Source organism: Netta rufina, assembly GCF_964035555.1.
Source record: "Netta rufina genome assembly, chromosome: 2".
In the NCBI taxonomy this organism is placed as follows: Eukaryota; Metazoa; Chordata; class Aves; order Anseriformes; family Anatidae; genus Netta; species Netta rufina.
Genome location: NC_140124.1, coordinates 121,101,701 through 121,321,872, shown reverse-complemented (window position 1 = coordinate 121,321,872; position 220,172 = coordinate 121,101,701). Strand labels below are relative to the sequence as shown.

Below are 220,172 nucleotides of genomic sequence, written 5' to 3'. Positions count from 1 at the left end.
CCTTTAATCTCCTAACAGTGATGGAGATGACCTTCTGACATTGAGATGACCTTCTGACATACCCTACTTTCCTTTGCAAGATCTCAGAAGATGTTTGGTTTCACTTTCTCCTGGTTTAACCATGTAGTTCTTTAATATCTCCAAATGCAAACACATTTAAATCCTTTCATTCATCTTTTGGACCTACTGAGATCCAAAAGTTCATTAATGTAGTCCTTTCATTATTTTCTCTTTTTTTTTCCAGCTTTCTGTAAATTTACTTTTTTTGTATGCATTCAGGTTGACCTGATATCCTTATCCAAGTGCAATTTTATGCTTATATTCTTTTATTTTTTTTTTAGTTAACAATATCACTTTTGTAAAGGTACAGGACTGTTTTGTAAGTGTACTTTCTCCGTGTGAGACTTTTCCTTAGCTTATTAATTTATCTAAAGAGCAGAGAGAGTTCATCAGCTAAACAGGTCACGTTTGTTTTTTTCCTGATTTTCTGGTCAAGTTCTTTCAATGACTGTTTTGACCATTGAACTTCGTATCATTTCTTCTGATGCTTTGAGTGGGTTTGTTTATGCAACACTGTCATCTCTGGGGTCCATCTCTATGAAACTTTCAATAGGCAATTAGCTCTTGAAAGGTATGGTGACTGACTACCAAAGTCACTTTATATTGAAAAACAATCTGTTTGAGCACAGTCAGTTTGCTTTTATGACTCGTTTGCCCATATTGCCTGTTTTTTGAATTTATTTACTTTGCTTTCACTAAATAAAGTATTACTCCAGGTTTTAAAATTGATACCTCAGTGTACCAGGAGTGACATGGAAACAAATACAGCCTGACACTTTTCCTGCACCAGTGCTTTTTCTTCATGAGAATTTTCTTCCTGAGTACTGGAGATACCTCACTGCCTTCCTGTGGTGCTGCCATGTGGTAAAGGCCTTCTGCCCCTTTTGATCCAGTGTAGATGGAAATCTCAGTCTTGCTCTGTTATCTAATATATCCACCTGTAAGTCACTGTGGGTCAAGAGATATTATTCACTGTTTTGCAAATATGGAAGAGCTTTGTGGTTTATGTCTGTAAGGATGTCTGTGTTTGTATTTCTTTTGCTTTCTCAGTATTCACTTAAGAGTTTAAATGATATATATATGAGAGGTAATCTTTTCAATAGCCTTTTGGGGACAGAGCTTCTTTAAAATGCTAGGTAGAGAATTAAAGTGCCACCAGTAATCTCAGGGAGATGGGAAGTTGGAGTGTATTTTCTGTTTTCAGCAGTCAGTGAGAATGCATCTGCAAACTCCCCATCAGAGCCAGTAATGAGATGAGGCTGACACTTCAGGGATTTAGATCATACTAGGGGATCAAGGAGTTAAATCTTCTTACAGAGTTCACGCTCAGCTTAATCTAGACTGAGGTTGCTTTGCAGCCTTCCTCACTTCTGTTTTTTGAGTGTGGGTCCTTATACCTGGCTGCAGAGCTGTGAGGTACTAGGGCAGCCACAACAGGGAACTGCTCAGGCTGAAAGCTGAGCTCTTTTTTCCCCAGACTGGCTCAATGCACAGCTCTACGGGAGGGAGTTTGGGTGGAAGGGAAGAGATGACGGTGAGTGGGTGAAGTCAAATTTGCAGTTTCATGTTTGTCATCGTGGAGCCACGATGTGAAAGGTGGACAGTTGGGTTAGGTATGCTGAAGTGGTGGCTGGATGTTTAAGGGCTGCAGTAAAGACAGCTAGATTTACCAGCAATAAAAAGCCTGTGTGTTAAGATCATCTCTAATTACAAGGTGTGTTAAGAGATGAAATTTCAATATTGCTGTTTTTCAAACCTGGAAGAGCCTTTTCTGATTACCTGGAGGGTGGGGATTCCTTTTCAGCTGGACCTTTCTGAATCACTTTGAAACCTGTGGACTGTTCCTGTGCTAATTCTTGTATTGAATTCTTCATTGTAGAGAACTTGTGCAGTGAAGTTCTGATTTACCTTGAGTGGTTTTTCCCTGCTGAAGATCACAACCTGGTAATCTGTGTGATAGCCTGCGGCTGTCTTTTTCCTAACTGCATCCTACAGACTAGCTCTTCGCATGGAAAAGTTTTGAGATATGCTTTGAAGTGCAAATCATAACTCAGTTATGTCTTTAAAACACTCTGGAAATGAAGTATGCAGGGGTGTGTGTGTATGTGTATATATATACATGCACACACATACACACTGAGTTTAAACACTGTGGTGCGTGTGTGGTTCGGCTTTGTTAGCAAAACTTCTTTAATTTAAGAGGTTCTATCTCCTTCACATGTGAATGCACTATTACTATGCATGTACTTACCCAGTGTAACAAATGCTGTTTGGAGACTTATAGTATAAAATATTTAAAAACAAGGATTTTGATAACTACTGAGTATTTTCTTTGTAATTTTATTTCCTGAGGTTCTGGCTAATTGATAATAAACAATTACTTACTAATGTAATGTTTCTCACTTTATTCCTTTCCTTTTTACAGTAGTGTGTGTGCAGTTCTGTTTTGTTTGGGTTTTTGATATTACTAAAGAAAGTCCAGACAGCAAGTTTTTGTTGTTGTTTTGTTTCTTGTTTCCTCCAAGAGCAGAAAACAGCGCATAGCAGAGTTATAGGTACTTGCTTGGCAGCTAGAGGTTTATGTGGTTATATTTGAAACTCCTTCAAACCATGAGAAAAATTGAAAGCTGATCTCATTTCTGATTCTTTCAGAAATCTTTTCTCATCTGATTTCTTTCCTTTGTGGCTTAATTGGGACTAGCTACTAAAACAAGTTCATATGACCCACATTACAGGACAGGAAAATGGAACGAGGGGGAAAAAAAAGTAAAATTATGCCAGTATGCTATATACAAAGTTGAGAATTTTCAACTTTATGTAATAGAAACTTTTTAAAAGGTCACCACCTGCAGCATTTTTATATTCTGAGCCAAAATACTTCCTGTATTTTCTTCACATTACCTCACCTGAACTCTGCTCTGCCCTAAATACAACCAAATATTTAATTAACCTAGTAATTGTGGAGGGATATTGGCAACATTAGATTATTCAAATGCAAGCTACGAAGACTTAGAATTATACAATCTACCTATCCAGATTTTCTACAGAAGAGAGAACTGATTGATCAAGTAGCAGGTATTAAAACCTAATTCTGCTTTTGGTTGTGCAGATAACAATTTTGTTTCCTTGTCACTGTTTTAAATACAGCTCAGTTATGTTGATCTTGGATTGAAACAGACTAATATTTCTTTCTAAGTTTGTAGTCTTAACCTTGAATTCCTTGGCTTCATGTTTAAGATATGAAAGATAGGATTTTGGAGGTTAGCTTGAAAGATAGGGAAACAGTTAAATGAGTCTGAAAACTAAGGTTGAATCAAGTACATTTGCAAGAGCAAAATTGTAAATTCATTTTTGGACATTAAATATTTTTTGTATACATGTAGAAACAAAACTTGAGAAAAATCACTGAAGTGTTTTTGAAAAATACTGTAGTGTGGGATGGTCTACTTTTCTATTCAAGTTATTTAGATTAGGTAAATAGATAACAGAAAAGTTTTTCTTTGTCTCTTACACTGTTGTGTTGTTTTTTTTTTTTGTCCATTGAAGTTGTCCACTTTAAGATCAACTCCACAATTGCTATTACAGTAAAAACAAATAAATCCTGCTTATCCTTAACTGTTATTTCATGTCTATTTTTTTTTGTCTTCTCATATCCTTCCAGTTTATGCTAGTATGGATGCCCTGTCTTTCATTAGCTGCATGCATTTCGCCATTGTATACAGGCCAAAAATAGAGCACTCAGCTAATGGATGAATACCTCTCTACTTTTAAATTTCTATAACAATACCTTCCTTGTGCATGCAGATGTGAAAGTGTAAATATTTAGCATCCCCAAAGGCATCCTGTGCCATCTGCTTCTGGTAGGTATGGTTTACCTACCGAAAAATTTCTTTTTCATATCAACAGTGGTGTTAGTTTTGATAATGCTGAGTGTTGTGTCCTCCCTTATATCTAAATGGAAGATAAAAAAAAAAAATAAAGAAAGAAAATAAAACGAAAAAAAAAGAAAATTAAATGCATTTGATTGAAGCATATTTCCAGATAATCGGACTGCAGATCTGATTCTGTGTAGAACAGGGAAGTTTCTTACTTCAGTGCAATGCTTTGGGAATTGGAGCTCTCACTTGGGATAGGGCAGAAAAACATTTAATTCAATTTTCTTCCTTGAGGAAGTTTTGGTTGCGTTTAAGTGCTGCAGCTGCTTGTTTATGGGATATGCTTGAACAGCAGTGAGAGTGTATATGTCTAAACTCTTCTAGTTGAAACTGTTCCAATCCAATGTGAAACAGTGTTTCAGCCTGCTGAGAGTGATCTTGACTCTGTAGGTCAGCTTGGTCCGAAGTTGTCTGTCTTACCTGGAAAGGAGGGGAGAAACTGGGGTTCAGTTTTTGTTACACACAGCTTTTCTCCTACAGATTTTTGTTCTCATTGCTTAAAAATTTGACTAGAAGAATGAGCAGCTTCATCGTGAAGGACTAAAAGTTTTGTCCTTGTATTCTCGGGCACACTAAAAAAACGTGTTTTGTGCCTCAACTCCCTGACGTCCTGCCTAAGTGCTGCGTTCCAGTGATGCTGCAATGGCAATGCCTCTAGGCAAGGGAGGAGCCTTCCTGCAGTCCAGTGGGTGCCCTACAGAAAGAACTCTGATCCTAGAGGTTTCTACACGCTTTGTGATGCTTTTGATGCTTTTTTTCTTTAATTAGGCTACCATCAGTATCTCTGATCAGTCTGCTTAGTTGTTGAGTCTCCAATTTGACTTAGTAATCCTATTCTTTTCTTTGAATGTTCATTCAGTTGGTTAGTTTACTGTAACAAATCTTGTAGGGACTGAAAAATAAGGAATTTAAAGTTTTATATGAGGATTGATTATATATCAAATGCATAAAAGTTCCTCATACACTTCAGCAAAAATCTGGAAAGTGGGTGCCAGAGGGACAAAATTATTTTTCATTTGACTAATTTATTATTTCAACTTTAAGTCCTGGTCTTTGTGTTTTCTTTGAATCATATCATTTTCTGTTCAATCTGGTTCTCTTTTTGTAACTAGTAGGTTTCTGATTTAGTTCGTTAAATAGGCCTTTGATAACATGCACAAGTATCTGCAATCATGTAGACGAGGGTATATTACGTGCAGAGCAGAGATAAAGATAATCAGAGAAAAACATGTTTTTCCAAGGTTGCAGTGCTGAAGATTTCTTAGATACCAGAAAGATATTTTTTTTATTATTACAAAGAGTTTATATTGCATTTATTAAAAGCATTAGAAGTAACCACAGACAAAACACCAACCCTCTCACCATTTCTGAAATACATTTTGTAAAAGAACATCAAAAGCTCAGATTTGTCCATTAAAAATGTATTACTACCACCCTAGGTACACTGAATAAAACTTTAAGATTAAAATCAATTTTACTTAAGTATAGCACTTGTAATTGTTATGTATTGCACTCTAAGTCTGTGAAGTTCAAAATGTATGCTCATTGAGTCTAGCTCTTAAAATACATTCATGAAAAATTATATGGTGTGTATATACATATGTCTATATATTTGAATGTATATATGCATACAGAAAATACATGAGGTATCTCTCAGTAATGAGACATAAAAAAAAATATTTAATATGAAGGGTGAGAATAATATCAACAGACAGTGCTGTAAACTTCCTTTTTTTTTTTTTTTTTTTTTTTACTCAAAATACCTGGACCCCACCTTTAAAAAAAAAAAAAAAAAGTGAAAACTGCAAAATAATTGCCATTTTATTGTTGAAAATGGTTTGCAATAGTTGTTTTTATCTGTTAATCTTATTTGATAAGGTCGTTTGGCAAAAATGTCAAACAGTACTCAGCCATGCAGTTATTTTCTATATATTCATTGCTACTGATTCATCTCTGTTAGTGGTAGGGTAGTTTACTGTAGTTTACTTTAGATTTTTATTTCTCTCGCTTTTTAGTATTGCTCTTTATTATTATCATTTTTTTTAAACCAAGATTATATTAAATTTTGCATATCATCTGACATAACTTTTACTTCTGCGAAGCTACATTTGGATATATTTTTCTGCTGAGGTTAGCACTTAGCTCTTTATCTAGTTTTTGGTAACCACTTTCTGATACGCAACCTTCTCTTCATGTGCAAGAAGTCTGCGCTGTTAACCCAGCTGATCCCAATCTCAAATTTTGTTTTAAATATTCAATTATCTTTTTTCTTGGATAATACTAAGCAAAATTGCATTAATTTGTGTGTTTATAACTGTTTAAAACTACACTATTTAGAAATGTGTAAACTATATTAACTAGTAAGTGTTAATGTATGTTGTTCATCGTGAGTCTGATTACTTCAGGTGTGCTGCCTTTTGGTCCTTCTTCCTTTTGATGAGTCTGAAGAGTTTCCCAAGTTTAGCTGTAGCATCCTTTTCAGGAAGGAATATTTTTGCCGTTCAGGGAATACCCGTTCTTGTAATCAGTTTAAATGTCACAAGGTAAAGCTGCGGATACTTTGCTAAAGGTCAACATATGCATGTTGATGTGTTTGTTCAGATCAGGAGTGCACACTTGAAATTAATTTCTAGACAGTCTTCACACTCTCTGCTGTTATTCATTGTGCAGCTGTCCCAGAATATACTTGATTTCATTTTGAAGGAAATGAGACAAAGGTGTGCTGCAACTGCTTATCAGTGATCAACCAGATTAGATCTAGTTCCCCAGGGCTCTAAGGGCCAGTTCTCTTTATTGTTTTCATATATGGATGTAGGACTTGAAGGTATATTAAGTTTGTGTATTACACTAACTTGGGAGGAGCTGCTGACTCTGTAAAGGGTAGAGAGGTCTTAACAAATTAAAGAGCTGGGCAGTCACCATAAATATGAAGTTTAACAAGAGCGAGTGTTGGATTCTGCACTGGGACGGGGCAACCCTGGCTCTGTGTACAGACTGGGGGATGAGAGGCTGGAGAGCAGCCCCACAGAAAGGGACCTGGGGTGTCTGGTTGTTGGTGAGCTGAACATCAGCCAGCAGTGTGCCCTGGCAGTCAAAAGGGACAACCGTATCCTGGGATGCATCGGGCACAGCACTGCCAGCTGGTCGAGAGAAGGGATTGTCACTGTGTGCAGTTTTGGGTGCTACAGCACAAAATGGACATAAAACTATCAGTGAACACCCAAAGGGTGGCTACAAAGGGTCTAGAGGGGAAGGTGTATGAGTAGCAGCTGAGGTCCCTTGGTTTGTTCAGCGCAGAGCAGGCTGAGGGGAGGCCTGCTGGCAGCCTGCAACACCCTCACAAGGGGAGCGGAGGGGCAGGCGCTGAGCTCTGCTCTCTGGGGACAGTGACAGGACCCGAGGGCACGGCATGGAGCTGGGACAGGGGAGGGTCAGGCTGGGGGTTAGGGAAAGGTTCTGCACCCAGAGGGTGGTCGGGCACTGGGACAGGCTCCCCAGGGCAGGGGTCACAGCACTGAGCTGCTGGAGTTCAAGAAGTGTTTGGGCAACGCTCTCAGGCACATGGTGTGATTTTGGGGTGGTCCTGTAGGAGCCAAGAGTTGGACTCGATGATCCTTGTGGGTCCCTTCCAACTCAGGATATTCTATGACTCTAGTTCTGAAGTAACGCCCCCTCCCCCCCCCCAAAAAAAAAAAAAAAAATATATATATATATATATATGTGATGTGGACTTCAGAGTTGTATGTTCTGTAGATCCATTTGTAATGAAATACAGTATCTGTAAATGCAGATGCAACCTAGTTGAAGTTGAAGCCTAATCTAAAACCTATCAAAACATTGTTTTATATGCAATATACTATAATAGAACTTAATAGCTTATTAAGAGGAATCATTTTGATTTCAACATTTATTGAGAGAATTTTTCCCCTTTGTTTAATTTTTTCTCCTATTTTATTATAACTCCATTGTGCATCATATATGTTGCTGTAACATAGTTGTCAGAAGGTCTTTCTTAAAGCACCTGTTCTTTTGTATTCATGTGGCTTTAAAAAAAGGTAAGATATGCTGGTTATAGAATCAACTACATGTACTTCACATCCCTTTGAAAACTCACTTGAGAGTTATTTCTCACCTTTGTTCTCTCTTAAGCTACTTGGAGTTGCATTTGGGGATTAGTTAGTTGCTGGATCTCAAAACCCCAGGAGGTATATGATGTTTTTCCAAGTACCTGTAACCCTTTACATATTTTTAAACAAGGGTGAAGGAGGAAGGGCAAAATGCTAGGTACTAACGCTTTCATCAGGACTACTGTTAATGAGAGATGAGTTGGTTTCTCCTCCTCAAAAGGAGCTGCATTTGGTTTGAAATGCAGTAGGGGGGGGGGAAAAATAGTTTGCTAAAATAGCAAAGGTAAATATGTTGAATAGTGTATTAGTGGTTTTTTTGTTTGTTTGTTTGTTTGTTTTCCCTCCTCTTCTTTTCTGGCCCTTAGGAAGAAAACAGTATGCTGGTCGTTAATTTTTTGTTAGCTTTAAATTGTGAAGGTAGGGTGCATGTTGTCAGAATTTCAGAGTTCATTAATCCTTTTTGGGAAGGGGGAACAAAGGAAAATCAACACTTCAGCTGCTTTTAACAAATAATACAATAGAAATTTTGCCCTGCGTTGCACTACAAGGAAACAGGCTTTGCTGTGGCAAAGTTGTCAGTATCCCTTCTTTGGGTCTGCTAGAAGCAATATGAGGTGCAGTAGGGGAATCGTTCTGATCTGAAAATTCTTTAGCAAGAATGTGCCTAGTTGATTTCAAGTAACTGTTAGACAACTCAAAGCTATCTTTGAGAAATTGGCTGTCTTTTAAAGTGGTTAGCAAGTTTCAAATGATCAGGGAAGCCTGCTAGAGGATTGCCAACATGGAGAAAGTTTCTTGGGTGAGGGCCAGCTTAACAAATGCAAGCAGGCAAGCTTTGTGTCCAGACTTGTGTTTCAGCTTGTGCTGGTGGATTTAACGCCTTTAGAACTCGGGCACTGAGGCAGCACATACTGGAGCAAAAGTGCTGTGGTACCACGTGTTTGGTTTCATTCGCTGCTATGCGTGACGTTTAGGGATTAAGGGGAGGGGAAAGGATCAACTACCCAGGATGCTCCGTTAAGAGGAGTAAGTGAATTTGATTGTCGTCAGAACTAGATTGGCATATGAGTTCTGAAAAGTGTTTGGCTCATGAAGATAACTGCTCTAAAAATAGATTTTTGGAGGAGAGTTTTCACTTAGGTCCAGTTTCGGGTTCCAGCTGAGCTAGCTTTAAGCAACTTGTTTGCTCCTGTTGCAAGACTACAGTGAAGATAAATCACTTCTTATTCTACCTTCAGCATTACTTTTTGGAGATACCGACACGCTCATTTTGTCTGGAAATCAAACGCTAATGTTATGGCTGATGACACAGGTACAATCCTAACCTTTTTGTGAGCAAACAAAAAAATGCATGGTTGTAAATACTGGCTATGTTCACTTCTGTAATTGGCAAAATAAGTAGCTTGCTGTGGTATCTTGGTGTTTTCTAGTCACTTTGCTGTTAGAGTCTGTTACAGACTGCCTCTGTTTTTGATTAAATGTTTTCTGAAGTAGAGATATCTCATGGGTTTCTGGCAGATGTTTAATTATAATTTAGTTTTTGCATGAGTAGAACACACAGTAATATGTAAGAGACACTGGTTTGTATGCAAATATGACTTGAGTTATTTTTGAAGTATGCCAAATTGCAAAGTGTCTTGCTAAGCTAAAGTAAAGAGATTTTTTTTTTTTTATGTGGCTTTATTGTTGTTATCTAAGCAGGACTCTTAATTTGGATGAGTGAGGTATAGGACTTTTAAAAATTTGCTGGTGAGGCATGCAGCACAATTTAAGACTTTATGTCTGCATAAAGCCATCTGGTGGTGTAAGCAAAAGCTTACCAGATATGGAAGGTGACCTACTTTTGACATGGCCGGCAGCACATGCAGGGAAAGGACTTGAATTTAGAATTAGCGGTCTGGAATGTGTTCTCAGCCAGAGGCAGTCTTCTGTAATGGCTCGCAATTTTTTGGTCTGTGTGTGTTTGGCTGTTGGAGATCACATGAATTTTATGTTACATAACTTCCATTTAAATTAGCATTACCTGGTAAAGCTGCTGTGGCTGAATTCTTAGCAGAATTAGTCAAGAATTTTGGAAATAAAATGCCTGTAAGGTAGGAAGGCGCAGCATAAAAATGCGTTTTTGTGACTTGAGAAAGATGTTTTTATAACAGCATCTGTTTAAGGGATTTTCACGGAACAATGTGATAGCCATTTTCATGGAGATAAAAAAAAGAGAAAAGAAAAAGAACAATTATACTTAATTACTTAAACTGCCTTTTTTTTTTTTTCCATTTTCCTATTCCTCTCTTCTATTAAATAAAACCCATTTCTCCATAGGCAAATAGCAGGAAAGTACAGAACAAGTAAGAAAGATAAATAAGTATGACATACAGTAAAATGCTCCTTTCTTTTTGCCTCTAGTTTGCTCTAGAAGAAAGTTGTAACCTGGAATAATTTAAAATGTTTTTGGCTAGTGGTCCCTTTTTAAATATATGTATGTGTCCATTGACTTCACTGGAACACAGGTGTAACGAAGTTCTGCTATTACACAGTTGATTTTTGAATATTAAAATTTCCAGTTCAAGGGTGGTTTAAGCAATTTTCATATACAGTTGATAAAATTATGAATGCATTATCACATGCTGCTTGCTTCTGTGTGCATTTTCAAGGTGCTTGTACATCTTTCTTACATGAGAGAAGTACATAACTTATCATAACTTTGTGTACATATAATTAGGGTACTGTATATTAGCAAGTGAGACATGCCTGGGATGAAGCTAAATTGTCAGTTTGTGAATATTATTGGTGGTCTATACAAAGGAAATTTTGTTAGTGTAGAAAGTAAACTAAATATTTGGTATTTGATCTTTATAATAGTAGTAATAACAAAATATTTTTAAAAATTAAATGCTTCACCAGTAAGGGCTGAAGTGAGCCAGCTATTTTTTATTGCTCTGAACTTGGTACATAGCACAATAAATGTAATAAAAGGTTAGTTCATTACAGCTATGAACCTGTTGAAGAGCAAGGTCTGAAAGTCCTTCTATATGATATCTGATGCAGATATAGGGAAATAAGCCACTAGTTTCTCATTATTTATCTCTAAAAAGCCACTCCCTTTTATTGTAAGGAGGAATCCTGGTAGTACTTAAGTGTTCAGGGTATTTTAGTCTTTTTCCATGATCAGTGTTGACAAACGTTTTTTGGCAATTAGTATGATAAAGTTAACTCCCTATTTTATTATAGTTACAGTATTTTTGAAGAATGCAAGAAATAATTTTACTTTAATAAATAGCTTGAACTATTGGTTTTCAACTGCTTTTTTGCCCCTTTGAAATGAGCCACCACTCAAAAGTTAGATAACTTTTCTAAATTAACCAAATGTAAATTATGTTCATCATTAAAATCATTATGTTCATCATTAAAATACTACATTTTAATGCTCCAGTGATTTTGAAGTGCATGTACATGGATGTGGTCAAGATCAAAATAGTTACTGTTTGCTTCTAATTTTATTGTTTTAATTTTGGAAAGGTTAGCAAGGGAAATATTGAGAGTATTTTCTTGCTTGAGTCACTGCTATCATTTAGTATATTTTTAAAGATATATCTTGTATTTGATTTTTTTTTTTTTTTTACATATAAGGTCATTATTTTAAATGAAATTTCTCTATTTGAACGTAAAATTTCAGTTATATGCATCCTAAGCATTATGTGAAGTTTTAAGAACTTATTTTTGAAAACATTAAGAGTAACAGTGAATTTTGAGCTTCAGATGAATGATTTTTTTAAAAAAACTGTTGACTTAGTACAACAACTAATACTTACTTTTCTGGATTTGAGCTCTCAGCCTTCTGTCTTTGTACCTGAAACTGGATTTTTTTTTTGTTCATGCTCAGTTTCTTTTAACATTTTTACTTACATTTATGCTTGCTTGAGAGCATTTCTTTTTATATCTATAATAAGATATTTGGTCATCATTATCTGCAGAGTGAAAAACAGTATTTTTAATGTGGTTGATGGGCAGAGTTCAGGGAGATTTCTTAGTTTTCTTTGAAGAGTCAGTAAATCGTGACAGCTGTCAGTTTGCAACTTGGACACGGATTGCTGGACCCTGTTTGCCCTAGCCGTGGGACTGAATGTGGCTGAATGGGCAAAAGTGGTGCTTGAAGGGAATGAAGTGGGGCTGGTCAACATGGAACTGCAGCAGTAAATTTCAGCAAGCAGAGGAACAGACCATGAGCTCTGGTGAAGAGCAGCAGACATCTGTTTGGATGCACATTTGCTCCATCTTTACCTAAACTGATCCTAAATTTGACCAAGCAATTTGTTTTCTGTACTGGTGGTGTGCATTTGAACGCCTCTGCCCCTACAGCTAGGTTGGCCCAGTGGTCTGTTTAGAACTACCACGTCTTTTATGTACACTGACTCCTGTATGTGCTATTAGAGACAAGTCTGTGGTTTGCATTCAGTCCTTGTCATACTTTTACTTGCACGTTCCACAGGTCACGAAGTTGTAAAGTACTCAATAGTAGTGAATCTCCAAACACTTCTAAGAAGCATGGGAGATGTTTTTAGTTAGTAGAGTGCCTGATCTTGAAGTTTTACGTTCAATATGGTTTAGATTTTAGATTCTTATGCTATTTGAATTTTCACGTTCATTTCATGAACTCTGTCAGTACTAACTAGCTTTGAAAGTCTTCATTGCTTTAGAAGAAATACTTTTGCTTAGAAGTGTTACTGCTGATTGGATTGCCCTCTGGTGGCAGTTTGAGAAGGCTTGGCACAAATGCAAAACATCTCAAAAATGTTAAGCTTTGTGTAAATATACACTAAAAGGGTAGAAGGAGGGGATTTCTAACTAAGCTGTTAAAAAAAAACACAGGTAGTGTGTTTTTTTTTTTGTTGTTGTTGCTTATAGAGGCTTTACCACTTAGATAACCGTTAAGCTTTCCACTGGAATTCACAGTGATATGACACCTACAAGTCATAAGAAACCCACAAGATTTATAATTATATGCTTAATCATAATTTTATAACTTGTATACAAATCCATTTGTTTTTAATTTGTTTGTCTTATTTTAACAGAGACTAAGCATGGAGGAAGCAAGAATGGAAAGAAAGAAGGCCTCTCTGGAAGCTCATTTTTCACTTGGTTTATGGTAATTGCTTTGCTGGGAGTTTGGACGTCAGTAGCAGTTGTCTGGTTTGAACTTGTAGATTATGAAGAAGTACTAGGTAAGAATTTTAAATCATAAAAGACCTTTCAAACATACTGTGATGTGCTGTAAATAGATGCCATTTTGCATTTCAGATGGGAAACCAACTATTACGCTTCATGTGAGCGCTACAGAGCAGTGCTTCACTAGCTAGCTGAATTGATTACTGCGGTGTTTGCAAGTGACCTACATAAGAATACACAATGTAATTCAGAAAGTACATTTTAATTCTGAACTCTATTCTGATGTTAAGATGGGATTCTCATAAGACTGAAGGAGGTTATTGAAATACTTGATGCATTTAAGAATTGAAGAAAACTTCAAGGATAGATCTTCATCTTTTTGTAACGTATACAGCAGTTCAGTTGGAACTTCAGCTTAAGATGCCTTGTTCCAATTTAAGCTTTCAAAATTTGCAGTAGAGGGTTGTTTGAAAGTAGGTGGCTAATATTGTCACTGTTCCTCTCATGGACTGTTGGCTATAGTGTCGGGACAATCGGTTGTCATCTTGTGAATGTGCTGTTGAATGACCTCAGCTTTAAGCTTGTAACAGTGCTAATTGTATCTCAATATGACAATAAGATAGTGTTGTTTATATAGTATCCAAGGATGGCAATTAATGTTTCAACTTTCAAGATGTATGACCATAGGTAGACCTTATGTTGTAGGTTTCAAGGTGCAGTTTTACATGGTGATTTTACAGGCTTTACAGCTTTACGAGTCTGTTGGTACATCATTTTTGATCTGGACTAATTTTAAGAGAAGCTTCTAGTTTGAAATTTGATTAGGTGCAGTGATGCAAATAATGGTTTCTATATTTTTACCATGCATGCAGCCAAAGCAAAGGATTTCCGTTATAACTTGTCAGAGGTACTACAAGGTAGGATATTAGAGAAATAAGCTTGCTTTTCTGTCCCTTGGCTAGAAATTGTTTTAATTCTTAATTTTAAAAAAATTACTGTTCTCCTATAATGCCATGATAGTTGTTTTTCATCTTCCTAATTCTTTGCCCTGTTTTTGAATATGATACTGTTCTTTTTATTTTTAGTATACTTACAGTATATTTATTCCACTTATTGTGCTTAACCTTAAGTAAATAAAGATCTTTTCTAATTGGTAGCTTTGGTGCAATGGTAATGACCTTATTTTTGCGTAGTCTAGACCTATTGCTGAATTTTTTCTTTCACAAAACTGTTTGATAATTTTATAAGTATCATATTAAGAACTATATTTCATTTAATGTACTTGCACTTGTGTTCTGCCTTCATTTAGAGAAGGGACAAATTTAATAATAAGCTGGCAAACTGTAAGGAATGAGTTCTGCAAAAAGTGCACAGAGTTTCTATCCTATTTGAAGTTAAGCTTGAATTTTATTAGAGCTAATTAGCTCTCTACTCACCTGGTGATCCCAAGACACTTATAATCCTGGATACCATAATCCTATGCTAAAAATTCTTTTTGAAGAGAAACTGGATTCTCCTCTTGATTATATTTAAGGCTGGTAGAGCTGCAGTTACCAGAGTAAAAGTGAGATGTCTGTTCTTAGTCACATGTAAAAAGGTGGACAAAATTTTGTCTGCACTGAATGTAATACAGTTGTTGATAGTTAGGAATGTTCTTTCTTTGTCCAGGAAGTATGTTGCTTTCCTTCTATTATCTTAGCACTGAAAATAAAATTGTGGGTGTATCTTAATTCTGAGAATTTAGAATTGCAAGAAGCATATAATCTGAAAATAAATGGTGGTTATTTGATTAACTTTTGTTTTAATATTTTGTTTATATTCTTAAACATGGTGACTGTTAAATTTGCTTTTGAGCAAAGCATATTGAGTTAAATTGCATCACTGAATTATGTATTTGTTTTAAACCTGTGAGCACTGAATTAAAAGCATGCAAAAAGACCAAGTATTCAGTCTGAAGTCTATGAAATGAAGAAAGGGAGTAAAAATATTTGTAGTATTTTCCAGGAAACTTAAAATGTGGTTAAGGCAAGACTAAATAATCAAAAACGATATTGTATCAGTCTAGTGTTGACCATCAGCCATTATGCACTAAAAATGTTGTGTTGGAAACAAGCTGCTGAATTCCAAATTCTCTCTTCTTCCTCTCTGTTTTTAGGCAAGCTTGGGATATACGATGCTGATGGAGATGGAGATTTTGATGTGGAAGATGCTAAAGTATTGCTAGGCAAGTACAAACACAGGACGAATAATCAGAATAATCAGTATAATTTAGTTGTAATATTCATGTTCCATTTTTGTTTATAATCAAAACAATTTTGTTTTTTCCTCATTGAATAATTTAAAATTATTTAATTGTGATGTCTTATTTCTCATCCAAGTTGTAGGACTTATAGCACTAAAAGTGGAAAGCACATGATTACTTGTAGGATGGTTTTGAAGTTATCAGTTGTTGCAAGATCATTGTGATTATTAATAAATTAATCAGAGGCAGGGCTTAAGATGCTTTAAGAGTTGAAACATTGTTCATGTAAACATGTTAAGCCAGGTCCATTTTAAAATGAGTTCTAACAAGCCTTTGTTATGTGACTGCGACTATTTGTTTAGTGTATTTTGTACTGTCTTCCCTCTATTCTGAGTTCTCCAAAAGTCTGTTTGTTTTCTTTGCCCTTTCAAAAGCTAAATGGCATTAAACACTTGTTTTAAGCACTTTCCCTTGTATTTTGGGAGAAAGTCTTTCAGCTCGCTAGGTTTCTTCAAAAGGAAGCTGTAATTGCCAGACCTACTTTGTGATTGTGCTAGAAGATGTAGGTAAAATAGCACTACCATCTACATATTCACAGACAAGCATTGGATAGATACCTCTAAAAGTGATACTGGGAAGTTTATTTAACTGATTGGTAGAAATATAAACCTGTTCTGATTACAGAAACCTAGCAAGTTAAATAAAAAATGACCAACACCTCCCCCCCCCCCCCCCCCCCCCCCCCCCAAAAAAAAAAACCAAAACAAACAACAAACAACAAGCAACCCTGGCAGAGTTAATAGTTTGAGCAGAGGGGAAGCTGGAATATCTCAAACTGGTCAAAGTTATTAATAGTATAGTGTGGCATGCTATTGGGAAGTCCTACTCGATAAAAATCAGTTTCTTGTCAGTTTATTTTTTTCTCTACTTGTGTTTGAAGAAATAAGTAAGTGTCTTTTAGGGGTGGCATTTTTTTAATCCCATCACAGTTAAAGAAAACCCATGTAATAAAAATTACTGAACCTGTTTGTAGTGGTGTGAATGTGAGAGGCACTCCAGAGATCTCCAGTTCTCTGAGGGTCTTCAGAGATAGAATTTGTGTATTAAATAGTGAATAAGATAACATTTTGCATCATTGTAATCCTAATCTTTCTCTGTCTGTTATGTAGTGTGTGGAAAGTGGATATCAATTTCTGTGGGTCAGATTAGTTTCATTCAGACTGCCAAGGTGGTCACCAGAAACATGCTGCTGCTTTGTTAAATCTGTTTTATGCAACTTGATACAGCTGGGAATTCTGCCCGTACATGACAGCGTTTCTATTATAAGCTTGCCTTATCATGCATTTAAACTTCATACTTCAAGTGTGACACTAGAAGGTCACATATCAAAAGTTATTTTTTATTACTTTTGAAAACTGCCTTAGAAATAAGATTTCATCTTATTTACATTTAAGAGTATTTTCAGCAGCACAAAGGAAATTGTAAGTTTTATAAAGTTACTGAACATTGATGCAGATTATAAGTATTAAAATGTTTTCTAATAACTGACATAATACCAATTGAAGCTCTTAGGAACTTACTATGCTTGTTGGTGTTTAAAATATACTTTAAAAAAATGAACAGCAGTATTATTTATGCAGACTAAATTATTTTATTGATACAGAATCTGAAAGACTAGATTCCGTCTTGAGGAATTTGTGTTCCAGAAATGAGTCTTTGAAGTTAGTAAAGAAGACACAGTAAGCCTATATTCAACTGCATTAGGGTAACTTTCTACATATCGAATGCATGGCTCCTTTATATTTTTATTTGTGGGGCTTTTGTTAGTACATATGCTATGCTTGAAGACTTGTTGTGACACAGAGGAAAATCCCAGGAAGTCACAACAAGTTGGTTTCTCTGTTGACTTAAAAAAAAAAAAAAAAAAAAAAAAAAAAAAAAAAACGATATTACTGTGTGTATACTTCTAGGAAGTCATATGCTTTTTAATTTTCTGGTCTTTAGCTATTGCCAAACCACTGTGTATATTAAAATCTCTGGCACCTGCAGTGGTTTACTGTTGTATGCTTCTATAACTTTGTTATACAAAATTTCAGTTCACATTTTTAATGACTAATGTATTTTGAAGTTGATTTAATTTTTGAGAAATACTTATAACAGTATATCTTATGTTTCAAAAATTGTTTTAGTAGCTGATACTTAGTTTTCTGTAGTACTTGGACATACCTAAGTAGAAAGATTAAAATGTGTGATTTTATTTCTTGTATGTATAAGTTACAGGGACAATTATTTTGATTTTTATGAAATCAAAGAAGGTTTTACGACTCTTAATACTTTTGTTCAAGTATTTGTGGATTTTGAAAACTGTAGAAAGTGTGTTCTTCCACCTCTCCTCCTCCCCTCATTCTGTAGCAAAAGAAATAAGAAGAAAAAACAACTGAAAATCCAGTCAGCCAAACTCAAATATTTGTTGAGTTAGTTTTGTATTCATTTTTAAAATTTACCTGGGGTTGAAATGTGAAGGAACCTACAGGCATTATGGAAAAAAAAAATAAAACACTATTGAAGTTAGTCTACAGTTATCTCGCAGGTTCTTCCTATTTCACAGGTATTTGTAAGGATCTATTTACTGATTTCCTTTTGGTGACTGCAAGAGAGGCTTCTTAATCTGCTCCTTTGAAGGCTTCTGTTATCAATAATTCTCTTCCCACTTTTTGTCTACCTCACTTTGATTGTTCTTTGAAAGAAATAATCCTCTTAACTAGGAAGGATAAAATAGTCTTTCGAACTTCTAAAAACTTTGGTTTTGCTGATAAGGAGGAGTGTCATATCTCTGTATTCACTTTAGCTCAGTGTAGAGAAACAGTGGTTTTACCACTTTATATATAACCAAATATATATGTATGTATATATATAGGGAACACCTGTGTCTGTCTGAATCCTCAGAGCTATTTTTAATACCTCACTTCTTTTTAACAAGCAACAATCTCCTGAGAAATTCTACTTAAATAACTGCAGTAGTTAGTACAATTTTTTTGCACTGCAGTTGCAGAAAATGGAAAGTGGGGGGGGGGGGGGGGGAGAGAGAACTAACCTGGTGTATCAGTGAACAGTCAAAGGCGAGTATGAGCATCTACAAACCATTTCTTCCAGCTTGCCCACATGTATAGTAAAAGTGATAATAATAAAAAATACGTATGTACTTGCAAGCAATCATACAAAGATTGATTGAACATTCAGAAAATGTGATGAGATAGTAGAAATTCAGAGGTTTTTGTTTATACGTGGTTCATTTATTCAGGATAATTTTCATATCCTTTTCTATTTTTTATTATGTTCTGTTGTAGCACATTCAAATTTTGAAGTCTTGCATATGCTCACTCTCCTAGAATAGGTGTTTGCAGGAGCAGACAGACTTTCTCTCTCTTGATAAATAAATGATAAATATAAATAAATGTTAATGATAAATATAAATAAATGATAAATAAAACCTGCAAGTGGTTGCATTAACATTGTTGAATAAAGATTTTGATTTCTCAGATATGTGTTTGACTTGATTGGCAACGTATAGACTTCTCCTGAAATAAAGCAATTGTTTCTCCTATAAGTCACTGAATTGGCATGTTATGGCCTTATAGGGGAGTGTTGTGTTTTTTTGTCACCAGTTTCAGGTGGTATCTACCATGTTTGTGTTTGTTTATGAATTTTATTTTAAAAGTAGTTATTCTCGACTTATATAGGAATGAAAAATGTAGGCAATCCCTGCTGTGCCAGAAGTTGGGCATCATAAAAGGCAAAAATAGGTTGAATATGGATTACTGGTACTTTTTTATTTCAACTTTTTCTAGGAATGAAAAAAGAATATATGAAATAGTGTTATTTTCTATAGCTCAGCCTAAAGTTCTGTTTTTCTTTTATATTTAAAGGTCATTATATGCATCTTGGATAGGTTTTGTAAAGAGTTATAAAGAAAGGGTTTTGGTTTCATTTATGTTGTTGTTGGGGTGTTCTTGTTTTTTTTTTTTTTTTTTTTTTCCCAAAAGGAATGTAAGATCCCTCACAGTTTCTGTGGTTCTCCTTGGTGTCCTACTAATCATTTTCAAAGAAAATATACTGGTATACGCCACGTTATATTTCACAATTTAATTGTCCGAGAGCCGCCGCCTTGATTTAGGACAAGAATAGGAGCTGCTTTATGGTTATTCACATGTTTACAGAAATGCTACCTGAAATCTGTGTGGTTTTGTTTTTCTTTTTGATAACAGATTCCAAAAAAATAGAGCTATACAAATATTTTGTAATTTAGTGTTTATAACTTTTGATTTTACTTTTTTTAGATACAAGTTTTTATTCTTAAATTGAAATGTCATTCTTCAGTATATATATCTTGGTTAATTGGGTTTGTGTCATTTGGTCCAAGGTTTGAAAACAAATTAGAATGATGACTGTTACATAAAGTTAAGTCTATAAAATTTAATCTTTATAGAACTAAGCCATGGAAGAAGTTGGAGAGGGATATTTATAAAACCTTGATTGCTTCCTGGATTCAGTCTGTCGTTTTTAAGCTGTTTGGGCTATCCAGTGAAAAATTAAAGAGAATGGCTGGTCACTCAAGTAGAGGTTCTGGACATCCAGGTACAAGGATGTGGAACATCAAAGACTTGGAAGTTTCCTCAGAATTATCATTGATACTTTCACTATGTGCTGTAAGAAAAATACGCTGAAATGTTAAATGTCTGCCGTAAACTTCTTTATCTTGAATGTTTCATTAACCTGCACCTAATCTTGCTTTATAGTCTGCATGTGCAACATGTTCACTTAATTTTATGTCTCAACAATCTGTCTTCTCCCCTAGTCCGCTTTTCTGCTCTACCTTCCAACACAAACGAAGGTTTGTTCTGGTTAGAAATAGGGAAAGTTCTTCTCTGTCCTGCTTTAAAGCTTTCTAATTACTGGTGTTTATCATTGCTTGATCATTCTGTTGTACTTTTCCCTGAATGGAAAAGTTGAAATGTTCTAATTTCGTTACTGCAAAACAGTAGGTTTTAATTAAAAACAAACATTAACCCTGCTTTTGTTTGTATTTCAAATGACAGTTAGATTGGTGTGTCTTGTAGCTCAAGATAGCAAGCCTTGGTCTTAAATATCAGAAATGACAAGCTTGCTTTTCACTGCTCTGCTCATCTCTACTGTAGACATCTTGAGTCTACTTTAGATTTTCTATGTAGCAATTCATAAGGATTACAAAAAAAAAATCTCCCTTTATACTGGGTACTTCCTTGTTTTTATCTAGCTTTCTGTTTTTCTGTATGTCCTCAAATTTGGAATTAATTCCTGAGGATTGAGGATATCATGTTGAATGTAGGTCATAGAAAAAACAATTGAGAAGCATGTTCAGAAAAAAAAAAGGCACCAAAGAAAAGACTAAAAAACATGCCCCCCATCCCTAACAATCAGTCCTTACTTCTAAGCAAAATCAAAATTGTGCCTGACAGAGTAAATCTAATGCTTAATAATGTCTGTGACAAGATTGTTTCCTTTTAAATATTTTTCTCAGTTACCTATTGCAAACCTCTGAGGTTTGAACATAATGTTTTTAAAAAGCAAAGGCAAATTAGATGATATTAAGTAGTGTAGGATTCATGTCTTACTGTTTTAAAAACTTTCTTAAAGTAAATATTACAGTAAGAAAACTGAATATAGACAAATTTTAAGATTAAGAACAGTAGCAAAGCTGCCTTCAGTTTTAAGATTTTGGCATAATATTGTGCATGTTTATTGTCCAAATTGTACTTTGAAAGATTATACTTTCCTAACATCTTTCTATTTCCTAATTAGCTCTTCTATAAAGACTGCTGTCTGTGACATGAGTTGTCTTTCACAGATCCTCCTTTTACAGTTTCCTCTTTCCACCTAACTGCTGTCCTTTTTTTCTCTCTTTCCTCTATTCTTGTGTAGGCCTGACCAAAGATGGCAGTAATGAAAATATTGATTCCCTTGAGGAAGTCCTTAATATTTTAGCAGAGGAAAGCTCTGATTGGTTTTATGGCTTTCTCTCATTTCTCTATGATGTATTGACTCCTTTTGAAATACTAGAAGAAGAAGAGAGCGAAGCTGCAGATGATGTTGATGGTACGTCACAGAATGAAGGGGTTCAGGGAAAAAAGACTTGTGTTATTTTGGATTTACAGAACCAATGACCGAAAGACTAATTAGATTGGCTTTCAAAAATGTCCATGAAATCATCAGTCTTAATATGACAGAAATTTCTGGCATTGAGGAAAATGGACACTATAAATATTGAACTAAAATCAGCCATGCAACGTAGATTTGATAGTTGAAAGCCTTTCAGCGACTTTTCCATTTTTGTGACAGGAAGACAAATACTACACAGTTGTGTAAATATGTAGAATAAAACGTGTCTGCAGTTGTGTAGTTGGCTTGTGTATGTGCTTTAATTTGTGCACTTTGCACAAAACTTACAAAACTAAGTGTAATAACCTCTACTGTTAACGCTGTAACATTTGTCTTTATACAAAACGTTAACTGAAGCATTTTGTAACTGCTTTGATTGTAAAGTATTCTGGCATGACTGCATTATGTAAATACATATTTATATGTTAATCCTTAATGTGGACATAACAATGATAATTCTCTTGTGAAATATAATTTTAATAAATAATTTTATGATTCACTGATTTCTCAGATAGATACTTTTTACTTGTTTTATTAAAAGCACTTTATCTAAAAGTGCTGAAAAACTTTACTGAGATTAATTCTAAGCTAGCTAATGTCTGTTGCATTCAGAAGATATGTCATTATATGGTCTTATTCCCCCCTGATTTGTCTGTTTTCAAGCTAAATTTTCATTATTTTTTTCAATAACAATCACAATCACACTGCAAAGGTTATTCTGGATTTGATTTTCTTTTAAGGTGGGCCTTTTGTGGAAGTGGTAAGCTGTGATTGTATGTTTCATATGTAATGCTGAATATATTAAAGATTAGAAATTAGAATGTAATGTTTTCTATTCCTTGCAAAGTTCAAGAACTAAACACAATTTTTTACCCTTTTCTATGAAACTTTTGATAGTGGTTCAAAAAATATTGTACGAGTGTACAATAAAGGTGCATGAGTTCCATCTGCTATCATAAAGCTACTGGTATAGAAAGGGTAATTTGTAACTGTATTCTGCAATTTTCATCAAGTCCTAAAAGGTGAAACTGTGCTGTAATTTGAATACAGGAATAGTGTACTTACATTATTATTAATAATATATTAAATTGTTTATAGAGATGCCTGCTATGTTTACGTTTGTATCGGTTCCCCACATAAAGTTTATGCTCAAATTGTTACTGTATTGGATGCAAGGTGAAATTTCAACCTCTTTTTAAATCAAATTAATTTCCACTTGCTTCAGCATGGCAATTTTAAAGCTATTTACCATGTGTTTCAAAATTTAACATTATAATTAAACCATCCAGCTCTAAGAATGTTCTTCTCAATCTTTAAAAAAGTTATAAATAGAAAATGTTAGTGTTAAGCAAGTTGTTTAAAAAAAACAAAAAAAAAACAAAACACTTTTTTTTAAAGTGAAGTCTGCCACTTCAGATTTACATACAAGTAGAGCCATAAGAACATAAACTATTTTCTTTGGAATATTTGTGGATTACAATATCAGAAGGTTAATAATGCATATTTTTAGTCTTTGCTTTGGGATATATGTAGCATAAGGCAAAGAAAAAAATGGTACTTTATGAAAATTGGGTATCATGGAATTCATACCAAATAGTTAAAATACACGTTGATAATCTGATGAAGTTTCATGTGAAATAGAGAGAGAGAGAGTACTTGAACTGTGAAAAAAGTTGCAAACACTGAAATAGGGCGTAGTTATAACAGTATACAATTACTTAATGTCAACTTGAGCGTAATGAGATGAAATGCAAGTGGAGTTCTGAGTTAGTACGGAAGTTCCTTGTTGATTCTATTAAATGTGTGGAAAAAGATGAACAGTAGATGAATTCTAGGGTGTTTAGTTTCCAGAATGTAGGTTTTTCAGTCTTAGCTCTTGCTTGTGCTAGTTCCTGCTGAATAAACAATAAACACTCGTGATGGGCATTGCTTCAGGACTCGTCAAAGCCCTCCTGGAGTTTAAGATAAAGACTTTTGATCTTAATGAATCACATATAATTATTGTTACTGCAAGCATCACTTGTCCAGTAGGAATGGTAGTAAGATACAGATGAGTCTTCAATTATACCGGCACTTTCAAAATAAATAAACAAAAGCAGTAAGAATTGTCATAAGATAGAAGTGGACCAGTAAGAGTGGTAATAAGATTTAGGTGAGTCTTCAATTATACCAGACAGCAATTTTCAAAATAAATAAACAAAAGCAATTTACCAGCCAAAAAGTTAAGCTGAATATAATATACAAATAGCCAAGGAAAAAATGACTATATCTCAACAGTTGCTTCTAAGTCAACAGCATGTGTTTGATATTAGTTGAGGAAGTTGAAATGTCAATTTTTTTGTTTGCTGTGGGGTGACTATCAGTGATACAAAATACAGTCAGTAAATTAATGTTTGAACTGAAATCCAAAGAACTTAAAGTGCTTAAGAATTAAAATTTAAAAAGCAAAGCTGCTGCTTTGTACCTACAGTTTTTAAGACCTTTAAAATAGGAGTAAAAGCAAATAAATGTTTTCATGAGGAAAATATAATGTGTAATATAATAACAGGACATTGCTAATTTTCACAGCTACTTAAGAATGAAAATTTAGTAATTTACGTAAAATGGAAAACATTTTTCATTAGCCACTTTCATGTTCCTTGTAGATCACTTAAATTAGATTTTACAAAACTACACAAGGAAATACGTGACTAAAGTTAGTCTTAGTTTTATCACCGTTTTGAGAAGTACGTGGGATGCTTTGTGTTGCTCTTTTCTAGTGTTTGTAAATGTTTGATATTTTAACTGCCAGTCTTCAGCAGAGGTTTACATGTTTTGAACAAAATACCGCACTAACCTTAGTAGCATAAGCTGTTGTTGCTCGCTTTAATGTGATACTAATGTAAATAAATTATAGGGACTAAAAAAAACTTAGTACCCTTAAGTCTGAAATAACTGAGAACTTAAAGGTTTGAACCCTGGATTTCTGTGACCACCTTCAACAATATTTAATTAAAAAATAAGAGGGTAATTTACATGGGGTAAAATAAAACAACAAAAACAAAAACCACACAGTGCATGTAAAGGAACTTAGAATCGCATAGAATAAGCAGGAAAATGTTGCGTATCTGTTGAAATAATGACAGCAACTTTTGCCAATACTTTTTTTTCTCAAAAATGAGCTTTTTGAGAACTTGTTCAATTTTTTGTTTCAAGGTTGGTGAATGCTGTTTATCACCTGTAGGTTTTATAGTACACTAGTCTTGCGTTACTAGTGTTTCCAGTGACTGGCCTTAGAAGAAATTAAATTTTTATGAGAGTTACTCATGAGTTACAGTTGTGTGGAGGGGTAGAAGAATACATTGAAACATTAGGAGGATTTTCATTTCAATTCATAATAGTTAATAGATAGGAAAAGAAAACACCTGTATTGTAAACATGATTTGATTCAAATTTGACAACATTTGAAAGCTGTTGTGTGCAGTTCAACTGTTATGGACAGATGTATACTATTTTCCTCATTGAATTGCAAGTTAAGCAGCTCTCATAATGATGAAACAGAAGCATGAAATAAATACTCTTATTTCATATAGTCAGGTAGGATAAATTCTTCAAGTTGAAGTTAATAAAGACAAAAAACTTGTCTGTTGGTTTCTTATGTCTTATCATACAAGATGCAAGATACATTCATGTTTGTGACAGAAAAGAAACTGCTTTCTGTCCTTTGTGTCTGATTTGGACATCTAAAATTGGGCGGAATGGCATTTTAAAGTAACTTACTGAGAACTGATTGTTCTGTTTTAATTTCTTGCGCCAGTTGTGGGAATTAAAAAGCTGGTTTGTATTTGGGAAGGTTACAGGCTTTCGTATGCCTGGCATTCTGCATACAGTTAATGAATTAAAAATAAAAAAAATCAATTTAAGGTAAGTATGTGCTAGCCTTCTTGTCAGCAAGCTGTTTGGTTTGGCAGAAGAACTTGTATACACCATGTAGTATATTATAAATACTACAGGCATTTGCAGGTGCGTATTCAAACAATAATAGCTTTTTTTGACTAGCAGTTCTTCTGGAGACAGTAAATAAAAGAAGGACTAAAAAGCACTCTGATAACAGTTCTGCCTTACAGATTTTTTTTTTTATTTTTTGAGTTCTGTAATTTTAACATCTCTTGATAATTATCTGTGTGGTCAGGGAGGCTTTGTGTACAAAAAAAAAATAAAAAATAAAAATCTGTTGTGTAATAAAATTAAATTTTATTCTTTCTGTTTTCACATTTGATGGGACCTTATGAGTTAAGGGAAGAGTCAGAACGCAAGCTGTAATGGATAAAGCTTGATGCTTTCTGTTCCATTGCCCAGGTTTTGCACAAATTGCAGTAGGGTAGCACATCACAGTTTGATAGCTGTTTAGTGCTAACTTCAACAATATACTTTCTGTGGTGAATGTGACATCGCCTCTTTTTCAAATGTAAGCGGACATTCAACTTTAAATCAGCCTACAATTGCTGCATGATACTGCAGGTTTAAACTTTTTTGCAGGTAGATGTGGTGAAATTTGTTTTATAGGAATCTGTACTTCAAAGCCTTTTGCATAGAAATGTTATTAAAGTTTTCAGTATTACTAAATGCCTAATATAACTTGCATATACAAGAAGTAACTTCAGGTTTCTCATGTGGAATTTGGTCTGGAAAATTTTTATGAGGAAAGAAAAGTTTCCCCTTTTTTCCTCAGCAGGATTTTGTTGTGGAATTAGAATGCTTTGTAATATTTTAAGTTTTAAAAAATCAGTGAGAACATGAATTTATCTATTGTTAACTATTATGTAAAAATATCCACTTCAACAAGAATGCTTAGGTTGTAGCATGACTTCTTAAAATATGTATTTGGAAAATACTGGAAATCTATCCAAATATGTTAACTTTGAAGTCTACTTTTTATATGTTGATTCAAATAGTAGCAACTGTTGCATTCTTTCATAAATGCTTATAAATGTTTCTATTTATATTGTCAACACAGGACCTTCATAATGTAGGATTAATTGGAAAAAAGAGGAACTTGAATAGTAACTCAAAAAAAAACACAACACAATACCACATATTAAAATTATGACACAGAAGAATGATCCATAAGTTCGGTTATGTTGTTCTTAAAATTCTGCACGCTAGTTTGTATGCCTGGAGAATGTAAGAGAATCTCTGCTAATGATTTTACTTAGGTGCCAGAATTTTTCACATGGTTCCTGGAATCACATTGCTGACTTGGAAAAGCTAAGTGTTTTGCATCCATTTCTTGCTTCAGGCTGTTTGTTTCACAAATGAGATTTACCTGTGCTGTAGTGATTCAGATGGAAATGAAGATTTATGACTTATTATTTTTACATTATATTAAAATGTAGAACAATAAAGTTCAAAATATAGTAAGAATTTCCATATTATGTTAAAATATGCAATTTGCATAGTTATGGAAGGCATTATTAGTTTGCTGACAGTCTTAACACTATTCATTGTATAAAAAGCGTATTTAAACAAATTACAGTATTTTACAAGAGTATTCTACTGAGTATTTTACAAATTAAATATCAATAATTGCTGAACAGGATATTTTGTAATCTGCTTTCCAACATAATGCATATACTTTTATTTAAAAATAATTTGAAGTATCTGTATGATATTTTTGTGTATATCAGGCTTAGTAATTTTTTCCCTGTCAAGACATACTTGTAAGATGGTTATTATCCTAAAAAATGCAAGAACACTTTAACTGTGCAAATAGGGGAGGGTCTGGGCTTTAAATAAGGCTTTGTGCTGCTTAGCTGAGCAGCTCTTATTATTTTCACTAATGCTGCTGTGTAAGAATGTGGGAGTCTATTCTTCCTTCCATATGAGGAAATTGTTTTATTATTCTTACACGTGCTTATTGCTTAGAGTTAATAAGGTTGAATAACTTTTTTTTTTGAGTTAGAATGCTGTACTTCAGCAATGATGGTCGTCTGTGAGGCAAGAGCTCAACAAGACTTTCATATTATTCATATGCTTTATGGGATTTAAATCTTAATCCACGTCAGGATGATAATCCAGTCTCTTTAATGGTTTTAGAAAGATACAGCCGCTAATTGCTTTATATTTTGGAGAAGGCTTTTGCACTGTTCATGCCTCTCCTGTGTGCTTTGTGCCTAGTTCCACAAGATGTTGAATGACCTCAATTTCTGTTAATGGTAATGGCAAAAGAAAGCAGTCAGCTTCTTGCAGCATCTGCCTTTGACTGGAGAGTAAGGTTTATTTTCTAATAAAAGTCTTAACAGTCTTAAATAGTCTTAAATAAAGCAGCAAGTATTTTGATGGAAGGAAAATGGCAAATGCATTTTTGAATTTGAGCAATACGTTGCCATATTGCAAAAGACGCATTTTGCCTGGGCATGTATTTTCATTCGATAAAGTGGATTCAGACCACTACAACTAGAAATGAAAATAAAACTGAACATATATAATCTGACCTCCTTTACTCTATACATTCCAGAGTTTCCATTTTAATTGTGAATTTTATTTTAATCAGTTTTGTGTAATAAATTGTAAGAAAAAAAATCTATTTATTTAAGGTACAGTACATATGTGCTTGAAGATATCTTGAGTTAATGTGTTTATTAAATATGTGTAAAAACTGCATAGAAATACAGGTTTAGTGGGTCTGAGAGAGAACTGGCACAATACCTAGCATAGAAATCAGCTGGGATATTGGTCATAATTACATGGCGCTATGCTGTTTGGAGAGAACTGAGCTAGCTCGGAGAAGTTATGAAGCATCTTTAGTAGCGTGCATATGGTGACGTGGTACTTTGCTTGAGCTAATTAGACTTACATCTACAACCTTGGTACTGAAGATGATTTATTCTTAATGAGGTAACATTAGATATCTCTCCATAGCATTGTGGTTTGCTATGTACAGGTAACTTTTTATATAGCAAATTTATTTTTTTTGTCAAATTTGAACATCACAGATTTGTATGTAACCTATTTCCATTTTGCAACAAATCAGGTGAGGAGCCAGGAGGGGTAGCCAAGAAAAAAACTAAAGTCAAAGGTACTTTAAAATTATTTTGTGTGGAACTTTCTGCAGATAATGATGTCTGAAGTGCATGCACGTTGCAAACACAGATTGCAGGTTATAATGTTTACTAATACTAGCTTTGTTGGCTGTGTTGTCTAATGGTGCAGCAAACAATTATCCTTCCCATTTTTCGGTAACTTTTTTTAACCCTTTATTGTCATTTAATGGCAGTGCTTTCCAAACCAGAGATTTTTATTTTTTATTTTTTCTGTAACAGTTGTCTTGTTTGGATTATAAGTATTCTGTTTGGGTCACTGCCAAATCCTCTGTTGTTTTTCATGAATTTATGGTACTATCTATACTTTTACTTTATTGTAATTGGACTTGATTACATTAATTTCTGCTTATGATTATATTTAAATAGTCTACATTTTTTCTTATGGGAGGAGAAATTTAGGTAAAGTTCAAAAACTCCCTTTAGTAAGATATGCAGGATCAGTTGCAGTGATGATCTTCATAAATTTTCAAAAAGCTTAAAGTTGCAACCAATTTAAAGCATATATTTATTCATAATTACATTGCTGTGTGACCAAGACATAAAAACCGAAAGGTATTCAGTGCAACAAAGAGACAAAAAGCAAATTAACCTGAGCAAAACACCAAACTACTAGATGTACTTCAGGTGCTTAACTTAGCTTAACTCGGAGGTGCTGAGTTACCTTGCCACAGCATGGTGCTATACAAAGAATGCAGTCTCTTTGTTGCATTAAAGACATCAGACTTCTATGTGTTTTTTTTGTGTTTCTATCAGTATATAAGAAATGCAGGTTGCATATAATATAAAGTCTCATTAGAAACAAAGTGCTGGGGGAAGCTATCATGCTTGTATGAATGTGACTTTCTTAGTGTTTTTGCATGCAAGTTGCAGTTTGTAGCATTTGTTCCACATTGTGCTTGCTATGACTTTTTTGACTTTTTTGGAAAATTTTGTGTTTTTCCAAGGACTTAATAAATGTCATTTAACAACTCCTTCATGTGTTTTGAATTATTTTTCTAAGGTGTTTGATATGAGAATGAAGAAATGCGATAATTTCCAAATGCTTTATGCCAGAAAACAGTTGGAAGGAAATGTGTTTTTCCTTTTAGAGTGAGCCGTGTCATTGTTCACTGTATAAAAATATTACACAGGTGTTATACAGGCAGGCAGTTGTTTCAAGAGAAATATCATTTTCCTGCTTTCTACTTCGACTCTTTCTCTGAAAAACCTGAATAAAAAATTAAAAATATTATATAAAAAAAATCAAATATAGATAAACTATTTTATATATATAAAATCTTTATTTCTTTTTCAAACAATCTGGGAGTATTACTTCTTATACTAAAAATATATATATTTAATGGATTTAATTCTAAATTTTGTTGAACATTAAAAATTCTTTATTCTGGGGGATGCTGCAGGTACTGACAATGGTTTTCAAAACTTGAGTCAACTGGAAGTCAATATGGAACTTCCTAGTTTCAAGAAGAATGCTGTTTTGACTATTCTGATGCATTATCTAGATATGGTGTCTCAGCTGGATATCTGATTTAGTTGAAATAGAGAAAAAATAAGCACAAGAGATACAACTCCAAAAGAGTAAAAAACCAACAACAAATATTGCTATTTACACCATATATGGAAAAGAAAAAATGTACAAATTGATTACCATTTAGTTTGATTTCAATGAATATAGTGAAATGAAATTGAACATCCATTTTGAAGTTGATTTGATTCACCAGGACATTATTTCTTTTTAACTATTTTGTACTTGTATCTTAGTTTTGTGAAATCTATTCTTAAGATATAAGTCTTGGACTAATCTGAAGCAATAATGTAAGGAAAATGATATTCTATACTTTTCTGTTGTTATAACAACTTCACTTATTATCTTAGGAAGTTGATAAAATTTGTGGAAAAAAAAAAAAGTATCTTTTGGTCTTGACATTTCCAGACCCTACAATGTTCATACCATTGTCAGATTCAAAATATGTAGTGATTTTCAGGCTCACAGACAAAGCTGTTTTTAGCATTCTACAGAAGCTGGTTAACAGAAAGGTACTGGAGGCATGTTTTTTCCTAGATTAATGCTTCATTTGAATGCCATTATATTAAGCTGAGATTGTCTGGCTGCATGGTGTGAGGTCAGAAGTCAAAACTAATTTGTTTAAATTGCTTAAATCTTAAAAATATGTACGTATATACAAGTTTAAATTTGCATCTAACAAGCATTAAGCGTGAGGATGATCAAAGCTTTTAAATAGTCACTCATAAAATACATTCTTTGATCTAAGAATGGTTCTCTTACTGAACATTTCCTCTTTTTTAACTGAAAAAAAAAAAAGTAAAAGAAGCAATTAAAGAACCACTCAAGAAATTAAAGGAGAAGCAGGAATCCAAGAAGGAGGAAACGAAAGATGAGGAAGAAAAAAAGAAAGCCAGGAAAGGAAAAGATGCTGCTGATCGAAAGGACAAGAAAGCTGTTGATACGAATAAATTAAAGAGAGAGTCTGACAAGGTTAAAAGAGACAGAGGAAAGGAAAAGGAAAAAAGCCTAGACAAAAATGTAAAATCCAAGGAGACGACAAAAAAATCAGCTGGTGAAAAGGATGGTACTGTTCAGGTGGGAAAGGACAAAGAAGCAAAAAAGGTAGTTAAAAATCCATCCAAAAATTCTGAAAGCTCCGTAAAGACAGACAAGAAAGAAAAGAAGTAAACTGAGTTCTGATTGTGCTAATTAGGAACAGACTGAAGAATGAGAATTGCGATGTATTTTTAGAGTGTGGTAAATATGGCAATAAGAAAGAAACTAAGGCTTTTTGGAAATGTGTGAACAAAAGTTACATATTTTTTGAAAACTGTTAAGCATGTACTGGCATTATAAACACAACGCAAAAATGTCTGCTATGAAACTCAAATATGTACATATGTTAATATGCCGGACTGAAATTGTAATGTTGTATATCAAATGCAAGTTTAAAAGCAATATTAAGAGGATTATCTGGACACACAGAGGAGCATTAACTGAACATATTGTCATAGGAACTTAACAGATAAGTGTGAATTACTACTTTGCTAAACTTAATTTCTTGAAGTGGACTGAGAAGACTGCTTTATATCCAGACAGTCAAACCAACTTCTGTGTTGTGTTAATTTATGAGACTTGTATTAGAACAAGTTTTTGTTGATCCTGTGACAATATATTCTGCTGTTCATTTGTTCTTTCTTTGTTACTGTTAGGTCTGAAAACTTGATTAATTGTCATTTTTCAGTTTACCCAATTTTTCCAAGTTTCTGGTAATGAATACTTATGAAAATTGGGCTACTTGTTTCTTTTCTGATGGGTGCTGTTGGATTCCATTTGCATTTCAAGAAGAATGATTTGCTGCTATTGTTGTGTTCTGGTTGAAGTTAGAGAACAGTTTGTGTTTTTTGGTTTGAAACTATTAATTTCTTCCAACAGCATTTACTAAGTACATGATACTTCTGTAAGCAAGCTTCTATTTTAGCACTAAAGAATGATTTATCCAGCAGTCTCAATAGTTACAAAACAAAGTTACAAAATATTTATTGAGGCATGTATTTCAGTATTTTGTTGAATCTATACTTGCTTACAAATTTATGTAAGGAAAGGAGTATTTTCTAATTTTACTAGGTAAATAATGGTGTTTAGTATGCTGAAATAATAATTCTACAATAAAATTACATAAGATTCAGGACAATTTGTAATGACAGTTGAAGATTTCTTATTGTAATACTGAATTACTGTTCTAAAGAAAACAAAACTAAATAGAGAAGATGATTATGGGTATATGCATATGGTGTGAGATTAAATTCCTGGAGGTTAATTCCTATATTCTTTTCTTTGTTCTGCTTAAATTTTCTATATAACTGTTGGCAATACACTTATGTCAGGCAGTTCATATAGCATACATGTCTATAAGATACTTTGATACCTAGAGGTACAAAATGCAAACAGACTTTTTTTAAATTAAAAAAAAAAAATGTTCAGATGAAAGCTGTAGAAAATAATAGAGTAACTTAAGATTCCAACTGTTATAATTGACAGAGTTGATATACTGTGCTATGTTGTAAACATTCGTATGTGTGAAGAAGGAAGGAAAAGGGGCGTGTGTTGTGAACATTATAGTGCTTAGTGAAATCTTGACAAAATGATTTAATAAATGCACTTCTATAATGAGTGTTTTTTTAGGTCTCAGTCATGATGGTTACGATAAGTCATCTGTGCTTTATTAGGTGTTAATACACGTTTGATGGAGGAGTATTCAGATCACACTTCTCGAGAATAGTGGCACAGTACTAAATGCACATCACTTTTATTTTCTTCCCTAATATGACAGTCTAGGAGTGAAATTTAGAATGAGTTACCTAATCACTAGATCTTCGTATCCATGAGCCAAGATATGACCAAATTTATCTGGTTCTAAATAAGTTTCTTTTTCAAAGAGCATTTTGTTTGAGTAGTACTTCAGGCTATACAGATAGCTACACAGTAAAAGTTTTTTTTTTTTTTTTTTTTTTTCCTCAGATACCTTTCATGCTTTTGTATATCTCACTGAAATATTGTTGTTCAATTTAACATGGCAAGTTAAGATGTAAGCTCAAAAAGTTCAACACAAGTAAAAATTGAGCCTAACTTCATTCTGAGAAAAAGATCAGAGAAAACAGTATCTTGTAAAACATAAATGGCTGTTACATACTAAACAGGACCGAACAGGAATCAGTGATAACGCACAGTTCATATAAAGCATACATACAGATATACATAAAGCATGAAAACAAAGTTGAAAAACGTGCGAGCAAAAATGAAGAGATATTCTCACTAGTCCTTTCTTTCCTTTTATACACTGTCCTGGTTTCAGTTAGCACAGAATTAATTTTCTTCCTAGTAGCTAAATGCCAGTTGGTTGTGAAATGTCTTTTTAGTACCAAATTCATTCATCACTGAAGTTGTCTGAATTTGGACACGTGAGTTGTTGGAAGATATGAGAATGTATTTGAAAAGCTGTATGTATAAAGGAAGTAAATAGCATTTGTGGAAGTAGGGTGTCTGTTTCTGGTCTTCCAGATTCTGAAGTCTGGAACAGTGGCTAAAATGAGGAACTGCTTTTTTCTTTATAGCTAAAGATGATTGTAAAAGGGAGGAAGTAACTTGGGAGGAAGTAACTTTAAAGTAGCCTTTAATATTACTGCAATAATATTTTGATTTTTTTTTTATGACATGGCAGAAAGTTGGTTAAAAAACGGGTATAAATTCTGGTGTCAACAACAGGAGGCTGTAAGACTTAATCATAGTGCTCTTAGATACAGCTTAACTACTGTAACAGTCAATTACATAATTACATTTAGACAATTTTAGATATGTAAAAAAAAAAAAAAAAAAAGTAGTAGGATTGTTTCTTTTAATTCTTTTTCTGTTTGTTTTTTGTTTTCCTGTTCACATTGTATAGGATAATGGAATAAATACGTATGCTTCTTATGGTGCAAGATAAGGTCTTACTAGTTTACGCAAAGTTGTTTGGAGACATACCAATCCAGTTTGTACAGACATATATTTGACTCCAGTAGAGACCTGACAATAATATTTTTAAAACTGATTTTAAATATAATACTTATATCGTTCCACATAAAGTTATTTTTACAAGAGCATTAGCAGCGGAAGAGTGTTCATTATTGTGTAGCCTCTGCTTTTAAAAATAATATTATATTGAGTTCTGTGCATACAAGTCTTGATAAACTAGTTTGTTTGGGGTGGTGTGTGTCTGAGTTTATTTAAGAAAGTAGTTTTATCTTAATTGACCTTGGAACTCAAAATGCAAATCCAGGAAAAACGATCATAGGAGAATTCAGTTTTGAAGGGACATTAAGAGGTCCTTAGTCTGATATTCCTGCTCAAAAACAGGATCAGCTCAGAGATAAGACCAGGCTGTTCGGGGTGTTGCCCAGTGTGATACTTAAAACCTCCACGATGTGAATGCAGTGTGCAGCCTGCTGAGTTGACTGTCCTCATGGGGGCAAAAAGTTTTTCATTAGATCTAGTCTGAACTTTTCTTGCTTGAATTCTTCCTAAACAATGGTTGAGTGGATGATTAGGCTAATACCAGTACATTCTTTCTTGGGGGTATAATCTCTTAAGACGTGGCATAATCTTTCCAGCTTTTCAGTGTACTTCTTGTGACTAGGACAGTAAGTCATGATTAATGACCTGCTCAATCCTGAACAGGTGTTTGCCTAAGAAGGATACGAATCGTCTTTCTCTCTTTCTCTCTTATCTTGGTATTGGTCCTTGCTATTATTGTTTTTTTCCTCTCTCCATGGCCTTCTGGTTTAGAAAAACTCAGTGGCATAGATAGTAAACAACTTAGTGGTGAAACTCCATCTGCAATAATTTAGGTGTCAGAAGAAATTACCCAATTTTGAAGAGACTACAGTTTTCTTTATAAGATCTTCTAGGATTTAACTTAAGAAAACATATTATAAGCAGTGTACATTTGAAATTGGTTATTCATAAAATAGAAAAGTGATTACGTGAAACACTTTTTCCCAAAGAGAAAAATAGTAAGAAAAACCTGCTGCCTGATTATCTTCTGTAAACTGAATGGAACTTGAGAATAGCACAGTAATTTTTTCAGTTACAATGAATTAAAGGCAGATGCTTAAATTTGTGTCCAGTTTTTCCCCATTGTGTGTCTGTCTTCAAAACATATGCTTGATTGCTATCTCAGTACACTTTAGTCTTTGTGTTTATCAGGACAGTCCTGTAGTTATAATTGATTCTTTGAAGAAGAATTATTAATTTTAACTTCACTTGTCACTGATATATTTGAAACAACTTTCTTAATTTATATTTGAATCAAATCAGAAAAGCCTAAAGTTAACTTTATAACTGAAAAATGCAGGCCTAAAAGAAAGATCTGTCCCAGAACAGTCAACATCACCAGAATCTGAGGAGACCATTCAGCCTGATGAACAGTCATTTGTCAAATCAGGTAAGGTTTCTCATAAAACAAAAAAGAAACGAGACATGATATTTCATTTGAATTATAATGCTGTTTCTCAGCATGCAACTTCATTTTGTTATTTCTTTGGGTAGACTTTGGGTAGAATATTAAATCTTTTATCACTTTGTGTTTATACGCTATAACATTTAACTGGAGTGGCTGTTAATAGCTTTATATAAATCACCGACCATGAAAAGTTTATAGACGGCACTCTTGTCAGTTCTCATGGAACTATATCACAGCAGACTAACTGTCTGCATGTGTACGGTTGTGGTTTTGATACATAAGCAGCAGTATATAGTCAGCAGCCATTCCTTCTAAATATTACTTTTATGTCGTAGTTTGAGTAGTAGAACTTTTCTCAGTTTCTGAAGTTATCTGATAATAGGGAAGTCTTTTTTTTTTGTTGTTTTTTCAATTCTAGTAATTTTGCATTTCTGTATTTTAAGTTAAACAAAAAAAAAATCATTTGATAAGCTTATTGGAATGTTCACTTTTCTACTAAAATTGTAGTATATAAAAAAATCAGTAAGTATAGATTTTAGTTCTGAAAAAAATAATGTTAAAATACACTTTAAAAATTACTAAAATTTATTGGGTTCAAGAGGAATTCAAGAGAAAATATTTTTATGTGCCAGCTTTCAGATAAACAATTTGCATTTTAATATTACTCAAAACATATTTTTCCAGTTCATGGAAGAGGCTTATGTTATTTGGTGTTTATGTGTACCAGACACAATAACCCACAAATGTGTAGGGTATGGCTAATAAAATGGAATATAGAATTTGTTTTAAAAAACTTGAATTACTTAAGTTATTATAACGTGTATTTTGTAATTTCCTTTTCATTTTTCATAACTTTTTTTTACATACATTTTGGTACTTCATTTGAAAATGCAAGTGTTGTCTTTTTTTGCCAGTTTCTCAATGTTAATTTCAGGACATTTATATGAAGGCAATTTGTAGTACAAATTCCCATTATGTCCTGGGCTTGTGTTTTAAATGATGATCACTTGTCCCTGAAATCAATTTGGGATTTATTCTGCTAAGAATTGCCAGGAGGAGACCTTGCTATTGTAATGTTAGTTTTTATTTTTCCTATTTCTAAAACAAATAAGACCCTTCTTCTGTAAATGACATTCTGTTGTCAAAAATGACAACTTAGTGCTGTGATCTAAATTGTAGGAAAGTAATGAAGGAAAGTATCAGTAAAGTAACTACTCCAAAGAGAATTTGTGGTTTGGATAGGTACCTGAAATTATTAATGTTACTGCCACTAAGAAAAAGTTATTTACAGAAAATCCACTGTAGATAAATTCTTCTGATTGGTCTTCAGAATGATTTAATGTAATGATGCAAAATGTTCTGTGTTGGACAGTAAACAAAACCAAATTGGATTTATAATTACATGAGTTGCAGAGATTCACCAAGTAATTTCCAGAGAACTTCATGGAATGGAGTAAAGATTTTATGGAGACTACCAGACACTGCAAGCCTTGAGCTAGTGTTTAGATTTTTGCGCTTACCTTCAATGCAATTTGTAATCTTTTTAGAGCACAAGAATGTTGATGATGTAGAATTGGAAGAGGAAATTCAACCTGTTCTTCATGAAGCTGTCCATTCTGAGCCTGGTAATGCATTAACACTTAAAAATCACTGAAGAATTTCTAAATTTTGACATAGGCAAGACAAATCTCAGTCTGTTTTTGGTATGCACTCAAAGTACTTTTGCCTGCACAATACATTTTAAGCAAATACTTTGTAATTTCCAAGAAATACTTGAAAAATTCAAATCCCCAGTCTGTGGCTCTTTTTTTTTTTTTTTTTTTTTTTCCTTTTTAGAGGTGTTTGGCAGTAGTAGCTCAGATCAGTTGACAAGAACTTCCTAAAAACACTCTGTAAAGTGCAAGAATTGTTAAATAGGATTTTTACTGTATTTCTCTTAATGACTAACGAAGGCATTCAGTGCAGATACTTTGGGTTCATACTACGGTAAGGGTGAGACAAGTCACTTGTCCCCTTCTCTGCTGGGGAGTAGTTGAAAAATATGATAGGTGTCTTGAAAGCTGAGTATTTGCTTGTAGCAGAACTTACCAATGATTGTGTATTCTCTAACAATCTGTGTCCTCAATTAGGAGAGGGACATGAAGATGTAGATGAAAGCATAAATGAACAGTGGCAAGAGAAGGAGGAAACACATGGAGAAACTTTTGAAGCTCCTGCAACAGATGACTTGCTCAGAGAATTAGAGAATGAAGTGACAGAGGACTATGAGACACCAGACTCATTTCAGAAAGGTATCTGAATGACTAAATGTTTAAAATCAAATGTTGACAAAAATGTGAACAGACAAATAGAAACCCTTCTTGTTTAAAAAAGCGATTCTTTAATTTCTGCTTGCCATAGAAACTTAGCAAGTGTCAACTACTGCAAGCACTATTTAGCAAATATTTTTTTTAATCAAAATGGGATAATAAAACGCCACAAGTTGTGGAATCCAGCTGACTGTAAATTATATACTTACTGCAGTGTGGCTTTCAAACAACTGAGTTAATCTGGGTTCTAGCTACATATTTCTCCCCAAAACAGAGGGGCTCAAATCATATCTATGGAATGTGCTTCTGGACTTTCTAGATTTTTTAACTAAATTTTTAAGAGTTTAGCTTTTGTAGACAGACTTATTCTCAATATACTTCTAATACAGCTCTTCAAGAGAATGTTGTAAGTGAACAATGTTATATGAATATATTCTATTTTCCTTACATTTAGACTTTCACAGAGATGAGTTTTCCAACAGCAGACTTGAATTTGGGAAAAAAATTTCTTCAGGGACAGTCATCTTTTTTGAGCAAATGTGTTTCAAGTATATGTATTCTCAGTTTTACATATATAAATTTTATTCTTTTGAATATTTCTTGCATTAGAATAAATTTGCTTAGAATTTCTGCTTAGAAATTTGTCTATTCTTATATAACATTCTTTTATAGCATTTGCAGTGCCATGCTATACTTTTTTTAAAAAAAAAAAGCTTAAATTTTTAATTTATGCTTATTTCTCGATTTCTCAGATGCTGATCCTGTAGATCTTGGAGCAACACAGCCTGAAACATTTGAAGTTCCAGGTATAATTTTATTTCTCCAAACTCAGCAATATTAGTTTTACACTGACAATGATATAAAAAAGCAAAACAGAAAAAGCTAAACTAGTATAGTAGTATACCATTTTGAAAATGTTTATTCACTAAACGTCTGTTCCTGTCTTGGATATATTTACTCTGAGATGAACGCATCATAATTGATATGGCAAATAGTTCTTAAAGAGTAGGGGATGGTATGTGTGGAAACTTTGCCTTCGGGTAGTGCAAAAATTTAATTCGTGCTTTGAGTTTCTGGCTATTGCATGTGTTTGCAATCTGGGCAGGCGAGAGTTATGTGGTTGTACCGTCTAAGAAACTGAGAATAAGGTTTTATTGCTCTTATTCCTGTCTTGTATTCTACGGTGCTGAGGTTCTTCTATTTTTGTCAGTAGTCTGGATCTTGTGTTTTCACATAGAACCTCACATCTTTCAGAAGCAGACAGTTTTAACCTCTCCTTCAGGACTATTTAATATTTTATGGCCAATTATGCTATCAGAGTCAGTCAGCTCCAAGGACTTAATATGGAACTATCCTTGTAGTGTCTTTCTAGGATACACCCTTAATTCATCTTCAAAGCTTTAGGAAATTTCGCATGCAAGTACATCCAGTTAGCGTCTAGCCATCTTCATCCTTCTTTGATACTTTACAGAATGGTGTTGGCTTATTTTACCCATTAGTCCTGAAACTGAGAAACATGAGATGGATATTACATTTTCCCTGCTGTCTGGGAAGTGTTTTTATCTGTCTACTAATAATGCTTCTTTATAGTACAGGCAGCCTCTTCCATTGATATCAGACCTGGATTTCAGTTTGGACTAAGCATTGAGCCAAAGATAATAGTCCAGTTCTGGACTTTTTTTAATGCCAAATATGACAACAAAATATTTTTATTTGATACAGAAAAAAAAGAAAAGAAAAAGAAAAAAAAAAAAAACACAAAAAATTTATTCCTACCCTTGTTGGGAAGTTTCTGCTTTCCAGCTACCGATTTGGAATCCATTCTGCTATACAAAGTAAAAGGATAAGTTATTTTATCTTCAGTACCATGTGTTGTCTGATGTGTCATACTGACTATAGAAATAACATCTCAAAGAGTTGTAGTCAGAGATTTAGCAATGCAATGGGGAAAAAAAAAAAAATTGTTCAATTTCTATGATGCCAGAATTGAATATTTCTCAAGGTTTGTTGTCTGGCTCTTATTGGCAGTGGTTGTCTTCTGTAGACCAGCACCAACACAGGAACTGTTGGAGCACTGGAACTGGAGGAACTATTGTAGAACTAAAATAGAACTAAAGGAACTATTTTAGAACTTTCAGGATGCAGGAAGATGATATTTTTGATTCATATTAGAGCTATTAAAAATGTTCATGCAGACTTACAGCTCTCATGTACCTAGTTTTCATACCAAGGGTATGAAAAGGGAGGGAGAGTAATCCAGCTCCTTCCACTAGACTGCTATGTGTTTAGTTGCAAATGTCATTTAATAGTTTTCAATTGAAGAGTTGCATTTAGCTATTGAAAGACACATTCAAGAAAGTTAAAAGCAATGCAATATTAAATATATGTATATATTCATATTTACTTTACAGTTTCATATGATTATGATATGGATGTAGAGAGGACAGTAAGCGATCCAGAAGCTCCAGGTTTGTAAATTTTGTTTGTAATTTTTTTGTAAATTTTATTAACTTTAGATTGTAATATAATCACTTGTGCTTTTTAAAACAGGCTTCAAAGTAGTATATCATATTCACTGTTAAGTCAGTTTTCTATTCAAACGTTTTTTTCAAGCAGTGTCAAATAAACCTGATTTTTACAGTATTGATTTTGCAGCTATGTTACTGTTACAGTTGTGAATAGAACATGCCACAAATACTTGCACAACTATTTACTGGAGTAGTTCTCCAGCCTAATCAACAGGTTGTCAAAGACTTACTCTATTCATAATTCTAGGCCTAAATGCAAATATGCCTAAACTCATTATATTGTGATGTAGCTCCTGAATGTGCTTGACAATCTGTCAATTTCAAATAAAATGTTATATTAATTCAAGTATGCCTAGTTCTCTTATTCTTGAGGTAAATAATATGTAACCTTTTAACTTTTCCTGTGTGTGAAAACTTTATTAGAACTTAAAATATTATATAATTTTATTTAAGGTGACACTGAACTAATGTTAGAAGATGCTGTCGAACATTATGCAGGTACAATGCAAAGTCTTTTTATAGAACTTTCATTGAATTTTGTCTTCAAACAAGTCCCTCTGCTCTCCCCCCCCCCCCCCCCCCCCCAAATGGAGGTCATATACGGTATCAGTTTCGTAAGTATATTGGTTTATAAGTCATTACATCTTTATTTACTTACATTCTGAAATAATGCAAAGAACTACATGAATATTACTTCTTCGTAATGTGAGCCAAGTGGAAAGAAAAATATTTTGAGGGTTAAATATCTAGGAGTGTGTGTGTATTTTAAAATGCATAGAGATGCTTCTGTGGTTAAAAAAAAAAAAAAAAAAAAAAGCTTGGATTTGCTAAGGACATTGAAGATAGTGTGTATAAATGTCAAGGAAAATGTCATATCTACAGGGAAAAAAAAAAGGTATTACAAAATACAGTTGTGGAAAATTTTGCTGTATATAAAAATGATTTGAGAGTTTTCATTATGAATTGTAGGTCATTTGTAGATGTTTTCATGACTTGTACAAGACGACCCTAATGATAGTGATGAATGTTTAAGTCTACTTTGTGATGCCAGAAAATCTTTTTTTTTTTCCACCAAATCTCTAAAAAATCTTAGGTTTAAATGAACTCTTAGTTTATTAACTGTAATACACTATAGATTTGAGTATTTTTCCTGAATAAGCTTGATGCTTCATTATTTGTGTGCAAGTATTATCTTTAAAATTATATGGATTTTAATACTGAATTTTTCCCCTTTTAAACAGAGGATAGAGTTCATGGGGATTATGATGAAGAACATGGTATGAGAACTGTTACATCTAGTGAAATGACAATATCATGACCCTTATTTTATCACCATATTGTTCTGAAAGTCTTTAAGTACTATGAAAGGGAAATTGTTTTGTCCTAAATTTTTCCGTGCTATCACATTATTTTGTAACTTATGTGATAAGGGGTTTTTGATGATCAAATCCCCTGTGCGTGTGAGCAATCTATCAGTCTTTAATGCTGGAACAATTGTAGAGTATACATATAGGTTACATGCCCATACCAGTCCCCTTTATCATGCTTTGTGCCTACGTGGCATAAAAAGCAGACTGTCCATTTTGAGCAAATGGAAGTTCACGAATGTACACTAGACAGCATTATAGTAGCTGTAGTACCTAGTTTTCATCCCTGTTGTCTCCTGGCCCATCTTCCTTTGCACCTTTCAACCCTTCTCATGAAAACACACTTTTAGTTGGATGGAAGATGAAACACTTGCTCTTTTCCTGGAGAAGGGAGTTTCTAGCGCCTGTATTCTAAAGCCAAAGATGGGATGGAAGCCATCACGGGGATGAGAAGTTCTTCTTCTCAAACATAAAGCTAATGTTTTTGACGTTAGCTCTAAGAACAGCAGAAGTTCAGTTCCACAAGAAGAATCATTTTAAAGCTTCAGATGCAAATGTCAGAGAAATTAGCTGAAGTGTATGCTTCTCTATCCTAGAGTCAAGGCATCTTCTCAGTGTCTGTCAGATGTGTTTCTCCTCTTGTGGCAAACACTCTGACTGTATTTTCTCCATTCTTGATGCTCCCATGAATTCACAGAAAGTTGAGAGGGCACTGCCGAAATGATTGTTAGCCAGAGCAGTTCAGTTTCTTTTCTGACTCTTTCTTTGTATGACTTAGCTCTTAATTAAGATCATAGAACCTCTCTAATAGGATCACAGCTCATATACTCACTTCTGCTTTGCATGGCATTGAGACAAACTGGAGGCCTATTGTACGCTGCAGTCGCTTTGTGTGTGTGTCTAGCATGTGGAAAGGAATGGTCTCTTCATATCTTCTATAGATATTACTAACATTAACAATTCCTTAGCTGAAATGTTTGTATATTTTTGCCCACAGTGAAGTGTGTAAATAAATCAATCATGTAATTATTGTGCACAACTTTCAATATTTTGATAAGTTTTTTATGTAGTTTGTAGCAATGAAACTAGAGAAAGAAAACAAGTTTTAGTTTTTGATTAGAAAGAAAGAATTTTGGATTAGTTTTTGAAAGTATATTGTAAGAATATTTTTAAAGGGATGGAGGGGGATCCAAGTGATTATTATTACCTTTTAAGATAAAATTTAAGTTTATACTCCCACTTTAAACTTAAGTGGGAGTATAGGTGAATTATAATGTACAGAATGATAGCTTTATTGTTGTCATTATTTTCAATATTTCATTTGTGTGCATAGGAATGCTGAAATTTCAGCATTATGTTCATGTTTGATATGTTTTATATGTAGAATTCCCCCTATGGGTACCAGCGAGGGTTCGTATATCTAAGCATGCTCCAGAAGTAGGGGAAACCTTTGAGAGCTTTGCGTTTGTCAAAAGAGAAATGAATTAGATGCCTAACAAATAAATTATTCTTAGGATACTTCATGAAAATCAACCACACTTTTTTTTTTTTTCTTTTCAGAACCAAAACATGAAGAGGAGACTGAGACTCAAGATACAGGTATAGTCTATAGGTGCATGTATGTACACACAAGTGTACATTTACATATATGTATATCGGGCGTATTGGAAAGTCCTTTTTATTTCATATGTAGTTAAAGTGAAACATCTCTATAATAAGTATTATTGGAGTATAATTTTTAAAATCAGAGAAATATTTTAGTAAACTTAGCACAAAGGCCGTTATGTAAATGGCAAGGTGAATTTATATTGGAATATAAGATCTGTGTAATCTTCAATCACAGTGTAATACCAGTTATGGGAAATGTTCATTACAGCATCTATAGTTATCAAGCCAGAGTTCTGACTACGAATTAAGACTCTTCTTAATATTACCATCCTCAAAGATTCATCTTTAAATCTTGAGATTGCATTACTGAGACAAAATGGGGCATGTGAGGGTTTCTGCAGGTCTTTGGAACACAGTCATTTGGCCTAGGCACTCAGCCTGCTTGCCATGAGCCTGGCTCATAACTAGTGCCTACTTCCGGAAGTTCAAAAAAATGTATCTTGCAGGAAACAAATTCAGATTTTACAGGTTCCAGTACTAGCGCTTTTTGCTGTTGCTGTTTTCTAATTAGCTAAACCACTTAAAATAATTCTAGTCTTTGGTCCGCTCTTTATACTTTATCTTCAAATACCAGCTCTTTTGAAAGTCATCTCAGATAAGCGAATAAAAAAGACACAAGTACTTAATTTAGAATGAATTCAAGAAATGCTGTAGTGTAGATAAATCGGAAGTATCTATTACCTGTATAATCATAAGCTGAAGCGGACAGCTAATGAGTTGAAAGATGCCAAATTCAATTACAATAAAAATAAAAATATTTAATTTTTCCATGGAAGCCTCAGTTTAAGTTGAATTTACTCATCTTTCAGGAAGGAAATGTGTTTATTTTTTTTAAGTTACTGTGATTTAATCCAAATGATTAAGTAAGTAATTAATGTTTAGAGGGTGTGATTTTTGAAATACCTACTAATACAGTAGTTCTGTAGTGAAACAGGAAAGAAAATTTAAGGTATCTATTTTTTCCCTCAAAATTAGTAAAAGTTCATGTTTGCTTTTTGCAATTTTCTGTTCACAGTTGAGCGTGTCTGTGTGCTCGCTTTGTTCTTTGGTGTTGTATGCAAGTTTCATCAATTTAGAACTTGGCTTCATTATTACTCTGAGTTGAATGTTTTTTTTTTTTTTTTTTTAGCTGTTGAGGACCTTCCTGAGGAAGTACATGAAGCTGCAGAGCAAGGTATATTTTGTTATTGTGATCTTAGGGTTTTGGTGAAAGATGCTGAAGCTGATGAAGAAGGGGAGAAGGAAAAAAACACCTAATTACATACTTTTATCTTTTTATACTTACAGATGAAATTATTGAAGATCTGGAAATTGATAAAAAGATGTCAGGTATGAGCTCTTATAAATAGAGAAGGAAAACACTTTGTAAGTCTATTTAAATCTGTTAATGTAATTTTATATAGAGAGAAAAATATTGCAGGAAAGTGTACTGCATGAAGTACTTAAAGCTTCAATTTGTGGAATAGAGTATGTTAATTTCCCAGATGACTGCTCAAAAAGATTAAGTTGTGAATTTTTGTTTGTTGTGCTGGTGCCAGGGAATTTCAGATGAATACCAAATCAGATGTAATTTGAAGATTAGCTTCAAGAATTTAAAGTATCATTAAGCAAGATTTTTTTCAAACATGACCTTAATTCAGTCAGCTAGAGCTAAGTGATCTAAACAGTTTATTCTTAGCACAGTTTATAGGGTTTGATACTACGTTTTATTCAAATTTTCTATTTGAAAAATTCGTTATAAAATTTGTTTACAAAAATAACCATTGCAACAAAAATCACTTTTGGAGGGGAGTAATAGAAGTCATTAAGAGTGAAGAGCTATTTTTTTAATATGAAATGCATTCAGTTGCCTTTGTTCTACAGTTAAACAGTTCTGCAGTTTAACTCCTTGTTTGATACTAATGGGGCTGGGTGGTTCATGAGGAATAAAAGCAAAATTGAGAACACACTATGTGTAACTTAAATCATTTATTTTCTTTGCAACAGTAGAAAGTAAACATACAGAAGATAACCTGGCCACTGAAACAGAGGAATCAGGTTTGTATTTCATGTATTGCACATGAATTTGCTACTTATTTGCGAAGGGAAAAAAAAATAATACTGTAGACAGGAATTCTACAATAAAAATGCATTTATATCTTTTTCTGCAGTGCTTTTTCCTTTAAGGACAAACATAACTGTGTTGTTAGAAACTACCCTGTTCTCTTTTGCTTTGCTGTGCTTTTTTAATGCCAAAATTTTAAAAGCTTACATAGCACAGCTCAATTTTAGAAGTTGAGAGTGCTCCAGCTCAGAATAACTTACAGCAATAATAGTGATCATAATACTAGGTCATAAGAAGCTGAAGATTTCCTTGCTCTGCTGTGTGTTCCATACTCTGGAAAAAGAGCATATATATATAAGAAGCAAAGTGGAATGTTACCCTAGCTTTGAGCAGTGTACATTACAGGATTCCTGAGTCAGAGCATATTTCAATTTTTCTCTTAAGTGTTCCTTACCGTCTACAGTGAGTGAACCAGGCTCCCCCTATTCATGAATAAGCAGCTATGTGCAACCTTCAGTCTATTAGCAGCAATAGCAATTGGTGACATTTCTCATGTAAATGTACATCCTGGATTAAAAAGAACTGAATTTTCAAGTAAAATATTTCACAGTTATAGATAGGAACTTCCTAAGTATGGTCATGTTTTGTAAGCACATATTCTAATAGCATACGAAAGTGGGAGGAGATTTGTACTTTGAATAGTACAATTTCATAAGTTTGAAGTTTGATTTTTGAAACATTGCAGTACTGCAAATTAAGTGCTTGCCTCCCTAGGTATTAATCTTTCCCCTGGAAAAATTTAGCTGAGGAAAATTTGCATCCCACTTCAGCAAAAGTAGTATTACAGAGCAGGCTTGATAGGTTACAGTTATGAACATATGAGAAAATATGCAGCTTTTTGTACATATTTAGAGAACCAGTTTCAGTTGTTTGTGCACTTCTCGTTTACAGAAATCCCTGTTCAAACTGAGGATTATTCGAATGATAATCCAGTGGGTAAGTTAATCTTAAGTGTTCTTTTAAAAATATATATAATAAAAAAATATATACATATATATATATAAATATATATTTTTTAAATTATAGCTACATGGTAAGTTCTACAAACCATTTTTGGAGTGGTGTGAAGGGTTGTCATTATTGTCATTTGAAGTTGTTTCCCATTTTTGAAGAAATAATTTTTTATCTTGTACTGCATAAATGTTAGTGATGGCTGTTGAATTGTATGGAAGTATTCCATATAAATCTGTGAGTAGTTTTAATTTAAAACTTAATTTTAAATAATTTCAGAGTGAGTTGGATACTTTATCTGCGAAGGTAAAAATAAATGTTTCGGGTCTAAAAATTATGTGCATGCTTCCTTTCTAGGGTAACTGGTCATGGGTGGTGATATTAGTGTTACTTGTCTGTGTATCAGTCAGATCTATTGGAGTTAGACTAGCACATTTTATGCACTGGTCTGTAAACAAGATTGTTTTGTCATGTTATCGCATTTTTTTTGACATAGCTGATTTTACAAACAGTAGCACTTCCAGCTTTTCCATTGGCTGCATGACAATAGTATTTACCATTTTTAGAGTAGCTACCTAATGAATCCATGTCTCTGACAGGAGAGTTTATACATTTAAAGACTGTATATTAGATTAGGTCTGCTTTTTTTTTTTTTTTTTTTTTTTTTTTTTTTTTTTTTAGAGTTTGGTATTACAAGTCGTTTGTTTGCTCTTCATAACAATACAGTAGGGGTATTATCTCTCAGTAGGAAATGACAGCAACTGCAATCCAGGAGCCCTGGGTGCTGTTTGTTTAGATCTCGTTAGCCTGGATGCCTGTATAGCATGCTTGTTGGGCAAAGGTTTTCAATCACCTTTGCGCATTGATTAATACTTGCGATATGCAGAAGCTCTGAAGTGGTGTCGTACCTTCACAGTAATTCTATGCAACTTTTCTTTCCTTGTGGGGAAGTAAACATGTATTTAATGTTTAGACATGCCAGAAGTAGCCTGAGAAGTGAAAAACACAGGACATCTGTGTGATGTCCCAGTACAGATTATTTCATGTTTTAATTTACATGTTGAACCTTAACTGAGGTGATCTGAAATACTTCTATCCATACATAAGTGCTTTTTCTGAGAGAGGGCTTCAAACTACGTATGAAGAGGAACGGGGGAAATGAAGCTCAATAGAGATAAGCCTGGGGAAGCAATCCCAGGGTCGAGGGTGAGGGCAATGTCTCAAGTGCATCTACACCAATGCACATAGCACGCGCACACAACAAACAGGAGGAGCTGGCAGCCATTTGTGCAGCAGGCGAACTATGACCAAGCCACCATCACTCAAACATGGTGGGACCATTCCCACGACTGGAGTGCTGCAATGGATGGCTACAAGCTCCTTTTCAGAAGGGACAGGCAACTGAGGAAGGGTGGTGGTGTGACTCTCTATATTAGAGAGTGCTGGGATGCTATTGAGATTGGGGTTGGGAATGAAAAGGTAGAGTCCCAGTGGATAAAGATCAGGGGGTTGGCCAACAAGGCAGACATCCTGGTGGGGGTCTGTTATAGACTGCCAAACCAGGATGAAGAGACGGATGAGGTGTTCTATAAGCAGCTGGTGGAAGTCACTCAATCACCAGTGCTTATTCTCATGGGTGACTTCAAATTCCCAGACATATGCTGAAAATACAATACAGCCCTGAGGAAGCAGTCTAGGAGGTTCCCAGAGAGTGTGGAAGACAGCTTCCTGACTCAGGTGGTTAGTGAGCCTACCAGAGGGGATGCTCCACTAGCCCTGCTGTTCACAAACAGAGGACTGGTGGGAGATGTGGTGGTAGGGAGATGTCTTGGGCAGAGTGACCATAACATGTTAGAGTTCTTTGTTCTTGGTGAAGTCAGGAGTAGGGTCAGTAAAACTGTTACCCTGGACTTCCGGAGGGCAGACTTTGAGTTGTTCAGGACATTGGTAGGAAGGGTCCCATGGGGGTCAGTCCTCAGGGGCAGGGGGTCCAGGAAGGCTGGGTGGAAACAGAGACCTGCTGATTGACCTGGACTGTCCATGGGGACAGATGGGAGCCACTTGAGGGTGCTGAGAGAGTTGGTGGATGTGATTGCTGGGCCTCTTTCTTCCATCATCAATCAGTGGTCTTGGTCATCCAGAGAGGTTCTGGATGACTGGAGACTTTCTAACGTGACACCCATAAGAAAGGTCATAAGAAGGACCCAGGAAAGCACAGGCCTGTCCCCCTGACCTTGGTGCCAGGAAAGGTGATAGAACAGCTCGTCTTGAATGCAGCCACACGGCATATGCGGGACAACCAAGGGAAACAGGCTCAGCCAGCATGGGTTCATGAAAGGCAAGTCCTGCCTGACCAACCCCATCTCCTTCCATGACTGGGTGACTGCCTGGTGGATGACGGAAAGCCTGTTGACATAGTCTACCTAGACTTCAGCAAGGCCTTTGACACGGTCTCCCACAGTATTCTCCTGGAGAAGCTGGTAGCCCACAGCTTGGACAGGTACGCTCTTTGCTGGGTTAAAAACTGTACGGACAGTCGGGCCCAGAGAGTGGTGGTGAATGGAGTGAAAGTCAGCTGGCGACCTGTCACCAGTGGTGTTACCCAGGGATCGGTGCTGGGGCCCATCCTCTTTAATATCTTTATTGATGACTTGGATGAGGGAATTGAGTGCAGCCTCAGTAAGTTTGCAGACAACACCAAGCTGGGGGGAAGTGTTGATCCGCTGAAGCGTAGGAAGGCCCTGCAGAGTAACCTGGACAAGTTGGGTTGAAGGGCGGAGGCCAGTGGGATGAGGTTCAACATGGCTAAGTGCTCGGTCCTGCACTTTGTTCACAACAACCCCATGCAGCACTACAGGCTGGGGGGAGAGTGGCTGGAAAGCTGTACAGAGAAAAAAGTTCTGGAGGTGTTGGTTGATGCACTCCTGAACATGAGCCAGCAGTGTGGCCAGGTGGCCAAGAAGGCTGATAGTATCCCGGCTTGTGTCAGGAATGACTGTATGATTCTCTGATTGTCTATTGAAACATTTAAAGCTGTAAGCATTCATGAATAGATAATTAATAAAAATATTCAGTTTCCTAATGAGTATAAAATGTTTTAAACAAAAGTTATAGACAGTGTAAGAATAAGTAGTTGTTACTTTTGACAACATTGGTGAGAAGTTCAGTGAAGATAGTATTCATTCAGTTGGTTTGTTGTGCTTCTGCTTGGAACTGTAGAACAAGAAAAGATAAGTCTGTTTTCTTGCAGAAAATGTTGCTGCCTAACAAAAAGGCTGTTATGAGACTATTGGAATCTTTCAGCAGTAGAAAATTCTACTGCATAGCATCAGTTATATGAGGATATAGAGATGATATTGACTTAGACATACTATTTAGGTATCAACTTGAAATCTTTGATTTTTTTCATGGACCATGTTTCTGTCAGTGTTTGTGCTGTAATTTATGACTCAATTTTGCAGCAGTAAGTGCATTTCCTACCTTCACAAAACAATAATATTAATAATCTTACATGTATTACACAGTAGTGGATGGTTTTACAAATATTCCATTTGTGCAGCTTCCCTTAGTTCTAAATAGACTTCTGAATGTAATAGTGGAGTTGAACCTAGTTGGCCACTCTCCTTTTAATTTACCGGGGTACAGAATCCTTACTGGTTTCAAACCCCGTTAGGATCAAAAATAACTTGTTTTACTATGAAATACCGTATATTTCTTGTCCCTTTGAATTTCTGTTTAGATTCTTTTTTTCCTTCGTGTTCAAATTAGTGCAATGCACTTTTTAAATCACAGATAAGTGTTCAAGGGAAACATAGCTTTATCCTGATGTATATTTTCAAAATAGATAATAATAGCAGCACTGGAAGAAGTGATTGTTTTCTTTTTCCTCACAGAAAAAAAGTGAAGGAATTGATCGAAACCTATTTAGTTACTCAATGTGAGTAACTATTAGATGCATTAGATGATGCTTGTGATTTTTCCTTTATGAAGCAGAAAATGAAAATAATGCGATCAGAACAAAATCTGCTATAGTATACAAGAATACTGAAAGAGATGAAGTATTTTGTGTAGTTATGTAAGAACCGCTTTGAAGGCAGAAGAGTTATCAACCAGTTGTGTATCACATTTTATAAAAAGCTTATCAGCACAATGTAGGACTCAAATTATATAGCATCTCTAACAATTGAGAAATGAAGCAGCATATGCATAAAAAAATGCTAACCAGGAATGCAATCATTACAATTATGGAATTTTCCTATTGTATGTTTTCCTGCCTTCTTTAGATGAGAAAGACTGGAGGAAACATTATTCTCATAGTATTTTCCTCTTGGAGGATGAAATTCGTATTTACTAGAAAGTCAAAAATTTTTATATATTTTTTTGATACAGGATTCAGTATGTTTTTCTTGTTGTCAGAATTCCTTTCTCATGTGATTGGATTTCATCAGTTACTCTATTTCCTGTTAATTCAGCAATAATAATATTAAAGTTGATTGTACTAGAGACAATTAAGTACTCTCTTATGAATGAAGAGTACCAATATACACATATGCTCTCTGCAAATATGTGAAAGATGTGTATATATAACTCTTCGTAATGAACATAGCTTCTGGTGTTTTAAAGATACTTAGAAAGGTCGCTATAGACCCCTTATTCTCAGTTAATATAAATACATGCAACTTCGTTTGGTGCACAGTGGTACCAGTTTGTATCGGGTTAGAAACATTGTTTGATTTTTATCTGAAACGCAGGAGCTTACTTGTTCTGAAAAGAATACAGGAGGTAGTTCAGAAGATGAATTTAGTTGTAAGATGCATTCTCACATCTTCAGTGGAAAGAAATTGAGTTAGGGATTTAAATGTGCTGGTGTGCAAGTGAAAAGTTATTTATTTATTTATTTAATTTTTTACTCCAGGGAATAGTACCCAAAAAAATTTAATGGTAGGCAACTGCATCTTTACATATCTGTATGTGCTGTTTTCCAATTCCCCAAGTTTACTTCTAAAATTATTACTGGTATTACTTGTCAACAGTAGACTAGTTTAACTGCAATTTGTATTTACAAACTAATATACTCGAATGGTATAATACGCTAGCTTTTGAAATATTACTGATATAGGATTTTTGATTAATCCCATTTTACATTGGTATGTAAATTGCAGTGGTTGTGATAGCATAGTATTTGTTGGGATATATTCAAAGGGAGACATATTACATTTTGGGGGGGATATTTTACTCTTCCTTTTTTATCCCTCTTCTGTATGTTCAAATTTAAAATATGTTTTTTTCCCTTTTGTCTTGTACCCTTGATACTTTCATAACCCTGCATTAGCCCAACTTGCTGAAATCCATTATGTGTAGAGTAGTTTTCACTTCACAACTTTGACCCTTCCTTGTTCCCTGCATTCCCTGGCTCCCCTTTTCCATTGTACCTGTCCTTGATATTAAAAAGGGGATTAAAAAAAAAAAATGCATTTGTAAAGGAAATCTGGGCCACCTCGCAAGGTAAATGAAGTGCCATATGCTCAAGAAAGAGTACATAAATTATTGTGTAGATAATATTTGAAACTACGTTTCCCACCTTCTATGGCAACTTTGTGTATATTCATTATGATAACTCCTAGAAATTAGAGCTTTCTTAAAAGTCTAATACAAAGTTGCATTTTTTAGCTGTTAAGATGATTAATTTTGTTTTAGTGTAAGTTGTGTTTTGGTTGGTCCTTTAATATAGATTTCCCCTTATTTTTTCAGATACTTAAAGCTTCAAAAGAAAGTCCCTACATCAGGAGGACCAGCCCTAACCATACGCTACAAAGGGGAGAGCAGATGGTTGTAATAGATCTTACGATATAATTACTGAGCAGTTCAGGGTTTGGGGAGCAAACACTAAGATATTGTAAATGGGTTGTAGCCAACTGTCATTTTAGTAAGCTTTTTTTTTAACACTTGGATGTTTAATTTACATTCTTGTCTGATTTTATTTTTTTTTTTGTGGGGGGTCAAGTTTAGTGAATTCATTAGTTTTATTTTTCTTCTGTGTTCATGACAGAGTTAAGACTTTGAACTACATTTCATATGTGCTGTTCAAACAATTGTTAATATTCTATTTATAAAGTAGCAGCAAGTACATTTTTTCAGATTTTAATATATATCTTTTGTTGTGGATTCATACAGTGTGTACAGAGCAGTTTGATGAAACATAATATTATGAATTTTTAAATGTTTTATAACTGCTGGTATAGCATACAGACTAAACGCATTTTATTGGAAACACTAATCAGGCACACTATGCTGTGAAGTTTTTGACTTGTATCTCTTTGCACTGACATTATGTCAACAGATACACTACATGATTTTCAGGTGATTGAAAATAGTCTAACAATATACAAACTGTGTATGTTTAATTCACAGTAGTAAAAGGGCAGATTACTAAACTACATATTTTTTTCAGAAATCTTTAGTGGGTGCATTAAAACTTTTTATTTATGTACATTTGGTTTTGAAGCAATATTTTCTAGAAACTACACAATAGCCCAGCAGGGAGTCAGTGTAAATTGAAACAAAGCAGAATCACCAGAATCAGGTTGATTTCAGGAAAATTATCATACTTATCCTAGCAATATAATGATTTTTAAAGCTGGATTTAGGAAACTGTATTCAGTGAACTACTAAAAAAAAAAAAGTTAAATTTGCATAAATACTGAATTTGTAAATCTAAATAAATAAATTCAACCTTAGGAAAATTAGGGTATAAAAATTTAAACCTACAATTGTAAATGCTCTTGTAAACGGTACACAACTGAGTGATTTAGAATTTTAATTCTAGAGGTGTGCTCTTTACCTGTTCCATGCTGCTGTTCCACAATTACAAAGACACACTTTATTCTTTGGCATTTTGCATGTGCTCCTTTTTGGCTCAGGAATAATTGCTGTGTTTTTTTTTTTTTTTTAAAAAAAAAAAAAGCTAAGTCTAATGTGAGAGCTTGGAAAAAACAAATGTTTAAAATCGATTTGTAACGCTAGCAGCAGTTGCCTTTTGGTTGACAGGGAGATCTTAAACTTCTGTAACACGTGAACTGAAGTCAGGTTTTCAGTTGGGTTTTCAGTTGCTTACAGTTCTAGATAAAGGGACATCATATACTCTGGCTTCTTTTGTTTGGGACTTCAGTAAGACTCCACATAAATGAGTGGTACATATGATTAATAAACATAGAAGATGTTAAAAGTGGCCTCTTTAGACTTTCAAGAAAGCAATAATACTCTTAGACTGTGATGTGGTTTGGGATGGGATATACTCATAAATTTACCTGTGATTGTGAATTGCAGAGCAATAATTTTTACAAAGCCATATTTTGTGATGAAGCTTGGGAATAATTGTAGAACGGTGAATGGAGGACTTTTTATATAACAGTGGCAGCCTACTTGTAGACTAACAGGACTGTGAGAGTATATTATGCTGTGATCAAATTCCAAGTATTTTGTAACTGGGTATGTGATTTTTATGTGCTTCATGTTTACAAAAATATGCCAGGCTGGGCAAGGTCAAGAGGACTATTAAAGAAAATATGTATATTTCATCTGTTTTAATGTTTGGCTGCAATAAAACACAGAAGAATATCTATGTCTTTCTAGTGTCATTATTTTTTCCAAAGTGCGGTATACTAACTATGTGGGATAAATATTTGCCTCAGATACTAACTAATCTTATTAATTTCCAAGTTAATTATTTGAATTTTTAAAAATATAATTGAAAATAATTGAAAGTAAAATTTACAAAGAGGAGGAAACCTAGTAAGCAGAAGTAATTTTTATTTTAGGTGGTAATATGTGATAGGAATGTGCATTACTCTAAATTGTCTTTTATTATTGTGTTGTGTGTCTTTTGGAATATTAGCAACTAGGCAACTGATTTGGTCTCAGTTTTGCTCACTACATGTAATTTATATTTGTAACTTAAAATGGATGAGAAATTACTGTGACATCCTAGATGTATCTTGCCTTTGTTAAAGACACCTACTTTTCACAGAAGCTATTCTATTTTATGGTCCATAATCTAAATTAAAAGTCTAAGAAATATGTTGTGTTTATTCAGTTCTGTGCTTCAAAAGAAGCTTCCCTGAATTTTTAAGACCTCAAATAGTTTTGTATTTTCATATTGAAATACACTTGAATATAGAACTGTAATTATTAAAAAATAAAATAAGTCCCCAACATAATATCTTCATATTTTCCACATTGCTACATTCCTCCTTGTCATATCTCAATGAATGTATAAAATCTTGGATCCAGTTGTTTTTTCGGAAATCACAAGAAGAAATACCAATAAGGAAAGCAAAACTTAAATAAAAGCAGGATACTAAAATACCATTTTAATATTGAAAATTTACTACAATTTTAAGTGACTTTTCATGTTCTCAGTAATAGAAAATGTATCATATCATAATCCAGATATTTCTAAGTGAAGAAAATTGTTAAGATTGGCTTTTGGAAAGATATTGAAAATTTTCATTTATTTACTGAATGTCATTATGTAGTTTCTAGTGCTTGAAAAATTACGTATGTGTAAATACCACTATATTATACAGTTAGTTATTCTGTTGATTGGGTTACATGTAATTTCTATGAGATATGAAATAGATTTTGGCTGTGACTTGGGTTATTGTTTCACATTCATTCACAAAAATCTAGGCTTACTGCAATGTGAAAAATAAATCGATTCTATATAGTAGAAACTTTCTTGGGAATACCTGGCACATGTTACACTATGATAGCAGCTCTAATCTAGAGAGGCTGTTTAAAACAGCGTTGTCTGTATATTTTATCTAGATCTGTTTTGATCAAAACAGAGAATTTAAGTTAAGGATGAGAGTGACTTGAAGAGCTACCAATAAATTTTCAGTTTGGGCTATGACTCGTTTAAGTTGATAACTAAATAGTCTGGAAAGTAACTATTATATCCCTGTCTTTGAGATGAAGCACATTTTTAAATCTTTATCAGAAATGGAGTAATTGAAATGATTTGCACCATCAAAGTAAGGCAGAGATCAGTGTGGAGAGAACAAAGCAATATGCGTTGTAGCTGATGCTGAAGCAAATTCTTAGTTCAGCATGGTAAGAACTGAGGAAAACAAGATCTTCAGAACTAACAAGTTCAAGTTGTATTTAATTTCAAAAGCAGCTACTTAGAAGGAGAATCTGGAGTACAAAAAGATGAATGGAGAGGCTGAATTGAAACCGATGGCAGTTAATTTAGCAGAATATATACTGGAAGAAATCTAGGAGAATTTGGAGAAATGATCCTGATATATAAATATAGACAGCAATATATAATGTGCGAGCTTCAGTAATAAAGTGGTCCAGAAATGGGAGACAGGAGTAAGTTTTAGAGTGATAAACTCATACCTTGTTCTTGCTGTGATATAACAGAAGTTGCAGAAATAATGGAAATGTCAGAGATGGGCAGGAGAGAGTCACTGAGTGACCCAGGAAACTGGGTGGTTAAGTAGCATGATCTATCATGGTTTATTATCCTGTAATGTGTTTATGCTACTTGTTTTGAGTTTATAAAATAATAGCAATATGAATACTATTCTCTCTCATCTGGAGCTGTGTTATTGCTCTTTTTAAAAAACAATATTTCTGATGCCATACTGACAGATGGATACATCTCATTCCTTGCTGTGTGTAAAAAAAAAAAAAAAAATTTTTTTTAGCAAGTCCTGAACAATGCTTTCATTACTATCCTATTAGAGTAATAATATCCTCCCAATTATTTCATAGTATGTAACTCACTTTTTTTTTTCCATTTTCTTTCAATTTAATTGACTATCTGGATTTCATGATGTAATTGAAGAGGCGAATGACTTTCAAAGTCACCCTATTTAATTTCTTGTATCAAATGAAGTTAATCCTCATTATGCCTTGTGCTGAATGTAAAATTAAGGTGTACTGTATGCACATCCAGGAGCAGCAGTTGTCTGCCTGTAGTAAAGAGGTGGACAGGAATTTCCTTGAAGACAGGAGGAAGAAATAAAAAGCTAACTCTCTTTTTTAAGTATTATAGAGTATATTAGGATTAAAACGTGGTAGGAGTACAGTAAAAGAAGAAAAGAAAAACTTGTTTCTGAATGTACCTTCTAGATGCGTGATTTTGATACAAGTATTTGTATGTTTTTTGCTACAGTAGTGCTTAGTTAACATTTGCTCGTGCATTCAGCTGTTCACAAAACATTTGGTTTATTTTAAATGTTAAAAAGTAAGTCAAGAATTTCCAAGTGCTGAAGTCATTTCTGAATAAGGCTTACATTCCCGATTTGTATGAATGTTTTTTACTTTTTAATCAAATGTGTGTGTATATATATATATATATATATATATAAAAAGATAGTATTTCCATATTCCAAGGAGTTTTTAATTAATGAACTACTTTTTTTTTATTTATTTTTTTTTTTTTTTACAAAATAGCTTGTATTGCAGTGTGTTTCACTTAAATTTTCCAACTAGCTAAAGGGGAAAGTTTATGTGACAGAAATAATTATGCAATGTGTGAAGCATCTGCAGAGAAAGACCTTCTATGTAACCATAGTTCAGACAGTAAACTATGCTTGCTTTTAAAATAAAATTAAAGAAGAAACAAGTCCAGTTAGCACAATCATATTTTGAGTCTAAACTGTAATTTTTTTTTAACTTTCTTATCCTAAACTGTTAACATAAATTCACTTCAATGGAATTATATTTTTAATATTCTAGGAAAAGATGAAAAAGAGACTGAACAAGACAAAACAGAAAAGGGTAAGTAAATCTAAAAGTAACATTCTACACTTCTGGAATTTGTGTTTTCTGGGAGAACTGATTTAAATTACGTTAAATAGTAGTGAAACTTAAATAGTAAATGTGCAGTGTGCAACTGTTTTTGTAAATAGTCAAAAACTTGACAGTAAATCATTCCTCTCTTACACAGTTGCAGGCTGCTGTTAAAAACTTCAGCTGTTTCAGAACTAAAAGGCTTCAATGTCGTGCTCCCTGTGTGATGTTTCAGGGGTCGTAGCGTCACCACACAGTTCGGACATCTCGAGGATCTCAGGGTGAGAGGCAGCTGGGGCTGTCAGAACCTGTAAGCCCTGTGAGCTGCCCTCAGCTGGGAGCAGGATAGCAAGGCTTGTGCAGCACCTGGTGAACCTCATGTGGCTTGAGGGGAGTAGAGGCAACCTGTGGATAACAACACTTAATAGCTCCAGTGTATTGGAATGTAACTTGAGTTTTACCTGTGTTACTGGTTGATAAATTGTAGGTCTAAACAGATGCAGCTGTGGTGTTAGGGAAGTTATATCCATCCTCACTCACAAAACACTGTCTGGGAGAACTTGTAGGTGCTTTATAAAAACAGCAGGTAGCACTGAAATCAATCCGCTTCAGTGATACCCAGTATGGGTTAGGTAAGAACATCCAGAGGCAAGTTTGGTGGAAAAGTGAGTGGTGCTGAGTACTGAGAGTCTTGTCTTCCTACGTTGACGTTGGTGTTGGCCCTGTGCATTCCCTATCACTGCTTTGCAGAGCCTGTGTCATTCAGATCAAGTTTTGTATCTCTCCCTTGCTGTATCATTGCAACTGATCACAGATAAAAACCTCAGCGTCTGTGTGTGCATCCTTTTCACTCGGGAAGGCCTAGTGCCTGCCGTAGGTAGCTCCTCTTTTACTTCTAGGGGGAGGTAAAGGGTGTCAGTGACTGCTGGTGTCCTTTTTCATCCTCCTCTTGCTCCTTTTCATCCTCCTCTTGCTCTGACTGCTCTTGGCTTGGACTGGCGCACGCTTCGTTGGGTTAGAAACCAGCTGGATAGCCGGGCCCAAAGAGTCATGGTGAATGGAGTCAAATCCAGTTAGAGGCCGGTCACTAGTGGTGTTCCCCAGGGCTCGGTGCTGGGGCCGGTCCTCTTTAATATCTTCATCGATGATCTGGATGAGGGCATCGAGTGCACCCTCAGTAAGTTCGCAGATGACACCAAGTTAGGTGCATGTGTAAATCTGCTAGAGGGTAGGAAGGCTCTGCAGGAGGATCTGCATGAAGTTCAACAAGGCCAAGTGCCGGGTCCTACACCTGGGGCACAATAACCCCAAGCAGAGGTACAGGCTGGGAGAGGAATGGTTGGAAAGCTGCCTGGCAGAGAAGGACCTGGGAATGATGGTTGATAGTTGGCTGTATATGAGCCAGCAGTGTGCCCAGGTGGCCAAGAAGGCCAACAGCATCCTGGCTTGCATCAGAAGCATTGTGGCCAGCAGGTCTAGGGAAGTGATTATCCCTCTGTACTCGGCTCTGGTGAGGCTGCACCTTGAGTACTGTGTTCAGTTTTGGGCCCCTTGCTGCAAGAAGGACATCGAGGTGCTTGAGTGAGTCCAGAGAAGGGCGACGAAGCTGGTGAGGGGTCTGGAGAACAAGTCCTACCAGGAGCGGTTGAGGGAGCTGGGCTTGTTCAGCCTGGAGAAAAGGAGGCTCAGGGGCGACCTTATTGCTCTCTACAGGTACCTTAAAGGAGGCTGTAGCGAGGTGGGGGTTGGTCTGTTTTCCCACATGCCTGGTGACAGGATGAGGGGGAATGGGCTAAAGTTGTGCCAGGGGAGTTTTAGGTTGGACGTTAGGAAGAACTTCTTTACCGAAAGGGTTGTGAGGCATTGGAATGGGCTGCCCAGGGAAGTGGTGGAGTCAACATCCCTGGAGGTCTTTAAAAGACGTTTAGATGTAGAGCTTAGGGATATGGTTTAGTGGGGACTGTTAGTGTTAGGTCAGAGGTTGGACTTGATGATCTTGAGGTCTCTTCCAACCTAGAAATTCTGTGATTCTTTTTCATTCTTCTTTCTCACTTTTTCTCATTGTCCATTATATTTGTGTACTTAGGAATACTACTTCTGTGTTCTTTTGATGGTGTGTTTTGTGTATTTGCGTTTTAAATACAGACTTCTGGCAAGCCATATAAACATTATATTGAAATATTAAATATGCTGAATGCAAGCATTGCATTTGAAAAAGAAACATACTATCAGCTGGTTTATTTGTGAAGCAATGCTGTTATATCCCCATTTCCAATTACAGAAGGCTAGGTTTGGTGGCAGGACATACCTTACCACAGTTGATAGTAGGAAAAAAAAAAAATTGAGCTAGCTTCATTGAGCTGCTTGAACAGTAGAATAATTAGACAAGTAATAGCTGTCGCTTATGAGTGAGAAGCATTCACAAGTAAAAAATATTTTTTTGGGGGGGGGAGGGGGAGCGGGGCATTATAATTTTTAGTTTGCTTGTTTGCTTCCTTAATAGGAGTAAGAACAGAACAGGTATCAAATTTAATCACATTTGCATTGTTTAAACACACTTGTAAAAGTTGTTGAAATACAGTGGTTCCTCTACAGACACAACAGCTTGAAAGACAAGTAGCAACTTTTTAAATAGATTTTTCTCACTTAGTGCCCTTTAGAGCAGACAAAACCAAGATATCTTTTTGCTATTGGTCTGTTAGGACTTTAGTTTGTTATCTATCTGCCAAAGTAGATTTTCTGAAGGCAAGCAACATTACACATCCAAGGAAAAAGTTTGGTTCTGCACTACTGAATTGCAGAAACATGAATATGGTGTAGTTACTTAATATCTTTTAAAAATGTATATTGTGAGAGCTGATACTTTTACGTATGTCTGACAAGAAAGAAAAATCCATTATCCAGAATAAGAAATTCATACTTATTTGTTGCTATCTTAGAGATAAATGTTTGTTTTTTCTAGGCTTTCTTCCAGCAGAACATAATAGATATTTAAAATCAACTTTGCCTTCTAATTTCTGTGTTAACTGAAGCTCCTCTGGAAACTCCTCTAAAGAAACAAGCAGCCAGCCAAACCAAAACTCATATGTAGTGTACTATTACTTTCAGTTATCTCTGTTATGTACATAAGAATATCATCAGACTTTATATTTTGTCAAGGAATTGAAAGGGCTGGTGCATCTGAAAAATAATTCTTTAAAACATTTCACAGGTAGTACAACTCAGGGCATATATACCATATCTTACCATATCTTATCATATCTTATCTCAGGGCACATATACCAAATATACCATATCTTTCCATGTGATGTCTTTTTAGTTGTATTTGATCACATAGGCTGGCAAAAATTAGAAATTAAGAAGGAGCTTCAATGTTCTGCTTTGGCTTGTATTGGCATGTATTGATAACATGGATATCAAAATTGGAACAGTTGTTTACTGTGGTGAATCTGTTTCTTTCATACACTGAACATCAGTATATGTAATTATAAATATAATTTTCACTTTTCAAAACTAATGAAACATAAAAGTGAAAATAAATGCCATCTGGTTGGAGCACCAAGCTGTGTTACATCAGGGACAGAGCATACATAAACGAGGCTTAAGACAATGTCATTCCACAAGCAGCCCTGCAAGTGTCATTCTGATACCAAGGTTAATAGTCCGTTCAGTTTACTCTAGGTTAAACCTTTGAACAGGATAAGTAGGATTCCACTGATACCAGTAGAAATCTCACCTGTATGACTTGTAGGGTATAAGGAGCTATTCTTCTTGCTAAATGTAGGTTTTTGCTGTAGAGTAAGACGAATTATACCATAAACTCCATTAACAACCTTAACCATAGCTTCACTGGCTGTACATTTAACACACACATTTAACTCACCTCCAGCATGGTCACTTCAGGCTAGGTAAGCTGAGTTCCATACGAGCAAGCTCTGTTTTTAAGGGAGCTCTATTTATTTACCTAGATATTTAATTATAGTCTACATTAAATATAAGCTGTTGGCAGGATGTTGCATTTGATAGAAAGGCAGTTCTCAAAGTCCAAAAGTGCTGCAAACACTATGTTGAACTAAATTTATAAGACACTAGAATATGAGTGTGTACTTTTGTATGGAAAATCAATAACAAATAAATAAAGTCTGGTCTTGTCAAAGGGATGCTTGATTCTAGCCTGTGAATGAAGCCAAAAGACTTTATGGTGAAAGGAAGAAGAGAATAGTGAAAACACATGCCAAAAATAAAATTATCATTCTGCAATTGTTCCTTATGATCAACATTAAGTAACCGACAGTAATTTCAGACAGAAGACCCTGTAGAATACTTTTTACTGCAAGGGATATTGTTCGGGAATAACTGCAGCTAAAGATTTATTATAGTCATTAGATTTCATGGCTTTATTAGTCCCTAAAATGCCTCATTTTTTTTAATGGTCAGATTGCTTCCCCAGATAAGTTGATTACAGAGGTTTTTCCTGTTCTACTAGCACAGTTTAGAGAGATCTTTTAATTATTGTAGTGCTACTGTCTTTAAGTTGTTGAGATGCATTTACTGGGTTTTATACCTTCCAAGTTTTCCTTTATAGAAGCCCATAAAACAAGGGGATCGCTTTTGCTATCTGTAACTCACCTAATGAGCTTCCCAAGCAACTGAGCAATGGCAGAAGTTTTTCATCATCATCAAATTCTCATTCCAGTGCCCACTGAGAGACAGCACAACTGCAAAACTAATTTGTCTAATGACATGGGACAAACATGAGGAAGGAAGACAACTGTGTAAGCAAATTTTGAATTTTAGGTAAAAGCAATGGGCCTACTAATACAGGTATATTTTTCAGCCCATAACTGAAACTTCGTAACTCGGACTGGGAAGATAGGAATATTTGGGGGGAGAGGACGGTTATTAGTAAAACAGAATGTCACAAAAATCATCGAAAAACTTCAGCAGGGTGTGACGTCAGCAGGGTGTGATGATTAATCATTTCCTTGTAAAATGCCCATTCATGAGTTGCCAGTAGAGTTATTACAAAATATATGTTACAGCAGGGATAGGAGTTTGTTTAGGAAAGAAAACCTTACCTCCTCTGGAAATTGCTTTCTTAGATTTTGAAAATTTAAGATTGTGAACTGCTATAAGTAGCCTTTGCTACAAATGACTGTGTGACTGCATCATGTGGAGAGGTTTTAATTTCAGATTATATTTAGCATTGGCATCCCCCACATATCTGCTTTTGTCAATCTGGGAAAGAAATAAGTAGCTATCATTATACAGTTATAACTATATAACTATATTACAGGTTGTAATTTTTTTATTTAAAAGTTGTAAGTAAAGCTTAGCCACTTGTGTAGGTAAAACATACCATCTATGCAGCAGGACTATTCTGGTGCAGTTTTCAATTGCAAAACTGGGGACAGTGTGTCCTCAAAGTGGGAGTGAAAGCCATCATTTATCTTGAGTCTTTAGGCCTTAAGAAGGTATTTAACTACAAGCAGAGTCCTAGCTGCTTTCTGTTTTGTGTGCCAACAGTAGCAGATGCAACATGGAGGAAGCCACTGGGAATTCCCCTTGAACGTTATAATGACAATAGTAAAATAATAAATCCAATGACAGCAACTGAAATCCACTTGACGGGGTTTGTTAAATAGGAAGCAGAGTCTATCTGTCGTCGTATTTGCTACCTACATCCCCGGAGAAATTGTGACTTTGTCTCACTATTTCTAAGGAACTAGAAATTTAATTAGAAGACATGTTTAAGAAGAAATGTTAGTAAGGACACTCTTACTCACAGAGAAAGCTACTCTCTCTCTCCATTGACTGAATCCTACAGCATCCATTTCCAAACGTCAGGGCAAGACAGTTTAGCCTATGTGGAAGACTCCCTTTTCCTCCCATATCTAAGTTACAACAACCAAGGTGTCAGTAACCTTTTCCAGTGTTCAGGATAGGTCCCAGGCACCAAGCTTCAGTGAAGCAGATAAGCCTGCCCTACCACTTTAACCCTTTCCCTAGGCTCTGAACAAAAGAAAGCAAGCAGTGAAAGGGAATTAGTGCTGAGAGCAAAAGATGGAAGAAGGGAAAGGGGCAGCAATAATGAATGGAACAGAGTGAGCTAGTCTCAGGTGAGATTTCTTCCCAGCCACTGTTTTACATCAGCTAACAAGCTCACTACTACTGTTTGTAGTGTTCTGTTCCTTGACACATCTATCTTTTTATAATTATCTAATTTTATTCTGAAATATCTCATCCTGACCTTTTTTTAGAAGGTACAAGGGTGAGAGATGATTTAAGTATTTGAATGTAGCATGCTGTTTTTTTTTAAAGTAGAGATAACCACTAATTATTCCGGGACTTTTAATAGCAGCATGATATTATCTCCCACTTACTTGCAGTATCTTTTCTCAGGATCAAAACTCAGATCATGCTCAGAATAAGTCAGTAAGGTCAGAACAATTCATGTTACATGTTATGCTAGAAGTAAGTCATCCTTTAAATGATCTTTTCAGAAAACAACTAGTTGAAGTCTTTATAGTGTGGGCAGTTAGAATTCCACTTAAAAGGAACTTGCTCTGTTAAAATGCCACATGCACAGTATACCTTCAGGATTAAAAAAAAAAAAAAAAAAAGTTATATTAATTATGAAAGGTGATGATGATAATTTTCAATATTTTTGTCCAATTCTGGCAAATAAAGTATCAATTGTTTTGAGATGTCAGGCTGATCTCTAACCAATCAGGTCAGCAGTGTTCACTTTTTTAGGAGAACGAGGGTTTCCTTAGCGCAACTAATTGCTTTGTTATTCAGGCAAAAGTGTGAAATGGAAAGCTGACTTACCTTCCTCTTTGTAGAGCCTAGAAAGGATTCATTTAATCCATTACAAAAGTGTTTCTGATATATTTCTACCAGTTTTATATTTCTTTGGACATAGGGCCAGATGTAATCTTTTTTTTTTTTTTTTTTGCCATGTACTAGTCATCACTTTTCTCATATGTTATTCCATGTTACTTCCTGTAATTATATTGGTTTGTATGCACTTACCATGCTGACATAATTAAAATACCTGGCATTTTATGCCAATTTCAAACCTTGTGTTTTGCTCAGTTATACAGAACCATGCACTCATTTAAAGACGTCTGTCTAGAAATTCTAGAAAAGCTTCATTCTTTGATTGCTGTTTCTTCAGGAAAAACTTTGGATTAAATATTGTAAAGGAATAAGAAATTATACTTCCATTGCAAGTCTGTATATTGGGTTTACGTGGCAAGATTTTGGTAGTGGGGGGCTGCAGAAGTGGCCTTTGTGAGAGGAGTCCAGACGCAGCCCCGTATTAGATATGTGCTCCAGGCACGCGGCAGCAGTTCCCCTGTGGTCTGTGGAGAGGCCCCTGGTGGAGCAGGCTGTCCCCCTGCAGCCCATGGGTCCCACATGGAGCAGATCTCCATGCTGTAGCCCATGGAGGAGCCCCCGGTGGAGCAGGTGGATGTGGCCTGGAGGAGGCTGCAGCCCATGGAGAGCCCCTGCAGGAGCAGGCCCTGGGCCGCAGCCCCCATTCCCCTGCACTGCTTGGGAAGAGGAGGTGGAAAAGGGTGCTTGGGGGGAAAATGTTTTTGGTTTGCTTTTAGTTTCTCACTTCTCTGTCTTGTTAGCAATAGGTAATAAATTACATTAATCTCCCTATGCTGAGTCTGTTTCACCTGTGATGATATTTGTTGAGCAATCTCCCTGTCCTTATCTCAACCCTTGAAACCTTTCCATCCTATTTTCTCCCCCTTTCCCTTGGAGGAGGGGGACTGAGAGCAGTCGTGGTGTAGCTCAGCTGCTCAGCTGAGTAGAACCACTACGTTCTGTGAATAAAATCAAAGTTGCAAAATGATATGTCTGATGCTATTTGTCTGGACAATTGTGGAAGAGGAAAAGATTAATCTGCTTCAGATGAAGGCTTACAGAACTTGATATTTTTAATGCTATTGCTTTTTGTTTTGTTTTTCCCAGAGACAGTTAATAATAGCACCTGTAATTGAGATTGCTTTCCATCACAAGGCACTGTTCTTAATCATTAAAAGCTTTTCTGAAGTTTTATCATTGAGATGCAGTTTTCCATCCAGAAAACTCATTTTGGAAATGCCTTTCTAAAAATTAATTTTGGAAAATTTCAAGGAAACGATTCAGTCACCTAACAAGATGATTTTTTTTCATCAAAAGATCGAAGTTTCTTTGATCTTTTTTTCTGATTGTTTAAATGAAAAAAAGTATACTGTAGAAGGTGTATGTTTTCTTTCCCCAAGAGTGTTTAGTATTAACTAAAAGTACTAGTTCAAACATACACATGCCATCAATGAAGATACGTTTGATTTTGGTCACTAAATTTCATTATCCTAGTCCATTTGCTGCTACACCTACGCCCGTCTCAAAGTGAAGGACATATTCCAGTCCAGGTATTTAGACCTGAGCAGGTTTTCCTGTGATACTATTCCTTCTGAGCATTGAAGCTTTCTGTGAGGTCAGGTACTTAAATAAATGAAAGAATCATTTCCTGATTCTTTCATTGTTCACACTACTGACTTCCAAAGTGTGGAGAACAGATAGGATGGGCTTCAGTTCCAAATTAGGACACACGTGTACAGATGGTGGCTAAACTGTGTTATATGTAATGGTCATCTACATGTATGCAGTCAGTGGAGCCTTCAGCTAACTACATAGTAGGTATTTACATTATGCTGAACTCATTTTTCAGGCTCTATTAACTGTAATGACAAGGTTTTTACAGGTTCTACTACACAGAGAGACCTAAATTTAGTTGCCTAAACTTGAAGCTGTCACTGCGTTGGTGACATCATCAAGTAATAACTAAAGGAATGAAGTTTTAGCGAGAGTACAAAGAGTTATGCCATCAGGTACTGCTGCGGAGCTTGTATTGCTTCTTGCTCAGGATGTAAATTGTAGATATAATCACAGTGCTGTATTACGTGTAGAAACAGGTGAAGTGTTTCTTGCAAAGGGTCACTTGTGTTCTAGTAGCACCTTTTGGTGTGGGGCACATGCGACATTATGTGACAGGAGAGAGGCTTTGTCACTTACATTCATCGTTCCTTAGGTCATTCTTCTGGCTCCTTATAGCCTTAATCATTTTTCTGAAGTATGCAGCTGAGAAAGAACAACAGTAGGTTGGTTGGTCGGTAACAGCAATCTGAGGCAACAGAGTTTAGGGGAAAAGACACTTGAAGAGCATGAGCAACGTGTTCTTGCTTGCACAAATGTAAAAAGTTGCTCCCTGCCTTTACCCTAGACGACTAAACAAAGTATCTTTGAACAATTCTTTGAAAGTAAGTGATTTGATCTCCTTTAATCATTTAGTTACCTTTTCTTTATTTTTCTCTTGCTGACTTGTGGTCTTAGAGAAGTGCATTATTTTTTGTCCCGGTTTTAGTTAGGACAGAGTTAATTTTCTTCCCAGTAGCTAGCTGGTAGAATGTTTTGGCTTAGGATGAGAAGAGTGTTTCTGTGTCCTTTGTAGAAAAAGGCTGCGACTGCTTTTGCTGATGACAAAGAGCCTTTCAATTTAAAACATAAGCCATATCATATATTTTTAGCTTTCATATGCCAAAATCGGTACATAAAATAGCTATTTCTTTATCATTCGTTTGATAACATTGTAAATTATTATGTTTATCACTTCCAAAATATTTTCCATCTAATTTTTGTTTGTTTATTTTTTTTGTTTTGTTTTGTTTTGCTTCTTTCCCTTGCCTTAATACAGAAGGGAGATAATCAGATTGCTTGTCATCACTGGCCATAGTTTATTCTCTATTAGGAAGAATTCATTGTGATTTCTTGTGAGGCTTCTTCCTGTCTTGCTGGTTTAACAGTGGAAACTCCTTTCTCTGAGGGAGACCTGAGCAATCGTATGACAGCAATCCTAGGTAGAAAGTGTATCCTTGCATCCAAGGCCATTACTGAAAATCCTCAGTATTATTCTTGCAAGACCATAGTATGATATATAAAAGAATTATTACCACTTCATTGCTCAAACAAATTTGGACTATCAATCACCCTAGCAGTTGTGTGATTGTGGGTTTCTTCATATATATGGTGAAATGTGTAAGTCATGGGGAAAATAACTACTTTTTTTTTTTTCCTATGAAAACAGATAAGTTTATTTCTTTGTAACAATGGATTTAATATATTGGGTCACATCTGCTAAAAGTTTATTACATTAGAAGGAGGCGATGTATAATTTATTAAAATACCCCTGTAGGGAGATAGCAGGCTATCTGTTTAATATAGAGGAATGCTTGATGGTTATACTGAAAGCTCCCAGGTGAATCCTTTAACATAGGAGTAGAATGGGTAGATGAAAATATTTGCTTGTTATATAATGTTTGTTGTGTTATACTAGTGCCTAGCAGCTGAATAATATTTATGTTAACAGCTCCATTCCAGCTTTTCACATTGATCTCCTGCTGGTTTAGAGTCGATGTAAAATTGTACTGAAAATGGGAAAATAATGCTTCTTGGTAATGGAGGGTGACAAAAAGATTCTTCCAATGTGTCACTAAAATCGGACATTAGGGGAAAGATGTCTTACTTCTGTTGCAAGAGACTTGTAAGAGTTTACACTCACTTTGTCTCATCTCCTTGTAAACTGAGGCATTGTGGAAATAACTGTCCTACAGGCAGTTAGTTTCTCAGGGAGAGCTTCTTTCCATCGCCTCACAGGAACCTCACTTTTACCATGTTTATGTTTGAGAAAGACCAAATGACTGTGTGTCTTTCCATGAATGCTGAAAGTTAAAAAGCTGACAAACAGCTGTCCTCTCTTACTGAATGCACAATTTCTGTGCAATGGTCTAGTTTTAGATAAAAGATTTTGATTCATGCCATGGGAATTGGCTTTTTAATGTTGTTTTGCATTATTTCTTGTATGTACAGCCTCATACTTAGAGAACAGGAACTGAATGTTTGGTTGTGATGTCCAGCTGGAAGCTCCCTAGACTGTATAGTCAGGGGAACTGGCATGTCTCAGTTTTCCTGCTAACAACAGATCGCAGTTTCACTTGGGTTGGTTGAGTTCAAAGATGCTAAAAAGCCCTTAGGGAGGCTTGCTTTTATTGGCTTTTGGGGCTGGTACTCCCAGGTTCACTCACAGATACTTTTGAGAAAGCCACGCAATAAGCAATGGTTGAATGAGCAATAGTTTCTCATTTCAGTAAAATGAGGTGGAACGTTTTTAGATATTTTTTTTTCTGTCCTAATGATATCATCAGCAACTTCTGATCATACCTGTTAGTCACTCTGTGCTCAAGGTCCTGGGGTGGAAGAATCCTTGTTCTCATGATGAGAGCTGCTTCTGTGAGTTCTGGGGGAATCAAGGGGTATGAGTACTTGAAACAAAATAATGTCATGCTCCTTAGTTGTTGTTATCTTTAGCTGCATGAAAATGCAATAAATCCGTCACTTTTCTTTCAAGTGGTTAATATTAAAGTAAGAAATAGCAGCCACAGTCTAAAATGCATTTCTACTACATTGTGGAATGAACAGAAGACATGAAAATCATCTGTATTATCTCAATTGATAGTACTATACTAAACAACAGTGCATTTCATTCAGTGTTCATCTATGTTCACTAGCACAGAGTTCTTATATACACATTTCAGTGTGCATTTGGAAGGTACTTTCCAGAAACTTTGTTTGGAAAAAGAAAAAGAGTAAAGTAAAATCTCTCCAGTCAATTTGATTCCATAATAACTGCATTCCTTAAGTACATTATTCTGTGCCTTAGTAGAAATGCTCAATTTCAAAGTCTTTGAGTACAATGAAATGCTGAAGTGTTTAGGGGAGGAAAATAAGTGCTTTAAAGCATACTATTTGATGGTTTATTCTGAAAAAGGAGTAAATTCCTGTACTTCATTTTTTCTTTCTTACCTTCTTGGTAGCTAATGCCTTGTAAATTTACAGTCACTTCTATTATAACAAGGATCAACAAGGGTAAAACAATCCTAATGCAGTGCTGCTTTAGCACCTTTCCTTTATAGATCCTAAAACATTTTATCTTTAAAGCTTCATACAAACTTTGTGGGTAAATGAAATTCAGTAGGATTACTTCAATATTGCTTTTTTTTTTTTCATCTGCCTCTGAAAAGCAGAAGTATCTGAACTATTGTGCAGCGTTGGTATGCACAAATACAGAGGTAATGCAAGAAAAACTCTTTCAATGCAAAATTGTAACTTACCTGCAAACTGAGCTCAGTGCTGAGCATGACAGTGGAAGTCTTACATAAAAAGAACCAAAGGTGGTCATCACAGTTTTTTTTTGAAGTCATACAGAAGCAGTTCAGACTCGTGAGTCTCTCTAATGCTTAGGATGGGCTAGTATTGGTTTAGCATTAATGAAAGCCTTAATCTTTGTCCGAGTTTTTTTGTGTAGATGAAACGATTTGTCTGTTTAAAGCTCAGCGTAGGATCAGTCTTGTAGAGGAAGTGTCATTTACTGAATCATGAGCACAGCTTCCAGCAGCATGTGGCTGTTCTTCTGATCCCTGAGCAGTGCACCTGAAGATGTAGGAAGAATAATAAAACATGTCTAGTTATAATACTTTGTAGTGGATGTCCAAAATACTTGCATTACAGCAGTTTTGTGATGTTAATTTGTATGGTGTTTGGTTTCAGTTTCACATGTACCAGTTATGACATTCCCTGTTTAAACTCTTACGAAGATAATAAATTACATCTTTTCATGCAATTAATAACACTTTTCAGAGAGGAGAAAAAAGCATAATTTAAACAGAAATACGTGCTACTAATTACAAATATTCAAAAACTAGAAGTTACTTGTGTTAGAGAATACTTCCCTTGTGTCAGGAAAAAAAAAATATTTTTAATGAAGTACAAAAGCAAAGTTTCACTATAGCAAATGGGAAGAAAAGTGGTTATCTGCTGTCATATCCTTTATAGGTATACCTACATTTTTCTTACAACTAGTATACTTTAATGCAACCAACCAGACATTAAGTGTGAGCTTTGCTGAAGTAAATAGCTGCTTAAATTGACACGATTTAGTTCAATTTGCTTCAAATGCAATTTACTTTACACAATTTTCTTCAGGATTGGTTTGCCACATACTGCTATGGTTTTGCTAATGTGGAGTAGCTTGCTGAGCTATGGAAAACTGATCATTTGAAGAAGTCTTGATCAACCATTTCAGTGTTGAACTAGTTTTCAGCAGTAGGTTGGACTGCTTGACTTTTTGTGTTGTTTCTGTCCTGAGTAATTCTGATTTCTGTCAACTATTTTAATTGCTTTAATTGTTTTAGTTGCAGTAATAGATAAATATATATATATATATATATGCAAAACTTAAGAAATGATTATCATGTTATTTTTTGTAACACCATACAAATGTGGAAAAATAACATAGTTCTCTCTGTTCTTCCATGTCGAACAACCATTTGGAAAAAATCTTGACTGTGTAAGATGACAAATACTTATTCAAAAACTTGGCTGCAAAGTTATTCAGTCTGAATGACTGATGATTACTTTTTCATACAGGATTTTGTGATTGTAATAAGTAAGAAATCAATTTCTTTTCAGTGTGTTTTGAAACTGCCTCATTTGAAGACATGCACTTTTTCCAGTACTAATCTCTAGTTAAAGCTACTCCAAATAATTGCTGTGAAATACGAAAGAAGTAATGAACTGTGTATTTTTAAATTTCTTCTAGCTAAAAAGAAAAAGAAGCCAAAGCTCTTGAACAAGTTTGATAAGACCATTAAAGCTGAACTAGACGCTGCAGAAAAATTACGTAAGAAAGTAAGTTTTGAATGTTTTATTCAGGCTGTAAATAGTGAATATAAATTAATAAAAGTTAGCTTAGAAAAATGGAGAATTACTTTTAGATTACTTTTTGTGAAATTAACTTTTAAAAATTAAGTGTTTAGTGCATGTTTGTGCTCCACGTTTAACTTCTGTTGGATAGTTTTCTTTTTTAAATTGTATTTGTCTATTCATGTGTTTGCACTCACTTCTTTGATTATATGAATTCAACAAAAGTGATTAAATTAATCACGTGGAACAGGGCTAGATCTGTCCTATTGCCTTCCATTTCAGTACTGAACTGTACTATTATCAGAGTACTTAGATAACATAAGCATGTTAATATGGATCTTTCAGTATGAATTCATGTGCTTCATGAGTATTAGGTGAAATCTTTGTATGTGTTGTTTCTGCTGGAGTTCCCACATGCATCCTAGCAGTGTCTCTGCTGCCGTACAGAAGCATAGAGCATGAAGCAGATGTTCCTGCTTCTCACCAATGGCAGTAAGACCTTAACATTAGTCAATCGATTTTGGTAGTTTTAAATTTTATAACTTGACAATGAAAAATAAAAAAAAGTAAAACGTGGAGAACAACTACAGGCCTTAGTTCTATCCTGAATTTGAGATGACGGAACAATGAGAAACTCCACTTATAGCACAGTACATTAAAAAAAAAAAAAAAAAAGGCATCTTAATCACTGCAGATGTAAGATGATTCTTGATTTTTCAGAAGACTGACTGCAGATTTTGATTTGCTTTGCCATCCATGCAGCCCCTGTGGGGCTGTAACTCTATGGTGGGGCTACTATTCAGAGGGAACTAGCCTCAGGCTGCTTCTGCTGCTGCTCTTCACTGAGAACCTTGTTTACATGTTGGAATACGAAAATGAAAAGCATTTACATGCGTATTGTTACTTAGACAATTAGTTGACCAAAGACATGACAGAAAATTCTGGTGAGCCTATGGTATCAGTCAGCTGAGTGTTTTCCTGTCTTTGCCTCATGGTGAGATGCAAACAATCACGCTTTGTCTTGTATGTAGCAGGATACATTTAATAACAAATCAGATGTATGTACTATTTGAAGATAGCAGGACAGTTGTGTATAATAATCCACTCATATTTATAAAGCTGTAAGATTTGGATGCGGCAGCAAGATCCAATGCCAAATTTTGCCGGCAGTTGCTCTTTAACAGTGCAGCTGGTTCTTCTCAAATTCCATCGTTGCTTGCTAGTCAGCACCATTCGTGAGAATGGTTGCAGACTTTGTGTGGGACAGGGAAGAGATACAGAGCATATGTGAAGTCCTGAGGGACATACTTGCTCAAAACATTCAGCGGAAACATCCATACGCTATAGATGGATCTATCCCATTTCCCATAGAACCACAGTTACAAAACAGCTGGTCATATGAGGTATGCAAAGATGAAATTTCTACCTATGTATAGAACTTTCTTTTTATTCTGTATGTTAAATTCAATTTGGATTCTGTTATTATCCATATAATTTTTATGTTTTAGTATAGATAATTATTGTCTTCTCAACATCCTTTGCAGTCAGCAAAGTGAGTAAAGCAAAACAAAAATTACTAGCTTTGACCATGGTAACTGAATATTATTGCTTTGGAAGTAATGGCAGTGATTTGTTTTAAACAAGGCAATCCCAACAAAAATGTGAGTGAAAACTGTTGATCCTTAGTCTTTATTTGCTTATTTATTTATTTATTTCATTTGGAGAAACTAATTTGTTATTAGGCTATGCATCCTACAACATTTTAATTAGATATAAATGCTGATAAAACTCTCTACCTTCCAGGGAAAAATTGAAGAAGCTCTAAAGGCCTTTGAAGCACTGGTGAATCAATATCCAGAAAGTCCTCGAGCAAGATATGGAAAAGCACAGGTACATAAATAAAGAAATTATAAGCCATAAATGTTTTAAAAACAAGCAAACATTAACTCTTTTTTAACAATAGAGCTCTAGACCCCAGGCTTTGTTTATAATTTCATGGACATTTCCTAAGGAAAAAAAAATTACATGATCAGTCAAATTGCATCTGTTTCAGTACTCTGTCCTTCCCCAGTTACTTCAGAAAGTTTTGTTTAACTTTAATGGGAAGTATAATCAATAACACAAAAATAAGATACATTCTATAAATGTCATGATAACTGGTGAATGGTAAGAGATAAATACCAGCTAATGCCCCACTGCAGGAACAACAGGCATAACTTTGTTGTCAACAGTCCAAACAGCTCTGGACTAAGTGCTGCTTTTTCATTAATGGGAATAGTGAAGGGGATTTGAAGTTATTATAGAGCATGTTAAAGGATATATAAAGGATAAAGAACAGAAGTTTGTAGGCAAGGAGGCTAAATTAGCTTTTTCTTGTGGAGGAAGTTCTGTTTCATGTTCTGCCATCGTATGTGTCCCCCTCGCCTCAAACAACATCTTAAAAACAAAATAACAGCAAAAACAAAAAACATTATAAAATAAGCTCTGTATTCATAGTATATTTTTTTGAGCCACTCTGGGATGGATGTCTTATTGGAGAATAATCATATTTTCATAAATAGCAGGATAATCCCAATGGAATACATGTAATAAAAGACTGCTTGAACACGTTAATCAAGATGAGCTAAGTGAAACCCTCACAGTTGAAGGGAATTGTGCTGTTACACAATTAATGAGGCACTCGAACTTCAGTCACAACCAGTTTTCATTTGGTTAATAATAATCAAGCTAAAACCAAGCCACAATAATCCAAAGAAACTGTTACACAAGCACTTGATACACAGTAGACCAAATACTTAAATACTCTATGAGGGATCTGCTAAGCTATTTACCTGTTTAGTAGGAGACAATTTAGGTTTGTACATGTGTGGCAGCTTCATCCTGATGGCTAGCTAATCTCCACCACAATGCTCTCTCACTCCACCTCCTCAAATGAACAGGGAGAGAAAACATGATGAAAAAGGGCTCGTGAGTTGAAGTAATGTCAGGGAGATTGCACACTAAGTACCATCACAGGCTAAACAGACTCAGCATAGGGAGATGAATATAGTTTGTTGCCTATTGCTAACAGGCTAGAACAGTGAGAAACTAAAAGTAAGCTAAAGGTACCTTGCCCCCACCCACCCTCTTCGACATCCTCTGCCTGAGCAGCATCTGGGAATGGGGCTGTGGTCAGTCCCTGACGGTGTGTGTCTGCCTCGCCTTCATGGTACCTCTCTGTCCCTGCTCCACGTGTGGTCCCTCCCACGGGATGCCGTCCTTCCCAAACTCAGCTTGTGGGGGCTGCCCACAGGCAGCAGCTCTTCAAGAACTACTCCAAATTTGGGTCTGTAACATGGGGTCCAACCTTCAGAAACAGATTGCCCCAGCATGGGTTCCTCAAAGGCAGCAGCTCCCGCCACATCCACCTGCTCCACCGGGGGCTCCTCCACCCATGGGGGGGCTGCAGTGTGGAGATCTGCTCCATGTGGGACCCATGGGCTGCAGGGGGACAGCCTGCTCCACCAGGGGCCTCTCCACAGGCTGCAGGGGAACTGCTGCTGCCTGCCTGGAGCACCTCCTGCCCTCCTGCTGCACTGACCTTGGGGGCTGCAGGGCTGCTCCTCACTCTGTCAATTGCTGTTGTTCAGTGATTTTTTTTTTCCCTTTATTTAGATTTGCCCTCCCAGAGGCCCAGCCAGCATTGCTCCCTGGCTCAGCTCTGGCCAGTGGCAGGTCCCTTTTGGAGCCGTCTGGGGCTGGCTCTGATCTGAAATGGGACAGCTGCTGGGCGCTGCTCACAGAGGCCACCCCTGCAGCCCCCCTGCTACCAAAACCTTGCCACACAAACTCAATACAATATGTAATGGACTTAACTCTGTTTTTACTTTTATTAGTTTATATTTTTATGACTCATTATATCTAAGAGAATATATTTTCAGTCTCTTTACTGAAAGTCTTTTTACTGACTACTTGTATTGACATGACCAATGTCAATCTTTATGAATTCAGTATGTGTAAGATGAAGCTGTTCGACAAGAATGAGAAAATTATGGGCTTCACTGACAGATGGATTATTCTTAGGATTTACATCGTAACAGTATTACTTTTAAATGGGTATTTATACTGATGCAACACATCAAATTTCTATCTCGTTACTACCTAAAGGTAAAACTGCAGGGAAGTATAACAGTAAAGCCCAGGAATATACCACCTGTATGTACTTCCCCTTTTCTGTGAACCATGAACCAATGTTATATGCTAATTTTATCGATTCTAATTATAATAAGGCACGAGGATTCATTTTTCTCCATGTTTTAATAACTTTAAAAGGCAACTGTTTTTCCCCCCAAACTGCAAAGGATTGCATAATTAGAAGTGTTCTTCAAAACTTTGAGTACTTTCTCATTTGATTTCTGGACCTACACTTAGGCCAGATGGAAAATATTCTGCAGAAATAGTTAATATCTTTAGGGCTGAAAAGAACAATAGATAGATCTTAAGTCTCTTAGTGATTTACAACATCTATAGTGGTGAATTTAATCAGATTTTACAGTGACAATTTTTGCCTCTTCCTTATTTATCTTTTACTATTCTTTACCCTGCAATTCTCTCTCAAAAAAAAAAAAAAAAAAGGAAAAGCAAATTTCCTACTGAATATACATCAGAAAAATAAGTAACCTCAAAAAAAAAAAAAAAAAGAAGAGTTTATCTGTGAAACCAACTGATCAACTGTTGGCTGTGTAACAATATTGTTTAATATTGTTCATATTCAGTTTCAAAATAGCTTGAGGGGAAAAAAAAAGTAGTGGATGAAGTTCAAAAAGATTCCAGATATTACCTACTTATTAGACCTAATGCAGTTAAAGTTGTTTAAATAATGTGATTGATACAACAATGAATTGACAAGTAAGAATTTCTATTCTTTTTCTATTTACAGTTTGAGATATAGTCGCATTTTTTTCAATTGTGGAAACAAATTATAAAAATGACATTCCACAGGTGAAATCAGTAGTAGCTCTATTTGACATCACTGAAGCTGTAATTTCACAGTAGAAATCTGATATATCTTTTGGCCTGCTCCTGAGCTTGATAAACAAATTTAAGTTCTGAAAGAGTTATGTGGTAGATACTATATCAACATATGCAAGAGTAAAGCCAATTCCTAGTTGTTTGTTCTAAGAAAAAGTGTAAATGACTTTATGTAAGAATGTATGAAAAAGCTTGTTGGTGTGTTTTTCTGTCAGCACAAGACTTAGTATAGAAATAATCTGTAGGCAGCAAATTACATTTCTTCCATATAATTGAAACAGATTGCTTCATTTATTTTCAAAAGCAGAAATTGTGACTTCTGCAAATATTAACCAAAAATGAGTGTGAATGTAAACACAGGGCATGATGCTGTATGTTTTAGGTGCAAATTTTCTTATGCTTTTAATCAGTTTGCAGGAAACAAGAATCAGCAGTGCTTCTAATTTACTTTATCACAAAGCTCAACCAAATGAGTTTTCCATTGTTATGTCAAAAGTTGTATAGATTAAATAGAATTTTAAAATGATTACCATAACCTAACAATTGCATAGTTTGTGTTTAAAGTTAAATTATTCTAAAAACAAGAGATTATTATGTGTTCTAATAATAGTTTTGTGATTCTCTCTAGTCTGAAGATGACTTAGCTGAGAAAATGAGAAGTAATGAGATACTGCAAAAAGCCATCAACACCTATGATGAGGTGGTTAGTCTGCCAAATGTCCCTTCAGATCTGATAAAACTGAGCCTGAAACGAGAAGCTGACAGGCAGCAATTTCTTGGTAAGATATGAGGATGGTGTAAAAATTGTGGAAGTTCTGTGAGCAAGACTTTCAGAAGATCACTAAGGACTTAAAAGTGCTAATTCCATTAAACTTTCAGTAGTTGTGTTTCTAATCTCCTAAATGTTTATGAAAAATCTTTTTAAAATCTTTAAAAATTTGCTAGTGTACAGCTTGTATGACAGCAGTGTCTGTAGACAGCAGTGCGCTAGTTGTCATGTAAACCTATGATGGGAGATGGTTAAATATATATATATATATATATGTATATATACACGTGTGTGTCTGTATATATATATATATATATATATATATCTTGACAGAGAAAGAAGGAAATGTTCTTTTTCTACTGAAGCAGAGGAAAATCACAGGGAAATTGATTACATACACAAAGTGAACATACCCAGGATAAACTTACAGTAACCATAGAGAAAAACAGAATTAAATTGAGGGATAATGTTTTAATTTATGAGGTTTTCCTTCTGTTGACAGTTTAGGAAACCTTCCCACGTCTCATATTTATATTGCAGTTTCCTGTAAAGAAAAATAGGAAAACTTGGTCCTGGTGATCACACAAGTGTTTTATCACAATATCACTGATAAAAGCTCCAAAATACAAACCTTTCAATGAATTTGTGTCAGAGACAAAGGAATGAATGTCCAGCATGACATCTTGAATGCCACTTTCTAATGTTTTTGAGTGTGTTTGTTTTGAATGTCCAGCCATAGATTGAAAAGCCACATTTTAAGAAGTGGTTAATACCCAGTAAAAATGAGCTAGATTTGAGGTGTGTTTGTCAGGGAGTGAAAATCTGAAGTTGGAACTCTAAAAATGAGGTAATGAAATATAATGAATCCATCTGAAACTTTAGATCTCGGTTCTGTGATGTGCAAGAAGTGCTGATCAGAACATAAAGCACAGCAGATTTCAGCAGGAGAAGAGTTCTGTTCCTATGTACTGCCTTTTAATATCGACTTACATTGATTTTGTTGTTCAGTAATACCTCATCTGGGAAGCTGATGAATCATGTATTTAATTTTAAACATGTAAATCATGATTAATTTCAGTGTAATTGTCACTTATCATTTTTAAAATGTGTTTAATTACTTAAGTTAATTAAGACTAAGTTTGTTTTGATATGTTTACCTGGTTTTGTTGAGCACTTTGACATCTACATATGAAAGAGCAGCCAAAGCTTAAATAATGTTGTTACAGCTACACTGTGAACTGTTCTCCACTAGAGGCTACCATAACACTGCAGGATACACATTCTGAGTGGTTATGTACAGTATTCCTTGTATGACTACACCCCATGTGACAGCCAAGCAGATGAATATATTCCTATCTGCATAAGTCTTTTCTCAAGTTCTGCCTTGTGATCTCTTGTGAAAATGAAACACCTGGCACTGGTTTATGTTTTTCTAGATGTTGTGCATCTTACTACTGTTACTCATAACCATAGCTGTAATGAAGTCTTGTTCAATTAAATTAGGTCGCATGAGAAGTTCCCTGGTTACTCTACAGAAATTAGTTCATCTGTTTCCCAGTGATACGTCATTCAAGAATGACCTTGGTGTTGGTTACCTCTTGATAGGAGACAACAGCAATGCCAAGAAAGTGTATGAAGAGGTGAGCTTCCATTTTAGCAGAGGAAAAAAATGATTTACATTCATACGTTTCTTTTAAAGGTTGCCTGTTTTTAACTTCTTTAGTTGTGAAACATTTTACAGGAACTACAGGAACACCATCTTTATCCATGTGAATAAAGTGTTTGAGTACTCTCATAGCTATGTATCATGTGGCTATTTCAGGATCGTAGGCAACCTAAATGTTTTTTTTTCCTTTTCTTTTTTTGTTGTTGTTTCCTTTCATGATATTTATAATGTGGCTGGTTTGTTGGATTTATATTGCTGTCCTCCATACCGTGGAAAAAAGTTCACTGCCAGGAAGCGTTAAAACCCCATTACCATCTGGAAACTCTCAAACTAGATGCAGAACTTGATGTAACTGGTAGAACAAAAGCTATCAGAACCTGATCAGAGATGATCTTGTTGATGTTGGCACACTTGTTCCAATGTTTGTTTAGTACAGGAGCAGTTCTGTAATTGACTGGTTACATAGACTGAGGACAAGTCAGCATGATTAGTACCACCTCCTGAGAATAAAGGCCCAGTTTTCAGTTCCCCACATCTGGAAGTCTGAGGGGATTCTTATCTCAGATGGTTTCTCAAAGGGAAGTAGGACATTTAGCTGCATGGTTGGAAGCAGGAGCCAAACCCTAATAATACCATTTTTTCTCAAGTTCATCTGACAGTTGCAGGTGTTTCCAGAATACTGTTTGCTTTATTTTGGCTACTTTGTAGGTCCCTGTGTAGTGCACTTCTGCATAATAATTTTGGCCTGCTGTCAAAATTTTTCTGAGGATTGGAAATGTTGTCTTTTAAAGATTGATTATATTAACAAAACCTGCTTCTCAAACTGCAAGGAATGTAAAAAACAAACAAACAAAACTGCTTTGGGGAAAGGTTTTCCTTTGCAATTTTTCGGTATTTTGCTGCAAACAATGTAGATGTTAGAATTTCTTAAAATCAATAATCAGGATTTTTTATAATTGGAAGAAGGTAATGAGTTTGCTGTATAACTGATATTGAGTTTGGTATACTTCAGAAAAAGTGTATGCTGTTTTGATTAAGAATAGATATGCGAAATAAGAACTGGTCTGGTTCCAATATATTGTTTTACTTGCTTCATAGATTTTGTCCAGTATAATTATGCTGTGTTACAGTTCATTAGCCAATGAAATAGATCACAGTGATGTTCTGCCCTTGTAGAAGAGCAACAAATAAGTATTTTTTAAAAGGATTTGGATGTAACCTCTTTAGAAATTGTGCAGATTTTATCCATATTCTGACTTTTCCTCAGAATGAATTCTAACACATTAATGTGTTTTTTTTTCCTTTGTTGTAATTAGAGATAAATTTACATGAAGAATTTTGTGAAAGGAAATATGGCCAAGGAAACAGGCAGAATCTCATGTGCAACTGCTTTTATTCTTGGTTATACCAAAAGCTTAAGTGATTTTGGGCAGATTGCTCAGGGACCATATGGTCTGCTCTTGAGTGCTTCACTCAGCTGTTGCAATGCTTAATTAGAAAGTGATTGACATATGGTTTGGAGCTCCTACCATAGGTGCCGAGGCCCTGTGCCTAGTCAATAAAGTGTCAGTAAACTACGAAAAGTTGTTCTGCTGGCCTCCAGGAGACATCTTCCTCTTCTCATGATTTTTGAAAAACCTGGGAAACTTTTTTAGTGTGATTTAGCCCTTCTTCTCACTAGCATAGAACAAAGTAGTCATCTGATAGGAAACAGAAGACAGCACAGACAAGAGCTTAAACCCAGTGCTGCAGAGTAGATGCCTCCAGTATTTAAGAATCCTCAGTTCTGTTTTCCACTGTAAGGATATTAATGCACTTTATTCAAGTATTTTTTAACGCAAAGGACATGGCCATTTAGGAAGAGAGAGCAGAGCACAGGACCCATCCTGAAGAGAAAATACCTCATGTTCAACTATAGGCTCTGCTTCTTGCTGATTCCAATTCCTTTCTTTGTTGTTGTCTAACTTTTGTACATGGTACTTGGGAACTTGCCTGAGGAGCAAAAAGAGCAGTTGGACACTTCTCTGTGCAGGAGGATCTAGCCTCCAGATTTCCCATTTGCAGTGAGTCTGCTAGATTCTCCTGTAATAGGTATTGATGCCTTTGTTTGCTTCGTGCCGTAACATTTTGGTCTAAATTCAGTGTTGTCTGTATGTTATGCATGGGTTAACAATGGCTTTAAACTAAAAGAGGGGAGAATTAGATTAGAGATTAGGAGGAGACTCTTCACTCAGAGGATGGTGAGGCACTGGAACAGGTTGCCCAGAGGAGCTGTGGATGCCCCGTCCCTGGAGGTGTTCATGACCAGATTGGATGAGGCCCTGGGCAATCTGATCTAGTGGGTGGCATTCCTGCCTGTGGCAGAGGGTCTGCAGTTAAATGATCTTTAAGGTCCCTCCCAACCCAAACCATTCCAAGATTGATAACTGGCTAGACTCTTCACAGGCACTCTGTTTTACTTTGGGATTACATCACTGTTTCAAACCAGACTAACTAGCTGACGTTATCTCTAAGAAATGCAATAGATGAATAGATGCCCAAGGAATCCTAATGAATGAAAACTTTCTTCTTTACATTTAATAGCCAGCTTGGTTATTTTATTTTTATTTTTGTATAGTCAGATTTAAATACTGGGAACCAATTAAATCATTTTAAAATTGTTTTACCCACTTTGTTTATCTTTGCAGCTGAAGTGTTATGATTTTTTTTATTTCAAAAGTCTTTTCTTTCTCTTAGCTTTAGAAGTGAAGTATATAAAATGCTGAACTTCAAATCAAGAGAGTTGTGTACTTACAGCTGTAGTATAGTATAATTTAACTGATACAAAATACTTTTTTAGTATGCCTTTGCCAGACTTTCTGCTGAACAGCAAATGGAAAATGGTTTCCAACTGGTGAGGATTTCAATTTTGCCAAGTATTAACATATTTTCTTTTTGAACATTATGCTTAGAGATATGAAAACATTATGTTAACAGTAGTCCTCATAGATTTTAGCGCTATTTTTGTTTTCAGAGATCTGCAGATTATGATAAAACACTGTGGGAAAGAACTTTGTTAGAAGACTATGTGAAGTGACCTTAGCACTTTTTTTTGCCTGCTCTTCTGAGCATTGCTGCATTGAAGATGCATGGCTGCGAGACCTCAGTGCAGCAGTGTATAGACACACATAAGACAGCTCTGAATGAACTATCTCAGGTACCAGAAGAAAAATATCTACACAAACACAGTACTCTGCCATGGCTAATTAGCCACTGATAGCCCCAGAGGTTAATTTCTATATTCATGATTAATATTTAATGGGCAATGAGCATTTTAGTAAAACTTATTTTTAAACATAATTAATATTGCATGCAGCAACAGCAACAGAGTAATACAATTTACATTAAATACTTCCAGTGTAATTTCTGCTGATTGTTTCTCTTCAGTTCTCTTTAGGGGCTCTGAATGTAGATCTTGCCTTAATGCAACTCGGCATGGTTTAAATGAACTGTAATATAGAAAATTCTATTCTGTCTTAATTAATCAGATAGCTTTATCCTATAGTTAAAGGAAATGTAATGAAATTATATGGTTAATAAATATTTCTGTCAGTCATTTTTATTTCACCCTGCAGGTACAGATTTGTGGATCAAAATGATTCTACACAAAATACTTTAGTCAAAATGTATAAGATTCATACGGTGGTATCATATTAGTGGTCAAGCTCATCCTTATGATGAATTGCCAAGTTCATTTTTTGCTAATAAAGTACTGTATTATAGACTTCAGATTCTCAAAGTGATTGTTCCTTCATAGTAGCTTATTTTCAGGGGGGGAGGGGAGGGGAGGGAGAAGTGAAATACTGCTATTTTTAACTCACAGCATTTATACCAACATAGCGATGATCTTGTTTTTGCTCAGATGTAGTCTGTGTGTAATAAGGTTTGAGAAAGCAGAGAATTTTGCCCAGAGGACTTGTTATGGGTTTGCTTGTAATTATTTTGATTGAAGAATTAGGTTAGACAGTGACTAGAAAAGGCAGAGGGAAATGGCTGTAATGTATGCAGACATTTTATGCATGGCATAAGTTTGGTAGCTTCAGAAATGAATTTAGACAGGAAAAATTGCTCCTGTCCCTTGTTTTTTATTTAGTAACTGTGCTAGACACTCAGCAGGTATCAGCCCCTGAATGACCTCCACTCGTTCCCAGGCACTTGTGCTGATCCCCACAAATTGAAGATCTCTCCTGATTAAACCGTCCATCCTTATTTTGAGGAGAGAGGAGGTTTAGGAACAGATCTTGACCATGTAATTGACATCACATGGAGCTACAAATTATACTGAATATGTATATATGTTTTATTTATATATATATATGTATATATATATATATATATATATATATATATATACATATATATATGCACGCATACACACACACCATAAAAATGTGGAGCTGGAAAGTAGATCAAGACATTCTGTAATTTCCCCCTTGGTTGAGGCAGACCAGGTGAACTTAAATTATCCCGTTACTGTTGGGAGTATGTTTCAGAACGCAGTCCAGCCAGCTACACACTTCCTTTCCCTGAAACACACTCCCACACAGCGATCCTTTCCTACAGCTTTCCATGTACTCAGAAATCTTTCTTTTACACAGTCTCTGTGAAATTCCCATCTGTGCCTAACTAACATCAGATTTCTTATTTGCTCATGGGTTTGCCTTTTCTGCAAAGTTATCTAATTTAGTTTGTATCTCAGATATTATCTAAATGTTGACCTAGACATTCAGGGTGCAAAATCTTTTAGCTTAACTGAACACAGTAAGTGTTGGTTAAAGAATGCAGCACACAACTATAGAAGAATAATTTACCCATCACCTTCTGGAAAAGTGAAAGTACACTGAATCACTTGAGGATTCAATCACTTGAATCACTATTCGACCTTACATTACCTTCTGATAGTTTTGTCTTGGCCAAGAAAATTTAAGCTCTTCCAAAAGAGTGATTCAGTTTACTGTCGTGCTGAGAATTGCCTTTACATTCCCAGGGTCTGAACAGTCACATCTCGCGATACAAGCATTATTTCACAGTGTTTCTAAATAGTAGCTACTGTGCTTCTCAGCATCATGTATTCTCTGTTGCCAAGACTAGTTTGCCACCAACATAAACCTGTCTAATTTTAAACTATTTCAGGTATGTTGCTACACTATGCTTCCAATGAATGTGCTGTAGACGTGTTCAAAGAGCAACTGCCTTCTTTTACATTAGGCAAACCTGGGATCTAAGTGTTAATTAATGGTGTTGATTCTATAACTTAGTATGCTCTAACTCAAGAGAGGAGGTAGAGAAGTAAGGACAATAAGAAAATAATACAATTCAGAGGTTTCAGTTGGATTAATTTTATTTATGAGACTTCAAAGTTTGTCTTGTAATAGGTTATTCTGGAGAAAGACATAAACAGAAAAGTAGAAGTACAGGCAAGCCAAGAATTTATCTGAGTGTCCTTGTGGAAGCAAATTTCACTGCATCACTAAATAGTAGTATGTACACAGGTTTGTTAATTTTTATAGATTCTTGCATGAGTATTTAATTAATTTGCACTCAAACAGGTTCTACGACTGGCTCCAAATGATGGCTTTGCCAAAGTACATTATGGCTTCATCCTGAAGGCAGAAAACAAGATAGCAGAGAGCATACCCTATCTAAAGGTATTTTTCTTCCCTCATTTAAAGTAGATCTTTTACCAGCAGAAAAACATAATCAGAATATATAAAATGTGCCAAGCTAGAAGCATTCTAATTAAAAATTCCAGTTTAAGCTAAGCATTGGTGTTGTATTGCTCTATCACTGCCAACAAATTGGAACAAACTTGAATACTGATATTTTTCAATTCATAAATATCAAGTAATAAAATATTAGTCAGATAACCTGAATTACACAACTATGATTCTCAAATTCTTTTGAGGCTAGCAGTATGCTGTAAAGTTAAGGTTCTTGAAAGATCCAGAGAGGGCATGTATATGTTTGAGTGTTTGGAGAGAAATACTACAAATAAAAGCTTAATTTAAAACATCCATGTTTCTAAAATGCTTGTGTATGTGTCTGGGGGCAAGTATCAGTCTTTGAATACACCTCTCTCTTGGAGTGAATGGGGGATTTGGCAAACTGGTAGAATTTCTCAGTGGCTTTTTACTCGTATGTTGTATCCATTCAACCTAAGTTCCTCGTTACCATGGTAGTTATATTTTATAGCCAATTTCATAGCCTGTCTCTTGCATAGAGTTGATAAACTGTATATGGTGACCAAGTAAACACTGTTGGAAGTCCTATTAAAATTCTTTTAAACTTATTCTTTTACATATGTATTATTACAATTGTTACTATTAGTTTTATTATTATTATTATTTTAGGAAGGACTGGAGTCTGGTGACCCTGGCACAGATGATGGACGCTTTTACTTTCATCTGGGAGATGCCTTGCAGAGAATAGGAGACAAAGAGGTACACATTTAATATGGTCTTAATAAGTCTAAATTTCTGGTGGACTGCAGAATCCAGAAAAACTTTTGAGCATGGGCCCAATGTCAAAAAGTCAATAGTCCCTTTGAAATAACAATCCAGCGTGTATGTGTAGAGGTCAAGATAAGCAACAGCGAAACAGCAAACCACCACCAGCAATAATAAAACCTTCCATTTGCATGATGACACAATCTCTTAGCATTCCTTATTTTTCCATAGAATTAACCAGAACTATTGAAGTTTACATGGAGTTGTTAGTACCAAGGGATGGAGAAAAACACACACACAGAACAGAAATTCACTGAATGAATTTTTACAGTCTGTTTTATGCTCCTACCACTTTTTGACAAAGATTTTTCCACTGGAATCAAAATGTAGTGACTTAAATATGTCACTACATAGAATTTCTCTCCTAACTCTGATAAGTGTTCTTTAAACATTCTCTTTTTCCCAAAGTGATCATGAGCACCAATATCTGTGATACAAAAAGACCATAAAAGGACTGAATGTGTGGGCTGAGTTAATGGACTTGTGCAAACATTGAATCCATAAACAGATCAGAAAAGTAGAAATCTGTTCAGCAGATATTTTGCCCAATACAAATACATGCTACTGGAAACCATAAGCTTTTCTAATTTATTAATTGAGGAAAGCCAAATCTGAATGTGTGAAATAGTGCTGCTGTTATAGTCGAGAAGCAAGAAACTGTTGCTGGTAATGAGCTACACTATGGGCATAAATTTAATAAAAATAACAACAAAACAACAACAAAAAAAACACCCTTGTGCATAGGTGAAAAACGTGAAAAGAATAAAAATGTATAGTGGAAAGAGATATGAAAATTGTTGCTCAACTTGTTTTCTGGTACTACATATGAAATACTGGTAGGTAAAATACTGTAAAGAATGCTGACTGCTTTACAGAATCACAGAGCAGTTGAGGTTCGAAGGGACTTCCTGAGATCATTTAGTCCCAACACCCATCTCAAGCAGGGTCACCTAGTATCTTGGACCAGTAAACAGGCAGTTCTCCAATATCAAATCAGACAAAGGGACTTTCATAAAGCCTATGTATGTGTTCTTTCTTGAGCCTAGTTTATCAAATTATTTTCATATATATAGAATGTGGAACTTTTATTACACTTTAAACAGATTATATGTCTAGAATATTGAAATGGAGAAATATCTGAATTCTAAGTTAAATCACCTTCTTTGAAATTACAGTAAAATATTCTTCCAGTGAAGTTTTTTGATTTTAAAAGTTATTTTTCAAGTGAGAATTAGGTGGCCTCATTTTATTTATTTATTTATTTATTACACGCACAGAGTCTGCTTTACCTGTCTGTCTTTCTCTCCTTCACCCCTACCCCACCCTGAATCATTGTCTGTCCTTCTCTTAACAGAAAACCAAAAAGGTTTACTTAATACTTCCATAACGTATTCTGGGTTGAATGATTAAGCCTAGAGCATCCCATTACAGAATTTGACTAAAGATACCACACAGATGTAATTAACATACATCAGCCCAATCCCTGGGATAATTGTGTGTTAATGTTTATGGACTTAATGGTCACATCTTCTGTAGAAGAAGCTTTAATCAATGGCAAATGAACTTCTTGGTATAGCAGAGACTGCTCAATTTATCTGTGGAAAGTTGAAACTTTACTTTGTATTTTTTTAACTGACCTTCATAGACTTACTGAACTTCAAGATTTAATCAAGGAGACCGATAGATATTTAAGCAACATGTAAAATTGCTATCACTGAAGGTTTGCTGAAGGTAAACATTCATCTATTAGAGCTAAATTAGGACTTATGAATGTGGTCTTGGTAAGTTGTAGGGAAACAGCATTGAGTATATAATCTTTCCAGCTATAATTTGGTCAAGTGCCAAATTGATTAAAACAACAAAATACGTTGTAGAAGGTATTGCAGAACAAAGTGTTGTTCACAGAGAATGTATGAATTGAATGCTTATCAGAAAATTTATTTCCTGGCAAAGAAGATATACTCTTGTACAGGACAGTGGTCATTATTTAGTCTTTTCCACTGCCAAGATCTGCATGTGAAGAGAAACGTTCTTTTATGGAAACTCAGGACTGGAAAGGACGGGTGGGATAATCGTACCCCATGCTGTCAAAGGCAATCTCATAGAACAATTCTTCAAATAAATAAGGATTAAGAATATTATATATAATGATTATAGCTGATGGATCTTAAAGAACAGCAACATTCGTACTTATCTGTCAGTGGCTGAAACAAGCAATTCACCCCCCTTCTCTTTTGAGCTAACTCCAAACACAGCAAATAAATTCATACAGTGAGCATGAACAATCTATTGTTACCCTATTGCTATTACAACTTATGTCTTGAGGAACGTACACTATATAAATAATAAGGCTTCCATTTCAGAGGCTTAACCAAGATAAGATCAGGCTTTATAGATATACTGTGTATTACTCAAAGGTAATATGTAATTTTTTTTTACCAATACATTTTAAGAAGCTTATTTAGAGAAAAAGATGAAAGCTTCTATATTGTCTGCTGTTACTCTGTTTATCCATGGTGCTTTTCCTTACTTCAGATAAATAGAGTAAAACAACATTCTACTGCAACCTTTCCTTCATACTTTGATAGAGTCATAAATATTAGTCCCCCATTTTTTGAAAGCTTGAAGAAAATCTAGACTCTCAAAAAGAAATAATCTATGGTAACAGCATAAAAGGTTATGCAAATATTTGAAAACAAAAATACCCTAGTTTATTTCTTACCTTTTATCTGAAAGAAAAGATCTATAGGTGAATGTATAAGATGACACTTGAGGGTTTTTTTAGAAATAATCCGTTATAGGAAGAATTTTCAGTAGTTTTTGTTTACTTTATGGTATGTAAATACTAAGTAAGTCATAGTTAAGACAGAGTGTTCTCATGACAGCTTGTATCTAAAAAATATTTTGGTTTTACTTCTACTTTACTGGCTTCAAGGTGGGCATAAATAATACGCAGATATGAATGTCTTCTCCTAGAATAGGCTTATTTGTTTGTACATTTTACTTTCCATTAACACACATACGTGAGATGATTCTTCTTAAAAGTTAGTATTGTGCTTTTTGCTTCAGAAAGCCTTTAATAGTTTTTTACCCTTTGCATCAATGTGGGCAGATGAATAGGCAACTGGCATTTGCTCTTGAATTAGAATAGGAGAAGGGACTCTGAAATGCAAGGAATAAGTAGTCATGCAGTGAAACTACCATACAATTGTTTCAATTGTTTAGTCCAGATTTGCAAGTTCCTGTTGGAAAGAAAAGTGTAGAGTTTGGTTTTGTGCATGTGTGTTTTGTTTGTTTATTGTTTTGTTTTATTTTGAGAACTTGGCAAGGAGCTGGGTACAGCCAGGGAAAGAATAATAATGTGTGGGAGAGTATGAACTGGAAGTACAAGGTTGATATTATAGGCTGTCTAGTGTGGAGTGAGACAATAAATATCAGATTAGGTGAAGAAGTAGGAGAGCTTGGTCTGAGTTTGGATGTGTGACACTTTGCTGAAGGAGATTTGGAAAGGAAAGGTGTGAGTTTCAAGTTGTATAGCTAGAGAGGGACTCCGGATGATTCCAGGTAATAAGGTTTTTGAATGATTTCTGTTTAGAATGGAGATTGCTGCCTGCTTCTCTCCTTCTGTTTTGAATTTCTTGTCCTATCTCCCTGCTTAGCTGACCTGGCATATAGTTTTTTTATCTTCTGTATTTTTATTTTTGCATTTCCTTTTTTTCCAGCAATGCTGGATGGGAAGGAAATATTTGTAGCTTCCTCTGTTCATGGACCAGCGTTACTCTTGTTTGACCTCTTCTTTCCAAGCATCTTATTTGCTTTCTTTGCAGAACCTCCTTTTGCAGCTGGTATTGAATGGTAAAGCAAGTTGTGGAAAGGGAGAGTAAGATAAACTAAGGCCTGGCATTGAGCGTCAGTATGCTTTTACTACATGAAATAAGGGGGAAATAATCAAAATGAGTAGCATCAGCTCAGTTCTGGTATGAGAACAAATATTTAAAGAAAACTCAGAAGTATATATGTAGTCATGTAACAAAGTCAGCATTGTTTTCATCACCACAACATCCCTGTTGGTAGTGGAAGGGAGCCATTTAATTTTTATTAAGTTATTAAATTAAATCTTTAATTCGTAGGTAAAAGTGAAGCATAGAGAAATCAGGGCTGACCAAGAAGACAAACAATTGTATCTCCCAAGTCCAAGGAGAACGCCTAAGTTACTGACCAATATTTAGTGTGAACGACTGTGAGATTATCCTGTTTTGCTAACGTTGAACCAAATAGCTGTGGCTGACTTTGATGTATTTTAGGATTGTTGATTTTCATTTTTTCCCCCTTAAAGGAAATTGTTATTACTGTACATTAGAAGAATACCTCCAGCATCCAAATAGATAGCCTATTACCAAAGGAGCCTAAGTTTTTATATGTCATGTTAACAGCTGATATGAATTTGTTTGATAATAAATGCAATCTCCTAGGCATACAAGTGGTATGAACTTGGATATCAAAGAGGTCATTTTGCATCAGTCTGGCAGCGCTCCCTCTACAACGTTAAGGGACTGAAAGCTCAGCCTTGGTGGACAGCGAGGGAAACTGGTTATACTGAACTGGTGAAGGTAAGGGAGTTTGTTTCTGTTTACTTCAATTTATTTTCTTTTTTAATAACAACTGTAATCTAAGGTGCAAAGCAGAGAAAATACTCATAAGATCTGAATTGTTGCCTGTGAGTACCGGACACCAGTCTTGGACTGAGTGCTAGTTTTAACTAAGATACTATAAAGTGAGCTTAGATGTTTTAATAATTGATGATGGGGACATTTACTAAATACAAAATTTACATGGTAGACTACTGCAATGTTTTAAATTTAAAATAAGGTCAAACTGCTAATGGCTGGGACAACCATTGTGAATTTTTTGCTTAGTCAGAAAAAGCTGTGTTCTCTGTCCCTTATATAATACTTGGTGACTTCTTTGGGATCTCTTAATTGCATAAAATAAACAAGTGTAAACTTGTCTCCCAGTGATGGATTCAGTAAAAGATAATGGCATTAAAAAAAAACTTTAATGAACTAAAATTCTAATTGATACAAAACATATAGTTTATTTACTATTCATAGTAATAATTTATATTTTCAAAATTGCATGTTTTTAACCCTTAAGCAAATCTTTCATAATTCTAAAATAATAACAGTAATAATTTTTTAAAAGGGGGAAGAGGTACCCATTTTGCATATGCTTTGAATATTACTGTGGTTTAGCAAAATTCTGCACAAATAATTTAAAAACATAAATGCTTGTTTGAAGAGACAGTTTCACTCAGTGAAACTTGTTTCATTATGCTTAGTTACATAACATGTTAGAAACCTGCTGTGAAAGAATTATAATTTTTAAAGAAATTAAAAAGGTTTCCTCCTGGTTATGGTGATGGCAGTATAAGTAAGGTTAGGAAACTTAGATTAAAGAGTAATCACTCAACTGTAATCTCACTCTTGGGGAAAAAAAAAAAAAAAAAAAAGCTTTGTAGAGTAGCATGTGGCAAAATTTGAAACCTGCATGTGTTCGACTCATTCATGAGGTATGTGTAAAAATAGATACTTCCTGACATAAAGGAGGTGGAGGGACTTGGAGCCTCTTGTACTGTTTCCAAACAAAATGAAAAGAATGCATATCATATCAATAATGTTTTAAAGGTGTCTGCGGTGATGTTTTAGTGTCTCTTACATGTAGACCATCCAAATTTCTAAATCACATAGGTAAAGGTGTGTGCTATTGGTGGGAAGGGACAGTCAGCTTTGAAGGATGAAAAAAATGAATTTCCTATTATAAAATGGTCAGGGATCCACCTTGAAATAATTTTTCTCACATGTGTGGGATCATATGTAGCGGACTTGGTTTGGATCAGCATTCTGCACGTCTCCTAGAAGAACATTTTAGATGAACCATGTAGTTAGTTAGAAGTTCACCCTGATCTCCAAAGCACAACTGCCTCCCATAGGTGCTGCTTTAGTGTTTGTTATTCAATATACCAAAATAAGAATATAACTGGAACTGCTGTGTTTGAAGCTTTTTTACTCTGTTGTACTAAGAGTTTTTGTGGTAATTTTTATGTGTTTTATTAGTAAGGTCATCAAGTCTGACTGCTGATTTGTTTACTTATGTATCTCAGTTTGGGGAAGGCAATGAGTTTTACATTCTTCAAGATACCTTTCAAAGCTGAAAGTATAAATCCAAACTGTTAAGTTACCAGAAAAATAGATATATATTTGCATTGTTGTGTTTCCCCCATAACTCAAAAAGTACTTGAATTTGTGCAGGAGAGCAGGCTCAGTTCTAACACTGATAAACACTTGCAAGTGCAAATTTGAAGTAGCATTCTACACAAAGTAGAAACAATCTTTGAAGACATTTATTTTATTGATTTCTGAAACATTCAAGCTTCTGTATGTGCTTTAGTTATTAAGAAAGAAAAATAAAAATTCTACGTTCCACACAGCAAAAAATAACCAGCAATTATTTCTTGCTACTTCATCTCTTTACGTTCCTCTTCCATTCATGCAGAAAGTGTGGAAAATGCTTCCAAATCCAAATGATGGAAGTTGATATTGAAAATTTCTCCATGAAGTTCAAAACATTGGAGGCCTGGACCCCCTCTCCCTATATTTCACCATTTGTTGTTGAATATGAACGAACTCCTTTCAATGGCTCAGTAGCTTAACAATGATAATGGAGGATTTACTTGTGGCTAGCTGAGGCAATGCTAAAGGTTCTCTGCCATCCTCTGACAGCTCTGTCTTTGCTCATTCTGTTCACCAGCACAGCTGTAGTCAGTAATGTTAGAGCACAGACCTGGCTTGATTATGTTATAAAGAATGAGAATGTCTCAATAACACTTAAAAGGAGGTGTATGATGGTGGTAAATCCTGGTTAGTGCTACTATGCTGGCAGCAGTAGATCTCTCTAGCTGCCCGTTAATGCTTAATTTTTTTTTTGTGTTGTGTTATTACGTTATTTTTGTAGTTTCCTTGAAAAAATAGGAAGGAGGGCCTGATTTCTCAGGGAACAGAAACTATAAACCTTTAAATCAGGAAATGTATCAAGTGATTCATGTAGAAATGTTCTGCTAATTTTCTGATCTATGGTAGTTCAGGACTTTGGAGAGTCCAGAAACTCTTGTTTGAGCTCAGCTAAAAGGAAACCTGGCTTTTATCTTAGAAAACCTATCCTCCTCCCTTGGGGCAATTAGCTTTCTTCTGCAAGTGTTACAAAGTCATTGCATCATCTCTGGTATCTTTTATGGAACCTTGGTAGAGCACTCTTTTGTATTCTGGTACTCAGTTAATAAATGAATAAATAAAAGCGGTACAATGCTATTGGATCCTAGACACTTTTCACCAGGCTGAAATGCATAGGAAATGACCTAGGTAAATTTGTCCTTTCTTTATGTTGTGTCTTTTGGTTTTGGAAATGACCCAGAGGATGCTTTGCCAACAGCATACTACAGTGAATAGCTTATTGATTAAAGTAGATTTTATGCCATCAATTTTCATTGATTGTTTATATTTTATTAGTTAAAAATTTCAAGTGCAGCAAGAAAAGCACAGAAAGAGAATGAAAGTACTGGCAACAGCACAATCCATAATGTTTTCTGTAGACTGACAGCTAAGGCTCAATTGTTTGGCTACTAAAATCTAAACGTTCATATTTGATGGCAAAAATTAACTAAACCGTGCATTTAAAGTGTGGCTGGATGCCTTAAGGGAGCCTAAAAGAGCAGAGATAATGCTTATGCATCCTGATGATTAAGCACTGTGAGTGACCAGATCAGTGCAAGGACTGTGTTTTGGATGGCTTTAAATACTGACCCTTGCCCAGAGGTGTTGGAGGTCCCCAGCTAACACACCGTAACTATCATGAATACTTTCTTATTCTGTATGGGTAACAAAGTGAAATGGAGTGGAGACACCACCACGATTTTATTTTATAGCCCAGTGGATTGAAATGCACATGTGGTCAGTAGTTATGCCTCACATGAGGGGTAGTAAACTCTTAATCTCTGTCTGTGGCATTTATGACCATACCTTGAAAAGAGTTTGACAGTGCAGAATAAGGATTTTTTAATATAATACAGTCACACATAAAAATAAACCAATATTAAGAAATCCCTATTTAAATACAATAATTTCTTTGCCAATAAAATCTACACTATGACCAGATGTAAAGTAACTGTAAACTTACATTATTGTTAGGAACTGTGTTTAAAAAGCCATATGGAGGTTTATGGGAATCAGCTGGTAGGAAACAAGTACATATGCTCCAAGTGCTGCTTGCCACCTGATTCTTCACTTAAAATCAAGATATTGCACCAAACACAATATGAATCTGTTGCAGCCTGAGGCTTGCATCCCTACATATTATGCAGCATGAGCATATTTAGTTTTTTTTTTTTCTGTAGATGCTAGCTCTTGGTTCTGTAGCCTGAAGTCCACATCCTGGACTTAGCCACTGTGTTTTAATGGTTTTATCCATTCTTGCCCTTCAGTGTTGGCCTAAGATTCTGTAAAATCAGGGATATCAAGGCTGAGCTATGTTTCAACTCCTGTAACTCTCCCCTTCCTTTCTACATAGGAGTTGCCTATGGCTCATAGTAACGCATAGTGTTACAGATGGGGGTCCAGTTTCTCACAAGTACAGAGACGTTATTGATTTCAGTGGCAGTTATATCTAAAACCGTTTAAGAGCTGGCTCAAAATCAATGATATGTATTCAAATTGCTTTGTATCCAATGTACTCGGGAAGGAGCTTTAAAAGGCAAGGACAAACACACAACTTTGCAGGTTGACTTTCAGCCTGTCACTTGAGGAAAATTAGAGGTGACAAAGCTGCCATTATGTGCATCTCTGTGCACCACCAGTGCTCTTCATGCATCTTTTTGTCTGTGTGGGTGAAAGCTCCTTCTTACCTTTTTATTTTTCAGAAGAAGGGTTAGGAGTTTGAGGAAACAGAGAAGCACTTGTAATGTCTTTTAAAGTTTTCCAATTTTGTTGATCTGTATCACTTTAAATTGAAACCTATATAAATGCGAGTTTTTCATTTCTTTCTCTTCTGCAGACAGTACAAATTCAGGTATGCAAGCTGGTATTTCCTTGTGTAGAAATGATAGTGCTGAATCAGTACCAGCTCTGTTCCCCTGTTCATCTATGATTAGATGGAAAATTTCAGTCTGTTTTGTACCCTGCATTTCAGAAAAAAAAAATCAGTTTTAGGAAGATATTTTTGAAAATGTTTCTACTTAATGTTAATTGTTAAGGAGTGTTAAGGAAACCCGTCAATGGGAGAGAAGAGGGTAAATGAAGTAGGAAAAACGAGTGGTTTTCCCCTTTGCTGATGGATGAGAGAGCGCAATTTGCTAGGAAGAAAAAGAGTACTGAAATAACACCAGCACAATCCTAATTTTGATAGATCTTAGCGTTTTTAGGCTTGCTGTACTGGGAGATGGTCACTGTATTACATGGCTGTTTCCAGAACCTTTTATGATATATCAATGTACCACCTACTTTGCAGGATCAGCTTGTCTTTTAATTGAAAGAAACTGAAGTGGAAAATGTAACTGTTTAGTTTAAGTGGTGAAAGCTAATAACCATATGGCTGAAAAGGGGCAGTCATATTACCTTGTCTGACCTGTGTTACAAAGATTTCAGAGTTTTACTCATCTTTACACATCATACAAAGAAGCGATGTGGGAACACACCTTGGCCTATTTCCAGTTTCAAATTGATTGAAAATGTCTTACAGAAATGCTTTGTTCAAGAGCACAAAGGAAAAATGAAAACTATTCACCAAAAATAAGGTTTAGTGAGTAACATAAGCAGCTCGGAAATGGAAGTCACGTCATTATTATCCAGATCCATTGTTACACAGTGGGTTTTTCATTTATCTTCCTGTAACATTAAGATGACTTATTACTGGTAGAATACAAGGTTTCTAATTTACCAGATTTCTACAAGCAGAACATCCTAAGGCAGCAGAGAACAAAAATCTTAACTCTACAGTCTTGTGGGTTTGGTATGTATGAAGTACACGGCAGCTTACACATTTTTAATGGTTGTATCCATAAATTGTCACTTGACATTTCAAGTCGTATTTGATCTCTTCCAATAGCATCAGAATGTGCAAGAGAATCTTTGCAAACCTTTCTGAAGGTTTAAATCATAACTGTCAACTTGAGTAGCATGTTTGCATTTGTCCTCTTTGAACTAGGATGTTCTGTCAACACTTGGAGTTTCAGGTTATGTGAGTGGTTTTCTAGTCTCAAGAGTGCTTCCAGGTAGCATGTGCTGTGTTTAAGAAGATCAATACTCTTCTTAGCTTGCAACATAAAATTATCTGTTAAAGAGCCCTTAGGCTAATCAAAAAGCAAGTTAAAGTGAGGCCTAATCTGCAAGAGGCTGGGGATTACTGAAATTTTACAATACAGTTGTAACTGAATCTGAAGAATACTGTGAAAGTTGGTTTTTCTGCCTTAACTTGTCATAAGGGAATTGACATAAGGAAACTTGATAATGATGAACTCTTCTTTTTTTTTTTTTTTTTTTTTAAGTACTTTTAAATTAAAAAAAAGTTAATGGCGGGGAAAAAAAAATAAGATACTAAAGCAAAATGCAGTAAGTTCTCAGTGAACTAACATGACTTTCACAACAGTCCTTAGAAAAAAATTGGAAGCTTATTCGGGATGAGGGTCTTGCTGTGATGGATAAGAAAAAAAGCCTCTTCTTGCCCGAGGATGAGAATCTGCGAGAAAAGGGAGACTGGAGTCAGTTTACTTTATGGCAACAAGGTAAAACATTTTGTATTTCTCTTTCTCCACTTACCCCAGTTTCACTTTCTCACATTAATATAGCATAATAAGGAGTATCAACACAGTTTTTCTGGAATAGTTTTTTTAATCACTGTACCTGTTGTTCAAGTCTGCAGAAGAAATGATCTGATAAAATAGTGTCTGAGACCCCAGCAACAGTGAACAGGAATTCTTTATTCTAAACCATGTAGCCCATGAGCATTTCTAAGAATCCCTTGAGGGTAATACTCATTTCCTAGCAAGGCTGCCAAAATTTTGCATGGTAATGCATGTGGAGATCAGCCTGAGGGAAGACAGGAAAGCAGGAGAAGAAATATTCTCAATATTGTGTTGCCAGCTAGGTGAGATCCATCATTCAGAAATGGTATGGGCAAATAGGATGTGAGTTTTAATAAGCCTGCTGTTCTGTCTCTGAGCTTTGCAGTGGGAGACTCAATTACTGGAGTGACCTGAACTTATTAAAAGACTTTACATGTGAAAGAGTGCTGTAAGATAAAATATTAAAAGCCAAGGTGTATAAAAATCAGATGTTGAAATGGTATCATATTGGTGGCATTTTTTGTCTTTTTAATGATTATACTTTAATGATCTACTTAATCATTAATAAAAGTATAATCATATTTTTAGAATCATGTTTAAAATGGTAGAAAGCCTGCTTCTCACAAATAATTCAAAAGCAAAGAAGTGGCAGGCTACTTTGATATTACAATATGTAAGCACTTGCTGTTGCATAATTTGTAAAATGTGTATGATATTATTTACCTCTTTTGGTGTCAGCTCTTTGACAGCTTTGTTGCTGTTCTGCAACGTAGAAAACAAGGGACTGTTTGTTCATTGCACTTATGAATGCTCAATCTCTTATTTTCACCAGGAAGAAAAAACGAGAATGCTTGCAAAGGTGTTCCGAAAACGTGTGCTTTGTTGGAAAGATTCCCAGAAGCTACAGGCTGCCGAAGAGGGCAGGTACCTGGCAAACTTCTTCATTTTTGCAAATCCCTAAAGCTGTGAGAAGGTGATGTTAAGAAATGTGTACAGAGGAATGTATGACCTTGATATATTCAATGATGGCTCAGACACACAATGAAGTTGATACTGTAATAGCCTTCAGCAAATACGAGATAAAATATATTAGCTGAAGCGCTTCTATGGAATTTTAGTAAAACCATTTTCCCTTGTGATCACAGGGAGCTCATGTTGGGTAAGTAGTTATTTACCATGGGTCAACTGATAGTAATAACTTACCTAAACCTAGTCTTAAGTGACTTAAGAGGTCATCACAGTCAGTATGGCTAACTCCAAGAAAACTGACGCACCACAGCTGAAAATGGATCTATGCCAGAGAGGAGAGTTACTGTTTTCTTCATCTTTTTTGTCATTCCAGTATGCCAGGGTAAAACTTGTCAGAGTTTTACTTTACAACCATACTATAACCTGTCTGTGATTCAGGAATATTTAAATATTTGTATTGTACTTGAATACAGCACATATATGTATGTGAGACTCATAGAAGTTTCTAGACTGATCTGTGTGGGTAGATAGCATACATGGCAGTAATCATTCCATATTCCACATATTATTAGGGTTATAAAAGTATTTTCTGTGGGGTATGAATAACTTTTCTGCATAGCCAGCAGTACCAGTTATTTGGGTTGCTTTAGGGTCTGACTGGGCAATCAAGCTAATGTATCTCACTGTAGCAGAGGCAACAGAATAGAGCATCTGTGTTCACCACAGCCAATGGAGCTTATCACTTGCTTTTATAAGGAATTGCTGGTAAGATGAAACCTCAGATGGTGGGAACAGCTAAGACATTAGATACACATTCTCTTATGCTATTTTTGTTGGAGAGCTAGAAATGTCTTAAAATGCAAGATTTATCAAAGCTACCTTGTCCTATCCTGAAATGCAGATTTCTCAGTTGAAAAGGTGCTTCTCACCACTGTCATACGATATTCATCCTTCTTGTTCATTGGGTTGTAGAATCACAGAAAGGGATCTCTGGAAATCTTCTAGTCTACCCCCCTTCTCAAAGTATGGTAAACCGGAGCACAGGACACTGTCTCGTCAGGTTTTTAAATGTCTGAGGATCAAGACTGTACAACCTCTCTGGGCAACCTGCTCAAGTGTTCAATCACCCTTACAATAAAAATGTGTTTTTTCTTACTTTTAAATGGAATTTCCCATATTCCTAAATCTGTGTACATTGCCTCTTTGCCTTTCATTGGATACCACTGAGAAGGGTCTGGCCACATCTTCACTCAGGTATTTATATATATTGATAAGACACCCACTGAGCCTTCTCTTTAGGCTGAGCAGTCCCATCTCTCTCAGCCTCCCCTCATATGTCAGGTGTTCCAGTTCCTTAATCATATTTGTGGCCCTTCACTAGATTTGCTCCAGGATGTCCATGTTTCTCATGTAGTAGGTAGCCCAGAACTGGACACTCAAGATGTCTCACCAGTTCTGAGGGAAGGATCACCTCCCTCAAACTGCTGGCAGGGCTCGGCCTAATACAGCACTAAGACTGTTATCTTCCTCTGTTGCAAGAACATGTTGCTGGCTCACGTCCAAACTGTTCTCTGCAAGGATCCTGAACTCTTTTTCTGTGCAATTGTTTTCCGGGCAGTTCTATAGCTTGTAGTACTGCATGGGGTTACTCTTCCCCAATGCAGGACTTTTCATTTCTCTTTATTGAATATCATGAGATTCCTGTTTGCTCCTGTTTCCGTCTTGCCAAGGTCCCTATGAATGGCAGCAGAAAACATTTGGTTTATCAACCCTTTCTCCTCAATTTTCTGTCCTTGTCAAGGGATGCACTCTGTTCCATCATCCAGGTCATTAGTGAAGCTATTAAACAGTGTTGGACACAGTATTGAGCCTTGGGGTATACCTCTGGTGAGTTGGAATTTGTGTTTTGATCACAAATCCTTGAACCTGGCTGAACTGCCAGTTTTCCATCCCCTTCGCTGTCAGCTTACCTAGTTTCTACTTCATCAGTTTGTCGACAAGGATGTTATTCTACAGACAGTGTCAAAAGCCTTACAAAAGTTGAAATAAACAATACCCACCAATTTTCCCCTCGTCCATCAAGCTAGGCATCTTACTGTAGAAAGCTCGTTAAGCATGGTTTCCCATTCATAAATCCATGCTGACTGCTCCCAATCACTTTCTTTTCCTCCAAGTGTTTGGAAACTGCTTCCAGGATTATTTACTGTCACTGAGATGAAACCGACTGCCCTGTAGTTCTTCAGATCATCCTTGTTTTCTGCCTTGAAGACAGGAACAACATTTGCTTTCTTCCAGTCCTCAGGAATCTAACCTGGTTGCCTGACATTTCAGAGGCTGTGCGTGGACTCATGACATCAGTAAGCTCCTTTACCACTCCTGGGTAAAATCCATCAGGGTCAATGGAACAATTTGTTGAGTTTGTCTAAATGTTTCCTAACCTGTGGGTAAGTCTTTGCTCCAGGCTTCTTTGCTGTTCTGTGGTGCCTGGGATTTCCAAAGGTCAGTCTTACCAGTAAAAACTGAGGCAAAAAAGCCTCATTGCAGCACTCCAGTCATGAGAGTGGTCCCACCACGTTTCTGTGATGGCAACCAAGTCGTAGCCTGCCTGCCGCACGATGGCTTCTAGCTCCTCCTGTTTGTTACCCATGCTGTGTGCATTAGTGTAGATGCACTTCAGTTGGGCCATTGCCTTCTCTCCCAGCCTTGCCATTGTTCCCCCTGGCACAGCTCTAACAAGCCTTGTCTTGGCCCCGTCCCCTTTCTTACCTAGTTTAAAGCCCTCTCAATGAGCCCTGCCAGCTCCTGGCCTAGGATCCGTTTTCCCCTTAGAGATAGAGACCTGTCTGAGGCCATCAGGCCAGGTGCCGAGTAAAGTGCCCCATGGTCAAAAAAAAAAAACACAAAATTTCAGTGTTGGCACCAGCCTCTGAGCCACGTGTTTATCAGGTGGGCTTTCCATGTCCTCTCTGTACCCCTCCCTGCCACCGTACAGATAGATGAAAACACCTGTACTCCCGCTCCATCCACTAACCACCCCAGTCCCCTAAAGTCCCGTTTGATAGTCTTCAGGTTTCTCTCTTCAGTGTCATCACTGCCAACCTGGACTATTAAAAGAGGATAATAGTCAGAGGGGCAAACCAGGTTGGGAAGCTTTCTGGCAATGTCCCTGACCCTGGCCCCAGGGAGGCAGCAGACTTCCCTACGGGTAGGGTCAGGCCAACAAATAGGTCCCTCTGTTCCCCTGAGAAGGGAGTCACCCACAACAATCACCCCTCTTTATGTCCTGGTGGAGGCAGTCCTGAGGCGTGGAGTCGACTTCCTCACCCTAGGCATCCTCCTGGGTAGACTTTCTGCCTCTTCCTCAGCTACTGGTCTCTCAAGCTCCAGGGCCTCAAACCTGTTGCGTAAGGGCACCTGGGAAGGTGGGGCCGGTGGGGGGGGCATTGCCTGCGATGTCGACCAGGGACCTGTTTCCATTTCTCCTCGACTCCGAGGTCCTCTCCCTCTGCCCAACAGCAACAGGGCAGGGGGTCCACCCCCATCTGGGGTGTCTCACCCCGGCACCTGTCCTTCAAGCCCTGAAGAGAGTCGCTCCACCAGTCTATCTCCCACTCACACTCCCTGATATCCCTCAACCTCTTGACCTCCTCTTTGAGTTCTGCCACAAGGCGGTCCAGGTTGTCCACCTGCTCGCACCTCACGCACACAGTCTCTGTGCCCCCCCGCAGTTGTTAGCAACAGGCTCAGGCACTCCCTGCACCCGGAGATCTGAACTGCCGCAGTTTTGAGTGGGCAGTCGGTCTGGGTGTGTACAGACTTCCTGGAGAGCGCACTGTGCCTGGTGTACACCATTGCAGCTGAGCTAGCGGTAGACCGCTGTTAGAGGACTTGTTTGTATGGGTGGGGGGAACGCTCTGCCCTGCCTGCGCGAACTGCCGCACCATGCCCTTCTGATGCGCCATGCCCTGTTTGCCTGTCCTGGTCGCCGAGCTCCCTAGGGGCAGTTTATGAACAGCTGGGGAGGGGGCGCTGCTGGCTCCGCCTATGCCTCGTTTGCACCTCGTTCACCTCCCTCTCGAGGGCTGCCGGGTCCTGGTGGCTCCCTCAAGTGGGCTCGATGCCGGAAAAAATAGCCCTGCCTGTCTGCTCCCCTGCTCCACTGCAGAATGCGGCTGCCCCAGAGCCGATCGCCTCGGCAAGGTGAGAGGGGACACCAGGTAACGCAGGACTTGTGCCTCCTGTGGTCCATCCTTTTAAATAAGTGTCTGAAAATCTTTCCATTTCATCCAGTTCTGATTATTTTAACCAAATTAAAAGTGTGCACACAAACACACACCACAAGACTTGCCTTTTTGTAGTATCGAACACCTTCAGGATGTAAAATCATGCGATTGTTGCTGAGGCTAACAAAATGTGACATTGCACTTTTGATTGGTCGTCGTGGATGAGATGTACAGAAATCCTAAATGCGTAGCAGTATGCTTGTGAAAATGGCTTTGTTGAAGTCATCCTCTCTCTCTCCTTGCAGATCAAGTATTCTGTAATGCATCCAGGGACTCATGTATGGCCCCACACAGGGCCCACCAATTGTCGGCTAAGGATGCATTTGGGCTTGGTGATACCTAAAGAAGGCTGCAGAATTCGGTGTGCCCAAGAAAACAGGTATTTCACCCTCCCTCCTTCTCCCTACTTTGGTCATTCATTTTCCCCCACCTTTCTCAACCCTGAGAAGTTGTGGTGCTGCACGTAGTAAAAAGAAGGAAAAGGAAAAAAAAAGGATGCTTCACTGATCAGGAGGTGCTATGTATTTCATTAAACAGGCAACCTACACCCTCACTCCTGCTACAAACATATAAATGTCAGTTGTCAAACAATGCCAGAAGGATCTTTGGAAACAAAGCTGCTCTTTTCTGCTATAGTGTGGAAATAACATTGTTTTTAGTCTATGAAATGTCTGTGTTTACATTTACAATGTCAATCTAATAAACTTGCCAACAGAGGTTTATTTTATTTTATTTTATTTTTTATTTTTTATTTTATTTTTTATTTTATTTTATTTTATAGTTTATTTTTTGCCTTAGAATTCTTCACTTAGTCAGCAAAAGCTGAGACTAAGCTATAGCTGCCTTTTCACCTCTGTGACCAAATACTACTGTATTTCTGCAGAAGTATTGTTCCTAGCTGAAACATTTGTTCTAATTCAATATAACTCAATTAAAAATATTCCAACTGAAGTTGATTTAAAGGTGGATTTACATCTATAAAGTGTTTGGCACAACGAGTTACACAGGCAGCAAGTTTATTCAGAGTACATTTTGAGTAAGAATTCTTGTCCCTTTAGGGAGAAATTTATGCTGACTTGGAAACCAGTTTTGTCTCTGTTTTGCGGGAAGAAAAAAAAAAACAAAAACAAGAAGGAAAAAGAAAAAGCTATGGCTTAGATGTTACAATCAGAGCATATACTCCCCTGGGAAATATGAGAAAATCCTAAACTTAAGTTAGGATTGGGTTAGGTTTTTACATGATATTATTAAACACAGGAAAATATAGTATTAACTATATTACTTTTTTATTCGAAGACTTACCTTCCTGAGACTTACATGGACTTCTAATAATGGTTAATATTCATGTATCTCTATATATCTACCTTGAAGATTTTGTCTTGTCTGTAGCATGAGTGCAACAAGTGTTAATTTTGAAATATTTTCATAGTACTAATGTACAGCTATATTTGATATTGAGAAATCCACTCATGCCTGCATGACTGTAATATATAGCAAAGTTGTTTTTTTTCCCCAACATCTGAAAATAACTACAACAAGAATTTTTTAGAATTTCTGAGGATACAAGTATCCATCTGTTAAAAATGTCGCTATAGATGTGTTAGGGCTCCTACCAACATAACGTTGACTGTGACAGACTATTAAATAAGGTATAAAACATACACTACCTAGGTTGTGACACACGTGTTTATTTCCAGCATTCCAATTCAATATCCAAAACAAGTTTAAAATACAATTTGGGATGAAGTTAGAGGTAGATAATGGGCTTAGAGTACTAATAGGGAGATGTGGGGTATTTTCACTGCAGGACACTATAATGAATTCAGATTTGTGGGGGCTGAAAGGCGTTACCATTAGGTGGCTGTTCAGTAGCCTGTGTGAACAGAGTGGTGGTTTTTATCTATTTCTAAGAGACCAGGTATCCACAGCTCACCACTCATTAGGCTGGCCACCCTTCCTTGTCTTAATATGAACAGCAGGGATAGTGGTTTGGAAAATGAATGTAACTACACCCGCCTGGTAGCAACAGCCCCTCAGCATCAGGGATGTGGCAGGGCAGAGTGGAAAAACGTATGTTGCTGCTGGTATGCTGCAGACAGCACTTCAGTGTCTAGGCTTCTGAATCTGGCTCATTCTTATGCATCAGACTCGCTCATTTGAAATGTAAAACTTGCACTCAAGAGCTGACTACAGCCTGTTTTGAAATGTGTTAGCTTTAGTTGATTTTGGCAAGAGCTATATATTCATAGTCAAAGACAGAATTTCTTCACTGAAAACATTGAAAAGGTATGTTCACTAATCATGAGAAGGGTGGGTTTGTTAACATCCCTTTCTCCATGAAAGAGGTGGGAGAACTACTGTGGAAAGAAATGATGTCAGGAGAAAAACATATCTTTAGCATTTTCTGTTCCTCCTCTCCTGCTGGTTCAGAGCAGTAGGAAGCTAGTGGTTTCTAACTTGAGCTGGCTCAGGCATGAAGGTTAGTGTATCAGGGGTCAGTGCTTCGATGCTTTCCTTTTCTGGCTTCCTGTCCCACTACTGCTACAAGATACAGAAATACTGAGAATGTTGTGCCCAGTTACCTCTGTGCCACCCAGTGTAGGTGTTTAGAGGGGAAATACTACTCTTCAGCTCATCCTTTGATGTACACGCTTTACTATTATACACAATTTACTATTTATTAGCTTTGTCTAATACTGAATTTTACTCCATCACTTGCACAGGAGTCTTTATGTTGCTGCTAGGAGATTGTGCACCTCATGTTACTCAGCACAGCTATAGCAATTTTAGCTCGTTGGGCCATTCTGAAGTCCCAGCTCTGTAAAGTACAGGGTACAGTGCACAAAAATGGGAGGTAAAAAATATCTAGTTATCGAAATCAAACATCTCTGTCGGGCATGGTAATCATGTTTTGAAACAAAACTGCAGAATTACAACCTTAAGCAGAAGTCGGTCCACGATCTCACCTGTGACAGGTGAAATAACAGCTGTGCAGGTGACATAAAGCCCTAACCCAGAGTGGTTCAGCACCAGACAAGAATAATATCCTCCCTGTGGTCCCACTGTGAAGTGTTTCTCACACCATGAAGGCATCTGGAAAATATTTATTTGCATACTAATGGTGTTTTTTGTAATCTATCCAAAAGGGGCTAATAGTTCTGTCAACTTTATGACTTCTTCTTTGTTGTGCAAAACAGCCCGACCCAGTATGATGCAAATGATAGATCCGTGCTTTTAACCTCTGAAGCTATTTCATCTGGATGCTTGGAGTTTTTATTGTCCTTTACTGAGCTACACTTTCAGGCTATTTAGTGCAGTCCTGTTCAGGCTTGATTTAATTTAGAGGGTGAAAAAAAAAAGGCCTGATTCTTTGCCACATTACAGCATTGACTGGAATAATACCAATGTAATTCTAGTGCAGTAGCAGAGACTTGGGGCCTGTATGACATAGAACATTTTTGTTTATTGAAAAGATGATTTGGTACCAGAAAAAAAAAAAAAAAACACACGTGATTATACTTGAAACCTGCAAAAGACTCATTATATGGGCCTTCATGTCTGATGTCCACATGCAAGACAGTGTGAATTTTTCACTGTTATGCTGGTTGTCCACTGTTTTAAATATGGTCAGATGATCATTTCTATCTCAATTTCCATTTCCCTTCAGAACATTACAGCACAGCCCCATCAATGTTGTTTTTTGCTTTTGTTGAGTTAAATGTTCAAAATACATAGATGACTTAGGACGCTGAATCTCATTTTCACTCCGATTTTGGGGGAGAAAAAATAAAGAAAATCTCCATGTGAATGAACACATGAATGGGCTAAGCAATATATTTCCATCTTTGATTATGATTAACTTTGCTTCTTTCTCAGTACTACTGTTCTTAGTTCCTAATTCCTTTTAAGGACATCAATCCTCATGGACTGCTTTGCTTCCCAAGGGATCTTGTTGAAAAACTTTATTATGTAGTCATTGCAGAGTGACTTTAGAAGGTAACATTGGCTGTTAGTGACTTGACTGACTGTTACACCGTCTCGGGTGAGACTGGATGAATAATCAGACTCGTGTTTCTGTCTTGTTGCAATGCAAAATAAATTTGCTTTGCTTGTGCCACTGCTTGACTTTATGATAGACAAACCATGCAACACACAACCAGCTGCTGTGTCTAAGTGCAGAAGAAGTCTGAGATCAGAGGGACCATGACAAATGGCTAGCACAGTGACATTTTACAGTGTGGTGGCAGTAACACTAATGTTCACTGATCATATGCTGATTTTTTACAGTACTGAGTCTGCAGTTAACCAGGCACTAAACCTCTTCTCAAAATTATGAATCCAGATCTCAACAGGCTAGAGAAGTGGGCCAACTGAAACTACATGAAGTCCAACACAGGCAAATGCAAAGTACTGCAACTGATAATAGATTAACACTTTGCAACAGTATAGGATACATGATGACTGGATAGAGAGCAGCTTTGCAGAAAACGACTGAAGGTCCTAGAGGACAAGCAACATGTGCTGTCATTTTGATGAAGCAGTTTGAGGGGAGCAATTTTTTCCCTCTCTTCTGAACACAAGATAGCTGCAGTTCTGTGTCCAGCCTGGGGGCTCTTCAGCACAAGAAAGTCACTGATAAACTAAAAGGACTCCTGTGGAGGTTGAAAAAGAAAAAGCTGATTAGGTTTAAAAAAGCTGACATTATAAAAAAGTTGACATGCTCCAGTCCTCTACTGAGTGGACTCAAAGAATTTGGAGTCTGAAAAAGAGAAGGCTAAAGGAGAGCCTGGTTACTGTTTTCAGCTAACAGTGGGAAACCATGCACAAGACAGACTCTTTTTGGAGGTTTGTAGATACAGAATGAGACATTAATAATGGCATGAAGGTGTGGCAGGGGAGGGTCAGGCTGGGTGTTAAGAAAAGGTTCTTCACCGAGAGGGTGGTCAGGCACTGGGACAGGCTCCCCAGAGCAGTGGTCACAGCACTGAACCTGTCAGAGTTCAAGAATTATTTGGACAATGCTCTCAGACACACGGTCTGATTTTTGGGTGGTCCTGTGTAGAGGCAGCAGTTGGACTCCATGATCTTTGTGGGCCCTTTCTAAATCAGGATATTCTATGATTCTCTGAGACAACGGACACAAAGAAATAAATGTTCATTTATTAGGCTGGTGAAACACTAGAAGAGATGATGGAGTGGTTATCACTGTAGATACTCAAAAATCCAGTAGATAATAACCTGAGATATCTCATCTAGCCTCAAAGTTAGATCCAACTTTGCAGTAAGACTTGCTCTCAGCAGAAGCTTGGAACAGATAATCTTCTGAGGTTTCTTCTGACCTTAATTATTTTGTGATTTTATATTTCATAAAGCTGAAAGGAGTACTGATTCTTTCAACCATTAATACTCCACCATTAATATTAATTTTCTTTCTTTTTTTTTTTTTTTTTTTTCAAACAATGGAGTTTCTCAAAAATAAGCCAGTTTGAATAAATTATGTTTCTCTTTTTGTGCCTAACAGAAATGCAGATCTTGGAAAGATTTTGCTGTTAAAACTTGGCTTTTCCACGTAGCAATGAATGCTCACCCAGAGTGGTTAGGTCCCCTTCAGTGACCTCCTCTGCCTTAGCATTACTTGGCAAGCAGAAGAGGATTAAATTATGTGGCCTCATCCTTTCAGTTCAGTTTCAAAAGTATAACCTGACCTAGCATACACTATGTCATTGCAACCTTCCCCTGATGAAAAATCTGTAGGCTCTGTGCTTTGAATGGATTTATGGGACAAGACTGATAACACCCTTGATATTATAAAGCAGGATCAGGGCTTAAGTCTGTTGTTCTGATTTTCAGAAAAAGCAGACTGATGTAGCATAATTTATTTTCAAAACATATTGCTCATCATACCGCCAGTTTCCATTACTCATTATGTGTATATCTGATTAGAAAAGTGGAGAAGTTGATTATTGTACCAGTACCTCTAAGCTTGATGAATGTTCCCAGGTTATTGGACTAAGCTCATTAAAATTAAATAAATAACAAATATTGCAAATGTCTGAATATGTATGTGGGCACATATGGGCATAACTATGCAGAGGAAAACAATCCCTCAATAATATGAAGCTTCATTAGACTGATCTTTCTCTACTTTTATGTCAATTAAGACTCAGATGCTCTTATTTATATCTTAATAATCTTAATTATATCTTGCCTATAAAAACTGCCATGGCACTTCAAATACTACACTAACGCATGTTCTCTTTTTGTGTTGCAGAACCTGGGAAGAAGGGAAAGTTCTTATTTTTGATGACTCTTTTGAGCATGAAGTGTGGCAGGATGCTGAAAATTATCGCCTGATATTCATTGTTGATGTGTGGCACCCTGAGTTATCAGCACAACAGAGACGCACCCTTCCTGCTATTTAAGGGGTTACTTCTGATGTGAAGAGCATAGGAGAGAGGACCCTTCAGAGTATGCAAATAGAAGCATGCGGGATTAATTTATCCTGCATATGAGGAATACCAGTATTATAAGGGTTAGAAAAGATGATAATGGCATTTTACAATTACAGAGGACTTGAGTTAAAAAAAAAAAAAAAAAAAAAAAAAGGCAAGCCATGTTTTTATTTGTTTGTTTTTTCTTTTTTTTTTTTTTTTTTCCACACTGATACAGCACTGATATGTATTGTTTTTCTGGCTGCAAGTCTGAAAATACAAATCTTGTCAGCCAAAGAGCAATAGGTCGGGTTTTTCAAGCTGAGGAATGTGCAGATGTTTTTGCCATGCTGTACTATGCATACAAAACCAATCAGTTACCTGGCTGGCCATGTTCAGGCCCAAGATTGGCTATACTACATCCAGAAAATGCTTCCCATGTTTCTATCTGGGTAGCAGCATGTGTATTATTTATAGACGTATGCATACAATCAACTTTGAAAATCATGTGCAGTTGCAATGTTAACTGCTTTAGGTGTAAAACATGTCCCTATGTTATCAACTGTAGATAATGTGAATGGGTTATGTGTGTTTTGTATTTTTTCTACCTATTTTTCTAGCATAATTATGAACAAATTTTTAATTAACCACTATTTTTAAAAATAATGTATATTCAAAGTGCATCTCTAGCTATAAGCAGAAGGAAAACACTGTATATGAACAAATTTCATTTTTGCCAACTGTGGCCTTTGCATTTCCAGGGAAGCAAGAGAATAGAAACTTGCATAATCAGCTTCTTAGTGTTGTTCTTCTAAAACAAAATAGTTCTTTTAGCAGGTGACCTTCAATTTTGTAATGTGATTCTGGAAGATGTTGAGCAGATATGACATCTGTAGACTTGGATGTTAAAGTGCTCAACAGTTCTTAAGATTATGTGGTGAGCTGCTGTTCTTCCTATTGTTATAAAAGCTTGTGTTGTGATAACTATTTTCTACCCAGCAAGAGTCTGAGGCACCTCCTTCCACGGGCTCCTTTTAGGTTGGATGGTCTTTCAGCAGAAAAATATCTATGAAGAATTCCTTGAGGTTGGAGCAGATGGACAAAGTCCTTCAAGGTTTTCTGCCAGAATGTAAAGCAAAGAGCTTCAGGTTAACTTGTATTAACTTCTGCTGCCAGCATCCTACAGAGTGCTTGAATGATCCTTTAATTGAGCTTATGGTATTCTCTTTGTCTTGAAACGCATGATGTAATACTGAAGCAGTCTTATCACAATGCCATTTACAACATACTCTGTATTTGCCATACAGAATTTACTATATGGTGAAAAGGCCTTATTTTCAAGAGAGAAATCTTTGTGGATGTTTAAAGCAATCTGCTGATATTTGCATCTCTGCTATTTCATGGGAGATGGAGGGTGCAGGACCCTCCACTGTTAACTTCTGAGAACACTAAAAGGGAAGACAGACCAGAGGTTGCACTGATGTTTATGACTGGCTGTTATCAACTGACCTGCAAAACCAGTGGGGTGTGGATGGGTGTGCTAGGATGCTCAGCTCTCATCAAGCTTGTTAAGAGCAATGGCATCTCTAGCATGGGTTGTGAGAGACAGGTACTATGCAAGGAGACATTAACGTTACTTAGTCTTCACAACTTTGGCTTCGTTGTCCAAAGGATACTGAACAGTTGTCTTATTTCTTTAATGTTCGGTAGTTTTGTACTGCAGAGACAACGTCATGGTACCTAAGTATTACAGGCACTACAGCACATATGGCATGATCAGAATGCAACATTTGCTAAGCAAAATACAGGTTTGCATTTCCGTCAATTGAATGTTTTTCAGACTTGTATTTTATTAAGTAATTAAATCTTGTAATGCCGCATAACACATGGTGATTGCACCATAATTTGTAGTAACCAGTTTCTGGAGGTGTGCACTTTAATTTCTTTTTTGACTATTAAAAATAAATAAAACATACTGATACTCCTCTGATCAAGAGTAAGTTTTAGGCAGCAATATCAATTAGGCTTTAATGTGTTTTCCAAATCAACAATAACACAGAGTACCATCTACAAGAAGGTAACAGTTCTCAATTAATCATCATGAAAGCTGAAAAGATTTGTTTCACGCTTTAAAACATACAGAAATACTTTTGGAGAGCTTTAGGAGAATCATGTACAAAACTTGAAATAATGTACCCATTATATCAAGGGGCCATAGTAAAATAAAATTAAAAAATTAAGTCAGGCTTTTTTTGTATCTCTGTACAGTGATAATGCAGTACAAATTATAAACTATTTTGTAATTCTGTAAAATAAAGAAATAGTTTGTAAAGGAGGAATCAAGAACTGTTTAAACTAAAACTAGTGGCTTAGGAGTATTTTAATACTGCATTTTAGTTTCTATAGCTTGGAATAAACACTAAAGCAATGCTAAAAAGTTTAGAGCTTTATTTATAAAAATTCACTCTGTCCTTCAGATTGTTTCATCGTTCCTTTGAAGTCTCTTACATTATATTTTCAGGTTGCAATCAACAAATAGATCAAAGTAATCTACCCAAAATTTGTGTGTGCCAAAGTAGCACTCTTCATTAAATTTTGTAATGACATATTGGCCATTTGCAATCTTAAGTGCCTTGAATGTGACAAGGTGTATTGTGAATTGCTGCTGCAATGCTAAAGTGATTCGACTATCTGCCTACCTGTCAAGGAGCTGAGAGCATCTCTTTTTGTTAGATACATTTATTGAATCAAGTACATAAATGGTGAGGATATATATAGCAAAACATGGAAATTAGGCAGCAAATAAGTGGCATATTATTTTATGTATTCCTCTTTGCCATCCAGTATTTCATATTGAAAAAGCTTTTACACATTGAAAATGCCAATGGATGAAGTGAATGGAAATGCTTTTTAAATGGAGAGCCATTGCAAATTAAACATTTTGTTCTTTAGATGTATTTACAGAGGGAAGTGCCAGAGCAGGGCATTATAGCCTCCTATTTGTAAGGTAGTATGTACTTGTCACAATGTTAAGAGGTGGATTCCTTCCCGCCTGTAGCTACCTTGCTTGCAAGCACAGAGTCTGTATAAGATCCTACAGTTACATATGATGCCCTATATATCTATATTTATTTATTCATGTCACAGTCAAAAAGTAAATAATTCTGACCTTCAATAATTAATCTTCAAGGGCTAGATTTCAGTGATATTTGCAGTTCTTGGGCAAAACATCTCCCACTTGAAAGAACAGTAATGGGTCATCACAAAGATTCAATAGCAGTGGCGGTAAGTTTCTCTTAACAGAGGAAAAAATGCAAACCAAAGTGTAGTTCTTCATTAATGCTGCAGTATAGTAGTCAATGTCTGTCTCATTTATTTTTGTTTGTTTTACTTTACGCTTTAAGCAAGTTCTCTGTGACAAATCCCAATGTCTGTGCATCTTCATGATGGGGGGGAGGAGAGCAGTTTTCTGTACTAGGTTGTTATGCCAGGGGAGGGGGAATGGAAGAAATTCCAAAGATAAATGGGCTCAATCGTCTTATTTAATGTTCCTGCACGCCTGAGAGTGTCTGCTTCTTTTTCTGATTCCTGTGTTGCCTTGCTGGGAACATTCACTGCCTTAAAGATGTGCTGCTATGGAGGCCAGGCTTTGTATCAGTAACACACTTCTGCAGAAGTTTATTGTGAATGAGGCTATTCTGTATGTACACAAGCGGGTAAATCCTAGGTGTGTTAACAGAGTCTGTCAATGTCCTTTCTGCTTGTGCAGGCTTAAAATATTGTAAATGAAGATAGCATTTATTTGCTCCATTTGTTAATGATGACCATGTCCAGTTGAACTAGACCATCACTTTCAGTGTAGTGTTTATGAATGAATTCAGTGGATGTTCCAGAGTTGTATGAAAATCTCTTGTGCTGCCTATTATCATCTCATTTTATCTATATATGGTTTACACTATTATTTTTGATATGTTGGTACCAACCACATGTTCTAGTAATTGTCAATGCATGGCAATTAAATTGAAGACAAAGGTGTGTACAGTGGTTGTAACTGTTTTAGGAAATAAAGTCACTGCACATGCAACTTGATAACGATTTTTCTTTTATTTCTTTAATCTGGTTTCCATTTCAGTGAAGGGATGGGACTCTTTTTTGCAGGTAGAGCAAAGAGAGATAACAAACTGATCTTTGGCATTTCAGTTCTTCTGTTTGTCCACATTTCTTTCTAGGAGATGCTTGCTCTGAATAATTAATTTAAAGTTTTTCTTTCTCATTTAACCATGGCCCGCAACTGCAATCAGCATACCCTTCTGGCTACACCTTTCACTGGCTGCAGGAGGGAAGGGGGTAAATGGCTCTGCAGAGCTTTCATTTGTCGTTGTGACCTAAATGAAAAAATCTGGATTGAGCCATTAATCACTGGTGAATGTGTCCAATGGGTCTCCCTAGTACGCCCCTTGCGCACGCACACACACACACGCACACACACATCTAATAGGCTCCGGAGTTGCCTGTGGAAAAACACATCGTTAAAATTAAATAATTGCATTCCAAATTGTCTGTCTGCTGCCCACACAGCTCCTTCCACTTAGCTGACAGCTTTATAAGGGCTTCAGAAGTTAAGAATAATTTTTGCTAGATATGAAATAAGTGACCCCCTATAAGCAGTATGGATGAGGCAATCACAAAGTGTCATGTTGAATGGCATTATGCTGGCATTGATTTTTTTTTTTTTTTGATGCTAAATCCTTCTGTAGAATTCGAGCACGCTATAGATGCTGCTATTTCTGCCCTCTGAACCACTTTAAACTGCTAATTTCAGCACAGACTTTAAATTTAAGATGCGTTGCTTTAAAACATGTTTAACCTTGGTTTCTATAAAACCGAGCATCCCTGCCGGCGGCTTCAGGAAAACTTCTACTGACACTCCCTGCTATCTTTGAAAGGAGAATGCAGTCCCACCACTTCCAATATTTTAATGCCACAAGACCAAAAGAAAAAAGAAAAACAAGTTCTTTACATATGGACAGACCCCTGCTGTGTCTTCTTTTACATCCTGTGTCAATAGAAATTTTGTTCAGCTTTGGCCCTGCGGACAGACAGATGGCTGGTGGCAGTTATTACTTGGGCAAGAAACATGAAGGAGTTGTTCTCAAGCAAAATGCGTGCACATGTGTGAGTGTGTATCGTGTGCTCTGTGGGTTTCTGGTATGGTGGAAGTCTGTGAATGTTTCCATGACTGGCGAGTAGGAGCTCAGTCCAGGGCCAGCAGCGGCTGGGTGTTCTCGCTTTCCCCCAGGTCCTCGTGTTTCAGCGTGCCAGCTTCCACCACCGATTGGGACCTGAAAGCAAGAACAAGCACATGCCAGTGAGGGCTGCTGCAGAACAATTACTGGGATCCTTTTGCTTCATTTTGTGATTTTTGCTCCTGTTCATTTTCACCTCTTTCACCTTTTATTTATTTATTCTGGTCTATATAAACTATTTGAGACACATTCTTTTAAATATGAATAGGGAAGTGACTCCTTATTTATTTCAAATGCATTCAAAATATTTAGTGCATAGCTCCTATGTTGAATCCATAAAAAAAATAATTAAATCCATTAAAGGTCTGATCCTGAGAAACCATGGGATCTGTTAGCACTTAATGTCCTCCTAGGCAACATAGCTTCTGCTACTGCTTACTGGATTACTTTGCACGAAAAAAATAATGTATACAAGTGCTTGCAGGAATGAGTCTCAGCTCATGCTTGTGACAGGCCTGGTGACTGGCAAGTAGATAAATCACATTAGGAGGTGCCTAAGGGACAGAACTTCCCTGAGTTATCCAAGACCAATGAAGAAACCAGACTTAATGTGACATCAAGGGAGCTTCTGCTGTGCTGCCCATTCCTGCCATTTATCTTTATCTCCTTGTCTACACCCTTGAAGGAGAACCTTGTTCAGGGATAGTCCATTTTAAATTCATTTCTGTCTTCAAGGTGGGAAACATAGCTTGTCCTTTGCTTTTAATGGGCAAAAAGAAGCAGAATAAATGAGTAAGAAAGTGAAGTATTGGGATTTCTGGCAGTGACAAAAGCTGAATGGGTTTAGCTTAATGGGAAAATTCAAGAGGATTTCATTTTCTGAGGTCTGTGTGCTCCAGTGTTTGCCCACTGAGCTATGATGGGAGAAACTGATGAGTGTGTTACAGAGATTCATTATCCTTCGTTTCCTATGTTTTGGGCTAGGAGTTGCCTCTCAGTGTGGAGCTGGAAATGAGTTTTAGAGTAAAATCACTTTCTGTACAGAGAACTTTTAAAAGGGAACTTTTTCAAAAGTAGCAGGAGCAAGCATTTGCATGTTGCATGATATCATTTTAAAGAGCCAGTTTTCTCATGGATACCTTTTAGAGTTAGGGGTAACTCTCATTACCTGCAGGATACGTTTGTAGTACCCAGTTGCTCATTATGGTAAACTCAGTTTAGGCCTTAGCTGTTTTATGCAATTAGAAATCTCTTCTCTTTTGATAAGAATCACTAATAAATTGCATCCTGTGGTACTGCAGCGCTTGATCAAGACTCAATAGTGTGACTGTGAATAACTTGTAAGATTATTTTCTTATTCATATGCCTGAAGCTTTCATTAAAGCATAATAAAATTTTTTCATTAAAAAAAAAAAAATCTCGAGAGAAATAACAAAAACTGGATGCTCAATGGGAAGATTTTATGCCAAATTTTTCAAAACAAGTGTTTGCCCAAATGTTTTCACTGTGTATTTTTTACAGTAATGTGACATGTATAATGTTTATGACTGCATTTTAATATAGAAAAGCAGCTGATTCAAGAGATTATGCAAAATGGCAATTTACATATTTCTAGTATGTGGCAGCAAGAACTGTGCATGTGACTTTGATATAGAATGGATTCAAATCACAAGTTTTTTGTTCTCTTTTCTGGAGTATCAAGTTAAAATATTATTAAATAGTACCTAATTAATACTTGTTGCCAATGTTTTGTTTGTGGCTGATCTACTGCCCTAAAATGAGTATAAAAAGTTACATATTTTTGCAGCGTTTTCCAGCATACAGTGGAAAGTTTCTGCCCTGAGTCAAACACAAAAAAAAATCTCTCAAATCTACCTTGCATGACCACTGCTGGTTATCTCTGCTCTCAACTCATTACACACAAAAAAATATTGCATCTGTACCAGCAAGATACCAGTTTCCTCCTTGCACTGGTGCTCGGATGTGTGTCAGCTTGGGAGCAATGCAATTCCAAGCTCTGTATGTAGGTCCCAAACTGCTCCTTTTCACACAAGAGCCACACTAGCTGGAGCATTTAGCCAATGCCTTGCAGCCCACCTGACCCACATATTCAAGACACTGAATGATTCAAGTGCTATGCTCAGCCCTTCAATATGAAGAGGAATCCAACTGAGGCATTAGTATATGCCAAACTCTGAAACAGAAGAAATGCCTCTTTTTCTCTAGAAGCTGCTTAGCCCCATGTCTTAAAATAAGCCATTCAGACATCTCTCTGAAGTGCATGGTAATGACTGAAACAATCATCACTATTTTCTAAATCACCACAGCCTACTGTTGTGTTTAGATTTCCATTTTCCAAATGCATCAGTTTTTCATGTGCTGAAAAAATGTTTTGTTATAACTTCAATTTTAGGAAGAAAGAAATAAAATTACTCAATTCTCAACAAGATTCCAAACTACTTTTTAAAATGTCCTTTAGTTCTGGTGAATATCAACAGTACAGATACTCAGAAAAACATTTTGGCAATATGCATCAATGCAGCTCACAATCTAACGTAATAACTTGGTGTGAGAGAGATGGTTTACTGGCCTATATACCATCCTCCAATATATGTTCTATAACTATACTCAATGATAAAGAAATATGATTCATAATAGGCCAGTGATGCATACAGCATTTTCAATTGACAAGTAATTACATTTTGCTGTGGAGATTAAGACAAATACTTTTTGAATAATTGTCCCCTATGTTTGTTTCATATTGCTTTTGTGTATCTAACATATGCCTTCAGGCCACGGAACAAAGCAGTGGGCTATGTTTGTGCAAGTTTGCACAGCTCTTAGGGATTTTTGTATGTGGGCTCTAGTATTAAAGCTAGGACTTCTCTTTCAGAAGTACTCCTGCCCACTTTAACTGCATTACTATTTTTTTCCTCACTGCTGTAATAAAGAAATTTATGGAAACAAAGCCTCTGTGTCCTTGTGCATAGTGGAATCCCACAAACAAAAGATCCTTGTGTTCTTCATACTCCAGTAGGTCAGGTAACTTTCACAGGCTGTGACCATAGGCTGTGACCTGATGTATTCGGCCACACCAGGGACGTTCCTATAGGGGTTGCCTCGCTCAAATCTACCCTTGCACAATGTCTTCCAGTCTGCATCTTTCAGGCCAGTTGGCATTACACGATTTAGACTTTGAGTTGAGATCATATAAAAGCTCAGGAGTCATGCACTTTTAACTAAGTGAGTTGTTTTTTTTCCCTTTTGATTTTAATCACATCTTTTGTGTAGTACTTCAATAGGGACACTCAAAGACAGCATAGAGTCCCACTGTCTTAAGGGCCTCATATAATTCATGTGTTACCTACATTCAAGCCCCTGTTATGAAGCATTTTTGTCTGTTGACATCAGGTGGAACAGCTTCCATGATTTCTCAGGCAATGTTTCCTAAGTCTTGTAGCAACCTCACACTATATTAAGTTTAATACTCACCTGAAATGTGGCATGAGTGCTGCAACTTTAGAATTATAAATGAATATATCTGAATTGAAGACTTTTCGTCTTTCCTTCTTTCTCAACTAAATCGTCCCAACAACCAGCCTGGATAATGCTTGGGATCTGGTTGAGTTAAAATTCAACACAAGAAGACAACTGTTTGTATCACACAGACAAGAGTCCTGGCCTGGCAGACCCTCTGCCCATCTTTAACACAATACATGCTGGAGACTTAGCTCCTGTTAAAATAGAACATAATTACTGTGGATGGGGAACTAAGTCTGAGGTAATTAATCACCACAAATAATTAATTGCCACAAAATTTCCTAGCCCAGTTTCACAGCCTAGCTAGCCTTCCTTGGGAGAGAAAAATTGAAATGGAAGCAGAAACAAATTCTCACTTCTGAAGCATAGATATCATCTGAGTGTGCTCCATTTAAAATGTCAATCAAAACCACCATGGTGTTTTTACTGTTCAGCAAGAATATTTGGAAGTCTGGAAAATCAACATTATCCAGCTGTTTTTCCAGCAGGTCAACCATATATTTTAAATGACAGCACTGCATGTTGGTATGTACCTCCATATCTAAGACAGCAGATGGCTTTATGCGTGTGGTTGTTTCAATGCAACTACCTCAAATTTAGTCAAAAAAAAAAAAAAAAGCATAAAAAGACTGGATCAAGCTTTCTCGTTGCATTTGTTTCAGAAGGCTCTTGTCAGAGTACAGATGGAGCGAATCAATTCGCAACGATTGATGTCTGCTGGGTATTGCTTTTGTTTCCTATAAAAAAATAAAATCCTAAAACCCTGCACTGAGCTAATAATAATTGTCAGTGCATCGTTAGTTACTCACTGTAAAAGATAGCCTTCAGTTCTCTGATCCCTCAAATTTTGTGCTTTCCATCACAGTAACACGGATGTGCTGCAGCCCACAGGAGCAAGGACATCCTACATTTGTGCTAGGCTTCGTTTGGAGGCTTTTGTAGAGGAAGAAGGAGGGTGGCATTCTTTTTCCCCAAGTGCAGGAGGCTTCAAACTCTCAGCATGACATACTGCAGCTGATCAATCAGATCACGTTGTGTGACTCTATTCATCTACCTCTCACCTCCCATCTGCTCACTTCCCTCTAATTCCCTTCCCATTTCACCAGCACCTCAGGGCTGTTCATCTCCCAATTATTCATTCCCTTTTCAGAACATAAGAAGGAGAAAACACTTAAAAAATAAAAATAAAAAATCACACCTAAGAATTTTCATATTGACAATGTCTGAGGGGCATTTCTTTCTCTGCCTTCCTCCCTCCCCATCAGACTGCAGAGGAGGGCCCAGCACCCCAGAGTATGCTTTGCAATGCACCACAAGGACTTGTCTTTATTAGGTGGGAAAAATTAATTTTCCCCACCATTACAGAAACAACGCAGGTGTGCAGACATAAAGGATTATAAAAGGTACTTTGTCAGCACTGAAAGCACTTAAAAATGAAATGCGTGGGGAAGGAAGACTTCTTGGAAGATGTGTGTGCTCCCACAGGTGGTACAGACTTAATCTTGCTCACAGCCCCATGCTTCGCCCTCAAGACAACAAAGCCGGGAGTCAATGTGTGTCACATACCTTGGAATTAGGGGGCCACTCCTTGGTCTTTCTTCATCTATCAGTATGGAAGTGCCTGATATAACCTAATCGTAAGCACTTCTGACTTCCTGTGTCAAGATCTTGCCCCAGCCACATGCTAAGTCCAGGGTAGGGAAATGTGTGGGTAGGAGTTTGTCTTCTCCATCTCTTTTCTCTGCTACATGACCCTTTCTCACTTTTTCTGTTTGTTTGTTTTCCTCATATAAAAGGAATCAGACCACCTGGTTCAGACATGAGCTCCTTATTCGTTAAGACCCCAAAGTACAACTTGTCACACACAGGAAAAGGTGGACCTGGTAGTGAGGCCTAATAAAGACAACGGGACAGCAGTAGTCAGCACCAATTTACAGCAGATTCAGCAAGAGCTGCCAAAAATACATGGAATATGATAGCCAAGCAAAAGAAATTTGACCAAATAATGAAGAAAATTTGCTCCTCCCACTTTATGAATATTACACGCAAACCTGTCATGCTTTTCCTGTGCATCCCCAACCCCTTGCATACAAAACATGCTTCCTCGCCCAACAGTTTCTAGTGCTTTTACCCCCACCTCATGTTTCCGCCTGACTTTTCCTCCCACATCAGTGACCCCAGATGCCAGTATCACAACCAGGTTTGCCACCAGATCTTAGTCTCTGCACTTCTGTGTGCCAGCACCATGGAGGACGCAGTGCTGAGAGCACCTACTCCCACGCAGGCCAAGCCTCTCAAGTTTCATGTCCATAGTGAGAACACCACTGCAGAATGAAAGCGGCCTTGCTGAGGTGCTTTTTAGGCTGGAAAGGTGAGCACTGCAACAGAGGGAAAAGCCAAAATGTGGGCTGTGGGAGCAGCAGTCACTCAGCTAGGCATGTGGGGGTAATGCAACCATCTTGTGACCCTGCTCCAGGAGCGTGTACTGTGCTTTCTCAGAGGGCTCTGTCCTCACTCAGTGCCCACGTAGACAGTGCAGAGCTAAGACGGCTATTTATTTTGCTTTCTTCTAGAGGTTCAGTGTGTGGCTCCGTGACATATTTGCTGCCTATTATTCAAGCCCTGCTCTGAAGATAGACTTTGTTAATTACCTCCTGAGCTTTTCCATGGAGTTCATCAACACAGCACTTGTGTGCCTCTTAAATGCTAATTCGTTTACTGCCATAGCACTGCAGTAAGGATTCTTTTAGTTTCCATTTCGCATGTGGAGGGCTTAAGTGAGTGAGATCAGGGTCCATGTGTTCCTCTAACACAGGGCACCTGTTTCCCAGTGCTGGCAGTCTGGTTTTCCACAGCACTTTAAGTGTCCAAAGCACACATCTCATTGACTGCAGTTGCAGGTTAGCACCAAGTACTTCTGGAAATTAGACCCCCAAGTCTATAGCTTGGCAGACTGGAAATCAGCAGTGTGTAATCTCACCATCTGTGCAAGGTTTGGTTTAAACAACTTGCCAAGCCGATGCAGGGGTTTGTGGAGAGTGAGTGAACAGCACCCACTGCTCCAGGACTATGCCAAAGGACCACTCCTGGTCTTGGGAGGCCTCCCCCTGCGCATCCCCATTTTCTTGCCCACCATGGGTGCTTCCAAATCTGGCTGCCTCCAGTCCTCTATGCCTACCTCATCTTTCAGTCTGCCATCCCAGTGACCCCAGTTCTCAGCTGGGTTCACTGCTGAATCTTCATCTCTCGAGTTCTGCTGCCAGCAGCAGGGATGATGCAGCCTTGCAAACACAGGGTGCAGCCTGCTGACACCCAGCTGCATGTCTTGCTGCAGACAAAGTTGTGATTACAATCAAAGATCATAATTATAAAAGCCCTCTGTACCCCCTGGCCTGGACATGAGATGCACATTGTGGGCATTGAACCATCAAGCCAAGCTGAATAAGTTTATTTATTCTGGGAGGCCAAGCTAAAGCATGAGGCAATCCTTGGGGTCATTAAATGCTGAAATTAAATATGTTTCTACAGAGCATGTGTGAATTGCTTTTTCAAAGGCTTGTAACTTAGCCAGATGTAGGTGGATTTTCACAGGGCAGCAAAAGATATAAGCAGTGTAAAACCATTTGTTTTATTAAGTGTCGTGTCTCTAATCTAAACTACTAAACTTTAGGTAAATTTATAGCCAGCTGAAGGCATAATTTACAATGCAATATTTTTGGCAGCCTGAACAGCAGTGGTTCTGCTGTTCCCACCTCCAGCCTGTGTTTGCACACCCTTATACTTATCAGTGGCAACTGAGTGCTGCAAACAGATGAAAACCAAATTGTTGATGCCCTTGGGGTACAGCTGATTGCCTACCCTGTCCCAGGGAGTGCCCAGTACCTGTCTCTCCTGTCCTCGGGTTAGCTGTGGCTTCACCATTCTGACCTTCTGATCAGCCTCTGTCACTCCTGGCTCATGGTGGTATTTGGCACCGTTGCTCCTGCAGCTTCCTATGGCCAGCTAACATCCCACATCCACCAGCTCCCTTCCACTTCTTTCTGATGAATTAGCTGAAATCTTGTCAAAAGCTATAAAGCTGTTCAGCAGCTAATAATCTATGTTGCTAGATAGTGCATTCATTATGTGATATGCATGTCCCTGGGACACCTGCTTTACTATTAAGACATGACTCATTCATAATCTGCCTGTGGAGGAAGCATTTCCATAAAAGCATGCAGAAATTCTCTGTTGTTTGAAATAATTCGTACTAAAACAGTGAATATAGATCTTGCACCATAGTTCATGTATATTGTAAGCAAATGTACTTGAACTGAAATCTTACATGGAGAATTTCCCTTTTTCCCCAGCAAACATGGAGCAGTCTGTCTCATCTACAAGCAGAGCAACCCAGGTGCCATCCATGGGCAGTGAGAAGCTTTCACACATTTTCATATGGATTTTTATTTGCTGGCATTTTACTGCTTCTGCAGTAAATTGGCGCTGACTGTGAACCAGCATAAACCATGACCCATAAAAGGAGAAACATATGGCGAAGGCACATTAAGGTCACACCAAGGATAACAACTAGAAAGGTCTGCCTTGCACAGCCCAGCTGGGCATACGGAGGAACCCTGTCTGAATAAATAAAAACCTTACATAAGTCACCCCCATAGATGGCCCCTTTTGGATCTAAAAATGTTCCAGCCAGCATTAGTGTGTACCAGTGGTGGGACCCCTCTTCCTGGGAGCAGGGTCCTGGTTCTAAGAATGAACAATTAGTTTCAGCCAAAAGATTATTTGAAAATCTGTTCTTTTGAACCCCTCCCCCCCCACACACATCAGGAGGCAATAACAACAAACTTTAATCTGTACTTTAAAATCCTTTCACTCTAATCTAGGGCATAAAAATCCACAACATTGTGGGGTAGAGCAATCCAATAGTTGTTTTAGCTGCATTTTGAAAATGCCTGTTACAGGGTCTTTTGATGAACCACAAGGCACTTCACTGAATCTGTAGGTTCTCAAGTTTCTACTTCATGGCAGGAAAAGTTAACAGTGCCTTGAAGCATAAATCATATAAATAATCATATATTTAATAATTAACGTGCTTGGTTCTTGAGAAGTTTTACCCTACGTCTCAATTTCCTTAGTGTCTACTGAGCTTGACTTGGTAAGCGTAATGTTCTTGCAGTCCAAGCTATCCTAAAAATAATTGTTAACTCCAAATTTGATTAAATATATCCTTAATTAAACTTGGATCAAATAGATTTGATTAAGCGGCACAGGTTGTTTGTTTGGAATATATGGGTAGCTGTTAGGTGAGATTTCCTTTCTCTGCAGGGCAATTTTAAATTGCACTAGGATTTCAGACCTGTTTGCACTGGCAGCAAATTAAAAGGGAGCACTCTTTGGATACCTGGGGGAACAGAGCAGGGACAGTCAGCTCCCAGACTGTGCTTGGTGACTGTGTGACAGAGAACGGTCTCCATCTCTGGGACCTAAAATTAAGTTCAGGGATCAAAAAGTGACCCAGATGCAGCTGAAGAGAGGCAGACCTTGCACAGAAAAGAAAGGGAAGCAACATGCTGCTGCAGGTTCCTTTCTTCTGCAGAACCCAGCTGTATCAGCAGGGTAACACTTGGGATAAAAAAGGAAATTCTTCAAAAAATTGAGTTCTTTAATATCACCCCCAGTCACTAAATCAATCTCTGCAATTGGGAATGTACGCTCACTGTGGTTAGGTGCCCACGTAGATACTTTTCCCACTTGGGCTGGCCAAAAGGATATGACCTATTGGCATAGTGATATGTTGAGAGGTCTTTACGTCCTTAACTGTTAGCCTTAACCACCCACACTAACTATCCATTAGGCTGCTCACACAGATAAAACCTCCAGCTGTTCCTCAAACCAACAGCTCATCAACAGAAGCCAGCATGGGCACTGCAGACAAATGCTCTGCTTTGGTGTTAGCTCCCTGTTGATTACATGAGCTCAAGGCTCCTTTCTGACCATCAGGGCTCACATAAGGTGTGGCCACAGCTGGAAGGGAGGTGATTTTCTTCCCCAGGCTCTGAATTTTCACACTGTTTACATTGCTCTCAAACCCCATGCTAGCTACTGGCAGGCTCGCTGTGTGGATACAGAGATGGTCCAAGGCAGAGAAGCATCTATTGCCATTGCTGCTCCCGTGATTGTGAAAGGGTTGTGGCTGAGCTCTGTCTGAACTGATTTTGCTACTACTGTACTAATACTAGTTTGCACATTTATTGCTTTGCCCATTTCAAACTCAAACTTCATTGAGCTGAATCTTAACAAACAGATATATTCTGAATGGATTTTGTTATTGTTGCCTTTTTTTTTTTTTTTTTTTTTTTTTCCCCCATCTGCTCATACTGTACTAGGATTCTGGGACTTTTCTCAGGGTGTGAGATAATTTCTGCAGATGGGAGTGCGATTTCCACCGTTTTGATTTTTCCCCAGTGGAGCTTCATGTTCAGAGCTTTCCCACTGGTGGGAAAAAAATGACAATTGCACTGGTTTTGATTAAAGATTTTCCATATTACAAAAACTTCTCAAACCACACAATTTTCAAGACCATGTTGCTAGCTAGAGTCAGTAGCAGTTTTTTTTCTAGGAGGTTCTTCAGGGCTTTCACTGTCTACAAAGACTCCATTCTCTGAAGCAATGAAAGACTTTTTTAAGAACATATCTTGTGCAATTTTGAGTCACAGGGAGAAAATACACTTGCCTGTGGTTTGAGAGAGAGTAACATTCCCATCTCATTGCTGTTAAAAGGAGCAGACACTGGACACTAATGAGACTTTGAGGGGGCAAGTCCAGTCTCCTGTGACCTCTGACAACCACTTCACATGAGATCTTTAGCTCATGCATTAGCTAGGTTGTCATATCACAGGCTCAGAGTTTCATTAACTCACTTCTGTGAAGGCAAGCAAACCCCCTCCTCTAATTTCTGGCCAAAGTGTACTTGGTCATCTTATTCCCACTTGATCTCATGCCTAAATTGTCCTCGCCTTTCAGTAGCTGTTCTCTCTTGCCAGTTTTTGTTCCCTCCTGTATTTGTACGTGCACAGGCATGTATGTACCTGCTCCAGTCCTATTGCCTCTTACTGCTGCTTGGTGCTGTGTGTTCTCCTTGTCTGCATGTTGATAGACTTTATTTTAGCTTTCAGGTCATAAATTCAGGTTGGTATCACTTACATCTAGAAAAATGCTCCTTTTTGCCCCACTCTGCATTCATTTTCTAACATAAATTAAATAGCTACTAAGTATTTCACTCAGTTCTCTGCTTCTATTTCTGGGAATTTGTCTTCCAGATCTCTAATTTCTACTTTGAGTTTTCAGCATCTCTGACATTAGAGTTGCTAGGCACTGTATTTGGAGTAGATTGTGCTCAGGGTGAGACTCTCTTTAGGTATAGGACACCCTCAGCAGTCTCTAAGAGAGGTCCTGTTTCCCATTTTTGCCACACACCACAGTTAGCAATTTTCTGGTTCAGAATTTAGTTCAAATAAGAGCTAAATGTCATAGAGGCATTTCTTTGGGGTCACAGTGCAAGAGTCTGGGCTCTGTTGATAGCACTGAGGCCCTAAGACTGAAAAAATAAACCTTTAACACAACAATGGCCCAGTGGCATCTCTAGGACATGCTCATATCTCTTTCCAGCAAGAGAATCCCGATCCAGCAGGTGCCACCAGAGCCTGAGACAGGAGGGAGGGATGGAGAAAATGTTGGTGCCACTCAGCATCTTGCCACTCGGTGCACTGGCAGAGGAATAACTACTCTCCATGCCATCCCATGCAGCTAGCTGCTGGGTTCTTGGAGGGCTTCCTCGGGTGAAACATCTCCATTGATATCTGGGACATCAGACAGAAGACCCTCAGTTGTTCAGTAAGGCTTGTCATCCTAAAGTTACAGAAAACCAAGAAGGCTCAGTCTTCATATACTTACCCCTTTTGGAGGAACATGGGTGCTAAAGAAAGGGTCAGCCTCTTTTTTGTTGTTAAACCCAACATTTCAGTACAGAAATGCTTGCAAAATTACCATTTTTACTCAAGAGCTTAAAGATTTATATGGTGCATGTGAAGGAGGGGAAAGAATTTTAATGGAAGTGTGAAATTGCTTTAATAAGGGAAAAACTGATAGGGCAATTGAGAGGGAATTATGTTTGAGATGAAGACTAATGTTAGGAGACCACCTATGGCTCATGTAAAGCTCCCAGGAATCTCAGCCATAGCCCAAGACTCTCATTCTGTTAAAGCTGTGTGAACCTAAAGAGCCAGGGGGGATGTATATAGAAAAGTAATGCTGGTAGAAGTCTGCAGACCTGTTACCAGGCCTTTGATATAAATCTGATCTAATAAATCTAATAAAGCATGCAATTATGCTTCTTTAGTGTAAGCTTTTACCTTAAGTTAGGCCAAAAAGTAATTTCAGGGGAAGGAGAATTGAGGCAAATACTCATAGGAGGAAATCCATAGAAGTAGTGAACTTTTCACCTCCAACAGCTAGAAATGACCATGGGGTAGAAGATCAGATGGTTCACTTAACTGCCGAGTAACGAAATTAGGCTAAAAGTTAGATCTAGTCTGCCCAGAGGCAACGTGACAAATTAGATTCATCCACTCACCATATTTGTATTAATGCACTTTTGTATCGTGAACAGATTATAAGAGAAGGCTTTGCCCCAAGGCAGGGTTTTCTGGCACCGCACTCATTTTCAAGCTGAGGTTCTCCCCTGAGGGCACCACGAGACCCTCACTTCTTAGCAGCTTAGGATCTGATCCTCAGCAAAGATTTACCACTAACCTGTGAACAGCTCTTAGCACTTTAAAGCTTAAATAATTATAATAATGCTAATAACAGATTTATTTCTGTAAGGTTACAAGAACTGTAAAATCTTGTGATATATTTTAATAGTAGTGTAATATTTAGTTAGCATCTTTCTAAAGTCATATAGTGTGTGTTCCATTGCTAATATTTAAAAAAAAAATTTCAATACTTTCAAAAAATAAATAAATAGTTGTTTAAAAATGAATTCTCAGTGACATGCTCTGTAAACTCACCCTGGGTCCCAGTCCTGGCTGGGAGTCTGAAGGGAGACCTGTGGACTGGCCACCTCTCTTCATGCTGTGGCTGCAACCCTGCAAAAGGGTTGTAGCCCAGGAGAGGTGGGACACCCAGCACTTCATGTCCATTCCTAAATGTGAGGTTTTTTCCACACGAGACTTCGCGTTGCAGCTGCAGCGGCGTGGCATCCCTCTAACCTGGGAGGGAGCTGCACATCGAGAACTCATTGCTTTTCCCTCTGACGATGAAAGACTTTTAAAATTAATTGCATGACATTCTGGCTTGTCTGTGTTGTCAGCTTTGATTTTGCTGTGACAAAATGATGGCCGCTGCCTGTCACAGGGAGTGACACCCCATCTGTGAGCACCACACTCATCAAGTGACAGCAGCGAGTTAAAGCCTGGCTGCGATCTGCATTGAAAGCAGTTTCGCGGAGCGCCGCGTGGAGGGAGAGGCAACTGTGGACGTTGTCCTCTTGCAGAGGAGCCCGGCCATCGGCCATCGCTTGCTCCTTCCCAGGGGACAGCTGGTGGCAGCCCTGCTGTGGCACTCTCACGGCCACAAGCCCCAGCGATCTTCACTGGGCAGCCAACGCTGCTCACCCCGTCACTGCAATTAGCACAAATTACCCGGGGCTGTATTTTCCAGAGCTGCCATGTTGAGCATTCAGCGCACACCCACCAGATCTAAAAGCAGCGATGTTAAAAGAGCAGCCTCGCTGCGCCGGCAGGGCTGGAGGGGGAAGGTGGGAGCAGGAACAGCAGTACGAGTCGAGCTCGGCTTTCCTTTAGAGGGCAGTGGTGCTCATTGTACAAGGACTGCATTTACAACGAGGCGAAATGTTACCAGCCGGGGTCAGCGGGCACCGAAGCAACAGCAACTCGCAGAAAACGGCACCCAAGTGCTACCGGCTGCACGGTACTGTGCAGGAGAGCGTTTTGCTGTGATACACTCCGTGGACTGCTCTGCGCAGGGGCTCATTAGTTTCCCCTTGTTTTTGTTCGCGCTAATCAGCAATCAGACAAGTAATTACGGTTCCACAGAGAGGCTTCCTTTCTCCTGCCACGTCAAGAGCTCAGCCCAGGGTGAAGCACTCCCGACTGTCAATATTTGCCAATTCATCTGCAGCCCCTTTCTGAGCCAGACGAGCCCTTCCCACCTGATTTACACCCAACCTCTAAGGCAAGCCAAAACCCAGGCGATTTCCGAAGCTGCACTAACCTTTTCATGGGTTTGGGTGAGGCCTCCCGCTCCAGGTTGGAGGACGTGTGCTTCACGTGCATGGCGTTGTAGGATGTGTGGGTGTACTCGTTCTCGTCACTGTAGTCGGGGCCCAGCAGCGTTCGAGCCCACGTCCCCATGTCGTATGGAGGAAGGGTCCCCCCAAATTCAGAGGGCAGGCATTCAGGGTGTATTAGCTGGTGAAGGCTGTTCAGGTTGTTGCCATGAAGAAAGATCTTGAAGAAATAAAAATAAAGTTCATGGTTATCATCTCTTCCTTGCTTCAGTAAGTACGGTGATAACGGCACTAGTGAAACATGGGGTGTCATTACTTGACACCACAGTTTCAGGCAGGGGCTTCTGGAGCACCCAGTGCTCATTGGGAGGAGAGGGATCAGCTTTTGTACATGTAGCCAAAGAGTTAGGCTGACACCATAAACACTTGTGAAAAGCCTGATTTGATTGCTTTTGGAACAGCACTGTCATTTTCTTAAGTACCAGAGTGGGGAAAGTGCAAGTTGGGAATAATAACCACCTATTGTTACCGTGAGAGGAGAGAATCTTGTACAAAAGCAGTGGGAAGAACAGGGAGACAGCGGGGCTTACTGAAAGAAAATGTGAATAGGTCCTCAGCTTTTGAGGGGTAACCCAGCCCTGCACCCGGGGACTGATGTTTCACAGCGTGAGGCCACTTTGTGCTGCTTTAGCAACATGGGGCTCTCTGATCCCTCTTTGCTTTCTGACTGGCATTACCCATATCCTCTGTCAGACACAACCCAGGTCAGGGAATGGGACCCTCTGAGAGACGATCCAGTGGTGGTTTCATGAGCTTCGTGGACAAACAGGTAATGTGACTGCAGAACAACAGTTTATATGGGTTTCAGTGGGGAAGACCTGCTTTTTCTGCAGCTTGAGCAAACAGGCTACAGGCAGGGACATTTTTGGTGCAAATAAGTGAGTTAGCATCATGTGAAAAAAGTCAAATTGCTAAAAAAGCAAAATGGGAATGTTTACTCCCACAAAAAGTGTTAAAGTGTTGAGCAGAAGTTTCCCCCTCTGCAGATGGCTCTAGCCAGGCCTGATAATCCCTCTATCTCACCTCTATCCCTGAGCATGTCCCCTTAGAAAGGATCTATGCTTTGTTAGTGATAACAACTCTTTGGTCTCTTGTTATCGATCCAAACCAGATCATTGAAAACTGTAAGTCTTGGTAACAGCTGCCGTTCTTTGCTGCCATATGAAAAATGCAGAGGAAAAGCAGGGGACTGCTCCTTTCCTCTGGACCTCCAGCCTCCCACCTCCACCAGCCCCTTCTAATTACCCTTTTCCTTGTCTTGTCTTTGAGGAATGGTTTGATTAGCGTGTACAGGGCATGGATGTACCAGGGCTGGTTGACAAAATGGACTCCTCCAAAGCGGGCAGGAAAGCTGTCCTACAGAAAGAAAGAAATGGAAGCCAGTTAATAGATGCAGTGCTTTAGCCAGGCAGTCAATAGGATGAAAGTCAGAGGAAGAAGTCTGTCTCTCTTCATCTGCAACAGCAACCGAGTGCTGGGCTTGCTGGGAGGGGGCAGGAGGGAGATGGGAAGAGGAAGAAGCCCAGAAACATTTGCATCAGTTTCTGCTCTTAGCAGACAGTCCTTTCTCCCTTCCACGCGCTACCGCATCAATTGCTGATGATTTAAAGCAGGCTCTCCAGACGCTTTGCCTGAACGCTTTTTTCACTCCATCAGGGCATCCATCCGACTTTGCTGGGATGGGAAGCGAGGCTGGGCTGATGAGCGCAGCTCCCATGAGGGGGAAGCTTTCTAATTTCTCATTGTGGTGTGCAAGGCGAGCCCCCGGTTCCCACGCACAGTGCCGCACGCAGCTCACCTCTTCACCCTGCTGCCTCCCTGCCTCCCTCCTGCTAAAATCATCATTACAATGGCTGACCTTTCGGGGTGAGCGCACAGCGTACTCCAGGGAGGAGGATGGGTGGGAAAGGCTGATAAGTGGAGGTGTAGCGGGAGCGCACCACGACGGCTCCATGGAAACTGGCAGAGCCGAGCGCTGGCTGCGAGGCTGTGCACAAACCCCCTCTTGCATTAAGATGCAGGTGGCGTCCTGCCGGGGAGGTGTTTGCAGAAGCAGCTCGGGCGGCGTGGCACGCTTAATAGAAGAGGAGGTTGCTGGCGCGCCTTGAAAGGTTGCCGTGTATTGCGACAGGCGTTTTGTATCCATGCTCTCATCTAGCAAATGTCAGTCAGGGAAGAGCCTGGGGTCTTTGACTTGCGTGAACAGCGGGACGGATGTCTGCTGCTCCTGTGTGCAAGCACGCTTCCAGAGAGAGGAGAGATGCCTGGCTCTGCCCGGCGAAGAGAGGTCCTACCAGGGCCTTCCTCCTCCTGCTTGTGCTCCTAACCCCCACAGCTCAGCAGAGACAGGCAGAGCACAACCAGGTCTCTTCCTGCAGGGCTTTGGCTTCAGGCAGGTTCATTCCCCCACAATTAGTGCTGGGTGTCCCAGGGCTTTATCTTGGCTTTATCTGGAGCATCAGAGACAGCACAGCTGGTGGGGGTATGAGGTAGATTTGTGACACAATATGGAAAATCCCCTTATACACCTGCTCAGTGTAGATTCTGCACAGCTTCAAGGTCAAATTATTTCACCAGTTTAGCACTCTGTAGTCACCCTACCATTTCCTGCCTATCACCCATAGTAGATACAAAGGACTACTTATATGCTTCGGGCACTGGCCATGGATTGCCCTAGCAGTCATACCAAAACATATCTTATTAATGTTTGTGAGGGACCACATGTGATACTCTTTTCTTTAGCAATACAGAAGTATAAACCTTGTACACCTCATATGTGTCAGTTTAGCTGAGATCATTACAAATCTCAGTACTGGATTCTATGTGCAAAGCCAGTGGGTAGTCAGGCCAGAACACAGGAGCCCTCTCAAGGAGAACACATACTCCTTGGAGGTGTTCATTCACTGTGAAGATGACTGTATTTCCATGCTGCTGGGATATTAGATAAAATTTTGCAATGCGGCTCTGACTGATTTAAACTACTGGATTGCTGCAGGTCACAGTGACTTCAGCAGGGCAGTCCTGAGAAACAGCAGTGGAGAATCAGGCCTTTATTCTGAGCCCACCTAGTATAAGCATCGGCCTTCAGACATGTTAAGTGAAGCCAAAAGGAGCTTCCTACCCCATGATAACCCAGAAGTGATTTAGACAAGACCAGAGACAAAAATTTCTTTCTCATGCCAAACTCACATATTCAGTTGCTTTCCTCCCACACAGGAATGAAAATCTGAAGATTTGAAACTTTTCACAGAATACTTTTAAAAGGAAAAAAAAAAAAAAAAAAAAGCAATATCAGGATGTTCTTTTTAAATTATTATTATCTTTCTATATTTGTCAAAGCAGCTGCCATCCCACAAGCCATAGCCCTAAAGGAGTTCTTGGACTCATTGGCTCTTTGGGACTGACCTGCCACACCAGTCCCGAGCTGCACTATAACAGTACAGGTTGATGTAGTAGTCATATAGGTCAATAAGAGAGTGAAGTAAGGCACACTAAAGAAGTACGAGATAGGAGGCGTGGGAATGACTTTAAGACACAGAGAATTATATTGACTTGAAAAAAAAAAAAGAAAAGTTGTTTTACTTTCTCATTAGAGTATACAGATTATATCAATCACAATCTTCAGTGAGAAATGTCAGGCTTAACGTCCAAAGGGAAACACTGTGAAACACTTTTCTTTCTTTTTTCTTTTTTTTTTTTTTTTACAAATATGTTTACCAGCCTTAATGATACCACCTTACCCAAAAAGGTCTGAATGCTGGCATGCTGAGAATTAAGCAACCAGCTGGAGTTTTGAATTGGCAGACTGCCTCTGGAAAGGGTTGAGTAAAGAGGAGAATGTACTGTCCTACAAAGAAAATGAATTTTATGTCCACCCCACATAGACTGTCAAGTCCATAAACTAGGTTCTGTCTGGCACATCAGCAGATAAAGACTTACAGGAAGGTCTCACATAACATTATTGTTGCATTATTTTAAGGCAACGGCTGTCTTTTCATTCCAACGATACACCAAAGAATACACAAATAACTTTGAAAAGACAGTGTGTTTATCAAGAAATAATAATAATAATAAAAACATTTTTTGTGTGTTTAACTTTATGCTATTTTTGTTCCTTGCACTGTTAAGCACAATAAGCTCAATTTGACTTTTATCTCTCAGTCCACCTGCATTTGTAAGGCAATTAGAAGACAAAAACATACATTTTTTTAAAAAACAAAGAAATTTGATATGGGAATCATCCAGACAGTTTGGAGCTGCAGCATTCCAATTTTGCAGAAGTCCCTAATTAGCGCAGAGCTGTCTTGGAAAGAAAAGCTCTCGTCTGGAGGTCTGTCTTGTGCAGCTCTAGGAAGATGTATGAGACCTTTCCCACACCCCACTTAGTGTCTCTGCTGCTTTCCCTGGGGCTAGGTGAAAGTAGCTGAAATTGATTTTCTGCTGGAGAGCTTTTGCTTTTAGGAATTCTCTTTTGATTTCTCCTGTCTCGTGATTCCTTGGGAAGGTGTATTTTATAATGAGGTGTATTTTCTGGAGCCTACTGTGAAAAGGACCCTGGGATCACGGAGCCTTTTCTTAACCCAATTCCTTGTTAAAAATACCCAATTGTGAAGATATATTTATATGTTATGCCAAAGATATAAATAAAATATGGCATGCTGGAACAAGCCTAATGATTTGTGTAGACTACTGCCATTTTATCTGAAAACCAGGCTGGACATAACTTCATGTCACTCAGAGATGCAATTACAGTGTGAATAAACACATCCAGCCCAGTGGTAATCTGGCTAGCTTGCTACTCAGCAGTAGCAGGTAAGAAACAGTAAAAGGACAGCAGATACTTACTTGGGCAGCTAGCTCACCCCAGAGTCAAACCAGGTCTTCATTTCATTGGGACCCAAAGTCAACTAAAACAAGGAATACATCTGACCTTGCAGAAGTGACGCCTTTCCTAAATAACATGGGCAAACCTAGACAGACAAAATTGTCCCGGCACAGGGGTTTTAATTGTTCCCACTGATCAAATGAAACTGGTGCTTTGGGTAGGACTTACTTGCTTCATTTGCCTTTTTTAAAACAAACATACAAACAAACAAAAAGCAACCTCCTTTCAGTGATTTCCTTCCACATCATCCCCAAAGAAGAGAAAGCGGTTAACACTTGAGTGCTAGAGCTGACCTGCCACAGACACCCAAACATCCATACAAGCTTCAATACATCTTTTGTTTCAGGTTGGAAAAGTGTCTCCAAGCTTGCAGAGCAGAAGAAAATGTGGAGATCATTGATTCTCTTTTCGTCTCAGGCCTCCTGTGCTAGGAAATTTCTGAACTGAAATGAGCCTAAGACCGAAAATCTCCTGTACAAAATGTTCTGCTAAATAGCTTGGGAGTGATAGCTATGAGGTGAACGAGAGACAATTTTTTTTACTATTTAAGCCTGTTCTCGCCTTCATGACATCTATTTCTTTTGGCAGGAGTACACATCAGAAACCTTTTACTGCTTTGTTGTTCTGAACTGCTTGACTCGGAAAGCTAAAAATCAAGATGATCTTCTAACATCTCATTACACCAAAGTGTGGCAGAGGAGTAAAACAGTCTTTGGAATATCAAAATTAGGAATAAATATAGCCTGATACAAATCTAGCTAATCTTTTCAAACTGTGTGAATTGTCTCCATAGTCCAATGACCTAAGCTCAAAAAACAAGTTATAGCATATTTCAAGCTTTGGAACATTTGAATTTTGTGACACAAATGTTTTTAAGCTGCTCTCATAGCCTCAACCCTTTGCAATCAGATAAGCAAACACACGTCTTGCCATCCAAATGCATTTCTTTAATCTAGACCAGACTCGCCAGTTTAATGCAAATCAAAATATAATCCCCTTTGAATGAAAATAGTTTCTTTTAGATTCAGGCAGATTTCAATCATAAACAAAACTGTTTAAACTGAAAGGTCATTCAAACTGAGGCTAAAAACAGCATCCTCATGCCTGTGTGCTTACATAATCAGTCCCTGCAGTGGATTAAAGCTTCCACAGACCGTATTAATAGTTCTGGAAGATTTTATTAATAGTTCAGTGATAGTTTCTCCCCGGAGAATTTCTGTGAGTGGATGATTTTAATGGACTGGCACAATAAAGAGGGAAGACTTTCAGCTCTCCAACCCTGGGTCCAAATCTAGCCTCGGAAAGAGTGGCAGTGATGGAAAGTTGTTGTTCTCTGATTTTATAACTTTGCCAGGTATTGGATGGGTTGTGTCTATTAAAAAGATCTCCCTGAGCATGTCTGAATGAGTGCCCAGTAATACCCTTGGTGCGGACAGAGCAGGTTGTCTTACAATGCAGGTTAGGAGAGAAGGCAGAGAGCCACCCCAATCACTACAGCTTCAGTTTCTAATTTTAATACAACACCTAGGAGCCGAGTATTTAGCTGGGAACACACAGGGCAGGAGGGGTGGGAGGGGCTGGGGACGGCAGGGACCTGGGGCTGGGGACAGCAGGGATCTGGAGCTGGGCTTCTCCCATCCCTCTTGAGCATCCCCAGGGCTGCAGGAGTGAGCGTGGCTCTGCTCAGAGACCAGGCACGTTTCACACCTCCATCCGGACAAGTTGCTCTTCCTTTCGTTATCTCTTTTTGCTCCCCTGTGTTTTCGAAGAGACAGGAATGCAAAATTAATGTTGCCAGTGGCAATAATTGCAAACTCGTTTGCTTCTACCTTGGCATGCCCTCAGAGTACACAGGGCTTGGAAATTGCTGCAGAGGAGGGAAAAAGACCCTATATGCCCTATATTAGTCCTAGCAATAGGGCAGTTTTGACCTGCCAGACTATGACTGCAAAAGGGATTCTTGCAATCAGGAAGAACTCATTGATTTTGTGAAGGAGTGACAGTAACTGCTCAGACCAAAATGATCTCTTTAAAACATACAGTGGCAAAAGACTGGAGCTAAATCACAGAAAAATATGAGTGCTTGGTTTATTTTTACACCATATACCCACGTATGTAGATTAGTATGCTCTGAAGTACTGCTGTCAGGGAAATTGAACTGAAAAATGAACATTAGGATGCATTCTCCTAGACATTTTTCATTATGTTTGTTATCTCTCCTGCTACACTCTATAACTTTTAAAATTCAGCCATTTGCGGTGGGTTTCTCCCAGTCATTACTGCACGTTAGTGAGGTCCTACAGAGCATCTGTTCATGGGTGTTGGCAGATGGCACCAATAAATCAGGTTACAGTACACAGATTTGCTCGGTAAACTTTGATTTGTCCTGATAGAATCATGCTGTCATATCATCTGGTCCAACAAAATAACCTGTAACCTTGGGGCAAGGGGGGATATCTTCACGACTTCTTTACGAGGAACCTTTTGCTGAACTAGCTCAAAAAAAAAAATTAAGAATAGAAAAAATCCTAGGAGAAGTGACGCCTCTGGACTGACACCATACACTGGTGCTGTTTTTCTGCTTTGCCCCACTGATTTCTAAGCATTTCACCCACAACTTATAGACTGATGCTCCTTTCAGATTAAAAAGGTGAATGCATTATATCGCAAAAGAAACAGCAGGTTCATTCAGGGGCTTGGCTGAGTTCTGCCAAACTCATACCAACTAGCTCTGGATTAGCTCAGAGAGAGGCAAAGCCAGAACAGGAGCTCTGTGGCTGAGCAGGAAGAGTGACAGCCACGCACTAGGCTGAGGAGGTGTAAATTGGGTCATAGGAACAAGTGGGCACATGGGAAGGGACAAGAATTTGCCAGAGGCAATTTTTTTGTGTTAGTTTAGAAACTTGCTGTGATCATTGCAGTGAGTTCTAGCAAACTGGGCTAAATCATCTCCGTTGTCCTGGTTTTTGCTGTAAACTCTAGCTCAGAAACACTTCCATCCCCAGCTTTCCGAAGCGAAGGTGACTACAAGCTGCGTTGCTTCTATTCCTGTATCTCACTGAACATACCAGTCTGAAATTAGTTGTGGGGGAAGGGAAAAGCAGTAGGAAGATCATCAAAGCTGAAAGTAGTTTAGGGCTTAATTAGGAACTGTAAAACACACTGGGCACAGTGCAAGCCTGGCCTCCAGGCTTGCTGAGCCAACACATGTGCTGCTTGCTGGAGTGTGTACCCACAAGTTGGCGGTGATGCTCCATGCTCCCTGGGCTACCAAGCCCATGGCTGGAAATGACCTAGTAGCTTTAGTAGCTTGAAATCATCAGAAGAACAAAGCTTCTGTACAAATATCAGGTTTCTGAGAGGTCACACTCCTCCAACCCTTCCCCCGATACCTGGAATTAAAGCAGTGATAAAGTGTTTTTTCTTGCAGCCGGATTTTACTACAAGGCCTTCTGAGGTAAAATGTGCACAAGCAGAATGAGCATGTCCAACAATGATAGTAAAAGTCAGTATTAAGACATCTTCTACCACCTTAAGACCACCTTAACTTCCTTACATATTGAAAAGAATACACACAGGGAGTACTAAAATGTTCAACACGGAAATCTTGACCTGAAAAATGTTCTATTTTCATATACACTTCTGGAAAAAGAATATATGTTTATATGTATATATATTAAGTTGGGAGTAATTCTTAAAAGTTAACCTCTGAACAATATTAATTAGTGCTATTAACCAATGTAGACAAAATCTACAGTTTTCCTTAGCTGACCCGATTTAAAGCTTTCTCCCACTGGCTATTTCTATTTACATAGGCAGACCTTGCACCCATCCTGAAGGGCAATGGATCTGTGGGACACTGCAGTTCAGAGCATGGATAGTGAAGGAGTTAGGGCAGAGAAGATGCCACTAAGGCAAATCCTCTGGAACTTAAAAGATTGTTGAAAGGAGAGAGTCAAGTGGCAGACCTGAAAAGGACAATGTACAGCAGCTTATTTCTTGTCCCAAACCAACATTTTCTTCACACTTTCATCACATCACCACTTTCTATATCTGTTCTCTGCAAATATATCCCTGTGTCTGAGCAAAGGGGCTGTGAAGGCCAAACTGTCATGGTAAGGACAAATGCCCACAGCATTAGTTAAAGTCAGCCAAAGAAAAGCAATTAAAAAAGGTCTCATGGCACTTGTCTTTCTTCTCAGGAGACCTATTGACTTTGCAGAAAAGCTTTTCATCTTGCCTATGAAAGCACCAAGGTGTTACACAGAAATCATATAGTCATATTACACTTGTGTTGTGATTGAAACCTGATGCTAGAGAAAAGGAGATTTTGTTATTTACAGTCCTAAGCAACCTGTTTGACATTCAACAGAAGTCTGCTGTCTTTGCTTGAACACAACCTGGAATTATCTTCAAGTTTTGCGTGTGCATTCACTTATAGAGAGTTATGTAAAGGATGTTATAAACTATTATTGTGATGAGATTATAACCCAGCAAGGTCAGGGAAGAAAAAAAAAAAAAAAAAAGAAGTGTTTTGTTGGCATTTGTTGCCAAACAAAATATGACTCTAATAAAAAACTGACAGATTATTCCTTTTCTGGTAAATTTCTGTGTGTCTAGAAAGAAGTTAAGAAAATCATTGTGTTGACTTTTCAATACAGCTCCTTGAAGAGGTATAGTAGGCTTCTAGCACCTCTTTACTCAAGGTCATCTGCTAAACAGAAGCTAGATTTCCACCTTATTTTACTAAGAATTTCAGATTTTGCTTCTTTGTTTGAAATTGGAACCTCATTTTAAAAAAGAAGTTGTCCCTTCACCTAGATGTCGCACAAATACTTTCAAAAATAATTTCTATGGTCTCTGTTATCCTTGATGAATGTACACTGTTCAGTGTACACTTGGCGAAGGCATTTTGCAATTCTTTTGTCTCTTTCTACAGGACTGTGTGTGTGCATGGGTGGGTGATGAAGACTGACCTGCTTTGTTTTTGAAGTGAGACATAACGCTAAATGTGTGTGCAATGTTGGAAACCCAGCTCTGAGAGGATTCAATACCAGGCAACTCATATTGTCTTAGGTAAGCACCTGGCAGCAGCACCTTTGATTCATGTACAACCTTTTGTTCTTCAAACCATAAAAGCCTAGGGAAAAAATAATAAAAAAAAAAAATCCTTTTTATTTGCATGATTCGATCTCTGTCCTTGTTCTAATATGTCAGTAAGATTGCTTAGCTTCTGTATCCCTCCATGCTGAAGGGAAACTTGTTTTATGTATTTGTGTTTCGCAAAGTCCCAGATAGTCACAAGGCTAAACTGACAGGAGCAGACCAATGTGTCAACTCCACAATAAAATATAATCTCATTGTGTCTGCCCTTCTGTGATCTCTTTCTCTCTCTTTTTTTTTTTTTTTTTTACTTTTTTAATAATGCAGTAGTGCCTTGGTAATAAGAAACCTGATTGAATGTCCTTGAAATATGTTTTGAGAACAACAACAAAAAAATATGATTAGTACTAAAGATACATGGTTTTCCATTGCGGAAAACATGTTATTTAGGAAAGCTGCTTTTACAGTGACAGGCAGCATTTTAAGTTTCATGCCATTTTCTACTCCCTGCACTTAAGAAACATGAATGGTATGAAGACCATTTTGCAGAGAAGAGCCTTGCACTATGCAGTACAGAGAACATACTGATATTTTCCACCATGGTCCTTATATTAGGCAATGCTAGTAGCATCACCAATAGCTAAGACTGTTTGATGTGCCATTTGCAATCGTTATAACTTTGCCAGTGTTTTACATTTTGGGCTCAAATGTTTCAACAGTGAGCTACATAAGCCTTTATGCGAACGGTTTGGGGGACTGGAGGGTGGAGAAGTGATTTCTCAAAAGGCTTGTGGGAGAAAAAGCTATATATATATAGTTCTCTGCACTTTGGTACTATTTCTATGATTACTGGAGGGTGGAGATTGAAAGCACAATCTTTGGGGTATGATCCTGACTCTTCACATAAGGTTTTCCTAACGCACATGGTTTCACTGCCCCAGTGAGACTTTGCAGCTGTGTGTGCATATGCAGCTGTGTATGTGCATGTGCCAGAACTCACTGAGAGGCTGAGATGCTTCATAGGTTGGACTAGTTGTAGTGATATCCACTTGCCTTAAAAGCTGTGATCAGTCAGAACTCTTAGAGATCACCAGTTACTTTCTCCTACCTGCAACCCTGGCCAGAGGCTGGGAGTTCAGATCTCTGCCTGCAGTGGTTACTCCTAGAGGTCTGGTAAAAGCCAGCTGGAGCCATAGCCCCCCAGAAGCTGTACTGTGATAATGGGATTTTAAATTTCTTAGTGTGTTACTTAGCCATTTTTTTTTTTTTTTTTTTTTTTATTTTTTGTGCAGTCTGCACCACATAAAGCAGTGTTAACTGACAGCCAACACTGCTCATCACATCAATACTCAGCATCGGGGCATTTATCAGTCTGGCAGTGTTAAATGATGCATAAACTTTGCAATCTTAGCTAAAGAAAATATGTGCTTACACTCCCTGCAACAGCTCCCTCGTTTTCACAGCATAACTTCCCTCCAGTTCGCAGTTCTTATTCCCTGCTGCCTTGCTTCACTGCAACCTTAACTCCAACTTCAAAACAGCTTTAAATGATAGCACCAGGAAGATGATTTTGGCTGCCTGTGCAGGTGCAAGGGAATCAAAGCACTCGTCAGTGCAGCTTCCCAGCCTTTTAACTGTCACCAGCCAAGCATGGCTATCAGACCAGGGTCATAATTCCAGGACACTTTTTCAGTCCTTTGGCCTCTTCTATATGATCACCTGCTCCCAACAGAGTCCTTGAAGAGGAGGAATCTGAGGGGTGCTATCTGTTTACTGCTTTAGTAGCATTTGCAGTGCATACCCCAAAAGGTTGCTCTTAATTGTGTTTTAGGCAGCACAATGTCAGTCTCTAAACTAAAAATTCCACCATTCTCCTCTAGTACTCTTACAAAAATAATATTAGTTTTTCTTATGTTAACAGCAGAAAAAAAAAAAAAAGACAAACACAACAACAACAAGAACAAAAGACTGCATTGAATTTGCTATAACTGTGGCTAGTAAGCTAGCAGAAAGGTGCGATCCCATTTCACACCCACTTCTGATAAAAGAAAAACCTACAAATTTTCTTCTCTTTCTTCTCAGATTGGATTGAAGTTGCCCATTAAGCACTACTACATGAAGCCTTCAATGAATCAGGCTTTTTCCTTCCAGAGGCTGGGAGTGTGCTGTGTCATATCCCTGGAGATCATTAAATTTGCTAGGTAAGTACAGGGCAGTCAGCTTGTGTCTTCTCCTATGAAGGATTCCTGCTGAGAACTCTTTCCACCTGAAGGCATGCTGCCTCATATCCTCCTTGTTAGAATTCAAACGTTTTATTACTGCTCCCTGCTTCAGTATCAGGGCCTTTGCAAATCAGTGGATGTCACTTACCTCAACTTTAGCAAGGATTTAGGCATAGTGTCACATATTTTTTTTGTCTAGCAAACTGCTGAGTTTTTGGTTTTGGGACGTGGAATACAGTGTGGGTGAAACATTGGTCACATTGCTGAGGTTAAAATACTGAGATCAGAGGTACAAAGTCTGCCTTGTGGTTATTTACTATTTTTTTTCTGGGGTTCATACTGTAGCCAGTAACATTTTATAAATGAAATAGGTGATGCTAGGGAGCGACTAACCCCCAGAACTTTGATAAGAGTATCAGTCTCTGGGGGACAATGTATATGGTGGAGGTTAAGGCAGAGAGTCACCTATGCAGGGGGATCCTGATAGATGAGGAAAAAAAATGTGCTGTTGGGACACATGTTAACAAATGCAAAGTGTTTTGTCTTAGACAGAACAACCCTGTGCACAGGGGTCAGGCACCGAGCAACTAGAAAGAAGCTTTGTAGAAGGGGACCTGGGCGAGCTGAAAGCAAGACAGAAGCATGTTCTTGTGGCAAAAGGCCCACCAGATGTATGCATGCATCTGCAGTTATCAGACTATCCCTGCTCTGGAATTTACTTGCTCATGTTCTACAGACATCACTGACTGAACTCTGGTTACTCAGCACTTCAGGTTGCAGTTTCCATCTAATTCTGAAGCATTTTTCATCTTTAAAATACACCACAATTTACTATAGACTAGTGAGCAGGAAGGTAAGGCTGATTTAAGATACACTTAGCCACAAAACTCATACTAGGAGCATAAATGACAGCAATAAACAAAAGAAAATAATCTGTTCAGACCAGAGAAAATCTGTATCGCTAACTCTCTGCTCTGAACCATTGTTCCAAAAATGATTTCCTTGTTATCAGCAATGTGCTGGGTGAACACAAGTAATCAGAAAAGCTGCATTCCCTCTTAGCTGCTATGGTATTTCACACATGCTCCAAAGCATATCCATCCCACTTATGTCCATCAACTTAATTAAAACCTCTCTATTATTGAAAACAGTAACTGGCTCAGAAAAGAATCAGAGCTTAGGAAAGTTTTGTTTTGTTTTGTTTTGTTTTGTTGTGTTTTGTTTTGTTTTGTTTTTTCAATGCTGTTCACTGGATAGAGTTCCAGTAGAGCTGGGTTATTTCTGGTAAGAAATAACCAATTTCTGCTGGAAATCCTGCATTTTGGAAAGCATTTGAAGATGACAACTAAAGCCAAATTTGTGTGGGAGCATTAGTGAGAAATTAATGCTGCCTCTGAGTCATTGTAGATGTTTGACCTGTGGTTCATTTTATTTTATTTTATTTTATTTTATTTTATTTTATTTTATTTTATTTTATTTTATTTTATTTTATTTTATTTTATTTTATTTTATTTTATTTTATTTTATTTTATTTTATTTTATTTTATTTTTATTAAAAAAAAACAATAATACTCATTTCTAATATATTTGCATTAGTGTTTTTGTGTAGTACATTTTTGCACGAAGATTTAAGATAAGGGCCACTGACAACACACCTACTGGTTGAGTTGTGGAGGAGCTCAGGCTGTTAAAGCCTTCTCAGTATGAAATCCATCACTGAACACTGCAAATTCTCCACTCAAGGTGATTAGTTAACAACTAATTTTCCCAAAATAAGCAGCAAAAAAAATATTCTAAAGAAAAAAATATAGAAGTTAAAAGCCTTGCCAGCACTGGAATTCTTTCAAACTGCAGAAGATAATTGGAGTCATTTTGCCTTGTACTTCAGTCTGTATCCATAAGACAGAAGTGGCCATGAAAATACAGCTTAATTTCTGACTGAGACATTATGAAGCACCTTTGTTGTTAAAAATATTTCCCCATTAACTTAGGCAGAGGAGGCTAATTATGAAAGATTATTATAGCAATTTGAGTACTACTCTCAAGGTAAAGTGAAACATGTCAGGTGTATGTTTTTAAACAGACATTACAAAAAAAAAAAAAAAAGTAAAAATTAGATGTTTTTTTTGTGACTGATTTCAAAAACTGTTTTGAAATTTTGAGAGTCACATTTAGTTTCTCATAAGATCACAATTAGATTCTGGGAAAAATCATTCAAGGAAACATCTACAGATACACCTAGAATAAACTTATGGCAAAGCAGTCAACATTTGTAAAGCAAAGAGGGACTTTCCTGAAGTTTGAGGTGGTTAGATGTTGCTTTGACAATACGGATATGAAAAGAAACTCACAATGTTTCTGCAAATGAGATGGAGGGAGGAATAGATAAAGCAGTCACCATGGGAGCCTCCAAAACCCAAGCCACTGAGAAACTTAGAATGGACAAACAACTTATGAAAGATGGTATCTGTCATTCAGAAAAGGATCACGTCACTGCTTAGACTCTTACAAACATCAGCAGAAGTCACTGGAGGAGGGAAGAAGACTTCTTCATGCAAGCAATATTAAACAGCACAGTCTGTTCACCTGAAGTCCACCTGAAGGATATGGACTGATTTTCTATGATGTTTAGGTGCACCAGGAACACTGATATCAGCAAAGACACGCCAATGATAGTAGGAGTTAATGAAGCTCTGGTCTTACAGAGTTAAACTTTATTCCATTGTAGAATTATGTCAGTAACTGTATGGATAAAGAAAAATGTAGAAAAGCATGGAAAATTTATAATTTATAACAATACCAGAGGGAAAAATTAATACTTATTACAGAGTTAAAAATGTGCCAAATATTGGATTTCAGAGATCACATTCATTCACTGTATTCATTCACAGTATTGACAGCAACTGAAGAGGAAACCAATGAAATTTTGAGGGAATACAAGAACTATCAACAGAGTATGGAACAGAGATGAAAGTTGAGATGGTTCATGGCTCACCTACAAAGTTTGTCTTACCATAATTCAAGCTACAATAACAGAAAATTATTGCTTTAGGGAGAAGCTTATAAGTAGAAGTGAAAGTAGTGCTCTTATGGATCATGTAAAAATCAAGCAAAAATGTTGAAATGTTTCATTTGCATATGAATGACCTAAAACCTGGCATCTTTTACAATGTCTCTAATGAGGAACTGAAAGGACAGCAACACTCTGGGAGGTGACCTTATGAAACTGGGGCATCCATTTGTGCATGATCATTATCTCTTTAGGAAATCATTTTCTCAGAAAGTCATTGGGTTGCACTTGAAGCCAGAGATTTTTGACATGGAAATGCAACAAATTTGACAGTATAAACAATACCATGATACATAAATCATGTTAGATTGGGGATGGAGGAGAAGTGTAAAAAAAAAAAAAATCCTGTCTGGAGACTTCAACTAACTCAGAATAGACTACAAATTCTCGTGTAAACTAAACAAATAAGGATGTAAAATGTACAGAAATATCTCAGAAGATTCCAGAGAAAGCTATGGGAATGCCTCCCCCAGCAGACTTTTCAGATGGAAGACCTGTAAGGAAATTTGTACATAACCAACCCTCAATTAGCAGCTTCAAAGCGATACCGAGAAAATACGTGCAGTAGGTGTAAGTCACATACAGGGCTGTATTTTGCATTGTGAAATTACAGTGGCAGCAGTGAGGCTTGAGAGGTCATATGACCTCTGAAAACAAGATGCTTGTGCTTGTCAGCCAGCTGTCAGAGTCACTTTGACCTCACAGGTGTCTCGAGACAGAGCAAAGCGGCAAGTCTAGTACAGTTTGTGAAATGATATTAGTAGTGATAACAGTGGGCCATAGTCATGTCGATGTGCAGTGGACTCATCCCAGATGTAAGTGAGGCTGCTGCACCAGATGGACACATGCAAAGAAGTGGGTGGAGAAGGTTTTCTCCAATTCCCAGAGGCAAGAACCACAGTGCTGTGTGCTGGAAGAAGACACAGAGGGTACCCGTGCAGGCTGAGGCAGCTGAGCACCAACACATGTGACAGGAGGAACTGAAGGACATGGCTGTGGCAGAACTGGTGGCATGGATATTGCAGCTTAGTTCCACAGGTCCAGGTGACAGCACGGGGCATCCCAGGATCTTATTGAGCACTGGTGACTAATTGGTGTTTAGATCCTGAATTGCATTAAAAATCAGTACGGATGTGCCTAGGAAGAGAAGTGGTAGGAAAATAGAGAGCTTGTAGGAGGACCTTAAAATAGCCACTTGGTAATAAATGATTCATGGTCCCTTCCACTCTTCAATCAATCTAACCCTCATCAGGTTAATACCCTCATTGTTGCTGTACTCACAATTTGGAGTGGAAATGTGAAGCAGCAGTTTCTATCCAGCTCTTTTAAAAGTGGCAGGAGCAGCCTCTGTTCCCCTGCAGGGAAAAGAATAAGGTCTCCCACACTGCTTATAGAGACCAACCAGTTTAGTAAGCAGCAGCTGTAAGGGAGAGAAGAAAGGAAGAAAAGGAAGGCAGAAAAACAAGTTCTCCCCATTGGCACTGTCACAACTCGACCGTTTCTCCAGCTTCAGATACCCTGTTGATAATAACAGACTACCTGCTCATGGAAAGAGTGCACTTAAGAAAGGATAGTTGGTTTATCTATTCACATCACTGCTCCATAGGTTTTCTCTTGTTTTAGTAAACAGGGGGTTATTTTTAACCCATTTCTTTGTTCCTTAAATAAATAAATAAATAAAAACATGCCAGGACAATAATCAAGCAACCCTTAAAAAATATAAAGGTGGTAATACCAGCAATTTCAGTAATGATAAAGCACAACCAGAATTAAAATATTCTGGAATCAGATCCCCTACAAGAGAGTTTAAAGCAGTCACATAGTTGCCTCTTTCTTACTGCAAAAATATCATCCATGTTGAATACCGGTGACAGCCAGGGATAAGCACAGCCCTGGTGCTTATGGCAGGGGTACAGGACTCAGCTCCCTATGGTAGGTCCAATCCCTCTCCAGGATGCATCACAAGTTATGCACCCATGTTGAGACAGTTCCCAGGGTCAGCTCCACACCCTGTGGCTCGACCTGTCCTACACTCAGGGATATACACACACACACGTCATACTGTCCTACAGTTTCTCTCTGACCTTCTCTCTGACCTCTTCTGTCCTCTTCTCTGCAAGCTGCCGGTGTGATGTGGACTAGCTGAAGGCAGAGGTGCAAGTTAGTGGGATGCTAACATTTCCTTGCTCTAACTTCTTCTGACTTTTTCTACACCTCCAGGAAATCCCTGTCTATCAGATTGGGAATATTTGTTTCTGGTATGTTGAAATGCTTGCTGCAAGTTTCAAATTCAGACTGAAAACCAAGACCTGATGCTAATTTTTTTGAAATGAACTTTTTCCCCACATTGCTGCTACTCCTTCACCCTTCCCATTATCTGTTCTCCTGTCCTGGCTCAGCTAAGTTTGTTGAAGCAAAACCCTGGGCAATACTGCTATTTTTGTCTTTAATTTTGATTGTCTTCCCATGCTTTTTTAGAGCCCCGTGTTGAAAGCTTCATTCCTCCCTGCTGCTTTGTAAAGTATTCTTCTAAATAAACAGTGCATACTGCAGAAGTGTCTGATCGTCCTAGCAAAATATGAAGGTAGCAGAGCCAGTTGGAAGCCAAGGAAAACAGCACTTTCCTGCATGCACTAATTCTTTATGATACAAAAGACATACAGACAAAACAAAAAGCCTTGTCTCTGCTGAGACACAGGAAAAAAAAATACTGTGAAGTGAAACTCAACACATGAAAACAGAGGCGCATTTCTGAAACAGCAAGAGAGGTTATTGTCCCATCACTTCTAATGATCTCTTTGTAGCTTCTGTTTGCCATCCCTCATCACACCTGGCCTATAACATTGCAAGTAAATCTCTCCAGGGTGATTTAGGTGAACATGCTGCATTTTGCACCGAAACATCAAAGAGTATTCCTGACTGACAGCAGAGGAAAACCACAAGATGAGAGGTGGATACTACTATGTGTCGATCACAGACACTTCTGTGATTGTACACTGGGTAAGTCTGAGTTTCCTAAACTGATTTCCACAGAACTGTGGTGGGTTAACAACATGTACACTGTAATTTTTCACCTCTACCAAATAAAATATGGTAACCTGTAAAATCTCATTAACTTATACACATTCAATCATGTGTCTGTACTCTAAAGAGTGTCTGTACTATTTAGAAAGAAATATTTTTATATATTTAGAAGAATTTAGAAGTTTGTAGAAGACAGAATTTGAAGGATAGAAATCTATGGATGATAGTTGAAGAAAAGATTAAAATGCAGTGCATGCACATTTTACATACAGAAGATATGCATAGAGTCTCTCTGTTTAGAAAAGGGCCTGAATAACACTTGACAGTGCCTGAAGCAGGGAAAGTTGCTGTGTGTCGTCTCTTTCTGCTTGATGAGCATCTTGGTTTTATAACAGACTTTAATGTCAGTGGAAACTGTAGTTCCAAAGTACAGTCCCAGCTCCAAGGGGTTCATGTTACAGAATGGGTTGTCAAAACGACAAACTACTTCTGAAGGACACTGTGCTCATGGGTCTGACTTTACTGGGGAAAATTAGGAACTTTTCCATTCAATTCACCAATCTTTGGTTCAGCTTTGGATTTCATGGGTACATTTTACTATGGATAATACAAGCCAGGTGTGTTTTCAGTGGAACTGGCTATATGACAAGAAGGAAGATGTCAGTCATGCATTTTTGCCATGCCATGAAAGATTTTATGTCTTGACTCCAGACATGCCAACATACACAATGATGTAATGGTGAGGCAGGGTGCTGGAGGGAAGGCAGATGTTATTTCATATTCTAAACAGACTGCAATGGTTTTATCTGTGAGAACTTCAGAGTTTCATACACACCACTAATGAATCTGCTTTTTCGTTTTATTGTAGTATCAGACTTTGTGAAACAATGGCAGTATCATGATAGTGGGTTTTAAAAGCTGCTTTCACTGTCATGGGTTTGGGAAGATGAAATAATCTGATATTTAAATGGAAAAGAAATCTGAATGTTAACTGTGTGTTACCTTGAAGGACTTAATTTATTGGGAGCGGCCCAGAAGAATTGTTGGCAGCTTGCCTTGATATGAGACCACCAGGGGTGAATATTCATCAGACAATATGAAAGGGAATCAAACATGCCTGACAGGTGAGTCTCACAGTGCTTGACATCTTGGACATTTGCATGAGAATCAGCTCATCCTTTGCTTTACTTTTCATTGAATACCACTTTGCACTGAAAACTCTACCTTTGCAATCTGAACCACTCCCCATTGCAGTCAATGGTCTCACATGAGGCCATCTTTTGGAAGTCTTCCCAGGGTATCTTCCTCTCTGAGGTTGTCTATCATCATATTCTTCCTTCCTACTGTCTTCTTTGTTCTTCAAAGAAGAATGATACCCTTCAAAGGATTTCTTGCTTTGGCAACTATTTAAAGTGGGCCTCCACATCTTATCAATGACTCTGGTGCCCTTAGGTTTGGTAAATAAATAGTCCCTCACATGTTTATTATCAAGGAAAGCAGAAAATGAGAGAGTAGGAAATTCCCCGCATCCTAGGACTAGATTTGAACATTGCTTCCTTCTCTTCCATCCTTTGACCTTGCTTGTTGTAAGGTTCACTAGAACTACTTACATGGTGTTAATGGCTGGCTGCTGACACCAGAGTGATCTCTGATTGTCTTTTCTTTGCCTCAGGGTTATTATAAAGAAGAAAAACACTCAGGAACTCAACGATTCTTTGCTCAAATACTTTTATTTTTACTTTTATTTTATTTTATTATTATTTTTTTTAATCCTTTCATAAAAGCACAATAAAGTTCTTGTTGAGCCAGATCCAGCTAGCTCAATGTTCTGTCTCTGACAATTGTCAAATACAGACAGCTAGGAAGGAGTAAGAAACAGGAGGAAAAAAATATAATCACATGTTCCCAGAGCACTCTCCCTGTCTCCAATTAATGTCTTCCTTTATCTACTCTTTTCCTTAAAGATTTTTCTGTCTCTAAAGACATCTATTCTATAATGACAATTCATTCATGATTCTCCACCCTAGCAATCTATCAATGAAAAAAGAATGAACTAAAATAACCGGAAATATGAGGAGTATTGATATCCTAAGAGTTCAGCTTGCCTGCCAGGGAATAGATTGTAAGGTTTGTCTTCTTTCTCCTATCTAAAATTTCTTTAATAAAACAGGAGGAAGCCCACCAGCTGCAACACCGTCCCTGAAAGTCAGTGTTTGCTATGAGAAGGGGAGGGATATCGTGATGATTTCTGTTTTGAGGAAAGGGGATATCACGATGACTTCTGGTTTGCTGTTTTTGACTCTTCAGTAGATTTCAGTATTACCGCAGTCAAAAGTTCACTACTTGCTCGACTGAGAAGCAAGTAATGCTTTACTCCCTTTTGGGACTCTATGGGTCTTGTGGGAGAATTTTTTGCTAAAAAACAAACAAACAAACAAAAAAAAAAACAGAGAAATATTTTTTTTGCGAGAGCTGTCAAGCCTATTATTATCCTGAGAATATGAATCAGGATCCCAGACATTGTAGAACAACGTCCTTCCCTGCTCCAGTTGCTATCCTGTGTGTAACTCCATGTGTGTCCCAAGAACATTTCAGTGCTAGCCTCGAAAATTTTACATTCACATCAAATATTAGTGAATTCAGTGAGACCTCTGCTCCCATGCAGTGCTTTGGTCAATGCTTTGATCACTGAAAAAAGCAGTAAGTTTTATAAATAAATAAATAAATAAGCAGGATATTTTATGACCTTGTTGGTTGTTACATTGCTTTATATAATGCATGATTTTACAAGTCATCCTTGGAGCTGGGAGCAGTTGAGCACATTTTGCAGTATGACCATGACCTCAGGACCCAGATCTCCCTGGACTGCCTGAGAACCTGACCTGTCTCAGATCTCTGGTGTTGAACATTTACAAGTACAAACTCAGGACTTTCCAAAAGACTCACTTGTTTTTCACTAAGTAGATATTTCTTTTTTTAACTTCACCTCCAAGCTTGTGACACATGGGCTTTTTGAGGTGAAAGAGGGTTGAATAAAAGATGATGATTGATTGTAAGAAAATAATTTGCAAGAAAAGTGAAAACATCACTTCATCCAGAAACATTTGCCTTTTAAGAACTCAGCACTTTCTGTTCAGTGACATTCTGCAGCAGTACTTCTGGATCTCCTGATATTACCAGGTATTTAGTAGGACTTAGAGTAGGGTGAAAGCTTAAAAGGATACGAAAGATAACTCACCTCACCAAAATACGATATATTGAAGAATCCCTTTTTTTTTATATATAATAAAATGTCAATCTGTTTAGAGGTGAAAGTGAAATGCTGATTCTCAAGAGGTCACATGGACTACTATGTCTCCTAGAAGATATAACACTTTCCTTATTCTGGTGGTCTTAATTTCTGTATTTGTTTTTACTCCTGGAAAGGCAGAAAAGTATATTTTCTAAGAAATCAGAGTGTCAGACTGTAATAAACACTCAGTTACAACGTTTACAGCTGCTCAATGTATTTTCTGTGTTGTACTGAAGCAGGTGAAGATAGAAACAAGTAGTCATTAAAAAATATAACTTCTTATAAAACAGAATGTCTCATCAATAAAGTCCTTTGGTTTTAGGAAAACAAAACAAAAGCAGCTGACCAACCAACCAGACAAAATACATGAAATTCACAAAGTCAAATTCAGCCTCTTCAGCCACTGCAGTTCTCCAGCATCTTGGAGGGTTGCAAATTATCTAGCAAACAAAAATGTGTAAAAGCAGCAAACAGGTGTACTCTTTTCTGCTTTCATAGGATATTTGGAACTAGGCACAGACTTCTCTAAAAATCAAGGTATGAATATCCTCACCATAAGCCAATCCCCTTGTTCTGTAATTTCTCTCTGTCATGTGGTCCCTAGCGAGCATCCAAATACCTCTCTCCCCTGGCCCTGGGAATACGGTCTTTTCTGTGAGGTAAACAAGTTCCAGAGTGGGAAACAACAGGAAACAACTTAATAAACACGTAACCAGTCTCACGTGACCATTTACTCCTTTAGGTAGGTAAAAAAGAAATGATCTTGCTGACAAAATGACCAAATCAAAACCCTACTAAACCCTTCTTTTTCATGCACTAATTATCCTTCAGTGAAGTATGTCCACTCTTCTGTTCAGTGCTATCTAGATTTCAACCATACAAGTTGATACAACTAGGTACCTAATTTATTTCAAGTAATAACAACTAAAGCACAATAAAAAAGAAAATATTTCTTTTAGAGAACGATTTCTGGCAATTTTCAGCATTTACTGTCAGTCAGAAGTTGATCAGTAGCTGCACAACTACACTGACATGATGACAAGCCCAAAGTAGCATATATACTGACATCTCAACAGGGCTTCTTAGCTGTGGTGCTTGCTACCAGAGCAGCCACCCATTTCTCAGGCTAGCATTAGCAAGTGGGTGTGACACAGCATCTGCCTGCCTCAACTGCAAAGACAAAGCTCATGTGGCCAAGCATTTGTTAGGAAAACAATTTATTCACAGAATAAACAACAGATTGACTGAAACTACTTGCATTTATCTGAGGAAAAGCTTTGCCAAAAAGAATGAGGGAAAAAAATCATCAACAACAAAAACAGAAAGCAAGTGCACAAACAAGTATTTGCACTTTTTATTTTGAAATGTGATTTTTATTTTTTATTTTTGATATGTAGCTTCAATGTGACATGAAAAGGAGATAGAAATATTCAAAAATGAAATGAAGCCTTTTTGTAAATCAAAGAATGAACTGGATGTTTTCTGTTTTGGTTTGACCCTCAATTGCTGTTCCAATTTTAATACTGGGACAACAACTTAGAAAATCAATTTGTTCGTCTCAAGTCATTAAGTGTGTAATGAGGCATCCAGTGTGGTTCATGGCCACACTGAATAAACAAGTTATTCCCTGTCATTAACATTTTCAGCCTATAGAATCATGGACACCCAGTAACACTACCCATTGTGCAGTGCAGGTGAAATATCATCGGATGTTTCACAAATCACTGTTTCACAGGTGTCAGTATTCAAGATGATCAACTTTTATCGAGAGTTTAAAATATGTCATAATGGCAAAATCTTATTGAAACAGACTGGAAAAAGTGGCCCCATGACTGACGTGTCTTTTTGGTCGGCAGAGCATTTGTTGAATTGTGCTCCTCACTAAAAAAAATGGGGGAAAAAAACAGTTACGCCAGGAAGGCGTGTGTGTGTGTGTCACACTGCCTGTTGTGTGATTTTGCTGTATTATGTAGATGTCTCCCATATTAAAATGTTGTGGGAATCTTATTATCATCTTGGCTATGAATTTTAATTAGACACACTATAGAATAATATTTTAATAATTAAACTCCTCAGCATATATTTTACATGAAAAAGGTGCTACATGCTGCATAAAATTATCATTTGATTACCAGATCACCTTTTCAAGAATAGCACACAGGGATTTAGACTGGACCTGTGATCCATTTAGTCTGCTGTACTGTGATAAGCTCTCTCAATTACTGATTTTAGGAATGATACCAAAAATACAGTTATTATTCACACCTGCATAGCTGATATATATTCACAATCTGGACAGAAACCAGAAACCCTTAGCACAGCTCAGGCATTTGACTTGAATGCATGTCAAAGCATAAGTGCTGTTCCTGCCACTTAGCACAGAGGAGCTGTGGGCTGTGAATTCCTTGTGCTAAGCAGATGTGCCTAACCAAACACCTCTGAAATTGGAAAGCAAACCCATTCTTCCTTTTGTTTTCAGTGTTATAAAATAAAGTATTAGACAAGAGGTGGACCATACAAAGTGAGAGTGAATAAAAATTGAATAAAAATACTTCTCTAGCTTGAAAACCAATCTGGAAACAGGTGAAAATGCAATCTGGGTGTGACTGAGAGGGCAGAGCCAGGGTCAAGTATCAGTGGTTGACCCAAATCACTTGTCAGAGGCTTGAGATAAACAATCTTTCCAAATTATTTCCCATCCCCCACATGTCAAAGCTAATTCAGGCCTTTTAAAAATCACTACTGGAAACTCTATTTGTGTTACTAAGAACTGGAATCACATCTACCTACTTAAAGAAAATATATAAAATTTCCATTCCTGGATACCATACCTCTAGGTAGAGAAACGAGCATGATGAAATCTGGGAAGACTGTAAGGCTGGGTGTAAGGCTGGGGAAGACACAAAACTTGAATGCTGCATTAATCTTAAGAAACCAACTTGTAACTGTGAGACATACTGGTGAATCTACTGTCATGTAGAAAAAAATATTTTTTATTTCTTTAACTAAGTGGCAAGATAAATAATTCTCAAAAAAAGAAATATATCTGAAAGACAGAAGGATACACTTATTATTTGTATCTGATTATCTTTTCTTTGCTATCAAAGGAGAAGTCAGCCATGCTTCCTCAACAGAGAAGCTTTTGCAAAGGACCTAAGTATTCTAAAAAATATGGTCTAATATTGAACAAATTTTGGATTGAGACATTTTTTAGACAGAAAGGTTCTGAAGCTTCTGATTAGCTTTTAAATCAAGCATTCTGCTGTCACTTATCTTTCCAGGAAGTTTGCAAAACTGCTGGAATTCCATAGAAATTAGATCAGCTTCAAAATTACCACCCTCATGGTTCCTTTGGTGACTATCTGCTCATGATGTCTCATGTATCCTTTATAGAGGCAGGGAGAGTATAAGACCCATCCTAGTTCTGCATCTGGAAGCATGGACGTTATATGACAAAATGTCACACCCCCTTCTCATTCAGTAATGAGGTGGCTTCATTTTGCTCATTTTTCATATGCATTCAGTCACACAAGGGGAGAGGGAGACATCAGGACCCAGGGAATTAGGACATCAGAGAAAAACTGATATAAGACTTTTATTCCTGTTCCCCCCATTTCTCAGAAAGCTATAGCATGGATTGTTCTGGCTGGAAGGTTGATTTAACATACAGGAGTTCCGTGCTAGAAGCAGCAAGGCTTTTCCGTGTTACATGGACAAACTAACACTGAACTGAACTGACATTCTTAAACTGGTCTAAATTTTGAAATTGTTATTTAGGGTTAGTTGGTTGAATTTACTTGAGCAATCTCATAATCACATTGGCAAATAACCTTGACTGAAATACATAGAAACCTACTTTTAAGAATGCATCATTCTTTGGTGAGACCAAAATCACCTGCCCAGACATGTGCAGAAATGTGATAAAATTTTGCTTTTGTAACAAGATTATGATAAGATTCTGAATTAATTGAGCTTGTTATTATCACTTGAAAATTGAACCATCTCCTCTTAAGTTCAGCTTCTGGTATAATGAACACATATTTAAACATCTTTATTTTCCTTGTCATGACTATTTTTCTTTAAAAACTATTTTTTCCTGGGAGTCTTCATACATTCATAATCATTTTCCAGTCTGTATTTTACTTAAGACACATAGATCTAAAACTCTAAGAAAAATCTAACAGAGCTAATTGGTTAAAAGAATTATTTGCCTATGTATATTTTCTAACTCAGTATTCTCAAAGACAGCTCAACGAGAAAGTTTTTCCTCAGACTTGACTAGCAAAAGGATGACACATGCCCTAGGACAGTACCAGACAATTGATATTTAGAAAAATAATCTGACTTGTAAGAGGGAAGGAAATGAGTCAACAAGACAAGTCTAGGGGCACAAAAGTCATGCTTATACCTCACCACAGAGTGCATCCATTGCCTGTGCATGGCCTGAATTAGAAAGTCCACTTTATGGAGTGTAGATGTGCTACTTCAAATCAGAAGCAGTATTTCTACCTGGACTTTTTCACAGCTCTCTCAGCTCCTTATTGGTTGTTAGGTTATCTTAGACATCTTGTGCCCCTTCACTTGCAATATAGAAAAGTTATACCATGCAACTCTGCTGACTCACTCCCTGGTTTTAAATTACTTGTTTGTTCCTCCCAGCATCTGAAATTGCTTTAGCCATGTCCTGCTGATGCATGGGAAGACCTCTGTATGAAAGAAGGGCTGAGTGCTTTCACTCTGCATTGTTACTTTCTGAATTAATACACATAGTTTGCTGTGTCAGTTCAGTCACCTTCATGCTAGAATAATAGGGATTTTAATTACATGATGTTAAACCTCTCGCTCTGATGTAGCCATGTATTGGAAGGCTCATCATCAGTTCAACAGTCGATTGAGGAAACCTTGGATAATGAGAGTTTATTAACCCAGGTTAATGAGCCTCAGGCAGAAATGAGGGATTTTGTCCAGCTGAAGTGAAGCACTGAACACAAATCTGGCTAGATGAGCAGAATTCAACCCTCTTGAGATGTGCCTGGGAAGTGACAGAGCATTTGGTAAAAATACCAGCAACTAGATGCTGAAAGCAGAACATCTGTGTTCTCAGGAGCTATATAGTTTAATCATGTCCTCTACATCTCTGAGGAGAGGTAGATATCCTAGCAATCTCAATGGCAAACAGAGAAAACGGATGTTGTGTTGCTCAGAGAGGCACTGAGCATGATGTGAGCATGCATGTCTCAAGAAGACCTATAGGCCCTTCCCTAGGGGGTCCTTCCATTGTCCCCTACAATGCTGGCAACACCTCACCTCTTTCTCTAGGTACAGAGGGCTGCCAAAAAGCTGTGGTGCTGTACAGAAGCATCAGATTTTCTCTCTCTCCTTGAAGACAACCCTCCAATAAGACATTTAAAATATTCCAGGAGTATTTTTTTCATTTGCAAGTAGTTTTAATACACAGTTAGAAAGACAAACATTTTCCAACAGAGAAAAACACTTTTTATTTCTTTTAATCAGAAGTAAATAGGTGAAACATCAATGATGCAAAATACTTTTTTTCTGTACTACATGCATTACCCACTGAAATTGTAGATGGGTATCTACACTTCAAAAATGGGGGAGAAGAAATTTTCTGGATCCCTAGTTTTGTGTCTAATCCTCTGTGATTACAGACTTTGAGAAGAGCAAATAGTTTGAAATGATTCACAAGGCTGAAATTCTTGGTCCTAAAGTCAGGGAAAAATTTGCCCTTGTTGCCAGTTTTGAGAGTTCATGTAAGTGGTACATTTACTCTTCAGATTTTGCTGTTGACAATATTCAAATAGATACAAAATCTTTAAACTAGCAGATGGCAGAGAAAATGGCCCAAGAGAAAATGACCTTTGAGTTCCTGAACCAAAAATAGGAAGTTTCTATTTCATATTTGTTAATATCTCATGCATCTATTGCAAAATACAGCTCATTATATTACTCCTTCCCTATTGGGTATATTATCCACAGTCAAAGAAATATTAAAGAACTGCTTACAGTATCAAGTGCTATGAAGCATATGCAGCTTTTGAAATCAAAACAGCTGGGAAATGACTGAATGATTTGTATATGGCCTGAAGAAAGTTGGATGCATATTATTTCTAGTTTCAACATATGTAAAATTGTAAAGCTATGTTTCAGTGAAAATATCTATGCCAAAATATCTATGCCAAAAATGTATCTGAGGTGTGTTTGGGAAAGTTTATTACAAAGTCTTTTGTAAAATTTCCACTGTTCTTCCTCAGAAGGCAAAGTCCTACAGTTCTAATTAAATCAAGAGCTCTGCTAAACACAACATACAAACATATAGAATGACAAACTGTCATTCTGGCTCTGCTGGGCCCCAGGTAAAATCTTGTCTACACAGAAATGTTCTTATTGCATTATTTTTCCATAAGTTATATGCAAAGATTACTATAACAGAAACTTATAGCTGTATTTGTGAGGATGTGCCACTTTCAAATGACAGCAGAACCCTGTGCTCCTGGCAGGCACGAACTGAGGAGTCTGGTCCACACCTCCTGGTGGTCATACAGCAATTCCAGTAATACAGACAACAGGAGAAGGAGGAAGGAGTAATTTGGTCTGTGTTTGTCTGCTGCTGCCTTGTGGGGAACATCCTTTCAGGGCTCAGCACGCTCCCTGTGGTTAAGGAAAAAGGCCAGGGCAGTGCTGCAGGTCCAAGCGTACATCAGTGGTAGCAGGACTGCAGGATGCTAATACCTCTGTCTGCAGAAGTCCTTGAAGAGCTTGATGGAGCTCCAGCACACAGCTGTTAGAAGAAACCTCCAACAAACCACTACCACCATACGTATGCATATATATGCATGCATGCAAGGATTTATAAAAATATCTAAGCATACTAGTGTTTGTAGCTGTAAGACTGTTGTCAGGAAGCTGTCTAATGCTTTAGTGCTATTTCATGAGTCATGTGGGAAGGTTTAGAAATGCACAGTAGATAAGTACTAGACTTGCAGTGTAGGTCTTCTGTAGTATAGGACCATGACTGCAATTGGAGTCTCATTTTTTACCCCTCACACTATTAATCCACAAGGTGGAAATACAACTACTCTCCAGTGTTGTAAGGCATGTCAAAAGCTTCACAAGCTTATGCAGTGACCATCTTTTCTGCAGTCTGGGGTATGCGTGCAGGTCATAAGTCCTTTACTAGCTCTCTGTGAAAGACCCCTGCAGTGAGTACTGCTGGGAGGAAGGCAAGGAAGGAGACTTCAGAGGCTTGAGCTGCAGGACATGAATAGCAAAATAAATAGTTGGAGTCAGCAAGATACAGTTACCACGGGGAGCAATATCTATTTAAAATAATGTCTAATTTAAATAGGCATTCATGGCTTCAAATCTTCTGATGAATTTTAAAAAATGTGCCTGCACCAGAATATGGACAATTCAATACATAAAATTCAAAGGTAGATAAAGAGCTAAGGATATTGATTAAACTATGAACCAGAATACCATTCCTGTTCTTTTTGGTTTGTTTGCTTGTATTGTTTTGGTGTTGTTGTGGTGTGCACGTGTGTGTTTTGTTTGGTTGTTTGGTCTTAATGTTTTCTATCTGCAGCTACAAGGGGCCCTTTCAGAGGGCCCAGCTGAAGCCCCCACACAACCCCTTAAGCTTTCTCTGTCCTTTTTGGTCTAAGAGCCTTGAAGTCCCCTTGTCACTTCTCCAGCTGTACCTCTGCTCTCAGCTCCTCTCATTCCAGAAATCCTATCAACTGGTACATCTAACTCCAGATACTCACCCCCAGATAAAAGCTTCCCCAGACTTCCTAGTGTGTGCCAGACTGCATGCGCTTTGATCCAACGGTACTTTCAGAGACCCATCCAACTCCAAATCCTCTCAGTTCTTCCAATCTCATACACCAAATATCCTTCTGCCCAAAGCCTGCAGTGTACCTGCTCTTCCACCCCAGGATCTCCCCTCATTCTTCTGTTGAAAGGACCCCTAGACCCTAACCTCCTGAATTACATCTCTGACCTACATCTCTGACTACATCTCTGACCTACAGCTCTGACCTACATCTCTGGACCCATCACCTTTGCTTGCACCATCTGCTGACATCCACACCCCCGGCTGCCATGGCTGGCTGAGCCCACCTCTCCTCTATCACAGCATCTCCTCCCTGATGTTCTCACAGGGACTTGTAAAAACTAGATGCAGGCTGCAGTTACCAGAAATGTGCTTTAATAGGACAGAAAGAACAGAAAAAATAAGGTCTATTTCAGGAAACACAGGTGCATTGAAACCCTCTATTTCCTCACTCTTACTCTGCAGTTAGATCTGGGACTTCTCTTTTTATAGGATTTGCAAAATAAAACCTGAGAAAATGGACATGTAAATTTTGCTGTTGTTGTTGTTGATTTCTGCTTGGCAGAGAGAATAACCCCAAAGATATCATTTCTACCTTTTTGAAAGGAAAGTGTGGGAGGTGAAAAAGAGACTAAGATCCAAAGCACAGAATTGGAGGTTATTTGATCATCTTTGTAAATAATTACGGTACAATTGACTGAGTGCCCTTAAGCCAAGTTGCCTGCTGACAGACTGCTGCATCAGCACAATTTTCTCCTGTTTTAAGACTCTTGTGCAAAGAGTCTTAAAAATCATCATGGGTTGAATGTAAAGCAGAGTACAAAACAAAGTCACTACCAGTTCTTGATGATGCACAGTCACTTTGTCCCAAACTCATTTTTTTTCCTTTCATTCCCACTGGGAGTATTACCTCTATGGTGCTCATCTGTTCTTCCTCTAGCAGCCAGCAGAGTGTTTGTTGCTTCATTTCCACCGAAGCATTTTTTCACCATTGAGGTTTCTCATTGCAATCAAAATGCAGAAGGTTATTTTGTTAATCACTTTATTAGCCCCATTTTCACCTTTGAAAAAGACACTTCATTCTCCTCCAGTAATTCTTACAAGACTCTGTGAAAAGATGACTAAGGGTCAACTCTCTTTATTAATCCATTTTTGATGATAAAATAGCTGTGTGAGGAGGCACAAAGACAACTTGTAACAAAATTATGCAAGGTGCCTCATTTAGACTTTTACTTATTGAAGAACTCTTTGTTCCAGTACAGGAACATGTGTGTTTCCTTGTAAGTTGTACCTTTTCATCCCAACCTCACACTGCTCTCAGTGTTCAAGAGGTGAACAAAAAAATAGGTACAAGGGAACATACAGCAGTAAAAGTACCTTGTGAATTTGAAAAGCTACTGAGTGGAGCCAGGCAGTAGGAGCCCCTTGCTTTGCAGCCAAACAAAGCTTTAAAGAACAGAATGAAACATGGTGGAAATCTGGTCTGAACATATTAACAAAAGCCACTAAATTTTGGCCGAGCAATTGCTGCAAACTGCCCCATAAATCCAGCTGGGGATAGCACACATCTTCAGGAAAGCCTTCAAGCCTTCAGTTGCATAGCTTAATGGGTGGAGGATCTACTGCACTCCTGGAGAAGTTGCTCTTGTAGTTGATAGCACACATCATTAAGTAGAGACCTATTTTCTTGTCTGAACTGGTCTTTCAACAGCTACATTAAGGGTTCTCTAATATCACTGTAAGAGTTTTCTGAATTTATGGTCTCCAAATCAAACTGAGCCCATTTTGCAAGAGACAAGATGAGGGCTTTTTTTTTTTTTCTTTTTTTTTTTTTTTTTTCCTGCAGCTCAAGCCTGGGAGCACCAATAACACCAGGCTTTTTTTCCCTTCATACTCATCCCCATATCCCCATTCCACCAAATGAGTTCAGAAAGTGTGCAAGTGGCGGTGAAATCAAGCTTGCCATCTTCACACTGTCTTGATTCTGCAGTGCCAGCAGGAGAAAACAACCTAGCACTTCAGCCTCAGTGTAAGACGTATTATTCTGATTTAAAGAAGAAGAATATGCCTTTTTTTTTTTTTTTAATATTAGCCTTTCATTCTTTGGGAAAAAATCAAAGAACTACAAGAGCAACAAGACCACATTATCACTGTGCAAAAGTATGTAATGAAGGTCTCTGTACATTTTGTGCAACACAGAGATTTCTTCTGAAAGCATCAAAGGAAGAGGGAGGTGGTCTTTAGAAATTAATAATTTTAGCTGAAAATAAAGAGCAATGCCATAGAAAACACTTAGACAACACTTAGGTTTTCTGAGGAAGGAAGAGCTGGTGTTGCTTACAGTACATTAGTGCAATAGATGTAATTTTTTTTGGCAGAGAGAGGTTGCACCTCTTCCTCCATCTTTTCTCTCTCTCCTTCTCCCTCCAACCTAGCCATCCTGTTGCCATCACAACCATATCCAATGCAGCTGTCTCTTCTGCCAGGCCAGCAGCAGCATCCAGATCACAAGTGGGCCTTGCAAGGGAGAGAGTGTGTATGCCATGCTGACACAGAATCAGCACTGGCAACTGATCTTGTGATTTTCAAAGATAGGCTTAAAGCCCAAGCTGCTGCTCCTGTGATATTGTATTTAAACATTGGCTTTCATTAAAACTGGAAAAAAAAGGTTCCAGCCCTCATGGCAGCAAACGAAAGCTTAAAGATATTAACTGGATGCACCTTAGGGACTCAAAACCTAAAATGCAAATGCAAAGAAAGAGATTTAAATTTTCTGTTTGTACTAAATGTCTTTTAAACTGAAGAAGAAGAAGAAACAGTATTGTGACACTAGGGAGATAAAAGAGAGGAGGGATGGGGGCTTTCTTTTTTTTTTTTTTTTTTTTCCAAGGAGGAGGACTGCAGCAGTGCTTTGGAGCAGCTGCCCTGACCATCTCTTGCCCACGTGGAGCAGACCACCTGCTGTGAGGTTTCCGTGTGCTACCCAAGGAGGGGCAGGTGGTACACAGCAGCAGCAGCAGGTTTTTGGATGAAACTCTTTCACTTTTGAGTCCTAGGGTTTGTGCAGAACTCCTGCAGAGAAGATGAAAAGAGCTGGGAAAGACTGCACAATTTTCTGCCAGAGCATTGCTGGGGACTTCAGGGACTTTTGCTTTCCCTTTGCTGTGGGCACACCCCTGGACAATGGAGCAATAGTGCCACTCCAGTCTTCATCTCATGATCACGCTCACAGCTCCATCTGGCCCCAGGAGATGGGGGGTTTGTTCGAGAGGTTGTAGGAAAGGCTCTGTGGTTCCTCTCTGTCTGCCCTTCCTGTCAACAACACTCAGTCCAGCATGAAAGGAGAAAGAGACCTTCAGCTGGGCAGCCCCTGCCCCCAGCCACCTGGCCTGGACCATCAACCCACCAGACCTTCATGTTGTCCTCTGCAAAAGAGGCCACCAGGATAGCAACTGTGCCATTCAGGAGCAGGTGATGTCTCAGTGGGAAAGACTGAATGCTCTGTGCCTTTCATCCACGAAACTCTGCCGTGGTTACGCTTAGATAAGCACAGGGAGAAATACAATCAGCTTTCCACAAAACTTCAGAATTTACTACATTTTTACTAGCATCTTGTTTGCTTGAATATGTTTATTTTTATCCTTCAGGCAAATATTTCTGCCTCCTGTGAACCTTTTATGTAAATCAACAGAGGCATTTGGCAAGCCATAGCAAAACTGCAGCTTTACATATCACTGAAGCGGAAAATAAATGGAAATAATTACTGATGCCTCCAAGTACAGATTTGTTTCAAAATGAAACATGTAGCTCAAAGGGGGTGGGCTGCATATATCTAATGATTTCCTGTTAGCTTACACAGCATTGGCTCAGACATTTTAATTTCATTCTGGTCTGTGCTTTTTCCCCTTTATTAGAGAGGTCAGGGAGAGATGGTGGTTGTTTGTTTGATCATTTTGAGCATATTGAGCAGAATCAGATCTTTACTTACTTAGTAAGCCCAGGAGATGATATTTGTAAATCCCTCCCTCATGCTAGAAATTGGAAATTAACTGGGGTTTGAAGCAAAATGGTATACACTGTAGTGCCAATAACATCACTAAGATGCTACTGGCTGAGCAAATTGTAGTTTTTATATAATGGACTTGATCAATATGTGCAGGCATCAATACTAATCTGTTTTCAAGTATTTCAGTATATGCCAGTAATGCATGTCCTGACACTGATGAGTTGCATTGACATGAGGAGAACCAGGTCCCATAGTGCCAAAGGCTGCTCCTGAGTCATGGCTGCAGTCTATTGTCCTGACATTAGTTGCATCCCAGGAGGAAATATAGGAACACTCCCTACTGTCTTTGGACTCCTGAAAACTAAATGTTTTATAACTGTTACCATGACAGTACTTGAAGGAAACACTCCAGACAGATGGAAATTTTGCTGCTTCTAGAGCAGAAGAAAGCCATGCAGTCCAGACCAAAGATCCATCTGGTCCTGTGTTCTCTCTCTAGACCAGCTGCCCAGGGAAGAGGAGGAACTGGTAAGTATCTCTTCATCCATTATACCCTCAGCCTCCAGTTATTCTCAATGTTTACAGATGGATGTGATTTCTCTCCTTAGTCACCCTTGCCAGATTTTTCTCTGTTTAACTTGTCCAGTTTCCTCTTGAAGTCATGTGGCATCCACATATCCTTCAAGACAAGGGCTTTCAGGTCTACAGACCACAGCACGAAGAACTGTCTCTTTCTGTTTTTTCCAGACCTGATTCCTTGTAGCTTCATTTGATACCTCCTAGCCCTTGTACTAGTGACAAGAGACTGTGATGACTCCTCACTCTGGGATTACACATTTCCTTCAGCATTGGTCCTTTAATAGGACTTTGTGTTTTGTCTTTCATGTTATTCACCTGTTTTGACTTTGCTAAGGAAGAAGTGAGATGGAGTCAGTGCACATAAGCTCGTTATGTGGGGAAAGTATGTGCATGTGTGTGTGTGAGAAAGTGAGTGAGTAAAGAACTGATTCATGGCTCACCTCTGCCCTCTGAAAGGATCTGGTAAAAACTGGTAGATCTCCTGGACATCCTCAGCCCACAGGCAACAGCCGTTCTTCTAGGTACCAAAGGTGGTGGAAAATCTGGATTTAGCCTCTACTGTTTAAAGCCTGGGGACATGGGACCTGTTACTATCGAGCCTCTCATCAGTACCTACGATGTCCTCCTCAAGCTAACTGTGCACATGCTATGCATTCATATAAGCTTGTGCAGGTTAGGAGTGTGTGCACAAAACAGCATTGTGCAAAGCATTTGCAGGGAAACCATGCAGCAGAGAACTGTACTGCTCCTGGGAAGACCGTATCAAGAACAGTGGCACTAGTAAGATGGTTGTAAAATTGGCTTTTTGGCATCCCGAGACAGGTTAGGTTTGCTTTTTAAATCATAGAATCACAGAATCATTAAGGTTGGAAAAGACCTTCAAGATCATCTGGTCCAACCATGCCCCTACCAGCAATGTCACCCACTAAACCATGTCCCTAAGTACCACATCCAACCTTTCCTTGAACACCCCCAGGGACGGTGACTCCACTACCTCCCTGGGCAACCCGTTCCAATGCCTGACTGCTCTTTCTAAGAAGAAATGTCTCCTCATTTCCAACCTGAACCTCCCCTGGCACAACTTGAGACCATTCCCTCCAGTCCTATCACTAGTTATCTGTGAGAAGAGGCCAACACCCAGCTCCCCACAACTTCCTTTCAGGTAGTTGCAGAGAGCAATGAGGTATCCCCTGAGCCTCCTCTTCTCCAGACCAAACAACCCCAGTTCCCTCAGCCACTCCTCACAGGACTTGTGTTCCAGGCCCTTCACCAGCTTCGTAGCCCTTCTCTGGACGCAGTACAGGGTCTTGATGTCCTAATCCATTTGTGGCCATCCTTAGAGGGCAAAGTGTTGTCCTGGTGGTCTTTTTGCCTTTCAGTGCAACAGTTTCCAGACTTCTATTCAATCCCCACTGTTAACATCAAGCCCACAGAGAGGGGCTTAGCTACGAATTCTGGTTCAAAGCTTTACTTTTGCCAGATCTAGATTTGAAATCCACTGTCAGTGATTGGACTTCTGTGTGATTCACAACCTATTTGGAGTTGCTACAGTTTCAGCAATATGGGAAGCTCCGCCTTGGTTACCATTTCCTGCCTGCAGCTCAAAGGTATGAAAATATATAGACAGGTGTATAGACAGGTGTATTTTAAAATCTAACTCCAGTTTTATTTAATTTGTCCTCATTTTTATTTTTTCTTTTGCTGCAATGTGAAAATTAACAGTTTGTTTTGTTTTGTTTTGTTTTATTTTATTTTATTTTATTATTTATTTATTTATTTTTTAAGCACTACTTCTGTTGAACTCCTGTAGCATCTCAACATGTGCTGATAGTACACAAGTCTGGAAAAGGTAATTTCCTCTTCCCCTCTACACATTACAACTCTTTTAAATCTTCCTTAAGATATTAGAAGTTTTTAAATGTCATCCAAACTTTCTTGGTATAGATAGAAAATCTCTGAAGAGACAGTACCCTGAAGCTCAGGCAGATATTATCTAAGAAGTGGCAGAACACCAAGAACATGGGAGATGTGGCAGGAAAAAAAAAAAAAAAAAAAGGAGTCATGGGAATCCAGTGCTACCTCCTGACTGGAAGTTTATCAATGTTTGATGTGTTGCTGCTAAGCACATTTACATAATTCTGATGCACGATATGAATTTATATATAAACACGTATGTATAACACTTATTGTGGAATGGGATGTATTTGGAATGGGAGAAATGCAGGGGAAACAGTGAGCTCAAGAATGAAAGGGCAGAGAGGAGATGAAAAGAAAAAGATAAATCATTGTAAAGTTTCTGGTTCACAGCATTTAACATGTACAAACAATATTTTGAAATGTTTTAAGTACTCATGATCTACTTCACATGCTACAACTGTTGAATGGCAAAAAAATCAGAAGGGTTCAAAGTTTTCACCTGTGCCACATCTTCCATGTCTGTCCCTGTGGCTGTGGTGGACAGGTTTCTCAAAAATACGTGGTGCACACAAAAATCTACAGATGTTTCACCTTTAGTGAAATGTTGCTACCAAGAGTTATTCCAGGAGTTATTTTCTTTTAACTTGTCAGCCAGCACAGATTCAAAGAGCTCTGACTTAAAAACACAGCCTTCAAGGTCTGTGGAGAGGTGGTATGAGGTTGTTGTCTGGGTTTGGACAAAATATCCCAAATATACACAATAAGGGAGACATCAATTTTTGCCTGTGGTTACTTACCACAGCCATGTTAGTAGTGCTGGTGATATATCTGAGGATTTGTTGTGCTGAAATTCTTGATCACTTGCCCCTCTTCATGTCAGTTCCATGTATTTGTGATTGTATTTTCTGACTTGTCAGGGCAATTTGTGGAGAGCCAGTGATACTGATGCTGAGGGAAAACTGCAGCTGGTCAAGAGACTACATGCAGGTATTTATTTTCAACAATGTCTATACCCAAAAAATCATTCTGTTATTAAAAGCAATTTTCTGAGAATCATGTTATGAAGTAATTACAGAATTTGTATTATGTAAAATTTCCAATTAAAAAATCATTAGAAGACTAATTTTCAAAATCTCCTATAAGTACACAATATATATTTTTTTCCATTAGCCTCAGCCTAGAGTCTTCCAGATCTACTTACTGCATTATCCTCAACGAAAAGTAACACTACTCTAACACAAAGATTTTTGTTTGCTTATTTATTTTTTCCCCTATACACACACAGGGTTGGGCAATCCTTAGAATCAGATACCCAATAAATTTACTCAAGTGAATGTTAACATTCACTTATTTTATTACTTTAACAAACACATCTGAGTTAATTTCTTACAATATCTTTGAAAACAACCTCAAAATGGTGTAAGCAGCTGTAGTAAAATGCTTCAAACATTTGAATGAATTTTATCACCAATGGCAGGAATTTGCTAGTAAGGCTATTTGTTCCTCTTCCAGCAATATTCAGGCATAAGTTACATCTGGAACAGGGATAGATCTAAGTTATTTCCATTGTCTGTTAACACAGTTCAAATGGAATTGATTTGCCTTCCTTACTCCACAAATAAGAGGCCTAGCCCTTTAAATGCTGTTGTTCCAGTTTTAGAGGAGAGAGGTTATAAAACAGGGGGGCTTCATTAAAATACCATAGCTGGCACCTCTCAGAGGCACAGGAAAAGAATATTCACTGAGTAAGTAACACATTATAAATTATAATTGAGATTCAATTCTCCCAGGGAGAAGGGAAGGTAACTTGTCACTTGAAGTGTTGTGAGTTTCTGAAAATGGACTAGGAGTTTAGAGGGTATAATGATATCATTAAGAAATGCCCTTGCAAAGCAAGCAAAATTATACTATGCTGTTTCTTGAAAACCGCAGGAACTCTTTATTGTTCTGTCAGCAGTAGTTCAAAGAGCTCTGTGACCCCATTAACATTCACTCAGGCATGTATAACAAATTGGAGGGGTGAAGTTTCTTGAATAGTTAATTATATTTTGTGTGTTTGAATACTTATTGCTGCTAGCCATGTGGGCTCAGTGTCACAAATGCACACCTTGCACACCTGGTTTCCCTCACAGCTTTATTTATCTTTTAATACTTAGAAGAGAAAGCAATGTCAAAGGTGGAGAAAGGGCAGGGAGAAAGGGAAGTAGCAAAAAGCTAGATAAGGGCCAGCTGCTCTGATGACCAAGGTTGAGCTGATCTAGGACTTCTAAGCAGTTCTGCTTTCAGCAGAATTTTTTTCAATGACCAGAAGACCCTTCAAACCCACTTATCCATGGTAGGGACTGGGTAGGAATATTTGGAGTATTATACTATAAGCTTAAGCTTATAAGTTCATCTCACAGAGGAACTTCTCTCAGTTTCAACAAGAGGCAGCTCTTCTGGATAAGTTATTCTGTATGAAAAGTTGTGGGTTTCTCATTAAAAAAAAAAAAAAAAGAGAGAGAAAAAAAATAGACTTCTCATAGAAAAGCTTAACTTCAGTATCTCTACAGAACCACAGCTCGGCTGTTTTGTCAGCCTTAGTCCTTTGTCAGTCCAGTTGTTGAAGAGGCTCTTTCACACGTGATGCCAAATGGGTACAGTCTCCATGCTTCAGTGACTGTTGACTTAAGCAAAAAGAGTACCCAGCAGAAGAAAATGAATTTTTTAGTCATTACCTGTTTGGATTTCAGCAAACAATTTCTCTTTTCAGTTTCAATTGTTCAGAATTTGCTTGCAAATACAAAGGATTAAATTTTTTGCATAATAAAATTAACTTTTTTTTTTTTTTTTTTTTTTTTTCAGAGAGAGAGTGACAAGGATAGGAGATATTCTCTCCAATGTTAGCACAAAGCCTACTCACATTGATTAATTAAGTCCAAATTTTATCTGTACCAATTCATTATTTTCAGTCACAGTACAGATTCAGGAATCCTTATCTCTTTAGGACTTTCCTCTCACAGCTGTCCTCACACTTAGAAATAAGTTTGATAAATATCAAGTGATACGACAAAGGAAAAAACTATCACAAGGAGGTAAATGCTGTGTGTGTTATACTGAGGTGTTATTTCCCGAGAAACTCTCTAATTCAGGTTCTCTCTACTTGCTAATTAAGCCAGATAACACTAGGATTGTCAGTGGCCCTCTTCATTAAACTTCTCTCAGATGTTAGAGTAGGACCTTTTGTATTTGCTGCAGACACGTACATGTGTGTCAACATTCCCACTAACTCAAAAGAAACAATCTCTTCTGAACATTGAGAACATGCATTACTGAGCACACTTCTACTTAGTCAAACCTGCTTCTAAATAATCTTGAAAAATAGAGGATTTTTTATATATTTGTATATTAATCTATAAGCCTTGTCAAGCTTCAATTCCATTTTCAGTCCTGCTGTTGTCCTCCATAATTCTTAAACAGTGATAAAGTATTTTGCTCATCACATATATATTCATGCTTCTGCCTCACTTCTGGAAAAAAAAAAAAAAAAAAAGGTATTTCGACATTCTAGATATATCTGCTATTTGAAAAATATTTGCTTTGCAATTATATTTGTGCTAGCTATGCTTTTTCTTAGCCGTATTTTTATTGCATGTAGATTAGAGTAGATCAGAAAGCCTCTTCTGAAATGGAAATGATTTTCATTACATTGCAGCCATGCTTTAAACTGGTTCTATTGCAAACAGTTCAAAATAGTGGGAGTGTGCTCAGAGTTAAAAGCAGAATACACGTTCAGATGATATAGTATGTGCCTAACATAAAGGGATGCAAAAAATATCCTGAAAGAGTTGTAGGAAGGTTTGAATTACAGAGCAGTACAGCTGCTGGAGGAATTTGCTCTGAAATGTTTTGTGGTTTTTTTTCCAAAAAAATGTCAATTTGTCAAAATCAAAGCTTGGCAGAGGGCAAGGGGTAGAGAGGAGGGAAGAAGGAAGTAGGGAGTCTCAATGAATTTTTCACTCTGTGTTTTCATCTGTTCCTTGGAATGCTGTAGTGTTTGAGATGTTTCAGTTTGACATTTTTGAATCAAGGAACCCCTGCTATTCAAGAATGTTTGTTTCAAGTGTGAGGCTCTACACAGTGAAGAAGAGAAATAAAACTGTTCAACAACAAACTAGGTTCAAGATAACTAGACAAAAAGTTCTAATCAACATGCAAAATTTCCAAAAATTGCTCATATGTTGAGAGACATTTTCACCAAGCCTGGAAACTTGTTTGAAATTTATTTCTGCCAAAGAGTAATAGGGGTGGAATTACAGTCTCCATAAAGGCAGTGGAAAAAGTGCCATTCACATCAGTTGGAACTTCACCTAAGGCTTACCGAAGATATTGTGGTTTCTTCTGGCCATATGCATAGCCAATACTGAAGACTTTATAGGTTGTTTTGTTTAGGAGGAGATATTAATAACAGACCAAGCTTTAAAATGAGTTGTTATGTATAATAGAAAAGTTCTGTTTTTCTGCACACAGTGAGAAAAACAAACATGCAAATGTTTCTCAGAATCATTGCCTTTCCAGGCTTGGTAAAGATTTAACAGAAGTTTAAATTGTTCCTGCCTGCAGCAATTTGTTACCAAACTTGCACAAAAAATTATTACTTTCCCTAGAGCAGCATAATGGAAACAGTGAACACAAAGTCCTGGTGTGAGCCCTCCCTGCAGCCATGTGAGCAGAGCCTCTGGCTCTTGCAGGGCAGCGGCCAGGGACCGATGGCTGTTCCCACTGATGCAGTACATCCCTAAGGGATGTGCTAAAAAGGGGACTGGGAGCAGGGTGGGTAAGGGCACAACTGATCTTACACTGCTGCAGCTGTTTTCCCAGGGATCATGGATTTCAGTTCAGACAGTGAGAACCCAGCATGAATCCTCACCTAGAAAGAGCCTAGTCCTTACCTACCTGTGCTCAGGGGATAATTCACGCTACATATAACAGTTTGCAGTCATGCTGTCACTTCACCTCTTGCTCTGATTTCCTTTATTCCCTCTGTTTCCCTACTCACACATACCTCCATTACCACCCCATGTCTCAAATAAAATAGTATCCATTCCACCTCTATTCATACTTAGCTCTCACTGAAATGTCACTACTCGTATATCTTATTTTTGTCTAGTTTTGTATATGCAACCTATTTTATATTAAAAAACAAACAAAACCACCACCCAGCATAATATTTATTTGTCATAACAAGAAGGTTTCTGCAGTTAGCATTCTCTTCAGGAAGCTTTCATTCAGTTTCCATACTAAAAAGTGGTTGTAAAAGAAGTAAACAGCTGTCACAGATGCGCTGCTCCTGAGGTTCTATGAAATTAATGAGCAGAGGTATAATGTAAAGTAATGCAAGTAAATTCGTTTAGATCCACATTTTATACAAGCAGAAACATTGAAGAAACATGTATGATCAAGATTCAAGATCTAATATGAGCTATATTTATGTGTTGGAGGGAAGTTTTGGGGTATGACTAATGTCAGCTCTAGCTGCTTGTTTACTGGCTACAACTGATTTTGATTTTAAGCAGACTTATTGCAATATGTAATACTGCAGACTTTTCTGTCTCCTTGTCAGAGCTGAGTGTTTGCCTCCTGTCTCATTCTTATCACCAACTCCATGAGACCTTTACTAAAATGTAATAACTGGCATTAAAAAAAGACTTTCCATTTAACATATCCAGCCTCTCGGGCTGTCCCCATTGCAGCTTATCGTCACCCACAGCCAAAAGCCTCCAATTGGCAAACATGGTTGTGCTGATCAGTTCTACTGAGCAGTTAATTCCAATTTTCAAGTGGCAAACGTACATCTACAGCCCACTGTGCTTTTCTTGTTCCTTGTTCCTGTCAAATCCCCAGAGATGGTAGGCACACAATGAGCATAGGCCTTCTCTTGCAGAGAGTAAAGTCTGTTTATCTACCTTTATTTTATATATAATGAGTCAATCCCTTTTCTCGTCTCCTAAAATTTCAAAGGCATCCTCACTGACAGCTCAGAGAGTACTCACTCTACATATCAGAACAGCTGTTGGAGGCAGATAGCATGAGCATTTCTGGAATGATTCAAGCTGACCTTGTTTCAATGGATACTAAGTGCTCATCATTAGCTGTGACTTCGTGCTTAGCAGTTCAGCAAAGGGCTCTAACATGAAGCTCATTCTAATTGGGGAAAAAAAAAATAAGGCAAGTAGAGAATAGATTTTAAAACTTATGAGAAATCATTTAATGGAAAAAAATTGTTGTTTTTTTTTTTTTATGTGCTTGTATTACAAATGGTTTCATCCACTTATCTGTGTAAATATGCAGACATTTCATACACGTAGTGGATTTGAAATAAAGAAACTTTCTTTGCTACAGATGTTTAGGAAGCAAAGAATCCCGCTGCATCTTACAGCATCTGTTAAATTCTAATCTGTAGGCATTTTCCAGATGATGAACTTCATTAGATCTTGGCATTGTCTTTTCAGAAACAGTTCAGTGATTCTTACTGGGAGGAGTACACTGTTTTCTTCACAGAGCATATTTATCTTCCTTTGTAGGTAAAACCACATTTACATGTATATAGCTAATCTTACCTCTATAAACAGAAGCTTGAGTTATTGGCAGGGCCTTTAGAGATGTCTGGGAAGCTACAACATGCATTTTGGACATATAAGCACACTATGATTATGGCATGGGATAATCCTGCTCTTCTATTCTGAAGAAATTTTCTGCCCTTGGTAGGCCACTACTCAAGAAACACATGTTCATCTGCTACTAGGGTCCAGTCTAGAAAATCCCTTTTCCCTGCATTTTCCCTGTCCTAGGAAAGATAATGGCAAGGCTTTTGTACAAAATCCAAAAAGTAAAGATTTCCTTTTTTTTTTTTTTTTTTTTTTTATAACAAGTCTTTAAATCCTGAATATAAAAAATAAAACCAGTGTTCCTTGATGTATCTTTCTAATATAAATCATTGCTTCACAGATGTACACAGAGCCCCAAGTTACACCGCTGAGAAACTGGTCTCAGCTACCTGTTGCTTTCTGTCTTCCAAGTTTTCAGCCTGAAAAACTGGGGAGAAGCAGAACTAATGAATGGGTTATGTTTGAGCTTGCATTTAGTCTCTCAGAGATACTGTTTTATAGCCTATGCTGATTTTTACACTAGATGCTAAGATTTTGGGGCCCCCAGCACAAGAGGGATGTTGAGGCATTGGAGCGGGTCCAGAGGAGGGCCACAAAGATGATCAGGGGGCTGAAGCACCTCTCCTGTGAAGAAAGGCTGAGAGAGCTGGGGATGTTCAGCCTGAAGAAGAGAGAGCTCCAGATGACTTCCTTGTGCTTTTTCAGTACTTAAAGAGGGCTTATAAATAGGTGGAGAACAACATTTTGCTCAGTCAGATAATGACAGGACAAAGGAGGGGATGGTTTTAAACTAAAAGAGGGGAGATTTAGATTAGGTGAGGAAGAATTTCTTCACTCTGAAGGTGGTGAGGCACTGGACAGGTTGCACGTAGAGTTTGTGGATGCCCCATCCCTGGAGATGTTCAAGGCCTGGTTAGATGAGGCCTTGAGCAACCTGATCAAGTGGGTGGCATCCCTGCCTATGGGAGGAGATTTGGAACCAGATGACTTTTAATGTACCTTCCAACCCAAACCATTCTATGAGTTTTTATTTGTCCTTGTCCAGTCTAGCATATACATATCCACATGTAGTTTAACTTGCCCATCTTCTATTACTGAGGATTTGAGCTCGTCTGCCTTTGGTAATCCATGACAGAGAGCTCTGCATCTTTCTGTTAATACAGTCTGTTACAGATACCTGATGAGACATAACAGCACCATAGATTCGTATCACAAACTTCTCCCTACATTACAGATTCCTATGGAAAGGCTGAGATAGAATAAGTCTTTTTAGAGTGTTTTGCAGTTTGTTATGATATAGATTCTCACTCACTTTAAACTTTCAGGTAAGAGCAGTACTATGTTCAGAAACTCTAGAAGACTAGTTGTATCTTATACTTACTATGTAAAGCCTCTCATAGCGTGCCTCTTTCAGATGATTCTTAAAGAATTCAGCTGGAAGTACTATGAGGTCAGACCCCAGTTTTCAGAGTATAAATGTATGTAAGCATGGACAGAAAAGTTGTTTTTTTTTTGCTCCAGGATCTGAGCGGGTAAAGGAAAGAATAAGCTTCCAGGGCAGAGGGTCTGGCAAGGTCTCCAGGTGCATGAGCATTGCCTGGGCTCTGTTCAGATCCCCTGTTAGACTATATCAAAGATATGGTCATACCCAGGCTGTAATAATCTGAAATGCTATTCCATAATCTCAGAAAGACTTTAACTAAACAGTAACTGACAACAAATAAGAAATAATTCAAGAGCTTCTTGCCACTCATAATGAAATGGAATATTAAATATATTGAATTTCCAGATGGAAATCATTGAAACAAACATATTTCCAGATGTTTTTCCAGATTTTTTTTGAGGCAAACGTATTTTGAAATAAACATATTTTAACATAATACTTCTCTTTTGAAAAAAACAAACAAACAAACAAACAAAAAACAAACACATTGTCCTAGGAAAAAAAATATTGTCACTGGAAAAGTTTTATTAGCTCTAATATTTAGAAAAACAATTCAGGAAGCAAACAAATTACACCCTTGTAATATTTTTTTTCCCTGTAAGTCCTGCATTCAAGTCTGCATTTTAACATATTTTATATTGTACCTCTTCCTTCTGAAGCACACACAACATGAAAAATATTTGATTGTAGAAGATAGTGTCAAGAGACAAGTAATCTGCTGCTGTAATTTAGCTGACAGTCTCATATAATCACAGTAGGAGGGAATAAAAAAAAATCTTAAAAAAAAATATATATATAGCTTATATTAAAGATAAAAAAGCTTCATAAAATTCTAATGTCCAATAATGTCCAAACAAATGTGCTAGCTTGATCATCTGACTTGATGTCTGCATCAGTGATATTCTGGACAAATGAAACTTAAACATTAATTTTCTGAGAGAAGCTTATACAATCTTTCCCTTATTTGATTTTTTTTTTCTTCAGAATTTTATCAACAACAATATCTGATTAACGTGTTCAAGCATCACCTTATTTCCTTTTATCTCTCTCTCCTTTCAGAAATACCAGTATCCAATTTTCACTAGATGATGACAAATTGAAGATAAAAAGAAAAAAAAAAAAAAAAAGTTTAATAGATCTCCTAATAGATGTTGGTCATAGCTTCTGTCAGGCTATAATGAAAATCTGGGGCAAAGTCCTGTTTGCTGATCCTGGTTATTCCCTGTTCCTTGTTGATACTTCTATTAGCTGCAATGATTGTAAAACTTTAATCAAAGTACTATTAAATATGGAAATAAAGATCACTCTTGCAGTCAGTCACCATTGACACAAAGTAAAGACACGGCTTGTTTTTTAAGAGTCACTGTCTTTGCATATAGTATAACAGTTGCATTTTACAGGATTATCAGAAAAAGGAAGAAAGATAAAGAAAAGAAGGAAGAAAGAGAAGGAGAGGAAAGGAGAGAAGTGAAGGGAAGGAAAGGAAAGGACTAAGATATAACCATTCATTCTACTTGTTTCAGTACCTTGAGTCAGCTGTGAGGCAAGTTAGCCTTTTTGTTAGGCAGTACTAGGTACACTGGAGTGCCAAACTGACCTTCATTTCTGAATCCAGCATGCTGATTTGTGCTGTAAGCTACTGAGATGAATCTTGGTGGCTCATGGACTTCTGATTTTGTTTTCATCAAAGGTGAGATCACAGCTTGTGCTGAATGTTTTGAAAATTTTGGGATATTTCTGGATACTGTTAGAGAATTTGCTGCATTTCAACTCAGAGAACTAGCTGAGGGATTACTATCTGGATCCGTGTATGTGTTTACACAAGCTGTAGTATGTAACACTGGTGTTGGAAAAGGCAGAAGAGAAAGTGTTTATCTATATTCCTTGATAGGAGCACCCTAAAATCACAAGTCCTGTCTGGAGACAAACAACTACATCCTCTAAGCAAAACCAAACCATCATGTATGAAAAAAAAAAAAAAAAAAAGTCTGGGCTTCACTGCACATCCAGGATATACTCAGTGTAACACTTACAGTTCAGCCCTAATTCTCATGTTTATTAGAGGTTTTCAAACCAGTAGTCAGTAGCAAACGTACAGCATAGGAAAGGATTGTAGTGACCATGTTCTACTTGTTTTATTGGTTTAATGATTGCAGCATGGGTTTCTTGGCTTGGCTTTTAGGCTCTTATACTCCTAATTTGTTGTACAAAATGCTGAAAGATCAGCATCTTAAGTCACAGTTAAATTTTATATACAATGATAGGATAATTACAAGATCAGCATGATAACTTCACAGATGAAAAGAACAGAGGGGAAAAATATGCTGTGAAGGGGAAAAGCTGTTCACGTGAAAAGAATAAAAATCACGATTCAAAATTCATCAAGTTATTTGCAAAATATATTGATTTCTCTTTTCCCACCTATATGTCCACATGATCAAATTCTCTTTAATGTGTTAAAATTCTAAAGATCACTAAGGTCTACGAAGGAGTATGTGTAAGTTCAAAGCATACAGTAGCAATTGCTTAGTGATAAAAGAGCAGAGCTCATTAATCCAAGATGGTTTAGGCACTGAGAACACATTTGTCCTTGCACTTGCATAATGAGGATTGCCATACTGTACAAATATATACTTAGCATCTGAACAACTGTTGTTTAAAGTAGAGACATTGAGCTACTTTTAGGTCATTAAATAACATAACTGAGAAACAGAATAGGTGCCCTGTCGAGTTATAATGAACTAGCTTGTGTGGTGAAGCATATACAGAAAATCAAACAGAATTAAGAGTAGTATTGAGCAAGAAGTGCTTCCGGGTCAAGTGGTGATGTAACTAATATTTCATCTTCCCGAGCATTTACAGACTTGTAAAGAGTTATTAAAGTCTGGGACACATCTCAATTTGTACTTCTTAGAGAGACAATTATATTTCTGCTTAACATGCAGAAGATGACAGTAATATGACTTTAAATGAGAAGTGAAATATCCAAACACCACCAGGAAGAAAAAAGCAACTTCCTTCAATTGCCCACCACAGGATGTTGGGCTAATGACATAACTGTGAGATCAACTGGTACTTCCAGAAACGTAGTGTTGCCATCAACTACAAAAAAGCTGGGGCTTTCTTTAAGTAAACTCCTTCTGGGGATGATGAATAAACACCTATGAACAGGGACAGTAGAAGAAACCAGGTCTGGAAGGAATAGCTATCTTTTCTACTCCTCCAAACTGAAGCTGCCATGAGGTCGATGTATGCCCTCATCGCCATGCAGCAGGGAGACAACCTGACAGTGCCACAGCCAGAAATCTGATGGGATAAAGACTGGACTGGCCTCTTACTGGAGAGCTGAGAGTGCAACAAACTGGACAGGTACAAAAACACCTTGTTGACAGTTGATTTCTTCATGCATTTTATTTGTCCTTCTCTTCCTTCTGCATGAAGACTTTTTTTTAAACCACAGAATGTTACTCTGCAAAGAAAGCAGATGAAGTGATAGCAGCCGCAGGAGAAGATAAGGTATTATCCTTATCTTCTAGGGACTAATTGCACAGCTTGACTTCCTAATTTGTTAGAATAGCTGAAAATTCCCCACAAAGGAGAACAGAGGATTAAATTTACTGGCAGATTTTTCTACCTCATTTTTGAATAATAACATGAAGTAGAGACAACCGTGATCTAATTATAGGTAATTTGTTAGTCAAAAAATTAGTTGGACAAATTGTTCTTTCTAGTATATGAGTTAAAGTTAAAATATGCACACCAGGGAAGATTATTTCTGAGGTATTTATGACTGCAGGATTCCTGCAAAGGACTACAAATAAAATGGAAGTACAATCATTTATAAAATCTCGTCTTTTGGAAATGCAGCTATGTGACGTGGTCCTTAAACTGCCTGGTCCAAGATTGAGGTCAGCCCTCCTTCAAGCAGGATGTTGGATGGGATGACCTTCAGAGGTCTTCCCAGAAGTCTGAAGTTCACCCTGAGCACCATAGCCTGTGCTTATCTTCAGGTTGCTGCATCAGGTCCCAGTTACTTTGCCCTCACATTCCACCTCTCCTGAAACAGCACATGGTTTTAGCTTGCTCCTATTTAGCTCAGGAACTGCGCAGACCCTGAACAGTCTGAACCATAATGTGACAGGACTCTGTGTGACAAATTAAAGTGGTCAGAATGAGGGCACAACAGGGAGCCTGTCCTCCCTCTCCCTCATTTCCCTCCGACTCAAATGCATCCACACAGACAATACGACAGCACACTTCCATCTGCTAAGGGAACTGCTCTCTTCTCCTGCCACCCTCTCTCTGCATGCAGTTGTGCTTGCATGTGGACTGCATGCTCCAGGAGGCAGATGCTGCTGGATTTTAATCCCCCCGATTTCTCTGATGGATTAAACCTCAAATCTCTAAACCTCTTTCTTATTGCTGCAGTAAATAATGCACATATTGGTTACAGTGATTTCCAGATGAAATAAAAGCAAAAGACTGCAAAAATGAAACATCTGAATAATAATATAGGCTGCAAATGAATCAGACACAGAAGGGTTCTGGATTATTTTCTCCTACCACCTCTGCACCCTGCCCAGTGCCTGCTGAGGCATGGATCACTGGCTGTAGTAACGAAAGATGTAAGCATGTTACCCACCACCTACCTGCAACCCTTCAATGGCCAGTTTAAGGATAGATGGCGTAAGTTTAGAGGCTTGCTTGAAGGAGAAGTTGCTCCAATCTATAATTAGAATGAAGCCATTTATCTGAAGCTCCTGATCTTCGATGAGCACTTCCAAGGACAGTAGGATAGCCCGAAGGATATCTATGAAGGAGTTCCTAAAGACAAAGAATTTAAAAAAAAAAAAAAAAAAGAAAAGAAAAAAAGAAAAAAAAATCAATGGTTGCAGTTATCTTCAAACCTCAAGATACACAGCTTTGCTGTGGATAGGGTATGTGCAATGGACGGGGATTTATTCTAGTGGAATTCTTTTTGAAAAGAGAGTTATTTCAGAGGCGTCACTAAAGAGCTCCATCTCCAAAACTCACATTCCTCTGCTTGATGTGATAAGTCCCGTTCACTGGTGGATAAAATAAACCCTGAATTAAATCTTTTTGATCCTTCTGGCATACCTTACAATAGATTTTAGCTAAGCTACTTTGGGAAAATATTTGTCTGTGGCAAAATGAAATGGATTCAGGCTATCAATTTAAATCCCTGCTCCTTTGGAAATACTCTACCTGTTTTTTTGTTAGTTTTTATTCTTTTCACTATAAAACGGAAAATCAAAACAAGAAATAAGTCTGTACAATATAAATGGTGTGGTTACAAATAGACTGCCTGGTTTCCTGCTTGAGTGGAGGGAATGATCCAAGGCTTTGCACAACAAAGTTTATCTGTTGCCTTATGTCTGAGAGCCAATTACAACATGAAAAATAACTGCATCCACCCAAAATGGAAACTTTTTATTAATTAGCAGCTACCAAAAGGCTGTCTGCAAGGCTTCTCTCAGCTCTGGGAGAATAATTAGAAACCTCCAAGGTCAAGAAGGAGATAGCAGGTGACAAAAGAAAATATTGAGATATTTTCTTGAAAGTCTCTACTGAGAAGCCTGGGCAGGTCTCTTCTTCCATCTTAGGCATTTTGCAAAGGTGCAAGTTGGCAGCTTTAGTAACTTATTCCACATTTATACCTGGGTAAACTGAATAAGGCACTTTTGTCATCTCTCCTTCTCACTGAGATGATTTGCGCACAGTTTCTTTCAGAGAGCAACAAGCAAGGAAAGCTTCAAAAAGTGCAGCTTAACCATATCTAAAATGAAATCATAACACACTGTTTCATCTCTGCTTAATTCTCAAATTTTGATGAGGCCTGAAAACTGAAACTGTCTATTACAGGGAAGTCTCACACCATGTTCTCCCACAGAGATTTTCATTTAATACTTTTCTGCAATTTTCTTTAATTTAAAACACACCATCTGAGCCTCCAGGAGAGTTTTTTTTCCCAAATCCTGCCTGAGAAAAAAAGCTGTACGTAGTCAAAACAAACTTCTCCACCATCAAGACCTCTACCCCTGAACAGCAACACATCATAAATTTTTATTGGAGGTAAATGCTGATTTTTTTTTTTTCTTATTCTTTCTTTTTTCTATCAACAAGTTTTGAGTGAAAATGTGCATTCCTTTTCTAAAGGCATGTTCTGTTGAAAAAGATGTTTCTGAGCTTTGACTTTCTGTATAAATTAGAAGCTTGTCCAAAGTATAATTGCTGAGGTAACTTGCAATATATAGAGGGCTCAAAGAAATTTAACTTTGTTGGTGCCCAAGAACAACCCCAAACCTTTTCAAACAGTATGGAGAAGTTGTGCTAGACAGGCAAACTTAAGAAGTACTTTCTTTGACAACATAAGGTGAAGGAATACCAATTGGAATGACAACTGTCATTTATTTTTAGTCTAAATTTACTTCAAAAAAAATGTGACATACATATAATACTGCCCCGCTGAAGTGGGTGATGACTTTCAGGCAGCAGCTTCAAAATACTATGCTTTCTGTGACAAGAAAAGCAATTGCCCCTCTACTAAATTTATGACACCTTATTCTACCCCTGCATCCCTTTCCAAGGAGGTCTGCCTTCCACAAGGACAGTTCCAAGGAAGCTCTCAGAGGTATGCAGTGGCTACAGAAGTGTCCTCATACACATACCAGCCTTCTCCACTCTCTTGTTGGTGTCAACACAGAATTATGTCATCATTCATGGATTGGCTTTATGGCTAGACTGGGGAAGATGGACTAATCCAGCTCAATTTAACCCCACATTTGTAAATATTAAAATAAACCAAATACTTGTTTTTACTGAGGGTGTGAAAATAGGTTCATACTGCAATCAGAAATGATTTCAGCCTTCATTTGTGCAAAGGAGTTTTCTTAATAAATACTCAATCTCATATTCATGACCCTTCTACCTCTGATGCTTTTAAAGGCTGCATAAAGATTTCAGCAAAGGAGTATGGAAATGGTGCATAAAATGCATATTTGTGTAATCAATTTAAACTCTAAATAACAACAGAATATTTGACTGAGCAAAATCTTCCTCATAGACCCTGCACTTAGGAATTCCAGTTTTTGTTTAGATGTCTACATAAATTACTGGGTCATCAAACAACTATTTACCTGTACTTCCCTGTACTTTCAGTGGAGATACTGGGAGATACAGCACCCAGTTTCCTTAGAAATCAGTCTGTCTCCTGCCTAGATTCCTGTCTGCCTCCCTATATTCGCAGTTTTAAGACATGGTGTATGAAATAGACTCAAAGTCAACACAAAGACTTTTTTTTTTCTTTTTTTTTTTTTTTTTCAGATGAATACAAAGACAGATGGAAACAGCACAGAAGTCCTCCAGGTGGGCTGCTTGCAGGCCCACTGTTTTGTGAATGCAGGGACTGGATAGAAATCAGAGTGCCACTTGAGGCCCTCTGCTCCCTAATCTCAAGGCTTTGAGACAAGTCATTCAGCTGTGTGACTGATTTGCATCCAAATAATTTTCTGTGCATGAACATAGAACCACTCTATTAGTCCATCTCTTTTGTTGCTTTGCTTAATGTTCCCTTCTCCAACTTCTCTCCCCCACACCAGTTCAACTATCTCACACACAAAAAAAAAAAAAAAAAAAAAAAAAATTACTATTGCACGAAAGGAAATCAAAAGGAAACGTGTAAGGTGCTGTAAAGATTCAGCATGAAGCCTGCTGAAGTGAGCCACTAATGAGTTACAAAAGAGTTGCACATGCCCCTGAATGACAAAAGGGAGAAAAGAGGGAAATGGCATATCTGCCTTGGCTGAATGGGAAGGTACCACAAAAGAGGCTCTTCAAATATCCTTTGGAATATGGGAAGTTAGCCCAACAGAAGCTCAGGGTAAAGCCCAATAATGTAAAACAAAAAGGAAAATGGTTTAGCTGAGGGATTTGGTGGAGAGATTAGCCAAAGGCATAACATGAAAATAAATAAGAAGAAATTACTTAATTATAAGAGGCATAAGCAGGCTGTGAGAGAATCAAAAGGCTCAGTGGAGTACCAGGGTGCAATGGGAACAATTAAAGGGGATAAAGACATTGCAGGGAAATTAAATGATCTATTTGCATGTGTCTGCCACCAGCAATTTTGAAGAGATACCTGGAAAATAAAGGTGAGGGACTGCTGGAAAATAAGTCAAAAAAGAGACACTACAAGAAATTTCTGAGTAGACAGCATTAGTAAAGGTTTTTGAACTAAACAGTTCAGCACGGGCTCTGTTTTAAGTATGCTAGTTAAGATAATTGGATTATTCAGGTGGTTATAAGTATAAACGTACAGAAGTACTGGCAGCTGAAGCCACTAAGATTGCCTGGTAATAAGCAAAACAAACTGCCACTAAAAATCCTCTGTTTCCCACAAGACAGTAAGCTAACAATGTTTGGACCAGTGTCATTATTTTGTCAGTTGCAGACAACTTGGCTTGATGTCCCTAAGTGAGTATGCAGTACAAGCCTCTCCCCTGTAATGCTTAACTCAAAATACTTAAAAGCTGGCGTAGTTAAATGCAAATGTAGATTAAAGGGATTTCTTTTCTTGTTAAAGACTGGCTTGGGATACAAAATCAATGAATTTATCACCTTTTAAATGTAACGAAGAAGTGAACTTGTTACACCATCATAGTTAACATAAGCTAACAGAAGACAAAGTAGTACAAAACTGTTTTTAAGAGTCTGCTGAACACCTAAGAGGAGAAGATGGTATAGTAGAGCTCACAAATATGCTATGGCTGAGAATAATAGAATAGCATTTAGCATGCTGCAAAAATGGCATAGATACAAATCAGGTAAGAGACCGCATCTTGCTTCCCTCCTCACACAATAAATCACCAACAGAGAGCAGAAATGTATGCCTAGCTTCTAGTCACAGGAGGAACTACCACTATCCTGCTAGGAGTATACCTATTGGGAGTAAAATGCGAAAGATGAATTGGAAAAAAGAAGGACCACAAAAACATGTTCAGTTTACCCGAATTATCTGAGCTAATCAAAGCTGAAGATGCTGGAAGGAATGTTGAAAAGGGGCAAACATGAACCACGCTATAGATCAATGCCGATGAAGGAGGGAGAACCTAAAAAGGAATATTTTGAATTGCTCCCACACGTGGCCAAGATGTAGTATTCACAAAAAAGAACTTGGAAACCAGTCAATGTTGTTTTTTGAAGTGAGTTTATGCATTGGTTCATACAAAGGTATTTATTTGAGCAGATTAAGTTCTCTTTTTTTTTGCTCATGAAGTGTTGATAAGAAAGCTTCAGCTCCTACAGTGTGTCCTCAGAAAATATGTTTTCTTGTTTGTTTGTTTGTTTTTCCACTTAAATATTTAAGAATTTTAAAACTTAATTCAGAAAATCACTGGAAATTGCTGACATGCAAACAAGAACCTGGGGAATCATGTCATGGTTCAAACTCCAGTTCATGAATAGATGTCCTGTCTCCCTGGCAGTGGAGGAAGACGGCAGTCAGTCCAACCACTGCAGGACCTGATCTTTACATGTGATGGCTTTTTGGTGAAGAAATGCCATGTGTATGTACTGTACAGGACTTGGGGCAGCCCCTGGCTGGAGAATAACTAGGGGGAATAACTGCAAAATGAAGAATCATGAATAAATGTAATGACTCACTTAACTAATCCTACACCAGAGAAGACGAACAGCTGAACAGAGGAGCTCACAGCTGACTCATGTGCTGAAAAGTGCTTGTTTGTCTCATCTGATATGAATAGTGTGTATGTGCACAGAAATTAGCAGGACTTGTCTAAAATTCACAAAGCAAATGGGTTACATTCACAGCAAATGTTCACAACAAATATTTTGACCAGCCATTGTGTAGCTTTCTTTGTAGAACAATTCAAAGCTATTTGAAGTCATTATCTGCAAAAATGTGAATATTTCACCAGCACACAATTTGAAGAAATTCTTACTCAACAATAACAGTTTTTTTTTGTTTGTTTGTTTTGGTTTGTTTTTTTTTTTGTTGTTTTTTTTTTTTTTTTTTTTTTTTGTTTGTTTTTCTTGTTTTTTTTTTTTAGGGCACAAACCCTTTCTATATTATGCCAAAGTTAAGTTATGGATTATTTTTTTTACTTATTATTATTTTTTTTTTGTAAAAACAGAACATGAACATAAAACTCCTAGTATGTAAAACACAAGTTGCGTCACTGCTCTAAATTATTCTTCTATCACATCTAGTGTAGTTATCTTAGGGTGTTCTAGTGTTTCAGCTTCAGACAGGCATCTCTCCCCTTCTGTAAAGAAAAGATAGCAAGCTTTACCCCACAGCATCTGTGTGAGCATAAAAATAAAATTCCCAAGTAACTTTGCATCCAAGATAACAGACAGGATAAATAAGTGCAGTGGTTTTGGTTCTGCCTTCCCCCCTCTTTGGAAATGCTTAATCCACTGGGTGCAAAGAATGAAGTAGGTTAAGATGAGATCTGAGCTGTGTTTAACAGTATTAGAAATTCACTCTTTAGCTTATAACTGAATGGAGGCCAGTCATCCACAGATATCTGGCTGTCTCTGAATTCCTCCTTGGAGTGAGCTGGCTGCCTCTGCCATTGCCAGTGAAGGGGAAACGGGCCAGCCTGCAGAAAGAAACTGCATCAGTTTATTCTTTTCTCATCTGAAAATCGCCTCTCTAAGGCTTTCTTAAAGATATAAAAATATTCATCATGTTACATTTCTGCCTGAGGTATTTCTATACACAAGTATTATGATTTTTTTTTTTGCCTACACTTTCTACTTCAGTTGAACTCCATAGCAACCAATAGCCCCTGAATTACATGCTCTGCATTCAAGTCTGTGTTACGTGTCTCCTCCTACATACCCTCATTCATATTGTTGGCACACTTATCAGATAAATTCTTCCTTTCTGATCTTAATGCAACTGTGCAAGGACCCTTTCTTATGTGTGTTTTGACTGAGAAACAGCCCCCATACCTGATGAGGGAGAGTGCAAATGATGGAGTGTTGTGGACCCCTGATGGGACCAGCTTCCACCAAAGAGACCTACATGGGGAAACAAGCAAGTGATACCTGATCTTCTCTTTGCCTGGCAAAAAAAACAGGCATAGTGTTATGATGCTGTGAAAAATTAAAAATTCCTACACTACTACCCCTAAATGCAACTGAGAAAACAATACTGCATAGCAACTACAGCAGTATGAGTGGGTGGTCCTAAATACAATTTTCCCTATGGGGAACATGGGAAGATAGGCAAAGAGTGCATTCAAGCATCAGCACATGCAAGCAGGACATGGTGGTTTTAGGTTAGTGGTCTCCACTGTTAGGAATCTAGGAGATGACAGGTGGGAATAGACTGATGGGTAAAGCTCAGGATACTGTTTCAGAGAGGTAGTGTTTAATCTACTATTCTGGTTTTACCAATATTGTGAGGATACTATCACTTCAGAGCACAACTGCAGTAATAATGAAGCAGGAAGAACTCTGGTACATGAATAGCTTATGGTTAATAGCATTAGGATTGATGACTTCTGTTGTTTTATTTTATTCTGTGTGATTGCATAGCCTTTTCTTATTGCCTCTTGGCACTGCAATACATTCTTGAATCACACTAAGCTGTTTGCTCAATTTCTTGCATCATTGCGTTCCACAAGTTAATTTTTCATTACAGAAAGAGAAAGGATTTACTTTTGCACATTATGAAGCTACTGCCTAATCGCAGAAAGCAATTATACAGCTCCTTTGTTCTATTATTATAAAAAGGTACAACCAGCATTACTGATTAGGTCTCCCTTGAATCAAGTTTTCTCTATACAATTGTATTCTTCTACCTATATTTCTACTGTTTCTTCAACATTTTTCCATTTTAAATAGCCCTGAAAATTTTTCTCCCTCCTAATGTGATTACCTCACTCATTCATAACTTTAATGAATTCATTTTTGGGGGCAGTTACATTTTTACAGCCCCTTGTTTTGAGATAATTCAATGTAAATTGAATTCACTATTCAAGGTGAGTTTGGAATATCAGCATACGTAAAAGAATGTTATCTTTTCCTATTTATTCTCTGTCTCCTTCTTAATGCAGCCTAACATCTTATTAACTTTTTCTGATCGGCACTGCACAGTAAGTACACTTCTTAATTGTTTTGTCCATAATGACTTGATTTTTTTTTTTTTTTAGAGGTTAAAAGTAATTGAAAACCCAGAAGAAACAGCATATAGATAAGAGAGGATGAAGGATCTGCATACAAGATGGGGCCACATATTAAAGTACATGTTCTTGCACTGCTCTTAGACATTTTTTTGTATAATAAATTCAGCTTTTCTAGGTCATTCCAGAAATTTTCAAAATTTTGCTAATCTTTATTAACCTATGCCATTTTCCATTATTTTTTTTGTCACTTCACCACTTACCTATATCTGACAAAATTATTATTGCAGGGCATTATGGTAACATAGTTTTGACACTTAAAAATCCTACTCTCTGCCTGAAATTTCAAGGCCACTTCTATGTGCAAGGCAAGAACACAGTATGTTTACTAGGATTCCTGAAAACATTTTTATGCTACACTTCACTAAAAGATTTTTTATTAGATAACCAAAAGGTGTGTTTACATACTTTACCTCAGACAATTCTAATAAAATTATCTAATTGACCCTTTGGTTGCAAACAATCATTCTTACAACAGATCTCAATGAAGACTAGATCAAACAGTAAAGTTAAAATCAAATAACTCTGCTCACCAGTGCATACATTCTGAAAATGCTGATTTCAGAATTACAAAGGTCATACTATTGCTTATGCATATTCAAACAGTGCCCAGTTTTATGTGGAGCACTCATCAATCCAGAAAGCTTTGCAAAATGTAGCAGAATGCCTGGAAGTTTTGCTCAGAAACTTGCTTTTCTCTGTGTATTGAAAAGCTTTAGCTGTGCAGCTGAGAAGCAAACTCCTTCTGCATGCTTGAAATTACAGGAAAAGGACTTTCAACTGGTAATCACAGTGGTTAACTGGCTAACAGTGAACCCAAATTGTATGCAACAAGTCGCTTCTCTCCTTCTAGTACCTAACCTGAAATCATTATGAAACCTTTTTAGAAATCTGGTCAATCTATATCTTCTATTTAGAGACACTGGTAGTATACAATTGGTATACTTGACAAATAAAAGTCAAAACATGCCTAGGAAAGCAGCTCATATTTGGAAAAATGTTCCGTTGATGCGTTCCTTTTTATTATGTATGGAATTATGGAAGGTACATTCTACAGGACAAAAATAATCAGCAGAAATCATGAGGAAAGGTGAAAAATTGAGTTCAGACAGTTAGGAGTTGACTACATCTTACTGAAGAATGGACTATCTATCCAGTGGGAAGAGCAGAGCTCTCCTGATCATGGTGAATAGCCAGTTAACTGAAAATACGTTGCAGATAGAGACTTGTTCATGAAATTCCAGACACTCACAGTGTGTGAAGGCGACAGTCATGCAGTACTATGGCCCTAACAAATGCATAGCATGAAGAAAAAGCAAAATACAGCATCCCAGTGGACTTTTTAAAGTAAGCGTGACATACTTCTTGGTCTGTGTGAAATGACTGCATACACAGAGACAAACTGTTGCAGATCCTGCAGCAACAGCACTTCTAGAAATGGTTCATGTGAAGATGGTGGGATATGGCTCATGTATCTTCAATAGCAAGATCGTGTGACATAAATGTATATCTCCACATAAAGATTTATAAAGTAGTTTTGGTATTAGCAGATGCTATACTGGAGAACCAGAGGGACTGTGTTTTATTCTTCTTTTCAGGAGGAATGAAAGTGAAAAGTAGAGCAGGTGTGAGCAGTAAGCAGCAATGCCAGCAGTGAAACCAAAGAAATAACTATCAAAGAAAACAATCAGAAACATAATTGTTTCCAGACTTAACACATTTTCTCTAGTAAAAATTGCATTTTAAATATCATAAGAGGAAGACATACAAAAATGAGGTTGCTAGAAAGCTTGTAGAAGCTCAATGGTTCCTATGCCTGTCTGGCAAGTGCACATTAGGGTTTTGCTAGAACAGCAAGAAGAACAGACCGATGAAGCCATGTGAGACATCATTATCAAGGGATAATAATGAAATATTCAAATAATCAAAGCTGAACCTCTTCTATGGGTTCAGAGAAATATCAAGGCATGAGAAGAGGTAGGTAAGAAAGAGTAGAAGCACAAGCATGTCTTAGTAAACACCTAAAATGGCTGTTAAACCAGGCAAATAATACATACCTATGCAAACCTAGGCGCTGAATGTGGCAGACCTTAAAAAAATGTACAAAAGAGATGTCAGTCACAAAAATGATTATAAATGATTTTACTCTGAGTTCCTCAGGGCCAATAAAAAACAGACAGGAAAATATTCTAATAATTTCTTATAAGCAAATGAAAAGATGTGTCAAGAACTACATATCAAAGAGGTTTCCCACTGGAACAATAGGCAACTTTGATATAGCTGACAAGGTGGAGGAACTTGATATTATTGATGTAGAAATGATCATTGGGGAACTCAAAACAGATGCTATAAAGATTCATAAGACAGCAGTCTAGATAGCAGTCTTTACCGGGGATCTCCTCAAAACTGAGGGAAAAAAGGGAAGAAAATCTGCTATAGTGGTTAGTGATTCAGCTGAGCAGGGGAGAAGGACCAGGGGAAACAAAACAAAACAAAACAAAACAAACCTGTAGATTTATGAAATAAAGAAAGAAATTTCTTTGCACAGTTACACTGAAAAGGGCCATGAAGTTCAAGAAAAATGAGCAGTTTTCACCCTGCCACTTTGGAATGGATCCATATCTACTAGAAAAAAGTGAAGAAGTGAATAGCAACTACCATTTCCTCCTAAGACAGCAGGTTGGGTTTTTTTGTTTGTTTGTTTTTTGTTTTGCTTTGTTTTACTGAAAATGTACACAAGACATAGCTGTAGAAGATTCCAAACTTCACCAAATCTTTAACAACATATAAAATGTGATGCAATACAACCAAGAATGAAGAGTCCAGTTAAAGGCTACTAGTGGAATTTGAAAAATAGATATGTCTTCTTACTAACATTCTCTGGGTTTGTCACAGACTTTCTTGGGTATCAGACCTCCCATGTGGAAAACTGCTGGCAGAAGGTTTTTTTTGTGAGATCTGGATTCCATCAACATGACTTTTCAATACAACAACAAAAAAATTGGAAGACATAACCCAATGAATCTTAAAACTAGCAAGTAGAAAACAAAGGTCATGGAAGACATCTGTCTCAAATCTGTCTGAAAAAAACACATTGTAGGAGAAATCTTAGGAACTAATGTTGAATTTAATTATATAGGTGGTAAGAATGATATGAATAACAACTGGTACCGTAATGACACCTATGAGTGAAGTGATTGCTCCTTTTGAAGGCGAATTACTGAATACAGAAGTCAAGCATATTCAGCAGTATTCTGGGCATCTTTAATGGCCTTTTACTAAGTGTGTTTTGGTTTGGTTGACCAAATCCGTGAATTTTACTGCCACTATATAAAGTAATGTTGGTAAGTGGAACAAAAAATCTTCAGGACCAAAGAGAGCCAAAACCACCTGCCTGCTGCTTTGTGAGAGAGGAAGTGAGCTTTCCTTGGGTGTACAAGATTTCTTTGGAGGGGTCTTTTTTTTTTTTTTTTTTTTTTAGTTTTGGTCTTGAAGGTGCTAAATACGGTTTTCTTGGTTTTCTGATGGAATTTCAAAGAAAAGGGAAAAAGAGGTGAGCCTAGAAGGACTCCCTGCAACCCAACAAATCAAGTGGATTTTTTTTTCCAAAGCAGCAACCAGAAAAAATTAATGGGACTGACCCAATCATTTTAGAAATACAAAATACGTGAGAGTTTAGGCTGCCTTTCATCTGCCTCCCAAAGCAGATGAAGTAATTAAGGAACAAAAAATATTAAATTCCAGGTTTCAAATTGAAAGGTGGAAACTGTAAGGGTTACATATTTTTTAAAAACACCCCCTGTGCAGGATCAGCAGACAAAATAGGTTATAAATAATTTCTAAGTACGATTTTATATATCATAATCACAAAAAGAAAAAATTAAAGCATGTTTTAAAACTCAGACCAGTCCTTCATAATTTTTAGCACTTCATTTTCTCAGAATGCTGTGACAAATTGGAAATCTGCTTGAAGCATTTAATCAATACCTAACTTGCAATTTTTATCAGAATTTTAAACCTTAAATTTCACCAATAATCTCTACCTTTTAACCAACATGGTTTATTCCACCATCTAGCAGCAGAAAACTTTGTCCTGTACGGAATGAGATGGATCTTTGTGTCACATATTGATAGATGCAGTGTACAGTTAGCGTTTAATTTGAGAACACAAATAAAGCAGAAATAGGATTGTGAAGCCTTGTACTGGTATGTTAACCATTATACATTAATGATGCAAGGAAGCCCCGCCTGGTAACCTGAATACAGTAAATTTTTTTGGTATCTGCCATCACTTCTCAGTAGGGTACATATTAGTATCGCAGGTGAAGTGTGAATCTTGCCTTGGAATAGTAATGGGATATTGGCAGACTATCAAAATTTCACAAGAACTGCCACTGAAAAAAAAACAATATGAGCGATTTATAAACTATTAAAATTCAGTTGAACTGAAGCAGAGCTTTATACAAATTGCAACGTTAGGGATTCTGAAAGAAAAGTGTCATTAATTTCTTTCTACAAAAGTCATCAGTAACATCCCAAATTGCTCTAACCTCTCTGTACAATAAAGTACATGTGGACATTTATTCTCTCTCTTCTGGTAGCAACTATTTTTGGGTGTGGTGTTTCTGGTGGAAATATCTGTGTTTTAAGTTTCTCAACTCGAAAAGGTACATTGATGATGTAATGATTTGCTCTTCTGCTTGTATTGTTTTTCATTGTGAAGATTTATTTTTTTCACTTCTAATAAGAATTCTCACATACTCAATACAAGGAATTACTGAAGATATTTGGCTAAGGCACTTCTTTACTCAGTTATATATAATTACTCATACAGAAACATATGTAACAAGTAGAGAAAATAAATGATTATATATTTTTTGTGATTTTGAACTCAATTCACATTGACACCCTGCCAGACTTCACTTTGGTATTTGTAGGAGGCCAGCACTAGAACCAGGTAGCTAGAACAACCAGGATCTTTATTCCAAGTTCAAACAGTAATGATAACTGAAATAAAGACACAGACATCATCACAGCAAGTCTAGTACTATGGCCTTGAGGAAAAAGCCAGAAGGAAAATTTTGGTGTTAGAGGTAAATGTGGAAGTCTTGAACAAATAAATCATCCCATGTTCTACACTTCCTTTTGTTTTCTGAAAAACAGTTGCATAGAGTACAAGCTTGTTTACAAAGAAACACCTGATTTTTCCATCTATTTCTTCTGATTAAAATCAAACTAAAAAACAATCCACAACAACAAAATAAACCTTTATAAAAATAGATAGTCACATTTAGTCTTCCTTAAGATCTAACAGATTCTAATCTTGATGTTAAGAAAGTCAGATCTGAGTGTTGCTATTAACATATTCTGTTTACTGGAATAGCATCTTGAAACGATGCATCTTTATTATTATTATTATTATTATTATTATCATTATTATTATTATTATTTAATGAATGAAGCCTGCTCTTCAGGAGATGGTACTGTAGATATTTGCACCATAACAGATAATTAGAAAATTTAATATATTGGAGCTGCAATTTAGTATTATGACAAAATTGCGGGGTTTTTTAATACTACATTAAGTGTCCTTTTTTTATTGTCTCTCAGTTCACATTGTATTGAAAGGGGGAAATTAAACAGGGAGGATTCATTTGTGTAGATCTAATCACAGTCTGTAATACATTTATTACAGCAGCAGAATTCATCTACTTAAAAGCATTTGTAATACATACTTCTCTTTAGCCAATCCTTTGGCTTGACAAAAATGTAAGTAAAAAGACCTTACAGCAATTTCAGAGACAAATTACAAATGATCTAGTCTTTGCAAAATTAATCCTAATATGCTGCAGTTGGTGTCATTCTGAAAAAAAAAAAAAAAAAAAAAAAGAAAAAAAAACAAAAACCATCAACAAGAAAACACATATACAAAAAGCAGACTGCTTCCAGCCTGAGTTTAGTTTTAACTCCTACCCTGATCTGCCAAAACTCTTCATCATTCCATAACCTTGCATTCTGTTGCATACCTTGTATATCCACCAAAGCTGATGTTTTGCAATGTTAGTGTTACCCACATTGCTTAAAAGTCAAGTAAATGTGTTCATTTCATTGCTGCATGAGGATTATATTAAGCCATAAGATACTTAAGCGAATATCTAATGTAGAGAACAAGAGTCCTATTGCTGGATTTTGTCTCCATAGTTGAATTAATTGGGGCTAGTCACATCCATCACTGAATCAGGTGTTATAAAAATTGTTTTTCTTTGTCTTCTTGCTCTTTGGAAATGCATGGACCCTTTAATATATATGCTTTTGGAAAAATAAAAAATAATTTAAAAATATAGACCAGTTCCCTGGCTTCAGCCATGCATTCTTCTATCTCTGTTTCATGAAAGTTAAAGTCAGAGTTTAAGTTCACCTGTTCTGATTGGGTTGTTAGACACTGGAACAGGCTGCCCAGGGAAGTGGTGGAGTCACCATCCCTGGAAGTCTTTAAAAGACGTTTAGATGTAGAGCTTAGGGATATGGTTTAGTGGGGATTGTTAGCGTTAGGTCAGAGGTTGGACTCGATGATCTTGAGGTCTCTTCCAACCTAGAAATTCTGTGATTCTGTGATCTAGTCATGAGCACAAGTTTTATGGAGGGCACTACAACATTACTGAAGATATGTTTTAGGCCATTTTTCATTTCAGAAAAAAAGAAACTGTATGACATGTGCAGTACTGGAAGAACAAGGCACGGTGAGCCCTTGTGTAAGCAGGGCATTGATGAAAGCCTTCTTCCCCTCTGCCTGGCCACAGCACTTCATTTCTGCACTCTCATGCTCCCTTGTACCCTGCCAAAGTCTCTCCTTGGAGGACAGAGCTATAAATCACGCCTGCTTTGTGTACTAGAAACATTTTAAGAAGGAACTGACATGAAATTCTTTTGATTTGCTCAGTTGGGTTACTTTTAACTGAAGCAAGACTTGTTTTGTCCCACAGTCCCCATAGAGAGTGCTTGGGCACTTGGTAGAACAAGCAAAATCAAGCACCTGTGATTGCAGATTTGGTCCTGAAGCCTCCAGCTTACTTCTAGTATGGCTATTTCCATTTCTCTCCTGTGTCTGACCTTGTTCAGTACCTGAGGGCCCCTGCATCAGGCCTGGAGCACACTCCTCCCCTGCTGCCTGGCAGGGCAGAGCTTATGAGGAGAGGGACCTGGAAGGAGCCTCAGTGGGACTGCTTCAACCTCAGATTCTCGCCCTTGGTTTCACCTGAGCTGTGTCACAGTGGCATCACAGCCATGTCCATGCTTGGCTGTGGACTCTCTTTGTCCTGATCCTCACCCAGAGAATCATGTTCCTTCTGACCTTATCTCTGACCCATCCCCACAGCCCTGCCAGGCCATCTCAAGCCATGTCTGACTTCAGTTCCCCTCACCAGATCCAATCCTGACTCTCACCCATGGGCCCAAGTCCCAGCCTCAGCTTGGGGATGCCCTGGGTCCTCCACTGCCCAGCTTCTGGCTGTGGTGGTGGCACAGGATGGGCTGCCAGGTCCTGTCCTGATCCCTGGGGGGACCCCACTGTTCCCAGCCCTCAGGGAACCCCACCCTCTTGGCACATTCTTCTTTATTTATGGAAGGAGGTCAGTGCTGCTTTTCTCTTCTCCATTTTGATTTTCTAGGGACCCAACAGAAAAAAAAAAAAATCATAAAAAAAAAAAAATCATGTGTGAGATTGATTTGGCTGCTGGTGAGCACAAACTGACCAGCACTAGTGCAATGTGCTTTCAAACACATCATGCAATAAGCAGTCACCCAGCTCAACAGCCATGGTCCGGATTGACTGAGCTTTAATGCAGCTGCATTTAAAGTCTGTGCATGTAACTGCCTACATTTTATTACATCTGGCAATTGTCTGTAGGCTACCTTCCTGCGTTATATGTTAATACAGCCTTTGCTATTCAAAGCCTGTCTCCCTCTGGCTCTAGTACAGTTGAATGAGTCAGCACAATAAAATCCTTGAAGTTCAAACCCACTCTATTTGGACAGTATTTTTGGTGCATTAGGTCCAAAATTATTCAAGAAGCATATTTAGGAAGATATTTAAGAACTTAGAGACTAGACACTCAGCTCGGCTGTGCCAGAACCATCCCCCAGTATAGTTCACAGTTAAGATGAAGGAAGGTCTACAGTAATTAAATTTCCTTGTCTGTAGGGATGCAGCTGCTGATCAGCAGGGCCAACAAGAGCTCTGAAGGCTCCCCTTGTGCTGTTCTCCAACCAGTCGATGTGGCTGGAGCATTTCCTCCATGAACATGTAGCCAGCACTATGGCTGCACTGCGAAGTTTCACACAACAGCCAAACTCAGTTCATAAGAAATGCCCTCCCATGGAAAGTCACGATAACTCCAAAAGTAAGACAGACATATGAAAGTCCCTTTCTCACTCACCTCATCTGCATACTCCTCCTGACAGAGTACTTGCTCTCTGATACATTCCTTAATTCTTACAACTTCTTTTACTGGGGTCATGTCACAAAACTCCTATTGAAGACTATTTCCAGATGAGCTACCTACCTAAAGAGTCTGTAATTTGCCACATCACAGCACAGAAACCTTTACACAAAACTACAATACCTCCATTATTTAGAGGTTTCAAAAAGGTTCTAATCCAGCTGCAACAGACCTTGGAGACAACTGGAGCTTTGTGACCATTATTCCCCTTAGCATACAGTGAGTGAGAGGCACAGCTCCAGCATAGGATACAATGACACTGGAACATCATTAAATACCAGAAACATCAAATTTCATATACAATTGAGCCATAAAACACCCAGCATGTATTCAGAATCCCAGAAGAGAAAATTGCTTTTACACAACTTCTTTTATATACAAGATAGACTGTTGGACTTTTAGATACTAGAGCTTACTGATATTATCTTTATGTTCGTACACTGCAAGATAGCTCAAAGCATCTTCGGAGTTTACGCTCTTCAGAGGCTTTTTCCTAAAATAAATTAAACCTAGAAATAGGTTCTAAAAAGTGGACTGACAGCATCTCATATATGTCCTGCATTGTGTCACCATTAGTAGTCTTGTTTTGACTCTGACCTAGAGTAAAAAATCCAGTGATGAGAAGTCCACAGTCTGACTCACTTAGACATTCAGGTACTGAATGTTTTTAATCTCCAATGTTTAACTATTTTAATCATTGCAAAATGTTTCCTAATTTTCAGATATCTAATTCTGGTTTTCTGAAGATTACCTAATTTGTTTTTGTTCTGTATTCCAATTCCAAAGGAAATAAGCAATAACTTGTCACTACCACCTTTTATTAAGGTAAACTTTTATTTATATAGGAAGATTCTTATCCCATTTCTTCTCATTGTCTTCAGCTTTTCTGATATTGTCCTTTTTTTCCAGACTTGTTGCTTTACTACTTATTTCCTGACTTATCTCTGATTTGCCTGTGGTTCTAGTACTTAGGCTACAGGTCAGTCAAGGTGAGGAAAGGTGAATATCTGCTGGTGTCCTGCAGTCAATCAACATTCCTAGTAAAACAGTTTGGAGACACTGCTTCCTCAATGGTATTACCTTACTGCATTATTCCATTTGTAGCCCATAATTTACCCCCAAATCCTTTTGTACACAGCCAGTATTTTTTCCATTAATCAACCATGAATATTTTATTTAACTTACCAGGAGATAAGAAAGTCCCAGTAGAGCCATATGTGTCAGCCACAACTAAACCACTAATGACAGGTATGTCTAGTGTCTCAGAAGGCTTGTTGTCCTTTAATATGGAGTCTGCATCTCATATCCCTTTTTTTTTTTTTTTATTAAAAAAAAAAAGTAAATCCCCAAATGTTCATGAATCACTTTAAAATGAAACATACAAAATGTTCTCTGAAAGGAAGTGAATGTACATGTGCCTGTGCATGCACTTCAGCAGACAATAATAAGAAGATGCTGGAAAAAGGAGAAACATCCATTGGCAGCTGCATTACACGCAGACTGCCACTTTCCCCAGACTTGCAAAGCTCTTTTATTAAAACAGAACTGAAAGCTTTATCAGAGTGAAACTGAATTTAGACTGCAGTAGCTAGCTAAAAGTGGCTTACATGTAAATGAGAACCTAACAAATGGAATGATTTCCTACCATCTCTCCCTAGGTCAGAGTTTATTCCTCCTCCTTTTTTATTGCAGTTTTCAAATGAATTTTCCAGTGCATTTGGAGGCAGGATTTTTCAGCATCCTTTTTCTCATTCAATACAAATCACATTTCTCCTTTTATACTTACACAACAGAGGGATAGGATTATCCCTGGGAAAACAAAGCAATGCAGTCTCATTCAGAAACCTTGCAAAGCGAGAACAGCTTAGAGGATCACAGGTCCAAGATAATAGGGGAGGATAAGGGTGCCTTAGATAAGGTTATAGTGTTCTGGTGTGGACTTTTGCGGTCTGAAATCCTTATACATAAGCAATGCACTGTATTAACATTTACCTCAGCACTGAAGGAGTTAGGGCACCACATGTATCCGTAGATTGATCTGTGCGTATTTAACGTACATGGCTAGGATCACTGGCCAAGTTAGTAGTCACCCAGGTTGGGTGTCCAAGAACCTCAATGAATTAGACAGCACCTCAGCCATGCTCAGACAACATCCCTGGATAACGAGGGGGGCATGTATGAGGGGGTGTGGGCCCTCAAGGTGGGGGCAGTTGAGTCAACCTGACTGCTCCTGCTTCTGTTCTTCTGCACTCCTGGGTTACTGAAGCTTGCTCTGATGTCCCTCCACCTACTGCTCAGCTATGCTTCTCACTTTAGACAACTGCGTATTGAATTTGCTGTGGAAAGAAGCTAGAATGGAGAAAACAGTTAAAGGACTAGCACTGGCAAGGCAGCACATGCTTCTTGTCACACCATGTAGGTAGCATTATGTTCATTCATTTTTATTTTATTTTTTTTTTATTTTTCACCTTTATTACTTCATTCATATCTAAATGTGTAGTGGGCTTATGTGGCAAGGTTTTGGTAGCAGGAGGCCATAGGGGTGATTTCTGTGAGAAGAACCTATAAGGTGCCCCTTGTTAGTCAGATAAGGGCCCCACTGCTGGCCAGAGATGAGCCAATAAGCAATGTTTTTTGTGCCTCTGGGAAAGCCAGTTTAACAAAGGGAAAAAATCTGCTGCACACAGCAGCTGGGAGATTAAGGAGTGAGAAGCAGCCCCCAAGGTCAGTGCAGCTGGAGGGCTGGAGGTGCTCCAGGCAGGCAGCAGCATTTCCCCTGTGGCCTGTGGAGAGGCCCCTTGTGAATCAGGCTGTCCCCCTGCAGCCCATGGGTCCCACATGGAACAGATCTCCATGGTGCACCCCGGTGGAGCAGGTGGATGTGTGCTGGTGGAGGCTGAGGCCCATGGAGAGCCCCCACAGGAGCAGGCCCCGGGCCGGGCCGGAGCTGCAGCCCTTTGGAGAGGAGCCCACTCAGGAGCAGGGGGTCTCCTCAGAGAATTCATTTCCTCTATTGACATGGTATAAATCCAGGGAAGCTGAAATTATGGTTTTGTGGAAGGGAACACGGGGCTGTCTATGGGAAGGATCAAGGAAGGTGTGAGAATGGCTTATAACTGGAACACAGTGAAGAAAACCATAGTGGTCTAAAAAGGTTAAAAAAGTCTTGAGCTTCCTGCTTCATTTATTTGTTTGTTTATTTTGTCCTGTTTTGTTTCAACTGTGTGTCTTGTACATAAAAGCATGAGAATTTTTCTGTTAGATCAGATGAACGGTCCCTCTGGCCCCTGATCTTCATCATGGCAGTGGCCAGCAGCAGGTCCCTGACAAGGGGTTTGACACACTTTTCAGGCTGGCAAGGTTAAAATAGAAAAGGTATTGATTTGCCTTTTACAAGAAAATACTACTTCTTATGTATATTGATGTCTTAACTTCAAAAATATGGTAGTCCTTTCACTTGTCATCACTGAATTTCTTCCAAGGACATTAAGGAAGTATTTTTCATTGCATGCTTGACTCCTATTTCATAAAATCAAATTAATGTTAAATTCAGAGAAAAACATTTAAAATAAATGGCCTGATTTAGGATGATATATAAATCGATAGCTTAGAATTTTAGTTTCAATCAAATCCTAAATTTCAGTCCTCTGAAGATGTATTATGGGATATTACATATATAATCCACATCCACTTTTTCAGATAGATTGTTATTGATCTGTATAACAACATAACATTACTTGCTGCTGTGATTTAAACCACATATATGAAAGACAACTGGCACCACATATGTTAATGAATACACAGACACACCATACACTGCGTGTATGCAACAGAAAAGTGGTAACACCTTTCCAGAAGGAAAAAGAAAATCCAGTAAAGATATTTGCATTTTACATTTCCCTTAAAAATGAGTCTTTGCTGCTGCAAGGTTGCTCAGCATGAGCAGAAAATAGGCAGTTACATAGAAAACTGCCAGCAGGAGGGTAACCAGCAGACTTTGCCCTCTGTCCCCTGCTACAAATGGACCCTCCAGGACATTTCCAGAGCTGAGATTATCATATTCTGGGAGCAAGGGACAGTTGCTTTTTACTGCCTCTGTGGTTGCTGCACTTATTAAAAACAGCAACTGTGAGACCGCATGCAGAATTTAAGACAAGACTTTCCTCTTCCTTAAGGAGTGATTTCATTTTCTTCCATTTTCTTCTATATAGGGATCATGTCTCCTGTCTTGGCATATTATACTGCTCCACCTTTTTTGTTAGCTTACCCATGACAAAAGAGCCAAAATATCTGACACTGAAAATCTCTAACAATTACAATTTTGAACTAATGTGTTTGAATAGTTTTAATCTGCCATCCTTCCCCCAAGCTTTCACCTTTCTCTAATCTGTTAGATTTTGAGGTGCCTGTGGCAGACAAGCATTTGTACCACTTCTTTCATGACATTATCAAGAGCATCCCAGGGGTGCATGTTCAGAGCACTCTTAACAGTGCAGCTGTGGGACCTGACATCTTTCTTATCCTCCCAAGGCAGACAAACACCCAGAAACAGAGCAACTTTGGTAGCGGGGAGGTTTTACCACCATGTGCTGTTCAGCCATTTCATTGAGCTCAGCACACCCCACACCACGCCCATGCACATCCTGTCCAAATTCATGTTGTCCACTGTAATTTCTCCCAGACCACACAAAGCCTGCTAACAGCTGCAGTTCCCAAGCATCCTCTGGGGCTGCTTTCAAGCTACTGGAAGTGGAGGATGCTTGACACCTACAAGAGAGTGGTGAAAAAAGCAAGTATTTTTATGTAAAATGCAATTGACAGAGAGGCTCTGAGTTCAGAATAAAGAATCTAAAATAAATCGTGGTCTGGGGAAAATATATATCAAAGATCATTAGAATTTAAAATTTTTAAATGTACTTAAGGATTCCAGCTTGATATCTCCACTTGTCTCTGATGCTTCTACTGTATGTTATCTATTAAATAGTCAGAGAGTTCCTTTTTTTTTTTTTTTTTTCCTCCCTTGACTCTTGGCAGTCTGTTCCTGCTGCAATGCATGAATTTGCCTTAACTCATTTTAATTAGGTTGACAAGTTAGAAACTCATCAGGATATCAGATATTTAGAAGATATGATTTAGGAAAAGCTCTGACAAAAAGTATTCCAATCACTTCTTATGATGTCTCACCTCAAAAAACTCCTATTTATAAGAGCATTTGTGGATACCAGTTGTTCTCAAGGTTCAAAGGCACAAAGAACCACATGGGATGTCATATTGTTTGGCTTTGTACTATTCTGTTGATACAGCCATGTTATAATGTTCTTTTGCCGAACCAAGCTATAAGGATGACAAATAAAGCCCACAGAGGAGCATGGGCCATTTTCTAGGGGCAATGTACCCCTTCCTAGCACAACATTATACAGTTTCTCTTTTCTGCCACCCAGACATAAGCCCTCACACAAAATTTTGGTCTTTTTAGACAATCTGGGAAGGAAAGGGTGTGCATGTATATGCATGTGTGTGTGTGTGTGCATGTTTCTCTGCATGTATTTTTCTTAATCATCTGTCTTCTCTGGTTCATAAAGCTTGGGGATTGAGTTTGGTTTCTTTTCTCCATAGGAGGGAGGTGGCACAGAGCCACTTTCAAGTTTGCCCTTCATTTCCCTTTGTTATCCTGCAGGCCAGCTCCAGCAATTGTCTGTCTCACCCACTGGCACTGTCCTTCACAGCTCTTCACTCAGTCCTCATCCCCGTACCATTCATTCACCTTCTCTTCCCTCTCAATATGTGTTTGATTGCCCTACTCCTCACCCCTCCTCCCTATTGATTTTTTTTTTCCTTTCAGTCAGGATTGTCTTGTTCTTCAACATATGCCTCATAACTTTCCCAGCTGTTGTTGTTCTTCCTCTTTTTCAGACATTTTCTCTCTCTTCTTTGATTCCCTTTCCAGCTCTGTCCAGGACTGTCATTTGTGTATGTCATCCTTCTGTCATTCATACAGACTACAGCCGCCTTCCCAAACCTGGCTCCCACAATAAACTGTACTAACTGAATTAAGTTGCCACCTCCAAGCAAATTAAAACATTTTAGGACAGAGCTTATTTCTCCTCTTCTTTGTCCAACATTTAATTTGCACATCTGTTACTCCTTGAAATGAGCATTCTGCATATGCTACACTTTCTCTGCTACCCCGAAGTCTGCTACCATTTCAAACAAGCTCAGTAATGTAGCAATGTAACATGAAATATTTTTAATATATTGTATCTCCCAAATATTTCTAATACATTGCATCTCCCGACACAGAAGCAGTATCTCCTAACTAAATACAAAGACTTGCTGTGTAAAAATCATTCTGATATTAGGGCTAGTCATATTTCAGCAGTAATCTCTCATAATAAACAGCTATGAGGCTGAGTTATTGCCAGAGTTTACTTGTGACTGTAAATCAGTCTCAACAGATGTTTATTCCTTCATATTCTATTAAGTACCTGAGATTATCCTTGAAATATGTTGGAATAATCAGTATCTGAGACATATTCATTCATACCAAAAGGATCTGCTGATGATAACATCATTGTAACTACACCATTTATTAGCATTCTCAGCAAGGAGGTGATTTTTTCTATCACAATCCTTTAAAATATTTACAGCTGTTGGTTTACCACTATGTCAGAGCATTTCCTTGCCTTTTAGCCTAACTCAATACACTTTCCTACAGAATGGTAAGTATCTGGCATTTGGGACTGCCTGGTTAATAAAAGAGAATTTATAGCTAGCAGCTGACTCGGGAATGCACGCTGTAAACAGAGAAGCAGTTTTCCCCTCTGACTTTCTTACAGAATTTTTGGAGGTATTTGACAGTATCTAACACTTGACAGTCCAGTTATGAATAAAGAAATTAATTACCATTTTGCCATAAAAGACAGTGGGCAACCTTCTGGCCCTGCACCCCAAGGTCCTATTTGCAGAGGGTCGGTATGCAACCCATGTGTCATGAATGGAGAGAGTCCTTGTGCTCGCTCTCTACATAGAAATAAATTGTACTCTGGCTGAACAACCTTGAAGGAAATATCTTTACTTGGAAGATTAATGAACTCCTCCTGAATTACTTGTTCACCCAAAGCCCCCATCTCCCAGGTGTACTAGCCAAGTGAGACAGTAGCAGACCTAGGAACAGCTGTGGTAGCTAGTGAAGGGCTTCCTTAAGGTAACAGCAGAAAAAACACTTTTATCTGGCTTTTTTAAAATGTTCGGTTTCACTCAAGGTGCATCAGAGGAGTGAGGGCTTAGGTTTGGTGAGACTGATGGAATGATAAACTGTGAGAATGATTGTTTGTAATCTAGAACATCACATCACACACTTGTTTATGTGAAATCCTGGTTCATATCTCATCAAAACTGTCTGTTTGTACATTTGTTTCACAAACTGATTTTTTCATAATGCAAATTAGTTCATCAAAAAGATTCTGTCAAGGTTGGTTTGACATACTTACCTGTCATTCATACACTGTGATTGTCAGTTGCAAATAGGTTGCTCTGTAAGGTGTGGTAATGTCATGACTTTGTGGGTTTGGGGTGAGTTTACTTCTTATAGTTGGATTATTCTGCGTCCCTGGCCTATGTGAATGGTGGCACTCCCCTGCATGGATTCACTCATGCACAGTAATACATGTCAATATCTTTTCTCTCCCTCAATGTGAAACTAATCTGAACTTTCTTCTTTATCCATCTGCTCATCTTCACCTATTCAATACCACTGAAGTCTTCCATTCTGTATCATATTTGATTAATTTTAATGAATAGATTCAGAAGCTACTATATTGGAATAAAAGAGAAAATGTAGACGTTATCTTTAAGAAAACTGTCTAAAAATAGAACAAAACTATATCGAAACAGAATATGCTAAATGAATGAAAACCTGGCACAATAGTAAATTTCAGGTAGTGATCTGTGGGTACAAATTATCATTCCTTGTGTTTTTTTCCTAGTCATCAAGGAGGTTTTGGTCAAAACAATAATCACTATCTTTTTCAATGATATGGAAGCAAAAAATAAAGTTCTTGCCAGTAAACTTTGCAGATATCACAGAAACCATGCAATGATAATTGATGAGGAGGACAGGTTTAGCTCTACAGAAGAGCGTGAATCACATGCTAGACTCTGCCCCCGTTATAGATGAGAATGTATGACACATTTACCAGTGGTGTTTGTATTTTGGGAAGCAGTAACTTGGAAGCAGATCTGAGCTGAACATGAGCTCAAAATATGACAGAATAGCTAAGAAAACAGTGGCAATCTTGTACCTAAAAGAAGGGAATTACTAAAGAGAAATGTGAGATGGTGCTAACACATGATGTTTTCTTAGTGAAAGTTTATAATCATTTAATCTGTCAGCACATTGACAACATTAAAATGATAGGAAAGGACCAGAAAAGAATGATGCAAAGTATTAGCAATCTAGAAAATATTCCTAATTCTGAGAGTAAATAAATTCCATCTATTTAAGCTTTGGTAATATATAACAAATATATTGCAAAATGTTAAGTTAGGTTGTAATTTGCAGTACATTGTTGTGTTGACTGCCCACAAATATTTTCTTACCTTGTGGACAATACAATGGTAGTTTTGCCCTGAAGGAGAAGGAGGTTAGCTGTTTTACATTCAGCATGGTCAAAAGTGAATGTGAGGACCACTGCTGTAGAGTAGCTAATGTACTAATTTGTTGCCTGAGAGTAACTTCCCTACATTGCAGCATCCTCAGTGAATTCAAAAGCAGGTTAAAAGATTAGATGGTTAGGACACAAAAATGGAAACATGGGAAGCTGACATATTTTTGTGGTCTCTTCATATTAACAACATCTGGTAGCTAGAAGCTAAAGCTAGAAACATTGATACTGGAAACTAAAAGCTAGTTTCCTAAAGATATTAGATCTATCAGTTGCATTCTTGAAGCTAAAAATAGAGTGTTTCTAAAAGCTCAGGCAAAGGTTTTGTCTTTGATAGAGGAAATCTCTTAAAAATATTTTGAATCTGGTTTATCCAAGCAGTGACATTACACAAATAATGACATTTCCTTTTAAAAAATCAATAAATTTGTAAGAAATGCCTGCCTAGCATATGGTCTATATACCCACCATATTCCCAGGGATATAAATGATATAAATCTCTGGGCTGAAAATCAGTTTATGGATTCAAGCAATGCTGATATTAAAGTTTTTTGTTGTTGTTGTTGTTCTGGTTTGCTTTGTTTTTGTTTAATTAGCATTTCTTTATGAATCATCCTTTTTAAATTATGCATTAATAATAAAGAAAGAGATGTCACAGCCAGTTGGAAATGAGAATAAAGTTAGGAAAAGCATGCTGAAGGCTGAGCTCTTACTCTTGCTTGTCAGCATCATAACATCAGATGAGTTGGTTGCACTAGTGTTCAGGTAAAATCTAAACTTGTCATAAACATCTTGTCATCACTGTAGACATATCCATAGAAAAGTTGTCCAAGAAACATGTGTGTTAGATATAAACAATAGCCCTTTTTACTTTTACTTTTTGAAACAAATATGCACGTGCATTTTTTCTGTCCAATAATGTGTTTTTCTGCTGCTTAATAGGATATCATGCTCATCATTTCAGGTTCCTTAACATCTTTTACTCTTATTGATGTCTTTAGGCAGTAAAGAAGGAGCAGATCATACATCTGCGTTCTTAGAGACCAAATCCTGTTCCTAATTCATACCTAAAGCACTCCTTTCCCAGACCTCAAACTCACAAGTTGCAGTGATACAAAAGCTGACAAAAATGACACTTCTTGTCATTTGAATCCAGACAAGAGTTGAATTTCAGTGGAAGAAGTGAGGTAGAATTTGCATGGGATTTTTACTCAAGAAAGTATATCCTATCATAATAGCCTTGGACTTTCTTTGTTGAAAGTTAATATTATGTTTTCAGAAACAAGGTATCTTTGGGTTTGCATACATGCACATATACATGTGGAAACATGGACTTTAAGAAAACTTGAGCCAAAATCTGGTAAGACTCAATTTTCTGTCCAAATCCCTGTGCAGGAGCCTTTGACAGAAGCATTCTCAACTTTCCCAGAGCAGGACCCGATGGACAAGGTTAATCATATGGATTAATTTTGTTGAGGGATCAGAAACCTGAAGCCAGCTCTGTATAATACCTAAATCCCTTAATACAACCAGCAGAGCCACAATGCTTCTGTCCTCTAAAGCTGATGATTTCTATTACTTTAAAATACCTGCTTATTCATCTTTCTTTTCAGCCCAAGTGCTAAAGGAAGGGTTTTGTGGTTGGAAGAAAGCCAAGCTCACAGTTCAGAAAGTCAGGAGATAAACTACTGGCCTCATTGTACTCAGTAGGACTTTTATCGCTGGCTTCAGTTCTTGATTTCACCAAATAGTTTTCTATATGCAAAGCTATATTTCTGTACATCTGTTTGCTTGATCTGTGCATGGAAAGAAAAATAGAAGCACTTCTGAACAGTTTTTGCAGGGACATTAAAGGTTTACCCAGAAAACAATAAGCATGAAAAATTACAGGCACATGTGTACTGTTCACTAATAATTTCTATAATGAAAATGCAAAGCTCTAATCTATTGACTCCTAAAGATGCAAGACACTGTCACGGGCAATTTTAGACTGCAGCAAGGCAAACTCCTACCTGGAAGTTGTCAGAATTTTTGATGCTCAAGACCTGAATCTGAATTTTTTTTCTTTGCTCTCATTTTTATTAAAGATCAGCAGAACACCTGGCAATCACAACAGCTGAATAAACTTCATCTTACTATGAATGCGGGGAAAATGGAATGGAATAACTTCTGACAAAGGGAACAATGTGAACATGATATTTGGATACAATCACCTTTTCTCTGTATAACTTAAAGTAGGTAGTGAAAGCTGTTTAATCATATTAACATTTAAGAATATGATTTTATAATAATTAATGGGAGATATCTTAGTTCATTCTCTGTAAATAAATGACCTGAAAAGAAAATATACCTTGCATTAATCTCCCATTTATCAAACTAACAAGCGTACACTAGCTAGAGAGTGTAGAAATTATGATACAATTTGAGAAAATCTCATAACAGAGGTTATAATTCCTGCAATCATTAAAACCAAAAAGTATCTGTTTAGAATTCTAAAGATAAGATAAATATGGTCATTTCCTGCTGCACCAGAAGAGCTAAGAGAGCCACCATATGCTTCAAGACATTTGCTTTCTGTCAACCTGTTAAACTAATCTATGATATTACTGAAGCAATTATATAATAGGTATTAATGTATTTATAGCAAGCCAACACTATCTGACTAAAAAATTTCAGTATTTATAGAAGCAAAACAAAACAAAATAAAAAAAACCATGAACTACTTATTTGATACTATGAAATACCCTTGGATCTGAATGATGTTATATCTGATGAATGAGAGGTGATCAAGTCAGGTAAAAGTTTTAGTGAAATGGACTTATTATAAAATATTTTACTGGTGGCTTTGCTTCTTTATGTATGGTCACAAACATTCATTTACAAGTTGAGTGTAAGTGTATGTAAAAAGATAAGGACACTATCTACATTTACCTACTCTGATCCCAGTTGGCTGCAAAAAGCAGAAGAATCTTCCTGCCACAGTGGTCGCGATTTTCTAGCACTCCTGGGAACCCATCAGTCAGAGCCCGTTTGATTCCTGGATCATCAGCCTTGAAGTTTTTGAACATATCCAGATTTAATTGGCGGTACTGGAAGTACTGAGCCAGCAGTCTGAAGGCTTCCGTTTGATGAAACTTCCTGGCTCGGAGAAATCTCAAGATGAAGGCGTCATCTGTACGTAAAAACCCGATGTCAGGCCTCGTGATGATCATGTCCCTGACTTGCTGGATATCCTGATGCAAAATGTCTGGGTTTTCATTCAGTTCCAGGCGGGCTTTCTCTATAGTCTCTGGACTAAGTCCAGCTTGTAAATGGGTCATCTCTGCAAAAATCTGTTTTCCAAATCCTTAACTTCAGATATTTTAGTGGAAGTGCTGATCCCATTCAACAAATGGTCTTCTGTGAGCGTGAGCCATTCAGAAGCTTTTTGCTATCATGCTGATACCTAGCAAATGAAAGTAAAGGGCTTTTCTTATTCCTGCAGAAAGAGTAACAGGCAGTTCATATGTCGTATAATCCATCCAAAGGAAAGTGTTGTTTATTCCATCAGTTTCTAAAAGAAAGAGCAAATACATAAAAGGAAGATTAAATAGGTATATAAAGATTACACAAATGTGTTTCTGAACTTTATATAACCATGAAACTGTTTTGTAGGCTTCATATGTAAGAGGATAACAGCCAAATAATTTCAGAATTTGTGCAATTAAGATAAGACAGTCACTGACAACTTGAACGTATATATTTAAGCTTTCAGAAAGGCAGTCTGATTAATTAACAATTATATATTTTAGCATCTTAGTATTAGAATACCCTTTGCAAAGTTGTTGTCTAAAAGTATGGGAGTTCCCACTTTCCATAACTTCAAGCCCAAGATGACAAAAGCAAAATTGATGATAATTGTTTCCAACACATAACAGAAGCAATATTTCAGCTTTCTAAATATGCAGATTTATACTCATCATAATAAGTCTAACAACTTGTTTGACTTGATTTTATCAGCTGTACTGTCAGCTTGTAGCTTTCCTTGAATTAGCTCCTAAGTTGTTCATAAAACTGTTTAAAAATAAAACAAAACTCCACCAACATCACTGGTGTTTTCTGCTTGGTAAAACATCACTGAAAATATTTCCCATTGAGAGTTAATTTATCTTCATGGGAAATATCCCATGAATAAAGTGTTTGATGAATCCAGTCTTACAGGGTTGTTGTTTTAGCTGCAAAGATATATATTTTACGTCAAATTCTTATTTTCAGTACCTTGTAGCTTTCTTGAATATTTAGTTCTGAATTTCATTTTCTTTTTCATTCTTGTACTTTACCTAGAATTTGTTTTTATGAGTGTTAGAAGTGATGCTTAAGCTGTTATGTATGAGCAAAACGGTACAGTGAATCTCGTACATTTCAGTGACATAATTAGCAAGAGGCTGTCATCGAAGTCTGTGTAGTTACACTTGTGTGAAATAAGATCAAGGTCTGTTCCAATGTGAAATGTGCATGAAGAAAGATCAAGATCCATCCAATTTTTCAGCCATCACAAAAACAGACAAGCAAACAAAATAAAACAAAATAAAAAACACTGCCTAACAAATTTATCTCTCTCTCTAATTTCTGAAAAAGAAAATTTGGTTCTAAAAATTAAAAGGGAATCCCCAAGTGAAAGGCATGCTTTATTTTATTTGAGGAAAGCTGTTTGGAAAGTTATGAATTATTTATAGAACAAACACTGTTTCACTCTGCTGCTCTCCTAGATTCAGTGTTCTCATATCAAACCAAGGGGACAGCAGCAGCCAGAGCATTTCCTAGATGGGAGTGCTCAAACTTACACTGCAGGATGTGGAAGTTAATCAGCACAAGGGAACCTCAATTTCCCTGTTTTGTAAACTTGCATGTCATTGATACAAACTACACTTTAGATGCCACAGCTGCACCTCCAGGATAAGATCCCTAAATTTGAATATATTGTTTCTGCATATTTGCTTAAAGGACATTTGTGGTGTCAGGTAAGAGAAAAAGTCCCCAAGCTTTTCATTCAACAGCAACATGCAGTTGACTTCCCTGTGGGTGGGTTTGCTCAAAGGGACTTTGCTAAGCAGCCTCTTTCAGTATTTGCTGTGGAGTTGGAGATATGTAGAGCTACCTGCAGGGCAGAGTACCCGATGATTCAGCATCAGCCTGGGAAAACTTAGGAAAAGACAGGAAGGCTGTCTTTGCCAAGTCACTACAGAGTGTGAAAGACTCCAGAAAAACATGCCCTGAAGTCTTGAGGGGGCTGCAGGTTACTCAATTCTTAAAGAAATAAGGGTTTTATTAAAGATGGGTTACATGCATAAAAAATAATGCCTTCCTCTTGCCTTTATTAGACCAAATTAGGATAACACTGCTGGTGTCAACAGAATTCTGCTGATGTAAAATTAATGTAAGGCTTTGGAAAATCAGGCCAATAATCTGTGCTTTAGATCTCAAATTAATGGTGGCATTAGCATTTTATTGCATTAATCATGTTTTGAGTTAGAATTGCCTCCACAGAGCTAGTTAGGTGTGCTTAAGTATGACACTGTCACAGGGGGATCAGAGTGCCCAGAGGCACCTGGCTGCACTCGAGGGTGCTCAGTAGAGGAGGGGTGGAAGCCAGGAGCCCATCCGGGGTCTGTGTCAGCTCTGACTCATTCATTATGAATTTGAACACTTTTGGAGCTACTGTGACTTGTGGCTGTTAAATGTGACCTCAGTGTTTTCACCCATTTTGTGAGAGTTTATGGGCGTAAAAGACATCCCTTGCTCTGCTCCTTTTCAGACTCACATCTCCCCTGAGATACTTCTTCGGAAATGAGGCAAGTTTCTGAAAGGTCAACTGCAGGCTGCTCCAGAAGGAAATGGGGACAGACCAAGAAGGGAAAGTTGGATCTCCTTGGATCTCTTTGGATCTCCTCATAGGGTTCCCAATCAGTTAGTGTCAAAAATTATGCTACTTATTATCATCAAATTTTCCAATTGTTTTTACCTTAGTTAAATTTATTAGCACCTTTCATCCGGAGGATGATCCCAAGGTGACAGAGCTAAGGTCCTCTCCTGTCAGACTTTGTTGCCAAAAAGCAATTTACAAATATTTACTTTAACAAAATAAACATTCTAAAATGCATGTCAGAGTTTTCTGGTGGTGAGTTGAGCTACAGGGATGGGATACAGAATCTATAGATTATTCTAATTATCAGCTGGAGCAACCTTTTCACTAAAATGCTTTACTGGCATAATGTTATATATTTCAAAATAATCCAAAATGTCTATGAGCAGTATTGTCACTGTCTGAATCATAACACAAATCATGAGGTTAGTAATCCTGTCTAGCACCATCGACTTCAAGGAGTTTGATTTATATCTGTGGATGACTTAGTTCTCCCCGTTTACCTTGACAATAAATTTAATGCTCCATAGCTACCCAGTTTAATTGTCACTGTGCTTTCTCAAATGGTGCTGATTTATCCTGATTCCCAAAGGTATAGCAGAAGCACCTTCTCCATTTTCATCTCCTCCCACACATGGCAGTTTCTCCTCGTCTGGTGTTGTATATAGCTCTAATCCATCTGCCAGTTTTTCAGGTGTTTACATCTTTGTTCTGCATTTTTTTTTCCAAATGAAGATGCTGGTCTTTTTATTATTATTATTTTTTTATTTTTTTTTCAATTTTGCTACATGTTGGCACACTAGACTCTTTGTTATAGTCTCAACAGCTGCTTTTCTGTGTTGTGACTCTTTGTTCCCAAGGGACTATTTGCTCTCCTAATGTCTTTTCACAGCCACTTACAATAAATCATCCCTTCAAAGGAACAAACCCAAGCTTTAAACAAGGAAAAATAATTAACAGAGGTATGAAACACAATTTATTAATACAGTAAAAAAGGGGAAAATTTTGACCAGAATTGTGGTGTCATATATGATTACAGCTTATTCATATTATTTTTTGTCACAAGACAATGACAAGGGACAGAGAGTGGCTTTAGGAAAAGTAAAATACTAAAGTAGGTTATGGTCTTCAGACAAACAGCTTATATATTTTTTCCTGACCCTCAAAAATAAGTCTTGGTTGATAATAAAATTTATTGCAATACTTAATAATTAACTACAATGAAAATAATATTTTAAGAATGCATATTTAGCACTTTCTGTTCAAAGATCTTAACATGCTTTACTGCTCTCTCTTCAATGGCAGCTTCTGGATCATCATTCAACACCTATCTGCCCTACAGCTGGAAAATTGGCCCAAACTGTCCTCAGTGAACATGACACTTGTCTGGACCATTTTGTTCTTGCCCACTGTGCAGTCTCTGCAACTCCATTTGCCCCTTGAAGGATTGTCCTCATGTCCATTTGGCCCTTCCTCATACATTTAAATTCCAGACAGATTTGAGGGGTCTCTGTCTAATGAGAGTTTTCCATTCAGTTCAAAGCTATACACCACGTGAAAGTTCATTACTGCAGCTTTCAGATGGGGAAGGCTCCGGGCTTTGATCCTCACCTGGTGTTAATAGTCATCATTGTTATGATTTGTTTAATTATATAATTCCTAGATCCCAGCATTCATACAGACATTAGCTCTTAAAATCATGCCAGAAAAGAAGGGAGTGGGCAGGGAGGGCGGGAAAATGGTAGTCTAGAATGATTTCATTTCGGAGTGTGGGTGTCATCTCATTAAATTGCTTTCTAAAAAATATTTTGATGTTAACTGTGGAAAACATCTGTGGGCTATGTTCTGCTTAGAAGGGATTTCTTCATAAGGGCAGGGGAAGATGGATCCATAGCTGCACTTGTAGGAATGGCTCCTATGGCCCTTTGTGGTCTTGGGTACTTTAGCAGGAACCCAAACTGGAGATGGAGTGCTCAGGTACAGAAAGAGATGTACCCTGGCTCCCTGAAATTTCAAAAAAGGGGTGAGAAAATCTGACTCTCTCTTGTCCTTGGCTGCAGGATCCTGGCATCCAGCACAGCCAATAGGGAGAAGTACAGCCCTGAGTGATTTGCCTGCAGTCATGGAGGACACATTTCACAGAGCTGGGAACAGGGCATACATCTCCTGAGCAGCAAGCGTACATGTTAACTAACACCTGGGCAACCTTTCCAGAATACTCTGCATCATGCAAAAATTATGAAGCCATATTGCACGCTAGGAAATAAGGAGGTAGACTGCAATGTTCCCTGTTTCCCCAGCATAAGGAGAAGCTTCACTGGCCCAATCAGGACCCCAAAAGTGTATAATTTCTTTATGCTTTTGGCAAGAGTTAACCCCCTATGGGGGACCCCAGAAGGCCTGTTTCACTTCCCAATTCCATAGCCTGACTGCCGCTCAGACTTATGAATGTCTCCTACAGACCTTTCCTAAGGGATGAGATTCTCCCAATGAACCTAAATGAGTTAAACATTGCAAGCCTTTCGCATTCAATGCCTCGAGTTCCTGTAAACATTTGCTAGGGAACTATTACTCCTCTTCAATATTAAAACAGGAAACATTTCTGACTCTAACAGCTGTGTGGGGAGTTTGATGTTTTCTCACACTTTCCTGGGTTGTGATCTCCTTGCTCAGGTGCAAAGCCTAACATTTCCTTCAATCCAGTAAAAACAATATATCATACATCCCTACGCCCCTTGTATTACAGTCTTCTTGTCAGCTTGAGTCAGTTACAGGTTACCCCTTGGGCCACATCTATCTGTCCAACAGTGGTAATTTAGCCATGGCTCAGCACAAAACATGGCAGCAACTCAACTGAACCTTGTAGCTCCCTGCACAGTAAGTAGGGCAGGCATGTCTGCAGCACTGACCTGCAGCTGCCCTGCTGCTGCTGCAAGCTGACGGGCATCAGGAGAGACTGACAAGGTTGTCTGATAGATGTGGAATAAACAGATTGCCTCACTATCTTTTGACACAAAATTTGCAAAGTTATTGTCAACCTGAATATTAAGGAAATAAGACTACAAGCCGAGCAGGGAAACTCAGAGAACCTGGAAATAAAAAAGTTAAGCAAAATAACTGTGAACTAAATGTGTTTACTTCTATCTTTCTCCAGATAATTATTTTAAAGTTTTGCATACTTAACCACAGATAAACTGCAGTCCCCTGTGGGAATGTGATGCCTGTCCCATGGAATGTCAAACAAGCAGCAGGCTATGTGGGACTTCCATGTCGGTCATGAACTGGAAGTGTCACCATGCAAAAAGCATCCTGGCCACTACTGGATAAAGAAATATTTTTTTTACATTGTATAGGAACTTCCTTCAGCAGAAATTATCAGCAGTATATAAAACATTAATTCTTACCCCCAAGCATGATAATTAAGCTATGTGTAGAAATCTGATAGCACGGGATGATAATACTGGTTCCTGAAAACCCCTAAATGCATCGTAGAAGTTGTATTATGCCATCTATACAAAGATATATAGAAGAAGGAAGAAAATATATAATCAAGATATTTAATTCTACATCTTTAGTAACATGAAATTTATCTGATTTTAAGGGGCTTTTGCTACATATTATAAAACAAACAAACAAACAAACAAAAAATGCTCTTTTAAAAATATTAAATTAAATGATTGTATATTATTGCCCTGTCAAGTGGAAACTTAGTTCATTACACATTATGACTGAAAATAGTATCTGCCATCCTGTGGGGTGGCGGAGGGAGGAAAGAAAGGAAGGGAGGTGGGGTAAAGAGGATGAAAGGAGAGAAAAAAAGGAAGGAAGGGAAGAAAGGAGGAAGGGATGGAAGGGAGGGAGGGAGGGAGGGAGGGAGGAAGGAAGGAAGGAAGGAAGGAGGGAAGGAAGGAAGGAAGGAAGGAAGGAAGGAAGGAAGGAAGGAAGGAAGGAAGGAAGGAAGGAAGGAAGGAAGGAAGGAAGGAAGGAAGGAAGGAAGGAAGGAAGGAAGGGAGGGAGGGAGGAAAAAGTTTAATATAATTTGATAATGCTTTGTATGTTCATTTTCTCAGTGGAGCAACATGTTAGACTTAAGGACTTTCTTTGTACAAATACTACTCAAAAAAAAAAAAAAAAAGAAAGAAAGAAAACAGCTGTTTTTAGAAAACAGCTAAATTCTAAGAGCAGTAGTAATATCAAGAGGTAAAGGACTTATAATCATCTGCCAAAAACTCTATGAACTTCTGTTCACTGAACTTCCCCCTTTATAAAAGGCTGATGTTCCCACCTGTTTTAACTTGTAGGATCTGATTGTCACATCTCGTATGTGTATGTGCCAGACACCATAGCAATGGGCTGTGAGAGAATATAATTTTTTTTTATTTTTATTTTTTGCAAAACAATAGTACTAATACTTCAGTAATTGCACACCTAAATTAAAAACTGCAGAAGTTTACAGTCCTAGTTTGATGGAAATATTCTCCGTCATTTTACGAGGATGATCATTTGTATTTTAACTGACATGGTCCCCTTTTGGAAGACACAGAGGCTGCTGTTACATGTTTCAATGAAACACCTTCTGTGTTCAAAGCACTCAGAGTTTAGAGAATTATGGTTCAATGTGCTTGGGCTGATTCTGCAGTCCCTTTATTGCCAAACTCAGTTGCACTGCTTAATCTGCTACTCAGCAGCACTCGGTGCTAGTCAGTATAAGAGTATCTGGTCTCTGCACCAGATTCTGTCAGAAATTATGAAATAATAAAATAAGAATGGCAAGGTTCTTAGAACAGGTTACATTATTGTTTCTTGTTTTGCATACATGTTACAAGTCTAATCTTTAGAAACTACTCAATAGTTTTCAAAGGTGGATGAGTCAACAAAATTGCTAAGATAAGCAGCAACATTCTATAGCAGATACATATCAGACCCGATTATGCTGACAACATAAACTGTCCCTGCAAACTTCATGCTGGGAAACAGACTACAAATCAGGGAAATATCTATAAGGTTATCTGACTTATCACTATATAAGAAAGAAAATCCTTACCTTTGCTATGCAACACTTGACATAATACTGTTACATAATATGTCATTTAGATGTTGGCATTGCATTAACTTTTGTTACAGGAGAAAATCCGTGTTATCATCTGATTACTCAGAAAGCACATGAAAGCAGCCTTTCTGTAATTTAATTTTTCCTTCCAAATATGATCCAGTCACTGTTTAGTGATGGACAATGACTAGCCATCTGCTCCTTAACTTCATTATTCCTGGAGCTTGTTTAGATTTAGGAATCAGCATTTTGAAAGGGAAAGCTCTCTTCTTCCTCTGACCTTCTTCAACCCCCCTCTGCTCCCACCAGGATTAAACCACTGTAAGACAGAATTAAAGTCAAGCCAGCAGTATGCATGGGGTTGCTCCAGCAGTTATTTGGTTTATGTTTATTTTCTGTATGAAGCCCTCCCTGACCACGCTCACTGCTTGCAGAGACCACAACTTAATTCTTGACTTCCTCCAGTACAGGATCCAGGCGGGTAGGAATGATTCAGCCTACTTCTTCCCTGCACACATTACTCATCACTGGCCTTTGGGAAAGCAGAACATTTGACTGACCCTGCAGTCTCCCTCCCCAGTCTCTCACCCCTCCTCTGGGCTGAATGTACCTGGTCAAAACAGGCATCAATTTGCTGAGAAGCAAACAGGTATCTGCTTGTGTTTGGCAAGCTCCTATCTGTCTCCAGTTAGCTGGGGTCTCTACTTGGTGACTTAACTCCCAGCTTTAACCCTTGCCCCTCCATCCTCCTTGCCTCTCATCTACTCTGAAATTGGATCTAGACTTTCCCTTCCAACTTGTACGCTTTCCCCTGCTTCCCCAGGCTAGTGATGGAGAAAGAAAGCAGGAGGGGCAGATGGGTCAGGAAAGAAAGGAAGGGGGAGAAACTGGGGCAGGGAGGCAGGAGAGCAGAGCAGGGAAGAGAGTAGACAGGAGAGGAAGAAGCAGGAAGGCAGGAGGCAGAGAGGCAGGGCAAGGAGAATAGGAGGCAGAAGAGACAGGGTAGGTAGGAGGTAGGAAGCAGGGAAGGGAAGAAAGGCGGGGGGGGTAAGGGAAGTAGGGCAGGCAGGGGAAGTAGGACAGTTAAGAAATGCAGGCATCAGGGCACGGAGGAGAGAGGCAGGGCAGACAGTGAGCTGGGGAAAGAGGGAGGCAGAGAGCACCGAGGCAAGACAGGCAGGAGAGGCAGGGAGCAGGGGAAGGAGGCAGGGAGGGAGCAGGCCAGGTAGGAGGTGGCGGGGGGGGGAGGCAGGGACCAGGGAGTCAGGACAGGCAAAAGAGTCAGAGTAAGAGAAGAAAGGTAGGAGGGGTAGAAAAGGGTAGGAAGGGTTGGAAGGGTAGGAAGGGCAGGAGGGGTAGGAAGGGCAGGAGGGGTAGGAGGGGTAGAAAGGGTAGGAGGGGTGGGAAGGGTGGGAAGGGTAGGAAGGGAAGGAGGGGTAGAAAGGGTAGGAGAGGTGGGAAGGGTAGGAAGGCAGGGAGCAGGGCAGGCATGGAATGGGTAGCAGTTAAGAGCAGGGCAGGCAGGAGCAGGCAGGGGCAGGCAGGGGCAGGCAGGGGAAGGCAGGGACAGGCAGGGACAAGCAGGGGAAGGCAGGGGCAGGTGGGGCAGGCAGGGACAGGCAGGAGCAGTGCAGGCAGGAGCAGGCAGGGCTCGGAGCCGCCCGCAGCGCGGCCGGAGCTGTCCGCCCGGCGGGTGCTGAAACGCCGCAGCCCGGGCCCGGCGGCACGGAGAGGAGGGGGGGGACGGGATCGCGGCGAGCCGCCCTGCCGCAAACCGAGAAAAGACAAATCCAAATACCTGCACAGAGCCAGGCAGCCTGCCGCCGGGAGGGTTTGGGTTTTGTTTTTTTTTTTTATCCCCCTGTAGGTGTCCTTGCTGTTGAGCTGGGTGGGTGAGCAAGATCTCCCGGCTCCCAGGTTCAGGCTCAGATCTCTCTAGAAAACTGTGAATGAGCGAGCGCCAGCTCCACGGGGCTATGATTTTTCTTTTTTTTTTTTTTTTTTGGTAGGAGGCGTGTGCACCAAAGCCTGGGTCCTTCCACTCGGCGGCTGCCGTCCCCCTGGGTCCTAAGCCCTCCTGCCGCCCGCCCGGCTGCCTCCCGGCGCTCCCAGGCTGCGGGCTCGGCGCTCCGCCACCGCCGGGGGAGTGGTGACAAAGGAGCCGCGGGCTGCCGACAGCCGGGAGAGCAGCAGCACAGCCGGGCAGTGCGAGCTTAGCAGCGTGGGCTTTCGCCTGGTGACACGGTCTTCGCCGCCTTTATTTCGCTCATCCCCTCTTTCCCGGGGAAAGTCTGGGAGAGCACAACCTCCTGCGACATTTACAGCAGCCACGGAAATCTGCATGAATTATAGATGGGCTGCCTTAATGAACATGGCAGCCTGGGTTTAAGAGACAAGTTCGGCTTGGTCAGACTACAGGTACAACTAGCTCAGGACACTGTCACCAACAGCAGCCACAGCAAATGTCCAGTGAAGAATATGGAAACAGGACAAGGTTCCCCCCTGCACTCTCCCAGCCCCTCTCCCAAACCTTTAAGCTCTTTACTCCCCCATCAATGTCCTGCCTGTTTTTTTAGGATCAATTTCTCCTTGATCTTTCCCAGTCTCTCCTACTACACCTATAAATTTCTGAATCATCCTTCCATCATATCCTTTGACAAAAAGCTCCACAGGTCATCTGCCTATTGCAAAAACAACCACCTATTTTGTACAGAGATCTGTAAGCTTTAGGTAACATTGTAGAAAGTATAGGAGAGGGGAACTTCTCTCCTCTTATTTGATCCTGAAAATCTCTTTCTGTATGAGTGTCTTAAAAGCTATGCTAGTAAGCTGTACTTGAAAGACTAGGTGACTTAATGGCCTTGGCACACTAAACTCACTACACTGCTCATATCAACATGGTAAGACCTACCGATGGTAAGAGCAAAATGCATTTCTTCCTCTGCTGTCCCTGAACATTGTGGAGTATAGTTCCTAGGAAGTGATGGATTAAAGTCAGCTGACTCTTAGTCTCTGCTTTGGACAGAACTCATGTGAGTTACTGAAGGATCTCATATAGTGTAGACTGAGTGATAAGAGAGCAATAATGATAAAAGTATGGAACAACTTTTGCATTAGAAATGACTAAGCAGAGTAGGATTCTTCAGCATGGAAAAAAATATGAGTAAGCATGGATATAATAGTGTCTAGTTTCTCTCATCATTTAATAAGAATGATCAACATGAAGAAAATGAATGGTTTCCAGTTCAAGGAGTAGGAGAAATGAAACCCACTATGTCTAGCTTCAAAACTATCCAAACAAATCTATCCATGTTTCTTCACAAAATATTTAGTGAATCCATAGAACTCATTTCTACAGGAGTTCAGGCTTCAGAAAATTGTTGGATACATCCATGGAGGAAGAATCCCTAGAAGCCATTTATCATGAAGTCATGACCTCTGGCTCAGGAAGTCCACAAACAGTTTGCTCCACAAACTGTTGAAGGTTGGGCTGGTATTTGGAAAGAATACTTACATCCTTGCAATGCCCTTATTCCTTGCCTTAGCCATCCACTGCTGATCACTGCTGGAGATAGGCACTAGGCTAGATGGACCTTTGATCTGACCCAGTGGTGGTTGCTCTTGGATTCTTATATACAAAGTAGGCTTTGAAACTATGAATGCAGCAGGAGCACTGCCAGCTTTGTTTTTGCTTGAAAGGGGGAAAGCCTATGGTTTTGTTCTATTTGAAAGAGCGTACATCCAGTCAGAATCACTTGCTTTTGGGGGAAGTTCCACAATATTCATGAGCAAAGGCAAAAGGAATTTGCTGGGAAGATCCCTTGTGCTTTTAGAATGATTTGCGTGCACAACCACTACTTTAACCCACAGCATGTTTAAAAACAGCATACAAGGCATTTACATCCTGTGACCCAATCACGTTGACTGCAAGAGGTAAAGCAGCAGCTCAAAGGCAGAGAGCTCAAAACTCTCAAAAGAGAGAGCATTTGTCCCAGCACTTGAGGGGTTATTGTTTCTATCTTCAGGAAGGTTAGTAGTCAGTTAGTAAGCAGTCTCATTAGATCATTATTTTCTGCATAGAGATCAGTTTGAAAATAAAATAATATGTGCTCTGTTTTCATCATTCTGTTGCAGGCTTCCACTCACACATATGATAAAGATTAATGTTCTAGCTACTGTAACTATGCAGTACTTCCTTGGGAATTGTTAATAATATTAAATAGAATGAACATGACTCTATAAAACAACTGCCTTAGGCAGTCAAATGTGTTGGCTCTCAAGTGCCAAATTTGATGTATACTTAATATTGGATAATTTAATATTTTTATTTATTTTGTTAATTGAAGGTTTGGGGTATTTTTTGTCCTCCCTTTAGTATTGCTTCCTTTAGTATTTAGTACTTGCCTCCCTTTAGTATTTAGGTGACCAGTGCACGCTGATCCATGAGTTGACTGACATGTAGCACAATGCTATGATAGAACTGAGTCTCTAAACATATTACTGCAGGGCCTCATATTGATCCCACTGCAAATATTCTCAGGTTTCTTTCTCATCACTGCTTCATTACTTTCTCATCACTTTCTTTCTGCAAAGTCTACTCTGTACTCAAGAGCATGCTTCAGGTCTCATTTTTTTGTACTGTCCCCATCATTACACTTAAACTGAAATTATATCCTCACGAACAGGTATGTTGAAGGTAAAAATCCTTCAGTTTCATAACGATTTCTGGGACATAAGAAACTCCCTTGCTGATGTGCACAGGATGGAGCTGCATCCCACTCTCATTTGCAGAGCTGAATATGCAGAGCTAAGGGAAGAAAAATACACCAGTTTGTCACTGAAGGCATTAGAACTGACTGAATACCCAAAGGAAACAGATCAATGTATAAGGGGAAGAATATTTTATACAGCACCTTCTGAGAATAAAACAGTACTTTGATACTAAATTTATTCTAACCTGGCCTTCCCTATCACCACACATATTGATTCTCTGTTTTAATGAAGTGCAGTGAAATAACAAACTTTGAAAGAGAATATATTTTTTCAGCACTAGTGAAAAGGGTCCATGCACATGAACTAATAAGGAAGCCATGGAAAGGTAGAGTTGTTCCATGGTCTAGGTAAAATGAACAATTTCTTCTGGATCCGCTCTGTTTAGAGCAAAACATTCCATCTTCTTTCAGGGACATTAGACACAGCCCCTTGTTGTCATCTTTAACTCCCAAGAAGGGCTATAAAACTAGGGGTTAGGTTGCATACTTTAGCAGTTGTGATACACTCTCTGTCATGGAATTCACAAAGCCATTGAAAGACTTTGATTCATTGCATAATCAAACAACTAGAAACAATTTTTCATTATGCTTTCGTGTTAGAATACAGATATATTTCTACATCAAATGAAAATATTTTGATATTCATCCTCTTATAAGGTTAGTGTTTGTGAATCGTGTACATATATAAGGAGGCAAAGAGATCTTTATCATAATTCAGTACATGTAGTGTATCTAGTGTATCTAGTGTAATTCATGTTTCCAATGTGATTTCTCCAATATTTAAAATGTTTTTTCCATCTTGTGAATAAGGCATTTGTGAAATAACACAGTATTGAATGTCCCTGTATCTTTAAATTTTCTTTTATGAAGAATTTGCTGCAAGTTTCTAAAATTAACAGTCAATTTTAATAATTAATTGGGAGCTCATTCTTTTTCCCTAATCTACAATTACCATCTGGTTTTATTTCCTTTGAAAGAAACTGCATTGAAAGCCCCAGTAGATTAAAAAATAATAATGCTAAAACTGCTTAGACCCAAAAAATCATTATTCTTAAGGGAGAAGTAACTCTTACATCACAGTTCAGAAGGATTCATGTTATAAATCCTCCCAGGTTTCCTGAACCTTTAAATTATTTAAAACTTCATACCCAGGAATGCAGAACATATGCAAATAGATTGTTGGTATGTTTTATTTAATGAGAAGGGCCCAGGTTTTGCCTTTTTTTACTCTTGATGGAGAGAATTCACTCTTTTGCTGAATTCATGCAATTACTGTTATCTAGATAGTATATAACTGGGAAATGAGCATGTAAAATGGTGAAGATAAAATGTTCCCAACTTCACTGAAAATACATGAGCCACCACAGTGCTGGAGGCCAGTGGCAGAACTTAGGTAAAGTCAAACTCTCAGGGCTGTGACCCAGAATCTCACCCCTTAGCTGTACCCTAAGGTATAAACCCCACAGGAGGGTTATTTGGGGTTGTAAAGTTCCTGGTGCAGGTCCAGGCTGAAGCAGCTTGGTAGCAAAGATCAGGCAGCACTCAGGAAACTATGAGTGTCTCTCTGAAGGCCTTTGGGTGTTGGACATGTTGACTTCAGGTTCAGGTGTGCTGTTTAAGTCAGGTATGGATTTGGCTTCATGTCAGTAGTGGGTTTAACTCGGCAGCACTGACCATGCTGACTTTAGTGAGATGCCAGTGACTTAAATCACCAGGGGACCTGCTTCTAATTGAGTTCAGTTACTCACTAAGTCAGTGCTACTCTATCCAAATAATAAGAACACTCTTGTGCTAAACTGTTGAGTGTCTGTTTGCAGAGGGAAATAAATTATGTCATATTTTGCATGGCTAGAACCTAAATGTTTTGATGTAATCTTTGAAGAATAGCACAGCAAACTTTAACCTTACTGCATAAGAAACTAGAGATCAGAGCTAACTTCCACCTGATCCAGGAGTAAGACAACCAAAGGATTGTCAGGCATGACAAAAAAGAGGCATGCAAGAGATCCACAAAATCGATGAGTCCAGAAAGAAGGTTTAGGATGGCTGTTACAGAATTAATTCAAAAAAGTCTACTTGTTGGCTTCTGCTGGTGCTGTGCTATGCTGGGATCATTTTGCACATAAACACTTCAGCCTGAATTCTAACATACTGGTCGCAGATAAGATTTGCTAAATGCTTGAAATATGTATGCTGTTTACTGTTAATTCTCCCATGTGTTAAATTCAGGGTTCTGTAACTTCACAAGGTCTGTTGTATATTTTCCTCAAATTGCAACTTGCTTCTATGCATCTGTCCAAAATAGCTTTAACTGTTGAGCTCAAAGTGCAAGACAATATCTTCTGAAGTGACAAAAAATGATTTAAAGGTTTGGAGTTTGACAGGAATAGTTAGAGAGGGGGGAAATAATAGGATGCTATCATCTGATTGCTTAGTTTGTTACGTGATGATTTATTTCTAGAATATTTTAAAATGAATGATGTACATAAATACAAGCAGCTTTGGATGGGAATAACATAAATCAGAAACAGTAATAATGACTGTGAGCTGTTGTATGTGTAAACAAGCATATGTGCAATATAAATTCAATTATCTGAATGTCACTGAGGATATAGAATAATTTCACATTTGTGTCTCTGAATAACTGCAGAGATTTTTGTTGGAAATAAAAACAGATGGAGGACATGATCTTGTTCTGGATAGCTGAAGTCTATCTGCTGAAAACTGAAATATATGAATGCATATGCATACATATACAAAAATAGAGACAAGCACTATGATTGTAATACTAGACAAATATAAATCAACAACTCCACTGGCTTTGGTGGAGGTGTCCTAATTTACACCAGCCAGTCCAGGGATAACTGTATGTATGTAAAACAACTATTACACCGGTCCATAGTCTGACATTTTATGTTATCACTTCATACAAGAAAGTAAAGGATGCAACAATCTGCTGAAAATGCTCTGTAGTACAGCCTTATCCCTCCTGGGATGCAGTGCTGAAATCGGGGCCTAAACAACATCAACATCATCTTGAACACACCAGGTATGCTTTAATGTTACTGGGGAGCCCCAGCACAATCCACCTAGAATATATTATCAAGCAGAGGGGTATACAGCAACCAGGCACTTTTTAACAGGCGGGAGGCTTTTTGGTTGCCATAGCTGGTGAGCCCCTAGGGAGGTGAGGCTGCTGCCATCCTGATTCCCAATATATGCTGATTCAGTCATTAAAATGTGCATTCATCTTCCTTCTCCCAAGACCTAGCTGTGCACAGCAGGTTTAACTAAATTGCCAATAAGAAAGCCTCTTAAATCATCTGTAGTCTTGACTGGCAACCTCACAAGCAGATGCAGCAACTGATCCTAAGGCAAATGGAGCCTGTTCAGCAACAGATTTGCACTTCTGTGTATACCAGCTAGTTTTGTGGGGTTTTACATTGTTTGTATCTTTTTTTTTTTTTTTTTCTTCTTTTTTCTGTAATCATTAATGAGCAAGTACATTGAAGCTGGAGGGAGGAGGGGCAGAGGAAGAGTGAGAAAGGCAGTTGGGAAGGGGAAGGTGAGACTAGTGGAAAATTCTCATTACCTCGTGTGCACCCATACCCTCTCTCTGCTGTAGGATAAAAGGAACAACCCCTTCCCTTAAGTATTCCTAGCTTCAGGGTAGGGAAAACTTAATCAGCTTGTTCTCATGCAGCATGAACCTGCAGGAGGGCTGGCTGGAGAAGTGCCAAGAGCTGTCACTTCACACATCCTGAGAAATCTCCCCCTTTGGCTGAGATTTTAATGGCTTTGGGACAAGGCTGTGTGTGTGTGAGAGAGAGAGAGGGAGAGAATGTCACTCTTCCTTGTCTCATATACTACAGCAAATACCTATATTTCCCTATGTGTACACATAAAAGGTGGTTTCAGTAATTGTTTGCAAAAGTGTTAGA

The 220,172-nt window shown here is 37.8% G+C and overlaps 3 protein-coding genes across 5 annotated transcripts; 2 read left to right on the top strand and 1 right to left on the bottom strand.

Moving 5' to 3' along the window:
- The first annotated feature begins 1,942 nt into the window (after positions 1-1,942).
- On the top strand, positions 1,943-32,981 carry LOC311206478 (aspartyl/asparaginyl beta-hydroxylase-like). 3 transcript variants are annotated; one of them, XM_084281819.1, is made up of 5 exons: positions 1,943-2,004; positions 13,192-13,341; positions 15,441-15,509; positions 28,735-28,779; positions 31,129-32,981. In XM_084281819.1, the coding sequence occupies exons 2-5, from the start codon at positions 13,263-13,265 to the stop codon at positions 31,497-31,499; spliced, it is 564 nt and encodes a 187-aa protein (XP_084137945.1). In that variant the 5' UTR covers positions 1,943-2,004; positions 13,192-13,262; the 3' UTR covers positions 31,500-32,981. The 3 variants fall into 3 exon arrangements, with proteins under 3 accessions (XP_084137945.1, XP_084137946.1, XP_084137944.1); XM_084281820.1 differs by lacking the exons at positions 1,943-2,004; positions 28,735-28,779; positions 31,129-32,981 and adding exons at positions 9,153-9,434; positions 14,158-14,202; positions 21,486-22,221; XM_084281818.1 differs by lacking the exon at positions 1,943-2,004 and adding an exon at positions 9,177-9,434.
- A 1,044-nt stretch (positions 32,982-34,025) lies between these two features.
- LOC311206393 (aspartyl/asparaginyl beta-hydroxylase-like) lies at positions 34,026-108,005 on the top strand (the record flags this gene model as incomplete). Its single annotated transcript, XM_084281673.1, has 25 exons — positions 34,026-34,035; positions 35,704-35,793; positions 37,359-37,436; positions 37,941-38,102; positions 38,873-38,926; positions 40,532-40,588; positions 41,102-41,146; positions 41,890-41,925; positions 43,576-43,614; positions 44,813-44,857; positions 44,971-45,012; positions 45,670-45,720; positions 46,679-46,723; positions 57,488-57,529; positions 71,256-71,344; positions 73,163-73,249; positions 76,998-77,148; positions 78,642-78,778; positions 84,393-84,491; positions 85,194-85,283; positions 89,822-89,959; positions 96,042-96,177; positions 97,070-97,161; positions 101,735-101,868; positions 107,761-108,005. The coding sequence occupies 25 exons, from the start codon at positions 34,026-34,028 to the stop codon at positions 107,909-107,911; spliced, it is 2,100 nt and encodes a 699-aa protein (XP_084137799.1). The 3' UTR covers positions 107,912-108,005.
- A 5,169-nt stretch (positions 108,006-113,174) lies between these two features.
- Positions 113,175-203,891, bottom strand: CLVS1 (clavesin 1; the record flags this gene model as incomplete). Its single annotated transcript, XM_084282850.1, is given in 6 exon segments — positions 113,175-113,262; positions 126,997-127,232; positions 128,318-128,428; positions 175,763-175,937; positions 203,439-203,836; positions 203,838-203,891. Coding segments are annotated over 6 exon segments (1,062 nt in total).
- Between the last annotated feature and the right edge of the window lie 16,281 nt (positions 203,892-220,172).

Bases quoted from the DNA above. Each gene is read 5' to 3' on its own strand.
- LOC311206478 (XM_084281818.1), top strand. The intron at 13,342-15,440 runs GTAAGAATTTTA...CTCTGTTTTTAG, and splicing joins AGATTATGAAGAAGTACTAG to GCAAGCTTGGGATATACGAT. The intron at 15,510-28,734 runs GCAAGTACAAAC...GCAACAAATCAG, and splicing joins AGATGCTAAAGTATTGCTAG to GTGAGGAGCCAGGAGGGGTA.